This window comes from Lagopus muta, chromosome Z (assembly GCF_023343835.1).
Source record: "Lagopus muta isolate bLagMut1 chromosome Z, bLagMut1 primary, whole genome shotgun sequence".
In the NCBI taxonomy this organism is placed as follows: domain Eukaryota; kingdom Metazoa; phylum Chordata; class Aves; order Galliformes; family Phasianidae; genus Lagopus; species Lagopus muta.
In genome coordinates, this window is record NC_064472.1 from 59,839,164 (window position 1) to 60,099,807 (window position 260,644).

Genomic DNA, 260,644 nt, shown 5'->3' on the forward strand with positions numbered 1-260,644 from the left:
ATAACATCAATTTCAGAACTGTGGGAGTCAAAATATGCAATCTGAGGCTAGAGAAGTTTCCTAAATCTACTAAAACAGAAGTGTGACAGTTTCAACAGCATCATTCAAACTGCATGTCTTCTACAGGAAATGTGAAAACGTCACTTAGGTAGATGGTGATCCCTTTTCTTGCCTGATGCTCATATCTTGAATTGATCTTTTGTCACTAGGTACAAATGAAAGAGAGAAAGTCCAGAGACATCTGTTCCACAGAGCAACGTGGCCTCAAGTTGGACAACAATATGCTTGTACTTTGAATTTATAATTTCCTGATGCTGACTTATGGATATATTTTACATCCATAATTTTAAAACCAAGAATGCTCTGTTATGATTATTCTATTTGACTGTAACAGATATGATTAAACTTCATCAGCAATTCCTGAATAAAAACCAAATAATTGATTGAAATACCTCTGTGTTTCAGGGTTATTGATGGGTTATTTACAGGGAAGAAGACCTCTGGTTCAAGCATTTTAATTTCCATGCTTCAGTGTTTTTTGTGCCAAGAGATTTCCTGTTTCTGTTCTCCCAGAGCTTGCCACTGTATAAAAATGGAGGAATTACTTTAACTAATGGAAATATCCTGAAAACAGAACATGTCTGGAAAGTTCAGGAGACCCTAGACTTATTGGCAAGGTACTTCACTCTAACAAAACAACATTCCAAACTGGTCACATCCTGATTTCAGACTATCATTACATAGTTGATTACTTAGCAAACAGACTTATTCTGAGCTGCGTCATTTCAAGGTGGACTTCAGTTCTTGCACCTCTGGTAGAAGAGAGGAATGGCAGCTGCTATCATACTTTGAGATCTTCCTGATACGGAGATGACTTTTTCCATGTGCTGATGGGGTCTAAGAACTTATTGCTTGCTCTGAAGCCGACAGTTAGCAGGCCATGTTATTTTCTTAGCACTCATAAAGCTCTTCTCCCTCTGATGAGAAATCTGAAACCCAGCAATTTCCAATGACCAGATCCAAATGTTTTCAAGGGAAAGCATGTAGTGTAGGCTGTGGTGACACCCTGCTTTTAACTTGTCATTGAAGGATTTCTATGCAAAATGGATTCCATATTTACAATTGTCATGAGATAAAACTGGGAAAAAAACGTGTGTGTGTTTCTGTGTGCTTTGGAGTTCATTTTCCCCCTTCCTATGGACTAACTGGAGAATAGACTATCTGGACACCATAGCCAAAATAACATCAGCAGCTGGTGCAGATACGTCTAACTTTCCCTGAAAAGATAGCTTTTCAGATGCTGACCATGGTGTATGGGATGGCAGTATGAAGCTCAGCATGAACTTCACAACTTGCCTGGGATGCTCAGATGGAAAATTCAGAAAGATCCTTGTTGCCATGGCTACAGTGCTTTTATAATCAAGCAGGCTAGCTTGGGGATGTCTATGTGATCTACTGTGGTATTTTTACCTTCTTGTGGATGCCTATGTCCATTCTCACATCAAAGTTCATCAGAGCATCTCTAGGCAGAAGAGCACTAAGGCTGAAGCTAGGAAGATGCTGCTAGAGAAGAAAATTCCAGTATCCTATGCAGATATCCAAATGTGCACTCAGTTCTTGCATTCTTCTACTAACACAGCAGTGCTATGTATTATACTGGGACATTAGCTTTTAAATGATTGGCATATGCAGCTTTTCATCCTTTACTTTTTAGGATCAGTTCAGTTAAAAGATAGCTACTTGCCTTCACAAAAAGAAGCAATATGTTGGTTGCACTCATGCTTTCATCTTCTCCTCTAAATTCTCTAGAATCAGAAATACATTCTTTACCTGCCACAGAGGAAACTTGAATTCCAAATGCCTTTAGGATACAGGAAGAAAAAGAATAATCTGTACCCCTAGCAGTTGAACTTATTCGTTTAAGATAATGGCAACTTAGATCCTCAGCACTTTCTCAATACCCTAAAAATGGGCAATAAATGTAGCCTATAGAGGGGAAAGAAAAAAAAAAAAAAAGAAAAAAAAAAAGAGGAAGTAGAATTAGTATACAAAAATCTGTCCAATCTATCCTCTTGTTTTAAATGCTTACAAGCCTGAACCTCAGTATAATGCAGTTATTAGCAACGATACCAGGGGAGCAGGAAAGCTGCATTCAAAATCAGAATCCAAACAAAAGTGGCAAGTGAGTGAATGTGAAGAAGCTTTCATTTGATATTGTTGAAGTCAGTAACACTGGAGACTCTTATAAGGCTGCTGAAACATCAGTTTGGTGTACATGGAGGCAGTGTTAGCCCACAAAGAACAATTATGTGTAGCCAGTAAGTGGATTTCCATTCATACATGAAGCTATCAGTTTGTAATATTTTGCTGTAAATATATAAATCCTTATAAAACACACACAATGAAGAAGGTGTCAGATCTGGCATGTGTGGGGATGTTTTAAGGGAGTTGCTGATCGTGCATCAGTTCTCTGCACCCATTACCACTCACATCTGTCCTCAGTAGGCTCAGAGTCTGTAGTGCCTCATAATGCACTCTTTTTCTACCAAAGAAGGTGAAAGATAAGGGCAGACTATTGTGAAGAGTTCTCTTATCTCACAGACGTATTCTTGTGATCTGTAATTTGATTACTTAGATAGAGCTCAGAAACCGTAGCACAGAGTGAGGATCACACCTAATATTTCTAGCTCTATTGTTATTTCCTGTCAAGGAAAGTGCCCAATTCAATCTCCATTGAAGCTAATGGGAGCCTTTCTCTTCAGCTTCACTGACTTCGGGATCAGGCTGTAGTATATCCTACTTTAAAAAGCCACAATCTTACATCATCTTTAGAACTGGTTAGGCACTGTTTAATGGATCAGTAATGGCCAAGGGCAGAATAATTAAAGCAGTATCTCAGTGGACTGAAGGAATTAGAAGAAAATGGAGATTTATGGAAAAAAATTCATTGTGAGAAGGAAAACAATCATCCTGCAATTGATCTGATATGCAGATAAGTGCACCTTTACTCAAATTCATCTCTTCTCTCTAACTTAGCCTCAAGTCCATTAAAATAGCAGAAATGTAAGTGTGGGCATATCTGTAATAGCTTACAACAAAATTCCATGTTCAACTCTCCTTATTTTCCAGTTGTCAACAGGAAACTTCATTTGGAGAAAAACAATAATGCTCAGAACTCTGTCTCATCAACATGCTGTTCAAATATCACATTAAATTTTCTTACTAATATGGGACACTTTTCTTTTCAGGAAAATACCATAAACCTGAGTCCCCAGCAGCACTGAAGTCTTACAAACAGATGAAGAAAATAAAAGAATGGAGAAATGATGTGAACTTGTAAGCACAGTGTCCACACAGCTATGGTGTTTCTAGCCTTGGTTGCATGAGGTTAAAACATGACAAAACAGTATTACAGAAGGTTTGCTCAATTGTGGAGGGAACATTCACATTTTCAGGTCCAATAGTTAACCTGCCCACACTATACACTCTGTTGTGGGTAGCTTTTGGGTACAAATGGAGTCTTAACTTCAAACAACTGGTGGGTTCACAAGGGTTTACCCAAGGGGTTACCAACCAAGAACTATTCCCCTACTTTGTAGCTACGATGTGGGTACCCACTGAATGAAACACAAAGGCGCTCTGTTATTCAAGACTCGGAGGATGGTGAGGTCTGTTGCAAACCTAAGTCAATAAAGCTTTGAAATGAAAGCAGAAGAATGAAATCATACACAAACACATGTTTTTTTTCCAAAACTGCAGTGTTCCTGAATGCCAGATAAACCACCTAAGCCAATCTGAACTCTCCTGGAGGAAGTACAACATGCTGTCATAGATTGTCTATGGGGCAGGCTTTTGCACTCTTTAATCTGTCCAGCCTCCCTAATCTACTATAGCAAATCTGGAAGTTTCTGAAGAAAATAGGTTTTATTTCAAAGGCTGGAATACTTTGTGCTGCCAGTCATGCCAGCCATTATTGATTGATTTGTGCTGTAAAGAAAACTTAGAGTTGTTAATTGCTGTTTTCTGCTTGTGTGTATTTTTATGGTGTGAGCTAACAGCAGAAAGAGACGGGGATGGTTTTGCTAAAGGCCGAGAACAGTGTGGACTGCTAAGCAGTAGCATGTGTGAGCAGAAATGAATGACTGAGAAAAGAAGATCTAGCAAGATGTAATTAGCTTTGAACTACAGTTTCCTCTTCATTTTCAGTCAAATGTGTTCAGAGGAGTATGTGTCTTTTGTTGGGAAAATGCCAAATAAAGACGGGTGGTAGCATTTGCTCGGCAGTGGAGAATGAAGCTGAGCAGCATTTCTAGGTTTCATTCCAAGATACTTGGACAAACACGAAAAACATTTTGAAAGTACTTATGGGCAGAGATATTTTTTTCCATATTAAAGTTTTGCTCATTCTTGGGAAAATTTTATTCTTTTCTAAATGGTAGCCCATATATTTCCTCAGAAAAACTCTGATAACCTCAAAAATAGCAGCTTTTCTGTATTAACTTTTAGAAGTCCAATGGCTTTAAATGAATGTCAAGAAGGAAATATGCAGATGCATATTCTTACTGTTTTCTGTCCAAACAATCCGTGGAACAGATTATTTGGTACCTGTTTAAGATTGCAGCACTTCCCTCCTTGGCTTTTCCATATCCAAAGCCTCTCCACACTGATCATATTGTACTTAACATTTCCCACTATTCTCCTTTATTAGGGAGTTTTATTTCCACCCAGTAAATAAAATGACCTAATAAAGGAAATTCTGAATGATGTATGTATTTTTTCAATAGGAAATTATTTTCCTTTTCATGGGCCAATGTGATTGTTTTTACTTTTCTTTATTTGATTAATTAGAACATCCTCTTCAATCATTGGTGAAAATGAAATTTTAAGCAGAACTCAGCTGAAACCATAGCTTTTCCAGCCATACACTCTCTGTCGATGTCCTTATACAGGATCCCTTTAGGAGGGGGGCTTTCAGAAATGGAAAACTGCTGGCATTTATTTGCTACATCCCTGAAGTTCTCGGCTGGGAAAAAAGAGATGACAAAAACCTTTCTTGAATCTTTTAGGATCTCTCAGTTAATAAGTCTTCCCATGCATGATAAATTCTAATATTCATGTTATGGCTTGAAATAAATGTTCCAGAATCTCCATCCATTAAGATTTACAAACCTGGATAAGCCAATTGCATGAGTCATTATGTTCTCAAGAGCAAGTGGTAGCAAAGAAAAAGTTCTGTTTAACTCCCTTTTGACAGCAAATCCATTGCTATGAGGCACCACAATGCTCACACAGCCTCTGATGAGCGACTTTACATTCCAAACAGTTTAAAACACTCATGTTCATAAAATATTAAACAACTTTTTTTTTCTCCTGCTGGAAAATGGAGAGAACTTTCCTAATTCATTTACAGAAGTCTGACTCAATTGGCACATTCATTACATTAGTTAATCAATTCCGCTACATTTAAGAAACAAAAACAAAAACGAAACCAACCAAACAAACAAAAAACTTGTTTCCCTCCAAATGTGTCCAAATTAGTTGTCCAATTTGGTGTAAAGTACATAAAATCTATTGCATGTTAAAGGGCACACAGTGTGTGTATTCTGATACTGAAAGTATTTTCAAAGTATTTTAAATTATTTCCAAGAAACTATAAATGGATTCTGAACCTTTTCAAAGAAGCCAAATGCTTTAACCAAGAAATTTATATAATCTTGTTAAACAAAGTTTTAAAAAATTATACCATCTAACTACAAGCAGAGTTTGCCTCTTAGAATAAACTCCACATATTATATGCTGGCAGTAAGTGAGATCTCTTATTGCCTGAGTTAGCAGTGTCTAACTTACCGCAGCACATGACGTTATGAGTCAGTACCACAAATCTGATGTATTTAGGAAATTCTCCATAAAAACTGAAGTGGAAAAGCGTATTCCCTGTCTACATAAAAGAATTCATATACCTAATTCAGATTTCTGCTCTACTTTTATGCCTGCATGTTGGCTTCCGATCCATTTTCTGTGAAGGCTTACTGGCATTGGGATATATTATCCTACAAGGCAGCAGAACTAGGGCCTTATTCTCATTGACTTCTGTGAACTAGCCAAAAACAGCATTGGTCTCAGTTTCAGTCTGGAAGGCTCCCCAGGCAGTCGTCAGGTTTTGTCCTTCCTCTTTGGCTTGTAGTGGTGTGATAGGTTATGGAGGATTTGAGCAGCATTTTTAATGAAACCATCATACCTGAAATTTACTGTCATCTGCTCGTTAGCAACATATGGAGGGTTTAGCTTTATATTTCATTTTGCTGTGCTGTGAAATAAGGCTCATTTCTACTCCCTCCTCAGCTATATATTTTATTTTCTAAATGATACGGACTCTTCTCTTTTTATACAACAGACGTATTCCTTCTTAGTATATTTGTTACTCTTTAAATTAGCCATGTTGGTCTCATGTCACTAGCAAATTTCAGGAAATGCATTCTCTTGTTTTTTAATCCTCCTTCCTTTCAGGAAAAAGAGGCAGCTGGAGGTATACACTGGAGCTTTCAATATCTGGCACATTGGATTGAACCAATCAGTATTCACTTAAGTATTCACTTAAGTAAGAAAAAAAAACTAAGTCTCAAAAATTTACACCTTTATGCCCATGATTGGAAATAAATGTTTAAAATTGTCGCCTTTTTCATCTAAATCAACAAATACCAGTAAGAGAGAGCAATGACTAGCCTCCCATGTACCTTGCGAGGCAGTAGGTTCCAACAGCAGCTTTGGAGGCACCCACCAGCTCCGCGTCCTCTGCATGATGCCAGTTAGCTATCGTCTGTTTCTCTCCTCAAACATACCCTGACTATGGGATACTGCCCATATGGTGTTTCTCCACTCCTTCTTTTATGTTAAATCTATCCATTCCACGAGAAGAAGGAGCCCCATTATATCTGAAGGTGCTGGAAGCCTATGCACTGCTAGTCCTTCCTGAAACAGAGCTGACCTGGTGCAAGCATGACAGTGGGCTCAAATTATTGCACAGTGTAATTTTTGGTTTGGATAAAACCCATACTAAACTCTTAACATACGGTGCCCCTTATGAGCCTACTCAGCAAGGGGTGAATAAACTATTAATAACGTTTTTAATAAGGCAAGTAAAAGTCATGTTTTCTGACAGTATGATATAGAAAACATATCACTTATTTAGAATTCAGCCTAAATAATTGATAGTATTACAGAACATGACAAATATCTGGCCTCTTCTCTTTGAAAAACTTATGGGCAGATCCTCAAAGTTTGAAAAATTTCTTTTTCAAGTTTATTCTCTTTTTTTTTTTTAAATTAATCTTGAATGCCCAACACAGAAGTCCTATGGAAGATGCTAGAAAAGTAAGTATTCTTTTAATAATAAATTCAAATTAAACATAATCCTTTTTAGCTTTGCCACATTTCAAGAGCAAATGTGTAGCAACTTTACAATTAGCTGCCATTTCGTCTCTGTAATATTCAAGGAACTCACAAATCTTCAGTTGCCATTGAAATGTCTCTGTAAACTGTGCAACCTTTCACACAAAAGATAATTATGAAAGCGCTAACATTCATTTGACCAAAACCAATAAATAATTTATGAACTGGGTGTTTGAAATTATGCAAATATTATAAATACTTATTGTTGCCTGTACATCTGAGTAACTATGATTCAGGGGAAAAAAAAAAAAAGAAAAGCGTGCTATGGATTAATAGATTCAACATTTAGCAGATTTGCATTTTTACAGTGTTCTTTTCTTTGCTGGTTCCTACTATCTTTAGTATCACAGCTCAGAAAACAACTCTTGACAATACTGGCTCTAAGTGTATTTGAATATCCTGGTTCCCCTATTCATCAGCCCCTTCAGTGCTTAAAATATTTTTGCTTTTCTTCCAGAGCTTTTTATAAAAAAGTGTTAATATCAAATCACCACAACAAGACTTTGGCCCTCCTACCTTTGGTGCTTATTAATTTTATTATTTTTTAATATTTGATTTGTGTACTGCTTTATGACAAAGCTAGTTCTGGTGCTACTGTGAAAGGAACGTAAGCCTTCAGTAATTCGGCTGTAATGCTTCTTACCTCAGTGCTGTGACAACTTTGATTAATATAATTTAAAACCAGGATAGACCATTATGGTCAACTGGTCTGATCTTTGGCATGATGCAGTTGTGGAGTTCTGCCCTGTAATTCCTGCAGTGAGCACAGTCATATATGACTAATAAACTGTGGTTGTGCTAATGACACCCTTTGGCCACCATTCCGTAACCCATGGTCCTGCAGAACAAAAGCCCATGCCAATTATGCCTGTGCAGAAGAATATTAGAGTTGATGCTTAAGTTTAGTAAACGCATCCATGCAGCTTGGCCTATTGCAAAGGTCAAAGAGCATCTTTTATGTCTCTGCAGCATTATGGATAATTATTATTTGATCTTTTGGCCTTCAGTCATACCAACACAGTGCAGTTTTGCATTCCGGTTGTCAAGGATAGGAAATATGCAAAAAAGAAAGTGCATTTACAGTGCAGCTTGCAAAAAATCTGACAGAGCTCATGTGTATTGTACTTTCTTCTAGCAGATTTGTAATTATTCTGAATAAAATGACCAACTAGTTCCAAGCAAATGCTTAGAACTGTGTATGGGGACTATGAATGTTCTCTGTGCTGTTTAATCCATTTACTGCCAAACCCCAAATCGCAGGAAATTATGTAGTTTCATCTTCTGTTTTACTGATGAGTAGTGAAGCTGCACGAACCACCAAAGCTTTATGAACTACTCTTGCAAGCCTGTGCTCCATTCTATGTGACCACTGCTGGCTCTCTTCTGACAAACGCACTTTTGCCTCTCTTGATTGGCTTCCCATCCCCAGATCCTAACTGCAGCATGCAAGCAAGTATGGGCTGACTGCAAAGGTGTTTCATGAAGAACAACAAAACTGGTCCATGAGAACATGAAATTCTTGTGCAATAGGAGCTTGTGGTTTTTTGTTTTTCCTTTTTCTTTTTCTTTTTTTTTTTTATACAAAGTCTCTTGCTGACTCCTATAGAAGCCACTGAGCTCCCCATACAGAGGAGGTTTGGTCTTTTGCTCAGCAAAGGTCACCACTCTGTACGGAGAAAAGTGCTGAGGACAGAGGCGGGCCCGACAAGTATAAATAGTTTTCAGCACACATTGGGCAACTATTTGGAGAACAAAAATAGTCTGTGCACAGCTGTGGGGGTGGGTGAGGGTAGCACAAGTGCCAATTCAAAGCCGGAGACTGGCTGACCTAGATGGGCTTCCTGACCTTTTTCCATCCGAAAAGCCTCCTCACTGGACTGGAAGTAGGCTGGCTCTAATTAGGGATGGCTGCTGCTTGCTCTGGCTTCCTCGTGGTGCACGTTAGTTGTGCTTGGCATGAAGCATCAACGTTGGAGTGCTAACTCCCCCCCCTCCCCAGCTTACAGCTAAGCCAATCAGTGGAAAAAATGACAGTGCTGCCTGGCATGGAATACAGGTGTTAAAATACCTTTATTAAAATAGAGGAAATAACACCTATTAGGAAATGACCCTGAACTAACACATTTTATTATGGGTGGGAGGAGGCATTTTCCTTTCAGCATACTGTAAATGCTCTTGTTTCTTTCATGGTATTTAACAGTAGGAATGGGTGTGATCTATTTTTATGGCATATGATTCTGTTGGAGGCTCATGGAGCAATGAAGCAATGACTTAGCAGGTTCTTTTATTTCTTTTTCTTCTTTTCTCTTTTTACTTTTTTTTTTTTTTCTTGTGTGTGTGTGTGTGTGTGGAAATTTAGCCAAATCATAAAAACAAACTTTAAAAACTCCACTGGCCACTTTCCAGCAACAGTGTGTGAGGTTGTTCCCATGGAGCTGGAAAGAAGAGAAAATCATCTGTCAGGCAAATCTGAGCTCGGCAACCTCCTTCAGAGTGTCTTCATCTCCTTTTGAGAAATGACATCCTTCGCTATCAAGCAAGAGCAAAGGAAGGAGCGAAACCTCACTTGTGCTCTTCTGAAACATGTCCACATGCTGAGCTGTGGGTGCAGCCATGCATATCTAGCACCCACCACCATACAAAACCACTTCAAAAGTACAGACGGTGCCCGCTCCTCCATTTCCAAATGAAAAGCACACTGGGTGATTCAAGATGCGTGTTTCTGCTCTGGGCTTGAACAAGAGAACATTATTTCAAAATGATCCCAAAAATATGTTCTTAATATACAGAGATGAAAGAGTACTTCACATACAAGGGGAAACATTAAAATGTCCATCCATTTTACTTCACGTTGTTAAACACTCAGGCTCCAATTCAGGAAAACATTTCAGCACGTCCGTTAGAGCTAATGCCTGACCAGGAAGAAATAGACCTTCCAGGAAAAGAAGAAATTTTCAGATGTTAAATTGTATTGGGGGAGAGGATAGGGGTGGGGAGAGAGGAGGGGATTGCATGCATGTGTTTTTTAATATTCACTGAGAAAGTGACATAAAGAAATCAGCATTCCTTAAAAATATTGAGGTGAAGTAAATACCCAATTAGGTGTCATTTTTGCAAAGTTTGGCACTACCATCCCTCAGAAGTGCAGGCACCTTCACTGGGATAAGCAGCAACCTTAAAGGAAAATTAATAAGAGATGAGGAGGTGATGATAGGGAATAGCTCTGAGTGATCTGGCAAACTAAGAAATGGAAAATCATGGTGATCTGCTTGGTGCTGTGGAAGGCAAAGCAGCAGAAGGAGATGGTGTGCTGTGAATGTGGAGGTGAGGCGTGTCGAGGACTGCTGAGAGAAAATATCAGCTGCAAAACAAGAGACACATCTAAGATCAGACTGAGCATCAGGAGACACAATCAGATTTCAGTACAACAGTGTTCCAACCAAAGGGAACAAAGTTTTCAGAATTTCCATATTGAATATATATACAGCGAACATATGTAAGATGGATATATAATATATATTTGAAAATGTTTTTACACTGCATTTCTGTAAATTGAAAACTTTAACAATAATTAGCTTTTCTGTTTGTTTGTTTCCACTTTCTTGTTACAGTGAAAGGGCTGCTCCAAAAGTAATGCCTCCTATCTTATGATGTTGGCCCACAATGTGAGAGGCAAATATCACATTCTCACCAATATCACATTACATTTTGTTGCTGTGCAACAGATTACAGCAGAGGGGCAGTCTGACAGAATGGAGTCTGACATGGAAATGTATATGAAGCAAAGTTGTGGAATTAAATTTCTCCAAGTGGAAAAAATGGCACCCACTGACATCCATCAGTTCCTGCTGAACATTGATGGAAACCAAGCAGTGGGTGTGAGCAGTGAGGCAGTGGGTGGTGCATCTCAACACTGGTGACAGTGACGTGAAAGCCACATTCCAGATAGCCATGCACAGCTGTCACACTACGAAATGAAGGGCGTATTGATCAGCTCATCCATGTGAATCAACAAATTATGAGCAGATAACTGTGTAGAGAGCTGAATATTGGCTTTGATGCATTGAAAATAATGGTGGAAACATTAGAATATCCCAGAGTTTATGTTGAGTGGGTTTCACAGATGTTTACACACAAATTGAAGGAACAGTACAGGCAAATTTGTTAAGGCATGTTGAACAAATATGAAGCTGAAAGTGACAGTTTCCTTGATCACTTCATTACTAGTGATAATATGTGGTGTCACCACTATGAGCTGGAGGCAAAACAGCAGTCCATGGAGTGGTGACATATAAGCTTCCCATCAAAGAAAATGCTCACGATACAGCAATCAATGAGTAAAGTGATGTAGAATTTATGAAATGGAGATGTGAAAAGATCCTTCTAAATTTTCTGTAACTTGGATAAGCCATCAGCTCTTTTTGATGGTCAACTCTGACTGCTATGCTGTGATGCTGACCAAGACAAAAGCTCTAACTCCCTAAGTCAGGCCAGAGAAGACAGTATTTTTATTGCAACACAATAATGCCAAGCTCCACACCAGTTTGAGGACAGCAGAGCACACTGGCTGCTCTGCCATATAACACTCACCATGTGGCCTGGATTTGGCACCTTCTAACTTCTGTCTGTTTGGGCCGATGAGAAATGAACTACATGGACAACATTTTCCTAGCATTGATGCCACGACAGCAGCTGTGAAACAGTGCATCATCTCCCTGGTGCAGACTTTTAGGAGCTCAATATTCAGGTTCTCATTAGTCACCAATGAAAACTGGTAATGGTGGTGAAAAACAGTAGCTTTTGTTTTGTAGCTGAGAATTAGCCCTATCAAATGGTGTTATTACGCTTTCTGTATCTGTTATAGTTTCTGTGGAAATAAATAGGAGACATTAATTTCAGAGCAACCTGAGTAGTATGCAATATTTTTTTCACAAAAGGGGTTTTTAGGTTTATTTTCTCTTTTTGCTGAAACCATGCTTCCTCTCTGAAACGTCAGAAAGGAGTAACTAGTAGAAGCAGCAGCAAAAACATGGGATGGGACTGAGGGTGCAGTGATGGTGACTGGATGTAGTGGTAAGTATTTGTGTCTCTATTACCTATCAGTATTAGACATTGGGTTTTGTGGACTAGAGGATGGATTCCTCTTGTGGGGAGGGATAAGAAAAATCTCATCTTGGAGCTGGAAATACCAACCTCTCAGTGACCCCTTTTTGCCAATCCTTGTTACTCTGCCATTATTATCATAATGATTAGCTTAGTTTTTAGAGCTTATCTCTGGGAATGTAACAGAAAAAAATGATTCATGGTCAAAGTTCAGATATCTATAGGTGTACCCATATTTGCAATTCAGTTTTACCTCCTTAACTGGTTTCCTTAAGTTAACATCTTCCTCCATACGGTAATGGATTTGCTTTTTCAGAATGTAATACATGAGCAGAATAACGTTATGTCAGCTAGGACTTCCTGCCTTTCCACAGCTAACCTTCTTGTGCAAGGACAAAAAGCACCTTTAATGTAGATGACAACTGCCAAACAACTCCATTCCTTCAGTTACTCAAAAGAACACAAAATGTAATTATGCATTTTCAAACACACATCAGTCTGTCACAGATATATTATACCTTCTTTCCTTTAGTAGTGAAAAGTAATGAAAATATGATACAAAGTACAGATTGATACAAAGTACAAATGTGAACACTATGAATGAAAAAGTAACATTTGAAAAGAGAATTTCATCTCTCATTCCATAATAGATAAAGTAATCCCCAGAAAAATTGACTTGCGTGTTTTGGCTGTAATGACCAGGAAAATACCACAAAAAAAAAAAAAAATATTTGCATAGCTTATAAAACTCTCAAGTTGAATATTAAAAGCACCTGTTTTCAAGGAATATACTGTAATTAAAAGGATTTGAAGTGAATCCTAAGTTCAGATTCCCCAAACATTAAGCAGGTCATAAACAAGTCAATTGATCGGTTCAGTATACAAAGTAATGGACAGCCTGCTACATTATAAGGAAACCATTCTCTCCAGGGGCTGTGCGTTTCACATAAACCACATCAGTAAAGCAGAAATGGTTCACTGGCTTAACCTACCCTCCAAAACTGCATTAAGCTAGATTACTACTGCATGATCTGGAAGATTACTCTGTCTTTCTTTGTGTAGATGTGTGTCAGTAAGCATGGGTTCTGAAATTTCTTGTTTAGTTGCTGAAGAGAAACAATGTAAGAAATAAAGGGTTACCCCATTTAGGCATTATTTCCCATTGCCTTCTTCCTCACCAGCAAAAAGTAACCCTACTTATATTCATAGTAGTCCTTCATATGGGGTCCAAAGGATTCATGTTCTTCTAGGAAATGTCCATCATTGCAAAGAAACTATGGAACTGGTATTAGTTTGTGAGGGTTTTAGAATAATCTGTGAAAGGATGAATCCTGAACAACACACGCAACAGAGAACACATAGTTTCAAGTCAGTATCATACTGTTCTGTGGGCAAATGTGCAAAGGGTTTATTAGTCTCCTAGACATATTTGAGGCCGCCTCCTTTGCCTTCTCTTTCCAGTGTAAGATTTTTTCCTCATTCAGCCATAAGACCTCATGGCACTGATAGCTGCAAGCATATGTGGGGCATACAAAAGGAACGTGGTTGCAGTAGCAGTGCACATCTGATCCAGGCTACTGAGCCCGGGGGATTTTCAGCCCTAACAGAAAATTTTACTCTCCAGTTTATAATCATGCCATATCTCACAAGATTCTCTTGCTAAACTATGGTAAGCCTCAATTCACTTTGAAGGGATCTGCCCTCAATTTGTTCATCACAACAACCTGAGCATTCACATGACTAGAAAACACCACTGCTGCTTGCATACAACTATGAAGTGTAATGGGAAAAGTTTGGCTTTTTCAGCTGCTGTGCCCCTGAAACTAGTCCTGACAGCAGACATCTCAGCAAAGTTCTCAGAAAGCAACCATTTTCCAGAAAAGAAAAAATTCATACTTTCCTAAAGTTGGAATTAAAGAAACAAAACATATTAAAGGCTTCAGGCAGCATGTAGTACACATACAGAAGCTCTTTCCCCTTCAGTGAATTTTGGAAAGAGATGTCAGATATTAGTGCACAAAGGCAGTAGTTAATTCTGAAATCTGTTTAAATTGCTAAACTTACATTAAACTTGAAGGGATTCTGCTTCACACTGAACTCATCCTGCCTGTGCTGAAGCTTTTATACTGCGCTTCTAAACGGTTGTTACCAGCCGTGAGATTATAATGAGTCCACAGTGATTATAGTGAGTCCAGATCCAACTTCTCTATGAACTTAGTGACAATCTTCTTGTTGACTTCAAAGGCTCTAGGACCAAGCCCTAAGTCAGGACTTCAAAATGTCAAGTCCTGTGAAATTCTATTGTAGAAACCAATGATAAATGCAAATGCAGATAATGCACCAAAGAAATATTAAAGTAGAAGAGTTAAACCCCCAAAAGCAAGAGAACTATAAATTAATCCTATCATAGAAAATTATCCCAGCCCTCCTGGGTGGAACTTGTAGGCTATATTGCAGTCACTTGCTTTTTCTTTATTCAAATTTTAATTGTGTTTCTTTTTTCCTCTTTCCCCCCTCCCCCCCTGATATTAAACAATACATTAATTGTCTGCTGAGCAGAGCTTTTGATCTGGCTGACCTTTGGTGCACATTTATGTGTAATGACAGCAATCCTTCACAGCCCAAGCAAGATCTGCCTGAAATTCTAATGGCAAATTTGAGCTCCCTTTCCCTGAGCTTCTTTGATGGCTTTAGCTTGACTACCAAAGGGAACAAAGGCTTTTCTACGAAACGCTGTTCTGTGCAGGAGTAATGGAGCAAAAAATTCACCCTTGAAAATTGAATGTTTACTCCAGAAATTACTTTAAAGTATAGATGACTGTCATAAACATGACGGGACAATTAGGGGCTGGTTCAGTTTTTGTTATAGATATGGAGCTACATTTTATGGAGAAAGTCTATGACATAACATAGCCTCTCATTTGGCTATCTTCTCCACTGTTTTGGGCAATGCAGTAAGGATCATGGCATGAGATGGTGTAGCCATATGTCACAGGATTCAGTGTCAGTCCAGAGAGGCAGGGACCTGCCCTTCCAGGCATGAGGGCGCATCCTTCCTTCCAAAGATGACGACATACCACACACACAGATTTTTGGCACATCAACTCTACCTCCAGAAAACGTGAGAACAGCACAGCCCCACTTCTCAGGAGACATGTAAGATTAATGCCCTTGAATCTTATAAGTACCTTGATACTACATTCAATAGAACTACATTAGTAACTAAGATAGATTTCAGGCTTTTTCCTGGAGGTTCTGGAGAAGTGAGCACAGCATTTCAGTCTGTTTTAATTCACTAGAGGAAGGGAAGAGGTCTTGTCCTAATGTTTGTTCTTATTTAAAAATCTGTTCTTGTGGTATATATCAGCACAGTATGTGCCATTGATAAATAATTTTTCTTGGCAGTGAATCAAAATGTTCAAACTTTTCAGGTCTCTCCATATGATGTAAGTATTTCAACAGGCTAGAAAGACATGCTGTTAGAAGGGCATGCATGACAGGACATATTAGCAATTCATCTGCAAATTATTTGATTTCATCTGAACCCTGTTCTGATTAACCAGGGAGAAAAGAATGCATTAGATAGAGCATCGCTTGAGACTGAGCAAAGAATTGTATTAGATAAAATCCTCTTATGCCATTTCTTTTTGTTCCTTATTAGCTCTTTCTAAAGAATATTAGTAAGTACACTGGTCTATTATGTTTTTCTGACTTTTTTTTTTTTTTTTTTTTTTTTTTTTGTACTAACAGTGCGCTAAACAGTGATACAAATAAATCAAAGGCTAACAGATCTCTACCTTTTAACAATAACAAGTTACACTTGTCTTCTCTTCTGCTGCTTTCTGAAATCTAGATCAATTGACATCATCTTTTGCTAAGCATAAAGGGCATTCTGTGCTCCTCTGTTTGATATCCTTAGGCTATTATTATTATTTATTTGTATTACTATAGCCATTGAGACCAAGTCAAAATCAAGACCCAACAGAACATCTACTGAAAACAGCATAGTATCAAACACTCCCTTTTACCGGAATCTTAGTTTATAACAACAATATAAACAATAGGGATATAAAATGATTCATATTTTAAAAGTAAGATAGTAAAGTTGTGGCTTTTAATCCTGTGTAGGTATTTAATTCTCTTCACACAAAGGAGATGCACATGATGCTTGGGTTCACAGGCTCTTATCTGTGTGCTATGAGTTGTGAATGCTAGTGGCATGTCACTGTGTGGCACAGAAATAACTTAGAGTTGTTGCTGTGTATCACTTGGAAATATCTCAGATACAATAATTAATATGTATACTGCAGCTTGGTAATTTCTGGTTTAATGCAGTTCTTTGCTCTGTTTTCAAAGATGACACAATCTATGGAATGCTTTTTTTCCCATTCTGTCTGAAAATAAACTGGATTTCAGTAGTTTTCAAATATCTTCAAGAAGATCAGCTGCCATGTTTCATCATTTCATAGAAAGTCTACAGCTAGGCTGGACATAAAACCAGGTCATCAGCCTTGGTGGCAGGAGAATCTTCTTAAATGTTTCCCTCAAAAATATAATCTATTTAAGAGACTCAAGGCAATTATTTTTAAAAGATTGATTCCAGTCTGCTATGGAGAACTCAAGCAATTAGAAACCTGCATGTCTCCTTCACATCAGAAGTATGTTAATACTGTCTTTCCTGAAGAATCCCAGTTGCTGCTGAGCATTTGTGTAGTTCAGCTGTTGCAGAGTTAAGGTGGAAGGCAGAAAAGCATGCAAGAGCCAAGGTTTAGGGGCATGGATCGCAAGAGCAGGGGCATAGGGTTATGGAATAACAATGTCAGCCATGTGGCAGCTATAAAGCACACAAAGTACCTTTCTGCTCAGGAAAGCCACAGTGACACAAGAACAGATGTAACTTATACATATCCTGCTGAACTGGGTGGTCAATTGCTGCTGCCACAGGGCAAGTGTAGTGTGAGAGTCACTGGTTACTTTTGTTCATTGGGATTTTTGATTTCATATATCACTGACTTGATTAATTACTATTCGTCTTGTGGATACTGGATGTGATTTGGAGGGACAGAAACAAGTTCCCTAGATCTCACATATGAAACTTACACTACAAATTTTTCCCTAGTTCCATCTGACAGAAGCTTCAAATCTAATGAGACCTTTCTGAGATTTCATTGGCACATACTCTAACTCAGAAGGCAATGGAAAAGAAGTGGTGAAAGCAGGCTAATGTGGAAACTTGATAGAGATGTTTCAGAACCTTAGAGGCATATCACTCTCCATCCTTAACATTTCTCACAGTGGAGATGAAAGGAGATCATGCAAATGTCTGTTAAAGAGAAGACGTTGATGTAGTGTGCATCATAACTGATCTGCAGAAGTGTGACCATTCAGAAGGCATGTGACCAAAGCAATGCAAATTTCTGTAAAAGAGGAAAAAGAAAGGAATTCAAACATATTCAATGCCTGCTACTTGCAGCTACAGTTTGGAAATGCAAATCAGAGAATGAATGTGTTTTTATACCAGCTTTATAGACTGTTGTGTCGCAGTGATGAAGCTGAAGAGTGGCATTCAGACTGCTGAACAGCTCCATCAGGAATCCCAGAGCCTTTCAGAATGGGTTCTGAGGCTTCCACATGCACAGACATTGCTTACAGTGAGGATGGTTTTCAAACCATCTGTGAGCAGTGCACTTGTCCTTCAGACTTAGTACAGCAAATGATTACCTATTCCTAGTTTCACTTTTTTGCACACAGTGTGCTATTTAATTCTCTGACCAAACACATGACAGCATGTTAACACTGCCAGTGTAATATGCAGAGTATGAGCAGGCAGCTCCTGTACTGCAACCACTCCCCCCTTACGCTCAGCAGGAATCTGTTCCTTAAAGACTTGTTTTATATAAGAGAATAATGCAGGATAAAGAAGTGGAGCAAACAAACATAGCTGAAACTAAGACAAATTACAAGCATCTTTTAGAATCTTGGAGGCTGGACTTTACATCTCTTCTTTACTATAAGCCTACTGGAGACCTCAAGAAATTCTCCACTGTATGCATAATTTTACTACATTTAGTGAAATAGCAACGATGGTAATATCCCCTTCATCTTTTGTCCTGCCAGTCTTAACTGTGAAGTCTTTGACCCAATACCATTTTTTCAGCTTTGTACAGTAAGGCTATGACATTAATTCATGTTTCTGTGAATAGCTTTATAATTTTCTGGCTTTCCCTGTAAATTTTTATTCAATATGAACCTTAGTTCACATATAAACTCCTGTCATTCTTCCAGTTCTTTCTAAATATACTAAATGCCATCTTTAACATTTTTAAGACACAGAATTTTTTGCACCAGCAATTCTCTGAAAGTACTAAAATGTTATCTAAAATAACAGCCTGCATTGTTCCTGGACCAGTTTCTTTGAACTTTTTGTTTTGAACAGAGGTTAGGTAAATACATTCATTTAATGTTCATGATAACAATTCTGTTTCTTCACAGTTACTTTTGCTTCTAATTGTGAAATAAATAATAAGAAATGAGCTACACTTAATTTGTGAAATCATAACAGTAAAAAACTGTTTATAAAAAAGAAGCAAAATTGGAAAAAGACATTTCAAAGAACGTTTCTGCTTGTGGAGGCTTCCAGTTTTAAGCTGCACTTTATCAAGTCCCTGACCCACTTTAAAGGAGTCTTAAGAAATTTTTGGAAGAAACAAAGATGTGTTTTTCAAGGGATCTCACTAAGTACCTACAGTGTCTGTTAAAGGAAGAATGCCCACTATCTGCTTGAACCTTTTTTCCTGTCATGTCAGTCTGATGAGAAAAACTGTGTCTTGAAGACAAAAAGAATAGGGGGTTAAGAACAACACAAGAGATTGATTAACCCTGTGTTGTTATCTAGCAAGTGTCAATAACAAAATGCTACTGGACTCCTGCATTATTTCCTTCTAAATTTCCAGCCTCACACCTGTCACATCTCAAGATAACCATCCATCACAGAGTCAAAGTGGCAAACAACTGTGTGGTCCCTTGATAAGAAATAGTGACACAATTTGTCTCCTTCTCCTCCCACAGATTGCAACTAATGGGCTAACAGCAGGTTACAATAGCACAAGATGGATTTGAATGACTGTCAGTGCTAGAAAGCAAGCACAGCTGCAGCATAGCCTAAAGAAACACTTCAGTTTAGATGAAAATCTGAAGCTATGTACAAAATTGAAATCTAATCAATTCACTTTAAAAGGATTTAATGGTAGTCTTAAAAGTTAATTATTGAACATATTGGAGGGTTATTTATGATATGCTTTACCCTGTTTAATGGCAAACTATTGCAGAAGCCAAGAGATAGCTTCTGAACAACAGATAATATTTCAGTAGAAGCAAGTACAATAAGACAGAGTATTAGAGACTGCAAAATGCCTTTCTGGGATCATGTAGCTTTCTCCAAAAGGGATCCACATAAAGGCACTTAGAAATTGAGTGCTTGTAACATGAAAATATGAAATCAAATGCCAAATAATTACACCAGGAACTTGGAAAGACATCAACAAATTTTCACTGGAGCTAATTTTGTTTAAGGATAAATTATACATTTTTGGAAAAATGACTTCTTAAAATTTGTTGAAACTTTTCTTTCCCTCACCACACATGCAATAATAATAATAACAATAAGTTACGAATATAAATCCACATTCATAATAAGGAATGCTGTTTCAGTTAAATAGGCCCAAGGAATAGTATTAAAGTGGATTAAAGTGGTAAAGCACATATCTGTGATATAAAAGGAAAACTACTGTTGTGATTGTTATCCACAGATCAGGAGTTGCAGATGCTGATAATACAATCTGACAGTGATTCTGAAAAAAAAAAAAAAAAATGTTGAATATATGTAAAGCTATCTTACAGAGACTCAAGGTAGTCAACCTCAACTCACCACCACTGTAAGATCATGAGAAAAAGGCTAAAGTTTCGCCTACTTTCATACACAACTTTTTCTCCAGGTTCTGTCCAGAGCTAATGCAATCTCGAGAAGCATCTGGAGCTGTAGTCTCAGTCTGTCTTGATCTGAACCAATCTTTGGGGCTAATATGTGACCACATAAAGGAGCTTGGTGCTGCTGCTTCTAGTTCTATCTCTGATCCTTGCGCTCTTTGTGGCTGGAGCATTCTAGTCCCCCTCCCCTTTCAAACTGACTTCAGTTTAACATCTTCCATGTCAGAAAGCTCTGTTGGACAGAAGCCAACAACTTCTGGATTGCATGACACTGACATCCATATGGGGTGATAGGAGGCTTAGAAAAATGCCCAGGACAGCTTCACATCTGAATATGACTGCCCTCCATTTGCTAGCCAGTCTTTCACTCTCATGCCTTTTGTTCTCATACAACCAAAAACTGCAAATGAAAAGAGTTTCCTTGGGGAAAACAATGTAGTACAGTTCCCAGAAGTATTCTGCTTCTGGAGTGTGGACTGAGGCAGAATATTACCAGCTGTGAGATAAGCAGTTGGTGTGGGCAAGACACTCAGCTTTTAACTCATTGTGGGAAAACAAACAAACAAAGCCACTAAGTCTTGCATATTATAACAGTAAGTACTGCAGCAAACTGGCACTTTTGCAATTTATCACTGAAGAGAAATCATTGGATGACCTTGAAGAGTGATGAAATTTAATAGCACAAAGTGCAACAGTGTGATCTTGGGAGCTAATAACAGGAATTCCTGCTATCAGCTGGAGCTCATCAGTTGGAAACAATACAGCTGGAGAAAGACTTATACTAATTGTGCACAACATGAATATGAGTTAGCAATACTGTGGCCAGGAAAAAAAAAAAGAAAAGATGCTAAGGTGATGTATTTCTGTAGAAACAGAGAAGTATTTTCTCTGTCATGCAAAATATTGATGAAATGACAATTGGGCTATTGTGTGCAGACACTCAGGTATGAGGCTTCATCAATCTGGCATGTGCACAAGAATAGTCTCCTGGAGCAGGCAGGGAAACCCAGAGCTTCTTCCTGGAGAGGAATGAAATGAGCCTGGCTCCTTCTACTCTGTAACACAGGGCAGAGGGAGGATGTGACTGTAGCCTGTAAATACATGCGTAGTAAAGAACAACTCATAGTAAAGTGCAGCGTTGGCACAAGAACAAATGCATATAAGCTGTAATGAGCAACTGTATGCTTGTAATCAGAAGACAGTTCCTCACCATTAGAGGATTGTGCAGACTCTTTCAGTGGGAGTAGGGAAGTCTGGAAAGACTGAACTGCTTTCCAGACAGACATTTTTACTGTTTCCTAAAGTGTCTGCATGGCCTAAAAACTTGCAGTTTAGCTTAGGACAGCAGGTCCTTTTCCAAGGACAAATACAATGTCCAAGCAAATGGGGGCTTAGCCCTCATCTCTCCTAGGGTCACAAGTAGGAAGTTCTCTACTTTGTGACATGAAGGGAGTGTATCCATACACATACCAAGGTACATCCACCTGGGTCTCACTGAGCAGCCAAGGCCTGAGGTGCTCACCAGGACAGACACTGACAAGATAGCCTGGTATGGGAAGAAGATACAGCACATTTGCTTCTTTTCTCTAAAAATCTCTCCCCATTTTCTAGCTTCGTTTCCACTATTCTCCGAGTATATTGAAATTCGTGATAGTATGAAATTACATCTAAGGTTTAAACTCACTTACCCTTACTCACATACTGAGTTCAAAAAACCTCCTAGGATTCGATTTTATTTTATTTTATTTTTGTCTGAATCACACTTACACTGCAGCCTTAATTCACTTAAGGACGCTCTGTTTAAGATTTTCTTGGTGTTTGCACTCAGAGGTGACTTTCCGCCTGTGCCCCCTTTTCTTCACCTGCCTGAAACAGGACAAAAATTTCACCCTGACAAAATGAGGAAGGAGAAAGTGCCTTTTGAAATTAAGTTTTAATATCAATCTACCTTACTGAAGTCAAAGCAGCAGTCGCTTTTCTGTGTGTATATTCAATACATGCAGAATGTAACATACCCTTTATGGATAACGTAATCAGTTTTTGTAAAAGCAACTAACAGGTCAGTCTTTTGGGACAAAGTAAAAGACAACTACATTCTGATTCTCAAAAGCTGTGTTAACGCTTCATATAACATGGAATGATATCTGTCTGATGAATAGCAGAATGGTGATTAAAATAATGCATCATATTTTGGGGATTTATCATGCCAGTTTGGCCACCTGGCATTGTTAGAGTCATTTCTGTCATTCCTCATCACAAAGTAACTTCAGACAAACAGCATTTTTTTTTTAACTTACAAAAAAGTCAAAACCAGCTCTTTTCCCATTTTCTTCCCATTAGTCTTTCCCAAAGTCAAAAATCATTAGACAATACTGAAAAAGCACAAGTTTTTAAATTGGATTAGGTCCTGGTTTGCATAGTTAAAGAATGCATTTTAGATGACTAAGGAAGGGAAATAAGATGCCCCTGTATTTCTACTTTTTGAGGAAGCTGGGGCATCATGGCTTAGGATTCAATTTCCACTTCTGTTTGAATTATTGGAGATTTTTTTGAGTAGGTCTTCAGGGTGCAGTTTCCAAGGCAAAAATCCCTATCAAAGAGTAGCACTCATTTTTCCTTCTGCCTCATCATTCTGGACTCTGTGATTCTCCTATCTCAGCTGAGATCTGTGCAGAATATATAGTACAGATGTGTAAAGATAACCTGAAGAAGTCAACTGTCACAGATTTGTTATGTGTGATCAGCAAACAGAAAGATGTGTATCTGACATAACATCTTTCTGACAAACTTTCTTATTGTTCCTGAGAAAATTTTCTCTCCCTTCTGTCTTCAGATATTTATGCCCTTTGTGATAGCCAGCAAACAGCATAGTAAAACAAATGGAAGAAATGTGGATTATGCTTTGCACACAGTTTGATCAAAGCACAGGACAATTCGTTGGTTTCCAATCAGTTGTTCAGTTTCTCTGGACAGATGTTGCGAAATTTAAAATAAAAGTTTTTTGTGTGTGTACGTGTGAAATGTTCCTCTCAAATAATGGTATTCCTCTTAAATGGCATTAAACTGCTACTTAGTGCTTAACTGCTAATGCTACCTGCACTGTAACAACTCTAACACTGTAAAAACTTGAGGGAAACAACCAGGGCATCCTTCTCTGTGGCGATGTTGTCTAATTCCTTCCTAACACTTCCCCTAAGTAATATACCAGAGAAGTATATTTGAATTGTTTTTCTCTTCTTTTACTTATTCTCATATTTAATCTTTTGCAATATGATGACTGGTGTCACTTGTTCCCCTTGAAGTGGAAGGAGAACAGTTCCCTTTTCCACACTGATAGTCCCTGCCTTTTATTTCCAGAGGTTTCTACCCAGTGTTTGGATGGTTCCACTCCGATTTTTTTTCCTGTCCTATTCTTTGTTGTGAACCTGCTTCCAATTTCTGCCTATCTCTCTCTTGCTACCTTTGACCTTTTCCTCTCTCTTTCTCTCCCTCTCTTCTTCATCCATGTTGGCAATAGTCTTTAGTTTGTACTCTTTTATGAATCTTCTGCTTCTTTTCATTTCAACCCTCTGGACCTAATTTGCAGCTGCTGTGTTCTTCCTGCAGCCGCTTACACATGTGCAGCACAGGTGTAAAATACCACCATTTTCATTTACGCTGCTTGTAAATGTCAGCAGCAGAGAAAGGAGAACCTGCCCTTCCCAGAGTGAATCAGCAGACTTCCAGGAGTGTCAGATACATATGAGCAAAAATCCTGTGTGAGTCACCCAACACTCCTAATCCATGCCCCATCTCTCACAAACCTGTTCATGCTGCTGCTTAACCCTGCCCCTTTCCATATCTCCCAAGGGCTGCTTTAATCTAGATTTTTCTTTAAATGAGAGGATGTTTCACTTTGATTTCTGGAGGGGGTTTCTGGTGTTTTGGAGGGTTTCTTTTATGTCTTTCAGACCCCAGGAAATCTGAGCTAAAAATACTGAGGTGGAGCCAGGTATCCAGGTGTTGCATTTATCCCCCTGAGCAGCATGCAACACAGAATGACTGGGGATGGAAAGAGAAACCTTACACCTACTTTTCCACTTAGTACAAGGAGCCCTGATTTCTTATTTGAAAGTTTTCCTGAAATCAGCATTCCCCTTAGGCCCAGCAAAAAATGTTTGATGATATTTGGTATTTCAGTTGTGTCACACATGCCATAGGACCATTTTCCACTTTTTCTGCTCAGTTTAGATACTCCACGTGGATGGGCTTTTTAACATGCCCCTGCATCCCTCTGAAACTTGTGAGACGAGGTGGAACACACCAAGCAGCAAGCTGTGATCCATGGCCATGCTTCAGCATTCCTCTCTATGTGTCTATCTTACCCGTTTTACCACAGGCTGCTTATTCATTTGTGTGCCCCTGTGATAAATGTTATCGGTGCTCAGCTGAATGGCTTCACACCAGGCAGCTGCACAGTGGCTTTTTATCTCTCAAGGCAAACCCTTGCACCCCTCCCCCCATCCCCTAAAACGCAATTTATTTATTTATTTATTTATTTTAACTTAAATTATGTTTTGGCATTCCTGCCTGTAGATTTGGAGTCAGCAGTTTGCACTCCCAGAGGAAGCTTATGTGGAAACGGAGCCGCGCCACAGAGTAAAATATGGCTGGGATGAAAGCAATAAAAAATTGCAATTAAAAAGTATTAGCGGCTGTCTACTTCTAAACAGCAAAGAAGATTTGGGATCTACTTTCTCACTTGTCTCACAGGCTAATGGGACGCGCAGCTATAGAACAGGGCAGCTGGACTAGTTTTTCATTTTAACTCAAAGCCTCATTTATTCAAGAAGGCCAACCCAACCTTTAAAGCCATTTTTCCAGGGACTATTGATAGCTAAACAGCTATCTTCTTGTCCTGTATTTCCCATACATTCAGATGTTTATTGGGTTTTTATCTTTAATGCTAGAGGTTTTTCCATCATTTACAATTTTCAGAACATTTATTTAGTCTTTATTTAATTATTCTTCTTTATACTTCAAAATATCTTCCTGCAAAATGTTCTGAGGTTTTTCTCCTACAAGGATGTCTTAAACAGAATGAATAATTTCATACTGCAAATTCCCAGTATCCTAAATAGATGCTTTTAAAGGTCATCCACAGGATTAATTTTATTTTTCAAGTTTTTTCAATTTTCTTCTAGATGAAAAAATTCAGCTGTTCACTGTAAAGATGCTGGAAGTAAAAAGTGCTTTGTTTTAAGTTTCATTTCTTTAATTTTGTCTTCCGAGAATCTACATGGCAAGTAAAATTTTGTAAACTACTCATCTTTGTATTTTAAAATAATGTCTTCTCATTAAAAGTAAAATTACTTAGTTACTTAAATAGCATGAACTTCTTTCTATAGGCATCATAGGCATCATCCAAATGAAAATTCGTATTTTTTAAGATTTTATCGGAATTATGAGGTCGTATGTCACTGAACTAAATTGCAGTTCATGCACTAAAACTATAGTTTCTTTTTTGTTTTGTTTTGTTATATATTTCTTAATATCGATTTTTAAAATGGATTCCTACAATTACCAAATCTGTATACTCAAGAAATATTATGGCTGAGGTACTACAGCAAAATACATATTCTTCAGGCACCAATATGAATGTGTGCATATACATAAATATATTTAACTCAATAAATATTCCTTTAAAATACCTCAATATTTAGCCTACCCTAGATATGTATTTACCCAGTCTACCTCCTGTGTTTACCTAAGTGATTAGGAAAGTCTCTCAAGCAAATAGTGCAGGTTTTATAAACTTCCATGGAAGTTTCTGTAAATTTGCTTTTTGAAGAAAAAGCTCAATTTGGCTCCTTGCTCTGATAGTTTCCTCATTTTTTTTTCTTCTCCTTTTTCTCATATATAATTTTCCTTATACTTCAAGTCAAACAGTATAAATAAATAAAAATAATAATCCCAGTGTCAGGATGATTTTTGACCAGGATCCATCAAGCAATTTGAGCTATAAAATACCTGCCCCACTGGCTGCACTGGGAAGTGCCACATGCTCTGGGGAAGGCTTTCACTTAAGTTCCTCCCTGAACCAGGAGCTGTAGTGATGTCTTTGAATCATACAATACCGAGTCGGAAGGGACCTAAAGAGACCATCAAGTCCTAGACTTCTTCTGGTGGACAAGACAATACGTCAATGTCATTTATTTAAGAAAACTGCTGTTGGTGCAGAAATCCAAAATTTTAAGCCATTTTTCTATTGACTATTGATAGCTTGACAGCTATCTTCTTGTCCCGTATTTCCCAATCAATAAGAGCATGACATTAACAAAGATAAGAGAAAATAAAAATCTAGGAACAGTGTTGAAAAATAGAGAAATTATTTCTTTTTCTAAGAATTGAGTCTTGTTCTTGAGAGACAGAAACTGCAGACTCAGAGTCTGAGCTGATCTGGATGATTCTGGATACTCAGCATCCTGGATCTACTGAAAAGCGTAGGGAAGAATAAAACCTAAACAAAACAAAATGTCTCAAACTAGCACCACATTGAACAATAAAACTTGTGAGGTTACTGTACAAAGTATGCTCCAGCAGGAATTGTGGGGAGATGTGAACGTATATAGTCATGAACATATGGGGAAAAGTGGGGCTTACTGCAATGCAGTCTCCAAACAATAGCATTTTTGTGGGCTCAATCCTCAAAACCTGCTGGGCACGGTAGGCAAAAGTGTTTATACTGATTTCTCGGGGAGAAGAAAACTGTCAGTTCTTCAGAGGGCTGAGCCACATATTCAAACTGAATACTCAAGACAGCCAGGAGCTCCAGCCAGAAATGCTGTCTGCACGTTAGACATGATGAGAGCTTAGGTATCTAGACCTTGAGCATGAAGTCTGTGGTGAGTCCCAAGAAGGCAATGAAATTCATGAAAATCATCCTGGAGATCTGCTCTGGGTTCAACTTCAACTCTGTCAACCTGGGTAACACAAGTTTTCTAAGATACCTTGAATGATTGTAGACAATTAAGGGATAGGAGCCAAATTTGAAACCTTTGTTTATTCCTTTCATCAGTAAAATGCGCAACTTCTATCCTTCTAATGTCTTAGAAGGATAACATCAGCAGAGAGTCTGCATCTTACAAAAGCCTTGTTTGCTAGTATGCTTTAGAAGTGGAGCTTTTAATAATCCTGAGCCTATCAGCCTTCACAAGTTGTAGGAGGAACAAATCAGATGTCCCTAAAATATGAACTTAGAGGATAAAACAAAATTTTGAAGACCTCGAAACAAGCAGTAAAAACTGCATTCTTAGTCTTGTATTTCAAAATCCAGTTCAGTTTGCTGGACTGGGTTCAATATTTACAAGGTACAGTATCTCTGAGAAATAAAGGAGGATTCATGAATCAGGAACCCCACAGACAAGCTTACAGAATCACAGAATCAAAGAAACACCAAGGTTGGGAAAGACCTACAAAATCATCCAGTCTAACCATCCACCTATCACCAGTAGTTCTCACTAAACCATGTCACTTAATACAACATCCAAACGCTTCTTGAACACCTCCAGGATTGGTGAATCCACCACCTCCCTGGACAGCCCATTCCACTGCCACTATTTCAGAGAACTTAGTTCTCAATTATGCTGTCTCACCTTTATAAATCAGTGGAATATTAGGCACTCTACATCTGCCGAAATCAGATTTTGTCCTTTGTAAATAATATTATAATTTTTTTGAAGCTAGTCTATAATCCTTCCATTATTTAGAACAAGAGCAAGATTACTGTATTAAACTTTATGTTAAATTCACTGAATTGATAGATATGAAGAATGTGCATAATCTGAAATAGAAACTTCTGCATGAGAGCAGAAGGGTACAGTGGGAACTCTCCTAAGCATTTAAGTCAGGAAACAGTATGATGATATGAATGGTTGAAAACTTACGGGCTGTAGAAATAAACATTGGGCACGTACAAATCCTATTTTCAGAAATGTTTTGTGACTTAGTCCACTGATGTTTGTAAAGAATTTGTGTTATCCTAGAGTATCAGAGATAAAGGAATGCAAAACATTACAGTTAAATGTCAGATACAGATGAAACACAGAACAAATATAACACAGAAGATTTGCCCTATACTTGCCCTTCTATAACCAGCCCCGTATTTGTGGAAATTTTTATTATTCTTATTGGTATACATGTGGAAGCTTTCTTCAACAGTGTTTATTTGCAAAGCATATACAGCTTATAAGTCCTAAAGCTTAGAAAAACATCAGAGAGCAAAACTGCAACACTGAATTCATGGCTTTTGATAAAAAAATTTTAACTATACAGCACAAGGTCTTCAAGTACGTAGAGTATATCAGATGCATCCTCTTAAAAAATAGCAGTATATTATAAACAAATGCAGCTGTGTTTGGAGCCCCTTCTGAGTTGCATATGAAGTCTATAAAGCAACCATCTTTCACTTCTTGAAAATTACAATGCTAATTAAAAACTGCCTGGTTGATGCCTGGTTGTATTAATAAATAAGGAAGACTTTATTCCACTGAAATGGTTTCTGAGAGATGGCATATATACTCTTGCACAACAGGATCCAGATAGAAGACTCTGAAGTTATTGTCTGTCTTTCCAATGCTTCTTTGTTGTTACTTCCAAGATTTTCTTTCCAGTTCAGGACCTTGCAACTTCTAAAACTTTTCAGCAGCATTTTAAAGATAAACAGATTGATTCCAGATTGTCTGCCAGTCATACTATATCCTGTGTTAAAACGGATGATATATGGATGAGAAGAGTTTCAGGTAGAACCTAAAGCACATATGGTCAACATATCCTGTATTCAAAGGAAATAAAAATTCAAAATTCAGTAAAACACTTTTACCTTTTGAATTCTCTTTGCTTCAACTGCACACCCTCCCTCCTTGAAGAACCATGACATAATTATTTTTACCTGCCGTTTTCTATGAAGAAAAATATTCATTTTGAATGTGGAAACTGATGCTCTCTGGTGTTGTTGTTGTGGATATTTATTAGGTGTCTCATCTCTCAGTCCTAACCAGACAGCCCTACTCCTCAGAAATTTACCTGAAAACATCAGTACAGCCTGTTGGGTATAAGACATTACAGCTTTGCCAAAGCATCTGATCTTGAAATTGTGATTCATTCCTGACAATGCCATCATGTCCTCTCCAGCTCACTGCTGTCCATTCAGATTGTGCAAGAGGCCAATCTCTGACATACAAGTTTTATAATTGCTTTTCTTAAACTGATATGTTTATTTGTATGATGATATAGTAGGTATAAGGTACTTCAGATTTTAAATAGCATTTTATCCAAAGTGGGATTTTTTAAACTAGTGATTTTCCACTACCTCCTATAAATTTGAAAACTCACAGACATGTCAAGCAGCATTAACTCTTTACTCACTGATATGCAGGGATAAAAGTGATGGTGATAAGGAAGCCTATCATTTCACATGAAAAGCAACAGTGAAGTGACTATTTACCCTATCAAAGAATCAAGGCACCTTCTGCCTGACAACTAGGGCCATAATCCTGCTTCTTTATCTAAAAATCCTTCACTGTGACCAGATGAGCTTATCTTTGACAATTTAAACCATGGTCACACAGTTTGTAAACCACCATCAGGTTGATGATAAAGGCAACAAATATTATGATTATAACATCTGCAATAATTGATACTTTTGGGGGGGAATGAATGAAAAACAAAAATCTTCCAAGCAAAAGTTCACAAAGTTCATTCCAGAAAATGTGTATGAGGCTGAACTGCTTCCTCACATGGAAAAGGTTCATCCACATTTTGTCCATATGTTTGCACACTTGTTTTGCTAAAGCAAATGATATCATTTACCTATAGCAAGGAAGCTCTGTTGTATGACAAACAGCTGCTTTTGTGTTAAGTCATCCCTCTCCTCTTTGAATGTATTTGTGTTGTTCTGAACCCCTTCTCCTGACTGTAGTGTTTCATATATATGAATTTAGCCCCTTCAGAAAGCCTGAGAGGCAGAACCTCATGCTCCTTGCCTAAACAACAGAGTTGGGCCTCTTCTGTGAGAAGAAGTTTGCTTCGAAGATTTCATCAAAAATGGTTCTGAGTGCAACAGTTCATTGTAGTCACCATCTCTCCAGAAGACTGAAAGAAAACAACAAAATATAGACAGTTCTGGGGGCTAACTTTTGTCTTTTCACAAAAGTCTCTGCCTGTAGGAAAAGCACATTTTTTTCTGGAGCTGTTTGGTTAGCATTTCAGTTGCCTACTGTGATTGTTGAATTCAGTTACTACTGACTAGTGAGACTTCATTGCCAGTCAGTTCATTTCAACCTGAAGAACACTGGCTTTGTCTTCCTGTTTTGTATTTTTGTTTTTCCACTGCTTTTTGCCAGTGTAGCTGAAGTGAACATGGCCACCTTTGTTTAGCTGCTTCTGTTTGCCAAGGAAAGTTATCTCAGTATACCAAGTCCCCAATATTTTCATATTGGAATCTGTGATAATGTCACTGAAACTGTGAGAATAGCATTCAAAAATTGGATATCACTGCAAAAACACAGACTTCACTAGCCATGGTTTTTATAGGCCTTATAAAAACAACAGATTTTTATTAAATATGTTTGAATAACAATAGAATAAATGTCGAAGAATTGTGGTATTTGGACTATCTGATGTTTCCCATAGCATTAGTAAAAGTGGACTAAGATTTAGGCCTTTGCACGACTGAATAACATATTCAGGGTTCCCAGCACATCGACTGTATATCATTGAAATGTTCATTTTTATTTTCCAAGGCTGAAAACTGAACACAGAGTTCCCAAAAGACAACTTTTTGAACTCTGAACTGTGTGACTCAGGAAAAAGATCTGAAATACAGAGCCAAGACAACATGTTATGTTCTGTTGGGCTTTTTTTCTGCTCTCTCTCAATTGTCAATCATCCTGTTCTCCAGAAATTTCCAAATATAGCATTATTTTGTCTAGTACCCACCATCTTTTGGCCAACAAGACAAATTCCTCTCCTTGCAGCAACGCTAATGTGGAATGCGATCTTGGAATGTGTTATCAAGTCTCTACCTCATTCTTTTAAGTTAACCTCCGTGCACACACCAGAATTCAACTAAGTCATTGACAGAGCAATTAAAACCTTTTCACATAGGTTGAAAGATATCCCATATGTATGGATGTTTGAAAACACATGCTCTTTGGCGCAGTATCTCTGCATGATGTTTGCTCTCTGCTAGCATATGTATGAACTGGAGCCAAATTTTTCCACAGTTACTAATAACGTCAAATGCTCCAGATTTCAGATGCCCAACTTGAGGCAATTAAAGGTGAGTAAGTCCTTGTCTAAGAAATTATCATGAGCTCAGCCTCAAAATGAACACCCTAATATTGTTTTAGTTCCTTGTAACTACTGAACCCTTGGCTGCACCTGGTGTACAATTCTGGGGCCTCTTCTAGAGGAGAGAAGAGGACAGAAAGAGAAGCAAATGCCACCTCTTCTGTCTTTCTGAGAAATGAACGCTGGTGAGCAGATACCTTCACTGCCCTACTCTCATTGAGGAACGGCTTACATAACTTCATGTCCCCTGTTGTCCTGACTTGTCCTTTCCTCTCCATGTTATGGAGGTTGGTGAAGTTCTTCAACAGCTTCTTGAGTAGAGCTCACCTGTCATCTCCTCGGCCCTTATCCTATAAGGTTTGGCGTATCTTCAACTCTCCCAGGCTTCCATAGATGAATCACAGAAAAAAATGGTTTGCAGGGTATGTTCTACTTTTATATTAGGTATTGAAAAAATGTATATATTTTGGAAATTAGATATTTTAAAATGAAAAAAATTAATATTTGGGCTTACTCTAAAGACATTTTTTAACAGCTGTTTTCTGTCTTTTAATAATGGCAACTGTAGTGCAACGGAAGGGAAATGTCAAGTATTTGGGGGATGTAGAAAGATAGAAAGATAAAAGAAATGAAAAAAAAAAAAGGATTTTTTTCTAAAGTGTGATGTCTTTGAAAGCAAGGCTGGTCTCAGAGGCTAAATATTTTCTCCATAAATATTTCCAGCCATGGTTATGCTCTAAGAAAGTACTGGTTACATAATATTAGTTAATTGACTTAGTTAACATTAGTTAAAATACTGGCTAATACTTGCTCCTTCAGTAGAGATGATTGAGTAATTCATATTGACACAAACTAATAGGTTTTCAAAGACAACACAAGAAAGAAGTTTCTTTCTTGGCTTTGTTTGTTTTCCTCTGTTTTGAGAATATCTTGCTTGTTTGTTTGTCTGCTTTAATTGGATCATTATACATATCAGATTTGGAGAACAGTCACTGAGCCAGCCACACAAACAAACCTCTTCAAGAAAGGCTGGGTAGAAAGTACTTAGTGGTGGGTTTGTGAGAGTCCTCATCCTCCAGCACACATTCACCTCAAAATCAACTCACTATCTCAGTTCCTGTTTCTGTGCCCTTAGATCAGAAGAGATTGTTAACTCAAGGTCTTATAACAACAACGTATTTTTAATAAAGTGATGCATAATCTGACATGGTAGAGAAGAAGGAAATTAAGCAGAGAGGAATCTCTTTGTGTCATTTGTGCTGGGTTGATAGCAGCAATGAACCACAGATATTTCAGACAAAAAGGTTCGTATCTCTTACATTAGCTTTTGCATCCTCAGCTGGAAGAATGTCTAACGTTATTCCTGAAATTACAATTTCTTTAAAAAACATTAAACTGCCCAATGTTCTCTGAAGCTTAAACTTTGCTAGTACTTCTTAAGATAATCCTGGCTGGAAAAGTGTTTGACAATACTTGTCTGCTGCTGCTTGTAATGGATCAGTTTGAAGGGAAGACCAGTTTTTATAAAGGTCACATTTCTTGACCATGACACCTTCAGCTAGAAAAATCTTTCCTTCCCAGGACTTTAAATAATCTTGGGGAAGAAAATCCAGAGAGAACATACTAGAGCAACTTTGGTTTGCTCACTGTCATGAAAGATGGCAAATACTACAGACCATAGTATCAGAGAAGATAAGAAAAGTTTTTAATATATTTTTGAAAAACAACAAAGAAAATCTTAAATATAAAAAGACAGAAATGAGTCTTGAAAGCTATCCACTGAGTTCAAAACATTTTTTTTTCTGGAAACGTGGCTAGTCTACTTTCATTCTTAAAAGAAGGTTTGAAAGACCTTTCTACAAAAAAGTTACTTTTGCATTAACAATTGATTGAGTCAAGAGCTTTCCATCACAAACAAGTGTCTATATTTGCTATACCTGTTGGAATCCAAAAGAATAATACAGGTGATGCCTTTGAAACTGAAATGTGCTTATTAACACTGTCTCACAAAGCCAGTGACTGTTGTTAGTATGAAATGACAGTGTATGGCTCAACTGCACATATTCCACTGCTGTCAAATTACTCAGTATAAATACATCAGGCAAAATGGGCACCCAGCTAAGTGAATTCTTTGCTGATAGGAGTTTCACTGCCTGTTATTTTTGTATTTTTTGCAACATGATCCAAAGCTTATTAAAATCTGCAGAAATGCACCCCTCAATTTCCATCCAACCTCAAGAGTCTTCAAAATTGGGGGGATTCAAGGAGATATATAAGATCAGGTCCCGGTAGCAGTAAAGAAAATTACAATAATTAATATTTTCAGTCACCTACCTAATATGGCAAGAGGTAGGCAATTGATTATTACTTCCTTCTAGGATAAAACTACACTGCAAACGGTCAGTATATTTATGACCCTTTCCTGACTAAAAAAGTAAAATTGTACTTGTCATATCTCTTTACAATTGCAATTTAACAAAAAAAAATCTGCATGTTTACAGAGCATTCCTTCTTGAAGGAGAATAAATGTGCTTCTTTGTAAACAATGCACGTTAGATTCCTGTTAGGTTAAAGGAAAGTAAATAAGAGACACGGACTTCGCTCATAATTATAAACTCTGCATTAAGTTAGAAGACAGCCTCAAAGCCTGAAATGATTGTAATGCTGTTCTAACATGACCACAGAATATCATTTCAGTAGCTTTTATTGCTTAAGCAGTCACGATGCTGAAGATAATTTTCTCCACTTTACCTAGAATTAATCAAAACAACACAAATCTGTCAGTTTTGAACCTCATATAAATATATATAAAAATACATAGACTGACAAAATGTTCTTATGGTGGCTTCTTGTGGTTTTTGGGCTGTTGTAGAGCTGTGAAGAGACTTCATTCTCTTTCTCTCCCATTGAAATTATTTCCTTTGTTCTCTAACAAAAGAAAAAATAAGGCACCTGTAAACCTCGACATTTTTTGGAGAATGGAATTCTTGTTTTCTGTCAAGCCCTTTTTCTCCATCAGTTTGTACCTAAATCAGTGAGTTTTTCTATTAACTAAAGGTAACTCGAATAACATCTCTTTGAACCAGGTACTAAATAATAAGGTAACCTTAAAGAACACTCAGTAAGATTGCACTGGCTACAATTAAAAGTTGATCAGTTAAAAGCACAGAGCAGAAATGCAGAGAGCTTTAAAGAACAATAAAAGAACAATTTGTAAGTGTTGTTTTGAAACATGTAAATAGTGCTGCCAGTCGGTGAGGATTTTTTTCATTTCATACATTTACGTTTTCCAACTGCAGTTTTAGAACATTTCACTGCATGCTACTATCAATCATCCTTAGCCTAGAAATGTACTGTACATTAGTAATGCTTAATTGGCATATTTAAAGTAAATAGCTACTTAGTTTTGCTGCAAAATCTTTGGAACAATTTTATGATACCACATGGCATTGTTTGTTCCAAGAGCAAATATTCAAGTCTTGAATGTTAACTCTGATAGGAGACAATTAGAAGTATTGAAGTACTCAGCTTTCCAGGCTACTGTACAACTAAATATAGGTCGTTGGGATACTGCCTGCCAATTAAACAAATGTCTCATTCTCAGTGCTTAAAAAATGATTTTGGAATTAATAAGGAAGAGTTGATGCAAAAAGAAGAAAAAAAAGGGGAAGGGAGGGGGGCTATCCAGCAGAAAAGATGAAATAAACATATATAAAATATCAGTAAAAAATATACAAAGAAGAAAAAAGGAAGCAGGGAGAGTGAGCAGGAGAGCAGAAGCAGGCCAGCTCAGCATCACAGACTTGCAAGTGAAATATGCCTCCTGATTTTCTGCTGGTGTGCTCCTTGTCAGGTATAAATGTTCCATTCCATATGCATTTTCAGTATTTTCTGCCTTTTCTTCTGCAAAGCTCCCAGAGAGGCAGAATGCTATAAACAAGCAATGTGGGATGAATTTCTCAGAGCATATATCCAGTCCACCACCTCTCACGACCCACGTCTTGGACTGACTCTCCTGCAAGATGGCTTATAGGTCCTGCTGTAGATCTCCTGCCTCCCTCCTGAGCAGAATCCCTGCAGCTCTCATGCATGCTCAGCAGCACTGGCATGGGTGCACAGCAAGCGCAGTGATGTGCACTGCTGGCAAACCGTGGATGGCACTCTCAGTACTAAGTGGTACGTGATGTTTCATTTATAGTTGCCAGCTGGCTAATAGTAGCCAAATGTTTGTTGCAAAGAGCGAGTGAGAGAGAAAAATAGCCATATCCTTTGGCACAGAGAATAGTAATAATCCTCCTCCAGAACAGGCTGGCAGTGCTCGAGCCAGAGCCATCTTTTCAACTCTGAGACACTATTAGATTCTCCATCCTTCTCTTCTAAATTCTGTAGCAGATTGTTTGGGCTGGAGATAGATGGAGACAAGAGGTCCCATCTGGTACCAGTTCCTCTTTCTTCTCTATAATAGCTCTAGGTCTTTTCACAGTTCATATAGCGGAGGCGAAGAGTTGGAGAGGGGAGGGAGTGCCCCCAGGTACTCTGCAGGTCCATCATCTTTTTCTTTTTCTCTTGCATTTCCTTTCTTCCCATTTTCTGCAGATAGGCAAGAGGCAACAAGCTGTTGCTCTCTGGTGTTCACAGCTCTATAATTCAGACCTGTCAATAGTTTCCAGGCTTGCTGCATTACTTCAGGGGGAACACACTACACTACAAGGGGCTAGACAAAGCTGAAGTGAAAAATAAGTTCCACAGACAGGGATTAAATTTCACGTGATTTTTCTGTTTTTCCCACCCTTCCAAGACTAGGTGCCTTATTTTTTCACAAAACCTAGAAAAAATATTTTCATTATTTTATATTTTCAAGTCGTCTTTTTTCAAGTAACTGACTCCACAGAGGACCAAGCCACATTCCCACCACCTCAATCTCAAGCCCAGGTTCTGTCAGCTTCTCCTGCTTTGTTGCACAAACAGGATTTTGTTGTGCAAGTCTCCATTTCTATACCAAGTATTTCCCATAAGCAGAAGGGATGGAGCAGATCTGAAAGATGTCTGTAAATATTTCAGAACTCTATCTTCCATTTCTGGTCTGGAGCAGACATTCGTCAGTCCTAGACAAATCTGGAGTCCCATTCACATTGCATACTGTCATTCAGAGATGACAGCTCACAAGACATGTTCTGGTGAGGGCAGCAAGGTGTGGTCTACCCAGCTTTGCTGGAAAGCATGAGCCTAGAATAAGTATCATCCAGCAAAGAGCAGCCACAGCAGTGAGAATATCTCAGATTTTTATCTTAGGTTTTCCAGATGAACCCACAAAAACTTCTAGATGTACACTGTTTTTTAGGTTCAGTATTCTGTTTTTCTATTTCCTTCATTCCAATGGGTTGAAATGATTCTACTGTTCATAGGAAGAGTCTAGACAGACTGAGAATTAGGAAAATTGAACAGCAGACAATTTGTTGGTCCAGAGCTGCTGCTTCCTTGTGCAAGATCTAGGTCTCCAGACCAGAGAAAAGGAGAGGGAGGGGCTGCACTGTTTCACAGCCTCCTTCTTTTTGTTTCTTTTTAAAACTGCTTTGTGTGATGGGGAAAAAATGTAAGAACCTATTTAATGTGGCAGAATTTAATTACAGCAAGGCATAGTTTCACTATGATTTCTTTAACAGTTAATATTGTGCACTAATTATTCATAAAGGACCTGAGACTCACTTAGATACATTTAAATTAAAAGATGAAAGACTGGGAACATATTTTATGAAGAGGAAATCTGAAACTATATCCTTCTCTCATGATGTTATCCTTGGAAAATAGAAATTTAAATTATTTATAAGCTCTATAACAAATATTTTGGAAGAGCAAATCATTGTTGCAGTAAGAAAGGAAACAGAAGAGAAACAAATACAATTATGTTACAATTCAAGAAAATAATCTGATAGATGCTGAGTACATCCTGAGTAAACCTGAATGCCCTAAGGTTTATTGGCATGGATGGAACTAAAAGTTGCTTACTGCACTGAAAGATCAAAATCCAAAAATATACCAAAACAAAATGTTTTGATCTAGAGATGGCAAAAGTTTTACACTGAACTCTCGATAGCTTCCTTTAATCAAGCGTTCAGCTGCATCTGCTATTATGAAAAAGTTTGAGGATGACTCCAATTTCTGATATTAAGTGTAAGCTTTTTTGTTTTCTTGGCTACTGTAGGTGTGGGAAAAGCACGTCCTTTATTTTCAACATGCATGGGATTACACTTATCAAAACCCTGGAGAAAGATGGGAAGTAATAAATCTACTGATAACAGTGTTTGATAGTGGTGAGAAACTAGCAAGTTAAATATCATATAAGCTGAGCAAGAGAAAGGAATGAATCCACATCCATCCTTCAAGGGTGACTTAAAATCTAAACCAGTCCTCTGATTCTTAGGCACTTCTCCAGTACTCTTAATATTCCATTAAACTTAACCAATCTGACATGGTTGAGAATATTTTTGAAGTGAGAAAGCTATCTATTGATTATTAAGTCTGCTGTAATGCTGTAACCCACAGAGACAAAACATTGCTGGGAAACAATAAGAGCTGGAGGGCACCTGGCTTGCACAGAGGAAGAAGGAGGAGTACTGTGCCTTCTGCTGCTATCTGGTTTAAATTGACCACTTAAAAGCAAGGTTTGATACATGCTTTGTTGGAAGAAAGAACTCTGCGGAGACTGAAGAAGGTGAAAAACAAGAATAAACCTCTCTAATGTTCAAAGAGCATGAATGTGCTGAAACTGGCATAGTAAATATAACTCAAAAGACTTTCAAGATGTCTGAAAGATGATCTTCTATCAATATTTAGTGGTCCAGACAAAACTGAACCAGAATCTTGTTTTCCAAACAATAGTTAATTATGAGAAACTTGATGGAAAAATTACTTTCTTTTCAGTCACCCCAAATTCGTACATCAGTTTTTTATGCCCCTCCAAATTGGGAAAAAATAGAAATTATATTTTTTCTTATGATTTATGCATGATTATGTAAATTGACGTAACATGTTGATACCAAAGCAAATAGTTAAAATTCAGGATTTTGAAGTAACTTCTAGCAAATTTTAAGAGCTATTCAGATCAAAATAAGCATGTGTTCCATCCCAGAAGTTTGTTACTGTGGAGCTGATATTTTTAATAATTTTTAATAGTATTTAATATCTATGGTCTTTTTTTTTGTTTTTCCTCTCCATTGCTCATTGTGAAATGCACATGATCAATGCCCTGAAATTCCCACTGATGTGAAGTGTGCTGGAGTAGGCTAAATTGCAGAAAAGGGCACTCATAGGAGGTGCACAACGCAGGAGTACAATTGTCTAAACTGCTCCTAATTGCTCAGCAGATAGAGTGAAGCTATCTTTCAATGCACACAAACACATTTTAGCTCTAACACATCTGATCTCTTCTTGCCTCCAGCCTCTGTCAGGGAAATTTGCTAACTATATCCCATGGGAAAAGTCACATGAATTTGACTCAACTCCAGCTCTGACAACTGGGATTCCCTGCAGTCGCAATTGCTGTCGCTCAAGTCCGGCTCCGTGTCTGCCCTGAAGAAAAGATTCACATCTTGCTGGGGAAGTATGAAAATTGCTGACTGATTAAGTCTGAACCTTAAATGGTATCCAGAGAGCTGGTTAGCAATGCAAAGTGAATGATAATGCATACATCAAATGTGTGCGCGGTTGCCCCACAATTGGAGATGGACAGTAAAGAGTAGAGTGGAAATACTGGTTTCCAGTGTCGGAGAATTGGTACTTCCACAGATTAACTGCCTTTTTCTATACCACGTTTTATTTATTTCCCTGTTTAGAAGCACTACAGCAAGTTGTGCTGGTGAAATACCAGGGAGTTCTGTTGGACTAGGCTACAACTAGTCTGTCATTTTCTGTGATGCATTGATGAATGCAAGTCAACTATTATGGTAAAAGGAAAATTAGGGGGAAATCTAATTCACTCCTAGGAGTGGTCCATACAGTAGATTTCAGACAGGTGAATGATTAACTTCATAGAAAGTCACTGTATTTCTCTGAAAAACCTCATATTTCATCCTGATGTGGTACTCACCTAGAACTGCCTAACCTTTATTGGTTGGTTATGGTTTTTTAGTTAAATTATAGGTGAGTCCTCAGCATTTCACTGTGTCTACCACGTGGCACTTCTATTAACTGTGTTTCAAAATCCAGTTTCTATAATGCGTAGGTTTGTAGATCCTTCCAGACCTCAGTTGTGTAACATCAGCCCTTAAGTGACTCTACAGACTCTCTGTCTGGTGCAGCTGTTTGTTAGGATCATTGGGATTTCAAATGTCTTTCTGTGTTAAAGGGAAGAATTAAAGGGGAAAAAAATAAAAAAATAAAAACCCTTGGCCTAATTAAGAAGAGTGAACTAGATTTAATGATGAACAATTTATTGCCAATTAATAGAGCTCATACATGGTAGCCAGGAGCTAGATAATTTATCATTAAAAGAATCTCCATTACACGTAAAATCCCTTTTCTCCTGATACAGCTAGCAACTGCACTTCACAATTACCATTTTTATAAGACTGATTCACCAGCAAACGAAGCTGTATTTCACAGAGCAGCAGCAAAAGTTGTAGGTGCTGCAAATGCTTAAATATCCATGTTTACAGTTCTCAGAGTGTATGTACTTCACTCCATGCTTCTGTGCAGTTGTGACCTTGATTCTGAAGTCTTCATGGTTCAGTCACTAATAACTTCTTTATCCTTCTGGGAAGCTCCTTTAAAATGCTTTTAGTTAACACTGTCAATAAAATATATGGTCAGAAAGCAGTCAGTGAACACCCAAGAATGCCCCGGCTGTTTCAGCATGCTGTGCTGACACAAGAGGGAAAACACGGCTCCAAGGATAAAAGTGACGACCTTCAGCAAGCTGGTGGGAGCTGCAATTCAGGGTAGATTATGACCAGAATTAGTTTGATTTCTTGTTATTACCTTTGTGAGTCAGAAACGGAGAAATCTATGCTCTCCATAATGCTTGTCAAGGTTATGCAGATGTATCAGCAGAACTGAGTTCAAGACTGCAAGGATGTCTGCTGGCAGACTTTTTGGTGATTCATCAGATGGCACTATTCCCAGTGAGCTGTAGTCATGATGTCCCAGTGTGGTGTTCTGACTTGAGTTCCAGTCTGAATTACTGTATCCATGTTAAGGTTGTTCTGAAAGTAATGCCTCCTATTTATTTCCATGGAAACTACAACAGCTACAGAAAGCATAGTAACACTGTTTGGTAGATCATGTTCTCAGGTACAGAACACTCATTTTTCAACATAGTCACCACCATTAGCTATGCTTTTTCTTCAGTGATGTGAAAGAGACTCCATGCCACACTTGTGAAAATCTGGCAGGAATGGATTCTCTGGCTGTGTTCTGTGCATTTATATTCATAAGACAAAATGCGTTGAAGATGGAAAGCCAAAGCATTAACTCACTGTACAGTGTACTGTCCTCATGAATGGAAAATGAAAACATATGAAGCTTGTCTGGGGAAAGAAACAATGAAGGGAGTAGCTTTCTTACCTATCCTTAAACAAGAAGAAGAAAACTATAAAGTAATTCCTAGCTGGGAAATTTACAAATCCTTTGGGATTTGTTGAGACTGGGATAGATCTCACTGTAAGGCAGCTCCAACACATTTTCCAGCATGGTTTCTCCAGGCATTGTTCCTCTTCCTGAAGGAGGAAATTTTACTCTGTATTTCAGTCACCTAAGTAAAGCAAAGCTAAAACTACATTTTGTCTTATGTGGCCTTAAGAGGCAATGCTGAGGACAATAGCACAAAAGCTGAGCTTAACACAGTCAAGCAAATTCTGCAAAAGTGACCCAGTGCCATAAAAGAACAGTGGGAACATTTGCAGAAGTATATCAAGAAGGCAGATGGGAGGTGGAAATAGAGTCTCATGTAGATAGAAACAGCCAGCTAAAGAGTGCTTTTCATCCCATCTGATGGAAGGAGTGAAAGATGTCATCAACAGTGTACTTTCTTGGTGCTAGGTATTACTGGGAAGTCAAACTCAGGCCCTCCTTTGTGGAGGTCTCCAGGTTGAGAATGTCCACATTCCTTCTTGAACAAAGCAGGGTCCTTCAGATTGCCTTTATGACCCAATCCGGAGCTCTTTATCTCATAATGCTTGCATTATCAGGGCAGTACAAACAATAGACTTTTAAGAAAGATCTTCAGACATCAGAAATGTCATATTTCTATCAGCTTTTTGGCATTTATAAGGAAGTTTACAACACTAAATTGTATTTTTTAAATATTTTCCACCCCAAATATTCAACAGAGAAGAAAAAAAAAACAAAAAAACACCATTTCTTTTCTTCACGTAAGACCTCTTTAAAAAATGAATATATCTTTCAACAGAATGCAAGGTGTTTTTCAGAGGGTAAAAATTCTAACTTCCTCTGTTATACAATACTAGCAGAATGTGCATGTTAGCAGACGAACATAATCAGAGATAATTAATCTCATCAAGGTAATAATGAGACAAACAGCTGCATTGATCTGTGCAGAGATGACTGATGCAACAAACGAGGTGAACACAGGTCACTCACAAAAACACACAGACAACAGTGGGACAAGAAAATTCAGATCTGGAAATATTATCTGAATCTAAATCTCCAAACAGACTGCATTTTCCCCTTTCCTCTGCATTTAAAGATCTCACTCTTTTAATATATAATTTTACAATAATTTATGAAAATGGAAAGCAATGTAGAATGCAATCAATCATTCATGCTTCTGAATGAAAACCCAGAAATAGCAATGCTGTTCTGCAACTCTGTCAAGAACTGCTGCTGACATCATGTTCGTCCTGCCATCCTGATGAACTTTTTGCCTCATCAGCAACTAAAATAAGCTCTTACTTCACAAAAGCTTTACATTTAATTGTGGGTTTCAGCCATTTATAGGAAGGGAGGGAGGAAACATATTACAAGACTATGTTAATTCTTTCCTTTGATCCAGTTCAACATTGTCTTCAATATCAATGGGAAATTATAATGCATAAATAATAATAGACAATTTAAAGAAAAATACTGACAAATAATAAAAAAAAAGTGTCTCAAAATAATGTATGTTTCCCTGTAAATAATAATAATAATAATAATTAGAATTAGAATTAGAATTAGAATTTCAAAAAAATACCATTGTTTTCCCAAACTAGAACTATTCTTTTGGGAAAGTTCAATTGTGACTGATATTTTCAATTTGGATTTTTTTTTTTTAATTCGAATGAGATCAAAGAGAATTACTGTATATGAAACTAGTTAGCATTATAACAAACAACACGTGATAAAAGCCCCAAAATAAAAATTTCATTTTTTTCCTTTTTTTCACCAGAAAAAAATGAAAATCTCCCATTTTGTTTTAATTCAATTATTTATCTTTTTTTATTTTCCTATTTCCACTACCATCAAGAAATTGATATTTATTCAGTTTTATGATTAATGAAAAAACGTGATCCTACTAAGCTCCCCAGAAGAAACCTAACAAAGGAAACAGAAGTTTGAAGAACATCTCTAACAGTTGCAGGAAAAGATCTACTGCAGGAGCAAAGAGATGAGTGAATACAGAAGCCACATTAATCCAGTTGATGGCAAGCTGGCATGGACAGGCCACAGCTGCGTCTGCCTTTTGCATATGGCAGTGAAACAAATGCTGAGGAAGAGACTTTCCACATGTTCACATTTCTCTATCAAAACCCAGAGTGTAAGACTCATGGGCGCCTTACATAACATCATAAAGGGAGAAGATGGCATAGTGATACCCTTCACGAGCAAAATCTTCTTGAATAGTGGAACAAAGTGCAACCTTACCAAGCACTGCACTGTGAGACAGGTACATCATCTGTCAAGTAAATGAGACAAACCATAATGGCATTTCATGATTTTGGAGAAACAGAGGCTCAGGGCAGACCTTATCGCTCTCTACAACTTGCTGAAAGGAGGTTGTGGTGAAGTGGGAGTTGGTGTCTTCTCCCATGTAACTAGAGATAGGACAAGATGGAATGGTCTCAAGTTGTGCCCAAGTGGGGTCAGGTTGGGTATTTGGGTATTTCTTCTCTTAAAGAGTGGTCAAGACTGCAATGGGCTGCCCAAGGAAGTGGTTGAGTCATTATCCCCAGAGGTGTTCAAGAAAATTTCAGATGCTGTACTGAGGGATAAGGTTTATTGGGAAATATTTGTGATAGGTGGATGGTTAGACTGGATGATCTTGGAGGTTTTTTCCAGCTTTGGTGATTCTATGATTTGCCATGTTAGCAAGGGGTGTAATTTGCTGATAGCCCAAACCTAGGTTGCTTTAAACTTCTCTTAATTCTCTTATAAGCTCAAAATACCCTCTGTCCAGTGTGAATGCATGGATCCAACCTCAAAATACAGTGAGCTTCTTAAACAATAGGGCTCTGTTTTTTAATATCCTAATAATTTTAGTATCCTGTCAGTCTGAAGCTAGTGAAGTTTCCTTTGGCAGGGACTTGTTCTGAATCAAGCCCTACATGTGAGGGAAAAAATCAGAGCCTTCACAGTTTGGGAAAAAGCTGTGTGCCTGAGAAGTAAGTGTGCCCACATCTTGAGAAATGCTGTAATCCTTTTGCTAAGATTCAAGATACTTCATTTCACTTTAGAAAATCTACCACTGGATAAATTGTACTTATATAAACAAATTTTTTTTTGTTTGCATTCCTGCCTATTACTATTGATCCTGTTCATTCACAATTTTCAAATTCTCTTAGTTGAGTAAATTGCTTTCAACAGACTAAATTTTCCTGATATTTCTTCTACTCTATAGAGATTTGGCAGATCAATTTTTCATAAGTTCGGTGTCTTGCCCTAACTGATTTCCAACTCTATATATTAGATTAGTGAACACCAGAAAAAGAAACATTCAAAAAACTCTTTTGTTGATGCACTCAGTTCAGGAGGTTGACAGAATAAAGATGTGATACAAACTTCAAGTCTTACTCTGTCAAAAAAAGCAAATGTAGCTGCTTTTGATGAAAAGTTTCATTATGTGATTGCATAGAAAAAGTGATTATTTTGAGATAATTCTTGAATAAATGAAGCTCTGTCTTCTAAGGAAAGAACAAAATAATTTGGGGAATACTATAGTTTTTATTTGCTTATTTATTTCTAATTAAATATTAGCTCACTAAATCTCAGATCTACATATGTAAATAGAATTAGCAGAAAACTCATTTTTAAATAGATCAGCTTCTTTGTAAATTGTTCAGGCCACAAACCTTTGGGCAGAAACCTCTGAAGTTTTCTAAACTTGTGTCTTAATTTCAGCTGGAATGGAATTGTTTTCTTCAAAGTGTCTGGTATGATGCTATGCTTTGGTTCTAGGAGAAAAATGATGTTGATAACACATTGATATTTATAGTTGCTGCTAAGCAGCACTGTACAGAGTCAAGGCCATTCTCAGTGAAAGGCCAAAGGAGCTGGGAGTGAAAAGAATTAGGAAAGTTGTCTTAAACTGGCCAACGGTGTATTCCATACCATATAACATCATGAAAAAGGAGTTTTGAAAGGAATGAGTGTTCAACTTTTTCTCTTCCGCTGCTGGACCCACTTCCACTAGCTGGGCATCAGTTGGTGAGTGATGAGCAATTGTTTGTGCATCATTTGCTACATAGATTGATGTGTATATATACCTACATGTATATTGTCATAACTGTTATTGCTTTCCTTTTCTCTATCTTAGTAAATAGCTATATCTCAACTCTCTAGTTTGATTTTGTTGTTATTGTTATTTTTTATCCTCTCCCACATCCCACTGGGAAGGGAAGGAGTAAGCAAATGGCTGTGTGGCACAGCCACCTGGCAGATTATACTACAACAACTTCAACGACTTATTTGAACTCAGTGAGAGAGAGAAGAAGCAAGCAACTGCATTTTAACTGGCAAGTTATAGAAAGAAAGAAAAAATCTATTTTTCTGGATTTTGACAGGAAATTTTCTCTATCTCATTTTACATTTTCCAAAGGTGAAAGAAAAAGTAACCTTCCTACTAATTCTAACTATAGTTTTGTCTCTCCAGGAGATAAGAGATACTGAATGATTTGGAGACAAGGAGGTATATTCCCTTTACTTAAAAAATAAATTGTAACAGAAAAAGGTTCTCTACCACAGAGCATTGCAACTGAAGCTAGGATCTGAATAGTATAAATTTCTGCCCATGCTTTCTTCTCTAGCACTAACATTAAACATGTGACACACATATGACACAGTTGCCCTGGAGAAAGTGTATCTTGCAGCACTCCATGATCACGGAGAAAATCAGAATGCAATATAGTAAAAGCTACGAAGTGAACAGCCACTAATAGAGCTTGAATACCCACCCCCAGAAGAGAGTTATATTGGAACCAAAGAGATACTGAAGCCATCATACCCTATTGAGCATCTGGTCTGCTTCCTTGATCCTCTTTATGAAAGTCTGGAAATCAAACAGGCTGAGACAATAAAACCCCTTGTTTCATCAGCTTCTGTATAGGAAAGCTGAAACCCTTCAACGTGGAATAGAATAATGAATAGATCAAAGGGTGACCTGTTAGGAGCAGGATAGGGATACAAGACATGTATCATGTGGATGAAGTCTCGCCATGTAAACTTTCACTGCAATGTGGTGTTGTGAACTGGCCTGCTGCATTACATGAGTTTCAGAGGAAGCTTTTGATCTGCATCAACAGTGGCCATCTGTAAAACAAACAAAAAGATTAAAAAATAGAATTATGCTTATTTTTCTATAAAATTCATGCTTGGCAAGCATCTGTTCGTGAACTCACCCAAATTTCTTTGCATAGATCTGCAGAGAGCTGTGAATTAATGTGAATCACAGTATGGCCTGGGTTGAAAAGGACCACAATGATCATCTAGTTTCAACCCCCCTGCTATGTGCAGAGTCACCAAGCACCAGACCAGGCTGCCCAGAGCCACATCCAGCCTGGTCTTGAATGCCTCCAGGGATGGGGCATCCACAGCCTCCTTGGGCAACCTGTTCCAGTGCGTCAGTGTCCTCTGCATGAAAAACTTTCTCCTAATGTCTAAACTGAACCTCCCCTGTCTCAGTTTAAAACCACTCCCCCTTGTCCTATCACTATCCACCCTCATGAACAACCATTCCCCCTCCTGTTTATACACTCCCTTCAAGTGCTGGAAGGCCACAATGAGGTCTCCTTGGAGCCTTCTCTTCTCCAAGCTAAACAAACTTATGAAAGCAATTATTGTATTGCAACATTATCTTTTAGTCCTAAGAAGGAATTAAGAGTCACTGACAGTAATGTTGTGTTGCTCTATGGATAGAAGCAGAAGGCTGTGATTCCTAATTCCACCAGTCTTCCAGGAGGTTCACAGACAACACTGGCTGGATGTTGTGCAGTGAAACCTGTACAGCAGGAATGTCTCAGCTGCCAAAGAGGCTGGCACCTCCAGTTTCTTTAACCTTATATTCATTCAAATTGGAAAGAACAAAGTGTTGCTTTGGATGCTCAAAACGTTCAGGTCTTGCTTTGGACCCTGTGAATGCTCAGGATGTTCAGGTTATGACTGGATGACTTATAGAATTTCTTCAATATATTGGAATTATCCAATAGAAACTAAAATATTCAGTGCAGTCTGATAGCCTTGTATGAGCATTCTTCTCAATTTTAATACACACTGTCCAATGGAAGAACGGAAAAATAATGCAGTCAATTCCTGACCTACCCAGTTCCTTGGTCTGCCATTTGAGACTCTAATATCTGGCTCTTTGCAAAATAATCCTAATTCTGGGACTACCATCCACATCTGCTTTGACTAAACTGAAAACCTCTCTAAGAACCGATGAGGCGTACACAGTGGATCTAATTAAATTCCTATGCCATTTCCTTTGAAATTGGCAAACTGCAGTTCTTATCTTGTATTCATTCATCCCCAGTGGTGGTGCTGTAATTTTAGCAGGAGTGTACGTAAGCAGTAAGACAGGGCAGCATAACAGCCATGCTGAGATTGAGCCATATATTGAATTGCTAGATTGAAAACTGAAGACCAGGTACACCAGACAGCTGAGAAGTTGTTGTGTTTTTTTGAAAAATGTTGAAGTGCCTGAAGGAGATTTTAAATTAGCCCTGTGTCAGTGCTCTGCAAAGTTGAACTCCTAGAGAAGAATGAAACTGTATAGCATGATATTAAGATATGTCATGCCAACGTGAGAATCTGAATACAGGAGGCTACCCTGACTGTTAGCAAAGGTACATTCAGTCCATCACCTACACTCCATCAGTGACAGGAGTTATGTACAGGCATATAATAAGTAGATGTTTACATAGCTTCCTCTGTATGCCCACAGCTTCAACAGGTTGTGGTTCAGTGACTTCCCGATTGAAATATCGTGTCTTTGTGACCAATGATACTGGTTTTAAAGGCCCTTACAATGCGTGTGTATAATAAACACGCTCTAAAGTATCTGTTTTAGACAAAGAGATCATTGACATTACAAGAGAAATCAGGTTTAATTATATTTTTTGTCTATGAAAAGAGCAAAGAACCCCGTGCTCACTTTTCCTCTAGAGATCGTGAGGAGAATTTCATAGTGCTGACTATGCACTGTGAGTATATCACTAATTTATAATCATATCATCATAAACAAATTGTTTATTTTTAATGAACTCAATATCCTAGAGCCAGCAGATGTATCTGTGTAATTTTATTTTTCTTTTTCAAGAGCAGAGGGCAAAAATAGGGCAAAAATTGTAATTTTGCTGTGCAAAATACAACTCAGGATGAGTCTTTTGCTTTCCTCCCCAAGTAAACAGATGTGAACGCAGCCAATTTTTCTAACAGCAGAAGCATAGCCATGGCTGTTCTATTATCTATTGCTCATGAATCCAGGTGCCTCTTGAGGACAACCTGCTACTATTGATTGTCTTGCTTTGGATTATTTGTTTTAAAATTCTATCGGGTAATTTTGCAGTGATCTGTATAAAACTGTGAACTGCTTTTTTATAATCTCAAGAGGCCACGGATTGAAATTTATTAAATACCATTCATAAGCAGCTGTCACCTGTTTTGAATGCTCTTAGAGCATCACTAAAGTAACCAGTAAATTATCTAACCATGTGTATAAATGTATGACCTGTAAAGCAAACACTGTATAATAAGGAGTCATATATGTATATTTCTGCATAAACTCACATGGCAGCCAACAACTAGGAAATCAGTTTAAGAGAAAAAACCTACACCATAAAATTTCTAGGGCTGGCAAGCCTGAAATTTTCAATTTTGCAGTTCTTGTTCAAGTCACTTCAAAATTTCTACTTCAGTTTCATGCTCTGTAAAATGAACCTTGCAAGAATATTCTATGGATTCTTTATTTTATATGTATTAGGCTCTGAAACCCTAATTTTGGCTAGTTAAGCATTATTAAGTGTGGATAAATATATTTGCCTCTGAAAATATTAGTAGGTACCCTCGAATATTCTAACAGAATAAAGAAAACTTCCCCTGCTATTTTGCGTGGAATACTATTTTGTCTATGCTTAGAGGGTCTTTCTATAAGCTTTCTATAAGCTAGACCACAAGTTCTTCAAGTTTTGAGAGTCTTACTCTGCTTTCAGTAAATTCAAAGATTGATTTCACTGTGAACACACTGCTGAGCATTTTTGAGAATTCAGCTTTGGAAAATAGAATCTAATTGAAATCCTTATAAGGAGAAAATAATAACTGTGCAGTCATGCAGCCATCTCACATAAGGATTGGTTGTTATTGTTTGCAGCATCATGTGGAATCCCACTGCAAGGAGATATTTGCCAGCAGCCTTTGCTTTGTGTCAGCCATGTTTGAGGTATCCTACATACCTTCTTCTGCTATGGAGGATTTGCATATACATAAGGGATCCAACTCATTGTGACTGGTTTCAACAGTCTGACTCTATGCAGCCAAATTTGGTGAACTTAGTATTAAATGCCTTAAAAGCAAATGAACTACAATGATGTAAGTTAATGATTAAAAATAGTTATATAATTAGCCTCAGTTTTCACAAAATGCATGCAAACTACATGCAGATCTCAGTGTTTTAGATAACACCTTACCTAGAGAGAGACAAAATAATGCAGAACTTGTAAAGGGCTCTGTTCTTTTAATAAGAATGTTGTTGAGTACTGAAATATTCTTGGTGTGTTATTCTACTTCTGGCAGAAAAACACAGTTTCTTGGCTAGATTCCCAAATATTAAGTTAGAAAACACTTGACATTGTGTGTGACTGGACTCAATTTCAGCACAGTATAAAAGTATTCAAGGACTTATTTTTAGGTTTGCCATATTAATAAAGTAACAACATTTCAAGCATGAACAGCAATATCTGTCCCATCTAGAAAGGCTTCTGTATCAATTACTAGACTGCATAGAGAAGGTTTTGCCTAGTTCCGTTAAACCTCAATTTCAATAAATAAGTTGAGTAATTATTAATTAAACTACTTGGCACAGCTTCAAAAGGTCAAACACTGACCGAGCTCTGAGCTTCCAGGAGTAGAGTTTAAACGTCAGAATAATTATAAAAGCTTCCAATATCCAATCTATTAAAAATATATTAAATAAATATTATACAAAAGGACAGAAGGAGCTCCCAATAATTACTACCATAATTTTGTTCTGGTTGATCTCTCCCTCTTTGTCACTCACTACCTTCAGACACTTCTAGTAATTTTACCAAGCAGTATCAGAAGGCTTCATCAATCCAGATGTACTGCAACATGGAAAGAAATGAGGAGGCAAAGGCTGGAAAAGACTCCAAGAACTGGTGAAGTTTACACTCATATGGGACTGGAACTAGTGCAGAAGCATCTGTGAGGGCCTGGAACTCTGAAGATTCTCCATGATACTCAATAACAGCCTCATGGGGCAACTCAGCAAAATGACTTCTAGCACTCCTTCACTGGGGAGTGGGGGGAGGGGAGGTTGGAGGTATTTGGTGCGTGTCTTGGATCATGAGGAAAGCAGGATTAGACCTAGGAATGCTGTTAAGAGGTCTCTTCTGGAGACTATGAAGAAAAATATTTCCTAGAGCAGATACCATTGTTACAGATTTTTCCAAGCTTTTTGTTGTAACATTGACAAGGCACCTTTGTCCCATGCTTTTTGAAGACTTCTCCCCTCCACCCTCTAACCCTCCCCCCAAAAAAAGGAAATCAAGTAACTCTTGTTTCTTTATAGGTGCCTCAACTAAAATGCAATTTTTTCTTTAGCAGTGTTGATAGGCAATTTCCCCATCTCTGTAGAAATGAACATCTATGGCCACAAAATACATACAGTTCCTAGAGATGTTGCCAAAAGTCAAAAGTGCTCAGCATCTCCCAGGAAAGCTTAATGCCACTGAATCCTTCTTTTCATGTCAGTTATGCCTTAATTCACCGTGCACTAATTTAAAGTATAAATATCTTTGAGCTCCGATTTCTAATCATGTAAATGAATCAGTGTCCTGGGGAATGCAGTATTCCTTCTTTTCACTTGCACTTTTACCACTGTATATCTATTATTTTACCCAAAATGGCTATAATGTTAATAGAGGCAAAACATGAAATATTGAATCAGAACAAACAATGTATGTCCCTTGCTTTGAGGGTAAGAAATATTTTTCTTAGTTATATTACAACATACTTCTCTGTTTTATGCAGTCACTTTGAAATAATTTCTTCCAAACAAAATCAATTTCCAATCTCTGCCACTGTCTCCGAGTTACATCCTAGTTTAATGGAGCTTGGGATGCTGATATCCTATGGACATTTATGACCTTCCACCCCACTTGAGTGCTATGTATTGTGTTCCTAAAAATTTAAGATTGTATGAGGAGAGCATTTATTTTTCATTCAAGGCTTTGTAGCCGCAGAGAATTATTCTGACAGTATATCAATTTAAATAAACAAACAAACACACACACACAAAAATTCTTCCAAAGAAAAGAAGCTTGTATGTGTGTGCCTGTTCACAAGGGATATCTGGGAAGGGAGGATTCCAATGAGCCTCCTGCACGCAGCTATGTCATTTACTGTCCAAACATGAGGTCTGCATCCTATTGCTTCATACGCATCTCTGCCCTTCTCTGAAAGGATTTATGGATGTGTCCTATTGTTTCCTTTGCTCCAGAAGAACAATGATGCTGGTTTTCAGATGTTTGGAGGAAATGCTGCATGCATGGCATCCAAGACCTCTGGGGATCTGACGCACATTTGTTTTAATATTGGTAGTGTGTTCCCCATTATCTTAGTCACTCTGCAAAAAAAGGAAAAACTTGTTCCACAGCTTTCAGGGATAACGTAAATCTCACATCTCCACAGAATATCACTGGTTTAGAAGTTGGACTTTAAGGGAGGAGGAAACAGCAGGTCAGGTTGTGGAGAAGAAAATATACCCTGATGCTGACTGGCAGGTCCCTCCAGCTACAAAGCTCCTGCAAGAACCACCACATCCACCTCCTGAACTATGCAAAGGCAAAATAGTAGCACTCGTATTGCTGAAATCATGTAGGTGTTTATCCACTGGGGAAAAGAAATATTAAAAAGTGGAGAATTGTGCCTGTAGCCGTCTGCCCTTGGCTGAAGGTGTGCGTGTCCACGCAGAGCACTGCTGCTGCAGCAGCTGGGCTGCAGCATCCACCTCACACTGGAGTAACACTTCATTAAAAAACATGGAAAATGCTCAAAATATTTCCATACCTCACAGCCTGTATCTGGTAAATTGATTAGAAAATTAAATGATCTGTTTTTTTCAGGTTTTGGTGGTGGGTTTTTTGGTGTTTTTTGTTTGTTTGTTGTTTGTTTGTTTTGGGTTGTTTGGTTTTTTTTTTGGTTTTTTTTTTTTTGTTTGTTTGTTTGTTTTTTAATTCAGCATCCATCATAAAGTGTGCAAGATCCATTTAAGTGATGTTCAGATCACAAATTTGGCACACCAAGCACAATTAAGTGTGATAGTCCTGAACAGTGGTAGTGCTGCATGTTATAACCTGCATTCAAACAGATAGGAGAGAAAAATGTGGCTCATGTCTTCATTTTTTAAAGATATGCACAACATCATATTACACATCAAGCAGCAACAGGAACCATGTGAGGGCATGAAATCCCAATCATTGCTGCAGTCCATAGGATAGATGTTCCCCTCTAATGAGCTGCTACTTAACACCAGCTGAGAATACAGGGTTAAATGTCAATATACTGATATTTCATCCTGACTGAAATAATAACCTCCAGTCTGTAACAAAGTCCCCATCAGTGCTAATGGAGCCACTCGTCCTCACCAGCAGCATGCTGAGGACAAGGGGCCTCTGCTCCAATTTCTCCCAACACAGCTGTTCTTAGAGCCATTTAAAATCTTATTTTCAATGTGGCAAGCTGGCCGGCCTAAATTAATTCACTCATGCAGTATTCACCAACTACTTAAAAAATAGTTCAGAAGAACTTTTGGAAATATTTTTGTTTGCAATTTTCTCTAAATAAGACCAAAATGAACTACATCCTTAGCTCACTGTCAAGGGCTAAAGAAAGCAATTGTGAAAGGGATGGATCTCTTAAAATGACTAAATCAAAAGTGACTTTAATATGCAGTTCAGCTTGCCAAACAGAGTGTAGCTGATCTTTCCAATTTAAATCAGAAAGTCTTTTCTTGGTTATTGCTGAGATCTGCACATAAAAGACGCGCCATTTTCTGGGGGAATGGAGATACATGTACAGAAAGGTTGCAATAATCGAAAACTAAAGCCTCCCACTTGTAAAAGCAAAAAGTTATGACATCAGCCCATGATGTCCCCATTGCTCAGTCCGTGGTGATCGTGAGGGTTAACAGCATTGCAATACTTACGCAATCTCAGCCTCATGACCACAAACAGACTATGACCCGAACACAGTGGGAGTGCCTCCAGCCGTACACAATCGCACTGCGACACTCAACTGACTCGGGGGCAAGGCAGCGCAGGATGCGTCCCATACCTCACATGCTATTTATGATGTATCTGCGTTGCATACAAATTGGCACTAGTATGAGGAAATATGAATATCTCAGCATCCTTCAGTGCCAAATACAGACATGATGCAACATAGTCATTTTCTCAATTCAACGTAACATACAATATGCCACTCTCCATTATGCTACAGCAACTGAAATGTGCTGCAGGCCAATGGAAAATATCCCTAAAAATAGCTATGCTGTTTCTGGGCAAAAGGAGAAGTATTCGACATTTCCTTGAAAATGTTCCCACCTGGATTTGCTGGAACAGCAACATGATCGTTCAGTGACAGGAAGCTCTCTGGTAAGGAGCTTTTTCCTCAATATTACCCTGCTTTCCTGAAAGCACTGCAAACAGGGCTCATAGCAGTTCTTTAAAATACTGTACATGAAAGCTGTACTAAACTGTTTAAGTGCTCCATTGTGAAGCACTGTATTAGGAGCTTTCTGCTGCTCAAGCAACTTTAGATTGTAATGTATTATAATAGTGTGCTATTCTCCTAGAGATCATTTTATAAATGCAACACAAAAGATTGTCACATGATAATCTTCTAAATCATATCAAGGAAAATAAACACCCACTGCAGAGGGACTTGCTTATTTTGCTAAGACATTTTACAGCATATTAGCATAAAAATACTACTTCAGCCCTTCAGGTTCACCCACAGGACTGCTTAAGAGCATTAGATGTGATATAAATACAAATGATTTTGGCAGCATGATACTTTTTTAATGCAGATTTGCAAATTTTATACGTTCCTATTCAGCTCTGTCATACAATCTGTGCAAATTACAGAATTTTGCCTAACTGAAAGAGCAACAATGGGGGAGAAAGGTCCAGTCAGTTCTTCCATTTCATATACATGATATTGGCATACCATCTCCAGTCACTGAAGCCACAGAGCTTTTACTGCTGAGTCCTCTGTCCTCTAACACCGCTAGAGGTCCATGTGTAGATGTTGTCCAGCTTGATAGATGGATCTGCACAAGACTACAGCTCTCCCTTTTGCCTGGTATTGCATGGATTTATTCCATATAGAATCAAAGAACCACAGAATTGTTTGGGTTAGGAGGAATCTTTAAGATCATCTAGTTCCAACACCCCTGATGTAGGCAGGGATACCTCCCCCTCAACCAGGTGACTCAAAGCCCCATCCAGCCTGGACTTGAATGCTTCCAGGCAAGAGGCATCCACAACCTCACTAGGCAGCCTTTCTCCTTCCTTTCTTTGTAAATGACATTGCAATTCTTCTATCAGAGCTATACTTCCTATCGCACAGTCAGGAACCTGCTGCACAAAGAGATATATCCTTCATAGAAACCAGGAGCAGGAGCGGAGCTACAATCCAAACTGCCTGCATATTAAACATTAGCCTATTCTGGTGCTCATCCTCCTCAGTGGCACTGCCCTCTGTCCTTTCCTTCAGGAGAGAGCCTCTCTGCCATGAAAACCTATTCAGGTTCTTCAGTAGCCACTTGGGTGGAGCAATTGGAGCAGTCTGTTCACAAAGACCCTTTCCTGAACAGGACTCTCAGTGTAGTCTGGATTGATGTGGTGAGCTACAAACAGTAAAGATCCTTGTTTTTCAGGCAGTCTCCTTCAGGTTCAGATAGCTTCACTACAGAATGTAAAAGACTCTCATGAGATTAACGCTAAGAATTTCCATTTTTTATGGTATTTTTAGATTATATTTCATTTTCCAGGCTGCAGTTGGCTTGAACCAGAGCCACAATGCTTGTGACACTCCAAACACAAAAAGGAATTACAAAATGTGACAATTCTTAAAATGTGTTTCTTGTTGTATAACAAATTCCCAGTGTTGTAGATTAAACTAGAGAGAACAGGAACCATAACATGGAGATTATGCAGCATTTCACTTTGTTTTTTGACAAAAAGTTAATGCCTGCTTTGTTCTAGTCAGTAAGTATCAAAGATACTTTACAACTGCATAGCACACAGCTTAGCTGATTGGAAACTACAGGCAAGTATAAATCAAAGACGTTACTGCACATTTTAGTGAAAGCTAATTACAAAAGTGTGGGGCACTTCTCCCCTCATATGCTCACAATGACAGACAAAATCCCTGCTAACTTACCAGTTTCCTTCTCTTTCTCCTGATAGCTCACCCTAGGAAACCTGCCCATATACCTCAAACCAAACCTCCAAAAATCTTTGCTATAAGCACATTTTCTCTGCTGGTTCCTCAAAACGACACCTTGTCCAAGTTCCTACGTGTGTTTTATACTCAGAGTTCTGTTAACAAGAAATTGGATCAAGAGCTGGAAATCACACTTTTCCTTATTACAAAACCAGTCATTTCTGTTTAACAGACAGAATTGTAAGTGGGCATGAAAGCTGAAAGAGAAGGAAAAGAGACCAGGTATATCTAGCAAGGGCTTTTGGATTTTTGCTGGAATTCACTTTAAAGCTATTGACGTTAGACAATAGCTGAAAAGTGAAAGCTCAGGTAGACGCCCAGCCCTGCCATGAGGACTTCCAAGTTGCATATGTGTGAGTGCATTAATCTGCCCACTGAGACTCCAGTCAGCAGCCCTGTGGGTGCCTGCATAAATCAAGAATTAAACAAATCACAGTAAATTTTGTATTGAGTGAATGTGGGCACATTGCCTACTGTCTTAGACCACTGGATCTTTGGGGAAAGGGCCCTTCTTTTTCTCTTTCATGGTCATTTTTGTTCAAGCAAGTTTCTAGCTTGGGTACAATAGCTTTGATAACAAAAATAATATGGCTCACCTCTTGCCAAAAGTACCTAGGTTCTGTCTTATATTAGTGAAATGAAGTGAAGAACAATAAAAAGTGACTTCAGTAAGCTGGTCTTAACCAGGAATATTTTGCGTACATCTGCTGGCAACGGAATGGGCAGGGACTGAGTAAGCAGAATCCCTTGAGCTCATTTACATAGGAAAACAACTTTTATGAGCTTTCAAACAATTTTTCTCCGATGTCTAGGAAAGTTGAGGCTGAGGTGAAACAAGCTAGAAGAATACAGGTAGTTTTTTTGTTTTGTTTTCAAAGTCTTACATTCTGTCACATATGTATGCACTTTCTTTAGGCAGCTGACTTCCCTCACCCTCTTTAAAGAAAATCCCTGTGGAGGAAATTCCTTAGGCAGAAATATCTGGCCTCGTGGCAAATGCCAGAGGAGAGCTTGAGCAGCATTGGGGTTGGTCTGACCTGTGGTTAGGCTGTTGATGGGCTGTCTGGGACAGAGCTGGCCACCCATCTCGTTCTGGATCTGCGTGCTCATTTTGTGGGTGCCTCACCGCCCATGTGTCTTTGAAGGCTTGTTTGATTTCCGCTGCCCTCCTATCGAGCTGATCTCTGAAGTGCAAAAGCAGCTCTACCTCGCATGTCCAGCGTGTGGGGATAGAAAAGCAAATAGAGGAGTGGGAGGGAAACGAACAGCTTTTAGCTTTGAGGTGTCAACACAAAGTGGCCAACCAGAGGAAAAGGAACTGCACAGAGGAAGAGAAAATATAAAACCTCCAAGGCAGACGGTCACTGTCAGCGATATTTTGGCTTCTGAGAGTCTGCATTTAAGTGTTTGTTTTCGGAAAAATCACTCAAGTGCTTCTTCCACACAGAGTTATGTTGTATTTCCCTGTAGGCAAGATTGGTATTTGCAGCCTCCATGGGATAACGAGGTTCTGATTGTTTTATTCTGTGGGATCCTCTCAAAGCTCTATTGTTTATGTAACATCACATATTTAATATATCATTTTAATAACATAAAAAATTATGCAAGCAATTACATCTCCAGAACATTGATAGAGAGTAAGAAAATATGCATTATTTGATGGAAATGCTCATTGATATATCTGTGTTGAGTGCAGCCTCAGTAAGTTTGCAGACAACACCAAGTTGGGAGGGAGAGTTGATCTGTCTGAGGAAAGAAGGGTACTACAGAGGGACCTGGATAAACTGGATCAATGGGCCAAGGTTAACTGTATAAGTTTCAATAGGACCAAGTGTCGGGTCCTGCATTTTGGTCACAACAACCCCAGGCAAACCTACAGGCTTGGGGAGGAACAGCTGGAAAGCTGCCTGATAGAAAGGGATCATGTTGCACTGATGGACAGTTGGCTGCATGTGCCCAGGTGGCCAAGGAGGCCAATGGCATCCTGGCTTGTATCAGGAATGGTGTGGTGAGCAGGACTAGGGAAGTCATCCTGCCCCTTGGCACTGGTGAGGCCTCACCTCGAGTACTGTGTTCAGTTTTGGGCACCTCAGTACAGAAAGGACACTGAGATGCTGGAGCAGGTCCAAAGAAGAGCAAAAAGGCTTGTGAAGGGCTCGGAGAATATGCCCTGAAGGAACTAGGGCTGTTTAATCTGAGGAAAAGGAGGCTGAGGGGAGACCTTATTGCTCTCTTCCAATATCTGAAAAGTGATTGCAGCGAGAGCAGGGTTGGTCTCTTTCCACCAGTGACTGGTGACAGGACAGGGGGAAATGGCCTCCAGTTGTACCAGGGTAAGTTTAGAATGCATATCAGCAAACACTTCTTTACAGAAAGGGTGGTTAAGCACTGGAATAGGCTCCCCAAGGAGGTGGTTGAGTCACCATTCCTGGATATGTTTAAAAACCATTTGGACGTGGTGCTCAGGGATATGATTTAGCATAGGGTTGTTAGAGTTAGGGTAGTATGGTTAGATCATGGTTGGACTTGATGACCTTTAAGGTCTTTTCCAACCTAAGTGATTCTATGATTCTATGATTCTTGTTTTTGCTGTTATTCCTTTTATAAGTCCATCTATATTCTTACTTCCTAACAAGACTTTAAAAAACAAATATTGAGGATATATCTTGAAAATAGTTAATTTCATTTGGTGTAAGTTACTGAGTTTACTCAGAAGTGTGTCAACCTGCATAAAAGGAGGATGTGTAGATGTGATGTCTGCCAACTGCAGTAAGAGTGAACCAGTGGTTGCTGTATTATACCGTCCAAGTTTCCTTATATCTGATTTCATTCTCTAAATGCTGAGAAATATGTCTGTTTTTCAAGAAGTTCTGGATGCTGGGATTTCTAGATGTCTGGCAGATCAATAGGAACAGGTCCGTACCAATAGCTCAAGCAGGATTACTGGACACAGATATTCAGAAATTGCAAACAAATGCTGTAGCTGTGCTGTGAATGTAGCCATGGATTAGACACTTTTAAACAGAAACACATGCAGTGTCTGCAGCACTTCCAGGTAGCCTGGGACTCGCTGCATTTAGCATGTGCACTGAAAGACAGCCAGGCATGCCGACATGCCAAGATCTTATACCTACACAACAGTCTCTACAGAGGTGGACAAGCTGACAATTTTTCTCTCAGTTTTGACTGCAGGAAAAAGAGTCCTTGATAAGGGTTTGGCGTGCAATACAATCAGAAAGAGCTCAAGAGGTTTTACACTAGCCTGAAATATCTCATCTCAGACATCTCGTATTATCTCCTCTCCCATGAATTGGACAGAGCACCATGCATGTTCAGTTTTGGAGTCCAGGAAAATTCTTGCTACACGGAGCAGAGTGTGTGCAAGTTTCTACACTACTAATTCCATAATCTCAAGAACATACATATGTTATAGTTAAAACAGACCTTGTAATTGGGCATTCAGTTGGGTTTCTTTCTACACAGATGCTGCACTTACCTGGGTGCAGCAATTTTGTGATCTTCTGTTGCATCAAGAAATCTCAAGGGAATATAATGTAGAAGATAGAATAAAATTGGTGTTATATAGTCGCAGAATGACACAGATGGTGCTATTCCTATGGGCACATATGAACACCTTGCTTTTAGAGTGACCTTTGAGAGTTTCATAGGAAAGCTTCCAAAGTCTTCTTCCAAAATAGATATAACAATATACAGAACTTTGAACAGAAAATTCCAAGCATGTATGCCTATTGCACTCCAGTCAAAATATAGGTTATTTTGTGTATTGTGTAATGCAGGGAAATTCCCTCAAGTAAAGAGCAAATTTTTGCTGCTTATTAGAACCTTCAGATAGTCCCTAAATGTAGACTATTTCCTGTGCATTGCAAGATTTTTGTGGCTAGCTTACCTGCAAAAGTTTTGGATAACAGAATAGGTTAGTTTGCATAAGCAAAGTGTTAACCTAGAACTTGCTGACACTGTCTTATGATTTATTTAGCACCCCCAGCCGTTAGCTGATCCACAAATTTCAACCAAGAAAAACAAGAAATTACCCTTGCTGAGACAACCAAAGTTGTCTACATAAACTGACTACTGTGTCTGTGAAGGCTATGCAAACATCTTGGTTTGTGAAAACACAATTGAATGAAAATTAAATTAAATACCATGTCCTGTGTCTTGCTCTGGAAACCTTCAAACTTGAGAATCAGAGAGCTACAGTGCAGGAGTTTTGTACTAAAAGTATCTGAGTGTTCCTTGAGAAGTCTCTTCCAGAAATCAATTCTAGTGACAACTGTTTTATGCCCATGGAGACATAGTAGTAATATTGTTAAAGGAGACTTTACAATAGGTTTGATGATTCAGTTGTAAAAATCCTAATCTCTGTGGTCAGCCATTTGCTAAAAGAGTTTGGAGAACTCTTAAAAATGTGATGCCATTAATCATTTATTATTTCTTACATGAAACAGCTTATAGCTATATAATCTAACCACTTTGCTTTTAATCAGACTAGTTAGACTCTGAGCAGGGTCTTATAGAAATGAACAGGTTTTGACAGCTGTAAAGGTTAGAGATTCACTGATTTAGATAGTGAATCCTAGTGGATGAGCTTTCTCTAATACAGTACAGAATAGCACCATGCCTCATACATAACAACAAGATTTTGTCCATGAGCTCTCTCATCTGCCAGACTCTCCTATCTCTTGGAGTTTGCTTTTACTCTCCAAACAAATGGTACTGACATAGCAGACTAGTATCAGTGGTGACTGCCCGTTTGTGAGAATCGACCTCTTTATCATCTTTATCTGTGACCTGGAGGAGCTGCTGGAGCGCTCTCCCATCGACTTACAGGTAAGACTGAATAAAGCTGACCATTCAGGTAACTAACAAGGGAAATGGAGAAATGCCCTTTGCAATGGGACACGGTGTGAGGACAAGATATGCTTGCTGAAGCTACAAGGAGAAATTTTCCCCCCATGAGGACTCCAAGCGGTAGAGAAAGCTGTCCAAGGAGGCTGTGCATTCTCCAGGATGAGATGTTCTTTGAGATGGGTTTGGAAAATCCCTGATCCTCCCCATCTTCTCTCCAAGCTTGCACTGCTTTGTGGAGGTCAGAGAAGAGACCTCCTGAGGTCCTTCTCAGCATGAATTGCTCTGTATCTGGAGCTATGCTCTGTACTTTAAAAGTCACAGACACCTCTGATGAATCTTCTACTAACTGTTCGCTTTAAAGATCCATTTCATATGATTTTATGAGATATCATTTGGTTTTATACTATTGAGTACTGTTTTTGGAGTATTGTTGAGCCTGTTATTGCTTTTGGAGTTGGCCATGTGTTTGGTACCAAACTGCTGGATCCCAGAAGGGTGTAGTCCTAGCTCCACAAATCAAAACCCACTCTCAACAGGCTTTCCATTTGTTGAAGACTGAATTAAAAAAAATAATAATAATAATAAAAAAATAATTTAAAAAATTAAAAATAATAATAATAATAAAAAAATTCTATTCCTGTAGCACAGTTGGATATTAAAATATTGCAAAATCAGTGTTCATGTTTAATAGGGTCCCTGCTATCAGAGTCTCTAATATGTACATTCAAAATACCCTGAAATCTTGACTTTGTTTAAAAAAAAAAAAAAAAAACAGACATTTTAGAGAAGTGAGCCTTGTGAAAAATTTAACCTTTGTAAAACCCTTGAGTTTCACAAGGATATTTTCCACCTCTGATCTGCAGGACCCAGCTGCTCTACGGGAAGACAGTGACTTGTGTGGTCCTATCCCACCAATCCTGCAGTATCTACACATTATTCAGAGAGGCAGCTGCCTGTGATTACAGATCTTCCTAATGTCACGGGTCAAATCACCAGGAAAGTGGGAAGGCTCAGGATGAGAAACTGAAAGTAATCTGTCACTGTCAACTCCATGGGATCAAAGAAAAAACAAATCGTATCTGTTTTGGCAAATGGTGAAGGAAGGAGGAAAAGCACAGGCTGTTAGGTTAACGTAGACAGACAGGACTGACCTCTACTATCTAGATGAGTTTATGTTGCTGCCGTGCCTTGTATGCTGAAATCACTTCTGTCAGTGAACCTCTGAGCACTCTGAAGACAATGTAATTAAGAGCTGTAACACCTCTGGGAGACTTGATTGCAGCAGGATGACACTGGGAGAGGTGATAGTTGACTCAAGTAGATAACCAAGAAGTAACTGAGGTGTCTTTGTTTTAGTAGGATGGCAATGACAGGGACACAACTCATCTCAGGGCCAGAAGTGCCCAGATCTGAGGAGAAGAAAACCTACTTCTATAATAGGACAGTCTCTGTCTCGAGTTTGAGGGGAGCTGCAGAGAAGGCAGTGAACCACTGGTGTCAATTTCCAAGCAATTCAGGCTTTTAAAGTTGTGTTTGTGGTGCTCTTTAAACATTGCAGTGCAAACTGGAATAAATGTTTTCTTTTTGTCTTTCCTAACCTGTGTGAGTAATACATGTGCTCCATCTGCTTCAGCAATCTCGTGCATGCGATCACCGCCAACTGCTATTGCCGGCGTTAATCGCGAGTAGTGAATTCAGCTTTCACAATACAATCAGTTCTTGTTCTCGACTTCTAAGAGTTCATAATTCAGTCTTACTGTCATTTCTTTCCTCTTCCGTGTTCTTTCACGAAAGGTAGACCTGTGGGGAAAGAAACCAGAGTCATTAACTGTTGGAAACTTTAATGTGTTACAAAACCAGAATTAGAAGTGATAATGAAATTTCCACTGCTGAAAGCAGACTTTGCTAACTGATGTATGTAGTGAGAAAGGTGGCCATGTAACCAACAAAAATAAGAACCGTGTTCATTTTTAATACCCCTCATTCATCTTTGCTTGAATTGGCAGGAGACCAAATCAGAGTTTAAGTTAAGATGCTCCTTTTAATTTTCAGTACTTTAAATAAATATGTTTCACAATCTCTGTTGGACTCTGCTAAATCTACTTTTTTTCATTAAACATTGTTTAGAACAATGTCTACCAAACAGGATAAAATATATAATGAACTTTGGAGAAAATAAAATAAAATAGTCTTAAAAATCCAGATTTGATTCTGCAAAAACAACTCGGAGATAAATAACTTGTACCTCCTTGCACAGACACAATCGTTACAGACTGAGCACTCTCTTCCAGGAGCCAACCAATGACAGGCAGGAACAACTCAAACTGGAAAGGTTGATAAGATTGGCATCCTGACTATCTGTTCCAATCGACTGCACAGGCAGCTCTGAACTTCCCCAGGCAGCCTCAGCAGCACAGTATTCTTGCAGCTGTAAGTTCCTGCAGCTCATGAGAGGCTTTTAAGCCCCCATATTGAAAGTTACTTTCCAGGTCCTACATCATGGGTCTAACATTGCTTCAGTCAATGGGAAGTCAGTGGTTGAATTCAGGAGACAGTGATAAGATCAGAAATGCTACTTCCATAGAGTTCTTGGATTTAAAAATAAGTTCTGTCAGACCTTATCAAAACAGAAAATTCTCTGGTTTGCTTCAGAATACCTCTTTTCAATGACAAAAACTTTTGACTGAAAATACACCTTTCATTTTGCTGAAAAAACAAGATATATTGTTGCAATTTCCAGTTGTGTTTTTTTTTTTTTTTCTTTTTTTCTTTCTTTTAAATTGAGGAGGTATTACCTGATGTAACCTACCAGGGATAACCTGGTAGCAAGATGTAACCTGTACTACCAGGTATAACCTGCTAGAAAGATAAGAGAACAATTTTAATTTCAACTTATTTTCCAAAATGCCCAATTTTGCAATTTGTTATGGAAATACTAACGTAAACAGCAGAAATTGTATCAACAAATTCTTAACAGCACAAGGCAAAAAGGCTAGGAGGAAAAAAAAGAAGAGAGAATTTCAGAGAACTGAATCCTTCTGAATGCAGAGTAAGAAAAAAGAAGTGACTGACAGAGAAATAAAGGAAATTAGGGAAGAAATAAAAAGGAAAGACAAAGCAGAAGAGGTGGCTTGTACAGTGTCCCACTCTGAGGAACAGACGCTGAGGAAATGAAGTTTAAAAAAAAGCAGAAAAGGAGGGCATTTAATTGTCAAGTAGTTGAAGAATCTAGAAAGGGAAAAGGAACTGGCAACTGAGAAAAAAGCTAGCAGATAAACATAAATAGTGCTATGAAATCAAAGAAAATGAGGCACACACACACAATACTAAGAGAAGAGAGAAAGCCAAACCACAGAGTTTTGCCAAGGGATCAAACCCTAGAAGATTAATCTAGCCAAGATTTGTGAGGGCTTGTTTTATTTTTGCCTTCTTATTGCTGCCAGAAGATATAAACTATATCTATTTACTTAGGGGAAAAAAAATGTATTGCAATACAGCCAATTTCTCTTGGGGAAAAAAGAATCTTGTAACAAAAAATTCTGAACAATTTTTCATAGTTTTCCAAGGATGCTGAAAGTGTTTGATAAAGCAATTGGGTCTATATAATCTTTCTACAAGGATAGTGTTCACAGGTAGAGTAGAGCCACTGTGGCCAGAGGAGGATGTTCTTGTGAAGACTGAATATCCTATCTCAGATTTAGCCTCTCTGAAATCAGTGAAATTATTCTCATCAATCTGTTTCAACCAGAAATTGGGATCTGGCCCCAAGGAGGACTATGAGAATGATAGCACTTGCTTTTTAATAACAGTCTTAAATTAACTCTGCTAATATAGGCTTTTTACAGACTCTTATAAAAGGAAAGGAAAGGAAAATGAATATCCTGCTTTGGGGAAAGAAAACATTTGTTTGATGGTTGATAATTGCTTGTCAGGATCTAAACAAACATCTGTTTGCAGATCTGCTAGCTTTAACAAAACACTGGCAGAAGGAAAACAAAAAAGAATGGAGAGGAGAGGAGAGGAGAGGAGAGAAGAGGAGAGGAGAGGAGAGGAGAGGAGAGGAGAGGAGAGGAGAGGAGAGGAGAGGAGAGGAGAGGAGAGGAGAGGAGAGGAGAGGAGAGGAGAGGAGAGGAGAGGAGAGGAGAGGAGAGGAGAGGAGAGGAGAGGAGAGGAGAGGAGAGGAGAGAGAACATTTTGGCCAAAAGGCACATGAAGTGCAGACCAGCCTTGTTGCAAAGTTTCATCAGACAGCACTCTCTTTCACCCCCACCTTCCCTTTCCGTCCTCAAAGTGAAAGAAGAAGCAGGAGGTCCTGCCCCAGCAGACTTCATGCAACATCAGCAAAATGTTTCTCAGTGGTGCTTGGAGCTCTGATGTAGTTTTCAAAGCCACTTCTTTCTCTTCCTTTTCTGCACTCCTCTGTTTCTTTTTAGGTGTTGACTGAACCCTGCCACTACTTGAAGCTGTCACAAGGTTTTCGGTTATGTCTTCAGCTATCCAAATTTACGATGCCATTTAATCCACATTTACCAGAAAATATCTCATCCCTTTATTGGTGTAAGTCAACCCTTCATTTGAGATAGCTGTCAACTTTCCAAAAGCATTTTAGATACTGTGCATTTTCCTTTCTTTTGTAGCATATTCTCTCTTATGACAACTCAACATTGATTCAAATTTTAGTCTCACATTTTGCCTTACATCACTGCCACTGCACAGAGTATTTTCATGCACAGAACAGTGCTCTGACAGACCTAACTTTTCCTAGTTATCTTTTGAAATATATCATTACCGTGTTACTGATTGATCTTGAATAAACTGGTACCAAAGAACCTGGAAAAACAGGTAGTTGATGCACTAGCTTCAGTCAAAAACTTCAGAAGTAAAACAAAATCCATTTTTTCTCAAATGCATCTTGTTTGCACATTGTCACCACAAAAATGCTGCATTTTAATTAAATCCTTTGTATACCTTAAAGGGATAGGAGGCTGAAGGAGATTGACCACGACAGAACTTCAACAGCTGTGAGGAGGAGGACATTCCTGTATACAAGCAGGCACTTAACCTCTACATACTCTTCCTTGTATAGTGGAGTTGCTGCTGGTCTCGGTAAGGACAGAATCATCTGGAGATGAAGTTTGACCAGAAGCAGTGTAAATAGCCATATCTCAAACTTTTTTCATGAAACCTCAAAGATATATATATCCACCTTAATATCTTTGTTAATCTTAGGTTATATCATCTCCACTCAAAAACTTCATGTCAGGACAGATGTGATCATTGTAAAGGGTACTTGAATAAAGGACAAATTCAAGATTTGACCACACCTTATAGTCAAGAATAGTCTACCCGTGTTGGAAGCACGTTAGGAGGGTTTAGGAAGGGAATACTCAGACATAGCAGAGGAAAGCATAGAACAGCCTGTTACTTTCTCAGACCAGTGAAACCTGCTCCCAAGAGATGCTTAAATTCCTATAAAGTGAAGTTCTGCCAACTTATGTTGGCATATCAGGAGTCAAGGACTGGGAACTGCCTGCCCCAGAGCTGCCTGGAATGGGCCTACGAAGTATGCAGTTGTTGTGTGAACATGGGCAGATATCTGAGAGCTGCGAGCCAAGTCTTTTTCCATGACCTAAGCAATCATTAAAGATTACCTTTCCTGACGTGTTCAAGTCTCCCTCTGAGGCTTCACTGTCTCTGTGTCTCTGCATAGAGCCTTGTTATCCTTGTTAATTTTAACAGGGAAATATACGAGATCATCTATGGAGTGTGAGAATAGACTAATTCATTTATGGGCCAAAGGAGGACTATTTCATTGATGGACTCAAATTCAGTGGTATAGTAGTTCTCCATTTTTAATATAGTTAATGAATTTAGTACATTATCTAAAGACTAACACATTAGATAGTACTAAACTACACAACAGCAGACAGTTCTTCCCTCACAACATTAATCCTTAGACTCTGGAAGGGAGCGGCACAGTATTACGTTACACAGCACGTGTTCATGCAGAATTCCTACTGGAAAGCAGAGTCGTGTCACCTGCCTGGAGAACTGCTGGGAGCCAGCAGGCACGTGCCACTCGTAACTCACCCAAGTGAGCTGACCAAAGACACGAGTTGCTGTAGGAATTTTCATTAATATCTGTTTTCAGCCCCTGCAACATATATCCTCTTTTTATGTAAACACCAGTGGTACACTGGAAGACACTTGCAGATAAGATAAATGAAGCCCCTAATCTTCCAGCCCTTTTGGGCGTAAAGCTAAATTGCTTTAGGGATCTTGTTCTTCCAGTACAGCTTTCCAGAACCAGGGCAATATCACCTGTGGCAGCTTAACCAATTTGTATGCGTATGGCCTGGGATGAAAACAAGATTTTATGTCAAGATGAGCTGGACTGGTCTCAGAAAGGATAGAGCTTAATGAACAGAGAGTATCCCTGAGAGATGGGCAGAAATGAGGAGGTGCTCTGAAAGGAGAAGAGAGGTGTCAGCACTGCAGGAGCACATTGGCAAGTTGACCCTCTGGTTTTCCTCTACATTAAGCCATAGTCCAGTTAAAGATAGAATTAAATTTAAGATATATGCCTTACAGAAACCAGATCTCATATAGCACCAGTTATTCTTTTTCGAAGGACAAAAGGCAGAAGAACAATTTTCATTTACAAAATAAACACTTAGCCAAGATAGGGCATTAGACCTCAAATCTGATCACAAAGTGGGAGATTATAAAACTCTTCCCAAGACACCTGATGTCACGCATTCAGGGAAGGCAGGGATTTTTAACCATAAGAAAGGCTGCAATTTGTGTTTGTCCTACTGTCAGCAGATGATACCTGCTAACAACATCCACATCTGTTGTTCCTATCTGGAGCTCACTGTACTGACATCAGTCACCTTGCAACAATATAAAAGTAATGCAGGAGACAAACCTGTCTCCTTTTCTTTTCAAATGTGTGAAGAGGAAAATCGTAAATGTCTTTTTCTTTCAAAAATCAGTTGACTGTGAGTATCCATTACACAGCCTCTGCTCAGAATAGTGTACCTTCATTCAAGCCAAAGGCTTAAAGCAAACCCTACAATACAAGAACACTGCTCAATCTAAAATTCCCCTAAATTGAGGTGGCACCCCATGAAAGAGGAGCACCATTACAACTCGTGACAAAACTATGAGGAAACATGCCTAACTTGTTCACAGCAGTCCTCAGAAATGCTGAAAGAGTCATTTCTCCCAGCATGATGAAATGTAGATGAAACACCGGTGAAAACTGACTGTGCATCAGCACTAAAGTATTCACACCTCACTGAAAAGCTAAATGGGGACAATAAGCTAATCATCATGACACAGTGCAGCTCTGTTCTGGGGGAACCCAATGAAAAATAGTAATGCAAATCATGAAGTCTCACTTGCAGTTCCTGTCTTCTGGGCATAAAATGAATGAAGATATCTTTAGGAAGATATCTTTTTGTATATGATATTTATTGCTGCAACAAGCCAACAGCTCTGTTTAGAAGGCAGCTGGCAGACCTTACCTCCAGCCCCTTGCACCAGCCTTTCTCTGTTGCTGCACAGTCACATTGGCTAACGTCTCCTGTTTCTCTGAGCACCAGTTGACCCTACACAGCTCCACAAATCCGTGTGTCCCTCTGTGCAGCTCACCATTCTGCTTTTACCCAGCACACACTGGTCATCAGGAAGGAACAAATGGCACTTTTTCGCTGCTGAGGGCTGTAGATCGAATTCACAGACTGCTTTGGAGTAAAATTTTTGCCTGGGCTCCATCTCAAAAGCGCAGCAAACTCACACTGGCCCAAAGATCACCAAGAAGCTTCGTGGCATTCTCTGAAGGTTTTGTATTCTGTAGGCTTGGATTGCGAAGAGAGCCAATGCTGGCTTTTCTTTTCAAGATGTTTTAAAATCATGTGATGAGTTGTCAAAATGGCAAATTTCCATTTTCTTTGGCACTAATTTTATTCATGTTTCTAACCAAGAAAATGGTTGGAAATACTCTTTTTTTCTTTTTCCATCTTGTATGGTTGCCACTCCCTCAGACTCAAATGACTCAGACATTTTCTCTGTCTGCTTAACAATGATGATTTTGTGGTGAAAGCGCTGACACTGTTCTGCCCCTGGTAAGTTTTGTGCTGCCCAGAAATTGCTAATTCCTTGTGTACGGTGCTGGACAATTGCACAGGGTTCTCAGCTGCATGTCCTGAAGATGTGCCTCAAAATAACATTACTTAAACATCCTTCTGAGCTCACATCAGATATCACAACACCTTTATTTTGTTGAGGGCTAAAAATGGAATTAAAAGCAAAGAACAGTAACTATGGGCAATTCCACAGCTCACTATTCTTTCATTTCCCTTACTTGCATATACCTGTTTGTCAGTATTTACTGCCCTTTGTCTTAGGAAAGTTCTGAATCTTCATCTATCCCTGATTTTAATAACATGAGTGTTTGAGTTCTCCAGGTGAGAGAGACTACAAAAGAATATCCTGGAAAATAATAATTAATAATCGGGAAACATTATTGTTGCGTCTGATAGAGGCTAATCTGGTCTTGAACTGCTCCGGCCAACGTAACATAATATTGAAATAAAATTCTGTGTGGCATATATAACTTCCTTTTTCCCAGGTTCTAAATTTGGTATACAACCACTTTATAACTTTATGCTATCATTTTAAAGGTTTCCTCATCTCAGAATGTCTCCTCAACACTTGAACCCTTTGTGTTCTCCTTTTTCTAACTCCCCTCACTTTTTCTCCATTCTTAGCCTGTGATGTCTGATGGTCCATCCTGTTTCTTCTGTCTTTCGAGTGTACACCCACATGTGCTCACTTTTGCTCAAATTCCAACACAAAATTCACAATTTCCTCTAGTCATGAGGGAATTATCATATAAACATTTGCTAAAAGGGCAAACTAGACAAAAGTGTAATCCAACCATATTTCATAACACTCTTCCACTCATTTGGTTTTATCAGCTCTTTGCTTGACTATTGCCCATGAAAGTAAAGACTGTTGATATCACAGGCCCTAAATAGCAGCTGCTTCAAAGGGCGCTTGGTACCTTAGGCCACCAGCACCTGCATCATGGTGGAGCATTTTGCATGAGTGCGTATCTTATGCCTCACTTCCTTTGGGTTCTGTTGAGGTCAGTATTTTTCAGCTATATGATTTCAACATCATGTTGCAACACTTAGATTTGGTATAGACCATTGCCTCGCACGGAGCCAGGAGTCCTGAAATACATATGGCACTCTTAAGCTTAGGCACCACAGCGCTTGCAGTGGTGTAGACGAAACATGGGAATGTGGGGAATGGGATGCAGACCATTTATGCCCATGTCCTGCAGACCAGTGGTGCCCACAGCACAGCATTTCCATACTCTGCCTCACTCTCACCTCACCTTCCAGCTGCTAAATCAGCTAAGTTCAAGGAGGCTGCATTTCATTTTGCTTTCAGAGAAAACAGTGTTAAATAGCAAAGCAAGGAGAATTTAGGAGAAAGTGAGACAAGTGACAATTATCTCCTTTGTTCCTGCAGATTTGCTCTCAGAAATGCTGACACTGTCCATTTCTCCTCTCTGGGTGTGGGACATGCCTTGGTTAAGGACGCTTTTGGTGCTGCATTTCCCAAAAACAGCCTCTGAGAAACATGAGGCAGAAGCATAGAAGCAGTACCGAGCACCCCACGCAGTGCCAGGCCCAGTCTTTGCTTGCAATATGGACTAAATGTATGAGGCAGGATGAAGACAATATCCAAAAGTCACAAAAAGCAATGAGCCAACCTCTTGTTTTCCATAGACATCTTTTTTTTTTTTTTTTTTTTTTCCAGCACAAGAGCCCACAGGTGTGGCAGTACCTAGAACCATAGAGTTTGTTTATCCTGAGCTGTTTCCTTAAGGAAAGGTGAGAATTCAGGTTATTTTACCTAGTGCACTGCCATTGTGGTGCAGAACCAGAGCTGCAGTGATGACAGAGTAGTGCGGAGAGCAACACCTCTGCTGGCACCCCTCCAGTAATACCAGTCTCCAGCCTGCCTGGGGCACCCTATGCACTGTTTAATTGCTGATAAAACACAATAAGGATAGCCTAAGCCTTCACTGAATGAATGTGGTGAGTTAAACCCAAGCACGAGGTTAGAACAAGTTTGTCCACATGGCTGCAGAGGCTGCAAAGCCATGCAAAATGCAGCCCCAACACTGACTGTAATGCACAAGCATTCACTGATCCTTGTGGCTTCAGCGCTCAAAATCAGGAGTCAGCCCTGAGGGTTTTTATGGCTAAAATGTTCCAGGAGAACTCTGGCAGAACAGAAGTAAGGCAATTTGGAGTCTTCAAAGAAATTGTGTATTAAGCAGGCATCTCAAATCATGGATAACCCATATTGGCGGTGGCAATGCCTTCCTTACATTCTGTGACAGCACATTTGGTCAATAATTGCAACTTGGTAACTAACATACCAATGTAAATTAAGCATCATTGTAACCCAGAGGGCATGATTCCACGTTTTTCCAAAAAATATCCCTTGAAAGAACGTCTCCAACCCAACTGTGTCTGTTTACAGCACAGAAAAGAAAAAAAGAAAAAAAAAAAAAGAGGTGAAAAAGACCACAAAGGGAATAAAGATCTGCCTGTTTATTCATCACGTATTTTCTAGGGCTTTTTGCTCTTTAAATTTGTTCTAATATTATCAGAATTGATTTTTAGTCTCTGATCCCAGAGGAAATGTCTTCAGTGAAACTCTCGGTGGATAACTGTAATGAAGAATCAGCTTGCAGAGCTGTTACTATGGTGCTCTTAAGTGTAGAGCTTCTAAAAAAATTAACTGATAAGAAAATTCTTATGCACTATATTTAGAATTATTTCACTTCCTAGCTTTTGTCATAAAATAATTTAACAATCGAAAGTCTACATGGAAACTGTTTATTTTTTATTGTTGCATGTATCATTTAAAACATGTTTTTGTTGGCTTTTGAGTAAATTCAGAGTTCAGCAGAAAGCTTGCTTACAAAATTCCCCCAAAGTAAAATGGGAAGCAAGAAACACACCATTCTGTTTCCTCGTTTTTTGTTTTTTGGTTGTTCTTTTGTTTTTGTTTTTGGTTTTTTTTTTTGGCATTGTAAGAACTGAGTCCCTTAGATTCCATGAGAAAATATTTACGTACAAAGAGCTCTACTTGAATGTTTACCTTTATACTCTAGGAAGGCATTTCAACAGGGGTACTACTTTCTGACTCTCCTGGAAAAAGCCCAGGTCTATTTTTAGATGCCAGCATCCCAAACTGTGTACTGTATCACACAGGGCAATGCAAGCAAAAATGGCAAATTCAGCTTCCTATTATTTTTGAAAGAGAGCCAACACTGGCCCATTTCTGTAGGGGCTTAAAGACATGTATAATCACTGCCAAAATTGTTATGATGATTAGGGCAAAGCTTCATCCTACAAGCACCATTTACACCACCTGAAGACAAGCAAGTTCAAAATGGCATGCAATAACAGCAGCACGCACAGATGCATTTCCAGAAATTTCTGTACTGTTATTACAAATCACTTCACACTAGCACATTCACTCAAGTCCTTTCCACTAAAAAAATAAAAAACCTCCTCACACTGCTCATAACAAATTACCTGCTGGTGCACAATTAATTTCCTGAAAGCCTGCATGGCGGTGTCCCCCCCACCCTACCTAGGTGCTGCTCAGTACCCCAGGGCTGGGGGCTCACTGCACTGGAGGCCATCTGGTACCACTTCTAAATAAGGAAAATGCTCAGCAACAACACTTCCCTGGCATTGGCCACCTAGACTTGTCTGCGACCACTTGAAAGCTGGCAGCTTTGACAATTTGGACTTCACTCTACAGATGCGTCCAAATCTCTGGCATGGAGAAATAGTCTCTGGGCAGCTCAAGAAAAGGAATAGAAATGAAACAGTACTCGGTAATCAAAAATAAGCTCGAAAACAAATTCTGCCACTTAAATGGCACTTTTTGCTGCTCTGCAGAAATTTCACCATCATTGGTGTCAGCGTGAGAAAAGGGCCAGTCATAACTGACAGTAAGATAAAAAACAAAAAGATTGTGCCCTCTGAAGAGGTTTTGTATTTTCAAAGTACTGCAGAAACACAAATTAACTAAACTTTGTAACATCCAAATTACGTGAGCCCAAGCTCACCTTTACTTATACACAAGCAAAGAAGAAAAGTAAAAAAAAAATAAAAATTAATTTGCAGGAGCATCTTGTAAATTAACTCCTGAAAGGCATCGAGCCATGTGTTTAATGCAATACTACTTGTCTCCTTGGCAGAGATCTAGAAAACAAGTAATGAAACATCTTGCATAAAACCCAGCTATCAATTTACTATATGATCATCACAGTAAAGATTGTCATCTTATTATGAATTCTTTTTCAATACTGTCCATTCACTAACTTGTCTGTAAGGGTACTGGACTGCCATTCATCACTGTACAACTGTGCTATTAGTTGCAGTATCATCAAAAGGACTTTTGAAAAAATAGAGTTTTGTAAGTTTCAGTGTGGTACCATGAGTTGGGAGTGCTGATGCCTACTGTCAGTTTCCTTGCTGAACTCCAAGTATGTATGTCATTTGTATGTCAGTAACTCCAAGCAGTTATGTCATTTCACCTCTCTGTGTCCCAGTTTTCATATCTGGCAAAACAAAAAATAAAAAATAAAAATTATTTCATGGGGATGTCATAGAAATTAAAATTGTAATGTTATGGATGTTACTGAAATTTGCATGAAGCCTGAAAGTCAGATCCTTAACATGGGTTTTTCCTACATTACTCTCTTGCATTGTCTACACATTGCAAGGAGTCCTGCTGAGCAAACATCAAAGGTTCTCTGGGACTTTTGTGGGAACTGAGGAGAAAGACGTAAGAAGCTACAGCTTTATAAGAAAGATGAATCAAATATTTTTTTAGGTAAAATTTTTCCTTTTTCAAACATACTGTTTTGCTTGTGAACACAAAGTATTCTCTGTGTCATGTACATACTGCCACTCATTCTCCTGCTAATTATGGAAAACCAACACACTGAGAACAAATTCTCAGCTCACCTATTTTTAAAAGTTCTTTCTAATTGATTCATCAAATAATATTTTCTCCATCAGAAGAAGCTTGTCTTGTTTGAAACTTCCTTCTGAAAAGTGCAAGAGGTTTTTTTTTTATCCCTGATTTTGAGGAGAACAGATTTTCTAAGTGCTGTTTTTGCATCAGCTCTGTTCTCCACAGCTGAGGAAGAGGCATCTTTTCTTTCCTCGTGCTCTCTCTCATTTACTTCAGAGGTGAATATCAGATCTGTGATCATACTGATGAGCCATGGAACATCTCACCAGATTTCTCTTTGCTGAGGAAGAGCAGACACCCAAAAAGGTGGTGAGACCCTGGCACAGCTACCCAGAGAAGCTGTGGTGCCCTATCCCTGGAGATGTGCAAGGCCAGGTTGGATGGGGCCCTGGGCAACCTGAGCTGGTAGGAGAGCCCTACTCACAGCAGGGGGTTGGAACTGGATGGGCTTTGAGGTCCCTTCCAACCAAAGCCATTCTGTGATGCCTGTGATTCTAACGTGGCTTGTTGGCTTTACATCCAGTTTACTCCATGTGATCCAGATGGCTTTTAATCAAGTGCTATCACACAAACACAGAGGCTCACATTCTACTGCAAGAGGTGGCCCTCCACCCACAGCATGCCCAGCTCCCGCAGCACCAGCCGAGGCAGAGGAGAGGCTCCCTGTTGTGTAAGGTCATTGTCTGCTTCCTCCCTTTGAAATACATCATTTTTAGAACCTCAGTTTTAAGCACACTCTATAAATCCAACAGCGAGTCTTACTGAAGTCTCAATTCTAAATAAATAGTTTAAAATAAAAGTTGCATAAATACCCATCCGTGCCAACAATACAGTTTGAAAGGGAGTGCTGTAAACACAAAGTAAATTAGATGGGATCCACTTTTGTGGGGAAAATGGCTACTTAAACCAGTTATTATAGAGAAGATGTTGTTGTGTGGTGCGACAGCACGTACCCATGTGGGTAACCGAGAACTGGTTGAAGAAACAAACCCCACCCGTACCTAGGAGCTGTGCCATGACCAGACCACAATTCCTGTGAGGCATAAATTTAATTTGCTGAAAATGAAGCACAGGCACTGTCGCAGCTCATTAGCCAGCAACAGACATATTGCAAGAGAAGAAAGTGGAATTTGGTGGATGGTCCAAATTCTACATGTGCTGTGAATAAAACAGACTATTGTTTTTTGATAAAGGAGTATTGTTTTGAATGTGCCGGGTAACTAAGTAAAGCCAGCAGAATTTTTTGGCCAAATATAGTCTCTTGCTCACTGCTAAAAATCCTAGCTTTTAAATTAGGAGCTGAAGTCATTGAAAAAAAAGTTTACATTCCTGCAGCCGGCTGCAGCAAAGCCAAACAAATGTTTGGCTTAATATTCATCTCTTTCATGAGCCTTTCTTAAACATCTAAGTCAGAAAATACCATTTCTATTATTTAGTAATTTTATGCTCAAAGCACTGGTTTTGTTCTTTTTTTTTTTTTTTTTTTTTTACAACTTTACCCGCCTGTTTCTGTTTTTTCTAGCTTGTTCAGAAAAGACCCAGTAGGGTCAACTGCCATGGCATTAGGCTATGCAAAGCATTCCGTATCTTAAAGAAATAATGGTTTAAGTTTCTAGCACCAGCTCCAGTTATAGGTCACAATTACTAGCAGTGTGTTGTTTCTTCCCTCCCTCTTTTTTTCTGTCACATCCCATACCTGAACAAAACTATTTAAAAAATGGGGGGAAAAAAATGAAATAGAGGAAAAGAATGTGTTGTTTCTCACAGCAGCAAGCTGCAGTTGTGATTCAGGTCCAGAAAACTATCAAAATTTAGGCGACCTGCCTGTAAAAAAAAAAAACAAAAAAACACCAGCAAGAGCTGCTACATTTATCTAAAGCAAAGCTGCATGAGGAACACGCTGGAAAATTATTAGAACAAGCATAGTAATGCCTGGGAGCCCAACTGACACATTCTGTGAGATATTTCGTGCTCCACGCTGCTGTAGGTAAGGTCACCAGTGGATGCATGTAAGCACAACTGGGACAATGCAGAGGCTCAGGTGCCAGAAGCATGACCACCGCACAGAGGAAGAAATTAACTAAAACTAGCCCACCATCCTCCTTCCTGGGCTTCTGGAAGTTGTATTAAGATGGTATTCAGGCCAGCATCCCAATGCTGTAGGACTCTGTGAGTATGGAGGGTATGTTTGTTCAGGATCTCTGTTTTCCCTTTTTCTTAACCAGATGTAGAAGGTTTGAATTTCAAGCAGTCGGCATCTCAGAACACAGAACAGTGGATATTAGCATATTTGCTTTGAGACTTCTTAGCTGGACACACACTTGAAGTAAGGAAGCCTACTGACTGAAGAGTGCAAAGCTGGGGTACAGCTGTAAGAATGAGCTTTGCCTTAACATGAGTTAACAAAATATGTACATTTGGCTCATCTTTCTTTCCTTTCCTCTTTATTTCCCTTTTTTCTGGATGAAAGAAGTGGCATATAAAAAAAAATGTATGTTTGAAAATCTTACTTTAAAACCACACATTTTAAGATTATGTCTTAAAGCACCTTTTACATCAGACCTTGCTCCATGATGTCCTGTGATTGATTACCTCATTTGAGGTCTCAAATCTCTGTTTTTGTCCCTCAACGTATTAACACTTATGTGCCTTTAAAGAAACTACTCTCAGATATAAAGATAAGCATGTGCATAAAATGTTCCAAAATTACAGTTTTAAACAGACACCAAATCTAAGATATCTGGCAAACAGAGTAGTTCGATATCCTTTGGCTGTAGAAAATGCAACTTAGCTTTTTCTGCCTACTGTATTCACCTGTAGAATATGATTCATTTTAATGCTTATGACTTCCTTCTCTGATTCTTGAACAGTATAAGAAGTTTCTAACCACAACTTTGTCTCCTCAGATCCACAACAAGGTGGAAAAAAAATTCCTTTCAATCATGACAACACTCAACTAAGAAAACAAAATTCTCAATTTATTGAATTATGTTAACTTTTATTTAATACCATAACAATCCTTTTCTAATCAGCATTGCCAGCACTTACAATTTTATCACCAGTCACAGGATATTTGGTGGTTTCCATAAAATCTTCACTCTTTTCCTCAGACAATTAAATCCAGTATTTTTAACACTCAGACCTTTACAACTATTGGAAAAAAAGTGTGAATCCTAAGTGAAAAAAACAGATGACAAGTGAAAAAAAATGGTGACTGGACGGAATGAAACACTGATGTCTGGCTTTGACTTACATGTCATAGGGTTTCTCTATACATGTCTTTTTCTTTCTTTTTTATTCAGAAGCTGATCTCACTGTTAAGGATCTGGATCACGATTTCTGAGAATCCAGGGATGGTGGTGCTGCTGATTTCATAGCATTCCACTGAGTTCCATGAATCTTTTCCTTTCTGCTGCTCCTTCCCTGCTCACCCCAGCCCCACCACCCTCATCCCAGCTATGCCAGGAATGTCAGACCAAAGCCCGAATGAAAGGCACCAGCATCTTAGCAGCTAAAGCCCTCTCAGATTACAAGTAACATGGGGGTAACACCAAATGCTGTCTGTGCCACCCACGGCCACTGTCATCCATGTCAAACTTTCACTGACAACAGCTGATCTCCAACAAGCAGTGGAAAATGTTAACAATTTGGAAAAAAAATAAAAATTAAAAGTCCACTGTTATAAAGAACAAACAAATTAATAGTGACGTGGATCACTCATGTTGAGTTAATAGACTGCCTTGGTTCTTCAGTATGGTTGGAGAATAGCCACTGCTATCCTGGCAAAAATGCTGTGTGCACTTTAAGAAAAGTAAGACTTCAGAAGGAAGTGCGATGGAAATTTCCAAAATATAGATGGCCTGTTTGGATAAAGACAGGTTTTTTATACTTAATTGCTAGGCCTGGGGAGCTTGGCCGCCCCAGCCACTGACTCTGTCTGAGCACACTTGGACAGATGGACAGATGGAGGCTGGAGGGATCCCCCGTGAACAGGGGTGCTCCCTGCCCACAGCCTTGCTTTCCATTTTCTTCTTGCAGCAGAATATGAGGGGTGCTCAGGATACTGATGGGGAAGGATATTTCCATCAGCTTTGTGGTTAACACACTATGGTCCTCATTTTTCAAGTCCCGGGTGAGGAATGATTCTATTGTCTTTTGATGCTACTGGAGGAAAAGACAATCACCAAAATCAACTTATATTCTATCCATTAATGATAAGCTGTATTAAATATTTAGATGCTCCATAATTGTTATCTGAAAAAAAAAATTTCTGTGCTGTAAACAGGATTTGTCTGAAAGGTAATGCAGAGAGAAAGGACCATCATCCCTCAGCAGTTATGCATGGCAGCAGGCATACTAGTGAAGGCTGTGGTACATTTGCATGCTCAGAAGGTTTCTCAGCTACATTAAAATTAATTTTTATTTTTAAACAAGCTTGAGCTTTTTCATGTAGACACTAGGGTAGGTAGCACATTTCAACGTATGGCAATTCCAGGTTATCTAAAATTAGACCACTGCGCTCTGTTTTTAGCAATGGAGATATAATGGAGATAAATCTGAGGAAACCTCACTAACTTCAGAGTAGCTGCCTCAGATTTACGTGTGAATTAAAGATGTCATATTAGCCTCCGATTTACATTGCATGCTACTAAATATGAATCCTTGATTCTGAAAACAAGAGCTGCACTAACTCATATACAACTGGAAATGTCCACATTAATTCCATGTAACAGTCAGCAAGTGAGAGTTAATATTCCCAGGTAGAAATAGGTTGTGAGTGTTCTTCACCACCAGTCTGTTTTAATACCATCATGTGGATTGGGACAGCTGAAACAGCAATCATTCAGAATGTTTTTAAGCCATGATTTTTGGTTACCTCACTTATCACCATGTCAGAATATTTTCTCTAGCAAATTAAAACCTGGCTTTTTCCTTGTGTACTTTTTGAGTATTCCAAAGATTCATTCACAATGCCAAGTTGCAGTAAAATCCAATGCAATGTAAATCACCCTCTGATATTGCTTTTCCTGTTTCTTTCTGGATTGAGTTATAAATTCAATGAAAAAGAAATGATTTTGAACAGCATCGGTGGAGAAATGGGTATAACGGATAGAGTTTTAAAGTCAGATCATCTTGCTAATAGCTAAATAACGTATTTCCTAAGTTGGATTTTGGCTACACAAGTTTGAATGTTTGAACTTTTTCTTTTTTCATTTTAATAAGGAGAGCATTTTAAAGTGCTGAAACTGGGGATAAGGTAACATTATCCTCTTGGCACATTTAATAATATGTACTAATGCAGTCTGTACTTCCAACCCCTCTTTCTTGCCTAGCATTAATGCTGCAAATTGATGTATTTTTCTGAACAGCAAACCCAAGCAGTAATGTGGTCATGGGAAACTGGAACAAATGACCACTTGCTCTGGAAAGCAACACACTGTGAGTTTGAAGTTCTTCTTGTTTACATAGTGGCTTGACTCTCAGCAACAGGTCATAGCCGCAGAAACAAGAGCTGCCTGAAATATCATGTAGGGCCTGTAAACCCAGGAATGTGCTGTGTGCTGCCAGCAGTGCCCTATATGATCTCAAGCAGCCCGTCTTCCTGAGACCTGAAGGATTTCAGACATTTCTGACAAGACCCGCTGGGCTAAGGTGACTTTGACAGAAGTCAGACGGTTAAGTTAACAATGAAGCTTGTCTTCAGGCTTCTCAACTGCTCAGTATTGTAATGTCTCCAAGACAAAGATGTTGCTCGGTACAGAGAACAACCCTAAATGTGCTCACAATGTAAATAAAAATTTAAAATGTATTCACTTTGTCTTGTTGGAATTTGGAAGGCAAGGAAAAAAAAAACAGAAAAAAAAAAAAAAAAAACCAGAAAAAAAAAAAAAAAAAAGAGAGAAAACCTAAGTTGGACCATAAACAATACAAGATACTGGTCTATATTTTCTCTAAGATACAGAGGCAAAAGTCCATCGAGTTTTATTTAATGAGTTACAGCATGCACAAGTAGATAGGTTTGTTTTTTGTTTTTTTTTTTTTCAGTAACTGACACAGTGGGAATGAGTATTTTCAGGGTGGTATTACATTATGTAGTTGAATTAAAATTCTCCTTTTTTTAGACTTCTTATGTGCCTTTCCTTCCTGTTCAGAAAGCAAAAGCACAAAAAGCAACACAGTATTGTCCTGAAGAACAATCCCCTGTGAGAACTGCACTGCCAACACTGCATCACACAGGGCTGGGTAACCTTTAGGTGGCAAACATGAGCACCCCTACAGCTGCTCCCCAAAACCCCTACCAGAAACCTTCCCAATATCTGCAGTAATTGTTCTTGGCTGATTTGCAAAGCATTCTTGCTTGTCTTATGGTTGCTCCTAAGCATCTCAGTAGATCCATTTTGCTTAAGATAGATCTACCTTCTCAACTCACACATAACTCTGACTTGTTATGGTTAGCTATCAATTGGCATTTCCAAAAGCACCCATCTCCACCTACTCACCAAGTAGTCCAGGATAGCAGGGTACCTATTACACAAGCCAAACCAGTCAATCTGTTCAAGGGTGTGAAATTCTGAGCTGGCACTGAGTAGTAGCAAAGAATTATTCAGAAGCACTACAGTGTACACATTTTAAAATACATTTAACTTCTCAGTTCTTAAACTGCCTGTAAACTTTTTGAGTTGCAGAGGCTACACCAGGATGTAATTAAGTAACAAGGCTGCTGTCTATAATTATAATGATTCTTTTAAAGGTTCTCATTTATAGGTGTAAATGCTGTGGCCTTAAAACAACTGGCAACGGCGTGCATGGCTTGATTTCAAATTTCTGTACTTACATGAGCAGAGATCAGGAGAAACAAGGAATCCTGCCACTCTTTTTCTGCCAGATGAAGACTGTCCAACCTCATTTCCATAATAAAATCAAAAAGACACACTCAACAATTTTTCATACTTGGGATTACAAGAACAAACCAAATGCCACAGGCCAACCCTGAACATGCCCATCCTCCTTAGTAACACCACTGCTGGAAGCAGAGATCTTGATTTGCTGCAATTACTTTAGCACTTTAGCTTATACTCATATTTGAAGAACTGGGCCATTGGGTTTTAGTTATTTGCTTTCCAAACTGTGTCTGAACCTTAAAAAATAAATAAATAAATAAATAAATAAATAAATGAAAAAAAGAAGGTTTAACAAAGTGCTCTGAAATGGATAGCCCTACCTACCCCAAAGAGCTGATCAGTCTGAATGAAAATCAATAGCATTTTCATGCAAAAAAATACAGGGTTTGTTGTTGATTCACATTCACTTTTTCCTGTCAAGTTCTACCTTAGATAGTTCAAGATTGAGATACTTTTTAGATTTAAAAGTCAGGTTAAATTGTGCTCTTATTAACAAAATGCATTAAGCTACAGATTAATGAAACACTTCACTTTAGACCAGTAAAGCTTCCATTAAAACCAAAGAATATTTGTGTTGTAGAGCCATAAAATGTGCTCTTCAAACAGGATTCTTTCAAACCACACTTTAGTGAAATGCATGGATATACTTCCATAGGTTTTAGTGAGCTCTATGGCAGGCACTAAGACAGTATGTGGATTGCATCTTCTTAAGAGATTCACAGGGGAAGAAAAAAAGGCAGATTTATTATGTATGAAGATGTTATGAGAGGTCACTTATATTAAAAATATTAGTAAGTGGAAAGGCTCAATATAACACGTAATTTATGTTATCTTTTATTGTTTATCTTATTCAAACCAGTAGTGTCCAGTTCTTCCTAGTTGCTGTCCCTTCAGTCTTCTGAAGATCTGAAATCCTAAGTGAGGGCACAAGACCTTGAATTGCCAAAAAAAGACAAATTTGTAGCATGCCAATTTTAACAACAAAATCACAGATTTCACACAATTCAAATAAAAATAATGGTCATTCTATTTAGTAGTACTTCATTTCTCTGCAAGGCAGGCATTTGAAGGTAGATAACTTAGGCTGCTCTACCAAACCTGTGGGCACTGTGACCCACTGTTTCTTGTGATGCTCTGCATTTAGATGATGAAGATGGAAGTAATAGCAACGTTAAGGACAAAGTGCACCATGAGTTCACTCTCAGATTCCCAGCTGCCAAATAAATACAGAAGTATGAAAGGGCAGATAGGGCTTGATGCCTCAGAAAATGTTTGTTCCAATTTGCCATAGGTGGAGAAGAACATGGAGAAAAATATACATAATACCCCTTCCTGAGGTCACAAGAAAATGACTTAAGATTAGTGTTCAACCATAATCCTTCCAGTACTCACCTATTAACTCATAAAAACACTGTGCTGTTGTTTTTACTTCAGGGATCTGTAGAGCACTTTGCTGTTAAAGACTGATTTACACGGAACAGAAAAGCATCAAATCTCTGTGTGTGCAAGGAAAAACTTGCTGTGTGACTACTGAGCTCAGCCAGCTCTGCTGCAGCAGAGAGGACTGGTGACAAATCAAGAGATTCACCACTAGTCAAGACACTCAGCTCTACATTTTCTTTAATCTTCATCAGCTGGAAGCAAGCTATATGACTTCTCTCTGATCCTAAATCAGCTGAATTCTGATTTGAATGTATTTTCCTGAAAGTATGCACTGTAGCCAAGATAATGTCATTATCTTCCACATAATCACTGCTATAAAGGTAAGTCCCCATTTCTGGAGCTAAAGCCTGTTTTTTTTCCTTATCAATTCTGATATAGCAGGGTATAAGATGGTCTGAAAAATAACCTGACATGATGGGATGGTGGTCACACAAAAGTAGCTCTGTGCCACTGACACAGTTTGGGGACCAACTACAGCTACATTGGGAAGACTATGGAAGAGAAGACAGATTAACACTCCTGCTGTTTCATAGTCAAACTGGGGCACTGAACATTTTTTCCCCAAACATGATAAAAGAATGTAGAATCATATAATTGTTTGAGTTCGAAGAGAACCTTGAAGGTTACCTAGTCAAACTTCCCTTCAGTGAACAGGTCCACCCACAGTAATATCAGATTGCTAAGCGCCTGTCCAGCCAGACTTTGAATGTATCCAAGGATAGCCTTTACTGAATCTCAGGAGGTTCTCCTGGGCCCTCCTGAAGTCTGTCTAGGCCTCTCTGAATTGCATCCCATTTGTCGGGTGTGTCGACCACACCACACGGCTTGGTGTCATTTGCAAACTTGCTGAGGGTGTCCACTGTCAATGTCATTGATGAAGGTATTGAAGAACATCGGTCCCAGTACTGATGTCTGAGGGACATGAAATATCATTGATCTCCATCTGTACACTAAGCCACTGACCATCAGTCTCTGGGTACAATCCTGCCACCATCAAAAAGTCCACACTTCAAATCCACATCATTCCAATTTGGAGAGAAGGATGTGGGGGATCATGCCAAAGGCCTTACTGAGGTCCAGAAAGATGACATCAGTGGCTCTTTCCTTGTTCAATCATGCAGTTACATCATCATAAAAAATGACAAGGTTGGTCAGGCAGGATCTGTTGTTGGTGAAGCCAATATGGGTATTCTGGATTACCTCTCTCTCTTCCATGTGTCTTAACATAGCTTCCAGGAGGATGTGCTCCATGATCTTCCCCAGTACAAAGGTAAGGCTCACAAGTCGATAGTTTCCTGTGTCACCCTTTCTACCCTTCTTAAAAATGCTTGTCACATTACCTTTTTTCCAGTCATCAGGGACTTGCCCTTACTATCGTGATTTTTCAAATATCATTGAGAGTGGCTTGGCAACTACATCAGCCAATTCTTTCAGGACTTCGGGATGCATGTCATCAGGATCCACAGACTTATGGATGTTCAAATTCCTCAGATAGTCGTGAAACTGATCTGTGCTTCACATTCCAAGTGTCACACCTCCTGCTGTTGGGCAGATAGACACGAACATCCCTGTGCAAAGCACAGAGCTACTTCGGCCCTCACAAACACAATGAAATGGACAGTCTTCTGTGTTTGACTGTTTCACCCCTATAGTTCCCCTCTTATCACTTCCATGATTCCGCACTCTGCCCTGCACCCCATGAATATAGAGCATCTACCTCCCAGGAGAAATTTAGCTGAAGGAAGCTAATTGAGATTCTAGAATGTTCTCTGATTGAGGGAATCATCTTCTTCTGAGTACAGTCCAAATATTTGGGGAAGCTGGCACTGGCAAAGACTACTCATTGTATCAGCTTGTGGAACCAGCCTAGAATTGCTTTGCCCATCTGGAAAATACCATGTGAAAAGAAGATACTTGAGAGAGAAAGATTCCAAAGTTCTTCCTGTGAAAATCTCCTGCCTATTTTAAGTATAATGAGGTTTCTGAGATGCCACAGAGCCAATTAATTAAGCAACTGTATAAATAAACATAGATACAACAATTGCACGAGTACACAAAGGCTCACAAACACACAAAACCTAGGTTTTTTCTAATTGGTAATTTACTAATTGGTTTCTAACAGAGACATCTTTGCTTGCTCACACAGCTCATCACATGAAAGGCAGATATTCTGTTCAAGAACCAAAACACTGCTTTCCACAGTTAATAATTTGTACAAACCACAACTGTGTTATTTCAAGATTTGAATGAATCAAATAAGAGAAAAAAAATTTTCAACTTTACTCAAAAGTTGACACTTTTGAGTTTATAATAAATTTGGGGAAATGAGCCTCATATGCAGCTTCCTCTTTAAAACATAATGTAATTTTTGTAGCAATTACCTCATTACCAATTACCCTCTCTAACAGCACATAGAACTAATACTCATTCATTGCTTTGCAAAGACTATTTTCTCATACCCTATCAAACAATACCAGGCAAGCAGACCTGCTTTTTCACCCGTTCTTCAGGACTTTTTCTGAAAAACTACTGCATTTTCTTTCACATTGGAATATCCATTTAGCAGTTGATAAGTCTAACAATTTCCACTTTTCTAAAAAAAATTAAAAAAAAAAAAATTTAAACAATCATTATTAAGATTATATTGTTTAAATACATATGCATTTGTGAAACTGTCCCACAGCAAATACCTTGGCACTTTTCTTTGTTTTTCTTAGGTGAGTACCGCTGAATATAAACAACATGTACAAGAAGAAGATTTACAAACATGTACAGATTAAACTGTGTAGAATATCTGAGAGATAGTGCACATGTGATGAAAAATCAGAAGTTTGTTATTTGAAAGACAGTCATGCTGTAGAAAATCAGGTTGTATTTACCTCTACATTAGCTACATTGCTGCATATCTTTGTGCTTAGGGTGGGTAGAAGGGACAAAATAGTTGATTAATTTCAATCATTTACAGAATTTGCATTGCATAGTCTATGATTGTGAAGAAAATATTAAAATGTAGTTGAAAATACATTGTACAGCTCTGTGCTTATGATTAAACCTTAAAGTGCAGCAGTAATTGAAAAGTACATTACAGAGTTAATTATAGGAGTCTTAAGCCATAGGTGAGAGGGGGTTCAGACAGCATATCCATAGCAAACCCACAGCATGACAGGAACACTGTCCAGTTAATGGGTCAATTGACAGCAAGAAGAAATCATCCTGGTCAGCGTCTGGATCCTTCTTGTCTGGCTCCTGCTTGTAATATGTTGCACAACTTAGGACATGACTCAACTAAATCAAACACTGATGGGTTAATTTCAGAACCTGAGATCTTGAAAGATTAGCAAGACTCCTTCACTTGCCAAATACAATCACAGCTGTTTTGAATATCCTTTACAACCTACTTTGATGTGACTAGAATTAAGATATCATTTTACTATAGATCCTAAGACATTTTCTACAAAGCATTTTGTCACACTGCTTCCTATTGCCAGAAAATATTTGGTGCTACTTGAGCATGGTCAACTTGACACACTCAAACTTTCAGTAAAGATATTTGACAATACTAATGAAAAGTTCATATGGCATCTGGCTTCAACCATGTGAAGGCTAGAATCTCATTAAGGCAAGATGAGGTTCTGAATTTGCTGGACAGACTGGCGGGCACTGGTAGGGTAGGGCTCATTCGTTTTAAATAGGCACTATGAGGAGATGTCCATCTCCTGGCACTAACTGTAAAAGGAACTGAAATGGTAATCCTAGACTCAAAGCTTCTTCAGGTGAAGCCGCTTGAAGCCACTGGGTTCAAAATGCGAGCAATAGCTTTGCCCTTTTACCAATGTCTTTGTGGCTTCTGCTGTTGGAAATGAGCAGCAAAGGAGAGAACACCTACACTGCCAGAGACCTTTCCTTTTCTCTGTATTGCAGAATGTGGATTCCAGCCCAAAATACATCAAGAGATTTGGTCTGAAATCAGGAAACACAATTTATCCAGCACAGAAAGTAGAAAATCAAAGAGAAATTTGACTCTTTTAGTTGTCACTTAAGGACAGTTTTTTTTCTCTCCACTGTATTCAGCTATGTCCAGCAAACAAATATTTCCTACTTTTTTTTTTTTTTTTTTTTTTTTTTTTCACATTGCTTTTTCATTATCAAATGGTATCAGTGTTATGTCTGCTAGCTGCTTAACCTTGAATACTGAGAAAACTAAAGTCCATGATAGCATTGAAATTAAAGAGCGAAGAAACACCTTAAAACTGACTCTGGTGAAGCTGATAACTAGGGGGAAAGTCATGCTTGGACAAAGCTGCTACAGGATCAAGGCCTTATTTATTGAAATTTGTGTTTGTATCCACAGTTGCTGCGTGCCAGTAATCACCTTCCCTGTGGTGTCTAGACACGATTTTTGTGAGAGAACAAACCTAGGTTGTGAGCCAGAGCTCATACTGTTGAAAAGAGATCCAGGTGGACTTTATGCCATGTGACTGGAAGCTATTTTTATCTCTGTCTTTTGGAGAAGGGAAAAAAAAAAATAAAAAAAAATAAAAAAAAAGCTTTGTGTAGAACTTCAGTTCTTTAAAGGGTTTAATTGACAGTGGAAGGGAAACAATACATTTAAAGGTTATTGTAATTATATCTACTTACTTTTTTATTCCATAAACAACATTTTGTTAACTTTCCAAATTATGCAATGTTGCTTTGACCTATTTTTTTAGATGCTTGAAAGGATAATAAAGAATCTGAAAGGCAGTAATTTGGGACTTAAAGTTTGAACCTTGAATGCTTTTATTTTTAGTACATAACGTAAAGGATCTTTAAAGAAGGGAAAAGAAGGTAAACCTAGGTCAGGAATGAATAAGTATTGTCTCGGGAAAGGCAACAAGCTCTTTTGTTTCAGTTTGTTGCTCATCTTTTATTTTTCAAGCTACATTATTGCATTTTCAAATGAATCATCAGGCAATATCATTTACAGTGTGACCAGCAAAAGCTGTTATTAGTGCTAGAATTAGTAGGATTTTATAGCCTCTTCAAATCTAGAGAGTGCTCTAAGCGTAACAATGGCAGCATACATGTAACAAAGACACAAGTTAACATAAAACGAAATAATTACATTGTATTTTCAAGGCTGTCTGACTTTCTTCTCCCAGCTTGTATTACCAGCCTAAAGATTATCTGGATATTCTTCTGCTAGGCACTCGAGAAATATTTGGGATTCAGGAGACACAAGACATGCTGAAGTTCTTGGAAACTATGTGTCAGCCTCAGTAGCTCTAAATGGAAAAGAAGGCTGCAGAGAAATGTGACCAACACCGAGCAACTGTTCTGAAGAATGCAGCTTAAGGTTTTCAAAGCAAAGTCAGGCTGCTCATGCATGCAGCTGTACTGGAGCAGAGAAAAGACCACTACAGCAAGAAGCATTCCTGCTTCATCAATTCTGCATGAAAGATTTCCCTTCATAATATGGAGAAATTGAAAAGTTATTCAATCTAATTGACCTTAAAGAACAATCAATAGGTACGAAGATTTACTAGCTGATAATTGGAGCCTTGCATTTATGAGATTTAGGTTTCCAGCCAGAGAGTCTGAGAATGACAGAACATGAGTCATAGGGTAGCATGGTTTTATAATTTTGTTATTCCAGATGATAACATCACATAAAGCACAGGTAATTGAAGAGTTAATACTCCAGTTCCATGGAGTGACAACTTTCCAGATACCTGGTTGTCAGAAGAGAAGAACTACATGTGCCAGGGGACCTCATGTTCAGAGAGGAAGATAAGCCATGAGAGGAAGTCACAGGATCTCGCTCTCTGGCTCTCTTTTGCTCGCTGCCTGGCAGTGTGTGGATGTGCTCCCCAACCGTGTGCGTTCAGTTCAAAGTAGGCCTTTTCAGTTTCGGACACTCGCTCTCTCATTTTATTTGGTTTATTAGCCTTAATTTCAATTATATTGTATTATATTGTATTATATTGTGTTATTTTGCATTCTGATATCATATTTAGTAAAATTAAGTTTTCCTTTTTAGATGATTGCTGCTGTTTTCTGTTTTTGGGCCCAGCTCTCTACCCTTCCCTTTTTCCCTTCTCATTTTTGGGCCAGAGGGCCATAGGTCTGCTGTCCCCTCTCACAGGTACAGATTGATCTGGATAACTCCATGACACAGGGCTACTCCATGAGTTCAGAGAACCGGGACACAAGTCCTTATCTGAGGCTGTGTTAGGAAGAAGTGCACTGAGCTTCACAGGTGACATCAAAATGAGGACGTCTTCCTGAGGTATAGCTTTTATTGTAGCACCATTTTGCCGTAATGACATAAAATATAAAATAATGGCTTTATTTAAAAGCAAAGCTGTTCGTTACACTTTGATTCTATAATAGATGTTATTTTTTTTACTACATGCCAAGAATTTTATTTTAGGCGTACTAATTACACGTGGCATAGGTTGCTCTGCCCATAGAAAAGGGCTATCCAAGATTTCCCAGAATAAAATTCTTTTTTATTAAGATGTGTATGTTACATCTATCCTTAAAATGCAGAGAGATGTCAGAATAAGAGTTAACACTGCATCCTTAAATCTTCTCCTTCCCCTTTGTTTTTAGATACTACATCATGCTCTTCAAATACATTATCATAAACCTCTTTTTCTGAATTTTAGTTGCTCAGTGAAGTGGACTTTAATCCAATATACTTGTTTAAGAACTTGGTTGAGAAAAGAGAACAAGCTGGGCTACATGAAGAGTAAGGATGTTTTCGTAACTGAAGACTATGAAATCTCTGCTGTGTAGTACCACACTCCATCACTGTACAAGCTTGTCAGAAAAAGACATTAATAGATAACTTGAGTTCGCTGATTTTTCTTTTCCTATCATGGAACTTTAGACTCAACCCTACCATTCCAAGATGTGCAGTATCACAGTGCAGGTTTGGGGAACATGTAGCTGGTCACCTTGATCCAACCTGACATCTACTCCCCCCTCTTCTCTGAGCTCTTGTCAGAAACCCAGACCTTTCAGAAGAGTTTTTAGTAGATACAAAGTGGAAATCTGAGTATGTTTAGACTAACAAAGTCTACGCTAATTTATATGAGAAAATCCCCATGGGTTTGTTTTAAGATTATGTTGTTGAAACTGGCTTCTTCCCATTATTTCCACACCCAGACATGACAACAAATCTGCTGAGTCCCACGGCTTTGACATCTTGCATAAAGAATTCAGGGTCAATAGGATGGAGGATATGGCTGTGTTAACTCAGGCCCATTTCTTGACAAGGTTTTGGCTACAGAACTGAATTTTCCACTCCTTTCATCTAGTTGATACAAAGAAAAAATATTGCAAAGCTGACTGATGTTCTAGGTAGGGCACAAGCATCGCCTGTCATAGATAAAGATGAAACGGTCTCAGAGCAAAAGGCAATGTAAATTATTTGTGCAAATTATATTCAACATAAGGTGGATGTAAACTGCAGTGGTAACTGACATGAGAAGAGTGATGATAATTCACCACTTCACAAAAGTGTATCATACTTTAGACTGCTGTCTAGATAAATCTGTGCTTAAAAAAGATACTTCTGTAATCTCCTTGGAAGTACATCATCTAAACTGAGTAATATCAATTAGAGTTACAAATATGAGCTCTTCTTATCTAGAACATGAGGTCAGTAGCAGATGTTACAAATTTGTATAGATGCATGCCCAAAGACAAGGATTTATTTAATTATTTAATTATTTAAATGGCAGAAATCTGCTAGCTATTCTTGCCTTATCTGCAACAGCTGAGCAATCTTTCAGTGCCATGAGGAGATTGAAAACTTGGCTCATATCTAGCATGGACAAGCTTGCCTTAATCACATTGCTCTTTTACATGTGCACAAGGACATCAACATTGACAGTGCTACAGTAAAGCAGCCATTTGCTGAAAACAACTGTCAACATTGTCAAGTTTTTTGGAACCTCTTATAATGTGATTTGTGTGACAAAGCTTGTATAATTCTGTTTATCAGCTGCAGTAACAATTTTCTTTAAGGGGGAGATGGATTTTCTATTACCAGCTCCTGCTTGACACTCTAAAGCAAATTAATTAGAGAACATTACAAAGTAAATGAGCTGCAACAGTCAGAACTTTTAGTCCACATAAAACAATTTTGAGAGTTTTTTCATGAAGTTTCAAAAACTCATGTATAAGTTTTATTTTTCCATTTAAAAGTCAGGCTTCTTACAAAAACGTCATGCATTTTTTCTTACTAGCACATACTAATGTTGCCATTGTGCCTGTAAATATGTTTGAAAAAAAGAATTAGAATTACATTGTGTGTCAAGAGATACAAGAGATTTCTTTTATTTTTTTTATATCGGCTAACATGAAAGGCTCAGTGCAGTTGTGAAGCAGGTAAAAAGCAAAATAAACATGGTAAAATGCTTCAGAGCCTGGAACAGAAATACTGCTGAAAATTAGATAAACCCAGATTTAGGATTGGTGCCTCATTTACATGTGTACCTCCTATTGCTCATGCTCAGCTCCTTCAGCACATCCTAGCTCTGTCAACCAGCATCTGACATATTTCATGTTATGGGACCACTAACATTGCAAGTGACTCCTGGTATCCTTGGCACCACAACACTTTCAGTTTATCATATTCTGCTCTTATTCCTTCCTAGGCATCAGCATTTTGCAAAACTATAAAATGCAATGGTACTGAACAGTCAACATTTTGTTAATCTGAATGTCAATTATGTTTTCTCCAACCAAATTTAACTCCACAGATTTAGCTAATTCTTAATCCCTCTGGTCTGCTTTACAGAAGTGCTATTTTTCCCACCTACCCATTCGTACTGATGAATTATGAAATGAATTATAAAGGAGAACTGGGCACATTTGCTTGAACAAATCCCATCTCACATCTCAGGTACATTTTGGAGAAAGGTTTGAATTTACTTCTGTGGGTCTCTTCAGACATTAATGTTGAAAGACCTACTTGGGCCCTTAAACAATCCTCTAATAACAAACTTTCCCTAGATCATCTTAAATCACATTTTCTAAGGATGCCTTTTATACACCAGCTGCAGCCCTGCTGACTATCTGAGCAATTACAATTGATTTTTCTAGCACATCCTTGCAATGCCTGGGAGATAACTCAGCAAAAGCTGTACAATTACTGGTATTTATCTTGAATTAAAGAGAGAGGGAGGGAGAGAAGGACCCTGGGCACAGTATACATGAGGCCCGGAGAGTTTCACAGCTCCCAGAAGGAGCTGGAGTGCACTGTCAAAGTGAATGGTGTCTCACAATTAATTTGGTTGGTGGCCAGGGGCTACAAATAATTCTCTTACCCATGGCCAGGGTTACTCAGCTGTATAATAACAATGAAAGCCCCAGCTTCTGCAAGGCTCAGAGTTGCAGAAAATAATTTTGCCAAGGACGGGTTGTATGGGATTGTGTAGGTGTTGCTCTGGGCTTACGATATAATGCATTTCTAATTCTTTCTGAAGTTTAGGAAGAATAAAATGGTTAATCTTCATGATGACAAAAGGAAGCCGGAAAATAAAGTGACACACTTGAATGAACTGTGAGGAAATAAAGTGCACAACATGTGATAATGCCATGACTCTGTGTTACTGCGCATTTCTGGGCTGAAAAGATACGGCTTGATGGGTAATTTGTCACGCTGTGCAATACAGAACAACAGTAAAGAGACTTCAGACAGAAGAAAATTACACAAATAGTAGGGTGGAAAGGTATAATTGAAGATGGCAAAAGACTGAAAGAAAGACATTTAAAATTACTGTACTGACCTACTAAATGCACTTGGGCGTGGAATCCCGGCCTCACAAGAAGAGGCATTAAATGACTGCAGGCTGTGATACTGCTACAGGATAATGCCAATCTTACAGAGCTCTCAGAGGATAAAATAGCATTCAGTGGAAACTGAAAAATAGTTCAGAACCTGCTTTGATGCACATGCATAGCCCAGGAAGGAGTGAATTTCTTCTGGGAATGGGAGAAGTTACCTGGGGCCAAGCTGGTACTTCTGCCTGTGCTATAGTCCTCCTGCAGTAGTGGGACTCTGTGGGGCATAGAAGAAGTGAGAAAAACTCATACAAATAACTGAAGATATTTCTATAGATATATAACAACATCCATAATTCACTCACCTTCTCAGTGGGTGGATTCATGGCACCAAAGCCTCACTTTCTTCTTATGAACAATATGAGGGACCATCGTTTGCCACTGGCGTAGGTGGTGTTCACATCTACAGAAAGCCCGGTGAGCCAAATACTGGCTGCTGGCTTCAGCTCTTGCCACTGAAAATCCCCAAAGACATCAAAAGACTTGTACTCACCAAGGTTTCCTATTTCTAGGTGTCCTGTCTAGATGTTGCTCAGATTCTGGGTCCTCACAAAAACCTCCTGACTTCAACTCCGTGCTACTACCCTAGGTCACAGAATCTCATGCTGTGGATAGAATAGGAGATCTGCAAGAAAAATTCCTCTTTTTTCTGTACTTTTCCTTATGCTCTCCTAGCACTTTGGTGGAAGTGTACTAGAGGAAGCAGATGGAGATCTTATTTTTTCTTAAGATACATTATTTACTGGACTCAGATGCAGCGAATGAATATTCACAGGCAACACTAAAGGCCACTGAAGATTCCAATAGGATCCATCACTGACCACCCCAAGCACCTGTTGGTATAAAATGTCATTACTTGCTGGTTTTCCTTACGTTCAATGAAACATTCCTATATAACACAAAAATTAACATCACCGGCACATTAATAGCATTGTTGAGGAAGCTCTTAAATTGTACTTCTGTATCTGTGTGCTCTCTCATTCAAGGGAAATTGCAGAATCTCTTTTTCCCCCAAGGTTTACCTGATATGTTAGTGAGCAATTCTGGGATGAGCTTCCCAAGGTATTCTTGTTGTGGGCACTGCATACTCACACATCAGGGAAAGCAGTGCAGGCTAGCACATGGCTGATCTAACAGTTTGCCAAGTTTCTCAAGCACCCACTCTGCACGAAGCCTCAACTAAAGAAAGGCAGAGCAGCTGCAGAACGGGGCACTCTTTCATTGCAGAGATACACTAAGCTGTTTTGCTACTGTACAAACATTTTGACCATAAAAATAAATGATCTAAATTGTGAAACTGTAGCTAGCTTGCTGTCAAGTTAAATAAACAATGAAGCAGCCCAGAGACTCCAACAGCAATTGTTGCTCCATGACCCAAGGCTTTTCAAAAGGCCACTGCTAGTGTATTTAAGTACTAAATGAAGAGAATATTTTAGTAAAATAAGTTTCTGCGTTTGTTTATCACACACCATTTGGTAATAGTCAGGGCTCTGTGTGATTCTGTGGCTATTAAATTTGCCAGAGAATCCACCCACTGCTGCAGACACACACTGCAGGATGCAGACTGTCATTTTTAAAATTAAAATAGGGTGGTGGTTTTGTTGGTTTTTTTTTTTTTTTTTTTGGTTTTTTTTTTTTTTTCATTGAGGGTTTTTTCCTTTTTTTATTTTTTCTTTTTCTTTTTTTTTTTTTTTTCATTTAGTGGCACAGAAAATCTTCCAGATGTTAACTGAAAATAAAGTCAAACAGAGATGCATGCCCAAGTGTGTAGGCAGCCTAACACAATGGCTCTAATATGCAAAAATTATTCCCTCTATTCTAATTGGTAATTAAAGTAGAAAACTTGACAGACATTATTTAAGCGGTCAGTGATGCTAAGTATTTCACAGCTGCTTGTTATCCTAACCTCTGCTTCGCAGACCAATTTCTACTCTTTCCATATCAAATAACTCTAGTTTCTCCATACTAGCTTCCCAACTTATTCCCCCATACCTGCTCCTCAACTCATTTACTGCTCATATCTCTTAATACCAATATTATATCCTCGGTACCAAGGCTGCAGCCACCAAAAAAACAGAATATTAAGTCTGGCATAAAATCAATATGAGGCAATGTGCAATACAATGCTGCACAAGGAAGAATTCATCACATTGTTTTGGTAAAGACTTCCATTTCCCTAATTTACTTGAAGCAGTGTCTGAATCCTCAATCTTTTTTTCAAGAGAAAACTGTAGCAGAATGTAGGTCAAGAGACTTACAGAATGAGATAGGGCCTTAAATAAAGCACATCATAGTATGTCAGGCATAAGTAACAGTTCTATTCAAGCCCATATGTAAAATAGTTATGTTGTGGTCATGTATCTTATGCATTTCAAAACCTGCATGCTTTATTGACGTTTCCCAGACTATAGTATATGAATACGAAAGTTAAATAAGATCCAGGACCTCAGCTGCTGTAAATTAGTGTCTGTTTAATGGGAACGATGCCAGTTGTGTTGGCTGAGGATTGGTGCGTGGAAAATGACTTGGAAAATATAGATGGAATTGTATATAATGTTTCCTGTTAATAATCTTGCATTCAAACATAAAGAAATGAGAGGCTGTCTCCTTTCCCCAAATTTCCTTGAGGTTTACTTCTCAACCAGCTATGAAAATCACCATAGATCAGTCAGTGGCATTGTCCTGTTTCCTGCATTAGGACACAGATTCTTACTTCTCTGCCTCAAGAAAGAAGCTGGGAATGAGAGAGGAAGCTGCCACAGAACATCCCTTCCCTTGACTAGGTGAAGTTCTAGTACTACTCACCTGGCACAGCTGTATAAGCAGGTACGCTCCAGGTCTGATTTATGGAGCCATAGCTTTAGGAAGAAGTCAGGGAATGAAACCTTGGACAACTGTCTCTAAGAATATCTTATAACTAAAAAAATAATAACAATAAATTCGTCTTCACATCTAGGACTGAAGACTATATGTTCACTGTAAAGTTGTCCTTCATGCCAGCTTGAATACCAGAAAACAAATTCAAATAATTGACAAAAGTAGTAAGAATACATTAATGGTCCCAAAACAGCTCCACTTTCAGTTGGAGATTTTGTCTCTTCTATTATTTTTTTTTTTTCCATCCTCCCCTCCAGAAGCAGGATTTAATTTGAAGAAATCTATCACAGTACGTACATATACATATATACATGAGATTAAGAACTTCTTGTATACATATATATATAGTAAAAATTCATTCAAGATAGCTTAATGAAAACACAGGAGTTGGGTTCATTTTCACAATTCTAACTATGTTAGTGGGCAAATAGTGATATTTTACTCTTACCACAATGATGCCACGTTCACTACTGTTAGTATTACTTTTTAAAAGGATGACAGCTACTAACTGCATGGTCAGAATTTGATCTAATGGCTTGGTTTTGTATTTTATAACCTGTGATTTCAGGGACAGAGAATGAAGCACTGAAGCCCCCATAGCTATGGTTTTATTTCTTTGGGAGCTTCAGGTTTGCATTTGTACAACCACGTGGGTCAAATCTGTCACTCTATCCTCTCCAAATCACACAGATCAGGAGTAGATATATCCTAACCATGGGAGCTGACCAAATTTGTATTTGATGACTTTCCTCTCACCCTAATGCCCCTCATTGCTCTATACTAGGAGTTACATCAAGTAAGGCAAAAAAAAAAAACAAAAAAAAAACTGTCAGCTAGAAACAGGATGTCCACTTCAGGCATGATGATCATCTCAGTGTTACAGCCAAAATTCCCTCCAAAATTGTTTTTTTCACCTCAGCTCATGTGCTGGGAAATGATGGAATAGCTGGTGCTGGCTGTCCTCTGCACATCTCAGTTTTTCATCTTGCCAATGCCTACATGTTGTTGATAAAGCTCCCTCTGGCTTCACAGAGCTGTGCAATATATATATACATATATATATATAGCTGTGCTATATCATCAACAGGCATCTAATTTTGTCATAACTTACTGACAGGTAAGAGTTGCAGACATATATAAAACAATATGAAGTGAGTGAGCCTTCTTTAACAAACATATACCATTCCTGTACCACTGCCTCCAAAAAAAGTGTAGTGGTCTCAAATCCTGCTTATGTCTTTCAGATGGATGGTAGATCTTTGCTGTGAGTAGATGTTGTAGATGTGAGTTGGATGACCATCCCACTCCCCTTCTGTTGCATGCTGCAGTTTTGTTCCTGGCTGGAACAGTGAGCCATGATCTATCTCCAGCTCTATTTCTGGCCATATATCCTACTGCTCTTGATTGTATTCACTGGGTAGACCTGACTGATCACTCCACAGGGACTCCGTCACAGCCCCTGCTCTGCCTGCTTTAACTGGGTACTGCAGAACCATGCCCTAGTTGATGAGAGCCAGTACTGGGGTCACCTTCCACTCCTGGCTTGTCTCCTCACTTTGAAACAGCAGGTCCCTGACAAAAGCAAGAACTTGTCTGCTCAGAAAAACTGCTAGGTGAGTTTCTCTGCTCTCTCCTTGCAAGTGCTAGAAAACAAAGGTTTCTCTGGGAAACAAAGGTATCTCCAAGGAAATACGAGCTGGCATGCCCAAACTATAGATGTGTGCTAGTGGGGCTGTCACTCTTAATGTTGAGCTCATGCTAAATTCGCCTCTTTTCATGTACGTTTTACTTGGAGCATCTGCTTTATTTCTTCCTCACTTCTTTTTCTCCTTACAAAATGCAAATAGGAGTATTACACAGATCTCTGCTAAAGTTATTAACCGTTAAGATTGCTCCTGTGAAACAGCAAAGCTATTCAGAGTTGGAGATGTAATGAGCTAAAAACAATAACAGTCTTTTCCATGGCATTGGGAGAAAAGCTTCTTTTATAATCAGTTATCGCAAGCCTCAGCTGAACTCCTCAGATCATTTCCTTATATTAATACGTATTTGGTATGAAGGAAGAAGCCATATTCTAATGGAAGGGAAGAATTAATGTTTCCAGATTTCTCTTGCTAATTCTCAACTACAAAATAGAAGGGGGAAAGAAAAGAGAAGGAAAAAAAAAAAAAAAAAAAGCAAGAAAGAAAGATTGACTAGTACTGCATTACCAGATAATAACACTCAAAACTAAGTAATCCCAAAACATAGCAATGTCATCTAAATGCCATCCAAAGAACAAGCTCTGAGTTGCAGGGGCTAAGGGCAACCTATCTCTCTTTAGTTAACTATAGTCTTCATCCATATGACATTCCCCTGGAATCTAATTAGAACAAACCAATATATACTTACCTCCTCAGAAAAATAGAAGTGTTAATGGTCAATCAATACTAAAAATGTATTTGTCCAAAGTCATAAATCAGAAAGTGAGATGATTGTACCAAGCACCCTATGTTTTCATTTTACATCTTATCTAATGTTTTTAAACTGTTGTAAATACTACTATAATCATTCCAGCTTCATGGCAGCTGATGTGCTATACATATTTGAGAGGGTGGTATCAATTAGCTGTTATCTATAATGCCATGTCTGCAATTACTACTACTTCCCAACTTATCATTAATGCATTTGACAGGGTTTTTCCAATGTAACATTTATTTAGAGGTTAATCAAAATTCCTAAGATTGCCATTATAATCTGATTTTAGATAATTGTCAAAATCAGTGGCTCTTAGAGGCAGCAGATCTGTTTCAGTCTCAATGAATATGGTAATATTAATGCCAAAAAACAACAGAGGATCAGAATTACATTTTGTATGCATGTAAATGGCTACTGCACAACCTAGTTCTTTAGAACGCAGGAATTTCATTTGAATTCTTATCTGATTACTAGTTGGAAAACCAGACAATGCTTCCAGTAGTGCTAAGAGCTGGGAGTGTGGGACAAAGAGAGAAATTCAACATGAGGCTAGTTCCCTGTATCATACCATTAGAAAAATTGCAGAGACAAAAAAACACAGATGTGTATGTGGCCCCAGAAGCAATGCCTCTTATTTATTTCCATGGAGACTGCCTCAGATACAAAAAGCACAATAAAACTATCTGATAGAGCAAGTTCTGCACTACAAAACACTTTTTCAACATCAACACCATTACTTGCCAATCTGCGTGGATACTCTGATAGAGACACTCTTCATTTTGTGATCTGACAGCTCCCTATAATCACATCCACTGTTTGGTCCCCATAAGCATTCAGCAAGCACTTCCCTTTGGTGGCAAGGTTCAACCTCTACTGCTGTATCACCAACATCTGCCTCTGAAACTGTGAACCAACATAATAAAATAGGAAGCGTGTCTTTTGGAGCAGCCCCAATATATACAATCTTCTTTATCAGGAATTGAGACTGAGCAGATAAGGAGCAGAAAAGGAGACTGAATAGATGATCTTCTAGGTCCTTTCCAACCTTGTATTCTATGATTCTCTAAGCAGTGGGCACCTGGTGGCATATCTGCCTCTGTACAGGGCAGAACATACAGAGCTTACTCTACACTTTAGTAAGCCCTCAGATTCTGTGATAGGAGAATGCCCAGTGCTTAAAATACCAGAAATATAACAATTAGTTGCCATGCAGTTCCAAGTTGGCTCTATGCAAACAAGCATGCCAACAACTTTTACTCACTTCCTCCTACTCTTCGGGGCCAGGATCCCAGCTGAACTCTCAAACAAGCATCCATGACCTGGTATTTTCTTGGCAAATTCACCTTTGGCAGATATGCTATTTGGGCAGGCAGCAGGTACCTTCTACACACTGTCCGCAGTTAACTTCTTCCATTAACATCCATACATGTTCGAGACTCTCAGTTAAAAAACTGTAAATTTTTGTTTGGTTGATTAGTTGAACATATGTAATCTGGAATACTACTCCTATTCTAATTTAAGTAAGTGCTGAATCATTACAGAAAATTTAAGATAAAGAACGTATCCCGAAAGGATAACCTTAAATCTTAATGGTTCAAAACTGGCAACTTACAAACAATTTTAAAATTTCAACATTAGGAAACCTAATGTTTATAGCTATTAACAGTGCATAGCTGTTGTACCAGATCCACCTAGGTTAATCTATAATTTTCAAATCAGCTGTTCATACAGTATGAAAGGCTTAAAACAGGGAAAAGGCCCATTTTCTTATTTACTGGTATGGACAGATGTAAAACAAGCTCCCTGCTTACTGAAAACAACACATTTATAAAACTGGAGCTTGCAGGACAATAGCTAACTGGAAAAAAAAAAAATGGTTTGCAGGAACTGGAGTTAAATAATTTTACATGAAATTGGGAATGTTTAGCAAACTCCTTGATCCCGCCAATCTTTTCCAATGTTTATTTTAAATATTCCTTTTTAAATAATTTAATTTAACAATACACCATATTGCTAATGTTTTAGTTCTAAAAGCTTGTAACATTTTGAGATTTTGGGTTTTGCTTTTAGATACTATGAATCATTCCCTATCATATATATTCTTCAATTCCTGGGCAACTATGCTGGCAACTAATACGCAAAACAGTAACACAAAGCAGCAAAATAGTTTGTAATAAATTTTACTTTGGCAGAGAGGTTCACCATTAATTTATTACTTTAAAATAAAGTATAATCAGTCTTCTCATTTGGAGCAGACATTCCTAGCTAAGTTCTCTCTGTTGAAAGAATCCTGGAGCACACTTAAATTAATGGCTACAACTGCTCATACTTTTATTCCCGCAGTGCAAAGACACAGATCTATCTGTATGTATCCCAGAATGACTTTTGTAGGTTTGTTTCTTTAACTGAGATAAAAACTATTAGGATAAAGGTATTGTTGTGAAGTTATGTATTTGTACTTTCTGCAACAGGCTTTCTCATTTAATCAGCTTGTCATTTAATACTTGTATGTGAAAATGATGTGAAAGAAGCAGTGCTACACATTGCACTGGACTGCATGGAGGCTGCTGTACATGGAATATCAAGTTTAGGCCCTATCACATCATCTCATCCCTCATGTTTTTATACTTCATGTATTACATTACACAAGCACACTGGCTATGCCGTATTCCTGCACATGTCAAAGATTACTTTTTTTTCCTACAACAGTAACACCTCACCACATACTTTCTTGTAAATCTGTTAAAGATTTAGAGGTTATAGAATTTATTGTGCTTGTATAGATATATAGGTAAGCATGCAGTTCCTTTAGGCAGAGTAATTTAGTATAACTGCAAAGTCACTATAAGATCATATTCTTCCCTCTCATTCCGTCTGTCTCTTCCCACTAATGCTTTTAATTTTCCATTTAAAAAGTTGCTTCAGTTTTAGCACATACAAAACAGATTTTGCTTCTGCAATACTGCATACATATCACTTTGGCTACAGTTCTGACATTTTTAAACCTTTTCTCTTCCTTCTTACTCCTTCCCCAACTCCTATTAATTACTCCCTTCTCTTTCTTATGGACCTATGTGTTTTTTAACTTTGTGTCCTTTCACATGCAACTAGTTTCCTCAATAATCTTCTATTTTGTTGAAACTTGGCTCCCTCCCACTGATAAAATCCACTTCAATGAACAGATATGTCACCTCATCTACCACAACCCTGCCCTACAGCCATCTCTCCAAACTGTTCAGAATGCTGCTGCTGAAGCTACTTCTCTACACCTCTACTGCCTAGGTGCCTCTCAATCTACTTACTCTTTAGGAACACAATCCCAGCTCCTCTTTCATATTAGGAAAATCTATATAACACTGCCCTTCCTGCTTGCCAAATATATGTTTGCATTCTTTCTATCAGACACTGTGCAACAATACACAAAAGGCCACGCGCAACTTCACCAACAAATGTTTAGTTGTTGGCTTAGTTATGCATATCTGAGCACATCTGAACTGGGGATTTAACGTTCTATCACCTTTCTGCTGTAACTGACCACTTACCTACTGGCAACTGTCTGTTCTTACCAGGGTAAACAGTTTCTGTATTTTCAGCTTTGTTATCCCTCTTTTTAAGCCCAAATTTAAGCCATCATAATTGCATACAAGTTTCTTAAATGTAGCTACTTTCTTATTCAGTCCTTTTCATCTGCGTATGTTTCAAGCATAGAAGGTTCACAATTTGAGGCCTGTTTCACTGTGATGTCTCCAAACTAACAGGTAGTTCTTGGAGAATTGCTTGTCTGTGTTTTAGCCTGCTGATAATTTTTAAAAGCCTTCAAACTCGTTCCTCCTTTCTTTCTACAGCTACACTCCCTACACCTTTGCTGTAAACCTCAACATTTTCCTGCTTTCTACCCTGCATATTAATTAGTATTGCTTATATTTGATCTATACATGCAAACTATGCAATAAGCTTCTATGCTTGTGAAGTATCATGTAAATTGATGGTGCTGTAAAAGTGCTCTGTAGCAAACTAAAGTAGTAATAATAAGTTGGGCATATGATGATGATCTAGAGTTGTATAATATGCCCATTATCATACGATCTGTGCAGTTTTGTCATAGCTTTTTAGCACCTGAAAAACTGAATATAGGCCAAATGTTGTATCTCTATTTTACGTGATGGAGAAGGGAGACAGATTTTATCTGCAATATGCTCAGGCTGACTTTCTAGCATTTTGGAAGTGATTCTTTAACAAATGCTAGAAAGGAAAAAAAAAAGAAAAAAAAAAAAAAAGACATCTTGGATTAAAAAGCTAAAAATCATAAAGCTGAGAACATATTACTTAGATGAAGATTTATGTGCCCAAGTGGTAACACTATCATTTTTCCTCATTCTTTTCTTTCCTCACAAACCGTAGCTAAGATAATTCACAATGTTGCCCATTTCACATGACAAGAGGGCAAATAACAATTTCTGTGTGGCAGAGTCCAGTCCAACCTATACTGTATTTTGCAGTCAGCTCAACAATCCTGAAGTACATAATTGAAATTTTATTTCTTTAGGATGATGAACAAGGTCAGATCTTCCCTGTCCATGTCAGACTGAATTTGCAGAGGTCTGAACCAAGACTAGTCTCTGTTTCTCCTTTCCTAGTAAGTACCCGAGCAACCTTGACCATGTAGCAAGGACAGGCACAGGACAGAAGGAAAATGCACAGAACTGTCATATGTGTTGCACCCTTCCCCAGAGTTGAAAGTTTCTCCTCACTGATATGCCTTCTTGGATCAGAGAAAAAGTTCCTAAAAGCAACTGTAATCTTAGTTCTCATGAGGCAATCTAGATTGCAGGGCAAATGGAGCATCCTACAGACATCACTCACGGAAGGCTTCACAGAAAGTCAAACACATTTAATTGCTTAACAATGCTTAAAATCTTTACATTTTAGTAAATGTATATACATAAATGTGTAAGACTGATATAGAGGATCTAGCAAGTGAAATGGCAGCAACTTTCATCAGATAGTGAAGTTTTACTCAGAATTCCTACAGCGACTGTTCCAGCCTAATCAGCAGAGAGATCATTTGTGCCATCTGCACTCAGCAGGTACTGGATTGTCAAGACAAGGTGTCAAATAAAAACAGTAACAAGAGTAAATGAAAATAATATGCAGAGATATAAACTTAGCAAAATAAGACTCTAAAGCAGTTGGGTTTCAATGAGAACTACTGGATCTTTCTAGACGTAAATGTGTTTTTCTGATAGCACTCATAATTAGCAAGGCATCTCAGTATTACAACTTGGCCCAGGTGGAGAAAATGTTTTCCATCAATAAAATTACGACAGGATTTGAAAAAATGCATAAAGAATTTTAACTGATAGTCAGTAACAATCAGATGTTCATACTTTGTAAGCAAAACTACGTTAAAAGCAGGGATTAGTTGTAACAGTTAATAGGTGGAACTCCCAGAGTTTTGAAATTGAGACAAGGCAACCTTGCAATAACTACATCTGATCTGCACTGGATTTTCTCTGCATGGAAATACAGAGACAAAAGAATATACAATTCTATTAGTTACTTGGCTTCATATTTTAACTAAGTTGTAGGGCAGACAGACCATAATAGGAAAACTATTATCTTCTATTTGAATTATTTCTATGCTAAAGTATCTCCTTTATTTTCAGTCTTTAAATCAGGTTTCAAGTTGATCATTAAGCTCTTACTTTCTACAAAATAGCACATAGGTGGGTATAGCTGTTTCCAAATGAAAATGCAGTCTTTTTTCTTATTAATTTTTCTACTATTTCTTCTTCAAGCAGATAAATAGTATAGTTTAGTACAATTAGCACAATGCTTATGTCTGAAGGTAATGCAAACTATAGTTTTTCAAACATTATTGGATCATACAAAATTTCAGAATTCTCTTTCATTGTTTTTAATCTAAGAATAAGAGCTGATGGGAGGCTTGAAATGAAACTATCAAATATGATGAAAACATAAAAGCTTTATTATGACAGATAAAAAAAACAAGAACCTGTTCCCCTCACCAACCTTCTGCAAAGTACCTCCTGTATAATTATTAAATAAAAACACTTATTCAGTACTCAACTTTTAAACCCTGAATAAGAGGAGTACATATTGAGAGAGAGGTACTTAAAATGTTTCCATGGATACAGGGTGATGCCAATCAGGTCCATGTTTTTATCTGAAAGGGTGCCCCTGCAGAGATATACAGCCTGGTGAGTGGTTGTTTATACAAGTAAGTAAATGGGAACCTTGTTTATTTTACAGAGAGCTCCTGACCCACATTTTTTTCTCATCACTTTTATAGAAGAAACACTTTGGTCCTTTTAAACAGCATATTGTAGTAAAACACACACTTTTGAATTTTTTCGCTGAAGTTGTTTGAGTTTATGACAGGGTTTGCAATCAGAACATGGAGTACCTAGGTATGCTAATACCACTCCTGACAAGCCTAGGTTGACAACTAGGTGGTTTTTTTTGAATCTCTGTGATAAGGCACACTGATGCAAATTACATCTTTCTATTTAAGTCACCAAAAGCCACTTCTAGGAAAAAAAGAGAAAGAAAAAGCAAGAGGCAGATATAAATGATAAATACCCTTACCATAATCCAGTAAGGACAAGACCAAGTTTAGATGGCTTTACTCTCAGAAGACTCTCCATCTACTTTAGCTCCCATTTTGAAAAGTGGTTGGTTCCTAGATTCCCATCGCATAAGTGCTATGAACATGTAATTTTGACATCCAGTCTCTCAACACTGCATGCTTTCTAATTTTGGGAATGAGATTAATACCTCCTATTTCAGAGGTTTTAGTCTTCTAATATTTCTTTGGATAAAAAAGCACAATGAGTTAGTGAAAAGAAAGGCAATCAACTTTAATACTTAACACAGCTTAATAACCTGAATTGAAATATGTGTATGCTGCATTTCCATTAAAAAAAGTTTCCTTCCAGCCACAATTAAAAGAACAAAACCCCGTCTTGTTCAGAGATTATTCTTGGAATGTAATTTTAACATCTATGTAAAGGAGGAAAGTTTTGTTCCATGTGAAAGCAATTTGGCCTTTTTTCTTCTCAAATAAGCAATTCCTGGATAAGATGACTGATTTGATATTTTCCATTTGAACTTGTAACGTACTTTGAAGGGGGACAGCAATGCTGTGTTCGTTTGCCAGCACTGACAAAGGTCTGCTTGTCAGTGATACCTTTTACAGCTAAATTTACTTGCGAGTGACAGAAGCAGGTGCACCTTGGCCTGCCAGACACTTGTGCGCCCGCATCACGCAGCCTACAGGTCAACAACCAAAGGAGAAAAAGCCCAGGGCTGCTGAGGAGAGGGTGAGTGAGGCAAACACAACCCAAACTGGGGGGTTTCTCTTCAAAGCCAGCTGGTCTGGCTTTATTCTACAGGAATTTTTTTACCTGCCGGTTTGATCAACAAAGCCCTCAGCAGGTGCTGACGGGTACGACTTCCTGGAGAAGCAGAAGGGCACTGGTGAGTTTTAATAGAGAAAACGATTAAAAATGATTTTAAATCTTTAGAGCCGTTCTGCTTGCTGCAGCACAGGGTGATTCAGCTAGCTCTAGGCTTGTGGCTCAAAAAGCTTTCTTCAGGAGAAAGCAGATAAGCTCTGTAGCATGCCTCATATTTTGTTTGATGTAGAGCTTGATTTTAGATTCTGTTGCCAAGAAAAGTTTCTTGAAAGTAACTGGATATTTATAATCTATTTATTTTAAATTGTTTCTATAAATCTGAATGGGAGAAGCATGCAACATTCCATACAGGAAGCCAGGAGCTACAGTACTGGTGTTCTGCCTTTACTCCCTAATCTGCCTCCTTTAAAATAAAGGAGTTGTCCTTCCCAAATAAATAAGTATTGTTGTCTGTAGACAGTTCCCAGTATCTGGAACTGATATTCCAGAGTCTTATAAACTACTTCGGAACATCAACATAAGATTACTTTGTAACTGATCAGGACTAAATTTAGGAATATTTAGAACCTTCTATAAAACTTGGTAATCGAGGGATTATCACAAAACGAAAATACTGTAGCTTTTGCTAATGTGAAAAGGTAAATTATAAAATGGTCTGTGTAATACTACCATCTGACATAATGCTTTTTAATGATACCACAAATTTACAAAATGTTATTTGCTTTAAAAATCACAAGTTATGCATGTATGTGCTTTAATTTGTGTAAGAAATGGGAAGCTACAAGAAGAGAAGGGAAGAAGATTTATTCTCCTAAAACAGTAAGATTTCAATTAATGTGAAAATGTAGGAAAATGTGACCACATGTTAAAATAAATATTTTGGAGGGGAGAAAAGCATTTTTATTATGATTTCTATTTCAAGAGCTCATTCTTTAAAATTTGTTTCACAGTATTCATTACAAATTGTTTTGTTAAATTGAAAACATTTATATAAGCAAGTAAACAGACAGAAAAGTTGACCATATGAATCTTTTTGAGAAAACCAATTCCATGTTCACAATTCACACGAATATCATAGAAGACACTAAGGGGAAAGAAAGGAATCGTACGTCAACTTACAGTTATACTATTTCTGTAGTGGATATTCCCTCATACATCAAAATAATGATTTATCAGCAAAAGACAGACTAAGATTAGACTGGATAATAATATCTGAGGCCCTTTTAAACATTTCTGATTTGTGGGCTTTTTTCAGCTAGGACGCTTGGTGTGGGACCAGCAAAATTGACAGGGAACTCCAGTCTCAGTAGAGGTACTTCAGGCCTTAATTTGTGGACATTCTCTTCATTTTGGGAGACAGAAAAAGAACAGCATAATGTGTTGTATGAAAATTACCACACCTTTGCTTGCCATACGGACATCCTATTCTATGTTAAAATAAAGACTAGTAAAATAAAACATTACTAGTCGAAGTATCCCTATACTTAAACCTTTAAATAATCTTGTTGCTTTCTAGGATGAAGTAGAAAACATAAAACAAAAACAAGAATATAACAAAAAATTAAAATAAAAAATTTTAGGCTGCCACCAAATTAAACAATGCTGGTAAAAAAACTGTTCTTTCATGCATAACATTTGTAATGTAGAAACAAATCCCCTAAACAGCTATTACAACCACAAACTGCTAAATAAGAAGTCTTTAAACACTAAAGGCGGTTCCTAGAGTTATGTAGACATTGTACCTGCTACACTAGGAAAAACTCATAGCCTATGCCACAGAGCCTTTACTTCTGTAAACTGTAATCTTGTCATCAGTTTACTGCATTGATTTTAAAGGCTCAGAAACAGTAATTACAGTAACAAACTCCTGAATAATTTCAAGAAATTACTAGCAAGTTACTCTACATTGCACTGTGTTTGGGGGAAAAAAAGTATTTTGTACTTTTTTGTACTTTTAGTACAGAATATTTTACTTTTCTGCTTGTTAAATATTGCAAAGAGGAGAGATTACACATTATGTAATTTATGCAATTAAATTTATATTCATGCCCTTCATTAGTATTTTTTCTTTTTGTTTTTCTCATTGTCAGGCATAAGCACACTAAATGAAGTTCTAGTATGTTTCTATTGTTAATATGAAATATGGAGAATCTAAAAAAGAAAAAAAAAAAAGAAAAGAAAAAAACTTCTTTAATTCACTGAAGCTTTACTACCTTTCACGTAGAAGAAAAATCAGCCCTAAAATACGCACTTATTTCCAGACCAGCTCTTCCCTATTAACTAAGAGATCAACATCCCTTCTGTTCCCAGGACCTGTTTGGTTGTCTACTTTGTAAACTACGACAGTTTATTTTGCAACTATCTTTTTAACATCTATATTTTGAAAAGCTACAATCTAGCTCAGTCTTCAGCCACATGTTTGTCTTTTCGTACAAATGCAAGATTCAGTGTCAGGAAGACATCCATATTAGTTATTCCACAGTACATGTAAATATAAAATGAGATTTAACCACAAAGCTGCGCAAAAAAAAATCACTATTTAGTGACTCTATGTTGTCTTCCTCAATTCAAGGCTTTTCATACAGCACTGAATGGTATTTTCAAAGCCCTGTTCTCATTTCACTTACACTGGTGAAAACTGGAAACTTTCCACTGAAGGCAATGAAGTTACATTTAAAAGCTGGATAGAAAAAACGAGGAGGAAAATGCAGGATGATTAGCCTTAATATCTACCTCAAAAATACACTGCTAAAATGTTCAAACTTTGTTTCATATTTCTGTTATAAACTTGGGTATGTAAAGAGTGTATATACATATAAAGGCACTTTAAATTTATAGCAATTTTCTCGTTGGTATAGGACAAAATCTAATCCTACAAAATACACAAAACCTTTTTGTGGGCTTTAATTAATACAGTCTTTTGCTCAAAAATCCATTAGTTGTTGTTCTGAGCACCATCTCCCTGAAAAATCAAAGAAACAGAAACATGTCAGGGAGCAGCAGAGATTGGAATTCTCTTCCTTGTCACTCTGCAAGAAGCACGGGCAGCCGCTGCCTCCCCTGGCTGCTTCATGAACTCATGATGCTATAGTGGCTTGCAGACTGACTGCTCCACAGCCATTACCCCCCCCCCACCCTCGGTTTCTGTAGATGTGCAGAAGCCCCTGGCATCCCTGCACCACTCCCCACCCCTACTCACAGCTCCTCCCTGCTATCCCATTTCAAAAATGTTGCCAGACAGTACAGTTCACCCTAATCAAGGTATTGCAGACTGCACTGACAACACATCACTTGCAGATACAGATACACAGGCTGTTTACTAAGTGTCTTCTCCAGAGTAAGCACTAACAATTTACTGCATAGTAAATCACCTTTTGTTCCTTTGAAAGCAACAAGCATTATGGACTGAGTTTGGGAAGCACTATTAAAGAAAATTTAAAAGAAGACAAAAGCACAATGCATTCTGTATACAACTCTCAACACACTGTATTCTACACCAATTTCAATAAATATAGCTTAGAAAAGATAAACATACAGATTTTACTTAGGGTAGATGAGCTGGCTGGAGACATAAAATTAGACTGAATGAACAAAACAAATTATTGCTCTGTTCATTAATATAAATATACATATAAATTCACATTAAATAACGCTCGTCCATAGATACACTTAAAAGCTATGCTTGCAATAACGTTCAATCTAACGTCAACGTACCCAATGCACTGCACCCCACAACATGGCAGCATCTGTTAAAGCAAAAAATTGAAAGCTGACTAGTATAAAACCCACCAGATTAATTCAGTAGAACAAACCTTCCTGTCTTCCCTCTTTAAAAACGAGGGACAAAATCAAAAATATAAAGAAAAAAATGGGGGTAGGAGGGAGAAATAAAAGCTTGCCCCCAGTAATTTTGATGTCTCTCTAGTTTCTTTAATTGATATAGAAGTATGCAATATCAATGGTTTCTACAGTTTGTGCTAAAGGTATTAGTTGTGTTCATTCTTTTTTCCCTTCCTTTCTTAAGTGGTAGCAGGATACACTCTATCCAGTACAACTTAATATAAATAGCCCTTTGCCTAACATCAGTCCATCTCCTGAGTGTGAAATTGTAGAATGTTTGATGATAACAAAGGAATATAATGCACAATAATTATAGAAGTATGATGAGTCTACCAATGTTGAGAAAAACATAAGAGATTGTGAAATAACCTACTTGCATATCAGGAGATGGTTCCTATCCATGGAAAGATATGGCTATCCACTTACTTTCATGTCCTTGTATTGTCTGACTTTGTTAGGCATTCAGTTCTGAACCACTATGCTTTTGACAGCATTAAGATCTCAAGCAAATACAACCGCACTGTAATAAGATTTCAATTTGTATTCTTTCCAAGAAACACGAGGGAACAGTTTCCTACTTCAGGCAAAGAAGCACTTGTCCCTTCATTCCTAAGAGAAACTATTTTGTAAATAGCTTTAAAAGTTCTGGGTTGAATAAGAAAAAGAGGATGCAGGAATCAAACTTCATACAGAAATTCTTTATCTGTCTATCCTGCTCACTGACAGTCCTTTTAACAGTATTTATTATGCCCGTATTCATTTTTGCCATCTTCACTCCTTCTAAATACCCAGACCCAAAAGAACCTCCACTCTCACGTACAGGTAGAAAATCCTGTAATTGCCTTCCAAACCCACAGATATTCTCCCAGCCTTACTCTATATCTCATTCAGAGCCAAGAGGATGACAGTTGTGCCCAGACATACTGGAGGAAAGGAGCCTTGCAACCCAGCACCAGGGCTGTCGTAGATACAAAAGAAGGACAACAGTTAGTGCCACTATAATGGAAGTATTTAAATTTTATCAAGAGTTTAAGAGCAGAGATGGTAGTGACAAAGTTTATGGTTCAGTACAAGGGGTTTCAGTATACATTTGACTGGAGATTAATTTATTAATTAAAAATAAAAATAGTTCACTCTGTTTTGTCCATGCTTGGGTGGCAAAAACAACCACCTTCAATTTCAAAAATTTCTCCAGTTAATTCATTATTTTCTTCTCCTTTACGCATGTCAGTGCGCTACCTGTATGGATAATGCTGAAAACTGAATGATGCAGGCTTGAAGAACTTAACAGATCTGAAATGGGAACTTAAATCTGTCCAGGGTCATCTCTATCACCCAGGGGCTCTGCAAAGATGCTGAAACTAGATCATACGACAGTAACAACACCTTCAGATGAAATACATTTAATTCAAAATACATATCCAAACATGACCTCTGAGGCTTAGTTTCCTTTTAACCTCAGTATTTAAAGTGCTTCCATGGGAAGAGTTATAACCAATGACATCACAGCTGAAGGCTCATGGAAACTTTAATGTAGACTAACGTAAGTGGCACAAGCACATCTGAAATCTGACCCAACTATTATGCAATTACATTTTATGGCCATTGAGGTTACAAGTTCTTCTTCACATATCAACAAGTGCTGTCAAGCTTCAAAAGGCCTCTCTAAAACACTTAATAGAAATTTAATATTTATTATTGTTTTGATAACAGAAAACCACAGAACGAAAAACATTAACTTAGTAATGAGGACTTTACTAAAAAATTAAAAACTGATGCATTTTCTCAAAATGACCACACAGTAACCTGCAACCTCTTGGTATCTTACCTGTGTTCCAGCAAAACCTTTATTCCACACACTAATAATCTATTGCTTTTGTGTACAATTTATGCTGCAAATATCAGTCAGCATACTCTGTTACAACAGACAGGATGACTGACCTTTTACATTTGCATATCATTTACTCCAACTTTGGTTACAGAAAAGTGGTAATCAATTTGAAGTAGATGTAAATTCTCAGAAAACAATCAAAAAATCTGGGCACTTATCTGAGATCCATAAGAGTAGCCTGGAAAACTCCAAGAATTGCTTCTTGACAAATAAATAACAACAAATTTACTCTTCTAGCTGGGAAAGCCATAACAGCAGCTTTTCTGGTGATATGGTGGAATTTGCATCTGAAGCCAGGACAAAGTACCATAGTGGCCTTTAGCCACAAGAGGCTGAGCTGACCACTGTTTTCCTATCCCGAGTGCAAGTTTAATTTGAATTTTGTTTGAATTGTGGCTAGGGGGCCTATCCAAAACAAATTTGTACTTTGCTTGGCCCTCAAAATTATCATGGATTTCATTGTCTACACAGATGCAGATGCTGATCTAATTTGCAGCAGCTGCAGAATACTTAATTAAGTATTTTCTGGCCATCTATGGCTGTCTGCCTTGCTATCATATCATCATACAGTGCAAGACAGGGAAACACTTGAGCATCACAGATAAAATACAGAGGTGCAATCAATTTTTTTGTTTTAGGTGAAACAATTTTTGGCAAAATATCTATCAATATCACAGTACCTTAGTCAAGCAATACTATCTCATGAAAAGAGAGGGAATGTGCAGTTTAAAAAAAAAAAAAATTCCTCCCCCCTCAACCACCCTGTTTAATAAAATGAAAGGGGATCAAAAGGATATTCTATTTATTACGCTGGGGACAGCACACATGGGCAAAAAAAATACAGTAGTAGGAATGAGAAAGGCAATGATTATTTAGAAGCATTTTTTATAACATCAGTCCTGAAACTTATTTTATGGGAGCCCTTCTTCTTAAAGGGAGGTAGGGGGAACTGTCCTAGCAGAAACTCATTTTGACTATGCTAATAGTGAAGAGGTTAAAATCTTCTAAAACTGCATAAAATGGGAATAAAATATAAATTTATCTTCCTTTACATCAAGCCTAGAGGTGCAAGATACTGAAAAACAGATCAAGAAGTTTAAAGACAGGGACTGTTAGTGTACTTTGCAGTTGACAGGAATGTACCTGATGCCTTCTGCAAATTCAGGCAGCCTCGGAGCTGCTCCAGGTCTGTCTCTGTGGTCACAGGCCATTCAGAACAGAGCCACCGAAGCACAGCACGTCTCCACTGAGTGTGCCCTTTGACATTAACAACAGCAAGGATACCGCATCTCTTGGTGATGAAGGCGAGCTACTGATCTAGGCAGATTTTACTCACAGTTGTATTAAACCATATGATGAATTACGTTCCTACCAAATGTTTTGCTTAAAAAAAAAAAAAAAAAATCTAATGTTTCTGAGGCATATAAAGATGCAAAGTAATCAGACTGATGAACAGCAGTTCATGCAAAGTGACAACATTTCCAAAATTATTCTTCAAATACATTCCTGTACTTAAACTCTGTTAAGATGGAGAATCGATTCCAAATTTCCACTTTAAGCTCATATTTAATCTATTTTTATATTTTTGCATAGGGAAAAAGCCCATTTAGCTTGCAATTTCACCTAATTAAGTTTATTGCAGAAGATACTTTCGAAAAAAAAAAAAAAAGTTGAAACTAGTTACTGAGCTTTTCAGTTTGTCTGAGACAAAAGTTTCGCTCACTGACTTCTGGCTAAAACTGAAAAACTTAAAAACCCTTGATACATTTCTTCCATGCAAGACTAGACTCACATTTTTGAGTCCCTAAATCTCAGCAGGGTAAAGGTTAGCAGGTTAAATTCTTCCTTCAGTTACTCTTAAGTAAGCTTATTGACTACAACTGTTGTCTCCCAAAAATACATACATGTATATATAAACTTTATACATTTGGAGGAATGCTGTCACAAGATGATGAGAATATCTGAATACCTTACAGAGAAGCAGTGCTCAGTACAGGAATTGGAGTCCCATCATATCCAAAGATTAAGTCTGAGGCAGGAATAGGATCTGGGTGGCTGCTGATGCGAGTCTGAGCTTCCATTTTAGGGTCTCATCAGCATGCATTAGATTTCAAGAGACTTCAGTGAAGTTCGAATGAGGTGCATGAGCTCCAGAGCATCCTGGTCTCACAAAGCACTAAATTTAACACTTCCATATAGTTCTTAACAAGTCTGGGAGGACATTCAGCCTCATTTTCAAAGAGGTGATGGACCTTAGGCATCATTTTAGTTCTGAAAAGCGTGTATGCATGGCAAACTAAAAGAGAGGTTACCACCAGCTCCAGATTCCTATGTAATAAACACTACTGTTACACTTTCAGGACAGTTTCAGTAATATCTAACCTTCAAAACAAAACGTATTTGTCTACTAAGTAGCTGCCTTCTATCTCTAGTTTTAAAGAGCTATTTAAAAAGGAAACAAAAGCAAACACTGCAGTAAAGAAATTCATAGATAAAAATAATCCTTGGACAACTGTTTGAGAGGTATTTAAAGGACAATATCAACTTGCAAGCAACAGCTTCAGAAACTGCCTTCTACAACAACTAAACACTTCAGATTACTAGAACCAGATCAATTTAGCAAAACAAACCAACCCCCTTCTCGTTGTTGACTTTGTGTGCATTTTGCAGCATTTTCTGTCTATAATCAGACTAAGGCCCTTGAAAATACCAGCAAGGGCACCCTCAAATAATCCCACTTCACTAAAAAAGCAGGGTGTTTAACAAAACAAAACAGAAAAACAAAAAAACTTTCTGTCCAGATTGGGGCCCCTCCGGGTTCCCACGGAGACCAGCAGCATGCTTTGCTCTCTGCACACAGGCGGGAGGCCTGCTGCCTTTCCTCTCCCGCCGTTCTCCATTTCCCATTAAATCCAACTGCCGAAGAGGTAGACAGAAAACAAGGAGGGGCTTTGGAAGTTCCCACACGTGTAACGCGGTATACCCACTCCTGCTGTTAGCAGGAGACGTCGTATCAGAGCTTCACCCAGGGCTCCTCACACCTCCCTTCCCCTCTACCGCCCAAGCCCTGCAGACACCCGGCGGGCGGCAGGCCGAGCAGCCCTCCTCCCAGCCGCCCGTCCCGCCCAGCCCCGCCTGCAGGGGCCGCTTACCTCGGGGCGGCCGCCGCGGCGCCCTCCGGCGGGCTGCGGGCTGCGCACAGCGCCACGCCTCGGCCGCGCCTTATGGCGGGGGCGGGGCGCCCCGTGGGACCGCCGTAGGGGCGCTCGGGCGGCGGGCGGGCGCCTGAGGGGATGGCGGCGGGCGCCTACCTGCGCGCGGCGCGGCTCCCGCCGTGTATCCGCCCGCTGGCAGAATGTTAAATAAACCCCAGTGTTGAGAAAGGTGCCGGCGACGTGCCGCCAGGGCCGGGCACGGTGCTTTGACATCTCAGCGTGTCTCAGATCGGCCTTTATCACATTTCCACACTGTACACCAAACCTGAAGAAAACCTGTTGGAAGATGAGCGCAGCCGGAGATCTGTGCTCTCCCACGGTTACTGGTAGTGCAGAGTTCTCGTGCAGGATTCCAATGGAGCTGCCACAGTCCCCAAAAACTTCACGTTGCTCCACGTTGATGCTCCTTTCAGTCCTAAGTGCACACCGGTGAAGGCTCGTGTGCTTTTTATTGAAATTGTTTCATTAATCCCTTTGCATATATTTAAGTGTGATGGGTTTGCATTTTAATAATACGCTGCTTTTGTGCTTTTAAACATTCAAGGTGCCGTGCAAGAATTGTAAACTGTGAAGTAACTACTATGGGAAAGATTAAGTAAAGCATTGGAGGCGGATGATTTTGACAATAAAGAGGGTGTATGTGGTGAGTGTTTAATATTTATTGCGTTTGATATTGCAAAGTACTATTTATTGTTTTCAGATTTAATGCTAAAAGCAAAGCCTGGAGAGCAAGCTCTGCTGTATTATGCACTCACAGGTACACCTGTGACAAAGGCTTTCTGTAATCATCATTTGATGTATATAACACCATTTTAGTAATGGCATGCCATTTTATTTAAAGCTCGTGTGTCAGCTGTGCATACCTCGCAAATATTTTTTTGCAATTAAATGATTTTCCAAAGAACCATGTACATTTCAGCTCTTTACAAAGCATTTAAATTGTGGTCTTGGAATATGTATCCTTGAAATTATCTAAGTTTATGTCTTTTACTTTTTTTTTTTTTTTTTTCTCATTATAAAACCATATGGATTGAAGGAATATTCTGAATGAATGAAGAACAAATACAGTACTGTTGAATAATCTTGTGGTGTAGATTAATCTATAGCCTCAATTTCTCTCAGGGTGGGTTGCTGTGGCAACCGCCCCAGCTCACTTTAAAATAATTTTGTAAAGCTCACTTCAAGCACTGCACCCAGCGTGGGCCAAGTTTAAAAGCAGCCAGACATGGGAAGAAGTGTTATACTGTGTTGCTCTCACAAGATAGGGAGGTGGTGAAGGAGAGCGAGGCGTGGAGTGGGGGTGAGCAGAACTTTAAACAGAAAATAGAAACCAAGCCTCCCTGGGGTTAAGACGCAAAGGAGATGGATCATTTCATAGTAACCTCACTGCTTTTCAGTTTAAACGTCATTAAAAGATGTTAGCCGGCAATCTCATTTCTCCTAAGGGAAAGATATGTTTGGTATCCACATAAGAACAAAAATGGACTTTGATAATCATCTTCAAAGGGATGTTTTCTAAGCCCACCTTGACATAATCACATTTGTAAGGGGAAGAGATACTTGGACATACTTCGCTCTTTGATAAAACTTTGGAGGTCTGATTTTTATAATTATTGCATTTTGACTGATGTGTCATTGCTGAAAACACTATGCTTCAGGTGCATTGTTGAGGGAAAAAAAATTGTCAGCAGACCTACATATGACCTGTCAACTGGAAGAAAAAAAAGAAAGAAAGAAAGAAAGAAAGAAAGAAAGAAAGAAAGAAAGAAAGAAAGAAAGAAAGAAAGAAAGAAAGAAAGAAAGAAAGAAAGAAAGAAAGAAAGAAAGAAAGAAAGAAAGAAAGAAAGAAAGAAAGAAAGAAAGAAAGAAAGAAAGAAAGAAAGAAAGAAAGAAAGAGAGAAAGAAAGAAAGAGAGAAAGAAAGAAAGAAAGAAAAGGGGGCGAAAAAAAGCATAGATTTGAGTTTTTTGTCAGAAATTTGGAAAGGATGCATTTGGGGAGCATCAATACAAGTACAGACACCAGAACAAAGGTTTTCACTGTTTGAAATTATTCCAGCTTTTAAAATTAAATGCAGCAAAACAGAAAAAAAAAAAAAATCCACAGTAATAACCTTAGACACTTCAAAAGATACTGCACAAATTCATTCCTTATCTAACACTGATATGAGTGAGAAAGCATGATCCATTTCCTCATATCTGTTTGTCCATCTAGCATCTGAACCCTGATTTAAAAATTGAGGTGTCCTTTACATGGATTTGATGAATTGTGCTCATGACAAAAACTTGGCACAGCTTTAAGGTACTTAAGTACGTGAAGGTCACAACTATTTAAAGATTAGGCCACCAGTGCCCACATGGAGATGTAGTAAATGTACTAAGCTGCTGTATATTTTACTTTCTGAAATACTTGCCTATTCTGATAATGACTTTTAGGACATTTTAGTACTCAAGTTCTGTTTTACCAATTGAAGAGCTTTGTTATCAGCTAGCCAGAAAATTGGCAGTGTACATATCCTGCACACAGTAAAGCAGATGACAGTCATTTCAATTAGCACAAAAGCATGAAGCCTTAGCACGCTTTTACAGTTTTGCCACTAACAAAGTATGAGCACTAGTGGAAAGCTGGGTGCCGTGGTGGGAGACCAAAATGGTCTGCAGAAGTGGCATAGCAAGTGGTCAGTCCATGTAACTATTCCGTGCTCTTTTCTCTTCCTGTCGCACACTTCATGCCAAACTTACAGCTGAGAAAGTTTATCCTCCCGAATATTACCTGGACTTCACTGCTGACACATCCAAACTAATGTGCCTGTCACCACAGAGAACACACTTGGCTCATGCCTGGCTACCTGATGGTTCTAGGCATCAGTACGACTGTCACTGTGAGTGCATTTTATAACTTTTAACTGCCTGTCAGTTAAGAGATGTTCATTCTCTGTATCTAAATCTCATCAAGACAGAGAGTAAGGCACAGTGGAGACTTGTAGTTAGTAAAGGGTACTTACTCAGTAGGGATCTGAGCTGAGAGCAATTGCTGGAGCTTTGTTTTGCTCTGACCATGCTTTGAACACCCGTGGTTTAAGAAGTACAGTAGAATTTAGAAGACATTTATTCACTGTCAAATGTGGAACTTCCAAAGTAGGTCAGTAGCCCAATGAGATGTTTGTAGGGGAAAAGTCTGCAAGACCAAAAACATGTATTAGAATAAACAATACATATATTTATCACTGTTGTTTGAATTCGGTGTTTTGGTTTTATCATGCATGCTGTTCCTATTTTCAGTATCCTAATCTGTCAAAAAAAATAATGGTCTCTGCCTTAATAAACTCCCCTGCTACTCAAAGGGTTGTAGAAGTTGGCTATTTACAGGAAAATATAATCAAGTATCTTCAAAGTCCAGTTTTACTCACAAATTATTACATGTGCATAATTGGGATTCAAGCACACATGCAGTACAGACCTTTCAGTCTGGCTTAAACGCAACTGCACCTATAAAAAACACCCCGTCTTTTTACACACTGTATTGTGAATATTGCTTTTCTGTGGATAAGAGTGACAAGAGCCTATCTCAAACAGCCGACTGAGATTTGAACCTAATTTGCCCAGTGCAATTAGGCAAACGGGGTTTTATCTGACCAGCGATTCCGTTTGCTGAAGGCGATGCTGCCCCAAACTTTGCCACCAGGTCCGCTTCTGCTCCGCGGTGAAGTCACCACCAACTGGACGTAAAGCCTAATGAGTTTGGAAAGTTGGGCGGCATTGCAGACAGGGGCCTGCGGAGACGGAGCCGGGCAAAGGTGCGAGGAGAAGGGACAGGATACGCCGCGGGGGCTAAAGACCCCCAGCGTCCGCGGTCCGCCGCCGCCGCGGCGGTGTCCCCAGGCGGAGCAGGAGCCGGCTGGCCCGGCGCTCGGTGCCGGCCCTCCGAGGGGCTCGCCGCCCTCCCGTGCACCATCCGGCAGCCGGCCCGCCCGTCCCTCCCCGCCGCGGGGTAGCGGGGGGTGCCATGTCACTGCGCTCATCTCAACGCGCCTCCGCCCCGCGGCTCCCGCACGCGGGCTGCCGCGCTCCCTGCTGCCGCCGCCGGGTACCGGGCGGCCCTTTCCTATCTCGCTAGCCGCAAACTCGGCGCGCAGCGTCTGAGCTGACCCGGGCTGTGTTTGTCTCGCGGTCATTGCGGGAGCTGCGTCCGCAAGCTACTGCACCCCGCCAGAAGGGGGAAAATACGCACCGGCTCGCCGTGTTGCCTCCGTTCGGTATAATAAAGGATTGTCATTAGGTTTGCGTGCAGCATATGCCATTACCCCCACCGTAAAACTAAAATTAGCAGAATGTCAGGAATGGAAAGATTGATTCACCCAAGATGCAATTATCATTTAAAAAGTGCTTGATTGAGGTGCTGATGTTCAGTGATTTATTCTGCATACCATATACATAATTAAAGTAGTGTAGTGGAGTAATTTATCAATCTAGTTTAGACTAGAGGGGCAAGGAAAGGAGCTGCTGCTGCTGCTGCTGCTCTATGTTTGTTTTATTAAAACGCTTTCGGGATCTGATCCCGCCCCCTTTTTGCAAGAGTGAAACTGATTATTTCTCCAGCTCGGGAGGAGAGAGTCATTCGTTTGGGATCGTGAGAGAGAGAAATAGAGGCACAGAGAAGGAGAAGAAAAGAGAGGAAGAGGGAGAGAAGCAGACAAGGACACCTCGTCAGGCGTGTAGTTTGAATCCCTTCCTTGCCTCCCCCTTCCCCTCCGCGATGTTACAAAGGCTGTGAGCTGCTCGGCTTTTCCCATTCGCCTGCTGTCACTTCCTTCCTGGACGCTCTCAGGACGAGTCCGGTTACTTTTAATCCGACCAGCAGCTCAGCCACTTTCTCCTCCTCCACGCTGCACACACGCAGACACACGCGCACACACACACACACACACCAGACGTCTTCTGGCTGCTTATTGGATTGACTTTGAAGGCTGTGTGTGTGATTCAAGAAGGCTGCATGTTGAACCGGGTGGTGAATATTTAAGGCTGGAAGAAGTAAAGGGATTTTTCTTTTTCCTGTGAAAGGAAAATATCTCAAGGACTAGTCTGATCATCCAAACAACTAAATGTTTATAATGTAAGTACATGTGAAATTCAGCATCGGAATGAAATACAGTGGGCATCGCGCAGAAGTCCTATGTACATTTTCTATTGCATTAGTAGAATGTGTCAGTCAGTGAACGTGGTGAGGGACTGAGGTTGCCTGCAGACTTTTAAGAGTATGGTTGTTCTGTCAATTGCTTGCAAGTAACTTTCAAGGCAAGTAATGTACTTAAATCACTGACTATTCAAATTACGTCTGAACTGCCTCTGTCCGCGTTGTGTTTAAACTTTGCTGGAGTTAGTTCATGCCTTTTGTATGGTTAATACTGTGAAGGTTTTGAAGCTTATTTAATTTTAACAGTTAGCAAATGCTATGACCTTGTAGTGCTTATACCCTGATTTTTTAGCCTGAGGGAAGAATTCAGACTCTTAAACTTCATTGTATTATAAGCTCTTATAACTTTGTGCATCTTTCTTTTGAATACTTAAGTTTGAGATGGAAAGACCCCTTGCACCCCTGGGGGAATTAAAGTCATAGGCAGTGTGCCTCTCTGTGAATAGTATGCTTTGGTCTTCACACTGTACTTTAAGTCACCCTTATATCTTTTCATACAAGGGAGCTACATAACTGCCTGTACTAGTTACTTTACAGTTTTTTACAGGCTGAGATAAAGTTTAATGTAAGTGGGAGACTATAAGACTATTGGTGCCTTATGTAACTGTAATACTTAGGATTTTCTGTAAAACTTATTGTGACCTCTGTCAGCCTGAAAAAAAAAAAAAAAAAGCATAAACATAAACCAGTAATTCCTTTTCTCAAAAATATTTTTAACTGTACAATTCCAAACAAAACTTAATGAATTATTGTGGGAAGCTAAGCACTGACTTTTATAGAAGAGTTATTTTATTTATTGTTTATCATCATTATTATTATTATCAGTGAGTACTTGAATCCTAAAATCAAATATGTATTACAACCTAAGACAAAAGACTAGCAGATAAAGGCAGTTTGTCACTATTTGACTTGTGATCAGAGAGGAATCGCCTTGACAGAGAATGCGTTTTCTTAGCGTATATCTGATGATCAGCTTAATGGCAAATGTCCTAGTTTCATATCTCTACTTTAAAAGATGGATGATAAGCCAATTCGAATGTGACTGGTTTACTTTTTACCAGCACTTTCCAGAGTATTGTGGTTGAAAAATTAAAGTTGTTGATATGAAGTATAATAATTCTAATCCCTAGAGGGATTGGCAGAGTATAGAAATAAAACCACCTGTGAATCAGTGTAACTTATGTATTATATACTGATTTCCAGTTCAAACACTGGAATTAGGCGCCTTGAGGATCTGTTATCTTGTAAATTATTTTTGTGACATGATTTTAGGAATCTAACACCAAATCTAAAAAACAAAAAAAAACAAAAAACAGTTTTTCTGAGTTTATCAGTAAATTAAATGTTATATTAATGAATACATAATTTATATTGCGTCTAATACTGAAGTTTGTGCTAACACTTACGTCCCTTGGGAAGTAATAGAAAATTTCTTTCAGGATAAAGTTAAGAGAATGTCTCTTAATTCAGGATGTCTATGTTGTTGTTATAATACGCATCCTTTTACCTTAAACTTGCTGCTTATAAATATTTTTATTGTATTGCTACACCTTGCATAGCTTGTATTAGAAGGTAAGTTAGGGACATGAATGTGAAAACCTTAATTCCTGCAAAAAGTGCTTAGCAAGTCCCACTGAGACTGCTGAGACAACTTGTGTGTAAATGAAAAGTCTCATAAATAATGATTTGCAGGATCAGGCCCTTAGAAAACCTCACAGTCTTGCCTGTCCCACAGCTCTGTTAGGAAAGAGGGCAAAAGAGCGTCCCTTTTGGTGTCCTGTAATCCAGGAATCAGACATGTTTGTTTCTTCTTCAGATTGACTGAACAAGAAAAAAAGGAATCTTAATCTTAAGAGTCTTGTAGAAATTGGTCCTAAATGGTGCATACTGTGTGTGAGATTAAATATTTTGGAGTTATGTTCCTTAGATGCTAATTGGGGGATTTAAGAAAAAAAATTATATGAATACCTACCTTGTGTGAATTTTCTTTAAATGTTGGGGTTTTTTTATAAACTCTCTTTGTCTGTGTACTTGCAACATGTATGTTTAAAACGAAGAAATAGACACTTATCTTAAATAGTTGTGCTTTTTAAGACATCTAAAGCACTGTAGACAAAGAAACCTGAGTTTTCTTCAGCTTTTTCCAAGTTTACCTCTGAAAGTTTTTGATAACTCACGATTTAGTAGATAAATATAACTATAATGCTAAATACCTTAAGAACTGAGCAGAAGTTGTGAGCTGAATATTTTTGCCATCTTCTTTTATTTTAACTTTTCTCTATAACAGTTTAACTTTTTTTTTTCAGCAAAGTAGTTCAGTTCATCTTAAGAGACAGCTAAGTAGTATTTCTGTATTCTCTTTAGCAAGAAATCGTGAGCTGGTATTAGGTGCTGGAAAGAAAAAGCATTTGTTTTTCAATATTTAAGTTCCTTTTCTACCTGTTGGATATTATTTTAAGTTGTACACATTATCTAAAAATTAAATGAGATGTAGTGGTCTTCTTTTGATAACATGGGTTATAAAGATTTAATTCTAAAGATTATATAAATGCCATGTAGTTTTAAGAAGTTTATGGTCTCTGCTTCAGCATTTTGAAAAATAACTGGAGTAGTTATACTTGTGGTGTATTTTAAGCTTTTTATATCTTGCTATGTGATATTAACAGAAGATTTTTCTGTGTTCATGTTTAGGCTCTATAACAACTTATTCATATAATGTGCAAATTATCACATATGTAATATGTAGAAGACTTTTGCCTTAAGAGTCAGGATAGTATTCTGGTATTTGAAAGGGCTGAAAATACAATTTCTAACCTTTTTCAGAAGAAAAATGGACTTAGAAAAACAGCTCTGGTCAGTAAGAACTACTAACAGTGCTAGACAACTGCTGAGAAAACAAAAAAATTCCAAATTTTCTACTTTTTTTAAACATCTGAATTGATTGAGCCCTGGGGCCAGCTTTAAGGTAATTTTCTCAGAACTGGCACACAATGTTGCATGTAGACAGGTGATTAAAAGCTAGTGTCTTAAGTCCTCCACCTTAATCTCACTCTCTCATTTACTGCAGTGCAGTAGAGCTTGTCTATTCACCAGGATCTGTCATCTTTAGGAAATCAGACCAGCTTATAGAGGCGATTCACAAAACCAACAGTGACAACAAAGTCTTATGTTCCTTACAAAGGAAGGATTAGGCAGTTCACATGTCATTTTGATTGGACAGAGATAAAAGCTGATTGCTGCAGCATGGCAAGACACACTTCAGTTTCAATTGATTATTCTATAAGACAACTATAACTCTGTTGCTTAGTCATTGTTAAATGCAATTTGAAGGAAAATTCAGTTTTGACCTTAGTGGTTTTGTATTACTTGATACTATATTGTGGAGCCACTTGTAGCATTGTTATACAAAATTTTAAAGACACTTTTCATTCACCTCCCTTGGGAAATATAGTTAAAACATAAAATATGATTGCACTTGAATGTTCAAAAACATTTTTGCCTACATGATATCTCAAAGTATCAACTAAAATTTCTTAGAAGTGCCTGGGATGATACTAAATTCATAGCACTTGTCCTGGTAAGAGCTTATATGCAAAGGAGAGTACTGTGCGGATTTATCAGAAAGTATAATACTGAGGAACAAACAAGTAAGTCATCTTACTGTCTGTCTATTTAGTTATTTTTAAATACATAATGTAAAGTAAAACTGTACTTTGTGATGCATGCGTAAAATAGAGGTCTACTTTGAAAACAGTTATGGAATGAAATGCTGTTCCTTTATGATTAAATTTTTCCTTTATCCTTGAGAAGGAGTTCAGGCCATTTGCATAATTTAATTGTAATACTCAGCCTTTAACGTTTGGGTGTATGAAAATTTCAAGCTGATTACTTCTATGCTAATTTCTTGCCATTTTTCAAAAAAAAACCCTTTTTTTTTACCCAACTGATGCCTCCTAGTGTTCCACATAATAAAACACTAATGAGTCAACCATAAATGTAAACATTGTTTTTTCATTGCCTTCATCTTGTGTGATACATAAAATTAATATTTATGTATTTAATTTTGCGCGTGTTGTTATAATCAGACAGGAAACTCCTGTAAATTGAGATGTTTCATCTTCATGGACACTGAAAGCACATTTTGATTCCCTTTGACTCTTGCTTTCTCTAGCTGTAGATTATGTCATACATAAGAGTACATGTTCCTTTTCTTCTTTTGTTTCCCATGTACATCACAGTAACTTCTGAATAATTGTACTATGGGTCTCAAGTAGAAATTTTTAAAGTTTTGATAGGATTATGTTTCCAAAAGTGACCCCTGTAACTGCAGTTTTAGGAATTTTTGAAATATCTTGAAGTGCCATGCAGCCATATAAAATGAAAAAGAGAAAGGACTAGTGTGAAACATGCCTGTTTAATACAATCCTTAAAGAACAGTTAAATCATCACATTTTGAAATTGTTCCTGGTTATTTCAATACCGTGTTTGGAAGAAACTCTGTTAGTACAGTTTTCAAATCCATGAAACATTCACTTTACAGTTTTGTTTGTACAATATTGAAACAGCCTGGAATGGTAAAGACTGAATTATAGTGTCCTTTTCTTACAAGTTTAGTCTGACTTATAACTTATGTGAATACCTGGAAAAAAAAAAAAAAACATTCAATTATATTAGATTTATATCATAGAACAATATAATACTTTATTTCTTTGACAGGAGGGTGTAATTTCCAAAAAGTTACCCAGCGTCAGTGCGATAAAATATAACTTATGGGCCCCAGCTGTCTATTTGAACTGTCAGGTGCGATCTTATAATGATAAAGAAGCAGCAAAGGCTGAGAGCACTTCAGCACATTTTAATGTTGCACAATTTTATGTAAAGAATGAGATTCATTTAATAAAGATATTGAAAATATTGCCTAGTATTTAAGGATTTCAAGAAAAGAATTTGTGATATATTTGTTCTACTAAGCAAGCAGAAAGGAGAACAGATTCCTTCAAACAGAAGGAAACAGATTTTGCAATCAAAAATTGTAAGTTTACCAGGTAACAAACACTTATGTCTTCTTTATCACCACATGGTAAATCTCAGTGCCTGCTTACATCTGAAATAGCTTTTTGCCAGTGAATACAGGGAGTTACATCTATATGTGCAGGTCTTGGTCATGCGAATAATTATTTAGTTTTACAATATATAAAAATATAGTTTTTAGGATTGTATGCTGTCATCAACCTTGTTTGTATTACATTCTTCCCCCATCATTTTTAAACTGTTAAAAGGCAATTCTGGGATCTGTTATTTGTGTAAGACTTTAAGCTTCTGTGCATCTTGAAAGTATTTCAAAGTGTGGAAAAGATATATCTTATTCAGCAAGGAAAGATAAAATGAAAAAGTGATAGAATTTTCTCATTTTTCTCTTATAGTTACGTTGCACCTTCCTTTGCAAAGAGAAAGTAAATTTGAAAGAAAAATAGAAGCAAGCATTAAGAAGACTCTTTAGAGCAATACAAGTGTAGAAGTGTAGGATTGTAACTTATTACTCTGAAATACAGCTAAGCAGAACTCAACTAAGGTTTTTTGTGTCTTTTTTTTTAAAAACAAAAACAAAAACAGCTAAATAGTTTTAGTTTATATTGCAGAAATACATCCTAGGTAACTCTAGAAGTACAATACCCTATTTATTTTAAAACTAATCTGGTTAAAATATTTGAGAATTTTCTTTACTATTATAATAAGTAAATTCTCTTGAAAGGTTCAGTATTTACAGCAGCCAGGACTCCAGCCAGGCCCTTTCTGCAGTTCACTAAACAGGTGACATAGTAGTCACCTGCTTCAGCAGCATAGAGATACATGTCTCTGCTGTCTGTCACCTTCCCTGGCACTGGAGGGCTTCAAGAGTTTGAGCTTAAGAGATCCTGGCAAATTCAGCAGTCCTGGAAAGTCAGTAGCTGCCTTAAATTAACTATAAAACAGTCCACAAATTTGGGATGGAATTAAACAAATAGCACAAAACTCGTGTGCCTCTTTTCCCAGGTTACAAAGAACTACTGATACTGGACTTGGATTCCAATCTAACAGGTCTTTTTCTACTCTTATTTCTCTGAATATATAATGTGTTCAGTGAAGTTTATCATGAAAATTATTATTAACCGTGTGCCAGTGCAGGATTCACCTTAGATATTGCTGTCTTTTCTGTCTAATCCTATTAATCAGAATATATGCACATAAATGAACAGAACTAGAAAAATCATAATCTGTATTTGCTTTTATAGATACAGGGATCATGTCATTTGTGGAGCCCATGCCCAGTTACATTTTACTGTTTACTTTTAAGTAGTCAATCAATAACTGTTAGCAAAATCTGTACAAAGGACATGAGGATTGTGAAATTGTTTATAAAACAAATCTACAAAAGTAAACATAATGTAGAATGTCTACCTGAAACATTACTTTTATAACTAAGAAGCAACATAGTAACATGTGTCATGCATTTGATTTCTAGTAGATTTTTTCCCCTATGACAAATACATTGCTGTATGACATTGTATTCAAAATGATACTGCGCTATTTTAATCCAAATAATTTAGTTACTGAAGGATCACTGTAGAAATTAAGATGTTCTCAAACGTATCCACCCGTGTAAGAAGCTAGAGGAGGGTACTTTTCATTTATAAAATCCATGAGGACTCATCAGTAGAGATGATATAAATCATTGAGGAAGGGAGGGAGGTTGGTTCCCTAAATATTGGGGCAGGGGGAAGGGTGAGGAAGAGCTTTCAATGAAACAGGACAATGAGGTTCTGTGCCATTTCCATAGAGCTGGCACCTGTATCCCTTTCATCCCTTTCGTTCTGGCATTTTATCTTTAAACGTGCACTGCCAGGAGCTCCCCTCTGGTTGCAGCAATCCTTGGGAATACCTGTGTAAGAAAAGTTAGTAGGACATTTGGAAGATATTCTGCAAAACAAACAGGAGGCACTGTGTTCCACTCACTTTTGCTTAGGCCTGTTTTATCTCTGTCCATCTGTGTCCTGAGTGTAGCTTCTGTCTGTACTGAATGTGAGAAGTGGGAGAAGCAGCATATAGGAGGAGGGCATTTGGGAAGATGAGAAAGGATGTGGCTATCGACTATTTGGAAAGATGGCATCAAATGGAGGAGGGTGGACAATCCATAGTAATTGTACTTAAAACCTTAATCTTGCAGACTTTTTAAACAAATTTCCTTTTGAAGCGTATAGAATTTGGTTTGCTAAGAGTAACCTTTCATTGTTACACGCAAGGCAACAGTCTTAATAAAATAATAAGAATGCTTGTTTAAATGCATTTTATTATGTGTGAAAAGAGCCGATCTTAGAGTCAGTCTGTGATGAGAACCCTTCTGCTCTCAGAATACTGAAGTGTTCTGTTTTCCTTTTATTATATCTAGGTGTATGGGGTGCTAATAAGGAACTGATGTAGCAGCAGAATGAGAAAAAAACAGCTTATTACCCCCACTGCAATGTACAAGTGTGAAACTGCATGCTTACCCAAACTTCTACATGACTTTTTTTTTTTTTTTTTTTTTTTTTAAATGCTGAAATATTGAGACGGGGAATGCATCCTTGCAGTGGCATGCAAAATGTGTAACTTTATCCAAAGCACACGTACATAAATTTTAAAGTTCAGAAATCTGGCCTTAGATGTTAGTAAGAGCCTATAGGCAGGTAGTCTTATTTGAAACTAACTAGAATAAGCAGAATTTCACTGAAGTTCTTCTTAGAAGACATTAAAAAATTATAACCTAAGCTTGTTAGGTTAGCAGCAATCTTTTTATGTGTGATGTGTTGCTAGCAATTGGAAATAATTTTAAATTATGCTCTAAAATATGTATTAATTGGAAAATAATATTCCATTTTTTTCTTAAAAGGAAACACGATTGAATAATTTGCAAGCTACCTAATTAAAGCAGAACTGCCTGTGAATACATATGTAGAAATGGATAATGTCTACCTCTGTCCTTGGTAGGTAGAAATCTGTGTATCTTCTCTGAGTAACAATAATCTAATTCCATCTATGGATCTGACACTTCTGTTTTTATTGTTGATGCTGCAATTAAAACAATTACTCATAGGACAGAAACAGTATTCTTTTACATTTTCTACTGGCATTCAAGTAGAAAGATGTGCTAATATTTCCATGATTTTTCCAAAACTTGATTTTGATAAAGCTAAATGAGGATCTATCTTAAGTACCTGTTCCTAAATCTCTGTTGAGGCAATTACATTTAGATCAGTTATGCTTTAAGTAGATATTCGTAACAATCCCAATACTGTATATTTTGTGGATAAGAATAATAGTCCTCTTGGTGGCATTTTTAACTGATCAAGGATAATGTTTAATGGTTATAAGTATAACGCAAATCCTTAGGTGCAAAGAAAATCAGAGAAGTGGTATTTTTGCACAGTATTTTAAAAATATTTGTTTGTTTTTTCCTGCTACCAATTCCCTTGAAAAATACTTCAGTCATTGCGCCATTTTTCAATGGAAGTATTTTTTTAACCTTTTTTTTTTCCTGCCATTTAATATGAAGCAATATCTGATGTAGCAAAGCATGACATGAGAGATGTTCTAGTCTGTTTTGAAGAGTAGCACTCATCATGTATCTGGACAAGTGGTGATTTTCTGGTGCTGACTTCTGTTACAAGTCACTAAATGTCATCTGCAAAACAGTAGCGCTATGTTCTATCACATTTTTCTGTATGAGATTAAAGAGAGACCTGTCGTGAGGCGATCACTTTTTTGACTACACCAAACAAAACATGAAATAGCTATCTCCAGTGCTATCTGATAAAAAGTAATATTGAGGTTGGACAGGAAGAAAGAATTTGTTCTCTCCTTTCACTCTACTGTTTTCCAGATGTGATCGGAAAGAGGAAGCTATTCTGCTAATGGATCAGAAGATTGCTCTGTAATTTAAACACCATTCTAAAAATAGAGCTTCCATGTTTGAGAGACAGAATTTCAAAATACAAGGTAGATATTTCTAAAAGACATCTTTAAGAACACAAGAAAGTCTATAGACTTTTTTTTAGTTTTGTGAGATTTTCATGCTGATACTTGGGAAAGAAAAGAATGAGCAGTATTCTATTCTTATATGTTGTTTTAAATGTTTATCTTAAATTCAGAAGAATTAAATAAATGTCCTGTATCATCCCTGTGAACTGAAAAGTTTTTGGATATATGGTGATCTAAACTAGATATCTAAAAATATGAAGTGACCATAATAAATTCTCTAGAATTGTCCAAATTTTAAATATGATTCTCAAATATAATAATCTGCACTGATACATGAAACCCATCGGTGATGATTTTCAAGAAAACCAGGAAGTGGAATCATTCAATATGAATTACAAAACATAATTAAAGGAGATTTTAAAAATATATTGTGTATCTTGAACGTGTAATTCACCAATGCTTGTCCCTAAAATACGTGTATACTTTATCTCAGGCAACAGTAGCAAAACTTAGAAGTCTACAAAAAAAGTGCAGAAGCTGCTCAACAGCATAAAGTATACAGTTTAAGAAACATTTAAGTGTAATTTTAAATACAGTTGTAAACTTTGTGCATGTCTGTTATGCAGTGTTTCAGTTCTCCAAGGGCAAGATAGTTGAAAGTATTCATTGAGATGCTCTAAAACTGATTCAAGATACCAGGATGTATCTAAATAGAGTAGGCAGGCCTAGAGCAACATAAAATAAAGGAATTTATTTTTTACATTGCTGTTTGGCCTGTGTACCTCTGGACTTCACATCCCCAGATTAAGTCTGTAAGTTTTATTTAGTTAAGTTCTATTTAGATCTATTTAAGTTAATTTAGTTAAGTTCTATTTAGTTAAGTCTATTAAGTTACTTTCACATCACAAAGTTAGGATTTGAGAAACTTGATTTCAGTTTCTTCCTATCCTCAATTTGGAGCTGTTCAAAGAGAATACAATTCTGTCTTTCTGTAAAGGTCCTTAATCAGTTGGCTTTGGAGTACTCAGTGAGAATGTTACTCTCAGTTTCCCAGTGTAAGGCATCCCGTTTTTGTATAGATAATTAAATATTCATCAAATGGACTGAAGGACTGTAATTGAGTCATATTTCACTGGAATGCCATAGTTCGATAGCTACTGTGTTGGTCTCTTGCACTCTTCTATCTCTTACTCAAAAACTCCTTCTGTATTTCTGGCCTGTCATAGAGCTTAAAACTAGCTTAAACAACTAATTCCCATGCAGTGTTTCCTGTTGATTTATCTGAAGTTTAATTTTACTTTGCAAAATACAATATAAGAAGAAAGCATTTTATATTTTTACATTCTTAAATGTACTCATCTAAGTATATGAAACTATTTTTATCAATACTTAACTTTTGGTCTTTCATATCTTTTAGTGGTCTTTTATTTTCATTTCAGTTTGTTTCTTGGGTGGAGATATAGAGCACCTGGCAAAGCTCTGAAATTTCAGATAGAAGCATGAAAAGATTCTTAAATATGAGGACAATTAACCTTATTTAAATAGCTAATTAACTGATTACAGGTTGTTTTAGACAGGAAGTACAGCTTCGGGGTGAGATAAATTACTCAGGGTATGTTAGAATGCTGTAATAAACCCTTATGAGGAAAAAAAAAAAAACAACCAAAAACAAAACAGTTCAAAAGTAGCCATTATGTGCCTGTTCTCAGTCATCTTCTGAGGAGTTTGGGTGGTCCTTTACAAAAGACCTTGTGGCCTAGAATACATGCCTCTTCAGCCAGTTTCTTGAACAGTTGATGTGACTGTTGAATATGTGGGTGTAAATCCAAACCTGACTTCCTGACCGCATTATTATGTTTGAGTGAATGAAGAAGAACAACAGCTCTGGCTAAAAGGTTGTGCTGGTACTCATTCTTGACTAGTATTTATCCAAGAGCTTGAAACAGCTTATGAATTGTAAAGGCATACTGTTTTTTCCTTTTCTTCACACTATAATTGGGAAATTCTGAATTCACAGATGCAAAGGTATTAATGTTCAATGTATTTAGCAGTAATACAGATGTAACAATATATGAAAGTATGTTCTTACTCATGTATTACAGTGACTCCACTAATTTGACGACCCTCTAAAACTGCTTTATATTACTCATGCTCTTAATTAACATCCACCTCTTTTTCTCAGCTCCAGTTTGCCTTTTTTGCAATACTTATTAAAAACAAAAGAAACATCTGAATAGAACATTTCAAAAGATATTTTCTGTTCTGGACAAAACTTAAGAGAGCATGTAGAAATCTACCACTTCTTGGATCAAGAACATTACCAGCAATCTTAGTTTTCAAAGTCTCCTTTGTGGATTAAAGATTGTACATATGTGGCTGGCATTCATGTATTTTGAAATGATGTGGAACATAAAAATGCATTGTAAACTATTCTAGATCCTCTCTGTGGCTTCACAAGTGTATGTTAGCTTCCCTCAGCTAGGGGCTAACTGTACTGATATATATGTGTTTTATAAATACCAAATCATTTCACTTCAGTACTGTAATTCTATAAAAATCAGACTATCAAGTAATCACTGAATATGAAATATATAATAGACTGAGACTGTTAGCCTCATGAGGCTTCCAGATGGTCTAAGCAGATAACTTGAGCTGCTTGGACTATTAGGTGCTATACTAATCTTTACTCAGCTGGCAGTCATATCTTACTCCTGATATTTAAAGTAAAACAGAAGGTAAAACAACAGTGTAAATTACCTTCACAGTAAAGAAATTGTTCCTCACATTCAGGTGCAACTTCCCATTTCATGGGAAGGTTCATGCCTGTCTGGGATCCTTTAAGTGTTTAGCTCTGCTTTCAAACAGAAGTACTATTATACCTAAAATTAGCAATAAATGTTCAACTTACTAGTACTCTAACATTAGGGCATTAGTGCACCTGACAAGTTACATCAGAAATCTCAGCTGTGCTATTGATGCTGCTAGCCTGGACACTTTCCAGTGTAACCTGCTGTAGGGAACTTGCTTTAGCAGGGGGTTGGACTCAGTGATCTCTGGAGGTCCCTTCCAATCCCTGTGATTCTGTGATTCTGTGATGTTCTAATTTTTAGGATGGCAGCATGGATTTAGGCAGTGTGGATTTAACTCCTTCTGGAAGCTATTTTAGATGACCATAAGGATTTCACTTTGCTGGTGCATTAATTCTGAGCCTGAAAAACGAGGATGGTATTACTGTGAGGTAAAGCCAGATACTGTAGGAATGGTGGCCATACGAGTACCATGGGGCATCAACAAGATAATGCATGGTATAAATATGTAATTGTTTTTAGAAAGTTCTAGTCTAAAGGAAAACATAGTCTGCAGCAGACTCATAGATAACTTCACTTTTGCTAGAGAGCCTATTTTAATTAAAGTTTAAAACTTTCTGTTTCTTTCTGTCCATTTTTCTTCTACTTCTTTAGTTGTTGTGCCAAGGTATCCATGTGTGTTTCTTCCACTGTCATCTGGCTCATTCCCAGCAGATGCACACAATCTGTTTTGCTGTCACTGACAGGGCTCAGTTTATGGAAAGAATGTGACAGAATACGCTGCTGTAGTGGCTTATACAGAATTCTCTTTTCTAAAAAGTAACTGAGAATAAATTCCTTCTTTTGTGTTTTTTTTCCTATATTGTTCAGTCATAGGATTTTATCCATGGTGCTTTGCATCAAGTTAAGTAGGGTATTTGTTTAATGTTAGCTTCTTTTTAATTCCTAGTTTGTAAAATACAGGTTTTTTTTAGTAGTGTATATGGAATGTTATCACAGTAAGTCACCAGACCTGTCTGTGTTTTAAATGGTGGCAGTTATTCCTGCTTCTTCTGGAACATAATTTTTAGTTAGAAAGTTTTCTGATTTTTCTTTTAAATTCTGTATTCCAATTTATACGTATTGTTCAATGTCTAAAAACAAGGAGATGGAAATATAAGCACATATGAAAAATATAAATGTATATTGCATAAGGGGGTATTTTTTTTTCTTGTGCAAAGTCTTTGTACAAGGAAGAGGTTGAGTAGCGGTTGGCTACATCTTAATGAGCAGCTTCTACCTCAAAGAATTAATGGTGAACAAATGGGGGTAAACTGAGAAGGCAGAAGGAAAAGAAGTGTAAGTCTTTTTGCTTTCAGAAATGTCTTGCTGTTCTTCTCACTGTTCAGTAGGACAAGTCAGTGTGTTTATTAAACTTTAGGGAAGGTGTCTGACCCGTGTAATACCACTGATAATGTGATGGGTTGTTCCCTTTGTTTCTTCGTCAGTGAAGAATGAATCAACACCTCAAATTTAGTAAATATAACTTTGCCTTACCGATTTGTGTTCTATCTCCATTCATCTGAGGACAGGGATTACAGTAAATTCCACACTGGGCAACTAACGCTTCACCTGAGCTGCTAAAAAACTGTTAACATTAAATACGTATGGGCACACAGATGCTTATTGAAGAATATAGTTTGTTTTACAAGACAGTGTGCGTGTAATCCTATTATTTACATCTTTAATGATCTAACTTCTGTTTTCAAATTGTGCTTTGTTCAGAGGGGCTGATCTCTCTGAGTTGTTAGTCTTTTTTTTTTTTTTTTTTTTCCCAATAGATAAAAAATGAAAAGATTGTTCTTCAGCACTGGAAATCTCCATTAATTCCCAAAATCAACAATTCATTTAATGAGTTTAGTGGCTGCACTGCTTTTTATATACGTGTGTACATACAGTGACATAAATCAAAAGTACTGAGAGAAATTTTATCTGTATTCTTCAGGACATATTTTTAAACACTATTCGTGTGGAAGTGTGATTTTATATACTTAAAGTTCTGTATTTGGACTTTCATTTCTTTGTTTTTGAATTAATTTCATGTTCTTGATAGGGTATATATGTTAAAAAGGCACTGTGCAGTGGGAGACTGCCATGTTAGCTAGGCTTGTGGTTTCTATAAAATGACTTCCTGTGATCATGTACATATATTTATGTATATGTACATATGTATATATGTATATGTATATATATATATATTTATACATGTGTGCTTTATATACAAATAATATATGGTTTTTAAACCATAAATGCATGCTTCTGGGTATGCCTTAGAATGTAAATAAAACTGTCAAAATGTCTCTTCACAGTTAGACCTCATAAAAATAATCAGTCTGTAAACACGTGGTGCTCTTTACTCACATGTATAAAATAAAACTCTTCTGTTGTTGTTCTAGACTTACACTCCTTCCGTATTACGGTTTAGAAATATGGTGTTTTTTTAGTGATTTTTTTTCTTTTGTATGTGCTTTTATATTTGTTTGTGTATCCCAGTGTGGGAATTGTATACATATATATATATACTCCAAATGTTTTTTACAGGTTATGTTAAAAGATGAATGTAATCTCCAGTTTCCATTATTCTTAGTATTATTTTTTGTTACATGCTAAATCTTTCTAGAGTTTCTGCAAATAATAATGACTTTTCAAATGAGACCTAAAATTTGAAGCAAAAGGAATCATTAATAAATTTATGTCCACTTGATAAATATTTTTGATTGCTCAGTTATCATACAAAGTGTAAAAAGAAGGCTAAGAGGAATTAGGGTCCTCAGATGATTTCTCATGCTAGATTTCTAGGCTGCTAATTCAACTCTTGAATTTCTCATTCAAGAAATACTCATTTTTAGTACTTAGCTATTACACTTTTAAGACCAAGATTACAGCATGGTAGCTTGGCCTATATAAAATGGAAAGGAAAATTTATTATATTTCCGAACAGATTTTATATCCTGATATGTCACTAGAGTCTATACTTTTATGAAGCAGCAGGAAAAAAAGGCCAAAAACCAAATGAAAAACTATAATATCCTCTGATTATGTCAATCTGCATTTGTCTTGTGTTTTTTAAAGCATATTTTTAAAGGCATACTAATTATACTTTTCTCAAACGAAGAAGAAAAAACAAAACAAAACAAAACAAAACAAAAACCATTATAAACTGAAATACAGTTCAGAATAGCAGTACTTTCCTTTTTGATCTAAATGCTAAGTCCAGGAATTTCAAAACTGTTTACTTGGACCTTCTTGATCCTACTTGGAACCTGATATGGTAAAAAAAAGAAAAAAAAAAGTCATTAAATTTATACACATCTAGGTTGGACAAATCAAATGGTAAGTTCTAAATCAAGAATACTTACTGCACAGACCTCTCTTCCATCAGTTTCAGAACATTTCGGACATCACTGCTGATCTTACATATAGATATATGTAGATATATCACAAATGAGAAAATATAAAGACCTTACTGTTTCCTTCTCATTTTATGCATAGCTGATAATTTCCATCTTTAATAGAACATCCACAAGAAAAACTGATCAGGTGATTAGCAGGAAAAAAAAATTTGGCTGAGATCTCCTTTTCCATACTAGCATAGAGCAGAGCACTTAGCTTTATATTTCCCTTTCTTTTATCTATATTGAACATGGAATAATATTTTCACTCTCCCTGTGGCATTTAGGGAGTAAATATTGATAGACACTCTAGTGGTAAGGTGAGGATATCTGTATAAACACCTATATAGTATAAGTTGGCAAGTCCTATACATTTAAATTTATTTTTTTAAGACTGTTAACAGTAGCATCTAAAGAACTAAAAAATTGTCTAAAAGGGATTGGTTTGTTGTGTGATTATACACTGGAGAATTTAGGTAAAATAAACAGTGAAAAACTGACACTTTCTTGCTATTTACAAAGTTTGAACGGTATGGGTTTTTGACTTGAAAATACTTTCCTGTGCCTTGACACTAGCCTGTTTCCAATGAGGGAACAACACTCTGTGATGGTATGATGCAATTTTTGGGGTTTTTTTTTTGTTTTTTGTTTTTGTTTTTTGTTTTTTTTTTTGTTTTTTTTCTGTATCAGCCTAGATAGAAATCTTTCATGAGCAGAAGTAGCCTGTTTTTTGTGATGTGAGCTGGTGTCATCAATGTATTTCATGTATGTGGCACATGCTTAAATGTACGTACTAAAAGATTGGATATCTTGGGCCAGTGCTGCCCCTAGTGAAGTTGCTGTTTGTTCAGGAAACTGACTCTTTTTGAAAAGAATTGTATCTTTTTTTTTTTTTTTTTTTTGTCTGTTTGCCCAGGGATATGGGACCAGCATATTACTCAAGAGTATGTTACAGTTATCCATAATGTAACAGAGACAGGGAATTTCTGTTTAGGGTCAGAGTTGACGTCTCTCTTCTAACAGCTCTCAGATTTGGAGGTTATGTGGCATCTACACTCCCCTTGCCTAAGTCTTCTAAGTAGAAGCTGAACATGTTTATAGAATATAGTAGATACCTCACAATGTTTCATTTTGAATCTGATCACTACAGTCAGCAAACAAGAATGTCAGTAACCAGTTATCTGGATATTTCTATTATGGTTTTCCATTTATCTTACAATTTTTTCTTTGCAAAAATACAGACATTATTTTGATTATAAACACTTTTTGAATAAAAATGTATTTTGCAATGTACTGTTCATAGTATTCAGAAAAATTAACCCTTCAGTGTTAGGATGGCTACAGATAAATCAGACCTTTGGTAGTACCACTTCTTAAGTTATCTTGAAAGATAAGTTTGATTAGAGCTAATACTATGTTAACATTTTTTGAAATTGGCAAAGTTATTAAGCTTTCAAGTATATGATCTCAATAACTGTTCCAAATTTTTGCTCGTTAGCTAAAGAATGTGAAAATAGGAACAGACAGAAAGCTATGTTGTTTCCAAAGTCTTACAATTCTGTTTAAGTTTGTTTGAAAACTGAACAGTTAAAATATGAAATGTAAGCAGCAGAAACATAACATGAATTACAGCTCTGTATGCAGTTTCCTTCTGTACAGAAAGTATCCATATGATTGAACAAAACGGAAACTCTCTAGTATTTTGCATTAGAATTAGCAATATAAATTGCAATTCACAATGTAGACCTACCGCATGTTTCTGTGACAAGATATTGGTATGAGACATCATTCTAGTTCTGTACGTGCACAAAAACTGTTATTCTTGAAGTGATTTCGGTAACTTCCATCCCAAGTAAAGTGATGCTTAGGCATGCCACTGCAAGCAGCAAAAGATCTTGCCATTATGTTGAACAAGGTATTCAATGTATCTCTGGAGCTGAAAAGAGTTAATTCCAGGAGGTAAAACAGGTGCTAAAGAAACTTCTCAGCTTATCTCTTGACAGCAAGATAGCATTCAAATATTCAGTTTGCTCAAATTTGATGTTGTATACCCAGGACAGGCAAGACAGAAAGAGTTTTTCCTCTCTTGCATTTAGAGCATACTTTCTATGAGCCTCATCTGCCTCATGGGCAGAAAGATTGTGCACTATTTATGTTAAAAACAAAAAACAAAACTATAAAGCAGCAACCTGATATTTCAGACTGTGTCATCAGAAAGATTTTGTCTGTAACTGCTTGCACTTAGAACTGCTGCATGCAGTAGCTTCTCAGTAAATCAGGAAACAGTTATGTGTTTAGCTATTTCAGCATTATATTAAGCTAATGTTTTCCTTCCTTAAGTACTCACTGTTACATAATGCTACTGGAGAATCTGCTCATAAAATTGAAAAAGGCTCAGATTGTTTAAACACGCTCATTTGAGAGACCTATTCTGTAATGCAGCAACTCCTGGTGACTGTGGAAGGTCGCTGTCTGAATGATTAGATATTGCCTAGTGTTGGTTTCTTTGCCTAAATTCTTAAGTCATATGTATGTATAAATAGAGTCTTACAATCTGTATTTTGAATTGTTGAGCCTCAGAAGCCATCATGTGAAAGACATTTCTCCTCCTAAGCTGAACTGATGGTACTGATGGCTGCATTGTCATCAATGAAATTATCTCCTGAAGCTTTAATGTCCTTTTACGGAAGCTGTATTAGCACAAGAGAAACTGTTCTGTGTCAGAATATTCACCAAATATGTACAGTGAATTTCCTGACATCACGAAGTGCCAGATGAATAGCATGAAGTACAGAACATTAAGGAAAATGTCTAATTCAATGCTACAACCTCAGAGCGGAAAGTTTCTTCCTGTTTGTGTCAAGCCCATATAAAGATCTTTGTTATGAGTGTAATTTGTAGGTTCTGCATACAAAGCTGCTAAATAAGAGTTTGAGTTTTAGGGGACACTAAAACTAAAAGTTTTAGGGTAATCTGGGTGAATTGTGTGTTATGTGAAAGTAAACCACCATATATTTTTCCCCAGGGCTTCTGTAGACCTGCTGCATAACTTACGCAAGTCTGTTCAAAAATTCCACCTTTTGCTGAAAAACTTCACTAGTTTCTGTGAGTCAGAAGCAAGAAGTGAAAAATGGAGAGTGAAAACATTGATTTTATTATATATGTTATCTTATAATCAGTATACTATTTTCAGATACTTCTGAAAAAAATAACACTTGTCACTTGAGAGCTGCAGCTGTTAGTCTGTTGAGACATAGAGGAATGGGGCATATATTGAATTATTCATGAAGGCTACTGCTGTAGTTGACAGAAGTTCATCAGCTAATTCCCCCACTCCGTTCTGAACTTTCTTTTAAATACAGTTAGGCTGAAGGGGTACAAGCTGTTACTTTTAATAATCATGCTACTAGAAATTTCCTTTACTGTGTATATCACATAAGATTGCTCCTCTAAAAAAGTTATCTACTGCACACTGAGGGGCCAAGAAATGTTCAATACTGAATACTTTAATTCACAGATAATAGAAATAATTGTATATATTTTCATGATGTAGCTGTTTAAGAAATGTTTAAGAAATTTTAAGTAGTGATGTTTTGCAATTTGATGAACTGAAAAAAAGTTAATAAAAATATAAATATTTAATATTTTTATGGTTTAAGATGACAAGCTACTACTTCCATCACATTTTTTTTTCACTTATAGGCCAAGTCAAAGTGCACAAATGCAAAGAGCTCTGTACATATGTGAGGAAATCAAATACTTTGTTTTCCAAATGCTAAGCCTGCATTAGCCGACTATTTTGTCGTGCAGAATATCAGATTAGTGGGAACACTTTATGGCTCTTCAGCCCAGAACCGAAGTTTAAGTTTAGCTTGCTGAGTCCATACAACATGCTTGTAGTGAGTACTGGTGGAATTCCAAATATTGAAGACTCTGACCCACTTCTAGTGACTTATCTATCTCACCAGGGACTCCGCAAGTGTACCTCTGTTTTCTTGCAGACAGGATTGCCAGCTACCTCTGTCCTATCCACTGTGAAAATGCAATTCTTACAAGCATGTATTTGTCGTCTTTGGGAGGCTGTTCTCTATTCTTACCTGTTGTTACAAGCTGAAGGAGTTTGAATGTGGTAGGAAATTGTAGTAAACTTTCTAATGTCCATTTTGTTCCCCTCTCCCCCATGGAGATTTCTGCAGTGAATAAGATTGAAAAATGTCTTTTTACTGGTGTGCTTGGTACAGACAGTGCCCTCATTTATCCTGTGAATACCTCATAGCAGCAGCACATACCCACTTGATGGAGAGGATTATTGTAATTCCTTCCTAGAATGGTTTCTAGCAGCTCAGCTCTGTCACTTCCAGCCTGCTCAGAATGCAGTGACACACTCCAATACTGTCTTGAGCAAATGTCCTGGTTACAGCTGGGACAGAGTTAATTTTCTTTATAGTGACTGATATGATGCTATGTTTTGGCTTTAGGAGAAGAACAGTGTTGATAAAATACTAATGTTTCAGTGTTTGCTGAGCAGTAGTGCACAGAGTGAAGGATGTTTCAGCTTGTACTGCCCTGACAGCAAGGGGGATGGGGGACAAGGGGATGTGAGGAGACACAGCCAAGACAGCTGAGCTAAACTGTCCAATACTATATGAAATCATGTGGAAAAAAAACTTGAAAAATTGAGCAGAGTTGGCTGAGGGGCAGCTGCTGCTTGGGCACTGGCTTGGCATTGGTCAGTGAACGGCAAGCAATTGTGCTGTGCATCACTTGTTTTGTAAATATATTATTAACATTGCTGTTACTATTTTCTTTTTCTGTTCTAGAAAATAGTTTTTATTTCAACTAACAAATTGTACTTTGTTGGGTTGTTTTCAATTCTCTTTCCAACCCCAGTGAGAGGGGGGGAATGAAAAAATGAATGTGTGGTGCTGAGCTGCTGCTGGCTTAAACCGCAGCAGCAAATACGATCATCCTCTTGTACCTCAACTCATCTGTTTTGTCTGCTGTGAAGCACTAGTTTGATTTTAAAGTTTGCACTCTTAGTTTTGAAATTCTTAATGGTTTAGATCTTGGCTATTTTCAAGAACTCCTCCACAAATATCATCTTGACAGATATCACCGCCCCCATAGCACATTTTAGGAATCTCAGCATCACAACTTAGGTTGGCAAGTTATGTCCTTTCCTGTGATAGGCCTTCAGTAAAGGAACTCCCCCAGGAAATCTGTCTTGAACCACATATACTTGTTACAAAACATTAAAATTAAATATAAAATTTGGCTATTTATTTTTTCTCTATTACTATTATTATTTAGCGTAATTCCTATTAAAACCATATTTATTATGATCACTCTCAGTATTTCATGTTAAAGCTCTAAATTGAACACTTGATTTCCTTATTTCTAGAGTAACCTCAGAATGTTAATGATTCAGTGTGGGAAGAATTTTTAAAAATTGGAATGTACGTTATTGATCGTGACTTTGCAATGATGAGTTCAGTGTTGTATAATAAGGCTACAAGTTTTTCATTATTAATACAAAATGTGTCAATACAGGCTAACTAAATTGGAAATGTGGGCCATTTATGAATTTAATAACAAGAACAACAAAAGAATGTATGAGTATTTACTCCTTTTCCTTTCAAGGAATTATTCATTTCTTCTTTTTACTATGCAGTCTGATGTCCTAGGATTCAGCTCTAGCTTCAGATGGAAAACAACCCTCTTCTTTGTATTGCTGCTTCTGTTATAATCACTATTTTTTTGTGAGATCCTACGGCTATATTTATAAGGTAATGAAGAAAGTCTATGTTTAGAGAAACTTAGACTAGATGCCAAAAGGTGATGGCTTCAATGAGATCAGACAGATCCCACATTTGTGGCCAGTCATGAAGTATTTTGTGCAGTGTGAAAGGCTTTTTTCTGAGGTACTCAATGATTTCAGATCAACCATTACATGTGCACTTAATTTTAGGTATAGAAACAGTTCTGCAGCCTTCACTGAACTATTCAAGTGTTTCAAATTAGGCATATATGTTCATGCTTGTGGGTTTGGGGCTAGAAGCCATAATACTGCAGAGACTTACACATTTGTTCATGTTTACTATTTTTGGAAGTTGACCAGTGTCACAATTGCTTTCATCATATAAAACACCACTCTTTCAGCTTTCAAACGATTGTACAATGTGCTTATAAACTATACGAGATCCTCTGAATTTTAAACTATTCTGTGGATGGAAGTTACTTTAACAGTTTGATTAGATTATCAGAATTCAAAACATTTTTTATAGCAATATAAGATGTATATTATTACAAAGTGCAAGCTATTCTTAAGAGAAAGGAAAATAAAATTTGGGGTGTTTTATTTGTTTATTTTCTTTGCGTTTTTTTTTTTTTTTCTAATTTTTTTGTTTGTTTGTTTGTTTTTGTTAAATCAAGATTTACAAATAAGTAGTTTCCAGAAAAAAAAGAAATGGTGGCAGTTGACATGCATACCTGAACGCTCACTTGTTTATAGGTAGATCTTTCAAAATCTATCTTCAATAAAACCCGTGTGTTCTTCAAAGTCTTCAAAGTAGATTTGTTTTTTACTTCCCTTTTCCCTGTTATTTTTAATAGTTTACAATGGGTTATATTCAGAGAATTCTAAGGAAAGTTTTTAGCCTAATAATTCTTAAAAAAACATGAAAATATTGCACTTTGTCAGATTGGGAATTTACAAATCATTATTATTGAATAGTCTTTAGAGTAATTTAGCCTTACTCATGAAGTCTTGAACAAGAACTCCTGCAGAATGTAATATTTTTTAATAGCACAGATTCCTATGAGCAAATATGATTGTGGTGTTATGGAATGCTGCTTGTTGTTTTGCTTTATGATTTACTCTCCCTAGATACAAAGAGATGTGTTAATCTATTTTTATTCAAAGTACGAAAATAGATCTGTTATACTGTTTATGCGTTAAATATCAAATATAACATACTACTTGTTCTTAGTCATGTTATTCCTGGTGCTTACCTGGAACAGTAAGGATATTGATCAACTACAGGTACAGACATGTTGCACATTTTACAAAACATTACTAAATAATGCATTATTCTGTTTCAGACTTTTTCCTGTGGTAAATCAAAATCGTAAGATTGCTATATTGAATAACAGATAACGCAATAGCTGCAATGCTATTTGCAAATACATACTAGAAATACACTCACCGTGAGCTGAATTAATATTACCATTAAAGAATGACATTATTTTATATTATTTTTCCTCTTGATTGAATGCTTAGGATACTGTTCTTGAGGGATTTATGCCCTACATATGTCTGAATTTATACAGCTAAGAAATGTGTCAGAAAGCAACTTTTCTATCTAAATTGAGGGAAAATGTTATTCACCTGTGTTCTTGGCTTGCAATTAGAAACTAGTTGTTTTGCAGTACATAAGGGAGAATGAAGGCAACTTAGCTTGCTTGTCTAGCATTTGCAGTCCATGGCTGATAACGTAGACTGACCCTGACCTTGGCATTTGCACAGGTAATAGGCGTGTAAGGATGAACTAACTGTTCTTGGAAGAAAAAAAAGAAAAAAAAGAAAAAAAAGCTTTTCCTTAAGCAGAGGAAAACCTCTTTTCTTTTTCCTCTTGAACAAATGTATTTAAACAAAATTCTGTTCAGGACCTTCAATTCCCTGTTTCTCATTTGATCTGTCTCAGTTCTTTGTGTAGTACACTGAGGCTCAATGGAGTGCATAAGTCAAGGTAACTTCTGGAGTCTTTTTCTATCGTTAATTTTGACAAATTCACATAGTGTTCTTTTGTAATCCAAAGCTGAAATATTACACATGAATGAATAGGACTGGAGAAGGGGAGTATATTTTTTTGGACCACTGACAAGAGCTAAAATTATTAACTTTCCTCAGTCACGAAAGGAGATACTCTACTGCGAACAGACAAGGTAGAAGCAAAAGGAGAGATGCCAAGGGTGTTACCGTATGTTCACGTACTGAGACAGGACACTAGATAAGTGAGATGGCTGATCAAATCAGAGCTCTTCTCTATTACTTGAGTATTGGTGTGTCAAATTCTAATGGAGGCTTTATCTCCTTAGGACACTGCATGTAACACTCATTTACAATGCGGTTGTTCTTAAAAACATATACAAAAGTTGTGAAGTCATTACACATTTAGAGGGTTTTCCTGTTCCGTTCAATTTCAAGCAGCTAAAGCATTTAACTTTTACGAATGGCGAAAGGGAAACAAGATACATGTATGAGGATGCAAGAAGTCAGAACAGAGATTTCAAGCTATAATCTAATTGAGGGAAGCTGATTTATAATTTCAGATTTAATCACTCATAAGCAGTGTTAGTAAAAGTGAACTGAAGTTCTATAATTGATTTTCTGAAGGACTGTTCTACAGCATAGATCTTTGAAAATCAGGTTAGATTTACTGAAGGGTGTGTGGACAAACTGTTATACCACAGCATTACACAGATCTTCAGATACAGGGAATACATTGTCATTCTTAAAAAATGAACTAGGATTTCTTTCATTATTATCTAGCTGGCAGAAGAGAGGAAGAGTGTAGAGCCAAATTACTTATTGTTAGTGATCACTATTGCCTGAACAGAAAAGAATTAAAAGAAGTCATTAATGTATAGCATTAGTGAGATTGACCACCGTTTCTGCACAATGCACATATTAACCCTTTGCATTTCTTGGTTTCAGAATGCACATGACCTGTAAGACTACCACTTAGATATAAACCCCACAGCCATGACACTGGGCCCATTTTCTGCAGTAAAAAGAATAAGCTATGTAGTTGGTCAAAAACAATGTTACAGTTTATTTTAATATTCATCCTGGCAAAGGATCAAATTTATCATGGTTATTAAAAAAAATAATAATCTCACAGTAGGCATTGATATACGTAATAATAATAATCTTAGTGTGTTGTGTCATATTTTTCAGTGTCCTTTTCTTAGTGAAAATAGGCCCCAGTTATATGCTGCTTACACCTAACTTTCAGTCTCTCAGTATCCTACACTGACTTTTACCACCAGGTGATAAATTCCCTGCAAATTCCCTGCAAAAAAAAGTTGAAATATGGTCAAAATTAGGGGAAAAACTCCTTGAAAACATAAGTAAAAATACCACTGTGTTACTCTCTGAAATTTAACAGCAAACTGAAATATAAAGTATACTTCTTAGATTTAATTATAAATTATTTTATATATAAATGATTCTTGTAGACTATAGTTTGGAAAATGTACAATTGTTTTTTTTTTTAACTATAGTCTATAATTTTATGTTTAATAACACCTTCTTGGTGGTAGCAAACATTAAGCAGTCTACTCCAAGTCATTGCTGCCATTTGACAAAATAGATTGAGTTTCCGCCTTGGAAACAGGGTTTGCCCTTGGAACTGTTCTAAACAGAGTATTGAGAAACTCAAGCTTGTGTCACAGCACCATTTTTATCTTGACTTTTTTTTTTCTTTTTTTCTAATGTATTTGAAAGATGGTTTAATTTGATCAGCCAGAGAAGGTGACACAGTAAAATACATTCTGTTTTAGAATTTAAGGGCTGAGGGTTTTTATTTTAATTTGGCTCAGTAGAAGGAAATCAGAGCATATGCTGCCATTTTTCCTCAGATTAGTCTCAGATAATCTCAACTTCTTTTCCAGCTGGAAGTTCTTAATTCTGATCGATGTATCTGATCCGGAATTAACCTTGGGCATTTTTGAGTACATTCTGTCTTTCAGTTCAATTACAAATAGAATTTTACCTCATCCAAAGCTGATGGTCTCATGTTTTGTTATGCAGACATTTAAATGCAGAAGAAGCTTCTTGTGTTATTCAAAGTTGTTCATTACAACTATTGCCAAATAATTGTTCTTTGGCCTGACTTTAGGCTAAAGCATTGCTAAGTCAAAATTTAAGGAACTGTTCAGTTACTGATGGCTAATATTCTCTCTCATTTAAACTTAATTCCTGATATTTTCTCTCCATTTCTGTGTCACTTGTATTCCCTTATGCAGATTTCCTTATTGTGACGTGTAATTGAGAGGATCAAATAATTGTTCAGTTTTGCTTTTTAATTTTAAAACCCAAATTCAACAAGAACAAAAACTATTATTTCAAGTACTTCTTGATTGAACCTCTTCTCAAGTGGACTACTGAGTTATACCTCATGTCTGATTTATTTCTTTATGTGTTCTACATACAATAACAATTTTGTGCTTTTGAAATGGCGGTATGACTGACAAGTAGACAAGCAAATGTCATACCCACTGAAATTTGCCTCACTTCAGTAAGAAGCTATTCATACTTCAAAGAAATTTTCTTTTAAGTATTTTTGAAATTGAAAAAAAACCTGAATAAAAACTAGTTTTTAGAAATATGATTTTTTTCAACCTATAAACCCATAGACAATACCTAAATCACCTCATCCCCATTCACTGGCAAGAGATAATATCTCTACACCAAGAATAGCTGTAGTGTGCATGACAGACTAATGTTAGGAAAAAGTACTTATTAACACCAATTTTAGAAGTGCCTTCAACTCTATCATATAATATAATATTATAGTATACCTATCACACAGTAACTAGATTAGTTGCTCTATGATTGTGAAATCTTCTGTTAAAATTTATTGAATGAAAAATTGATAATAGTTTCTTAGCATATATATTTGGTCTCTGTTTGGTCTCTCCATCTCAAAAGAGTAGAGAGAAATTGGATTTCACCTAAGAAGACGTAATAAGTTGGTAGATTGTTTTTAATGGTATACAATTCAGAAACCTCCATCTGTGCCAAACTGTAAGCATATTTAGGAAGAAAAAGTCTTGTTCCTGTCTGTTTCCATTGCAGAAGTGTGTGTGGAGAACTTATGTCAAGTCAGCTCTACACAGTGTGTTTCTCTTGTTAACACATTCTTATAATAGTATATTAATATAAATCTGTTTTCATTGAAACCATCAATCCCTGTTTCTGAGAAATTGATCTGGAATTCTTGTAAAAAAATGTATTTTCTGGTAAATCTCACTGGTCCATTTACTTGCAATCAACCTTCTTCCTGCAATTGGAATTTTACTATTCTAATCATTTTCTAAAAAATAGTGAGATTGGACATTGCCGGGTTGGCTGGAAACTGTGGTTTTGATTCGCAAAGAAGTAAGTAAAATTTTTGCCATAAAATGTAATCATTGTCCTGACCTTACTAAAAATTAAATTAATTAGATGCTGCAGAAAAAAAAAAAAAAAAAAAAAATCAAATTCCCTCAATTCTGGTTGAAAATATTACCAGTAGGACTATTTTTCATAAGATATTTCTTTTCATCAAAATGTTTAGGATGGGGGATTTAAAAACATTATACATCAAAACTGGTTTCCAGTCAGAAAATTGGCCTCATAAAATAAATTTTTAAAATGCTGTATAAAGAAGGGTCTCCACACTGGGGATATTTTTATGATTTACATCTTGGACTGAGTTGTGATTGAATTGTGCCCACTAGTTTCATCTGTTATACTCTGTATGCAAACTAATGCATTGAAGCATATTGCCTGTAACAGCTTATATATGAAAATTTGTTTCTGCTATGACGATAAAAGCTGATTTTAATGAAATGAAGCTGTTCTTATCTGTCTGCTATGTCTATATAAACAGATGATTTTTAAGAAAAGATTAACAGTTAAGTTTGGTTTATTCAGATAGCATTCAAGAATTTCAAGTACAAAGGCTGCTCCATAAGTATTGCCTCCTACTTTATGATGCTGGCCCATAATATCAGAAGCAAATGTTGGTGGGATGGAAGTAAAGGTTGAACCTTCCTGAGAGTAACCCATTACATGTTGTTGCTATGTGACACCTGGTAGTATAGGGGCTGTCTGATAGAATGGCATCTGACACGGATGTAAATATGAAGCAAAGAAGTAAAACTGAGTTTCTCCACGCATACAAAATGGCATCCACTGATATTCGTTGACACTTGTTGAACATTTATGGAGACCAAATGGGATGTCAACACGATGAGGCAGCAGGGGGTGTGTTTCAGCAGTGTGAAACACTGCGTGTGGGTCACCTTCACTGGCGCAGACTGTTGGAAGCACAGCATACTGGCTCTTGTTCACAGCTGGTGAAATGCACAGCTAATTGTGGTGAGTGATGGAAAAAGAATGTTTTGTAGTTCAGAATATGATCTATCACATAGTGTTATTGTAATCTTTGTTGCAGTTTCTATGGAAATAAATAGGAGGCATTATTTTCATGGCAACCTATATACTGTCTTTTAGATTTTCACTGTTTTCTTTCATGGTATTGCAGTAATGCACAAGATGCTATTTCCAAAAGTTCCATTTTACAATGAATTATATGTGAAAAGAAGAAATGTAGATATTAATTTCACTGCTTTTTCAGTGTAAAATTGTCATATGGTGACTAATCCCTGTTGGTGTGAAAGGATATTCTTGTAAGTATTTTTCATCTTTATTTTTCCAGAAAAGGTGGTAAGGAAGAAAAACTTTTATCATTTCAGACTTGACAATGTTCCTATTAATAAAAATATTTTATAATCGTGTAGTACACAATCGGCCTCATTGCAACTCACTGAAAGCAAAATACAAGCAACCAACATGGTCAGTGTACTTGAATCTGAAAGCAAAGCCATAAATAATTACTACTGCTTGTCACAGAACAAAACATTACCAAATATTTATAAACCAAAAAGAAGAAAATGCCTTGTACATGTGCATTATAATTTATGTTAGAAGAAAAGTGGCAATAATAATAATAATAATAACTCCATCAGAGATTGAATTTGGTCAGGGCATTAGACATAATTCATTTTATAAAGGTTATCATGAAATCTTTAATTTTCTTAGTGATCAAAATCTTTGTTCTGCAGTTAACTTGAAATGTTCTTTTTGGGTTAGCCTTCAAAACACCATTGGCTTCAAACTGTCTCACTTTATGCATAAGCTGTACATGTGTGGAGGTCTTTCATTTAGGTACAGTTAAATATGTGACAGCATAGTAATTGCTTGGTGTTTACGACTGGAGGCTCATTATTTTAGCTGTTACTTTCTGTACTATAGAAGCTTGTAAGGTAAAACTTCACCTATCCTAAAGGGCACACATTACATAAATCTGACCCAGCTTGACACTGATTCACTTGTGAGAATCAACAGGACCACAGCACGTGCTAGTTTGACTGCAGGGACTCAGGAAAGTGTCTTTTTCATTAACCAGGGTGACCATATGTCACACAGGTTAAGAGCAGTTGACACCTGTTTAATTGAGGGTGACAGGTCTTTAAAAAGATGAACATCTAATCTCACCTTCTTAGGTGGCACAAGAGCATGACACTGACTTGCAAGCTGTGAAAATAGGGGCAAATATTGCTATTCTTCTGTATGCAGATCTGTCATGATACAGAATGTGCTTTGTCTGCGGCAGATGCAAAGCCTTCTCCATTTCCGACAACGCTTTTTGGTCTGCTCTATGTAGTGTTGAACTCCCTGCTCACGTTTCTCATCTGCTTTTTGTCAGGTAAGCCAGCTTAAGCAGGGTGGCCTGTGGTCCTAGAGGCCTGCACTTGAAATCCTTCTAACTTGTCCAAATCCTTCTGATCATGCCTACTCTGGTTGTGATGACAGTTGTCATGTTCATCCTACTTCTTCACTGATGAAGGGAAATGAGTGATGCACAGACTTATCTAATGCAGGAGAAGAATGTAGGATCTCATGTATTTTTTCATCTTGGAAGGTGTTGTGCTGAAGGACTGTCAAATAGCAGACTTTATACACCTGAATCGAGACCACAATTTCTTGCATGTGCCTTGTCATTAGCTATTTCTGCAGAACCAATCAGAAGTGACATTTCCAGAAACAAGTTCAGATGGATTTGCGACAGGCTCTATTTATCCCTGCAAGACGTTTCAGCAGGAGTTACTAATGCATGGCACTCATCTAAAGAAACTGCTCTGGAAACTGGAACAAATTATCTGGGAATCTAGCATCAGTGGATCAACAGACAACAAAATAAATATAAAGATTTTGGCCTAAAAAACAGTCCTTAAACCACACTAATCTTACAATACAGCAAGAGAGTTGCTTCCATCTACTGGAGCCAAGAAAAAAAAAAAATGACAACTGAGCAGCAAGCTCCTTTAACACGGGCTATAATAATATTGCTCTTGTGTCAGGCTGCTGGTGTTCAAAGGTAAATCCATGAGTTGGTATGAGAAATGCTGAATGATTAAAATGGCTTTAAAGTATCCCCTAAAGTTTTAAATAACGTAGAAATTTTAACAGACAAAATTGTAGTTGCTATCAAGGTTCCTATTTATACTAAAATATTGGCTGTGGTAGTCTCATGCAAAACTCTAGAACAAAACCTTCAATCAGCCACTGCTGATCTCTAACTAGTGTACAGGTCTGACACTTGCGTATTAAAAGGGCTGTACGAAATCCCTTTCTTTCTTTCTTTCTTTCTTTCTTTCTTTCTTTCTTTCATTCTTTCATTCTTTCTTTCTTTCTTTCTTCCTTCCTTCCTTCCTTCCTTTCTTTCTTTCTTTCTTTCTTTCTTTCTTTCTTTCTTTCTTTCTTTCTTTCTTTCTTTCTTTCTTTCTTTCTTTCTTTCTTTCTTTCTTTCTTTCTTCCTTTCTTCCTTTCTTCCTTTCTTCCTTTCTTCCTTTCTTCCTTTCTTCCTTTCTTCCTTTCTTCCTTTCTTCCTTTGAACTGTGATACGTAGTTTGAAAGTTTTATGCTTTATTATTGCTGTAATGTATTGCTGTAGTCTAAAAAAATTTAGAGTGTTCTTCATCATAGTAACTCATCTCTCCAGAACCACCGAGTGAACGTGCATAACAGGCTGAGTACTTTTAGAATACTTTTCCTTTATTTAAACATGATAATACTGTAGATATGTGTGGATAAGACTGCACAGTCTGCAGCTTTGAAAGTAGAGAGGTCTTGGAAATTAACTACAACACACATTTTATTCATCATTCAAAGTCTTAGTGTTAATGTTAAAGCTGATAGAAAACAATGCTCTGAAAGAATGATAATGTTTACTGGAACTCTCTTTCCAAGCTCTACAGTCAACTTTCTTTAAAAAATCGCAGAAAAAAAAAAAAAAAAAAAAAAGAAAAAAAAAAAGAAAAACAACCTGTTAAACCTGTTACATCTTGAGTTAGGTTATTGCATGACATCAATAACTACTGTTAGTTTAAATTGTTACTGACTTGGATGGTTTCCCCTTCATATTCTGTGTCAAAACCTGATATATACAAGGATGAGTATTTTACAAGTATTTCATCATAAAAAATTTTTAAATCTCAATTAAGAAAAATACATATTTGAGATGCCATACCTAGCAGTACCATATTAGCTAAACAGTTTTAATTTTGATTGGAACAAATGTTGATTAGCAGCACTGGACTCACAGCTACTTTTCATTTCTGTTTGATCCATTTGTAGAATTAGGGGAAATTTAGATTTACAGAATTGGAAATCACTGTCACAATTTTTCTTCATCATGCAAAACTCATTTACTATTCTGTTGTTACTTTTGGCAGCCTTTTTGCAAAGCAGTTTTATCATCAGGAACAAATACTGACTTTGAAGCTGATTTCTCCATAACATGTAGTATTGTTGTAAAACAAAAGTATGAGAAAACAAAAAATGCAGCTTTTGTCTTAATCTTGTTATTATATCATTTATGTCCAGCTATTTTGTTTCTACCTTGAACTTTGTTATTTCCATCCTTGGTCCATAGTGCCAATAGCATATTTTCTTAAGTAGATGACGTAAGAATGTAACTGATATTAAAATGGATTTTGTCCACTCTTTTTGTCTATTCATTGCAAATTGGAAATTAATCTCTTTAGCTTGAGGCTGCATAGTTTACTGTCATTAGTTGGGGATAGTCAAAGACATGGGAAGTTTCAACAGCAGAAAAGCCTTGGGATTTTCAGCTATTTCTGAGATCTTAATCAAAACTTTTACTGATTGCCTGGGAATCAATGAACACACTCTTGAGGAAAAAAAGAGGCAGCATAACCTTAACATTATTCACGGTGTTTTGTTAAAACAGTACAGTGATTCATAATTAATATTTTTTATCTTCATGTAATGTAGTGAACAACATTAAATAATATTTGGATATTTTGCACCTTGTAAGTAAATCAGAAATGTGGAGTGTTTCTGGTCTGAGTCTTTGGTTTAATGAAAATAGCTTTCCTGAATTTTTACAGGAATTTTAAGTGGAGAAAATTCCCTTAAAAACCACCACATTCCACTTACAGAAGATTCAGTTTCCATTATATTATATTATTCTCAGTTAGCACTAATTAAAATATATTCTTCCTTTTATCCAACAAGAAAATACTTAGATTTGACTCAGTAGTAGTTAAAACAATATTAAAAATATGTTGACTGATGTCCAGTCATGCCACTGTTCATCAAAACTTTGTTTTTCTTGGGCTTCTTTCAAACAGAACAGAGGAAGCACATCCTTTTACAACATGATCTCAAGAGAAGAACACACACACTCAGACAAACACACGTGTACAAATGCAGAGCTATTCAAATATTTTTAAAGTTCACTGATTGCCACATAGTAGCCTAAATGATAGCAGGAAAAATAAATCACACTTGTAAAAAAAAATAGCAGATTAATTATGCAGACTTTCAGAAATTAAAATATTTCTCTGCAAAGTATGAGGAATAAAGATTATTTTGCAGAATAAACAGCAGTCAGCATCATAGTCAGAGTTTAAGTGTTTAAATGAAGGAACAGGCTTCCCTTACCATGCATGTCAATGTGAAAATTATTTTTAAATCAATGTATTTACTTAAAGGATGGTTGCAGGCTACATTCAAATCTCATTCACCAATGTAAATCAGAAATAATGGAACTGGCTGCAGTGCAGATTTACTTGTGGCTGCGCACTGGAATAGCTAGGATCATAGTGCTTTCCCTGGGGCTATCCTGCACAGTTTTACAGTACTGTATTTTTTGAAGCAATAAGGACATACTGTGTTTTCAAGGAATGTCTTGAAAACAAAGCGCATCAATGAAGGCCACCTCACTCACAATGAAGTTTTGTCTTCTAAAATAGCACTAAATCAAAATAACTGTTGTGTTTAGGCAAGTGTCTCAACTATTTACAGCACAACAGTCAGAACACAAAATAGTGCTTTAGTACCCAGATCCCCCAAATTGTAACTCCAAACTTGGAAGAAATACTATATTTAGGTTTATGTTTTTTCTGTACTTTTTTTTTCTTTTAATATGGTATGCATTATCGTGTAAACAAAAATTCAGAAACCCCAACTGATATTTCTTTTTAAAATGCAAAATTTTTATTTGTGACAGCTGCATTGGATCTTTAATCATATATTATCTTTATGGGAGCTTCTTTCTAACATATGTTAATTGGCTGTTTTCTGTGACAAATTATGAGCTTTTACTTTGATGAGATTCAATTGCAATCATGTTGGAGTTGACTACGTAGAGTTTCCAACCCCCGCTGGCTCTTTAAACCACTACAAACATCTGCACGTCACTGGAGTGCTGAGTAATGGCAGGATTTGAGTTGATCTGATTTCTGTACAGATTTTTTTCCACTTAGATTTTTATTTTTTTTCAGTTCTTTGTACTAAACCTATTCCAGGGTTTGCTGTTTTTAGCAAAAGAATGATCTAAAATTAACATCTTATCTAAGATTATTAGAATACAGCAAGATGTAATTTGTGACACAGTGTAGTTAAATCTTTTTTTAATGTTCTGAAATCTCAATGAGCTATATCAGAAATCCTATGTCAATTGTTATCGCTTGTTGCAGTTCAAATTTACTGGAGCCACACAGCACTTGTGGGAATAAACCTACTGGCTGCCTTTCAGAGTCAATATTTTTTAAATTTCATAAAGATAACATTTGCAGTTGTTTAGAAAGAAATTTATTTTACTTTTTGAAGAGTGTTTCAGTGGTTTTTAAAATTTGTACAGACAAGAGCATGTTTCCAAACTGGGCTGTAAATATGTCTACCTGTAAAGCTGCGAATTTGCCTTCTAGTAAAGGAAATCCTGTATTGAAATTTAGTCTGTCTTATCTGTGTTTAAGGCATATTTTGATTGCATTTGTTAGGCATGTAAATTAAAGAAATACAGAAAACTTTGGAAGTAGTATTGCTTTGAGACTTTTTTTTTTTTTTTTTTTTTTACTTTTTACTTATACCTGGATGATGGCTGTTCCAATGCTCTTGTCTGTAAGGCAATTCATGGAAATACTGAGACAGAGTATGTGTGTTGTGTTTAATAAGTTAATACTCAAAGCTGTACTTAGGGTGAATGTGCAGAAATACAAGATGTTAGATATTTTAAATCAGAGAAAGCAGCCTGGTCATAAAATGGATGGCGCATCATCTTTTCAAAAACTGTGTCAAACAATATCAATTACATTGCAATTAATTTAGTGGAATATCATACAGCTCAGCTTTGACCTAAACCAAATGGCAGTAGATAAATCTGTCCCATTTGTTCTTCAGAGAAAAGATAGGGGTTAAATTTCCAGGCAGGTGTTAGAGTTTAGAATAAGAAGAGCCAGATGTATATGGAAGCTACTTTGGTCTCAGTAGGCTGGTTTTAATTCAGCTATTTCCCTGGAGTACCACACAATCAATGAGTTCCAAATCCTGGGGCTACCTGCCTTTATGTAAAATCATGGGAACGGTTTTTCACAGCATACTACTGAATAAGCATGAAAAAATTAGACCAGAAATTAAAGGTAAAAAAAGGTTAACCTTAGAAGTTACATGTGTCGCATTTCTTCAAGGCTTCTAAAATGAGGAGATGATCATCTCATGGAAATGCTTGCAGAAGAGACTTCTTACTGTAAGGAGAACTGTAAGGAATGTAAAACTCATAGCAAGGATATTTTATATATTTCTCTAATCACTGCTCATTGTAAGCAGTGTTTTAGAAGTAAGCATATGTAGGTCAGGTGCGGCGCAGTGAAAGACATTAAAGCAGTTCTCTTCCCTTAGAAGCTAGGTGAATTGAATCAGGGACGAGTTTCAAAAAAGATTACTTTGAGCGTGTTGTCCTTACTTCAGTATATCTGCAAAACTAAACTGATGCATTGTATCTTGAATTAGTCTACAGAATGGCATTCAGTTCCACTTGATAAGATGAGCTTAATTGGCTTTCAGAAAATAAACCAAGGTAAAGGAAGATGTTCAAGTGAAAGAGAGGGCTTGGCTCTTTATTGGATTTTGAGGCCTGTGAGCCATGTGTCTTAATTGGGGCCAGTTGGGATCATTTAATAATTGCTGTCAGAAGATCAAATTTAATTCTCTTTATAAAAAGACCACAGTGGGATAGAGTTAAACAAATTGTCATCTGAGGTTTCAAATGAACTAAGCTTTAATTAGGTTGATTAGGATGCTGTAAGAGAAAGAGGGTAAGAAAAGGGAAATTGATGAATCTGCTGTGTACTGTGTTGTACTTTATGACAGTACTGTCAAATATCTTTATTTCAAGAAGATATGCATTAGCATTAGCAACTATACTGCTAGAAAAATGTATGTATAAATGTTTTGGATATAACAGAACAGAAGTAACAGAACATTCTGAAATTCCTCTCTTTTAAATAGAGTTATCTCTCTTTTAAATAGAGATATTAATATTTTCATGGTCATAATCTTGCCCTTTACTTTCATAATTTTAAAGTCTACCAAATTTTGTCTTTATGTAGTTTATTTACTCACTTTCTATGCCAGAAAAGAATTATAGCATATTTACTGAAAGCACTCAGAATTTCTTTGTTGTTTAGTAAATTTTCACCTTATTTCTCGGAACCTTTGCATGCCAAAATCCTCAGCTTTCATATTCCCAAGTTTCCAGCAGAAAAACTGACTCCCAAGAGGTGAAAGGAAATATTTTTGTTAGAAAAAGGAGCCTATCTCAGTTGTGTTTGTATCCCAACCTTAGATTCAATTCTTTATGCTTTGCTGCATGATAATTTTTCTGTAGTTTTCTAAGCGTCATTTCTGAGAAACATAATGTGCATTCAAGGCCACAAAAAGATTTAGCTAATGTATCTTTGTATTGATCATATTTTGGTTTCGTCTTCTTTCAGCATGCTTATGGGACAGTTATAATAGAAGCAATGTTGGCAATGATCTGTTCAGAAAAAAAAATGTTTATTCAAGCTAGATGAGACTGTCAAGCAAATTGCACTGTATTTTGTTCAGTAAATTAAGCACATTTTACATATGCGTCTTCAAATGTAACGCCTCCTATTTATTTCCATGGAAACTGCAAAAGCTACAAATAGCACAATAACACTATTTGAGAGCACATTCTCAGATACAAAACGCTCTTTTTCCACATGGAGGAGTTCACTGATACACCTTTGCTCGCACTTCCCTATCAGACACCATTCTGTCAGACTGCCCCTCTGTTGACATCTGACACATAGCAACAACACGTAGCGAAATATTGGTGAGAAGGTTCAATGTCTACTGCTATGCCACCAGCATCCACCTCTGATGCTGTGGGTCAATATTATAAAAATAGGAGGCTTTACTTTTGGAGCACCCTTGCATATACATATATTTACTATATTATTAATTAATTACTACATTATATTTACTAATAGTTGTCAGGGATTACTTTTTTTTTTTTAATTAACTGTTTCCAAATATGCAGTTTTTGCTTCCACTTAAATTGTCTGTATTTGGTGTACTTAAAAGCAGCAACCTGTCCTATTTTATGGTCTTCGTCATTAGAAAAAGATGTGTATTTCACAAAGACACTTCCTCACCCCTACTTAGTGCAATACAGGTGCATTCATTTTTTTTCATTGGCCTTATTATGCATCTGACATACATTTCTTCTCCTTTTGTCCTTGGGATAAAAAATGTCAGAATGGGATTGGGGAGCATCACAATTTTTATACTCATCTTTGTCATGTTAACTTTTACACAGAATGAATAAACAGTAGCTCAGCAGCTTCCCACCATGTTGTTCTATTTACCATTCTAGAAGAAAAGTATTTAATTCTTCACAGTTATGGGGAAGTCTGGCATAAATGGGAAAAGAGAGTAGCTCTAGAACTGAGTATACAAAAGTGAAGTAGGACATCTTTGTATGTGATCATTCCTGTCTTAAGAAGTGGATTGCCAGGTTTCCTTAAAAAGCTAACAGATACTTATTTGAGCAAGTTATGTATTTGTTCCTATTTTGAAAGAAAATTCTGTGGTATTATATAGTTCTGTAGTTGATAGTTTAACACCATAAATGAGAGAAGATTGATCTACAGAGAGAATATAGATGAAAGTATAGATGAGACTTTGGGTACCATGAGGATCCAAAGAAAGGTTTGTATGGCCAAGACTATTGTCTTTTTCTACAATTAACTTAACTAGTACTATTCTGCCTACAAAGCTTGTCAAACCTTCAGTGCCAATCTTGGATCTCTCCTCATGTTTGCATTAATATAAAGGAGTTGCTCCACAGAAAACCATGGAATTACCTGGATTTAAAATTATCTCTACTTAAGAAGGTGTCCATTTTGTCTTGTAAGTGATTGCTATGGATAACTTGATTTATACAGTTGCATCTTCTATAATTATGTACATTTAGGCAAAAAGAAAATAAATAAGTAAATAGATAAATAAGCGTTTAACTCGCTAAGAATAGTCAATCCATGCAGAACAAAAAATGTCAGCTTGAATATGCTAACAGCAAACTAGCAGTAATTTACAAGACTGATCACAATTAGAGAATTGTCTGCAGCTCTCAGGCACCTACTTGAAGTCTTTCATATTTGACTGCTCCAGTTTCCTAGCAGGAAGCTGAACTGTGTGTAGCTAGCACCCATGTTAGAGGACAACTTAAAGAAACACAGCCCATTTTTGGCTTCAGCTAGCCAAATTCATAGTTACCACTTGCTTCCATTCAGACAGGGAAACCTGCAGGGAGCTTAAACACTTCCTTGATACTGTTTGCAAGCATTTCTTATCGCTATAAAATTAGCATGTCTTTAGAATTAATATGCAGTATCAAGTACTAATGTGCAGCTCACGGTATGAGCTTTCCTTTCCAACACTGATATCTCTAGAACCATTTTTTATAAAAGTTACTTAAGTTACTACTCTTGTATTTTCTATAGCTGAGCTCTGCCTCAATATCTCTCAATTTTAAGCTTCTCTTTCATGGTCACAAACAAAATGGCCACAGAAAATAGTACTTAACAAAGTTTTTTTGCTGTCTTTTATTGAAGTATCAGAGTGCATAAGATCAGAGAGGTTATCGTTACCAGTAGTAAAGCTTCTTGTTCTGTCTGTCTTCAAAGAATTACTCAAACTCGTAAAATGGCAATGCTATGAGCAACACTTCCCATTCAAAATAAATAAATAAATAAAAGTTATAGAACCGTAGCACTCCTAAACATTTTTACCATCAATATATTTTTTATCACTAATCCATAACCATTTTTCTTGTATCCAAGCTTCACCTTGACAATTTCTATCACTTGCTCAGGTCATGTTGTAGTGGGTTCCTTTTGTCAACTCTTCCCCAGTGTTTATAGAGAATCTGTTGTCTGGCACAGCCGACGTCTCCTTTTAATGAAAAAACTTATTCATATCTCAGTTTTTCCATTTTTAATTTCTGCACTTACATCCATAATTAGGTGTTACTTACATCCAAAATAGGTGTTGCTATTACACCTCTTTGAATGACCTTTCCTGATTTTCAGCATAGCCCTTGAACCAGCCAAGTACTTAGTTGTTTGACTTAATAATTTAAATATTTTTTATTCTTATTACACTTCATCCTGTTTAATCATGCCACAAAATTCCTGTTTTTAATGCTTCTGAAAGTTTTCTGTTTTCTCTAAAATGTTCCTGAAAATATTCATTTGAGAAATTGTAAGATATCCCTTCTGCAATCCAAATCTTAGTTCTTCCTACTGCTTTTTTTTTTTTTTTTTACAAATAAATTGGATTAAGGTTGTCTAGTAGAGCTGAACAAGTTCTCTTGTTTTCCCAGCACTCCAGTTGTCTTCTCCACATATTCTATCTGTTGCTTCTAGACTGATCACTCACTGATCAGCTTGATCAGTTCAGTAAGCTGTCTCCAGTTTTCTCGTCAAACTGAATGCACCGAGTTTATCTGCACTTCTGCAGTTTGGGAAATTATTAAGTACTCAAACATGTTTTCTAACAGTAAAGATCCATTCTGGAAATCAATCATTACTTTCTTCATTGGAGGGATATCTAAATTTTTTTGCCATCTGTATCAACACTTGTACCAAGGTTCAGACTGTGATTTGAAATTGAAGTACATGCTTTCTCCAGTAATGCCTGAAAGTTTCCCTTGATTCTTAAAAGCCATTGTGGAGCGTAATGTTTCTTACCACAGACTTCCTCACATACAAACACTAGTAAAAAAAATCTGTAAATCAGAACCACAACTGGAGGCTGCTAACAGGTGAGACAAGAACTTAGTTCTAGAGATCTTAGACTTTTCTTGTAATAAGCTAACACTCTCCAAAAAACCCTGTGCTGTATGACAGCACCCAAACTGTGAGAACAAATATTTAACTCGGTATAAAAGATTTTTTTAAATATATGCAGACCAAGAACAGAGGAGTTCCGAGAGAGCTTTTCAACACAAAATATACTAAATCTTAATCTGGTGACCACTCACCCAGGCAACCACTTAAGTGCTTCCCATATTCCTCTAACTTCTTGTATAATAGGCTGAATTTGTTGAACTGCTTTCCTGATATTTATTACACATCTATTAGCTATAAAGCCATCCAATCAAGTTATTAGCTCAAAACTGTTCAGACTCCTAGATGAAATTCCATCAGTCCAGTTTCCCTACTCCATTTTTAGACAGGTTTACTTTCCCAGTCATTGTCTCCATTTGAGACCAATTAAGTGATTTAGTTTTCAATCCTTTATTCACTTGTATTATTAGCTTGTTTGATTCAATAAACTTGTACCAGTCTCTCAAGCACTTTAAGGATTCTATTCCATATTTATCGGTCAGACTTCCATTATGTCTGTCTAGCTGCCAGAGGTACATCATAAGGCTAATCACAAACCTGTTAACTTTTCCTTCAAACTACTTGCCTTCTTTATTTTGAGCTGTGGTGAGCAGACACTGAAATATCACCTGTAAGTCACTGTAGATTTAAAACAATTTCTTCCTGGGTGTTTTTCAGAATTTTAGCATTTCACTTGGTTGCTTTCCTTAAAACGTATGTTATTGTCTACATTCTTTGCTCTACAAATCAGATGTTCTTCTTCATCTGTCTTTAAAAAATGTTGCAGGTTAGCCAAATCTTCCTTTCTTCATCAAGCATAGTAGACACATCTCGCTTCTTACTGAGCTGTGAGCAGTCAGTTTTCATCTAGATTACTGGTGTTCACTTCCTCTTTTGGTGCATCACTGCAAGAAATGACTCATCACCTGTGGCAAATCCCACAGTCTCTTAGAAGGCCTTTGGCCTCTTTTCATGGATCTCTATCTGCATGGTTGGCATTATCAACCCTCCTCCGTCATGCCTGATGGACAACTCTCAGCACATCATCTGGAGGGTAAGCTGTAGTCACTCCTTTCTCTTTCAGGTAGGTGTGGATCATCTGAAATTTGGAGGTGCCTACAGACTCTAATTTCAGAGTCCGGTTAGCATTCTTTTCAGAAGCAATGTCTGTGGTGTGTTGAAGTAGGACTGCTGTTAGGTAGTGCCAGCTTCTCTGCTATTTCGGCAATGATGCTTAAACATCTCAAGAGAACTTCACAAAACCATAGCAACTGAAACTCTTCTACCTGTACTGCATGAATTGTTTGCTCTGTGAGCTAACCTTGTACCATATTTGAATTACAGTCTACAGTGACCACAGCTGTCAGACTCAAGGGAGATGAAATATTCTTATAATATATAATTCTTATAGATTTCAGAAACTCCAAGTGTAAAAAAATTTTAAATGCCAGATCTCTTCCTTCTAAGCAGGCAGTAATGCCATTGATTACAGAACAGCAAATTGGCTGAAAGAGGAATTTTCTGAAATTCATCTCTACACTCTCAGTGTAATAGAAAAATGACTATATTGGAAGTGGGCATAACGAAATTACTAGTATATGTGACAAAGATGTATAAAATACAAAATCAGGATTTAAATGTTCTTCGCTGATTTAAGCGCAAAAAAAAAAGGGGGGGGGAGTATCTGTAAAAGAAGATAACCTTATTAATTCAGCAGATTATTTCAAAATCAATAGCAAAATTAGTGAAATATGGACTCAGATTAAACTGTTTAACTGTTCTATTAAACTTAAAATGGATAACTTAAATGCAGAGATTGACTTTGCAGTTTGCAAGTTTTGGATGTTTTAGTCCTGGCTTTATTAAGAACATCATTGCCCTTGAATTGTTTTCTGTTATAAATTAAATTCACACCATAGATTAAGAAGCAGACAGTGTTAGTTTTCCAAAGTTCCTTTTTGTTTCAGATTAGATAAATGAAAAGATGAATGAACTTCGGTACTTAGAGATTACACATATATTCTGTATGTACAGTCTTTCCAGTTTGACATGCTGTATCTCTGGTATTCTGTAGTATTTAATCTGTTACATTATGACCATTCTGGCTGAAATGTTTGCTTTATACTTCCGTAGTAAAATCTCTTAAGAGTTGAATTTAGTAAATTAAAATGAACACTCCTTTCCGCATATTTTAATATGGCTGTCTGATCATGTTTAAATTCTAAATCAGAGCGCAGCATGCAGATGTTTGAAACCTTAAGGTGATGAAGAGATTCATTTGCTACATGGCTTTCTGCCTGGATTACCATACCGCTAATTGTGCAATTCATGCTTTGCTAATGTATTGCTGTGGTGATGACATATATAATTTTATCAGAGCATTTCTCTTAATGGGCCAAACTGTGTGCTCAGTAATGACTATGCAACCAAACCACATGAAATGTGAAGGACTACTTCTATCCTGGATGTAACGTCAGCTGACCTCTGTGGGATAATAAGAAAGATGAATGCTTCTTTCATTCTTTTTTGGATTTACTGAAACTTTGATTCAGGATGACAGAAATAAAATGATCTTTATTTTATGCATCATGCCTAATTGTTTCTTTAGTACTTTTTTTCTGCATATGGGACTTGGTTGGGTGGGTCTTTAATAAGTAACGTTTCAATGATTGATTATGTATTCCCTGCTGTGTATTCTAGAAGTTATGTTGCCCTTTTTACAGTGAATTTTTCGTCAGATAAGCAGCTGGTGTATTATTAATGCATTTAGATTTTTGTTTATAATCTGATTTAAAATTCTTTTAGGTTTACATAGAAAGATTTGATAGCCTTTGAAGTGACTTATTTCTATGAAGTAAGTTAGGTAAGAAAATGGGAAGCATATTTTGTTGTTGTTTGCTTCCTTATGTCATTATAAAAAGGTTTGGTTTTTTTATTTAACTTTCATCTAATTAATCCACTCAGAATGAAAGATGTTTCATATGGAATAGATACATCTATGTAGCAAGTTTATCTCTTTTGTGAAGCAACCATGAAAATACTAAACCTTATCACTTAGTGCTTTTCTCTGACCCTTTTTTTTTGTTTGTTTTTAAACTAAATATTTTGAGTCTCCTGTTTTCATAATCCTTATTGCCCCTAAGTTGTTCAAATAACTCTGTCTGGGGTGCTGCAGCAAAGCAGATTCAGACAGTTGTGCTCAGAGAAGGAAGTGGAGAGTTTTGGTTCCCATTTTGCACTTCTGGAACAGTTTAGGGAAGGAAGCACCTTTACACCTTTTATTGTTCGTGGTTGCTGACATCATATCCTTCCCTGACCACTCTGTGCGCGTTTCCTGCCATTCTACCAAGATTCTTCTGAGTTGCAGAGAAGGGATAGTGAATGTGCATGCGTGTGTGCATTCATGTCTGTGCACTGAACGGTCGAAGGAGCAGTCAAATAAATGATCTGCTGCATTTCTCCATTAGTTCTTTTCCCTTCTCAAAGCTCAGCTGATAGCTGTCTGCCTCTGCCAAATCATATAGTGAACAGAAGCCCGCCAAAAATGAAGTTCCTCTTTTTGTAAGCAGTCTGATCTTTTTTCTTTTTTTTTTTCTCTTTTTTTTTTTTTTTCCATGTTTGGCTTTGCAAAAAGAAAAAACGCTGAAGACTGTGTCACCATAGCATGTAACTGTGATTCTTTATGTGCACACTTATTGCATGTAACTATGTCATTAAGTTGGAAGTTTTCTTTCATGTGGAGGGTTACTTAAGCAAAGTTACTAGAATTATTTTAAGTTCCTTTTTAAATTGCCTTTGTTTTATGAAAGCCTGAAAGTACTATTTGAGTTTTGTAATACCGTCAGCTTTTCTAGCTAGTGTGCTAGTTAGAAAAATGCAAATTAGCAGATAATCGAAGATCTGCATTCATAGTACTGTAATGCTTAATCCTGTAGGAACTTTCAAGAAGTGTTAGGAGCATTGCTGAAGTGCTAAGACAGCCATGGGGATTTGTTGATCCCGGAGTTCTTTACATTCTGTGACTCAGAAGTCACCAGACTTTGAGGGTTATAACCCTTGAATTAGACATGATGATTCACACTTCTGAAACCAATTGATTTGGAAAAAGTCCAGCTATCTGTTCTATGTATGCGTGCATGCAAATGTGTTTGCTAATTATGTGACTAGAGCTATAGGCAAACACATATTAAGTATAGCATGTGAAGTAGTATGTGTTGGTATGTATATATGTTTATAAATAATACAGATGGATATTCAGAAAACTACAGCATTCCCATACTGTTTCTAGTAGAAGGAAAAATAGCAGAAATTTTCAGGTGTTCAAAAAATAAATAGATTTTCTAGACAAATTGAATACCTTTCATTTGAAATTAGACTAGTATGCAAAAAAAAAGAACAAATAGAAAGAGGTATTTTTCATCAGTACAGGAAAACATAATCTGCTGCCTATTTAAGTAAAATTAAGTTTCTTTGCAAATTGTATATTGGATACAGATGGTCTAACACATTATTCCTTCTTCACTTTCTCTCAGATTGTACATCTATATTTAATAACTAAACCATCTTTGCCCACCTTTGCTTTTGTTTGCTTGCATACCCTTGTTTACAATAAAGTAAAGCTAGCACAGTTAGTAGATTACTCAGATAGTGAAAAACAGAATTCAAAAAGCAGGTATTTTAACTGTTTTGACTTCAATGTCTCTGTATATGCTTTTGTTATTTGAAGACTGGTCTTAAATGTGGAACTGATAAGAGTGTGACAAGGAAACTAGACATTGCTCCTTCACTAGGTTTGTTTTCCCTGATCAGTGTTTGCAACATTCAGTGATCTTTTCCAAACTCACTCAGCGTTGTCATCTTGATCTGCAAAGCAGCTCTCATCCTTGCTAACCATGTCACCACTGCTCTAATCTGTCCACCTTGACCTTCCACCTTGAAGTGAATAAGAGCTTAGGCAGGCATAGTGCTGTAAGCCGATAGTGTCACTGGCTTCAGCTGAATGAAAGGAAATTATTCCATATGCATTTGCTATGGATTAGTGTATTGGCTTACCATGACAAGAAAGCCTGTTAGACTCCTTTGGGTCCCGCATGTTCATGGGAAACTCCATTCTAACTTGCTCTTTGTATCAGAGGTAAGACTACAGGAAAAACAGGAAAGAAACCCAGTCTGAGGAAACTTAAGGCTGTTTCTGAAAATAGACTCTGTTTGTCAACACTAAGAATCAGATAAGACTGTCTTCTAGCTTTGTTTAGAAGAAAAGTTTAAGAAATACTTGTGAGGAGTGTATTTCAAAGGTTGGGCTTTTATTTTGTTGTTGTTGTTGTTGTTGTTGTTGTAAATATGATCAAGTACCATCGCATCTTTTTAAACAATTGACCTGTTTTTAGAAGTTTAAAAGCAGCAGAAATTTTGCAGCCTTTGTATTTTATAAAATTGGCAATATAAAGCAATATAAAGCCATGTTACATGCCATGTTCTTCATTATGGTAAGTAATTAGGCATCCATAAATATGCCTAAAACATAATACACAAAGGTATTAATGGACAGAAAGGTAGTAAGTCATATATTTGAAAATCTATCTCACCTAGTAAATTAATTATATTGTAACAGCTAGTTAGAAAACTCAGACTGACTGCTTGCTTGTTAACTTTTTACTTTAACTTTGTTAACTTTAACTTTTTTCTTGGAGTGATAAAACACTAAGAAGCTTAAAGTTTATTGTATGCAAAGAGAGAACTGAAGATCATAATGAGCGAGGTCTAGCTTTTCTACCTCACTGGCTTTGAGTCTGAGCCAAATAGTGGATTAAATGCCCAGGACATTGGCTTAATGTTACATAAGATATTGAGAGAATTCATCTGGTTGGCTGCAACACCATGAACTTTACAAATAAGGAGACAACAGCCTGTTTTTAATTTACTAAATTTTGATTTACAGCGTAATACTTCTAATACGCAGAGGGGAAAAATAAAAACAAACTTTAAAAGTCACTTTAAATGAATCGTATTTATTTTTTTATCTTTTCTATACTACAAAGAACTCTATGCTCTTCAGAATATGTAAACATTAAAGTATTTCAAATAAAGATCAAAAAAAAAAAAGAAGAGGCACCTTGTACAGAAGTATTCTGAACATCACGTCTGTATTTTCTTAATTTTATTTCATGTTGAGGTTTTTTTTTTTGCTAAAAATATTTTATACTCTACAGATATGTGACTTAGCAACATTTGGTGAAATAAGGAGTTCTTACTGCATCATGTATTTTTATATATCATATCTAACAGTCCTCACTTGCAACAATATTGGTGTTGTAAAGTTCAGGGAGCTAACATCAGTTCCTTACTGAAACTGTGAAAGTCTTTTTCTAAACATTCTTAATTTATCATCTGTCCTCACTATTCTGTGCTTCATAGCTTGGCTTCTGGTGCAAGAATTTTCATAAGGAGAGAGGAACATATTTACTGCTAATAAATCATTTGTCAGTACCCTTTGGAATTTATATTGAAATGAAATGAAAGAAAATAGACTCACAATTTCTCTGGTATGTTGAGTAATGTGGTAATCCACATACTTGAAGAATAAAGTTTAAAAAGTTGGATTTAAACTAGCTGACATCTCTCATATATCAAATAACACTACAATAAAGGTCCATCCTATTTGCATAATGAGGGACATTATCACCTCTGCTGTCAAAACACAAGATTGTTTTCCCTTCAGAAATGAATTAGCTGGCCTACTTAGCATACATAGGTACAGAAAGGTTCATTAACTCTCTGATTTAGGTAATTTTTCATATTACTGCAGTGAGTGATATTTAAATCTAGAGATATTTAATTCCGTTAAAGTTTTGGCAACGTGAATTTTAGTCCTTTTAATTTCTCGATGTGTTGGTGGGTTTATTCATAAGCAGAAAACTTCGAATTATATTATTATGTCTCTTTTAGGTACTTACTTTCTAGATGCAGTAAAGATGTATTAAAATTTACTTATGCAATAAATTATAATTAGGACATGTTGTTGGCTCCAGAAAACAACTTTCATCTAGTTATCAATTAGTAGTAACATTCTGTTTCTTTTCTGTGTTTAGCAGGAACGGATGCAGGGGACTGTGAACTGAATAGTGCAAGTGCTGAAGAAGGAGGCTTGTTTTGAGGAAACAGGAAAGAGGAAGAAAGAGAAGGGAAAATACATAATTTTAAGGAAGAAGGAGAGGAAAAAAAACGGGGACTATGGGGAGAAAAAAGATTCAGATTACAAGGATTATGGATGAGCGTAACAGACAGGTGAGTAACAACAATACTGGTGTTGAGATTGATACTGTATTTACAGGGTGGCTTACTCCCGTGAGTGATCAAAAAGGTGATAGCTTTCTATAAATGCATGTATTTGTGTGTATGTATACATATATGTAACGTATTGAAGATCATCAGAGAAAAAGTGCACTTTGGAAACAACCAGAAACCTTACACAGGTTTTTCAAGTTTACAAATATGTGTAGTTAGGAATTTATTACTTAAGGCCTTGAATCTACAAAGGCCGATGCGTATGTTTTGCCTTGGACCCCCTCTGTATTCACTTTGATTTCAGCATGTAATACACACAGTTAAGCACATCTGCAAGTTGTTACAGGATTCAGGCTTACAGTACTGCATTTTGTGACCTATTATACTGTGAATTTATTTTCAGTATGAGTTTCTTTTAAATTCATACATTCAAAGTATTTCTTTCTACATCTTTTCAGTGTTTTTATTTTTACATCCTGCATGAAATAATGACTACTTCATTTAAAAAAAAAATTGTTTTCTTATCTGAATATGAATTTTTAAAATATTTGGATAGCCCAACACACTCTAAAACCAATACACAATAACACTGGCATGCTGTATTTATTAAATAACATGTTCCTAACTAATAATGCTGTTTGCATTTGATGTAAATAAATAAATGGATGTTTTGTTGAAACTGGAGATTCACAAGTGTGAGAAGATCTCCATAAAATTATTTAACCCTGTGATTAGCATTCTTCATACATGTGCCTGCAATTTGCCAGTAATCTTCAGTAGCTTTCTTCGAAGAACTTGATACTGAATTACTATCAATATATTAATTCTATTCATTTATTCTTTTAATTTCTTCATATTCATAAGTTGTTTTTAAGAATTGATTATGTTGTCCATGGACTTTAATGATTTTATTCCTTAAGATTCAAACCATAACAATAAATCATACTTTTAAAGAGTTTTTCCTCAAATGCTTAAAGCCTATAGCCTAAGTAGTCACTTGTGCTAGTAGCATAAAATCACATTTAAAACTAAAAACAATGTTTATGATGGGTATATTCTGTGTTTTCCCTAAAGGTTGCCTATTGCGGTGGGCCAAGCCCAAACGCAGTAATTCTATCAGCATAAATCCACTATTGTATTTGTATTTGTTTTAACTAGTTTATAGCATGGAATCAGAATTGGATTTTGAATATTGAACTACATTTATCATTAAATATTAAGACACTAGTTGTTTGGAACTTCCCACACTGCCAGGTTTTCTTTTTGAAGTGAATATGAATTATCATTTTGTAAATGATGCTAAAGACTTCTGCGATTATTAATGTTATGGCAATATGTTTACTCAAATACAGAATTTATGGAGAACTTAATCCCCAGTTTTGAGGGGAAAAAAAAAGTCTTTCAAGAGGCTAGATTTGTTTTTAAAATGCATACTGATAGTGTTTCAAGTGATTCAGAGTAGGGCTTCAAGGCTTCTATCACCCACATTCAGTACTAATTATTATCAGTAAACCTAAAATACCAAAATTTAAATTAAAAAAAAAAAAAAAAAAAAGTAGTGCAGAAAGAGTTTATCTTATTAGTTTTATAAAAGTCATCAATTAGTCATATTTGCTGTCAGGCTGAAGACCTAGATTTACATTACTTTACTCTCCACATGTTATAATTGGCTTGACTATGTTACTTATTTCTATTAATATATTTTAAGATAGTTTAGAAAGTGTTTCTGCTAGTTTTATCCTCTTTGCATTTATTCCCCTAATATAAAGTTCGGTTAAACCTTCTTATGCCTTCTTATTACTTGTCCCTAACATGGTCACAGGAACAGCAGCAAATCTGTTGACTTGTAACTGCCTTACAGTTGTTTAAGTTCAAACTCTGCAGTTTCACAGTACAAAGCATGTTAGATGGGAATATGATATACACAGGCTATGCATCCTCAGTTGTTTTCAAGCATGTGAATTCAATTCAGGACAGCAGAGAAAGATAAGGAGCATTTATCAAACCAGAGGATGCACCAAAAGTTGAATTTTTTTGTCCTCTCCACTCCAATGGTAAATCTCCTTGGATAACACAGTTTGTACAAAAGAACTTAAGCTGCTTAAGTCCTGCGGAAGATGATTTCTGTCCTCATGTTTCTAGTAATCACCTGCCCATTGTCCAAACTAGCTCTTTATACTAACCTTCGAATGGAGCGCTTGTTTTCTCAGTAAAACCACTGTTTTCTTCCACGCTACTGACTGTTGTGGTAAGAGACTTACCTACTGTTCAAAATACTTGTTGGAGTGAACTGAGGAGGACAAAAGCAGTGCTGAACTCCCTTCAAGAGTTCTAGAGCAGCCTAGTAGACTGGATTTGTGTACTTCAGTGACCATGCTGGTAATAAATGTAAGTTGAAACTGTCCAGAAGGGTAATGTGTCAAATCGCTGGCTGCTAATCTCATAGGAACATGCAACTTGGAGTGTAAATTGCAGCCTTCTGGAATCTATTTGAAACTTCAAAATCTTGGTGTATGTGAAACTACTGCAACCTAAACATTAAACATTGACTTTGATGAGCGTAAAAATCAATAATTTAACTACCAGTAGTTTTCAGTGTAATGTTACTTTATGTGGATTGGCTGTATTTTCTTTTCCCTAATGACAGAGGCAGCAAGGATGTTTGAATCTTCTGTAATTGACCCTAAGGTCTCTTCAGTTGAGAGTTTTTCAGAAACGCCCACTTAAAACATTCCTTCTTGCTGTGCTTCTTGCCAGATGGAGAAAGAGTATTAATAAGTGCTAGGGCTAAAGTATTTATTGGGTATTTTTGTTACCAGAATGGTTTTGAATGTAAATGAAAATTATCAAGAGTATCCTATTATAAGCGGTCAAAGTGACCAGATACTTTCTTTTTCCTATTGTGACACTGGAGAATATTGCTTTATAAATACGTTTTTTGGGCTCATGAAGTTACAGTAGCTTTGCAAACAGCCCATGAGGGTACATGTTATTCATGCATATATGTTATTCCCTGCGCCAGTGATAGAACTGATAATCAAAAGCATTGGTACTAATATGTGATATTGGAAGTTCCTGGCTACTACAAGGCCATTGTGCAGAAATTGCCACTTTGTGCATTGGAGGAGGCTGTTGTAAAGAATTCTGGGCTGCTTGAGGAAGAAAAAAACAAAAAAGAAGAAAAAAAGAAAGAAAAAATAAAAGAGGAAAGACTTTTGCAAAAACATATGTGGACTTTATTTTCTTGGGCCCTCTGAATTAAAAAAAGAAAAAAATCAAGGAGCTCTATCATCATCAACATATGAAGAAGAATTTGCACTCCACTCAGAAAACTCCTCTTTTTTTTAATTTCTTTTTTTTTTTAATTTTCTATTTGTTTTTGATCAGTTTGAAATAACGTGTTATATTTTAGGAGGGCATTTTTGTATCTGCTGTAGACAGGGATCATTTGAGACTTCTTCACAACAGTTCAGATAGAGCTTAAAATAAATAGGTGTAATGAAATCATGATACTGCATTATCGTTATCATACAAGGTCACTTACAAAATGTTAAATCCACAGTCTGTGAGCTAAATACAGGAAATATGGCTTATTAACCTAATGATGTTCTGGTATCAGGTCAGGAACACCCTCTTGCTTTAATATGAGCATTTTCCAGGTTCGCATTCAGGAATATCTGTTCTAATACAGCAGTCCCTCTGATCATCTTGCCATTAGTTCTGCCTTTCTCTTTCCTGCTTGTGAAGCATGCTGTTGACAGTGTCATAGTTAAAACTGGATTGAGCTTAGCTCACTGTTTAAAACTGATCACTGAAAGCTTTAAAACTTTCAATTTGTAAGCTGGGGGCTGAAGTGCTATTAAACACCATAGGGTATGTATACTTCAATGTTAAGGTATCTGAATATTAAAGATGCTCCTTTTAAAGTATCATGTCTATGTTAATCTATGGGATATTGCAGTATTTCTTAACTTTTTCCTGAATATAACTTTCTATAATTTTTTTTTTTTATTCCAACAAATCTGTAAAATTGTGAAACAGCACTTGCTGCAGTTACCAAGCTCAATAGAGAGTAAATGAAAGCTGATAAGTATAGAGAGTTATGGGACAGAGGAAGAATATCCTGGAGGGAAATGACCATTTGCAGGAAGACCTAGATTTGTTCTACTGACTTCGATACCTAATGCAGCTAGTTTCAAACCTAATTTCAGCCACATGCATCTATTTTTATCTGTGCTTCAGGTCTATTTAAAAGGAAAGAGAAAGAGACTCAGCTGAAGCAAAAACTTCCCTGTAGAAATAGAGAAGAGCATTGCATATTAGTGCTAACATGAACACAAGTTATACAGGAAACTTCTGTCCACCAGTTTCCTGATATTTTCAATCTTTATATTATTCATGATCTGTGATTGTGTGATTTTTTTTTTTTCCCCAGGGAATGTTTCCATATAAAAGCATAAATGTTTAACTATGCAACTGAATATCATTCCACTCAGTGAACCTTTGTCTAAAAGATGACATGCTCTTCATCTTTTACATATTTGAATCACCTTTCGTGCTTGCATTAAATTGCACACAATAAAATATATCCTTCATATTTTAGGTCTACATTTAGGCCCTGCTGCTTTTTTTCTTTTTCTTTTTCTTTTTCTTTTTCTTTTTCTTTTTCTTTTTCTTTTTCTTTTTCTTTTTCTTTTTCTTTTTCTTTTTCTTTTTCTTTTTCTTTTCTTTTCTTTTTCTTTTTCCTTTTCTTTTCTTTTTCTTTTTCTTTTTTTTTCTTTTTCTTTTTTTCTTTTTCTTTCTTTTTCTTTTTCTTTTTTTATGAGGTTAGGCTAGGCCTCCATAAGCAAAGCAAGGAATACACTTCATGTTTTTATCACTTCAAAACTATAGTTATCTGTACAAGTCTAAAACAGCCTATTTCATGTTACCTTAGACTGCACATGAAGAAATGTTAAAAGGGAGTTGCTGATCTGAAGCATGAATTTCTAGAGTGTATTTTATCTAAGGTTAAGTGTACTTGTATTACAAATGTATGTTCTGAATATAATTTAGAGTGAATTACATAAGGTAAATATTTAGGTCAAATTACTTTCAATCTGAAGTGAGAGCAAGAAACCTAAGAGATTTCAGTACTGAATGAAGTATCTGCCAGTACAGCAGAGCTGAAAAGAATACAGACAGGCGCAGCTTTACTGTCTTGCAAGGAATGGTTTGAAAAGCCCTAAGGGAGAAAGACCTGGAGGTGGGAAGCAGAACTGAAGCCATTGTGGAGAGGAAGAAGTTACACTCTTCCTGTTATGACAGGAAATGCAGACAAATGTGCTTCCTGACCATTTGCTCAGCAGGGAAAGAAATATTCTTTGACCTTTACCTTATGAACATTTTAGCAGCACAGAACTAGTAAACATGTTTTTTTACTCTAAACATCCATTTGTACCTGCCAAAACTGGTGATAGCACACCAAAAAAAGAAGTTGGTTTTCTTGTGTATTTTATCAGCTACGATTTTTTTTTTGATGGAGATCTTTTTTCATTAATATGTCTTTGCCTATAATGCATACGTATGTGTGTATCTGTATGTAATGAACTTAGTCTTATCTCTCAGATTCCATAAAAGGAATCGATGTATCAGAGGTTAACCATTGTTATTCCTGCATCCTTGCCTAATTTTGGACCTTAAATTGTAATTCAAAGCAGGAAGCATGCTGATAATGCATAGCCTACTAATTTATGAGTAGTTGTATCATCCATTAATTAACACACCTCCCAGTTATCCCTCCTCTCTTGATTTACAAAGGAAAAAATCATTTGAGATCCACCGTCATGTGTAGGATTTGAGTAGACTGAGCGATATTACTATTTTATGTTTTTGATATGATAAAAATAGGGATTAACAAAGTGGTACAAAACCTTCTTTTTTATACAGATCATGAACACTTTATTTGTTGTAACCATAATTTAAGGGCATCCTGTTTAGAACTCCTCTTTAACTGGACTATTCAGCAAGGCATAGCTCAATACGCTCGAGGCTTTCCAGGACAATAGCTCTTTCACCAACATAAATCACTGCTGTCTCATCCCTGCTCATTATGGTAGAGGGTTACAAGAAAGTGGAAGCAGGCTGCTGAAGGGTTCTTCAATACTCTTTAAAGGGCCTTTCATTTAATACGATGTGCCAGGCACTGCATAAAGGAAGATTTGTCTAGAGTGAATCCTAGCACTGGCGCTGCCTCCCAGTCCCATTCAGGGCTGCTGTTGCAGATGAGCCTTGTCATATGACAAACAGTTCTAAACAAAAATCAAATACGAGAGAGAATATGACAAAGAGCTCTCTCCTCTCAACTAGTTATTTCTTCAAGGTCTTTTCCAACCTAAGCCATTCTGTGATTCTATTTGGGCTTTCAGCATACGATGATGTGCCTGGCGGTGCATTTTAGTCAGTAGGTTCTTGGTTTATGCATGGCTATCTTCATTTTACTGTGTTTAAGGTTAGGTAGGCTTGCATAATACCACCTAATTGTCACTTATGTTTTTCTACTGTTAGTGATCTAGCTCCTGTGTAGAAAATTTAGATAGTCTGAAAAGAAATAAGGATGAAGAGAATAATGTTTTTTCTTGACCAGGCAGCATCCATATCTGATACTTCTATGCATCAATTATCCCTGTTTTTCACTAGTTAGTTATACCTTTAATAGCAGGAAATGAATATGAGAAGCATTATTTGCTAATTCCCTGAATCTCTCATTTTCCTATGTCAGAATGGCTGTAAAGATCACAGGGCTGGTACTTTCAGAACAGAAAACATTAGCACATGTGCTACGGTTGTTAGTAACAAATGTAGAGAACTCATAATTACATTGGTGTAATAGCTCAGTCATCCAAAATTCAGCCTTTCAAAGTGTCTATGGTATCAGAAGGACTAGAGGGACTTGAATTAAAATAAATATATAAGCAAAGTGTCCTGAAGACTATAGTCATCAAATGAATAGTGCTTATGGCTGGTTCATTTCCTCTACTGATGCATTAGCATCCATAGCATCTTTTCTTGCTAAAGGTTTAGATAAATAAAGACTATAGCCCATGACCACTACTACCATTTCGTCTTAAACTATCTGGACTGAAAAATGAGATGGACTCATTCATGTGTGAACATGTGCAAACATTTCTAAATTTATATTTCAGCACATTGATGAATTAATGTCCATGATAAAAATAAATAAATAAATAAATAAATCTTCCAGTGCATACATAGCTTTATTCATTTTTTTTTACTAGGGATTAAATTCTGACTCTGGCACAAATTACCAACAAAATGGAACATATCACAGTGTAAGCTCATGTAGCCGTGGATTCAGACTGTTTACAGATCTGTTCACATACACTGAAGTGACTAGTCCATGAAACATCCATCAGAAGACTCTTGCAGATTTATGCTTGAAGAGCTGGTTGAGAGGTGTTTCCATGGTACTGAAGAAGAGACAGAGTTGAAGTGGAAAAATGTCCTCTTAACAATCCTTTTTTATCAATGCCTATCTTTTGGCACATATCGTAGTTCTCATTGTTAGCCAGAATTTAATCCAAAATGCATTAAAAGCTTACATTGATTTATATCAAGGAAGTTCAAAGTTTGGTTCATCACATTTTTTTTTCAATTTTCCCAATGCTTTAAATCAGTATCTGATTTGTTCACAGTGTTTAAAGTCATCAGCGTATATTCTTCTTTGCCCATGAAAAAGCTGCAGAATTTAGTAACTATTCCTGCTTTGAGGACAGCTTTAATTTTTTTTTTTTAAATGACTCTTAAATAAAAAAGTAAACTATAGTGTGAAGACAACTAGTAGTAGCAAACTAGTGAGTTTTTTTGCTAAGGGCTGGAAAGGTTGTTTTGTGCAGGGTTGGAATTCATGGGGTTTTTAGTTACGTTGCAGAGGAAAATGTGGTACACTCCACACCCTGCTGTTTCTGCAATACGTTTACAACTATGCTTTAAAAAGCCTCATAAAAGTATTTAAAAATGGTGTTGTGGTTGCAAATCTTTTGTTTTTCATATACATACTAAAATAAGGCTTTAAAAACAGTTGAATGCAGTCCTCTTATCTGTTCCACTTCCTCCCTCCACTCTGTATTCAGTCCTATTTGTTCTTACACTACCATTATAAAATATAGTAGCCCAGAAAGAGAGGACTTCATGCACAGGCTATCGTGCTTCTAAAAAGCAGAAAAACTGTAAACTGAAAAAGACCTACAGACTATTAGTGGTTTAGACAGCAGGCATAACTAGCCGTGCCTTAACTAAAATTTGTAGGAAAGAATCTAAATCACTAAAGTGATTGGATTCTTTTCACTGAAAAAAAAGTTAAATATTGAGCAAATACTGTTAAAATGCATCCTGTTTGGTTTATTATTATTATTATTTTTTAATATGCTTTTTTAAAATATGTTGAATAATTGCTTTACTGGATGTGTGTTTACTTTCAGTGTCACTAGTGCACTTAATGTCAAATGACAAAATGACACTAATGATGCATGATACTATCGTTACTGTGAATTTTGAATGCAGCATAGGATAGTAAAGTGACTGTGTGACCACTTGGGTTCTTGGTACTGTAGCTGCAATGAGTCAGAAGCTCATGTCATGTGAATTGTGTTTGTCTTATTCATTCTCAGCACTGAGTCAGTTAAAGTAAATTTCGTAAATGCAGGCAGACCATCTTAGGTGCAGATTTCACACTACCTTATACCTAGACACAAAAGAAATCTAAATGCTTTACATAAGTTTTACTACCACTTTGCAAAGTTTCTGCAATAACAGAAAAATATCTGTTCATTACCTTGGACAACATTTATTTGATACTATTAGTATAGATGAGTGTGGTTAACATAACTGATGGTTAACAAACTCAGACCAAAACACCAAAATTAAGTAATAAGGAAAATGTCTGCTTCTACTCCTCACCAAAACACTGCAGAGTATGTAGAGAAGTATCTTCATCTTCCTTGTGTAGCTGCACAGAAAAGACTATTCAAAAAGATCATTTTTTTCCAGTTTGTGGAATATTCATAATCTTCTGAGGCTACTGACCTTCCACTATACACTTAAAAGTACGAGCTGACTCGTACCAGAAACTGTTTCAATAGCATGGCAATTTCACATATATACAGTTGTTACATACATTTTTATATATATGTATAAATATGCAACAATTAATTGTATAGTAAAAAAGTAAAATTGCAGATTACTGTAGAAACATTGCCATAGATGTTGTTGTTTTTAATGCTTCGAGTAGCGGTTGCATAAATCTTTCTCTAATAGATATAGAAAATGTTACAAAGATCAAGTTAACAGCAAATCAAATTCAGAGAAATTGAAATTATGTTTTTAAAAAAGTGAAAGAAAAAAAAAAAAAAAAAAAAGTAGTATCTAGCTAATCTCTTGTTCTTTCTTCAGTTTCCACAAAAAGGAACTCCAGCCAGTATTATTCTGGTGATAAGTATTATGAAATAAGTATGTGCTGTGCAGCACAGCTGTGTGGTTACTCTAAATGTTCAGGCGGACCTAACAGTAAACACAAACAGTGGCTTTAAAAGACATTTGCTGGAGTGTTCTTTGATGGTGAGAAGCTGTAACATGCTAAATTCTGAGGTTTACGTGCAACAGAAACCGTACTGTATAGAGACACTCCACCTACAGCGCTGTGGTCTACAAGTTGATTGAAAGGCATTTTAGTTGCAGAAAAATATGTTGAGTTAGTCCATTTTATCCTCTGTATGTTAGGCTTCTTCAAAAATGTTAAATATATAGCTGTTTTTCAACAAATGCATTGCAAATTTCCATAATCAAAGAAAATACTAAAAGAGTGTTTGAAAGACTAGTTTACTTTGCAGAATTTAAATGTAGTTTTGTTACCTATCACATTATTCATTCCCAAACTCAAAAGCCATTGAGACAGATGAGATAGAACTTAAAATCAATTACGCATACTTGAGAAGAGGGCTGAGTAAAATGTGTTTATATAATGATTGAATAATTGTACTTAATGGGAATGTATTTTTCTTCATAGTTCTTTGACAGAGGCTAGAGAAACTGAAGTGACATAAGAGGAGCGACATCCAGTATACATTTGGGAGAATAACTGTTCATGGTGCTGGCACACAGCCCACTATTTTTGAGATGGACAGCAAATAGGGATTAGAAATACTTAAAGGTGACGTTTTGCATGGCATGGCCTAGTGAGATTTAAAGGTAGGCTGGGGTTGCAGTTAGCATTAACCTGCATTAGGAGTTTGATGAGATAAAACAGCAGTCTTATGAACCACGTATAGAGGAATCTTCTTTCCACAGCATTAAAGTGCAGAGGTACTGCTTGTGGTCATTAAGCAGCAAGTATGGAATTAGGCAGACGTAAACTTTGTTGAGTACCAGTCCTTGCTATATCAAATATCTTGCCTACATGTTAAATTTGATTAGTAATAGGGTTAGCAAACCATATTGTATCTGAAAAAATGACATCACTGAAAATTACTAAAAAACAGAAAATTACTAAGGAAAGGGAAACATTCAAGCATACTATTAGCTTAAACACTTTAAACACATTATTGGAACATGTAAGATATTGCAGGAAAGATAGGAAGAAAAGCATTTATGTATTTGTTGTGCAGAGTCTTTCTTAAAACAGTCTCTGTGTAAAATTATAGTGAAGTACAAATGCTTTTCTTTACTACCTCAGCTTGCATGAGGTGTCAGCGCACAAGCTAATCTACTGGGAACAATAAGTCCACGCTTTCATAATGTGACCCACAGTCCTTCATATTAAAAAATGCCAATTCATATTCCTCAACATCTAAATTGAAAGGAGAAAAAATATGATACATATGTGCTTAGGAAGAGGCCATATTTCAGTTGTTGCTTGCGACTAGTGTTTTTATATTTATTGTATATTTCTCATTTTTCACATGAAAATGTAAGCATTAAATAAGATGTACTTAATTTTTTTATGTTATATATTTCTCCAAAAGTATATTGAATTGTCTGAACAACTTATCTTTATATACAACTTAAATTCTGTATGAAATAATTCCTTGTGTTGGGTTGGAACTGATTTAAGTGAACTGCTATCAACAATTGAAATTTACTGCATGTGTTCAAGCTATTTGCTTTTGCAAATCTAAGCTGCAGTTTTACAAAATTGATGGGAAAGGTGTATGCAGCACAGGGTGAGGGTGTTCAAGGCATAACTATGTGAGTTAAAAATTTACACAGAAAGATGTAGCACCAACACCATATAGTGCTGCTTGAAAATGTGCCATGCCTTTTACCTGTACCTTGAGTATTGTGCAGTGAGAATTAAATATGTTTCCTCACTTACATAACAAACATATTCTATTTTGAAACCATTTCAATGCATGTACTTTCCTTCTGAACTTTCTCAATTCAAAGACTACTGTGGACATGTATATTTAATAGTAATAAAAATAAATAAAAATAAAAGGGGGCTGCAAAGATCAACTTGGGCATTTTTTACAGCCTTTTTTTTGCTTTTCTTCCAGGTGACATTTACAAAGAGGAAATTTGGGTTAATGAAGAAGGCTTATGAGCTGAGTGTTCTGTGTGACTGCGAGATTGCTCTAATAATCTTCAACAGCACCAACAAACTGTTCCAGTATGCCAGCACGGATATGGACAAAGTGTTGCTGAAGTATACTGAGTATAATGAGCCGCATGAGAGTCGAACGAATTCAGATATTGTTGAGGTAAGATTTTGTGCTCAGTGAGTCAGACAGGCCCAATCACACTTTTAAAAGGGTGACAGAATGGTCCTGTGAAGTGATCTAGCAGCAAGAGAGCAGAACAGGGGTGGAGGCATGTTGCTGGGGGAGCTGAAGACAGTGTGTGAGGTTCAGGAGAGCAGCAGAGATTTGAGAGATGCTGTTTATTTTGTGAGCTGTGTTACCCTGCTGAGTCTGAAACGCTCAGCAGATGTACTTGTGATGGTGTCACCAGCCCTCAATTGTTCAGCTTTCTGTCCTGCTTTGTCGCTTGAGTCCTCTCCATGCTTTTACCACCACCTCCCTGCTGAAAATCCTGTCTCATGGCTGCTCCCAATGATACGCTCCCTGGAAAGCACTGCATGCATTTTCTCCTCACTCGGAAAGTTAGAATGTTCTCCAGCCAGAAGGAGCTGAAAAAATGCACTCTAAAAGACATGTGAGAAAGATTTAGAACTAGTGCTGTAAGGCATTTTTATAAGCTTTTTGCTTATCTACAGAATTGGGAGGGTTTAATAGAATGCAAGAAAAGTTTACCTGTGAGTTATATTGCTTCAGCTCTCTCTCGTATGGAATGCTGTTACCATAATATAATGATAGCAATATCAAAGAAATACCATCAGAATGATGGAGACACCTTATGATTACATTTTAAAAATTGAACAAGGCAAGGCAAGTTGTATCTACCATTACTGGCAATTATTCATTAAAATTCAAGTTTTTCAATGTTAAGCTCTAATATTTACAGAAAAATCAGTTTAATATCTAATCACATTAAGATTCAAACCATTCAACATAAATGTAGCTCTCAACGATTTTTTTGTAATAGCAAAACATATCTGAAGAACTGCTTATGTGTCTTATACGAGTCCTTTTATCAGAGCACCTAAGCAACTATTGAAAGAATATGGTCTTGCCTTGGAAATCAATAAAACTTTGATCATGCTATTGACTACCTTAGCCTACACACTTAAATCACTCCAGATGATTTTAAAGGTTTTAGTTTCCAATTTTAAATAACTTGGATGCTGTTGAAAGAGCACTTTTGGAAATGGCACCTGCGTTATTCATGTATTTGTGATTGGCAATGGAAGAAAGAATGTGTGTAAATTGAGCTGGCATACAGCATAATAGGCATCATTACACCTGTTGCAAGATGTCACAATTCAACACCACTGATCAGCAAAGATTACAGTAATCTACATTACTTTTCAGTCTATCCTTAAGCTAATGTATAAGACTGTACTGTTCTGCTTCTTCTGTGAACCCCCACAACTACTTTGTTAGGGTAAGATGAGGTTCTGACAAGAGAGAAAAAAAAGAAAAAAAAATTTGAATTAGGACTAAGAAGAAATTATATAATTTCTTCCACCACCATCTCTTTTCCTCTCTTACTTTAAACCTCCTACGTAGACATGAAGCCTTTCCTGTCACTCAAAACTGGTTGGCCCATGTCCTGTTCAGCAGAATTCAAAATCTGTCCCCAAAATAATTCCCTGTCCTCTTTTACTGGCAGAAAGCCAGATTATTCTTAGCAGGAAAAGTTTCCTGTGATATCTTTACTCTTTCCTGCAGGATTTCTGGTGGGAACGGGTGAGTAAGCCACTTGCTAAAGCCTTATTACTTGTTTGCAATGAATGAAAACTTCTGGCCACGAGGGCTGTGTTTTTTCAAGGAACTTGGCTGAAAATATAGAATTTAAAGTAATGTCTAATGTATTATAGCTTTGAAATTTTCAGAAGGAACACTTTTTGCACCTATCAAATTCTTTTCCTTCATGAATAGTGATCCAGTTTGTATCAGTTTATGGGCACTTTTGTATATCAGTGCATGGTTTTTATTCAGAATTATTCAAAATTCTGTTAGAATCACTTTTCACTGCTCTGAAAGTGGCCAGATAAAAATAGGTATCTGAAATAAACATTCTTTTATTTCAGTAGTCTATCAGTGAAGTGCATTTTTTATGGTCTTTTTTCCTTTTTTCTTTTTTTTTTTGTCAGCTCTGAATTAAGTCATTTGACTGCTTTGCTTTTATGGTTTTCGATGTTCTATCTGCAATGCAAAATACATAAGCCACGCCAAGGCCAGAATCTAAGGAATTCTTGTGCAGGCAGAAGTTTAGAATAAAGTCCCGTATTACCATGCCTTGATAATTAACAATATCAATGAACAATGATGCAATGAAGGACCAAGGCCCACAAAAATTTGTAGTTTGAGAAATTTCTTATTTGGTGTAGTTTGGATATTTTTAGATTCATAATATGCCACATATTTAAATATGTAAACTGAACAGGTAAACTGTCTATATTAGACATATTTTCCTTGTAAGCAATCCATTTTTTTTAACTCTGTGACAGCTAGATTTCACACTTCCAATTTTTTAATCTTGTCTTTCTGGAGCAATAAGAAACTTCTGAGTTTCAGACTGTATTATTAAATCTCATCATTTTTAATTAAATGACTGTTCAATACCTACATTTCAATGGAAAAATAAAGGGAATAACTGTGCTCTTAGATTTTTACATGGATTTAATAAAAACTTCTTAAAGTAGACTTTTGGAAATTTGAAATATAACTTCAATTGTAAAAAAATCTCTTATCCAATTTCTATTCATATTTGGCATATTTCACCATTTAGCTAATTTCCAACTTGCAGCAGAACTATGCTATCAGTAATTAGAACATGGTATCTTTTAATAGTTGTGATGCACAGATCGAGCAGTTTGGTCCTACTCAACATACAGCAATATAATCTGTTAACTGGTGTGACATAAAAAGGAGGAAGAGAGAAGAGAGTATTCTAAAACTCACTTAGTTCTGGGTAATTTTTTAACTCTTGGTTTAATTTTTATTTTTTTAAGTCTGTACTTTCCTTACACATGTAACAATTCCATTTTTATGCAACATATATATAACTGAGATTGTCTTTTGCAGTTCCCTCATTCAAAATGGAGTTTATTAACGTGCAGTCTGGCGTCTCTGAGTTCTTCACCTCCTACAAATTATCTACAAGCTAAATGTGTTTCAGATATTAGCCAGTTAATATACTTACAATTTCCACTGGTTACTAAAATTTAATTCACACTCTTGAAGGAGGAAAGATTTGCATTCAGCATGCAAGTTTGTCCATTTTAAGCAACAGTGACAACTACTGCGCATCGCACTGAAATTTGTATGGCAGTTTTACAATACATATTAGTTCTGCAAAAAAGGATTCATTTTGAGACTTCTGTTTAGAGTTAACTTGATTCCTAAAACTGAAACTTTTATGTCCTCACCCACCAAACCACTCACGCCACAGACTTTCATTCAATTTTCCTTCAGTTAAAAGCTGCGTGCTGGTGGCTGGATATAGTAACTTGAAGAAGCAGCAGAGTCTGTGTTGAGCTGTTGTACCTGTGTATGCTGAGAAGGAAAGAAGATCCTCCATCTTTATGTTAACTTACCAGTGTTGTATGTAAACACTAAAAACAATGCATTCAGCAGCTCTCATTTAAAATCCTGCCGTGCAACTACTAGAAGATCTGTAATTCTTTACTTAAAATGATATTACATTTTTAATCATTACAAAAATCCTGAGGCACTTATGACACATTTTTTGGTGCAGTAGTTTTCCTTACAAATAGTTACAAGTTCTCCTTAGAAGTCTGTCAATATCTCCAGCTCCTATCTGCTTTAACAAAATATATATATATACCTTGTAGGTCTGTCATTTAACATCAGCACAATTGTATAGATGAGGATTTCCTTTTAGCAGTGACGAAATGGAGAACAAGAGTGTCAGCTTTACAACTAACAAGTACATGTATTATGCATTTTTGTGCTTATTTAACATAAGGCCATATCCTCTCCTTGCTTCTGTAAAATAAAAATGTAGCACAACTTATTTCAGTGACATTTCTTTGTCACTCTGCAATAAGAATAAATGTGATGCCAAAGCACCATAAGACCGCCACTTAGGAGCTCAGAAAGGACATCCCTCTTTGACTGGAGGAGCGTATTTTAGATTATAAATACAGAGAAGTGTTTTGCATAGTGGCAGCAAATACAATTACTGTGTTAGCCATGCTCGAGAAATTTATTGTGGCTCTTCAACTAAGCCACCGATCTGCTTATTTTAGGTGAAATTTCCTGCCTGTCTTCTTTCACTGTCCCTGCTTCCTTGTCACTTCTTTCACATCAAATTGCCAGCTCAGTTTTAGCAGATCTCTAGTGAGTTTTCACTAAAACTTATTTTTGATTCTGTTTTTCAGACATCAAGTCTAATACTTTGATCATTACTCAGCATGAACATAAATCATCCCTCCACAATTCACTAATTGCTCCATCTTTCAACTCTTTTTAGGCCCCTGGTACATTGGTTTCTCTGACCCTCCTGCTCTTATTGTCACATTTCTCCAGCTGGCTGCCACTCCCCTGCTGATTCAGTGGTCACTGCATTTAATTCAAGTTCTCCTACTATATCAGCCCTTTCAAATTCATCCCATTAACCATATCTTCCATTTTCTGGCACATACATCCACCTCCTCATTTCCCCTCTGCTTTACCACTGACCACTGGTAAAGAGAAAAGAGAAACACAAACTTCTTCCATTTTTCTCTTTTCTTTCTGAGCTTCAGTTATCAGTTCTGATCACCCACCAAATCATCTCTGAATTTTGTAAAGATCATTCCTTAAAACTCTTTCTTTCACAGTTATCTATTTTCAACTAATCCTTTCTTTCTCTTTTTATTCTTCTTTCTAAATCATTTTCACACGCATAAGGAATACAAGCTCCCTTGCAAACACTTACAAATAGTAAGAACTGTAAGAACTCAACACCTACAATATGGTGTCATACCCTTCTCTTTCAATAAAACCTGATAATAATATGGTTTCTCATTTGGCATGGCTTCTCATGGCATTCTCCTACACTTGTGTTGGTTTGGGTTTTATGGTGTTACTTGTTTCTTTAGTGTGTGCGTGTGATTTTTGTTGTTTGGGTGGGTTTTTTTTCCCACTGAATACTTAGAAGCATATAATGTCCTTTCAGCACCTTTCTCACACAAAATTTACAACCCAACTTCAAATACAGCACAGTAAGAACAGTAACAAAATAAGGCAATGATTATACTGTAACAAGATAGTCCATGTAAAATACATTAATCCCGTTTCAGTCAAAAAATGAGCACCTTCTGACCAATACTGAGGGTCTCTTCACCTTCGACTCATCCTTGCTTTCATCTTTCTTAGCTTCTTGCCACTTGCAGTGCCATGCATAATTTTTTTTTCTGTCATCTTGTGTCCACTAGTGTAGATAAATGCTTCTGTCCTCTTCCTGTTGCTTCAGCAGCTGTTCCTTCAGTATGCATGATAGGAAGCGCATTACACTCAATGCTCCACCATCCTTTTCTCACTGTAATTGGATAAATTTGGAGAAACTCTCTTAGGATGAAATCTTAGTGATAGTGAACACTGTGTCAAGAATTAGCCTGAGCTGCCATAGGATACTTTAACTAGCCAAGGGCTGTTGTGTTGGTGTTGCTGGTTGGCTACAAGGGAAATAAAGGGTAGTTCTAATTCACAAACAGAAGTCACATTTTTAAATAATTCAGGAATTACAGATCCTTTCTAGCACTGTCTTTTCTGTGTGTTTTCCACATGGTGACACATCTTCGTTGCTTTACTGTCTGCTGCTGAATTGACCTTTTGTAGAAAGGTCACACTTTGCCCAGTGTGCGCCTGCATTTGGTGAGGGAGAATGAACTGAACATTGCAAGACAGACTAGTGCCAAATGCAACTGCATTTTCCACATTGGAAAGTACTGAACTGCTACACACATAAATTCTACTCGCAGATTGCACATCTTGTTTTTTTTTACAACACAAACAGACATCTTTACACACTTCATTGTTAAGATATTAGAAAACAAAGTAATGCCAAGCCATGTCGATTTGGAGTAAGAAGAAATACTTTACTGTGAGGGTCATGAGACACTGGAACAGGTTGCCCAGAGAAGTTGTGGATTCCCCTTTCCTGGCAGCATCCAAGGCTAGGCTGGATGGGCCTGTGAGCAACCTGGTTCCTGCCTATATGGATCCCTGTGTATATCAGGAGCGCTGGAACTAGATGATCTTAAAGGTCTCTTCCAACTCAAACCCTTTAAGATTCTATTCTGTGATTCTGTGTAGAGTGGTGGAATTCGTAATATTGCTTGTGTCTGTGTGTTCGTTACTGCTTACTAAGAAAACTTTGTTTTAAAAAATGCATAATGAAAACACAAAACCAATCACAGAATCATTGAATCATAGAATAGGATCATAGAATGCTGTAGGTTGGGAAAGACCTCTAAGATCATTTAGTTTACCTACCACCAATACTGCCCCCTATACCATATCCTTCAGTACCACACCTACATGCATTTCCAAAGCTTTGTAGAACTAGTTTAAATTGAGAATCTGACATTTAGCACGACCAAAAGAGGAGTGGTAAGATGTATGAAACACTGCTAAATTTCCAATGATTCTCCTTGAGACTTAGAACATAGTATATCTTTAGCACATCAGGAGGTTGCAATGAAGTTGGCATTCAGGCAGCAAAAGTTGGCTGCATGGTCAGTGTATTATGCCTGAGAGGAATGCCACAGTCCTGTTTTGCTGTTGGGTTTACTGCATGTACAGGTGTGCTGTGGGTTCTGCAACACATGTAGGATTAGTCACTTGGTGGGGAAGTTCTGAATGAAATGAAGGGGAAAAAATTCATTCTGTCAATTATTTCTAAAGGTCACAGAGCTAATGAGTAGCTGGGAGGTTAATTAGATTCTGAAAGCCTCTTCATATCAATTAAGACTCTTATCTTTATATTTGTAGTAAATAAGCCCATATAGCTCTCTAAGTGTGCTCCTTCGAGGACAAGCAAGGCAACTGTTGGATTTTGTTTAACATAATAAGAGTATTTGCTTCTCCTGGCATCATAACATAATACTGCATATAAGCAAGCTGTGAAATACGCATCAAGTCAGCTCTTCAGCTACTAAAATCAGAGGAATTATTTCAGCTACCATGGGCTAAAGATCTGGGGCATTATAGAAAGTAAACTTGTATGTAAGAAAGGTTATTCAGGGTGATCTAAAGACAGTGCAGTCTATTGGATACTGCCCTGGACCAGGACTCATGAGACTTTCATTTTATTAATAGCTTCGCCAAATACTGTTGTGTGACCTTGGACGAGTCACATTTCCTCTTAATGCTTCAGTTTCCCTATCTGTAAAATGGGAATAGCATTATTGATTTCCTTTGTAAATTGGTTGGAGACCAGCTTGCTAAAAATCAGCTACTATTACCAGTTTCCACAGGCCAGGAGATGATTGGATGGGGTCAACTGGCCAAAGAATTTCATTTAAATGATGATTTAGGCTTTTTAAGTATTTGCTTCTCATTTCATTTTTAGTAAACATGAGCCAAACTGTTATTGCTAACCAGATGTATGACAAAATCCTGGGTGGGCTTTAAGATATTTATTTATTTGTTTGTTTGTTTGTTTAATATTCCTTTAGTCTTTCACTGCTTGTCTTTTCAATTTCAAAGCTTTGGAAAATGTGTTTGTAATCCATAACTCTCACATGAATTTATTTCTATATTTTTACTATTCAAGGTGAGTACAAAAAGATAGGAAAATACACTGTTTTCAAAAATGCTAAAAAACTTCCTCTTCACTTTATCAATCTTAATTTTATTTTTTCAAGCAAATAATTAAGAAACAAATCTTTTGAAATCTGACATTCTTACCTAATCTCATTATTCCATCAATTTGGATTTTATATTAGCTACTACAACGTCATAGAAAGAAAAATTTCAAAGTGGGAAAATTGTGAAAGTTGGTTCTTTTCCATCCAAATTAGTCCCTCTGCTAGATTCAGTAAATAGCCGTTTTTCCTTCTCACTTACACATATGAGATTTTTGACTCTGTTTCTTTCAGAAACTATTTATTACAAAATAAAAGGTCAAGTGTAGATATTGCTTTTATTTTATTTTGAATAGATCTCAAATTAGTCCAGTAAGTGAAAAATGCAGCAAAGAGAATGAGTTGCTTTGTTTTTCTTTTTCTTTCTTTATCCCCCCCTTTCTCAAAAAGGCCAGCTTTCCACTATGATTTATTTACAACAAGGTTTTAGTTAGCATAAAACATATTTTTTAATCCTAATAGATGTCAAATGAAAGTGAAGTATCTCACTTGATTAACTTGCTTTTCCATAATTAGAATTAGAGGGTAGGGAATGAAAGAAGAGGAATGGATGCAAATGGAGGAACCTTCTAGTTTTTAGTTATTGAGGATTAGTCCTTATCACTGGTCAGATCCTCATGTTATTTTTCTTTTATACTTCTGTTCTTAATAATAACTTTAAAAATATTTCAATATTTAAGGAATTTTTTTGACTGGATTTTTGGAAAAATGGTGGGATAACAAAGATTAAAAATACAGGTAGAATATACATGTGTTTCAAACTTTTTTTACAGTTCCTTTCTTTGTCAAACTGGGAACATAAATCTGTATGTCTGAGAACTCGGTCTATTTCACAGATGACTGTTTCTTTCTCCAAAACATGATATATCTGGCCTAGAAACTGGAAAAATCTTACATGCCTGTGTAACATTCTTATAACTTAATAGCTCCAAAGTTTTATCCCAATCTAGTCATTGGAGAACGTTCTTTGTTTTTGTAGTCACTGTTTCACATAGTAACATCTTGTTGTATTTTGGTCTGTTTGCCAGAGGGTAGGTTTATTTTTAAATCCCTGAACTCTGAATTTTCTTTATTTTTCCAAGATTGGAAGCAGCTGAAACGCCTGGAGTTACAGGTTGAAGGGCTTGCTTCGCAATGTGAGATGGGAAGCCTCATCCCCTCCCCCTTTTGTGTTTTTCTTTTTTCAGATTTTTCCTGACAAATGTCTCTTAACTGATATTCATCTAAAAATAGAAAACTGCCTAACTAAAAATAGCTTGGCTCTCAGTCTTGCCAAGGAAAATGGAGAGGAATATGCGTGGAATAGAAGGCTGAGTAATCCAGCTCTATTCATTCACAGATCCCTTTGAGAATGCAGGCGATGATAAAGTGCCCTCAAAAAACCACAGGCCTGACTTGCTCTCTTCAGACTCTTAGGTGCCAATAAACATTTTAGCCCAAGGATATATTTTTTTTTCTCATAGATCGTAAATACTTTCTGAAAGACAAGGCTTTGTTTCACAGAAGCTGATTTACTGTCAAAAATAGCTGACTTTCCTAAGGTCCCTTTTTCTTTTTCTTTTTCTTTTTTTTATAACTTTCCGCATGTTTTTTAATTTATTTTCAGATGAGCAATGACTGCAATGTTCTGTCAAAAAGTACCATGAAATGTCACATATCTAGTCCAAATGAATGAAAAAATAGATACTTTTCATTGATTTCATACTTTGGATCATATTCTCAAAAGTTCACTTATTGCTCAAGAGAAGTTTATTGCTCTGATTCTGGGGAGTAAAAGTGAGTGTGTAGACAGATGGCTAATTTCACTCAGAAATCAAACAGTTTGGTGGCCTGGTACTTGCTATAATCCACGAGTTAAAATTGTTATTTGTAATTCTTCATGTATCCAAAGCTCAGGTTTATGCAGGGGGGTATAGGAGACGCAAATGGCAAGGGGAGGAATCCAATTAGCCTAAAAATAAGCCTGTTGAGAACTCTGCAAAGCAGTACATTTTCATTTGGAAAACTGTCACATTAGAGAAAGCCAATGTCATTTTGGACTGCAAAGGTTTTTGTATCATCATTGTGAGGTATCACCTGAGGCATCAGCTCCACTGACAACAGAAAAGACACCAGGAAAGACAGAGCATGTTGTTTAAAACAGAAATATTTGTTGTTAGTCTGTATGGAGCTTTTGTACTGGGTTTTTTTAGTTTTGTGTTGTTGTATTTTTTTTTTAAATCTGAGTAACCTGGTCAAACACAGCAACAGGGTGTGGAAATGTCAGTACAGTTCACAGGGTTATTTGGGCCTGAGTATTGTTTTGTTCAGTTCCTGTAATGCTGTTTGTGATAAGACTCTGAAGACAAAGGACGATAATTGATGGAAAGGGACTTAAATCACTCCAAAAAGAATCAAGGTCCTTGTATTTGGGTACATCGACTCTTCTGGTCTCCTTCCTCCTTGTAAAGCATTTTTGTCTTCTTGTATGTCGGCCCCCTACTGCTCTTTGTAATGGAGGCAGACCACAAGTGATTCCTTTATGCAGTACACAGGGTGTAATTGTGTCTGTGTGGTGTAGTAGTAATTACCGAGGCTGAATTCCTGTATTGTATCTTCACTGCAAGTTTGGAAAAATAGGGCATACTACCCTACATCACCATTTTCAACCTAGATAGCGAGCTACTTACTGCTGTGTTCCAGAGACAAAAGCTTTTGTGAGCAAACCCATTTTTCACTTTCAAGACAACCCTGCTTTGAAAGGTAAATACAAAATGTGGTTGTTTACCTGGATTCTGCACAGTAATATAATCAGAAATGTAATAATGCCACGTCTTCTGTTTTCTCACAACTGTCTTCAGCACAGTTAACTGAACTTGCCCTCCTGTCCCCCCAGACTTTTTGTTTTATTGGACTCCCATAAGCTCTCAGCTGTTCCCATTGAGCCACAGTGGAAGACTGCATGGTAAGATTCCTGCAAAATCAGAAAGCAGTGCAGTTTTTCACATGCTTAGAATGAGTCAAGATTTTTTCTTAGGGTACAAATGTTCCCAGATGTTGTCCCATACCTGCTGCTCACAACTCTTTTTATTAGGTAAAAGGAGTCCTACATTATCAAAAACCGAAAAACCCTAATATGTAAATTCCACTGATCAGGTATGTTTACACCCCTAACTTAAAGTCTAGAATGGTCAGTGGGAACCTTCTGGCAAACTTCAAAATCATCTGGTTACAATTTCTGTAGAAGCAATTTCTGCACATTCTATCACCTTTTCTAGTAAGTAATAGTGTAATAGCTCTTCTTTCTACAAACAGTTATAGAGGTACTGTTTCAGACTGTGAAACTATTTGCAAGGAGAGAGCAGAATACTCCAATGAGAGTACGCAGTGTTGTAGCTTTATTTTTTAAGCAGTTTTCCTATCAGTAAAGGTGGCAGAATTGGGACCTAAATAGTTCATACTCCAAGAAGCATTCATTGTGTATATGGAGAAATAAATGTGCAGTATAAATGCTTCTATGCCACAAAGTTAGAAATAGGCAAGCCCCTCCTTGAGCCGCAAAGGCACCCTGCAGGAGGTGCTTGGTGAAGAAACACCAGAAAGGATAGGGATACAAAAAATCCAGCTTTGTGCCTACTCTACCTCACCTTCAATAGAGTTGGTATTTTAAAAGCTCTTCTTGCCTTATCCTTCCATGCTGCATGAAGCAAAATTCCTCCATGTTTCTTCTCCCCTGGACTGCAGGCAAGTAACTCTATCTGTTCTTGTGATACCTTCCCACTGTTTTCACATCTCTGGCAAAAGTTATGTTAAACTTCAAAATATGCTGACTTTTCTCCCTTTGTTACAGTAAAAACATAGAAATTAATTATTTATTTGTGTACTACAAGATTTGTATTCGACCTTTTGTATTATGTAGCTAATAATGATTGGGCTCCATTTGCTCTGAATCAAGGAGTCCTCATGTGCTTGTGTATGTAAAAGACAATTGAAATTAATGTAAATTATCAAATTTGCGGGGCTATAAAGCCTCAAACACCTACACCTTATTGTTCTGCATTTTTAATACTCAAAAGTCTAGTGGTCAGCTATGAATTAATGTCCACTGGTCAGAACTGCTAAGCTTTCTGTGGTAGTTAAATCTTAAGCAGCCATTGTTCCTCGAACAAAAAAAAAACATTTAGAACAGGGTTTCAATCAGCATCTTCTTTATGCTGTAATTTATAAAACCACAACTTTACATTATCGTGTCTTCCTTACTTAATATTGCTGTGGGCAATTTTGCATATGGTTACCAGTTAATGAGGGAGTAAATATACTATTAAAAGAAGTTGCATAATCTGTGATCTAAACTTTAATTAACTGCATTAATGCTTTTGTGTGATAGAGAGCAGTGTTAAAGAGAAAAAATCGTGATATAATGAATAGGCTTGCATTAGAAAAAAAATCTCAAACCCATTATTTATATCATCCTGTGTGATCTATAGACAACTATAATTACATTTTATAGTGCACTGTTATAGAAATGTGCATGCACTTTACTTTGGGTTGTTAAAGTATACGTTTATTTCTGTGATCAAATGTTACAGCACACAGGCTGTTCAAAGAAAGCAAATTATAGAAGAGTCAATACAAGTATTTTAAACAACTCACAGCTGCTATAGATTGATTCAAAAGAGATCAAAATCTTGACAAAGAAGCAATTCCTAAAGGAGCATATGTTGTTTAAAGTATATTTAGCTTACTACAAAAGAATCATAGCTATAACATGACCAAACATAAAAACACGCAATTTATTCTTTCACAGTTATAATCCAAGGCTTGATTATTACACACTTCTAGCATGTTCAAACAATCATCAATAAAATAGAAGCTTTACACTTTTGTCTCCAGCAGCTGTAAATGTGCACCTTAGCATTTAATCTGTATTTTTGTAACCTATTGAAAATAAGCTTTTCTTCTCTAAAGTGAATTTTCCTACAATGCATATATATTGTTTAACTCAAGGATAAAAAAATTATAATTATGCTTCTTTTTTTTTTCCGTCCTAGACCTTAAAGTGTTTCACGGAAGTGACTAAACATGAGTTTTAAAATATGGCAACTAAGATGATTATCCAAAAGTGTAACTTGAGGCATATGAACTTTGTGAGAAACCTTGTTATTTGGTATTGAAGGTATCTAGGGGCCTGTACTGTGTTCCCTTTGGATAAACCAACCCAGTCTGGACCAAAATGGAAAGCTTTTTCCCCCCAGAAGATCCAGAAACTCTCAGTCCCCACAATGGCAAGCATTTATTGAATGCCTGAATGCCCCATAGGTCTTCATGGGTGGAGGTGTCTGCAGTCCTGGGAAAGCAGTGTTAACTTCTGATGAGGCGTAGGATTTCTGAAACTGTGTTTGCTTTGTCTGGATCTGTCACACACATCCTAGTAACCTGCTGCCTGGATTGGATCCTGTTCTTCAGTACCAAGATTTTACTGTGCCCTGCATAGGAAGCCTCATATCCTAACAGTTTGATTGCCACTTTGGAGGTCAGGTGCCTAAATGTCAAGTATTGCCAAATTGAGCTTTCTGTGTGCCTAAATCCTTTACTGGACCTGTTCCATAGCCCTTTCCTGTCACAAGGCCATTTCTTGCAGCAAGGGAATTACAGCAGGGTGTGGACTGCTTTTTATGGCTTCAATGTAAGCTCTTGGGTGCACATCAAAGCAGTGTGGCTAAAAGAGAACTTCTTGTCAACTAGTTTTCTATCCTGTCCCTTTAAAAAATACTGATTTCCTGAATGAGCCTTAAGAAAGTGTGCTCTTATTTCTCTGTCCCTAGACGTCTTCGTTTATAGCTTTCAAATATTGGCAGGTACAGGAGATTCTGCCTAATTGGCTTCGTTAGCCAAATGGTTGAACTGTTTGGACCTTTGTAGATATCTACATTTGCCCATTCTGAGTTGGACTGCATAGAATCACAGAATCATAGAATCATAGTATTGATAGGTAGTAAGGAGTTTGTTTTCTAGAGTAAAACTCCCTTAATGACAATGCCTATGAGGGTTTCACAGCTGAAGGTGAGCAGGCTATTTATGCCATAGTCTGAACTTAGGTAAATCACTGAGTCCTCAAAACTTACAGAAACCTCCCTCTCATGTGGAATAAATTTTTAATTCCCATCCCGTTAAGGAATCTGAGAGTTCCTCTGTACAGCCATTTTTATAGAAGAAATGTTGTTTTCACTTTCTGTCACTGTCAGTGATGGAGCAAAAGAGCTGACCAAACGTTCTGCAGTTAAGCTTCTCCATGATCTCTGTGACCAATTCAGTAGCACAAATAAAAAACTCATCCATTCCCACTACTGCTACTTTATTGCAGGGTTTTGTGATCTGGTATACCCCAGGCAGAAACAAGAATCCTGCCAAGCTTTGGAAACACTGTAGCTTATTTCAAAGTTTCATGTTGTTGAGAAACTGCACACAACCCTCTGGACTGTGAAAGTGCGGAGACGAGGAACAAAATTGTTCACTTCTGCAATAGAAGATTTATTATATGCCTGTTTCTTCCACACCAGCTGGCCTCTTCCTGGAAAGGATCTTATAGCAGTCCTGGTTTTCACTGAAATTTTGTCCCTTCTGGATACTTCTTTGTCCTTTTTGCTGCTGTAAGTGCTATGTGAAAGTCTGGGCTTGTTGAAATCCGACAGGATCTGCTTGCAGATTTTTGATTTTAGTATTTCTGTAGTAAGAGTCAAAGCCACACATATTTTGAGGTAAGTTCATCTTCAATCTTGCCACAGTCTTATTTCTTTGATGCAATCAGCATTTGGTTGATTTTAAAATTCAAATACGAAGCAAATTTTAGAGATGCTGCGGTATTCCTGTATCATTCCATGTGGAACTTTTTAACTCTCTTCTAAATCAGTTTGCTGCATTGTAAATGCCCTGCAGAACTTAGGAAAGAGCTCTGGATGCTGTGGCAGCATGCTGATGGCAGCAGATGGCTTAGAAAATAGCTAAAATAATGGAATAACTAATAAGCTTACATTTCTTGCTGCAGTACTGTCAATAGGAAATACTACTGCTCTTTCTGTCAGGACAGTGGATTCAGCCTAAAGACACAGGCGGACATTACAGGTCTGTAATTGGTCCAGACATCCAGCATTCATAAACTTGTGGACAGTTTACTGTAAAGTTCATTCTGTGTGCAGAACAGAAATGCAGAGAGCTGAAACCTCTGTTCTTTGTTATGTAGGATTTTCCTTGTATGCAAGCTAAGCATGCTAGAAAAAAAATGCTCTAAACATTATTCGCTTAACATTTTTCTCAGTTTGCTGCAATTGACAAAGATTAATTTTTTTCTCAGAAACAGTCCCCAAAACACTGCCTGTGTCTATGTAGCGAAATACTGTGAAGCGATGAATCACAAAGGAGGTCAGTTCTTTAAAACAAATGCATCCCTTAAGACTGCTGTGGGGCTTCAATTCCCCCAAAAAATATTCGATTCCTAATGGGAAAAGCTTTCTTTCTTACATGTAATGTGTTTTTTTGGGACACCAATTGAGAATGTCTGGAGAAACAGCTGTGATGGTGTTAGTACTACTCAGTTGTTCACTGCCTTTCTCCATTGGAGGTTACCAGCTTCTCAGCAGACTCAGAAGAGGGGAATACCCAACCCTCAGCTGCTACATCCCCACCAGTTGAGTATGGGGTGAGCAATCTCTGCTTGCAGGGCAGCACTGCAAGAGAACCGACCCTGCAGTGGTGGCAGCCACCAAAGCTGTTGCGCCGGAGTCCTCAGAATAGGCCTCACCGACACAGTACCAATCGCACACATGGCTGTGTTCTCCACTCCTACCTCTGTCAAGCCATGGAAGAAAGGAAACAGGCTGACATCTTGCTTTGTTTGTCCAGTTCTCCTGCAAAATGAATGGACTCCAGTAGAAACATCTTCTGTAGCCCACAGAATTCTCTGTGTGGGAATACGATATGATTAAAGGTTTGAAGATTTCAGACAGTAGTGCTTTGGCTACCCAACATACCAATTCTTCCTTACAAAACTATAATTTTGTCCAGAAAAAGAAATCCAATTTTACAGTGAGAAACCGTAACAGTTAAGATATGTTTAAGCTGTTTCTAGAGGAAGCTGAAATTTTCACAAAGATGCTCAGTTTCTGAATGAAGGTTTTTTTGTGTTGGTTTTGGGTTTGAGTATTTTGTGTTCTTCTATTCTTTGTCTGTTTTACCCCCTCGGCCATGATTTTTCTAGTATCTCTGCAAACTTTGCTCTCATATCCACATTTCTGGTCAAAATGTTCTGACTTGGCTCTGCCTCTGTTACTCCTGCTTTCTCAAGCGGTGATAATACTGGAAACTACTGCGTTTCTCAAGTCTTTTTCCTTCATTCTGTGCTGAAAACCACTGTTGTAGTGTTAGTTGAACTTAGACTCTGCTCAACAAAGCTACAGAAGGTTTGTGAGGTCTCTCTGACTATAGTAAATTTAGAGTCCTTTGTGAATGCATTGCAGTTAGCTTCTTTTCTTTTTAATGAAATTGTTCTTACAGCACCTCAATTACGATGTTACTTACAATCATGCATCTTTTTAGTAGGAAAAAAAAAAAAAAAGTGAATTAAACTCCATCCAGGAAGTTATCAACAGTAATGGGAGTTAAACTTCAGACTCTCGAGATACATGCAAGCAACTTGAGTGTTGGTAATCCTGTGTAAAGATGCTTTGCCTCTTTTCCCTCCATAATGGCACAATTTGCAGTAATGGAAATTTAGAACTCACTTGCCTTGAAAGCTTCCTGAACTCTCCAAACTCCATCTAAAATCTGATCTCTTTTTTCTAAGTCTGTCATTTCTGATTCTTTTGAATCACTTCTCTTGAGAGAAGTGTTTACTCCTCTAAAGGGAAAAGCAGAGTGATAAGAGCAGTGTGAATACACTTCCAAGAAACAAGGAGTTGCTAGAAGGACCAGCTTTCTGGGGTAATCATGCAGTCTGGAAGTTTCATCCAGCCCCTCCATACAGCTGCTGACTATGCTCTCTCAGTCCTTCTTTGTTATTATGTAGATGAGATATCTTCAGCATTCAACTTGAAAAATTATTATCTGGATCTTGCTATTCCTGTAGGATTTTCCATGGGAAAACAGGACCTCTTTCTTTCCTTACTAGCAGATGATACTTTGCTATATAGAAAAAATGCATAACATAGTCTAGATTTTAGCAACTGTTTAATGATAAATACAAGTTGTACAAATGTTGGGTTTTTTGGTTTTTGTTTTTGTTTTTGTTTTTGTTTTTGTAAATAACATATAGTGTCTTGGTCTAAAAAAAAAAAACAAACAAAAAAACAAAACAAAAAAACACCGACATCTTAAACCAAATACAAAATTCTGCATCGTTTGAGTCATCTGTTTTTACAGTCAGAATTGTAGGCCAATTTTTCCTCTGAAATGTACTCACTTTAAGCTTAGTGGACAGACTTTCTTCCCTTCTCCTTGGTGAAAACTTGACTTTATCAGCAGAACACTGAGTTGATGGTTATTGCTTTGCTGCTATTTAAGACCTCCATCCTGCAAAGGAACAGAAGTCTAGAGTTTCAGAAATCTAACCTCTATTATAATTCACCATTTAAAAATATATATATATTGATTTAGGCATCTTTACCAATGGATAAAACAATTATGGTACTATAAAAATATAAGAGGTTGTTCTTTTGCCTTTAAAAGGAACAGCTATTCAGCAACATTTGCTCGTTGTCATACTGGTAGGGTTTTTTTGTAATACCCCGTAATTTGATCTGCTGTGAAATAAATGTTCAAATTCTGGGAAGGATTAAAAACAACAACAACAACAACAAAAAAGCCTTCTCTGTTGAGAACACTAATACAAACACGCTTTTTATGGGAGACCTCCAAAGAAAACCCAGGTGCAGAGGGAAGTGGTGTTCCTGCAGCAGTGGGTGGCATTTTCACTGCTGAGTCAGTACTGCCCCAGCTCAGTGCTGCTGGAGGTGCACTGTTTCATACGAAATGGAAAAGCAAAAAGTTTTGTGGTCATCAAAGATTACCTGGCCTCATAATTAAGAGTGAAGACGTTTGCCCCAGGGTCTGGGGAATATTCATTGCAAAGTAAATTATATCTATCGTTACAGATTTATTTGTCAGATATATTTATCATTTCTTCTCCTGAAAACTTCGCTTCTTAGTCTAGCTGACACAAGCTGATAATATATTCATCCCAAGATAGCTTCATTGTAATGATAAGTGAAGCAATTCTTACACATACTATTTCTGAATTCCAAAATATCTTAGGATATTTTAGATTAAAATATATTTTTAGATCAAAATACATATCACAAGTATATTATTTCTGTAATAATTTTGTGACAAAATTTCTGTAAAATATGTGTTACTTTGTTTATCTCATTTCTTAAATATTTTGGGTATGGCATTTAGTATTAAATGTTCCCATTTATATCACAGAAAAATACCAACTGCCTTTGAAATAGTTAATAGTTTCCACAGTTATTTATATTAAGCCTCACATATTTAAAATACTGTGTATTTGGAGAGATAGTAACACTCATGTAGCATACTTGGTAACACCACTGTAGATCTAGAATAACTCAGCTGGTGTCTTTACAGCTGTTCCAGCCACAGATTTACACCAGCGTAAATGAGATCTGACTTCAGCCTTGTATTTGTATACATGTCTGACTAAATTAGACAGAAATGAAAACGTTGAGGGCAGAGCTCCATCTGGAAGAGATAGAGTCAGTGGAGAAGGATTATAGATAGACAAACATAAAAAGGAGGGAAATAACAACCTGTTGATGATTACAGTGTTTATTTTTAAGTGGCCAGATATTCCCTAAAGAAGCTGAGATGATTCTGCTGAACTACTGTAAAGTTTATTTTTCCATTCATACGCTTTCTGTGTCTGGCAGCAAAACCCAGTACAAATCAAATATACTGCATCTCACAGTATCTTCTTCTACTTTGAATATGCTCAATACAGCTTAAGGAAAATCTGGCCATCTTCATACACTTAGACCATTTTGAAAACTCCGTGAAAGACCTAATGTACCAATATCATGCTGTGGCCAAGTCAAAGCAAGTCAAAGATGTATCTGTTCTGGCTTTGGCCCATCTCTGCATCCCCTGGTAGACAGAGCTTACAGGCTGGCAGTGCTCCTCCCTATGAACTACTGGAAGGAGACAATGCAGAAGCGTTGTTTTCATGGAGTCTTCCCACAAATACTGGCCCTTGTGAAACAGTCGGTGGCTTTGCTATGGCCTAAGGCACACGTGTATGGGCAGAGCAATGTGCAGGATGAGTGTTGGCAAGAGCAGACTGAAACCTTCTGCCCAAATCTAAATCTTCTTTATTTTGTCTAGCTGAACAGGGGGCCTGTAAAAGGTCTTGGGACACCCAGTACAAGGTTATAGTTGTGGGCTGCTCAAGGAAGAGTGATAATTATTCCATCCTTAGACACAAGTGTCCTGAGAATACCTCCAATCTAGCTAAATAATCTGCTGATTTTGAGCATAAAGCACTAACAGTCAAGTCAATAGAAAGTGTTGTGTTTTTACTACAGCAGAGCTGCACACAAATTTAGTTTTTACTCCATTCTTCAGTGAAACCGCATTATTTAATTGTGCAGTAAATTCTGACTGATGTTTAAGAGGATATTTATTTATTTATTTTTAAATAAGACAGTTTGTTGGGTTTTTTTAATCTTACATATGTGGATGGGGATGATTTTATCAGGTGTAGTTATAACTAGATTGACATTACATTTACGCCACTAATCCCATCACTTCCAACTGATCTTACATGTGAACATATTGTTTAGGAAGTACCAGTTCATAAAAACACATTTCTTGTTTTACCTCTTCTGATACAACACACCAACAGTGTTGGGCTGCTCCTGTACTGCATCACTGTCAGTGAAATCTAATTATGTTCAACTACAAAAACTTGCAAAAGAATCCTTCTAACTTTGAGCAAGAAGATGTTGAAACATGATACAGTAGCAGGTGTGTATACATGTGTATAAATACATGCATAAATACATATACAGGCATATTTGTGTACATATTTGTGCACTGTTCCTGTGTTCCTGCAGGCTGTGACCATGCAAGGGTTGAGAAGTGCAGCAGCAGTGATGGTGAAAGTGCTGGGGCTGGGACCAGGTGTTGGACTGGCAGATGTGGATGGTGGAGATGTGTGTCATTGCTGCTGTTCACATAATACATGCCCTCATCTGCCTTTGCCTGGACCATCTCTGTCAAAGCCAGAGAAACATGATCTCCTCCACTGAGGGTTAGCACAAGAATCCTACCTCAGCTGCCTGCAGGATTTTTGGGGCCTTCAGACCATTTGTTCTGTGATGACGGATGAGGATAAGATGGAGGGATGAAGAAATATCCCTGCTTAGAGTCCCAGGAATTATTGGGAGTTCAGTTCTTTTAAAAAAAACAGTTTATGGGTGTGGTTGAGCTTTAAAGATAAGTATTGTGCTTGGCTTCTTTTAGGGTGCAAGCCCCTGCCTTTTCACCATCTCCAAACTCCCCACCCCACCTCCCTACAGGGTAGCCCAGAAGACAAGGTGTGCAATCTCATGTGGATGCAGGAGTTGCCCTGTAGAGGGAAATGGTGTAAGGTGAAAGTTGATAAATACACATTCAGAGGGCTGTGCATCCCTCTGGCTCATGCTGCACCAGCTGCACATCCTTGCCAAGCTTCCTGGTACTCAAGTCACATAGCACAGCTAGGGGAAAGAGAAGAAAACACCCCACTGTCACAGTACTCTTTAAAAATGCTGTTGATTAACTTGATTTTGAACCTGTACTAAAAATTATCATAGAGGATATATGTCTCGTAATGCATCAAGAGCATGAGTGGAAAAGGATAGGCTGAACTGTGTAAGCAGGTGGAAATCTCATATCATGAGAATCTTGCGGTGTACACATATAGACATTCATAACACACTGGGTGATTATCCAAAAGCGAAGAGAAGCAGATGCTACTGGCAAAGGATGTCAACATTGTTTGGTTTCACAAGAGGTGTGATTAGAGAAGGTACTTGAAGGAGGAGAGAATAATCACTTGGCAAGCAAAAATGAGAGGCAAATGCAAGCAGACGATCGGTGTACTGTTGTGAAATACACACTGATGTGTATTCATTTCAAGAAGAAAGACTTGCGGAACCAGACAATGGAAATTTCTTTTCTTTGAAACTTAGGTGAAAATAAGATAGTAAAGAAGGGTTAACGTGTGGTTCTAGAAGTTCAGCTGTTATATAAGCCCTGTAGCTTATATAAAAAAAAGGTATAAACCACAAAAGCATTTAATGATTTATACGAAAGAGGTAAGAAATGTTCCATTTTTCTCTTTTACTGGTATACATTTTTCCTTTTGTCTGAAGCTTGTTAGATAACAGTAAGTATAATCATGTTTTATCTGATTCTCCTAAACATGCAATTAAAGTGCATTAGTACCAGCATACTAGTTTATGTTCATTATTAAATGTAAAAATCTGAGAACTCCACATTAATGGAACATAAAATTTCAGATTTTCGTTACACACAAGTCAGTGAATTCAGATGGATGGTTCCCATAGCAACCCATCTCTTCCTCCTTGTGTTTTTCATTCCACTAGAATCTTTCATTACTTGATTGCACCATACATTGTATAGTGCCATTTCATCATAAAATTTCATCATTATGTAACTGTGCAAGAGAAGAGAGTGAAGGTTGCCTTCACTCCGCACTTGCTAACTTCAATGTTTCTATTGCACAGAGAGCAAACAGATGCTTAAATGAATCAAGCCCATGATTTAAATAATTCCTGCTTTTTAGAGGGTCTCCATAAATTTGGCTGGGTGCTTTGGCATGGCTATAAAGCAACCGAACACAATAGCATATGATTTCTTTATAATTGCTTATTGTCTGCCTTGCCACGTAGCTATGTGGCTCCAGTGAGCAAAACAGAGACCAAACCATTTTTCAGTTGTGGCTGGAAGATTTCTCCTATCAAGATACAGGAAGGTGATAGTGGAAAATAGAGGGTACTTGTGGTTTTTGTCTCCTAACAGTTGAGTATAATATATCATGTTAAACATGTTAAATCTTTGTGGATTCTCATGGTTTCTAGCAGGGTTATCAGTTAGAAATTTTTAGGATTCTTATGGTAACTCCTGAACAACATTGCAGATATGGGAATTAGTAAAAGCAGAACTGTAATTCTTAATTTTTCTGCAGTGGAAATTTTGATTATGGACATAGATAAAGCCAACAAGGCAGTACTTCTCATAACATAAATCAAGATAATGATTAATTTTGCAATAACTAGTTGGGTCTTTCATCCTCAGGATATGTAAGTGTAGCACACAGAGTGGACTGTCAGCAGCTTTTTGGGACCTTATCAAGTGACCTACTCTTCTACCTTTTGGAGCTAATGTAAGCACTTCAAAGTCCAAATATCTGCAGCAAGTCCCAGAGTGCTTTGGAGATTGGTTCCACAGTATATGAAACTATTGAAATTATGGAGAAAGGAGGAACTCCTCAACAAAGACAAGCAAACTAAAACAGAAGAAAAATAAAAAAATAAGTTGAGTGTCTGTTCTTCTCCAGTCTTTCCATTAAAGAAAAACTAAAAGTAAAAGATAATAGTGCATAAGCAAAGATTGGAGAAAAATGAAAGGCTCTTTTCTCCTCAGAAGCTTTCAAATTATGATGATTTCCATGTCTTGATAAAATCAGATCCAGCCATATTTTCTTTTGTGCTTTTGTAGTGATGATAAATTTTGCATGAAATGAAAGTAAATAGTTGTTTATACTTCATTTTACAGCAACCAGTATGTCACTAAGTCAGCACTTATCAGAGCAGGATTTAGGCTGAACTGCTGGCATATGAGATTTCAGCCACAGGTTGTTTTCTTTTAACCATTTTGTTTTTCATATGCCATGGCTGATTTTAGGTTATTAGTGTCCTAGTGTCCAATGTAATTACAAAAAAAGGGGCTTATTTTCTTAAATAACTGAAATCTGATTTGGGGTTCTCCAGAATGTAGTGCTTTATACAGTTGTGTAATTTTATGCTCTTAAAAAATTCCCTGAATAGTCATTAAATCTTTGGAAACTAACTAGGCTCCAGGAGGATGCTATAGCTCTGGCTATTTTCCAGGATTTGCAGGAGGCCACGACAGCTTAGCATCGTTTCTAAATGACTGCAAGACTAGGTCAAAAGCCTGCTGAAACCCAGTTGGCCTTCTTAATGATTCTATTCTTCTGTGAGGTCCAGAGTCAGCCTCTATAATCCAGTGGTGACACAGAGCCAAGGAGGAGAGGGAAAAATTGGCGTAGTCCATACAGCTTCTGAATAAAGATGGATCTGTAAGCTTTCAGTCCGTGTCACTTACAGTTATGTTGTACCAACAAGTACCAAATGTGTTGAAGCACAAAAGTAAAGGACTTTTCTGAGAGGTATGAGTTTGGTAATAGTGTGGGGAGTAAAGCAACACAGTGCAGCAGAACAGACCAAATTACAGCCTGAGTATTGGAAAGTTAGAGATAATAAGATGCCCAGGATCATTATATTTGTCCTGAATACCACTCAGTACCTTGCTGCAGAGGATAAGTATGTCATTTCTAGTAAGCTCTCTGCTCTCCAGAGGACTGTGAATTTGAGTGTGTGTGTATGTGCGTGCCTATGCAGCCTATCCATCTGCTTTTCTGTCCATTTCCTTATTAGCTTTTCATTCTTTATTCAGTACCAAGGAAATCTGGCACAAAAGGTGAGGTCTTATGGACTATGAAATTCAACATCATTCATGACATTTTTGTGTTCTTATGCAGAAAGAGATCATGGAGATATTCCTAGAAGGTGTCCCAGCTGAAGATAGGGTTGCAGCAAGAGTCCCAGTGTGCAGAGGGAAAAAAAAGGATCCATAGAAGAATGGGCAGGGTGCAGGGGAATCCTCAAGAGATCCAGCTGCAAGAATTCTCTGTACATTGCACTTTACTCCAAACTGTAGTTTATAGGGAAACAGGCATTAGTTCCAGCACTTACAAAGCTAGAAGCTGTGTAGCACACTTGTGGACATTTTTGTTGTCTAAACTTAACTTACTAAAATTTAGGGGAGCTGGCTGGGGAGAAGGGCACAGATTAATGAACTGGATTAGCCATGTCTGCCAAGGCACCAGCCAGGCACACTGGATTTGCACACAAAATTTGCCTTTACTCTGATAAAGCTAAAGCTAATTTTGGGTAGAAGACCACCTGCCTCACAATGGGCTGCTCTCCCCAGCTGCAGCGCTGGCCCAGGGCTGCTCCTGCAGGGGCTTCTCCGTGGGCTGTACCTCCTGCAGGCCATATCCACTGCTCCACCTCCTGGACTGCAGGGAATTTTGCACCTGGAGCACCTCCTCCCGCCCTGCGCTCGGCGCCTGCTCAGCTGCTTCTCTTCCGTTGCTCAACCCTCTTCTCCAGCTGCTGTCATGCAGTAGTGTTTCTCTCACTTACCTCTGCTCCCTCAGAACACAACCAGCTTTGCTCGTGACTCAGTTCTGGCAGCGTTGGGTCCCTGTTGGACCAGCTGGAGCTGCTCTGTTCACAGGGGCACTGCTGGGCACTGCTGGGCTCTGCTCACACAGACCCTCCTGGCTGTCTCCCGACTACATAAGCCTAATAAAGAAATTTCTAGTTAAAGTAGGGATTGAAGCCTGTAATGGCAGCAAGTCTAATTCACTGCACCTGCTTTCTCAGATTATGAAAATAAAACAGGTGAGTTATTTAGATATAAAAGGGAAATTTCACTTTTACTGCACCATACTGTATCTGTTAAGTCTATCAAACAGCAGTTGATTGTAGAAGCCCTCTTTACAATGGGCTTGTTCCAGTCTATTAGCAATAGATATTATTCATGACTTTGTCATGGATCAAATATCTGAAACATAAAGGAGAGATAAGAGGGAGTGGAGAAGTGGAGAGACTCATTCAAGTCATCTCATTTTCTTACGGTTTTATTCAAATGGATGTATAATTTTGTCTGTGAGTCTGGAGTGGCTCTTAGGCTTAGATCTGAAGTTTGTATAGATATGAAATTTGAAAAGATCTACGTTAAACAAGCCTTCTTTATTTGCCAAAATGTGTTTGAGAGGTCTACAGCATGAGTTTGGAAGGCTCTGATCTCAAAGGACAGAGCGCTGTTATTTTGTCTTGATGAAAATCTAAGATTCAAGTCATGTCTCCAGAAACAGAATAGCTTTATGACTTCTCTGCAGTGATAAGGTGGGCCCATCCACAAGTCTTGTATAAAACACAGAATCGAAGTCTAATTTTTTTATATACAAATACAACAGTACAAACTATGAGTTTGTAGTATGAAATTGTAGAGATTCAACACTGTTAAATTGGGCATTGCCATAGAGAAAATGGCTAAGAAATGTGATTTTCCAAAAGGAACAAAAAGCTCGGATCAGAGGCAGCCAGGTAAAAGAAGGCAAAAAGACACCAGTTAGAGTCTGGTATCTAAGGCTGATTGCTAATCACTAGCACAAACACTAATGACACAGTATAAGCATAGTTACTTAGTAACACAGGAACTTATGGGGTCTATCTGTTGTAAGGCCTTCCAGCCAGGCTGCAAGGGAAATTTAGCTGTGAGTGGTCTGATAATGGCTGTAGACAGCCAAATGGACCCTTTGAAGAGTTTTTCAACAAGGAACTCTTCAAGCTGTTTGGGAAACCTTACAAATATTGACTTTGTGTACTGTTGCTTGTATCATAGTCTACAAGGACTTTTTTCTCATATCCTTCTACCTTAACAAAATGGGTGACTAGTAGACCAGTTAAGGTCTGTTTAAGGCCAGGCAACCATTTAAAATTGTTAGCTACTAATTTCATTTAATTTTTGTGCTTTGGATCACTGTTATTTTTCTTTGTGATGATGTTCATTGTTGTTTGTGGTTCCAGGGCTTAAATTCAGCTGGTGAAACTGAGATTCTTCTGTTTTGACTTTTCACTAAGCATCTGTTCTAGCAGTTATTTTTCCTGTACATTAAAATTCAGCATTGTACATCTGTAGCACTGTAACTGGAGTCAGCAAAAGTAAACACTATATCTAGGAGCTCTGAATCAGTATTTCAGTCATGTTCACAGCCTACTCCCCACTCTTGTCCTACCAAAAGCATGCACCTTAGAATGGCAGTTCATGTCATTCCTTAAAGAATTTGATTCGGTTGCTCCTCCTTCTACAGTGAAGGACATGAATTGCTAAATTTGTTAGCTTTTTTTTTCTTTCATTTCTTCCTCCTGTATCTGTCCTTCTAGGAAACACCAGAGTATTCTACTCTAAACAGTATATGTCTTTTGCCGTTAATTCCTATGTATAAATATGTTAGAATTGTCTTCTGGGTGGGTATTTTAACCTCTTAATGCAATCAGATGTGGGAACGACGTGTATTAACACAAGCACTTTGCTGGACTGCTAGTGTTGTTCTCTATTGACTGATTCCAATTTCAGAGTAAGGAGATTCTTTCAGAGCAAGGTGTAGTCTTGTCTTGTCATTCATAGCAAGGCATGTGGCATCATTGCAGTGGGTATGTCAGCAGTTTCTGTCCCTAAATTAGAATGTAAAAGCATTCCACCTCTGGGCAGTTTGTATTACTCTAACACTGCTGAGTCTTTCTTGCAGCCTGTGTAAAGGATTGAACTTTCCAAATTGTGTATTTCAGACATTGAGAAAGAAAGGACTTAATGGCTGTGACAGTCCAGACCCCGATGCAGACGATTCAGTAGGTCACAGCCCTGAGTCTGAGGACAAGTACAGGAAAATTAATGAAGATATTGATCTAATGATCAGCAGACAAAGATTGTGTGTAAGTACTCTGAGTTCCTTTTCATTTTTTTTACCTTTTGATATTTCTCTGAACCTGGCAGGCATTGAACAAGAAAGAAAACAAAGGTTGTGAAAGCCCCGATCCTGACTCCTCTTACGCTCTCACCCCACGCACTGAAGAAAAATACAAAAAAATTAATGAAGAATTTGATAATATGATCAAGAGCCATAAAATACCTGTAAGTACCAAAGGTTAGATGGCTGTCTGCTGATAACTGCTGCAGTAACAAACCATAACCCTTTCAGTTCTGGCTTCTTAAAGAAAACATTTCAGCTGGAAATAGGCTTTAATAGCCCAACTATGGTCAGGAAATTTCACACAATGTACTTTTCCTCCAAGTCTCTACCTCTGATGTAGACAGAGCCTATAGGTGAAACCTGCAGAAGGAAGTGAAATATATATATATGCATTATATTCACTTGGTTTACAGAACTGTTTTACCACACTACTTGCACAAATTATACCTAAAATGTAACGATGGAAATATTTCTTTGTGGACAGGCTAACAAACCCACAGAATACTTTCTGTGGTGATATAGAAAAAAATGATGTAGAACTGAAATTCCTTTATACATAGCAATTACTACATTCTGTGCGTGTCACTTCGGTTCTCAAATGTCCCTGCCAAACTCAGTTGCAGCACTGAAGGGTTACAGCTATTTGCTCGCTGCAGAAAAACAGACTGCATGAGAGCCTAATGGTAGGATTCAGACATGTTTGTGTGTTGGGGTGATTTTACAGCTTTGTCAGAGAATTTGCTTTGACCTCATCAGCATTTACTTAATGCTTTAACATGAGCTAAATTTTGTTTTAACCAAGTCAAAATTTCTAACCTTCAGTCATATGCCTTGCCAGATATCTAAGAGAAATAACTCTGCATGTGCTATTTTGTTTGCACAAGACATACAGGGGAAAAAAACTTGTGATTATGTTTAATAGAAAATTTATAAAACTGACAAAAAAATGTGGGGGTTGTGAAGGTTATATTTGGCCCTTCTGTGTGGAAGGATGAGCAATCCAAAGAATTACCTTGGTCCAAAAAGCATCTGAATTTACATTGTTAACTGCATTCTTTTAGAAAAGATTATTTGCGTGTATTCACTGTTTATTCCCATGTGAAAGTTGGATGTTTAACTCACAGAGAGGATGTCTTCTCACTCAAAATGACGAAGTCATACCCGTTATGCTGCTCAATTGTGCATACAAAATGTGATAGTTAAGCTGAAGACACATCTTAGGGATGTTCTGATTCTATTTCACGCAGTGTACATTTTTTTTCCATTAATTCTCAATGTAAAAAATTTTCACTCTAGCTAACTAGAATCTGGTGAAGTTCCCACATCATGGCAAATACATCTTTGGAAAAAAAAAAAGAATAAATGAATGAATAAATAAATAAATAAATAAGATTTTTCATGGAGGCCAGAATGGCACCAGATGTGACAACTGAGCATTTGGAATGACTGGCTACGAAATCCCAAAATGTACATGAAATATCAGGGAGGTATAAATATACATTTAATCTTCTTGCCTCGCTTTTTATTTGCTACACTGCTATAGGTATTTTTCTCCACAAAAGAGTTGTCATAGCTGTCACCATGAGTTTGATTTCTCAGGATGGAACTCAGTTTGACAAACAGTGATTGCAACATTTAGATTGACTGTTATAAGCTTATATGCTTCACCCTTTTTCACATCAAAATCTTAGCAATCATCATTTCTTTCTTTTTTCAAGGATGACCTATGCTTTTTCAAATCAAAGTGACAACATTTTCAATCAGATAGGATACAACCAAGTTACCTTTCAATCTTTGAATATGTTTTGAGATGGCTCTTGAGGTCTTCTGTTTCTCTCATGCATTTTCTCTTTTCTTGAGACAAAGCAATGAATATTACTATTAAAATCTAAGATATGAAAAAGAGCACCTTGTAAGAAAACTCATTTCTAGTTGACAGTGAATTTTAACACCATTCTTGCCTTCTAAGTATTTGGGAAAATCACCTTTTCTAGAAAACTGAGAAAGTTCAAGGAATTAGAAGCAATGCAGTCAATATACATTGTACATCACATTGATCCTCCAAAAAAAAAAAAAAAAAAAAAAAAAAAAAAAAAAAAAAGGAAATATCTTTCTAGCTGTTTTCATTAAATCTAACTATTTGATGTCAAATAAAATCGTGGCTTGGCTCTTAACTTGCTGATTGCATTGGTTTCCTAGGCTGGATTTTGAATATAGTTTATCTTCCTACGTTACTGGGATGTAACAAGGTGCAATGCTTTATTTTTTCATGAAATGGATTCATGAATGCTTCAGAGATACAGAAATGAAAAATGCTATTATTTCTTTCTTCAAAGAAAAAAAGTATTTTTCTTCATATGAGACAGAATATACCTTCCCTGGATACTTCGCATATACCTCAAGGCCTGTGTGCTCCATCAAACTGCTTACCACAAGAGGAACCAGTAGGCAATGTCCCCAGTGCAACAGGATCTCCTTTTCTTAGCATTAATCGAGATCCAGTGGGCAGAATGGAGTTCAAAGTTTGTACATAACTGAAATTTGCGTTTAAAGGACACCAACTTTAACTGTACAATTCAGTGTAACTTCAGGAAAGTCAGAGCAATTACATTCATTTACTTGTGATTATTAAAACTGACCAAGAAAGTTGGGAGGAAGAAAGCAAAACTGAATGAAAAGTCAACAAGTCATGTCATTAAATCATTATTTACAAAATATATAGAACAATTCGCTGCCTCTGCCTGGTCTTCTAAGAGACCAAAGCTGTTGCCAAATGAAAATAAAATTGGCTTTCCCTCCTAACAGCAAAGGCCAATAATGTTTCCTCAGATAATTTTCTGGGGAAAAGCATTTATATTGTTCTAAAACATCTGATAATAATTACACACTTATTTGTAGTTTTCATGAGTGATGATAGCAGAGGAGACAGAAATAGTCTCCTAGAAGTGGGCTGTAAATGTTTCTGCCTCTAAATAAATGCAAGTCCAGTTGAACATGGGAGAGGGAAAAGGCATTATTTAGCACAGAATATTTGGCCCATTAATTTTCAAGGGTTATGAGTATCCAACATTTTGCTTTGCCCAACACACTTAGCTTGTGGAGTTCACATCTAACATAGTGCAGGCAGGCACTTCCCTTTCAAGTGAGCAGTCTGCTCTCTTTAACAATTTTGTTCAAAGGAGAAAAGACAGTGGAAAAAAAAAAGAAGCAGGATGTGACAAGCTGCATACATGTTAAGGGCAAAGCCATGCCTGTGTTAGTAAATGAACAACAAAGAGCACTCTAAGACACTTATCTCTGCCTCAGAGTGGATTGTTTGACAGTTCCTGGCATTCTTCTGGCACAGGCCAAATACTGCTCTTCCAGACTGATTCTTAGCTCTATTTGGTAGTTAGCCCAGGCCAGGAACAATTCCCAATTGTCAGTTTGTATGTAGCCATGATGTTTTTGAGGTTGAGAAAGTTTAATAATGTGGACGTGTACTGCCCTGTGGCCTCAGATGGCCTTAGTTCCTAGGCACATTTAATTTACTAATATAGATATTACGCAAGTGCATCATAAGCTTTAATATCCATCAGGCCTCACTGGAATAGATATGCCCTGTGACTTACCAAGAATGACTGGGGAATCTATAATAGGATGCAGTTCTTGGAGGACATACGAGACTACAACAAAATTTGAGAAACTAGAGGAAAACTGCAACTAGACACTTACTACTTAGAACTTGTGCTTATCCAAACCACATTCCTTCTCTAACCTTTGGCTACTGGTAAGAAAAAAAGTCACTATATCATAGACTACTGTGTGTTGCAGTGTGAAGGAGGATAGAGCTAACTGACCTTGCACTGATAGAACTGCCTGTGTAATATCCATAAACAATTGTAAGTACATCCAGATAGTAGAAAAAATGATAAAAATGAAGCCGTTACATACACAGAAATAATAGTTGGTTGTTCTTTTTTTTTTTTTTAATTTAGCTAGTTTAAAAAAATGTTTTCAAAATGACGAAAGGAAAGCTAAGTAACTGTTTCCAAAATGTTTGTATGACTAAGTGATGACTAGTGATAGTGGCAGCCACAAGAGAAAACAAGTCCAGGGCTGTTTTGTTCTATACCAGAGGAGAAAACTGGAGATTCCAAATTTTGAAGTGTTTTAGACATTGAAGAGAGAGAATAAAGACACAAACAGATGAGCCTGATGAGAAACTGAGTGTCTTGTGATTTGCATTTGTTGAAGGGTTTTACTTGGCATAGATGGACATATGTCAAGATAAGGAAAACAAGAAAACAAGTTAGGAAAATAGAGCCAATAGCTATCTACCTAGGCTCAAAGGGAAGATTTCACAGATCTTCTGACAGCAATGAAGAGGACAGAGCAAAGTGATCCCCAGTGAGTGGTACTTTATATAGCATAGGATGGCACTCAAGCAGCTAAGAACTGTTTAAAGCCTTCGGAACTGGAAGCCAGATTATGTCCCCAAAGCAGCAAGACAGAGAGATCACCACGGCAGTGAATGTTACAAGAGGCTCCATGTGGTCTTATTCATGTCTCACATCGGACTGGATGTGAAGATGTCCATCTTTGTGTGGATTCAATTGTTAAATCTGTTTGAAAAGGCAGAAAACAGCAGCAGCAGCTAACTTTGAGCTCCAGAACCAACTCTTAACTGAGCGGCCCAAGTTTCCGCTCTTTTTTACGTGAAATTTGGGAACTTACCAGATCAGTTTCTAGCTAATGAAGATAATGTTTTGCTTCAAAAATAAGAGACTAATAGAACATTTAAGATTATGCAAAGCCAGTTTCTAGGGAGCCAAAAATCATTATAATGACATAAACTGACACCCCTTGAGCAATGTGCTTTGTAAATTTTCCTTTGAAATGCAAGCCACACATGCAGCCAAAGAGTGGAACATCAACAAAAAGATGTATGCAGGCAAAGAAGGTTGCTCCTAAATTAAAATAATTATTTTTGAATGTGTAGTCATTTTCTTCTCTTTTTCCTATTCAAGTAACAAACAGTAGGTTTCAGGATCTCCACGTAGACCTAGTAGCAGGTATAGTTTTACATATAATGAGTGAGATTCTCATTATACTTATCCTTCCCTACACGCCTCTACTTAAATCCATCAGCTTTTCTAAAACATGGCCATTGAGGTGCACCTCAGCTACTTGTACAAAGAGAAGGAATTTGTCTGAGGAGTCATGTTGGCAAGTCTTTCCACCCAGGTGCCCTAACTGATCTTGGCCATTATGGAAAAGAGAAGCCGTCTCACAAAACCAGGCCACAGGCCACAAAGTGGGTTTCAGAGCTAAATTAACACCTTGAAATAAGTCCCAGAGCATTTGTGTAACGTATCCTTCGCATCATGCTCTGTACTAAAATCTTTATGTGTGTTTCTGTGGTTAAGCAAAATGATTGTTATATATTTAGAGCAAATTATATCTGCCCCCAGAAGGAGGTGGGTGGGTGCAAAAAGAAAACAGCAACAACAAAAAATACAAGTGCAAGGATAAAATTAATCTGATGGCCAGTGCTGTAATACTCAGGGCACAGACAACAGATCTGACCAGCCAGAGAAGATCCATGTGGGTGGCACAAGACCAGGGTATCTCTGCTGCCTAACACAGCAGATTATATGTCCAGTTCTCAACATTCTCTCACCAGATCCTTGAAAACTTATCAGTATTATCAGCTGCCAGTAATGAAATTAAAATCTGTGAACTCCTCTCTCTGAAGATGTTACAAGCCTGGTTTAAAGACAGTCTTGAAGAATTAAGACTCTTGAGTAAGACAAGATTTTCAAATGGCAAATTAAAGAGTACTTTGTTTGCATTAAGGTATTTTAACATTTAAAATGCTGTCAAGTAACCCTAAGAAAACTCTCCTTTAAAACAAACAAACAAACCCAAAGTTAATTACTGAAAACAAAACAAAAACAGGTAAATTAAACATGGAGTCCTAGTGCATTTGAGTGATACCAGAATCAAAGATTTTAAAGAAATTCAGTGAAACCTCACCCAAGAAAACTCCAACAAATCAACCAAGAAGGCCTGAGATTGGCTTTCTGAGAGCATTTTGAAAATCACGTTTTATCTCCTCATACCCTCTATCAGACATAGAATTGGAGTAGTTCATAAGTTTGCTTATTTTTGAAAAGGATTCTTCATAGAGAAAAGGCTTGAGAAAGGCTGCTGCCTTCAAAAGTGGCAACAGTGTTTTGGAAAGACTTCACCAAACACACATAGACATGCATGCAAAGATAAAACAAAAATAATCCAAATAATTTCTATATTTCTTAAGTTCCTGTATTTGATACCTGTGCCTAAGTAGAACTTTTTATTTTAAGCCCTTCCTAAGCTTAGATATAAACACAAAAACACATCATTTACTGTGTTGGTAGCTTTAACATTTCAAGATCATTCTGTTTGCTTAAGCAACATAAGATGAAATAAAAGCTTTCCCTTTTGCATTCCACCTCTTCTAATTTTTCTCCATGCAATGAAGTCATCATAATCATCCATCTTTGATCTTGCAGTCATCTGTGACACTAGATTAAGATATCACAAGTGAACAATAACGACTTCACTGAATTAAAGAAAAAGAAAATTAGATTCATAAGGCAGTGTTTTATTATTTTTTAAAAAAAGAAGAGGAAAAAGGAAAAAGAACAAAAAAGAAGAAGAAGGAGAAGAAGAAGGAGAAAAAGAAAGAGGAAAAAAACCCTAGAAAATCTTCTTACAAAGCGGTCATGCAAGCTGCATTAAAGAAGGATGGAATTGTGATGTGAAAAATCACAAAATCACATTTAGAAGCCTTGGTAATTCTTTGAAACTCTTCACTTGACTGTTAATTGGGGGGAGCTTGAATATTTTAATCACCAGCTACAAAATATTTGAACTAAATATAAAGTAACTGTACTCGAAGGCTGTTGTGCTTCTGTACTATTCTTGTCTTTGTTTCCCCTTTTTACTTGTACAGGCTGTTCCACCACCAAACTTTGAGATGCCAGTTTCTATCCCAGTGTCCAACCACAGCAGCCTGGTATACAGTAATCCAGTCAGCTCACTGGGAAACCCCAATCTTTTGCCACTGGCCCATCCTTCTTTGCAAAGAAATAGCATGTCTCCTGGCGTGACACATCGGCCTCCGAGTGCAGGTAACACAGGTAGGCTCCGTTCAGTCCTGTCTTCTTAAATTCTCTTTTATTGGCTGCCTGTGCACCTTAGGTCACTTTAAACTGTACTCTTAGAAACAAGAACTCTGTTTTTAGTAGTCATAACAGTTTGTCCAAAATTGCTGCGTTGAAGAATCAAAAGAGCCAAATTGGTTTCTATTCCCAATTTAGAAAACAAACAAACAAAAACATTCTAAAAAGAGTTGAATATCGACTGAGATTAAGGGAAATCAATAAAAGATTAAAGGGAAGACGATCTGCTGTTTCATAAAAAGGCAGCTTGTCTACTTAATTCATGCAGTAAGTCTCTACACCATAAAACTTAAAGGGGCAGGGGACAATGCATGGAAAGTGCAAACAAGTTGAAGTAAGAAACCTAAATGCTCCAGTCTGGTGACGATGAGGGCTCATCACTAAACAGGATAAGGGTGAATTCAGTTAATTCAGTGTGCCTGACTGGAGCAACATCAACATCCTTAAGAATACTGGGTTCAAAGAATCATTTGAGGTTTCCAAGTTCAAAGGGAAATTTGTGAAATCCTTAGAATGACTTTCAATGAAAAGCTGCAGAAATTAAAATAAAAAGCTATGCAAATAGATCTGATAGCATCTGAGCTAAACTCTGTTTTGTGACTCTGGGCGTGATCTGAATCCCTCTGAAGTCATAGATACAGAGAGAGAAACAGCAGTGCATATCGGAGCGGGTCATTTGAAGTCAGAGAACATTTTGAATGTTTGCCTATTATAGTTTACTGTACTCACTTGTAGTATTTCAACCCTCTAGGTGGCCTGATGGGTGGGGACCTCACTACCGGTGCAGGCACCAGTGCAGGTAAAGAGAAAAGAACTTGTATTTATTTTTCTAATTGAAGAGAGGAATTCCTCCAAAGGCTAAATCCTAAAATATCTTCCATATTGGAGATCAGATATTCGTTTATTTTCCCCAGCTGGGTAGTGGAGGGTTGGTAATTGTGCTTTAAAAAGTTTGTTTTCTTCAGTGTTGAAAATCTTGTAGTTCAGCAAATTCCACGGACACAAGTGTCTATCTTTCTTTGCAAGATCCTTTCCATAGAAGCTTATAGGTTCTCTGGACTGGGTGATCAGATGAGATTCCCACTGAGGCCAGTGTCTGAAACTTTGACCGTTTATAAGTCACAGGAAGTTTTGTCTTTGACTTAGTGGAACTGAGTTCACTATTGAATTTCTCATTAAATTTTCATCTACTGAGCACAGATTTGATTTCAAGCCCAGGTTTAAGACCACTTCTGATCTTTGAAATCTGTTAGCACAAGCCCAGGTTTAAGACCACTTCTGATCTTTGAAATCTGTTAGCATTCTCTTAAATAATCAAAAACTAACAACTTAGTTTTACGTTTGTGCTTAAGTACTTTCGGACACGGCAGGGAAAAGGATGTCCCATATAATCACGAGAGAGAAAGATGAGCCCCTTTAATTCTGTTCCTATGAACCTAATGAGAGCTGTAAGGACTGTTAAGGTCGGTATAACCAAAGCAGCGTTGTCACAGTCCTATTTGCTGAGTAAACTCAGTAGTTTGTTCACAATGTCAGTGATGTTGCATTATTACAAATATAGATTACAAAAGACAACGGCAAGATTTCCATTTCAATTTTAGAAGTAAGCACATAAGTTTAAAGAAAATAAGTGGAGTTTTTACATGGAGCATATTTCATGTTACTGAATTAACTGCTTTCGTAACGGTAGGGGAAAATAGTTGAAAGATCAGTTCTGTGCACCGTAAACCAAGGCCAATATATTTCCTGATTCTAACCCTCTATTATAAAATGACTTATATAGAAATTCTGGATATAGCAATCTTCTTTTTTCTTGGCTCTTATCATCCTGCTTTAGACCACCCCCTTTTATCTTCACACATAGATGAGTAACAGATGTTTGTGTGATGCCTCTGTAGTAAAATGGAAACTGCAGTGTATCAAAAGACTGCTTTAAACACATGCTGATGCTTTGAGAGGTCGTTTTGTATTAATTTAGCAGTAGTATAGCAAACCAGGGGAACTTAGGTGTTAGTATCCTTTGTCAACAAAAAAAGAAAATACAGTAAGCATGATAGTTTTGTTAATTATCTTTTGCGTGAAAAAGATAAAGAAATATTTGTTCTGGTTCTTATTTTGTCTGCTTTTGTTTTGTTGGTTTTTTTGTTTGTTTGTTTTTTATCTCATGTATAGTAGGAATTTAAAGAGTGACAGCAGAGGAAGTCAGATAATAATTTGATTGCCCTATTAAGGGGCTCCCTCTACTGTTTTTTTAAGAAATATCATTGTCTCATTCCTGGTTTCTCTGTTTCTTTAAAAAGATGTTGGAAAGCAATTAGCAAAAGCAATGTCTTCTTCTAAAAGAGGCGCATACTAAACTAAAAGCTCATCAACACATGCATTTGGTGAAATAATCTTCATGTTTAATAAAATCTGTATATCAACATGCTAGCTTAAAATGTTTTTTCTTTTTAAATACATTATTTTCTTGAAAATATATTAAAAGCATATATAAGCATAGTAAGAGGGATTGCTTATTTCTCACTAACTCAGAATTTGCATCTCCTGCATGAAATGATATGCACTAAGCTCTCAAGCAATCTAACTCAGGAGTAGGCATTTGATTTGAGGGGCATATATATTGGGAGCATTGCTGGGAATGCATTGTAAATATTTAATCGTATGAATAGTCTTTGCTCTTTAACTGGCAATAAGACTTTAAACACCATAAAAGAAGTGTTTTCCAGATCTCTTAGATGCAGAATAGGAGGAAGAATTTGATACAGGGCTGAAGGAAGATGAAAGGTCACTATAAGGTCAAATCCTCTGTCTTAGTTGCCTTATTCTACAATGACACTATTTTGGACAGCCCCCTCTCTTAAGGGGACAGAAAAATGAACATCAAAAGTTCTCTTTGTTCATCATTCCTCAAAAGAAACAGAGACCTCTGTGTTTTATTCTAATTGGCATCTTAGAAGCTGGTAGCATGCACATTATAAATTTGCATTTTTCTGCAGTGTCCAAAAATAGCATGTATTCAAAATAACATACTCCATGAAGAGGAGTCTATACAGTTTCATTTCTGTCACTACAAAATGAAACCACTCTAGATTGCTAACACCAGGCCTCAGTTTCTGCACTACTTTTACAAATCACATTATTACAAATTATATCTGCAGCATCACAGATGGTAAAAGATTAGTTGAGCCTGTGTTTTGAAAACTATTATTTTGATGGGTTTGATTATTTTAAGTAATAACCCTGAAATAATTTACAATTTACCTTGGGACTTACCAGAATATAAGAAAGGTGACTGTTTCTTTATTATCCTGCTTAACTAAATACCAGCAGTGGTATATTTAACTTAAACCAAGGTTATCTCAGGTTTGTTAAAGCAAGCTTACTCTAAGCCAAAACCTGATTGAATCATTTCTATCATGTGATAGTAGGAACTGCCAAAAAATTGGAGTGAACTTCACATTTAGTGTATTTGCTAAATTACAGCAAAGTCAAACCAAAGGCTTTTGACTGAAAGAAAGAACAAGAACTTTTTGGACTCAAGTCAGTTTTCTGGATCACAGTTACATTCTGGAGTCACATCCATCAGGTTTTTGCCGTAACTAACAAGAAAATAAGAAGTGGCGTGTTACCAGTTTACTTAATGGACTGTGTGAAGTTCTTCTTAATTTTGGGGAGCAGATTTAGTCAATAATAAAACCAACTAAATCAACAGTAATTTCACCAGAAATAAACAACAACTATAAAATTGAAGTTTTAGCTCTGCAAACAATCTGTACTCAAATTTTATACAGTAATTCAGTATTTATCTAGAGTACTGATAAAAGATTTAAACTTCAAAATAATCAACAGTTTTAAAATCAAAATAGATCTGTATTGGAGAAAGTCTTTTTTTCTTTCTGTGTTTTAAGCTTTTGGTCTTTAAACTCACTGTATTTCAGATGAAGATATACTTTTTTTACTATGGTTTTCAGATTATGATATTTTTTATTTTATAATTAAGTTTTTTTCTGAACAGAATAAGGTCCAGTTAGGTCAGCAAAATTTCTTTAAATTTTAAACCACTATAAATAATAAAATCAACATTAAATATATATATATATATATATATATATATATATATATATAAAGTTTTAAATCTATTGTGTTTATTATGCAGATTTTACTAGATTTTACTAGATTTAATTTTTTATTTGCTTTCTTTAATTTGTTTTGCTATTCAGTTTCTTTACAGCCTCCATCTTGGCATTAATATTAAAGAAGCAAGTTATTCAGAAGTACTTGAGGGTCTGAAAATGCTGTCAGTGTGTCGAGTGCTTGTTCTCTGTAACTCATACATCCTTAAGCTAACTTTAATTCTGTTCTTTAGAATCATTAGACACAGAAAAGATCAGCAGTGCATTTTTGATCATTCATCCTGGGTATTTCCAATAACTGAAACCCATATTCACGAATAAATTCAGCAGCTAGACATATCCTTCTCAAAATGGAGCACGAGCTAGCAGTTGTCTTCACATCTGCTGAGAGCTCGGGGTCTTAGATTTACTTTCCAATGTTATAATTTGCCAGTGCTTTTCTGCAGATTCTTCTCTTGACTGGGCTCTGGGTGAGCTTATTATATATTCTACTAGTATTGCAAGTCAAATATGCAACAGTTTTTTCTTTATTTTTTAATTTCCACGCCCTCGGGAGAGACGCAATCTGGGTGGTATCATCTCAAAAAAAAGAAAAAAATCAATGATTTACTAAAAAGAAATAACTATCTGTCCAAATAAACCTAGAAGCAGTAGAAGCAGTACCAATTCTAATAAAGGAAAGTAAGTAAGAAAGGAAGAAAGAAAAGAAAAAGAAAAAGAAAAAGAAAAAGAAAAAGAAAGAAAGAAAGAAAGAAAGAAAGAAAGAAAGAAAGAAAGAAAGAAAGAAAGAAAGAAAGAAAGAAAGAAAGAAAGAAAGAAAGAAAGAAAGAAAGAAAGAAAGAAAGAAAGAAAGAAAGAAAAGGGTTTTCAAAGGCACCTAATTCCATTTGTGTCTTTTGAAGTCTTAAATATAAATAAGCAAACTAGTACTAAAAAAATGAAAATTTGAAGAGTTACTTAAATATTCTCTACTGCACTCTGAAATCATGCTTGGCATAGGCAAGAGAAGATAATTCTTAAGTATAAATGTGGAATAAGTTAAACAAACAAGTGAGCTTTGAACTATTATTTCCAAGCTGCAATTTACAGGCGACCTGTTGGTACTGGGTCTGCTGAGGAGAACATGACAGTCACAAACCTTCCATTCTAGCTCAGTAAGTGCAGTTGCCCACAAACCTCTCACCTAAGGATTGGGCAAGATGTGGTACAAAAGTATAGTAAACAGTTCCTGTTCAAGGAAGTGTGCAGTCCAAAAGAAAGGACATGCAGTCATTCATAACAGAGTTCATGATGCAATAGTGCCAAACCCAAACAATAAGAAATCACAAATTGACAGGTTGGCTTAAAATCATGGAGGGGGATAAGAAATGAAAAGCATAACGGTTTTTCTTTTCCCTTTTTCCACTCCCTGAATGCCAGTAGCAGTTGCTTTTCCTGCCTTTGTTCTGTATGAGGAGAATACATGATTCTTTTCAGTTCCGTATTGGTCTAAGAGTTGGTGTCTTACGGGAAGTACCTACAAGTATGAGATTGGTGATAAATGTGAGATTCCCCAGTGAGAACGCTGGAATTTATCCTCTAATATGTACTATGAAGGAAACAGTTAATCTAATAGTACATGAATTTTGTGTCCATGTAATCAGTCAACACAAGACTTTACAAAACTAAGTCCTTTTCCTGCCCTAGGCAACTGATCTGTTTAATACAGCTTGTTCAGACTCTCTTCATACAGGTAAAACTCATGACAGTGAAACTTTTGAGTGTGAATTTGAAAGGATGGTTGTGCAATCCACATAAAAGTCAGACAAAATATTGCAGAGAGTGCTGAATGCACAAGTTAGATGTGTGTATTTTCAGCTGGCTCACATGACCTTGCCAAAGAGGTTCATGTAAGCTCATTCTTAGTAGACGTCACTGAAAATATGTGGAAATTTGGCCTGTGTTTTGTTTCCATCGGTTGTGTAAGTGTTGACTTAGTAATTTATTTAGTTATTCTCTGTCTCATCATCTCTATTATTAATGTCTCAATATTTGTATTTATAAAAAGACAGCTTGAAAGGATTGAAAGGGAGAAAGCCCTAAGTTCACATGCAATGAACAATTAAGTGAGTCATGCAAACTGTGATTTTTTATAAATGGGACTTAAAAGACAGGCATGATTGACTTCTTTTCCTATATGACAAGCAGTAACTAATATTCATCTAGAGTGATTTGGATTTTTAGATAAAATCATTTTCCTTGTGAAGTCAGTGGGAATTTTTTTTTTTTTTTTTTTTTGCTTTCCATCCATGAGACAGGAATTTCTATGCTGATGGCATTTTGTATGTGCATTCTTGCTCTTTAGAACATCAGAGTATCTACTGTTGCACACTGCAATCCGTATTCTTGTTCCAATTCATATCATATAAAAAGGCTTTGCACATCAACAAACATCTGGATTCCATGTCTATCCTGAAAGAGGCAGTTGATGCCTTTAGGATCTGAAATGCAGCAGCACCATTGCTCTGAGAAGTAAAGCAAGCAATGCTTTTAACCTCCTGAAGCTGGGACCATGGCCACATGCAGAAGTTCCTGGCGGTATTAAGCTAATGTGACCTCTGCCCTTTAACTTTTAACATGATTCCCCAATTAAGATATTTGAGCCATAGATTCCAGTTGTTTTCCAAATCTCTGGCAAGCTGATTTTTCCCTTGATAACAGTTGGAACAGTTTCTGAGAAATAAATGCCAGAGGAGACAGGGATCAGTTAATTACTGATCTTTTATTTGCATCTGCTTAAATTTCAGAACAAATCCAAGCAGTATTATCTGTGTGCAGAACACTTTCCTTTTGTGTGTATATTGGTTGTAATAACAACATAGGAAATTTAGAAAAATAAGGCTGTGTCATTTGTGTTTAAAATACACAGTTTTGGGATTTTTCTGACATTTTAAACTATGCATTCATCATATTTCAGTAATTTTCCATTAGCAAAAATAATCAATATAACATGTGGCTATATGCTTAAGAAGAAAAGAAAAAAAAAAACACATCAGTTTCTAAAATTTCTTAGGGATACCAAGAAAGTACACTTTTAAATTATGTACTCTTTTTAAAATTGGTATTTCTGTTGTCCTGAAATACTTCTTATTTAAAAAAGCATTTCCTGTGAAATTATAATTTATTTCAAATGCCCAAAAAAACAAGGGGCTCATCATAAGCAAATGATTTTTCACAAGCAAGCAGTGTGTCAATTGCTCTCATGCAAGCAGTCAGGAGGAGTGAACTCCTCTGCTCTTCCCAGGCTCATGTATTTTTCCTATGTATTGTTAGAAAATACATTATTTTCCAGCAGTGTGGTTTTACCTCTTGCATAAGTTTGTTCTTCCCTTTCTTCTCAAACTAGAACACCTCACATTAAAAACAAAACAAAACAAAACAAAAAACTGGTAATTGTGTATTTCTGCTTAGGCAGAAGTAGAATGGATCATTTTTTCAGCTTAGTGTAAAACATATTTTTTTTATGAACTAAGGATTAAGCTATTATCCTAAGTGCAGGTTATCTCAGACAGGTTAGGTCCATATATCATTTGTCCATCTTGCATGTATTGTGTGATCAAGTCTGTGCCACTTAGTGCAAGACTTTCAGAAAATGTGCCAGAGGCAGAGGTAGGCTAGCTCTTTCACCATGGCAATACACTTTCAAGTGGCTGTCTGGTCCCTAAGTCTTGTTTGGTCTTAAAAAACACAGTAATATTGCCCTGATGTTCATTAAGCAGTTCCCACCTTCTTGAACTACAGAAAGCGTAGTCTTTATAATGCACAAAACTGAGCACTCTGTGATTTTCTTAAGTGTTTTCCTCTTAAAATTCACTGCTTAGCTACTATGCTGCTTATCACACAGAGTCACAGAGTCACAGGAGTCAGAAGGAACCTCTGGAGATTGTCCAGTCCAGCTCCCTGCTAGAGTAGGTTGCCTACAGTAAGTTACAAAGGAAGGCATCCAGGCGTGTCTTGAATATTGCCGTAGAGACTCCACAACTTCCTTGGGCAGCCTGTTCTGGTGTTCTGTTTCCCTCACAGAAAAGTGTTTCCTGTGTTCCAATTTCTGTCTGTTACCCCTAGTCCTCTCACTGGTCCCATCCTCTTGACTGTCATCAGTTAGGTGTTTGTAAGCACTGATGAGATCTCCTCTCAGCCTTCTCTTCTCCAGGCTCAACAGTCCCAGGTCTCTCAGCCTTCCCTCATAAAGGTGATACTCCAGGCCCCAAATCATCTTTGTAGCCTGCCTCTGGTCTCTATCCAGTAGTTCTCTGTTTATATGAAGATTCAAGATAAACAAGATTATGTGAAAAACTTGTTTTTCAACATAACCGTGGATGCTGACAATTAACTTCATTTGAACAAAACTGTATTGTGAAACTGGAAATAAGTAAAACAATACAATTGGAGGTAAAGATATAGGAAATATAGAACTTTACACTGAAGCTAATATTAAGCGTATTGACAATACTTCAAAATCAAAAAACACAAGCAGGATCTGGAGCTGGGCTGCCTATTGCTTTCCTTTTGTGTTGAGGAAGCAGAAAGGACTAAACACAATTGTGTCAGCCTGACGAAGGCAGAGCACTCTTCCTCCTTCCCAGTTTACGCAGATCTTGAAACAGATCTTTGCTGCTCATGCCATATAGACACCCCTGTTCCAGAGACTGCAAGGAGGAAGTCCAGAACTGTGCTGATATATCTGCCTGCATCTTGGGAAGCTTCACTGCAGTAAGAAATGTTTTGAAAGGCTGCTTGCTCCTATACAGGCAGCCACAGGCTAATCCTGTAGCCAGGTGCCATCTTTGCATGTACCACATTAAGGTGTCAACTACTAGCATAGGCTGAAGTGGCAGAATATTTAGTGTGAGAGCTTCTTTAGAAACATTCAAATATGGATCTTAATATAACAACAAAACATCACCTCAGCATTAGAGATCAGGTTGGTTTGCAGTGTACTTAGCTACACACTTGGCCAAGCAGTAAAATATTTGCATGAAATTTAGTGCTCAGAACGCTGTTCTCATGGTCTTTCATCCTGCATGTAAATAAACCCATCTATCTCTCCATTTGGCTGAAAAAGTATCTCAGGTTTCTTCTGTTCAGGACTGATGGCCCTAGATTTCCAGAGATGTGATTTGCAGCGTTTTCTGTAGTGTCAAGGCTCTCTTATTACTGTCAGCTTCCTGAAGGGAAGCTCGCTATCCTGAAGGAAATCTGAGCCTACTTGCTGCAGGAGGGGATACACGTGTCCTTTTCAGTAGTATTTGTGAGCACCTGCAAATACTCTAAGCAGACTGGATTGTATGCGTGTTTCAAATTTTAGATGGCACTTGTGCCAGGGTTAGAAATTAATTCTGACTGCTTCATCCACATAAGGTGGCTGGCAGTAGTCAGTATGGAGATACAAAGAGAAGCAGTTGGTTTTCATATCCTTTATGATGGCAAGCATGCTTCCACAGCATTGCGGGGACAGGGAGCTGGGGATGGGGGATGAGGACAAGGTTCCTAAGGTGCCAGCCAGGTGCAGGGCATCCAGAGCTGTGGCAAAAGGTGCATGGAAGTATGTTTTGTAAGCTGCATTTGTCTCAGTTCACTCCCAGTAATTCCATTAAGAAGGTACAGTAAAGTAATGTTGTGGGAATGGAGAACTACTTTACTGTAAAAATTTTCTTTTTTTCTGGGTGAGCTTGTCTGCATATTGGTTTCCTTCTGCCACTTCCTGCTAGTAAAAATCTTGTACTGTGACATGAGTAGCACACAACACTTCAGAACCTTCAAGTTATCTTCTAAAAAATTATGTGTAGGTGAATAATCAGTGCAGCTTCCTGGCATAAGTGCATTAGTGTTGGTATCATTTTTGTTAGAGTGCTAAATAATAGCCTGTTCCAACAGTGTGTGTGAGTTAAGAAATTATACACATAAGATGTAAAAAGAGAAAAGGAACTTGTTCCTTGCCTTTCAAATACTGTTAGGTGCAATTACCATTCTTCTAAGAAGAGGAAAATAAAGCCAAGTGAAGAGTGCACAACTGAATTTAAAATTAGCAAAATGCCTATTACTGCATTGATTCTTTTTACTTTTTTTATTTATCTTTTTACATTTTAAAGTCCAAACTAAATCCTATCCTAACCAAATCTCGTATTTATGTAGATTCATTCTAAATTTAAGATTTCTTCTGAGAAGCTTGGTGGACAACAGTGTCATATATGTAATGTACATATTTAGCATAACCCACCAAGAAACAGGTATCCTCCATGAGATGGAAGGCAAATATTCCTGCAAAGTGAATATTCTTAGTGCAATAATTATGATAATTTTTGTGTGTAAGAGCAAATGATTGTTGAGAACTTGAAATTACCATCAATATTTATTAAAAACAGTTAAAAAATCTGAAGGCTCTTATTAAAATTAATGGGGGTATGCATTCCAGGTACCCAAAGATCAACCCATACAGTGAGCGAAATGCTTTAAAGTAAGTGAAAGAAAGATGATTGTGAGTCTTGCTCTTACTACTTCTGAGACTGAGACAGACGTTTTGTTCATTCATTATATTTTTGTATCTTTGAAATAATAGAAGAAATAATACAAGAAAGACATTGAGATTTTGGAAAGGGTCCAGAGGAGGGCGACTAAGATGATCAGGGGGCTGGAGCACCTCCCCTATGAGGACAGGCTGAGGGAGTTGGGCTTGTTCAGCCTGGAGAAGAGAAGGCTGCGGGGTGACCTGATTGCAGCCTATCAATACCTGAAGGGAACCTACACCCAGGAGGGGAGTAAACTCTTCAAAAGGGCTGACAACAGCAGGACTAGGGGAAATGGTTTTAAGTTGAAGGAGGGAAGATTTAGGTTGGATGTTAGGGGGAAGTTCTTTACTAGGAGAGTGGTTAGGCCCTGGAACGGGCTGCCCAGGGAGGTTGTGGATGCCCCGTCCTTGGACGTGTTTAAGGCCAGGTTGGACGGGGTCCTGGGCAACCTGATCTGAATGTGTATGTTTGGTGGCCCTGCTAGGCAGGGGGGTTGGAACTACATGATCCTTGGGGTCCCTTCCAACCCGGGTGATTCTGTGATTCTGTGATAATAAATTAAAAAAACAAGTAGGAACTTGACAGTATCAAGTCTTCAAGAAATCAGGATGCAAAAATTTTCCAATTTTTCAAGAATTTGAGACTTGGAATCATGACACTGCTGATGTGGAAATAAATAATTCACTCTTCATTTGTTTTACTTTAACACATGGAAAGCCTCCTTTCTTAAATGCTCCCTTGAGGAGTATTGCCCTAACTCTGAGAACATCAATAATTACAACCACTTTGCTACAACTGCAATGCCAGTGACAAAACTTTGAAGGAGGAGAGATAAATTTTGCTCCTTATCCTGTCTCAAATAACTTGTACCTTGCTCCTATCCTTAAATTGCTGCAAAATTGAAGTTACAATTTAAGATATTAGTGCATAAATTTGCCGTTTTGGCAGATAGCATACTAAAATATTGGTTTTTTAATTTGTATTGACTGACTAGCTAGTAGCACATAAAGCTAATTTTTTTCTGTATTTTTTTTTTTTAAGCAATTTTGTAGGGATTAGTCATGCAGTCTTTACTTGGACAGAATTTCCTCTAAAGTCAGTGGCACTTATGCCTAGCTGCAGAATGTGGGAACATGACCAAGAAGAGCATTCTATGCTTAGAAGGCATTTGTCTATATATTCTGCCATTTTTGTCCCAGTACAAAGTCTGGCACTGCGTTTCATGACACACGCTGCTCTGTGAGTTCTATCTAAAAACAAGCTCTTTTCTGTGTAAAACATTGTTACTCTTTCAAATCAGTATAACAAACAACAAGAGGAAAAATAATTTTCTCTGAAAACTTTTTGAATTGAAAATGCTTTCAATTTACAAATTGTGACATATGCCCTTTAAAACTTGCACGTCTACTGTTTTTATTTTCATTATGCGTTACAAATCATATCCGTAATGTTTCTAAATGTTCAATTCCAGCAAAAATATGGCTTTTAACCGAATAAAAATGTAAAGCCAACTTGCTCTAAAATCCATCTGTTTTTCATTTTCTTATAATCTATAATCAGGAAATCCATTCATACATGACATGTAATTTCTCCGCTTTCAAGTGGATAGTGGAATGTGATGTTCTGCATACAGTCACATCTAAATTGATAATTGTCCAGGCAGAGCGTAATTTTAAAGTATAGGATGAAGGAAGGCTTAATTTGTATATTAGAAGTCTCGTGCATTTTTTTTTTTTGCCTCTGCATGTAAATGAGACTGTTCTGTTTGGTGGATTTATCTGAAGGTGGGACAGCTGCCTCAGAGCAGGCCAGGGCTTTCTGAGTAAAGAGGATACAGTTTAAAGAGCTGGTTTAAATGCAGACTCTTCTTAACAGTAAACCACACGCACACATTCATCGTTGATTTTCAAATGATGGGTTTCTATATCACTGGTTTAAGGTCCACAGTCTTGCATTCCTGTATCCACACAATACCAAAAGAATAACAGTTTGGTGGCTGGAAAGAGGAACAGTTATTATATGGCTCCAAAATGCTAGCTACCATAATATGCCATGAACAGCAGAAATCTGCTGGTAAAGAGAAGATTACAGTAGTGCTTAAAAATAATTTGATGTTCTAAAAATATAAATACAAGAAATGTTATCACTGTTCAAAGTACTCATAGGTAAATATAAAGGTTTGATTGAAGTTCCTGAAGATAAAGGTGCCTCTTCTGAAAAGAGCCCTTTCTTTTTCTTAATTCTGACAGAAAATTATATGAAGTAAAATTTCTACAGAACACGGTTGTTTTTTTGTTTTTTTCCTTGTAATCTTTGCAATGTAAGGATTTTTTTTTTTCTGTAGTCATAGAAAAGAACATATAAAGTGTGCTGTTTCATCAAATATCTCTGGTTGCATATTGCAGAATAAAGTAGCTGCATGAAAATTATGCTTATTCAAACAGCTTCATTTTCACTTTCTGACCAGGTTCTTGTCATACAACAGATTTCACAAGGTAGTTTTACTTCCTGCTAATAAAATTTCTCCTGTATGAAACCAGTACCAGAGAAATTCTGATTTTGCTTCAGTTTCTTCTGTTGATCGCTTCTCCATGTAAATGTTTTGCAGGATTCAGTTTGTCTTAGATGAAGTTCTTAAAGGTGCTGTAGTTTCTGAAAGAAAATATTCTTGTATATTCCAAATATCCCTTCTAATTCCACTGCCTTTAACAATGCATAGCATTAATTAGAGCATAATATGGAGCATATCTGCACTTAGAGCAATTGTTCATTTGTTAAAATGGCTGCTGACACAAAATGGAAAACTCTCATCAGAGTTCTCCTATTTTAAATTGATAAGATTGAAATATACTCTTTTAATAAACTCATTTTTATCTCACTAACTGTAACTTACTCTTATTATGGAAATACAAAACTGATTGGGCGTAAAGAACACTTCTATTAAAAATCTCTGAATTTGTTCGAGTGCTTCTAGGTTTTGATCAATTATTGATTGATTATTTGACGAATTATTTTTTGCAAGACTTGTGAAATTGTTACAGCTTGGCCAGAAGAGTGGCTAAAGGTACCTGAAGAATATGGAAGTCAAGCAATTTAATGATACTTTTCATGCTGTTCCAAGCATAACGTTCACAATTCAGGGTTTTCTGGAGCCTGAAGGGGTTTTGCGTGTACGAGCCTTTGACTGATTTTGCTTTGGTGGATTTTCTGATCTGGTAAATACAATTGGTCAGCGTGCTTGCAAATTAAAAATATAGTTTAATGTTAGTCACACTTGGACACACATTATTCTAACTATAAAGCTGATCCATTCTCCTTTACTGTCTCTTTTTGACTTCCTTACAGATTTCTCAGATTTAGTCCTATAATCCATTCATGTCCAATAGGGCTGTAAGCGCCACTCAATGTGAAAAAGTGAGATACTGTAGTTCTTGCCTTTGGAACTACAGAGAAAATTATGAAGGTTCAGGACACCTAACTCATGCGCCTGCTCCACACTCATTAATTCTTGCTGAAAATTAAATATGAGTCCCAAACAGAAACTCCCTAACATTTACATTTACTTTCTTGGTATATGTCTGTGAAAGCTTTCTCTTCCTGAATCAACTCTCTTATTATGACTGGGCAATTTCTGGATTTCTCTTGACCATTAGAGAGAGAATTACAGTCATTTTTTTTTCTCCAGACTTTGTGGGTAGCAAATGAAATTTAATGGGTAGGAAAGAAAGATCTCATTTTTAGTGGCATGGTAGGTGTCAGTAATAGTACTGAAACACAATTGCCAATACCATATAGTGAGAGAAAGAAACTCCCTTTTGAAGAAAAGAAAGAAAGAAAGAAAGAAAGAAAGAAAGAAAGAAAGAAAGAAAGAAAGAAAGAAAGAAAGAAAGAAAGAAAGAAAGAAAGAAAGAAAGAAAGAAAGAAAGAAAGAAAGAAAGAAAGAAAGAAAGAAAGGAAGAAAGGAAGAAAGGAAGAAAGGAAGAAAGGAAGAAAGGAAGAAAGGAAGAAAGGAAGAAAGGAAGAAAGGAAGAAAGGAAGAAAGGAAGAAAGGAAGAAAGGAAGAAAGGAAAAGAAGAAAAGAAAAGAAGCATTTGCCTGTCAGAATTCCTAGGGCTTGCAGAAAGCAGCAAGAGATGAAGATGAAAGATACGGAGGCATTTTCCAAATAAGGTTATGCTCTTGTTCTCATTGACTTTAGTGTTGACAGAATCAGGTCCAAAAACTGTGGTGAGGGAGCACAAAAAACATTTGAGAATCTTCCTAGTCCTCCCCCTGCCTTTTCTGGAAATTATAGCCTCACTATACTCATCCTTTGTTTAAAAACAAAACAAAATCATGAACTGGAAAGGGCTGAGTCAGGCAAGGCAGAACCCTCCATAGTTGTCAAGAAAATGCAGCGTGGCTTTGACTTTATTTAAGCAGTAAGATTCTCTGAAACTCCTGATTCTCTTTTAAGGAACAAGTGAGATCTTGGCCATTTTGAACAGATAGTATATTGTGCTATGTAATATCATAGTAAAGAGAGTCGTGTAATGTCATAACTGCAGCACATCACTGGATGTCCCCTGCCATGAGAGAAAGCTTACTTACTAACAATTTACATTTGTTTCAAACATGGTGCATGTTGGTTTTTTGCTGCAAAGATACAATAAGTAGCACAATTATTTACCTTGAACCGTAGTATTGAAATGTTTTAATGTTTAGTACTAAGAAATATGTTTGAGTTTATAATCTCTCTCCCTTACTCTTTTCATTTTCTGTTTTGTTTTGTTTTGTTTCTAAATAGGAAATGGTTATGGCAACCCCCGCAACTCACCAGGTCTGCTGGTCTCACCTGGCAACTTGAACAAGAATATGCAAGCAAAATCTCCGCCTCCAATGAATTTGGGAATGAACAACCGTAAACCAGATCTCCGTGTGCTTATTCCACCTGGCAGCAAGAATACAATGCCATCAGTGGTAATGTATTTTAAAAGCCTTTTTTTTAAATCTCCTCCAGATAAGATATTTAAGAATTTCAAAGCCTGCTAACCCAACTAAAAAAAGTAGAATAACATTCCACATTCTTGCTTTTTTGATCTTTCTGTCTGGCTTTATGGCTCGACATCAAACTAAAGATTTAGGCAGATTCATTTTAATTGCTTTTATGAAACTACTTTTACTTCATCCTTTTTTTTCTATGAACTTACAAAATAGAAAATGTGTCCTGAACAGTGTGAACTTCTTCACTCACCTTCCTGATAACTGGAAGATCCTTTCCTGGGTTTTTCATAAAGCCTGAATTTAACCCCAGATATATTTCTCTTAAATGTTTAGCCATGCAGACCCTCAGCAGATGGCAGATTAACTACAAATAAATGAATTTGAACTCTACCACTCTGAGCAACAAAAGTCAGGTTTTAGAAGGATGAGATGTAGTAAGCAGATAGAGCATGACAGAGTGGAGCATCAAATTGCTGTACCTCTTACCAGTATTCACAAAATGTAAGCAGATTGTTACAGTTAAAGATTGAATCATGAAGGTGTCGTATCTTGCAGAACCCTTCCAGAAGTGGGTTAGTAGTTGCAAGTAAACCTTTCATTAGTGTTTTAACATTAAAATGGAGTTTGATTAAAAAAATATCTGGATGGTAAATTTACGTGCTGACATAAACAAATTTTTCCATTATGTAACAAACACTATTAAAACAGCTGCCTTCGCTTGATGTATTATAAATTAACTTTGAACATCGAACTAAAACTTCCCGTAAATGTGATGCTGGGCTCTCTATGAGGATAAGTAATAAATAGTCTCCTACAGGGCAGCCCTCAAAGTCAACCAAGCCGTGACAAGCTGTCTGCATCAAGTGATTTATTCCAAGGTCCTTAAAACTGATACTTTCCAAGGGATTCTGTGAATAGTCAGGTCTCCTGAAACCAGGTATAGCAACACAATCTGCAGCCAGTGGGGCTACAGAAAAAGTAATGAATTCTTAGAGAAAGGCTCGTGCTGAAAAGTGGATAGATTGTCCTCACAAGCTGAGAAGCATCTTGTTAGAAGGACAAAGAAGAGATCTGTGAAGTGTTATTTTTTCCAAACTGTGCTCAGAAAGTGTGTAGTTTTCCGCCCCTGTCAGATGAAGCTATTCACTAGGCTATAATGCACCCTGGTAAATATCTACATTCACTGATTTTTAATGCTCCTTTCCTATGCACTCAGTCTGAGGATGTTGATCTGCTCCTGGTAAGTGGTAGTGATGTTCATCCTAATAATGAAAACATAAGATCTTTTATTTTGTATGATTGGTATATGTGTCGATGAAATGCTGGTTGAAATCAAATGGAAAACTTTACTATGACTGCATTGTGAACAAAAGGGTCATCACAACTTTTCAAATGTAGCAACACGGAGACAAGGTGCCGTTATTGCACGTGTTCATATTATTTACACTACAATAAAGCTCGCTTGGTGCTGATGATTTGCTAGCGTGCACTCCTGTGCTGTTGAAGATGGCACAGCCTTGGTATGTTTTTTTTTTGGTGGCTCCCTTCGCATTTTATCCTGCCGCTCACAGGATTAGAGTTCTCGAGAGCAGCTTTTACCACGCAGCGTGTAATGCCCGAGTTAAACGCGTAGTTGCGGTGCCACCTAGCACTCTGAAGTTTTTTGATGCCAAAAACGAAGCAACCAGAGCACCATCTGCTGGTAAGAGCTTAGCATCCAGCAACCTGGGGTGCCGCTCATTCCCGAATCAGGGCCTGGGGTTATTTCTCTCTCTCTCTGTTTCTGTGTCTCCTTACATTTGAATAAAAAAGGAAAACAGTGAGGGTAGAGTTTACATATTTCATGGTTTTTCACACGATCTGTTCTTCTACCCACAATAAAATCAATCTTCCTTGTTAGTAGTTCAGTTACCTAGGAGATACTGATGTAATGGGTTACTATGGTGACAACTGGTCTCTTGAAGGCTTGTAAATGATAGGGTTGGCAGAGTTCATAAAAGCCACATGTTAAATGATTAATTTCTAGAAATTTATATCAGCTTTTGTTTCTTGTGCACAAATCAAACCCAGAAAGGTAATACACCCAGATGACTTAAACCCAGTCAATAATATGTTTATTTTACTTACTTTAAAAGAATCAGAGGATAAATAACTCCCAGTCTGCTCAGTCATTGGCTACTCCAGTGGTTTCCGTAGCAACTCCTACTCTACCAGGGCAAGGGATGGGAGGATACCCATCAGCCATCTCAACAACATATGGTACTGGTAAGTATCAGCACAAAATGGAAAGGAGGGGGAGGGAGCAGGATGCTGGCAAATGTCTGTCTCGGGGTAATGAATTACCTGCTGTTCCTTGCAAGAGACTGGAAAGTTCATAGCCCATAGGTTGATACACTTCATTTGCTTTTTATCTGTTCCTCTGACGGGGGACTTTTTATTTGAGGAGGGACTTTTTATAAGGGCTCGTAGTGGCAGGACAAGGGGAAATGGCTTTAAATTGGAAGAGGGTAGATTTAGTCATGATATTTGGAGAGGGATGAGACGATGGAACTGGTTGTCCAGCAATGTTGTGGATGCCCCCTCTCTGGAAGCATTCAAGTCCAGGCTGGATGGGGCTGTGAGCAACCTAGTCTAGAGGAAGGTGTCCCTGCCTATAGAAGACGTTGGAACTACATGATCTTAAAGGTCCTTTCCAACCCTAACCTTTCTGTAATTCTTTGGACTCGAGAAATACATACTTAAAAGCTAACTATTTTACTCAAATGAAAAACTGCTTTGATAGCTCTCTTTCATTGGCCTTACAAAAGGAAAAGACACTAAAGAAACTTCCTAAAACTCCTAATGTAACTGATAATTTCATGTAGTTGAGTGCGTCTTCCTAAAATTATGAGGGTAATGACAACAAGCAGTTTCACTGGTTTCAAAATAGAGTTCAGTATCTTTGCAGGCTGCTGCTTAGTTACCTGGCAGATTCTAGAAATGAAGCCCGAAGAGATCATTTCCTGTTCCCATTGCGCATTGGTACTGTATAGATCATGTTGATCCACATAATCCTGTGTTTTTTATAGAAGATGTGCACTGTGTACGTATCACAGTCTACCTTCTTGCAACAAAGACTGTGATCAAATTCTGTTTTCAGGTTTTTGACTCTGTGAGAATGCATGTATAGTTATGGTAGATAGAAAGGCTTTGGATCTTCCAGACCCATAAAAAGAACTGGTAAATTGCAGAATAATTATTAGTGCATTATTTACTCCAAAGTTAATGAGCCAAGGGAAGAGGAGAGTCTGATTTTCTGCTGCAACTTAATGTGATTGGTGTAATTAAGATTAAAAGGCTTATTAAGTGACATGTGAAAATGATGATGGTAGTTATTATTTACACGCTTCCTTCTTAATACTCTTTTAATTATTTTCTTTTCTGTTTTCAATTCTAGAATATTCTCTGAGTAGTGCAGATATATCATCTCTCTCTGGATTTAATACAGCCAGTGCTCTTCATCTTGGTTCTGTGACTGGCTGGCAACAGCAACACCTACATAATATGCCGCCATCTGCCCTCAGCCAACTGGGGTAAGCACTGTGTTGTTTTTTTAAACTGTTATAATGTTCTGCAATAACTTCAGTGTCCCCAGGAATCCCAAGTATGAAATACATCCTGACAACGTCAGCCCATGTATATAAGAGCTCCATTGCCCAAAACTGGAACAACATATTTCATGAAAAGTTTGCCATGTACCTAAAATTGAATATTCTGTGTCCATTACATTTCCTCAATAGTGTAGTGATGAATTCTGATCTTGTTTTACTCTGTTTCTTTAAATAGCATTTTTCTTCACGACTAACAACCAAACTAAACACTTACTTTGTGCTATTGCTTTGTTTTTCCGCTTCTGCTTTTTATTTCCAGTTACTGTAGCTCAAACATAAAATCAAAAAATGTCTAAACACTGAGTACTTCTAAATCAGAAGTGACAAAATGATTTGAACTGGGATTAAAATTAAACCTTATAATCACATACACACTCCTTCTCAGCTCTGATGTTCAAGTTTCATTTCTTTGTAAATGTTTCCTACAAGCAAATAACACAATTAGGACTAAAACCCGTAAACCCCTAGAACTCATGGTGATTTTCTTGCCTTGAGGATAAATGTTATGCCCTCTAGTGGCTAATTTTAAGACGTTTCTTCCAAGACCAGTGGAGCACTATGTTTAACCATTTCAGCGTTCACACAGGGAATTCACCTCATGCGTTATTGAAAAAGCGGTACATTTGCTTATTCGAGTGAATTTAAAGAGTGTAATTTTCAAAGATCCCGATATCTGCTGTCTATATTGAGCAAGATCATAGGCACTCACCATTACTCCATGTCTGTGCTAATGTATGGCTGGATTTGCAAAGCCAAACTCTTCTTTTTAAAAAAAGTCATTGCACACGTGCCATTATTTTTACAGGGCAGCTGCTGTAATCTGAAAGTATGTAGTACAATCAATATGGCTTAAATTTCAAAATTCTCCTAGTTTATCTGAATACATTTTATAAATTAATGTATTTTCTTTACCGTGTAAATCAGTTTCAAATTTTAAAGAACAGCTACACAATTTTTGGAAGAAATATAAACCCTTTGAACATCAGAAATAAAATTTAGCATAATAAGTACTAACTACATAAATACTTGTAACTGAAATAGTTCCCATGTTAGTAAAATGAAAAGATCTTAATACCTGTCTGCTATGCTTCTTCTATTTTATTTTTGAGCTGTGCTGTTTCTCAGGCAGCATTCATGTTAACTGTACAACAAGATACCTATAGTCATGCGTAAGTTGAAAATTCAGACTAGATTTCAGTGTATAACCTTACAATCATGGAATCATAGAATGGCTCGTATTGGAAGGGACCTCAGAGGCCGTCTAGTTCCAACACCTTTACCACTGGCAGTATTGCCAACCTGTATCAGGCACTGTATCAGGTTGTCCATAGCCCCATCCAGCCTGGTCTTGAACACCTCCAGGGACAGGACATCCACAGCCTCTCTGGGCAGCCTATTCTAATAAGCTGATTGTTTTCAGTGGTGTACCAAAGAATGTAATAACGCTATTTGAATAACAAAAAAAAAAAAATTAAATCCTAAACTAGCTACATGCCTTTTCAGATACGTCACACATTATCATCTGTTTCTAATTCATCTTACAGTATGTCAAAATGTAGTGGCTGTGGCTAGTGGAATATATTCTAAGTCACTACTTTTGTTATTATTCTTTCAGTGATTTGTAAATGAATTCAGCTATGAAAGCAGCTTCACTAGCAGTTCTGGCAAAGCCTTCTATGTGTGCAGAAAATCATATGCATTTCTTTATTTTACTTCAGTCACGGGGTTGTACATGCAGAAGGATCTATACTAGCTTCTGGATTATTTAAAAAAAAAAAAAAAAAACCTTGAAATTGTACAAGTCATAATCTGTCCACATTAGCCTAATCTTGAATTTATAGAAAAGTACTCATACAAAAATGTGTTTCACTAGGAATTTAAGAAAATAGGTGTAGAAATGTTTGAGCACCCTAATTCCTGTCCTTAGAGAGAGAATTCTGCCTCATAATGCATGGCAGAAACATATGACTTGTAAATAGAATAGGGTGTGCTTAAATGTGTTAGCTTGCTCCACGAAAGTCCTCAACAGTTTCAGAAGCGCTGTCAAAACCATCTTTCAGACACCTGGAGATCTCTAAACCATACTGCACCACTAAGCCTGAGGGAGAGTTTCTGAGGACATAGGAATAGTTCAGTTACTGAGGCTGTGAACAGGACAGCAATGTAAAGTCTCTTCTGATATAACTGAGGTGTTAAGTCAGACATTTCAACAGTCCAAATTTAAGAAAGCAAAATAGTACTTTTCAGCCTTGTAATTAGAAAAATTACACGCTAATTCTATTAAAAATCAAAATATATTCCTCAGACTTACAGGTTTCATCTAAATATTGCTGCAGCCATTCCTATCTTTGAAATGAGCTATCTAAATTCTTCAGCCTCGTGTCTATTGTATAGAAAACTATCTAATTCTGTAATCTACAGCTTAAGAGAAGATCTTTTCTTTCTGAGGTATCATCCACAGCTGAAAGTTTGCCTTTCCTAAATATAAGTGCAGACTTAGAAATGCATTTGCATATGTATGCATATTTGAAACATGAAGGTATAAAGAGAAGGAAATTTAAAGAAACAAGTATGGCCATAACAGAAAGGACACGAAGTTCCTTCTTCCTTTATTAGCACTCTCACTCCCTGTAAAAGCCTGTGTGATGCTCATTCACATCACTACTGACCCATGCTGCTGTCTGTGAATGCTGAACTTCCACTAGCTGGAGATTCTAACAGAGACCCACTCAAAGCTGATCTCATTACATCAACAAGGACAGAGTTTGCTGGCTAGCTCTTTGCACCCTGATGTGCCTCCCACCTCCCACACACATTGAATGCATATAGGAACCAGTGTTTCTCCCATGTCAGGGTTGTACTCTAAGTAAAACTCATGTTTTCATTCACACAGATCTGAATAGTAACTGCTGCATAAAATTTAAACTTCACAGGGGCAATGAGAAGGAGTAAAGTGGAATGTTTTCAGTACAATATATGGAGAAAGTTAATCAAGTCAACATTAGTGGACTGCAAGACAGTGAGTGCCTTATAGTTAAACATAATCCTACAAAGACATTTGTTACATTTTCTCAATAGATTTTCCATATGCAAAAACTTGTTTTTCATTGAGTTTAGGGTAGGTTTCAAATGATAAAAGTAGGACTTGCCTAGGCCAAAATTACACTGTTTCTGCATTCATTCAAACACATGCATACACAAGAAGAGGTCATTTAGTGGTAAAAAAAAAAATTGCCATTTTTTCACAGTGCAGTTTCTGTCCTAAACAGAAATCCATCCTTTGTTGAGGGTACAGGTGAAAGTCCGCAACTAAGTATGTACTCATTCACCATACGCTTCTATTCATAACATTAGGTTTCTCTTGCATTTGATCATATCGACTTACATGAAATTCTGTAGAAACATTTGAGAATGTTTATGACAACACATAGAATAGAGTCACCAAAATATATACATGTTAAATTTCAGAAACAGATTTTTCGGAAAAATATGTTTTAACAGGCAGAATCTTAAAACATATTGAATGACAATATGCATCAATTGCTTAAATAGCTCTATTGTTTAAAACCTTAAAAAAAAAAAAAATTAGTTCTTACCTGCTAAAATGCCCTTTTAACTCTTTTTTTTTTTCCCACTTTATAAAAAGTGTGCTCAAAATGCAGGTAGTATTTTTTAAATTACTAAAAGCCTGTATGCCAGGTGTTTGCATAATGCCTCTAAGGAAGCAGAAGGGATCTAAAGAAAAGTCTACAGAGTTGTGTTTTCACACTTCCTTCTGAAACACTGCTAAATAAATTGCAATGTAGCAATACAAACTCTACTCCTCAGACAATACAGCTTTTTACCCTGGATTTGTTCCTTTGAGGTTGTCATGGAATGGAATATGAGTAGGTTCCAAGTGAACAAATGAGACTGAGTATGGCTGTTTTTAAGTAGTTTGAGTTTTCAACTCCTCCCAGCTTTGCGAAGTACACATTGTCTACTCAAATCAAACACTCCTAGATCAAATCGCCAGGATCCAGTGTTCTGTATTAAGGGACTTTCAGGTTTAGCTATGAATTTGGCATCTAAAATAGTATGCAATCATATTGTACTTGCTAGACTGGCTGCCTGTTTCCCCATATGAAGTCCTAGCATGTCCTAAGGAAATGAAAAATAAAGTCACTGGAAATGAAAAGCAAAACCAACCCAGGAACGTATTTTTGATTGTTGCTGGATTCTTTTCAACAGTTTTTCAGAAAACATGTGGAGTGTTTCACTAAAGTGGAATGACTACGTTTGATATTTATGGTTTCCTATATGTGTAATCTAATAGTTAGAAAAGGAAAAAAAAAAATCTTCTTTAACAAAACTGCCTACATTTGCTACTTAGAGGGTTATTACTCACTGCTTGATGCTGCAAATTCTGACGCACTTCTCTGTATAGTAATAAAGGGTAGATGGAAGCAATTGCAGGCAGAACATCCTGCTTTCTGTGTTGTTCAACAAGGCTCACACATTATTGATCAATAACTCATGACTACAGCATCTGATATTATTCAGTAACTATGCCATATAGGTCCACTGTAAATCTGCCAAAAGAAAAGAAAATGACTTTTTACCTTTCCTAAGTTACAGTAACTATTGGTAAAGTAAAGCTCAGATCACAGTCAATGACATGTCAGAAAAAGTGGAATTTCTCAATAAATGGAAAGGATCACAAATTTAGTTTTCCATCGTTCAGAGTCCAAATATTTATTCCACTTGAACCTTGGGGTTTAAAATCTTACTGAGGCTGTGTCCTCTCCTCCCCTCTGTCTTCAGTCTCTTTCACTATTAGAAATCTTGCAACTGTGTCTTTGGGTTTGACACTGACTTCAGCCTGGCAAATGGTCCCTGAGGTGGAGCAGTGTTCAAGAGCTCAGTGGAAACCTCTCATGATAGCTGTTTTAACGAAAAGAAATGTCAGGTTTTGCCAGTAGGTGGTGCTTTTGTAGAAAGCATTCTGTAGTTGCAGCGGATCTCGTTTTCTTCCATTCAGTGCAAGCTCAGTGTTCTCTCCTCCCCTCTTATCTCAGCTTTCCTCAGCCGAACTTGCCCACAATAATGCACTGGCAAAACAAATGGAGAACAAGTATACAGCCTTTGAGAAACTTTAGATAGCAGCTTATCCTGGAGTTCTAAGCATCCTATGAGTCAGGTTGTCAGTCATGCACTGCAATCCTCTGCCATCTCCCTTAACTTCTCTTCGGTAGTTTATCCATAAATGCTCTGGATATAATAACAAATTAATCAATTTATTCCATAAAATCAGATCTAAACCCTACCCTGCTGATTGAGTTCTATTAACATTAATCCAAAGGTGATTAATTTCAACTCTGTTATGAAAGACATAAAATGCACGGGGCCCAAATTTCTGTTTCCACTTTACACCTGATTTCCCATGTTGAAGTAAACAAGGATAAGACAAACTGAACTAAACCCACAGAAACCCGTGCCTCCCCTGTGCCATCAGTGCATACACGCACACAAGCATTAATTATAAAGAAACCTGCAGGTGGTTCCAACAGTGCAAAGGCTCAGCTTCCAAAATTTCTTGTGATGCTTGAGGAAAAAAAAAAAGGAAGGGAATTAAAGAGACTACTTTCAGACCTCGGGCATGTCTCACTCAAGCCAGCCACGTTTGCCGTGGTGTTTCCGTCTCCATGCCTTTTTTAATTCCACATAGAAAGTGGTCCTCATGCTGTCCGCACGCACTGACACTGCGTGAGCCTTTACACTGGTGTTCTGTGTGAGTGTTTGTGCATTTCCGGGGGCTCCATGCCTCCTCCGTCTGTAACTGGGTTTCCTTTCCTCCTACAGAGCTTGCACTAGCACTCATTTATCTCAGAGTACAAATCTCTCCCTGCCTTCTACTCAAAGCCTCAACATCAAGTCAGAACCTGTTTCTCCTCCTAGAGACCGTACCACCACCCCCTCGAGATACCCACAGCACACGCGCCATGAGGCGGGGAGGTCTCCCGTCGACAGCTTGAGCAGCTGCAGCAGTTCCTACGACGGGAGCGACCGAGAAGACCACCGGAATGAATTCCACTCCCCCATTGGACTCACCAGACCTTCGCCGGACGAAAGGGAAAGCCCCTCTGTCAAGCGCATGCGGCTGTCTGAAGGATGGGCGACATGATAGCATTATTAACTATTAGTTTCTTTTTTTTTTTTTTTCTTGCAGTGTGTGTGTGCTATACCTTAATGGGGTAGGGGGGGTCGATATGCATTATATGTGCCGTGTGTGGAAAAAAAAAGTCAGGTACTCTGTTTTGTAAAAGTACTTTTAAATTGCCTCAGTGATACAGTATAAGGATAAACAGAAATGCTGAGATAAGCTTAGCACTTGAGTTGTACAACAGAACACTTGTACAAAATAGATTTTAAGGCTAACTTCTTTTCACTGTTGTGCTCCCTTGCAAAATGTATGTTACAATAGATAGTGTCATGTTGCAGGTTCAACGTTATTTACATGTAAATAGGCAAAAGGAAAACGTCTGCCAGAAATGGCAGACCTTTACTGAGAGAGAAAGCAGCTGTTATGCAACATATAGAAAATGTACAGATGTTTTGACAGACCCAGTGGTTGGGTGGCCATGAATCCATGCTAGAAAGAGACTGGGTCACCTAACACACCGAAAACACTCAAAACCATGCGGGCATATCTTTGGAGTATGGCACTCAGTTAAGAAGGATCAAAGCATTTGAAGAGGACCATACTTGTTAAACAAAATCAAGTTCGAGGGCTAACATATTTAATTTTAAAAATTCTGGGTCTGCATCACTTATTAAAAAAAAAATTATAAAAATATGTACATTACATTTTGCTTATTTTCATATTAAAAAGTAAGACAGAGTTTGCAAAGCATTTGTGGCTTTTGTAGTTTCCTTAAGCCAAAATGTGTTCTTTTTTCCTTGATTGCTTCGCTGATCTTGTAAACAGTCCTGACAAAAACAGAGGACTTTTTGTATAGAAAGCACTACCCTAAGCCATGAAGAACTCCATGCTTTGCTAACCAAGATAACTGTTTTCTCTTTGCAGAAGTTTTGTTTTTGAAATGTGTATTTCTAATTATATAAAATATTAAGAATCTTTAAAAAAAAAAATCTGTGAAATTAACATGCTTGTGTATAGCTTTCTAATATATATAATAATTATGGTAATAGCAAAAGTTTTTGTTATCTTAATAGTGGGGAATTATATTTGTGCGGTTGCACATTTAACTATTTTCTTTTGGTTTTATTTTACTGGGCATACATTTTACAGATCAAAATCATGTCTTGGAAGACTGATCTGTAAAAAGTTTGAATTTACCCATGGTGTAACAACTGAAACCATTTTAATACAACATTTTACAATCAGTTGAGTGAACTGCGATTCATTGTATATACTGATTAGTTCTTTTCATGCTGTTTTGTGCATTGTAACAAGTTAAGGGCCCTTCTATAACCTACGTCCTGCGTATCTTGTAGATTTCCATGGGTTAAATGGCAAAGTGGCATCGCTTGGCCCTTCCTCATCAGCGAAGCTGGTATTCTGCCTGTTAGAATTGGATATACAGCTCTAACGGCCATCGGTTGCGTGAGTGCAGGTGAACATTTCCAGAGGCAGCAGGGAGAGCAAGAAATGAGGGACTGACACAGTCCCACCTGTTGTGAAGTCCCCTCTCTGTCAGACGTAAAACCTGCAGAGAGATCATCAATTAGAGGACCACTCAGAAGTCAATCTGTCGTGCCCCACCAATACAGGCCACCGGGCCGCTGTAGTTGTCACAGCCCTCACAGTCACGTCTCGCGGTAGGGATGCTGTTGAACAAAGCTGCCTGTGTATTTACAACCCAAAGCGATTCACTTCCGCATATGGCGCCCACCCTTTCTCCTGCCTCGCATTGTTCCTTTGACTGAAATTGCTTCACCAGAAGGGATATATCATTGTTTTAAGTTCTTGTCTGTCCCTCTTGCTTATTATAAGAAAATGGTATACTCAGATGTTTCAGCTTAACCTTCCCATGGGAAGGAAACTTTGTTCAAGCAACATGCTAGGGCCATTGTAGAACTGTAATACTTCTTTCCAAAAGTTGTTCCAGCTCTCACTCACATACCTTGAGACTAGGATGAAGGACATAACTGCAACAGCAAAATATTGACACAGAAAACATTTTGTTAAGGGAAATCCACACCCTATTTCCCTTCTACATGTGCAGTTGCTGTGCACTGCTCAGCGGTAGAGGTTACCTCCCTGTAGCAGCAAACAACTAACAGATGACAGCATGCGCTAGGACATACGCTTTCCACTTATTGTGACTTACAAAAGCCTGCCTCACAGGCACTCTCAGCCATGCAGGGGCTAGTGCATAATCTGGGAACTATCTAAGCAGAATACTGTGCTAACAAGGCATACATCTTATCTCGCGTGGAGGTCAGCAGGGTAAAGAAACAGATACGCATGTTAAATAAAAAAAATTTAAAAAAAATTAAAAATTAGAAAATGGGGCCCATAATTAATTTTAAAATTCAAAACTGTTTTTCAAAACCACTTTCTTCACCTTCAGATGAATCTACAGTCATATTCTCTTATGAGAATTTTAAACTTCGGTGTGTCAAAAATATGCAAATATATCACAAATGTACACTTCGACATTTCAACAAGAAGTACAACTTTATCAGTATTGTAGTAGAAACTTGTCAGTGGGGAAGGGGATTTGGTCTATTGAAATATGAAGAATAGCCATATAAATAGTTTACCTTGCGATTTGCCTCAGCAACGCATGAAGAAGAAAACAACATATTTAAGGAAGATGCAGTGTAATATATTACTGCAAGTAACTAAGCGGAAAGTAGCGTGAAACGTATTGCCTGGGCAATGTATATTAACTCTGACAGTGATTTTTATATAAACATGAATAAATAGAATAGAATCACACGAAGATCAATGCCAGTCATCCCTCTCGTTCCTGCTACTGAGGGCAACTAACATGTACTGGCGAAATTGTGGGGGATAATGCATATTTGCAAACTGATCTAATGATAAGAAGCACAACTTTGATTGTGAAGTCACTTTCTGTAAACTATAACTGTCTACCTTTCTCTGTTCCTTTATCTGTACCTTACCATTTATTGTATTTGCAAAGCTTATTTGGGTTTATTGTGTGATTCCTTTGTATTTAAGGAGTTTGGGGCAGAGCCCTGAAAGAGTATTAACATTTACTTTACCTTAACCCATGCTATATAATGTTTTAGGCAACATTCTTAATTGCAAGTTCAAACACCTGAAGTGGCATTCTAGACATCTGCAAGTATTGTTATAGCTAAGTTAACCTCTATTAAAAGGTGTTGTTGTTTAGTGTTTAATTGCTGGTGACAATTATATGATATACTCAATCTGCACAATTTGTATATTGTATGCATTGAGCCATTCACAGTAAAGCTTTTATCATTTCAGTGTTTTTCAAAAGTTGTGTTTTATAATGAAATGGCTTATATTTTTCCCAGAAGAGGAATTTAGCAGTTTTTAATGAATAATATAAAAGTATCTGTTGTCCTCAGATCTCTTTTTCAGGTAAAGCTAACGTAAGAATAGAAGAACTCATAGACTGTTTTCAAGGATGTCAACCCTTTTGTATTGTACGTGTTATCCTATATACCTTCTTTTACCTATAGTCCTAACAGAGCTGTTTTGTTTTCCTTTCTCCTTCGCCTTGAAGGTAAATGCTTTGTAATTTTTTAAAAGCCACTTGAAACCTCAATAAAGGCTGTTGCCTAAGCATGGCATACTTCATCTGTTCCTGTTTGTGCCATCTGCTGTGATGTCGTCAGTTATATGGCATTAATTTCCTGCCACTACAGGTCTCTTGAAGGACTGATGGAACATTGGTGTCTATTAGAATGCTTCAGACTGTAGATGTAATAAAAGGCTTTTGTTAATATATTTTAACCAAAGATGTGGAGCAATCCAAGCTTTGAGCCACAGACCTTCTCTATCAAAAGTATCCATTTGATTATTTTCATAATCAGGTGTTGCATTTTACCTTTCTCACTCATACCTCAGACTGATCCATACCTCAGTTTGAATCAAAAAAGTCAGTTTAGTAACTCATTAAAAAAAAAAAAAAAAAAAAAAATTACAGTACCTGAGTCTTTTGTGAAGTATCTAACATCAGACCTGGGACACTGCAGGCATTACACTTGGATTGCTTCAGATGGTTTGTTGTATCCTTTTTTTTTCCTTTTTTTTTTTTTTTCTTCTCTTTCATGGGGATCTGCTTCCATAAAACAATGGTGATAACAAAAGAGCTTGTAAATGGGAGCATACAAGCATTTGCAACAAATATTAAAATAGAGGCTCACAGCGGCATAAGCTGGACTTTGTCGCCACTAGATGACAAGATGTTATAACTAAGTTAAACCACATCTGTGTATCTCAAGGGACTTAATTCAGCTGTCTGTAGTGAACTAAAATGGAAAAATTTCAAAAGATTCTCCTGCTGGAAATAAGGTATAATTTGTATTTTGCAGACAAATCAGTAAAGTTACTGGCTTTCTTAGTGATATGGTGTCTGTGGTGTATTTCTTATTAATTTAATTAGTGTTCTTTTAATGTTTCGCCCTGTCACTTGTGCTTGTCTAGAAAACCAAGTGCCTCTCTGTGCGCCCTGAGCACCTCCATGCCTTGCCAGACATCATCCCACCAAATCAGAAAACCTCCACAGAGAGGACTATGAACTAGGAGTTTTGTAGCCAAGTACACTTACTGATGTGAATCAGAAGGCCGGTCTCCTTAATTTATAGAATCATAGAATTGTTTGAGTTGGAAGAGACCCTTAAAGGTCACCTAGTCCAACTCGCCTGCAATGAACAGAAACACCTACAGCTAGAGCAGTTTGCTCAGAGCCCAGTCCAGCCTGTCCTTAAATGTCTCCAAGGACAAGGCTTCCACCATCTCTCTGGGCAACCAGTTCCACAGCTTCACTTTGACGAAGCCTAGATTTTAATGACTGAATAGTGTTCTCTTGCCCAAAAAACACAGTGATTCCGGCAGCACTGCCCTAGAAGGTAGTGAATGATACTGCCTGGTTCTGGTCATGACGTCCTACCCAGTAGAGTAGCTAGGTGAGATAATGCCTGGCTTGTAGATACTTTGTCACTGACAAGGAGCCCAGATTCTCTTATATGTATGCCCTGTATTTCCTCCTGGTGCAGAGAACCATGCTAGAAACACAAGAAGAACAGGCTCATTGTCTAAACCAAATATATCTTTGGATCTGATCCGTTTACCTATGTTCTCTAACAGACCATAAATTCACAGGGACTGTGTCAGAATTGAACTGTTTCCCCTTATTTTTGGGTTATTTCCTATCCACCCCTAATGTTTATAATTTTTGATTCTATAATTTTTGATTCTATATACAGTATATTAGTAATAATTTTATTTCATTCAGATATTTTTAATGCAGACAAGCTATAATAGCTTAAGGTGCTCTGTGAATGTGCCAATTCCAATAATAACATTTCTAGGACTAATCTCTAAGTATATTTGTGAAAGAAAACAGCTGTGCTGTTATTTACCTGTTGCCTGTAATGCCACATTTTACTGTTTCTAGTATGAAGTGTTGGACATAGCATAATAATTACATGCTAATACTGAGAAGAAGCGGCATTGATTTTGTTAAAAACTATGTTGATTTTTTTTTCCGAAGACAAACACTGTCATCATTGGCAAGGATAAGGAAAATATTTCTGGAAAAGCTGTAGAGGTGTAATACTGTCTGAAGCACTAAAGCATTCATATTTGGAGGTACTTGCTCCTGCAGTCGGTCTTCTATGTGATTAGTAGTGACAGCACTCTATGCCTGTACTGGAAAAGGAATTTCTTAGCCCTTTGTATATTTAGTTTTTTATTGCATTTCTCCCAGTAAATAATCATACATACGCATATTGCTTTGTTTTATATGCTATGAACTGTATCTTTAAACAAATTTTAAACATACATTGCAATAGAATTGTGGAGGTCACAAGTTCTTTAAGGTTTCTTCCTTTGTCACTTTGCAGAGCAATTCTGAAATGAACGGTCTGAGTTACCTGAAGTCACTTACCTTCACCATTCCAGAGTGCTTACTCCCCCTCCAAAGTTTACTTTTTTTCTTCAGTGTACACCAATTCCACATCTTTTTAAGTGTGCTAAGACTGCTGATTCTGTTTATGCCTTTTGCTTGCTATTGATGCAATCCTTAATCCTTAACCCTGCCTTAAACACAAAGCCTATATTTCCACAGGAGGGCACAATGAGCAAGGATGAGGAAAGATTTTTTAAAACAAGCAGATAATGTATTTTTTAAGCAGCAGGAAGAAATTTGGTCACATGTCTAGTAACAAACAGTCTATTTCTCACTGATGCTGCAGAAATTTTATCAATGCAGACCAATACAAGGCTTTATTTGTTCTATGAATGTTCCCATTTACACATATGATTGGAACTCTACATATCTAGAGTCCCTGATTCTGGAGAGCTCAGACTGTTTAGGCTTAGCAAACTCAAAGTTCATTTATTTTCTATTCACACACTTTGCTTGACACTTCATGCTGAGTGTTCAGAGCACTTACAATAGGTGTAGCTATACTGAACGCTGAGCAGTTCATGTACACATCCAAGACAACTTCAACTGCTGTTTGCAAGTCTTATGGCAAACTAGTACTGATGCTGGTACAGTAATTTCTCCTTCCTCTACCAGCTGATTTTGGAGAATGCATTTGGAGCAAGAGTCCATTCTGCTTCAGACTAATTGCTAGAGATTGTTTAAAGCTGACTTAGAAATGTTTGTATGAAGTTAAAATGAATGCACCACTTCCAAAAGTTGTCAAGTGTGCTGTCCTAATTGTCTTTTCTACCTTGTTCTGTCCTTGTACTTCTGGCTGTGATTCATTTGTAACCAGTCCAGTTTTCAAAATTGAGTATTTGTTCTTATTTGTCTGGTCAAAGAACAACAAGCTGTTGGGGGTTGGAAAATATATTGCCTCTTTGAGGGTCAGGAAAGGGGGCAAATGGGTCACTGTTAGCTATGATGTCCCTTCTCTGATTGGAGGTCTGATGTACATTTCAGTGTATGGGGGAAGCTTATAGGTGATAAAAACAGTAATTTATTCAATAAGTGTAATTGTTGTATATCATGATTTTTCTATGATAGTATTTTACATGGTCTATCATTTTATGTATTTAGGAAAGTTGCTCTGGGTATGTCATATAGTCTCTCAGTGAGAGCACAGTATCCTGTGACAAGTATATATGAAAATCTGTTGTATCATGGCAACATAAAGGAGGAAACAAGAAAAAGTCGTTATAGAACCTGACTACGTAGAGTGGACAAGCTGAGGTGCAACAATCAGATCAGCAAAATGGCCAGCAGGGATGCAGTGGATTGCATTTACCAGGTTACATTTTGAACTACAGAAAGTGGATCACTGAGGAAGTTGCTATAAAGAGAACAATTTCATAATTAAAAGCAAACAACAACAAAAAAATGCACATACATTTCTACCTTTCCATTTGTAAATATCTGAACACATGTCAGAAGAGTGGTGTTTGAAATACAACAGTTTTGTTTCCTTTTGAGACATCTTTATTATCAGGAAAAAGTAACTTTCTGTAACCATAATGTACTGTACTATGCATTAGTTAATTTGGAAAAGCAGAAAAGATTATGCTTAATTTACAATATGCAGCTGGGGAAAAGCAGTACTCTCAGAGTATAGATTCTGAACTTTCCAACAGTGGTGCTCAAGAAGTACATATGGAGGAGTTTGCACCATGACTGCTGACTCACAGCAACACTCTACACCTTCAAAAATAAGCCTGTGAAAATATAACACATTTGACATTTAACCATCTGAAAGTAAATTTGCCTGTTCTTGGGGAAGACCCAGGTTACTTTCTTGCAACTTATCCTTAGGCAAGATTTTTGAGGTGGAAGATACTGATAATCAAACTAGAGAATTTCATTATGATATCCTTTGCAGATGTGTTCTTACCATAGGAAACCCTGTTCTAATACAGGTTACTGCACCTCTAAGGAAATATGCATAGATCAGTCTGAAAGTAATGCCCCCTACTTATTTCCATGGAAAATACAACAGACAAAAAGAGCACAATAAACACTATTTGGTAAACAAAACACTCTTTTTGAGCACAGTCACCACCATTAGCTGTGCATTTTCACCAGTAATGAGCAAGAGCCTGCATACTGCTATCATAACAGTCTGCACCAGCAGAGGTGACCAACTGTTTTACAGCCGCTGTTTTACAGTGTCATTCCTAGGAAAATGTTGCACACATAGTCATCTGTCCAAACAGGATGGAAGTCAGAAGGCGCCAAATCCAAATTATATGGTGGATGTTGTCGGATAGTCCAGCCAAGATTGGCAGTGTGCACAGTCTTCAAAATAATGTGAGTCCTGGAGTTATTGTGTTGAAATAATGTGTCTCTGGCCTGACTCTGGAAGTTCAAGCCTTCAGCTCAGTCAGCATCGTGGCGTAACAATCAGAATATAGATGGCTTACCTGAGTTCCAGAAAATTTAGAAGGATCATCCTTCCCTGTCTCAAAAGACATTGCACATCACATTATCCACTGAAGACTGTGTCTTGAACTTTTTCTTCAATGGCACATGTATGCGTCACCACTCCATGGATTACCATTTTGACTCCAGCTTGCAATAGTGACACTGTGTCTTGTCACCAGTAATGAAATAATCCAGGAAATTGTCACCTTCAGCCTCATAGTGGTTCAATAGGTCCTGACAAACTAGCATACAGTGTTCTTTCTTTTCCTGTGTGATCATTTGTGAAACACGCTTGGCACAAACTTTGCAATATTCCAGCACTGCCACCATCGTTTCCAATGCATTAAAGTGAATATCCAGCTCTGTACACAGTTCGCTGGTTGTAATCCAATCCACCAATTCACATGGATGAGCACCTCAAAACACATTTCACTGCATCATGTGACAGCTGGCCATCTGAAACACGGTTCATCTTTTGTATCACTTGTCAACACTGCTGAAATGCTCCACCCACCTCACTGTGCTACATCCACTGTTTGATCTCCATAGATGTTCAGCAAGCACCAGTGAATGTCCACAGGTGTCATTTTTTCCACATGGAGGAATTCAGTAGCACATCCTTGGTCCATATGCACCTCATGTCAGATACCATTCTGTCAGACTGCCCCTCTGCTGCAATCTGCCGCACAGCAACAACATGTACCAGAATATTGGTGGGGAGGTCCAATCTCTACTGCCATTCCTCCAACATCCACCTTCGATGTCATGGTCCAATATCATATAATAGGAGGCATTACTTTCAAAGCATCAATTATACAATAAGATAAGCTGGAGACAGATCTTTTTGGAATAGTCTTCAGCTTAAAAATTAAATGAATGAGGAAGTATATCCTTATCTGAGCAATATGCAGACATCAGAAAGAAATTATTAAACTCTGTCTCTCAAAAACATGGGATCTAAGGGATATCCAAAAAAGCTATCATGCTGTATGTTCACAAGGAAATACCACGTCCTCGTTGTCCAATATTAACTAGAGATTCTTACTACCATACAATATTGCGGAAGCCAAAAGCCCGCGTAAATTCTTAAGGGGTTTGACATTTCACAGAACCTAGCTCCTTTTGCCATGTTAAACATGACAGTGCACTCAACAGCTACCAGCTGACTGAGGAAAGAAAGATTTTCCAGTATTCATTGCTGTAAAAGGAAAGGTGTTCTCAGGGATAATTGCCTTCTATTTTTATGTGCTTCTCTCTGGAAATCCCCTAAAGAACACCGCTAGGAAGAAGATAATGAGATAAATGGACTTTCGATCTGATCCCACATGGCAGTTCTTAAATCTAGCTATCACACAATATAACCATCAAGATTGTTTCTTTGTAAACTTTTTTCTCTGACTAAACATATTGATTTTGCCACCATAGGAATCAATATGATACAAATGAAGCAGTCAGCATGAATAATAAGCTAAGAGCTAAGACTGTCAACTCTTCCCATTTGGTACAGCTTTGCATTTCCAGTACTGTGGGACACAATCATTTGGCTTCTGCGTATGCACACATGTGCTTGTTTATTTCACAACAGCCAAGGAAAAAGAATAACCATATAAATAACAGATGTGTGAGTACAGTTAACAGTGAGTGATCTACAGAATTAATGTACACGTATAGGAAAGAAACAGTATTGCTGTGTAAGCATGAGAGTGAAAAATGAAAGGTGACAAAAGTGTAGACCCAGGCCTGTAATACCACACACCTGTTATTCAGCTAAACACCGGAATTTTCATCCATGGGGAAATCTGTAGGTATCTGCAAAGTACCAGCTAATGTATTTGGACTATTCCCATCTCTAAAAGAATTAGTCCCATATGTAAGTATGCCAGCATTAGGCATTATGTTTTAATTAAGAAAACAGACACATGCAGGATAAATGAAGAAATTTTTGTCTACTGTCAGATTACCAGCTACACAGGAAATTCCATGGAGCTGTTCAGAGAGAATGTATTCCATGTGTCATGCCAGGGGTGTAAGATTGCCTTTTCAAGCAGCCCATTGGACCAGTTTACAAAGGATTATGCTGGATTAACCTTCCTTTCACAGTCTGTGTTTTCTGTACCTAGCGTAACTGCCTTAACAAAAGATATGCTGTGTTTTATTTAGAATTACAGAGATAAATGCCAAAATTCCTGAGTGACATTCTGTGAATATGTTACATAGCTCAGACTTCCAGATGATAACTTCTACTCTATCACTAAGTATAGACTGAGGTACTTTAGGAGTTCCCAAAAATGTTTCCATAGCTGCGAGACTGTGAACTAGTTGAGTTTACTAACAGCCCAACCACCAAATCATTTAGTAGTGTAGCAGCTCATAAAAAATGCACGTGGAAGATGCAGGATTAATGTAGCAATGGCCTTTAAAGATTTAACTTGTGTTACCTTAACACGTAGAAGCAGAGGCTGAGCCCTTTTCAAGCACAGCCTCCTGCAGTTATTCCTCTCTTTTTGTCCTCTGAATACAAGCTGAACATCAAGACATTCAATTCTTGCTGAAGAAAACAGACTTTGCCTCAGAATCTTAGAAAGGTGGAAGAAGGCAGCTGGGCAAATGAAGCAGCAAGAGGAGAGTCTGCCCACATCACTTCAGAGTCATCTTTTTGAAATGTTTGAAATCTCAGCTGGTCTAAATTTGGATAGGTAATATGTAAAATGTGCATTTAAATAGTTTTAAAGCTAATTCTGATCTAGTTTTTCACGGCTGTGATAGAGGTGTGAAAAGCAATTGGTTGGGATTTCCAGAATTACAATCAACCGGCAGGTCAACCAATGGAAGTTGTTTGTGAATCCTTTTTTAGAAAGAGAGGATCTTGAAAAGAGTAAGAACAGCATAAATCTATCCAGACTTTCAGAGGAACAAAGATGGCTGGTTAATACAGACAGGAGCATTGTATAGAAACAAGTTTTTGCATTTCTTAATGTCTGAATTTAACAAAGGGAGTGTTTTCTAAAAACAGGAGAGTGATCCATTATTTGTGGCTGAGTCCCTCTATTTCTGCAGGATGTAATGTGGATATGTGATATATATATCCAGCTTCAGAAAAAGTTTGGAGGTCTTTCCATCTTCCTATATGCAACTGACACCAATCATCTCTTGAGGTTTTCATGTGTAGTCTTTCAGAGCCTCTCACCTGTTAAATGCTAGTTACATACTGCAGCTAAACTTCTGATTCAATATGTTAAATATATATCAAAGTGATATCCTGAAATTTTCTGCACTTGTCGTGATTTCTTCTTATTTTAATATCCTGCATATAGATACCATTTAGACCCATTTAAAATTTTATGGTAATATTTTTGTACAACTTAGCAGAACATGGAGCAGAGAGTTACCATATTAGAAAGAGAAAGCTAATCACATATTTATGGTTGAAAAATCATTTAAATCAGAAAAATTGCCCTGAGAATGAGGGGGTGAGCACTCTTTATATAGCTCTGTTTAACAGTATCTACACACAAAAAAAAAAAAAATTTGCCATGAAGAATTTTTTTTGTAAAAAAGCCACTAATTTGAAGGAGAGTTTTGCTGTCCTTCTGCACAGCCTCTGGGTTGCACTTTCTGTATTTGATATTTTTGGCTTGTCCATTCCAGAGCAAATCTGGGAGCTTTTCTGCTGCAAAGAGAACAGACAGTGAAATGATACTTCAAAAATTCTTCAAATACATAAAAATGAGGGGAAAAAACATGGAAACTATAATCAGCTGCTGATAATTCTGAGACTTTGCAGGGTTAGGGGTTTGTTGGTTTTTTTTTGCTCTCATGACTTAGGTGACTGAAGGAGAAGAGGGAGACTTTGCATGAGGTACTGAGGGGGAAATTTCTGGAGTGATGAGCAAGCAGAATGGGCACCAGTCATAGAATCACCGAAGTTGGAAGGGGCTTTAAGCACCAACCAGCTTCAACCCTCCCCATGGGCCCAGAGACTTCCTGGCTGACTAGCCTGCCCAAAGCCCCACCCAGCCTAGTCTGGTGCCCTTTCAGAGATGGGCATCCACAGGTTCTCCAGGCAGCTGTGTTGAGAAACATCCTTCATCCAAGGGAAGTCGAGAGAAGGAAGGAATATTTCCTAGGAAGCTAAATGGTATGGCATGAAGGCTGTACAGCACTGGGGGCCGTCAAAGGCTGTTGGACTGGAGTGCCAGGAAGGCTGCAAAGCTCAAGGAAAGATCCCATTTCCTCACATTTATTTGATATATCCTCCTGCAGATTTGAGATTCCACTAATGGAAGTTTTCTTGCTTGTAGCAATTTACATTTTAAGAAAGCTTTGCTTGAGATTTAAGAGATATTTGTAGTAAGAAAAACTGGACAGTGTCACTTCAAAACTGAGATCAGCCCGTTACACACTTATTTAACAACATGGGGTTTCTGAGTGACTGTGGTTGCACAAACAAACATTGATGATGCGACACCAAAAGGTTTGTTCTGTATTAATTTATAAAATCACCCTTACTAATTGAAAAATTACTTTTCCCTAGTCAGAAGCTGGAATATAGATAGAATGATGTAAGACATTTGTTCCATGGAGAAACATCTCTCCTCACGATGCCAAACATTGGAAAGATAGCGCTGTGTAAAAGATGGTAACTCTTCCTTACAGTAGGACGTATTTTTCAGCAGGTAACACAACCCTCTCCATCTTTTTCCTGCCACAAAATTTTTGCAGCAGTGAGAGTATGTGATACCCACTTATGCTAATGGAGCTCGAGAGACCAAATGCTCTTTAGGACACTGAGGTTGCTTTGCTCCCCGTTGCCCAGATTCAATTACTTTACAGGATGCTGGTACTTCATCACTGCCTCCACACATTTCTCATGGTTCCTAGAGAATGGGTGCACTCACACTCTCCATCACCTTCCACTCCCGCTCTGGCACCTGTCTCACTGCACCAGGTTTAGCATCCCTTCAGCTGATGGGTGCAAACAGCATGTGAGGGGAGCAGTGGTACTACTCCACCTTCCCAAGGGGACCTGGGCCCTGTCTCACTCCTAAAATAAGTCCTGATGCTATGGGGTACATATTTTATCGCAGAGCACACGACTAGGCAAGACTGGGGTCAATATACACCACTGAATCATAGAATCGCAGAATCACAGAATATCCTGAGTTAGAAGGGACCCACAAGGATCAGCGACTCCACAGAGCACCACCCAAACCCAAACCCTGTATCTGAGAATGTTGTCCAAACATTCCTTAGCTCCAGCAACTCAGGGCCAATAGTCACAATGGGACATCAGCTACAGACCTCTGCTGAGATCTGAGCTCTCAGAGGCAAGTAGGGGAGATGCTTTGGAGATGGTCCTATGCACCCCTGCCAAGAAGTATGTTGCATGGAGTTGGCATAGGGAATTACAGTCCAGCTCTCTGTGTGGTGATGGGGAGGTCTGCAGGCTAGCAGTCCTCCTCGCTGTTTTTGATATCATAGTTGGGAACATGCTCTCCATTTCAGATCTGAGCATGTACCTTCCTGTACGGTATAGAAGAGAAAAAGTGCCTTCCTAACTCTTGACTTTTCTCTTTTAATAAAAAAAATAATGTGCCCAAATTTACAATCAAAAGAATTTTTCAGTGCTTTAAAAGAAAAATAAATCATTTCTTGCCACTCGTTTCTAATACCTCATAAACCTTTAAATCCAAAATAGTTCAAAATTCTTCCTAAATTAATACAATCATGCAGTAATCTTACTTTTAATAAAATAATTAGAGAATAGGCAGACGACTAGGTAGAAATACATTTAAAGTCTTCATTAAAAGAGTAGAGGCTGCAGAGACATGCTAATCCAGGCCACACAAGAGGAATGCTGAGTCTGAGGCTGACAGATAATCCTAACCTCCTCTCTGTTCTGTAACATGTATATATGATTTGGGTCTGTTGCTCTCCTGTGCACACTGAAAGAAATATCTGCTCAGTGAGGGTTTGGTAATATACTTCCCATAGTGAAGCAGAAGTGCAGCAAGGCTTTTGTAACTTCTGTTTAAGATCCTGTATGAAATCTTCACCTCTGCTACTGGGATCTGATAATATAACTCAGATACATCTGATTTTAGAAATCAATAACATATACAGAAGATAAGGAGGAGGGCTAGTTGACCTCATGAGCCTTTCAGTCCTGGATGTAAATCTCTCTTCCTCCACCACCTTCCTGTGATCAATATCTTGATCCTGTGATCACCACCTCATTGTGATCACTACCTTGCGGACCACCCAAAAACCTGGATCTGAGCTATTGGTCCTAAGTAGAAAAGGATAGGAACTGTTCTTTGTGGATAGGTTACTTACAGGGCTAATGACCAGACCTTCTAAAGAGTTTATTTGCTAGTATTGTTCTGACCATCAGTGCCAAAATAACATCAACATTTTAATGCGAATCATAGAATCATAGGATCACCAAAGTTGGAAAAGACCTTCAAGATTAACCAGTCCAAACATCCATCTACCACCACCATTTTCCCACTAAACCATGTCCCTCAGTGCAGCATCTAAATGGTTCTTGAAATCCTCCAGGGACGGTGACACCACCACCTCCCTGGGCAGCCCATTCCAACACCTGACCACTCGGAGAAGAAACTTTTCCAAACATCCAACCTGAACAATTCTTTGAATAGAAAAGGGGCAGCTCCTTTTGTTCTTCCTTTCAGGAAAGGGCAGAATATAGGACATTCAGAGGTGACACATCACTCTTTACAGGTTGCATGAAGCTTTATGATTTGAAAATACAACAGCTTTGCTCCATGAATAGAATCACAGAATCATGGAATCACTCAGGTTGGAAAAGACCTTAAAGATCATGGAGTCCAACCACAACCTAACCATACTACCCTGACTCTAACAACCCTCCGCTAAATCATGTCCCTGAGCACCACATCCAATCAGTTCTTAAACACATACAGGGATGGTGACTCAACAACCTCCCTGGGCAGTCTATTCCAATGCTTAATAACCCTTTCTGTAAAGAAGTTTTTCCTGTTTTTTCCAGATATCCAACCTAAACTTACCCTAGTACAACTTGAGGCCATTTCCCCTAGTCCTGTCACCTGTCACCAGTGAGAAGAGACCAACACCACTCTCACTGCAATCACCTTTCAAGTATTTGAAGAGAGCAATAATGTTTCCCCTTTTTCACAGACTGAACAGCCCCAGTTCCTTCAGTCTCTCCTTGTAGGGATATTCTCCAAGCCCTTCAAAGCTTTGTTGCTCTTCTTTGGACCTGCTCCAGCACCTCAATGTCCTTTCTGTACTGAGGTGCCCAAAACTGAGCACAGTACTCGAGGTGAGGCCTCACCAGTGCTGAGTACAGGGGCAGGATGACTTCCCTAGTCCTGCTCACCACACCATTCCTGATACTAGCCAGGATGCCTTTGGCCTTCTTGGCCACCTGGGCACACTGCTGGCTCATATTCAGCCGGCTGTCCATCAGTCCACCAAAGTCCTTTTCCATCAGGCAGCTTTCCAGCAACTCCTCCCCAAGGCTGTAGGGTTGCCTGGGGTTGTTGTGACCAAAATGCAGGACCCGACACTTGGCCCTATTGAAACTCATACAGTTAAGCTTGGCCCATCGATTCAGTCTGTCCAGGTCCCTCTGCAGTGCCTTTCTCCCCTTAGGCAGATGAACTCTCCCTCCCAACTCTCTTACTGAGAGGTCACTCAATCCCCTCACCAAGGATTTATGCATATTTTGATTTTCCTTACTGAGAACCACGCACTTTGGCAGCTGGAATTCTTGTTTTCACAGGAACACTGTTTTGCATCTCAGTGGTACTGTGCTGCCAGCTTTTGTCACCCTCACCCCTGGCTGCCACCACCCAAAATGGATTCCCACCCTCTTCCCCAACAGCAGCAATGGATGGAACAGAACCTCACTTGGGTCCTGCACTTTGGGCACAACAGCCCCATGCAGCATTATAGGCTTGGGGATGAGTGACCAGATGAATGTGGAGAAGGACCTGGGGGTGTTGGTTGATGCTCAGCTGAACTTGAGCCAGCAGTGTGCCCAGGTGACCAAGAGGGCCAACGGCATCCTGGCCTGCATTAGAAATAGTGTGGCCAGCAGGAGCAGGGAGGTGATCATCCCCCTGTACTCAGCACTGGTAAGGCCGCACCTTGAGTACTGTGTTCAGTTTTGGGCTCCTCTCTACAGAAAAGATGTTGAGGTCCTGGAGCGTGTCCAGAGAAGGGCAATGAAACTGGTGAGGGGTCTGGAGCACAGGGCTTATGAGGAGCAGCTGAGGGAGCTGGGATTGTTCAGTCTGCAGAAGAGGAGGCTCAGGGAGGACCTTGTTGCTCTCTATAACTACCTAAAGGGAGGTTGTGGTGAAGAGGGATTTGGCCTCTTCTCCCAGGCAAGGAGCAGGACACGGGGTAATAGCCGCAAGTTGTATCAGGGGAGGTTTAGATTAGATATAAGGAAGAACTTTTTCTCTCAGAGAGTGGTCAGGCACTGAAATGGCTGCCCAGGGAGGTGGTGGAGTCGCCATCCCTGGCAGTGTTCAAGAGGCGTATGGATGACGTGCTGCATGATGTGGTTTAGTGCTTGTGGTGGCAGTGGTGATGAGGAGACGGTTGGTCTAGATGATGTTATAGGTCGTTTCCAACCTTGTGATTCTATGATTCTACGATTCTCACATGTCTGATATGCCCTGACTGTTTGCGCTGTGGAGCTGGCATCCATGCAAGTGGGCACATGGTTTGCATTGGCATGTGCTGCTGTCCCAGAGCAGAGGCTGTCCCAGAGTATCCTGAAATTGTTCTCTTCCTGTAGTCACGGACAAGACTCATCTTGTCCTCAAATGTGTCATAGAGGACTCTGTCTCCCTCCAGTGACTGTTGAGTGCCTACAACCTGAATATCGTGATTGAAAGTTGGTGCTTTGAACAACCCCATGGGTTGGGGAACCAGAGGGAACACAAGATCATCTCAACTGACTTCTTATGCCTTGTGGACACACCTTTTCACATGAAACACTACACTGGGCATAATAACTTCATAAAATGCATTCTGGAGGCATGACAGGTAGAGTCAGGTGAAGTGCATGGTTTTGCATTTCATTCATCTGTGCTTAGAAATGCATTGACTCACACATATTAACTACAAATCTAGGATACACTATATGAAGCTTGATAACCATCCCTGCTTCTATTTTGTTCCAAGCTGACATCATCAGTAAATATTACCAGTAGTGACTTCATAGCTGATTCCAGAGAGTTAATAAAATACTGCAAAGAAAATTTTCAATTGGCTGGGGGAGAATAATGTCAGTAATACATTTGTTTGCTAGTTTTTCCAGTAACAAATATTTCTTGAGATTTACCAATTGATCAGTTCTTAATCCATAGTAATAATATGTGCTGAAGTCTGGTGTCTTCAGTCAGATGGCCATGCACTGCTAAATAGGAAAAACACCATGCAGTTATGCCTAACAGCCAACTCAGCTTTCTCATAGAAAATGTTATCATGTTTGTTTGAATAAAACTATTTTTCATAAAACCATGAATTGGCACTGATTACATTGCCATTCTTCAACTGCTTATTGATTAGTTGTGTACCATAGTTCATTATGCTGACAAAGACTTATGTTAAGCTCAACATCTGATTAGTTCTGAGTATTATCACATTGTAAGTATATGTATGTACATACATGTAGAACTATACAGAAAGTAGAGAAATTCAAATTGTTCTTGATGGTTTGCTTAAGAACCGGGAAAATCAAGTGCAGTGAGGTGCAGATTTTGAGAGATCAAAGTCGTCATTCATAAAACCTCAGTATGTAGGTGAAAAAATAATCCCAATAACTTGAATTGTGAATTGCATGCTTGATGTATTTTCAAATTTATGTATAGATAGATAGATAGATATGTATCAGTGAATTTCTTGCCACTCTTCTGCTGATAACAGTTGGTGTCATGCTTTTTCTGAGGCTGAAAAGACCAGAAAGTCTGCGTACAAAATCAGATATGCTTCACAACAAAGGATTGGTTTGTAATCACAGGAACCAAGATACTGTCCCAGAAGATCACTCATTTCAAAATGCATCATGAATGCAATTTTTGTGTGTGTGAGTCTGAAGGCAAAGGAGACAATAAATACAGTCCCAAATGCATAGCACACAAGCAAAGATATTCAAAATTGCCTATGTTGTTCAATAAATAACTAATGAAATGTGTCAACACTTCAGATTTTGCACAAGCCAGAAGAATAAGCAACATACATTGCAAAAGAGGGAACACATTACCCATTTTTTCCCTAAGGGCTCTTGCACAATAGTACTATCAAAGAAGTCCTTAGTCTACACAAATTGACAGTAAAACTGAGATAATAGAAGATGTGTTCAGTGAAGTTCAATCTTTACAACTGATCTTCTGGGACATAAAATTTGGGTTTTGAAGAGATTTTCTATAAAGCAGGAAAGTTTTCCTTAGAAAGATTTCAGATACAACATCCACACACTTTTACTGTTCAACATATCCAGTTATCATCCGGGCTTATTGTTTGGCAATCACAAGCACACACATAAGTGTACATTTAATCTTCTAGGACTAAAGGCTGAGTTACAGTTAGTATGAATTAAGGACATCTTGTGTTTTATGTTGTTAAAAATGTCACATGTCCTGAATGTCACAGTACTGGGGGCTCATCAAGTTGCATATAGCTGCAATTAAGTGTTAAATAAAGGCCTCTGAGCCAGAAAAGAAAGAAAGTGAAGCATCCTCAGAGAAGACTCAGTGTTCAAGGTATATCCAAGCTGTACATAACAGAGCTCACAGGCTCAAAGGGAAATGGTTTCAAACTGCAAGGGTCGTTATTTAGATTGGATATAAGAAAGAAGTGTTTCACAGTAAGGATGGTGAGGCACTGGAACAGGGAGATGGCGAATGCCCCATCCCTGGAGACATTCAAGGCCAGGCTGCACAGGACTCTAGCAATCTAATCAAGCTAATCAACAGGTATCCCTGTTCACGGCAAGAGAGTTGGACCAGATGGCCTTTACATGGCTTTTCCAACTTTAATGATTCCATGAATCCGTGATTCTATGCTATCATAACCTAGCAGTAGTGAATGTAAGACTCAACATCTGGACAATTAACAGGGTTGTTGTTTAATGGTTACAGTGTGGTGGGAGTAGGAAAATAGCTGTCATTGTCACAAGTGCAATATGATGGAGAAGGAAAGCGTTCACCAAGGTGTGCCAATAGCCAGTCCCAGTCTGAGAGCCCAACACGGCATACCATATGAGAATGCAAAGTGCAAAGGGATGTCAGGAGGATACATTTTAAGATACTGAGGCCATTCCATAAAAAAAAAACATGCATGGAGAAAATGCCAGGTTGCATGTGTGCTTGGGGTTGTGTTTCTTTCATTATTATTATTTTGCCAAATAATAGCAAAAAACAACCTATTTAAATCAGCTCTGCCTTCCCATACTTCTTCTTGCCTTTTACAGTAATTCATCAATTTCTTCTTAGTAAAATACTGCTAATAATAATATAATGCTTATTTGACTAGTTGGCCACTCTCCATTTCTGAGCAACAACTGCAAATAGGGTTTTAGATTTAGCTGTTTTTTTATTCAGTTGTACTATTTTCCTCCAATTGCAAAAGTTGATTCAGTCTTGGCAGCAATGAAGGAGGCAAGTGGTGGCCTTTGGGAAATTGAAGACACTTTTTTTGCTGTTTTAAAAGCTTTTAAAAGAAGGAAATTACATTTTCTGAGGACAGTTGCCTGTTCAATTAATATCTTCGGGAAATATGACAGATATTGCTTTATCTGATGCAGCATACAGATGATACAGGTGATACGCACAACAGTTGCAGGAATACACAACTGATACTGCAGAGAGTTTCAGTTGGTGACTCTTAGCTGTATCAAGTACTGGGGAGCAGCAGAGACAGTCCAATTTCTTTACTTCTAGTTCTGTTACAAATGCCTTTATTTTCCACTTAAGCTTATTCCATACACACGAGCACCCACAGCTGAAATAAGATGCTGCAATCTGTTGGGTAGAGTCTCGGTTTCATGTCAAACATCATCCTAGGAGAGCAAATGAGTGCTCTTCTACTTGAAAAAATATAACTAAAAAATTATTGCAGCCGTGGAACGGTGCATAGTTCTCCTGAAACGGATGTTTCATATTGAATATTCTCTCCTGCTTTGGGAAATTTAGTGGAAGTCTTGTAGTTGGTTTTGACCTTAAGCCAAGAGGCCTTCTGCAGTCAAGCAACAGTGACACCGCAAGTTCCTCCATAGGTCAGGAAGTGGAGCTTTTCAGATGCTGTAAAAGTCGTAGTACTGAATATATGTAGGACAGCAAATTTTAATGTGCTTTGATTTTACACTGTAATCCTAAAACAGAAAAGGCATGATAACAAAATTGTTCAGAATTTCTAGAAGTTAAATAATTCAAAACACATAGGGAAAAAAAAAAAAAAAAAATAGAAAAAGGAATCATAAACTTAACCTTGGTATTTCATTTCTGCTCCCTTGTAATGTGTTCCTGTATTTGCTTAATTACATAAAAACCTCAGTGATGTCACTGTTGCATGCTACAGTGATTTGAGCTAACAAGTGAATGCCCTACTGCTTCCCTCAGTTTGCTTTACAAGGAGATCGTAATTATAGGATCATAGAATATCCTAAGTTGGAAGGGACTTATCATGATCATAGATTTCTTTGAGGAACCTGGGGATGCTCAAGCCTGGATGCGGGAAGGAGGCACCAAACCTTACTGCAGTATTTAAAACTGGAGGTTGGCTGCTACCCTTCTGTACACTCTGGGAAGGGAAAGCTGTAAGTTTCTTCCATTGCTTTTATCTCCATTTTAAAAATGTGTAACACAGAGAATGAATTTGATTTATTTTTACAGAATCACAGAATCACAGAAAGTCCAGGGTTGGAAGGGACCTCAAGGATCATGAATCTCCAACCCCCCTGCCACATGCAGGGTCACCAAACTCCCCATTTGATACTAGACCAGGCTGCCCAGGGCCACATCCAATCTGGCCTTCAACACCAGGGACGGGGCATCCACAACCTTTCTGGGCAGCCTGTTCCAACACCTCACCACTCAGTCTGTAAAGGACTTCTCCCTGACATCCAACCTAAATCTTCTCTCCCTCAACTTAAAACCATTTCCACCATTTAATGAACTGTTTACTAATTAGCAAAATTATTCAGGGGTTTGTGAGAAGTCTAACTAACTGTTGTATTTAGCAGCTGTAAACATGAAATCATGAATGAATACACTCGTGTCATGGGGATTGCCAGGATTTAGCGCTTTCTTCTCATTGTTACTGACTTCTGGGTTTCAGCTCCCTCCCTTTGGGAAGAGCACCACGAGCAAAGCGAGCGGCGGGTGGTGCGGGCTGCCCTGTGACAGCGCCCCGGGGGGCGGTGGCTCAGCGCTGCGCGTCCCGCGGCCGGAGAGGAGCGGTATTCCCGGCTAAACCTCTCCTAAATCGCCCCTCCCCCCAGCTGCTGGTTTGCCCGTCCTCTTCCACACTTCGCTGCCGTTTATCTAAAATTTCGGTCAGCGCTTACAAAGCAGAGTGTCTCCGTGTGTCAGCATTTTAGGTCCACTCTGATTATTTTTCTATTATTTTTTTTTTCCTCCCCGCAGAGACCAAGGCGCGGACACCTGCTGTCTCCCCTGAATAGACCCTTTTAACAACGACTTTTGTCGCAGTTTCCACCTTTGCCCTCCAACGCGGGCGCAGCTCCGCGGGTGCGGAGCCGCCAGGGGGCAGCAGCGCCCCGCGCACCCCCCCCTGTCCCGCGCACCGCGGTGTCTCGATTTAAAGCAGGGACGGGAGGCGGGAGGGGGGCAGGAACCCTAGCTATGTGGGAATTAAATTCGGCGTTAAGCGGGCTCTGTGCCTCTTAGGGTTTTTAAGGCTCCTGGAGGGCTTCTTCTCTTCGTTGGTATTCTGTAGGTCTTGTGCATCTGGAAAGGGAAACGAACACGGAAGGCATGGAGTCTATTGGAAAGTATTGCTGCCGTGTGTATAGCGCCCGGGGGAAGAGATCCCCTTTGAACGCGCCTGGAAAATGCCATCAGCCCCTGCCCACAAAAGGAAAAAGAGAGAAAGAGGAAGAAAAAATAAAGAAGGGATGCAGGAAGAGGAAGAAGAAGAGGAAAAGGAAGGAGAAAATATGAAAAAAGTAAAAAGAAAGTAAGAAAAAAAAGAAGAAAATGAAAAAAGAAAAAAAGAAAAGAGAAAGAGAAAAGAGAACGAGGGGAAAAAAAGGAAAGGAAAGGAAAATAAAAGGAAAAAGAAAAAAAAGAAAAAAAAAAAGAAGAAAAGAAAAAGGAAAGGAAAGGAAAGGAAAAGAAAATGAAAAAAAAAAAAGAAAGAAAGAGAAAACAAGAGAAACAGGAAAAGAAAAAGAAACAGGAAAAGGAGGAGAAAGAGAAGGAGAACAACGTAATTTATGGAGTTTCTGTAGCTGTTTTCCTCCTTTGAGCTAAATGGGGACGGAGCCTCTCTCGCGCCCTGCCCTCACCTTCCCGGCCGGACAACGCCGCTCCGTCGCGGAGCTGCTCGGGCTCAGCACTCTCCCCCACTTTTCTCGCTTCCGTGGAGGTGACGTCCTCCCTCCGCTCGCTCTCCCCGCGCTCCGGTCCGGGCTCTGCAAAGCGAAGCAGCGCTTGCGCGGTGCCGCGGAACCAGCTGGGCTGGGGTTCGGCGCCGGTGAGAGCAGATCAGCAGCGTGGGGTTCAAACATGAGCGGTCAAGGCACGCCCAGACGTTCTCCGTTTGCCGCTTTGTGAAACATTTTTACAGCAACCCTGCGGTCAGACTTTGTACGAAGCAGCCCTAATCGGAGCACCCAACTTCCCAATCGCTTTGAGGCCGCTCTCAGCCATCCCCAGGAGAAGTGCCCCTCACTCAGCGAGCATGAGCTGCGGGCTGACAGCTCACATTACTCCAGTAACTATGAAAAAGGACGGGACGAGGGGAGGGGAAGAGAGAATACCCAAACCTCGACCTCCCGTCCCATCCTTCTCTGCCTTCTCTGCAGTCCCACGGCTCGGGGCAGCCCCATGCACCGCTTTTGCGGAGCAAAGATGGGATCGAAGGGGCCGCGGGGCTATCTCTGCGAATCCTTACAAATTTACCGCTGGAATGGGGAAGCAGGATTATAAATTGCCGGGATTTTGGCTCGATTTTGGCTTATGGGCCCCTCCCAGCTCGGAATATTCTGTGATTAAACCTGGGGTTCAGCAACTTTAAGTTTAACAGGTTTTATTCCCTCCTCTCTTAACTTTTCCGAGAAAGTGGGGCAGCTTCCCTTCCTCTGTCACACGTATATGTGAATTTAACAAGAGTTGTGGCGCGGGGCTGCGCCTCCAAACGAACGGCTGCGCACCTGCCGAGTGAGCTGCGGGACCACATTCTGCTCCTGCGGAATCATTTTCGCTGGTTTCAACGGCTTCAGAACCAGTCGGGTGATGTCTCCCAACTTGACAGACCACTTTGTCTCTCCTCCCTCCTCCCTGAGTTCCAGAGTTCGTCAGCGGCCTCCACCTCACCACTTCGGAGAGATCTTCGTTGGATCGTGAAGTCGGAAACTACGCAGTCCTACACTTAATAACAGTAATGGTAGTAGTAATAATAAAAATAATAATGAAAGAAAAAAAGAAAAAAAAAAAGCAGCATGCTGACGTTGCAGTACCTTCAGAAACTCCTTTGAAGAAGCAGCAGCCCGGTTTGGGGCGCGTTCTGAACATGCGGGCAGCAGACGGAGGATGGTACAAACGAGAATGCGAGTGCCCGTGGGCAATGCCAGTGCGTATGGGCGGTGGAGGGAATAAGGGGTAATGCGGATTCCAGAGTCTCTGCTTCACATCACAGCAGAGACACGCAAAGACCTGATCTCAACCGCGTGTTTTCAACTGAAAGGAAATCGGTCCTTTTAATCTCTTTCCTTCCTTCCTTCCT

General features: G+C 37.5%; 2 protein-coding genes and 1 long non-coding RNA gene across 16 annotated transcripts; 1 reads left to right on the plus strand and 2 right to left on the minus strand.

Moving 5' to 3' along the window:
- Window positions 1-40,368: 40,368 nt before the first annotated feature.
- LOC125687302 (uncharacterized) lies at window positions 40,369-93,769 on the minus strand. Its single transcript, XR_007374048.1, has 3 exons — window positions 92,342-93,769; window positions 62,061-62,709; window positions 40,369-46,608 (listed from the first exon to the last, which is right to left on the minus strand). It is a non-coding gene; the product is annotated as an uncharacterized LOC125687302 (long non-coding RNA).
- Window positions 93,770-104,828: 11,059 nt separating this feature from the next.
- On the plus strand, window positions 104,829-240,352 carry MEF2C (myocyte enhancer factor 2C). 14 transcript variants are annotated; one of them, XM_048932330.1, is made up of 13 exons: window positions 118,536-119,010; window positions 126,998-127,091; window positions 127,988-128,103; window positions 164,971-165,166; window positions 176,716-176,919; window positions 203,375-203,518; window positions 210,536-210,722; window positions 211,516-211,563; window positions 226,232-226,404; window positions 227,645-227,668; window positions 228,564-228,693; window positions 229,865-230,000; window positions 235,920-240,352. In XM_048932330.1, the coding sequence occupies exons 4-13, from the start codon at window positions 165,113-165,115 to the stop codon at window positions 236,239-236,241; spliced, it is 1,422 nt and encodes a 473-aa protein (XP_048788287.1). In that variant the 5' UTR covers window positions 118,536-119,010; window positions 126,998-127,091; window positions 127,988-128,103; window positions 164,971-165,112; the 3' UTR covers window positions 236,242-240,352. The 14 variants fall into 14 exon arrangements, with proteins under 14 accessions (XP_048788283.1, XP_048788285.1, XP_048788295.1 ...); XM_048932326.1 differs by lacking the exons at window positions 118,536-119,010; window positions 126,998-127,091; window positions 127,988-128,103 and adding exons at window positions 104,829-105,014; window positions 114,444-114,542; XM_048932328.1 differs by lacking the exons at window positions 118,536-119,010; window positions 126,998-127,091; window positions 127,988-128,103 and adding exons at window positions 104,829-105,014; window positions 114,444-114,542 and having other exon boundaries at window positions 164,974-165,166.
- Window positions 114,038-118,107, minus strand: LOC125687301 (translation initiation factor IF-2-like). The gene is made up of 2 exons (XM_048932339.1): window positions 116,903-118,107; window positions 114,038-114,314 (listed from the first exon to the last, which is right to left on the minus strand). The coding sequence occupies exon 1, from the start codon at window positions 118,070-118,072 to the stop codon at window positions 117,509-117,511; it is 564 nt and encodes a 187-aa protein (XP_048788296.1). The 5' UTR covers window positions 118,073-118,107; the 3' UTR covers window positions 114,038-114,314; window positions 116,903-117,508.
- Window positions 240,353-260,644: the final 20,292 nt, after the last annotated feature.

Coding starts and splice junctions, on each gene's coding strand:
- MEF2C (XM_048932338.1), top strand. CDS start 165,113: ATGGGGAGAAAAAAGATTCAGATTACAAGGATTATGGATGAGCGTAAC. Junction 227,669..228,563: donor AGGATGTTGATCTGCTCCTG/GTAAGTGGTAGT, acceptor TTACTTTAAAAG/AATCAGAGGATAAATAACTC. Junction 230,001..235,919: donor TCTGCCCTCAGCCAACTGGG/GTAAGCACTGTG, acceptor TTCCTCCTACAG/AGCTTGCACTAGCACTCATT.
- LOC125687301 (XM_048932339.1), bottom strand. CDS start 118,072: ATGACCGCGAGACAAACACAGCCCGGGTCAGCTCAGACGCTGCGCGCC.